This window comes from Numenius arquata, chromosome 13 (genome assembly GCF_964106895.1).
Source record: "Numenius arquata chromosome 13, bNumArq3.hap1.1, whole genome shotgun sequence".
Classification (NCBI taxonomy): Eukaryota; Metazoa; Chordata; class Aves; order Charadriiformes; family Scolopacidae; genus Numenius; species Numenius arquata.
Genome location: NC_133588.1, coordinates 19776205 through 20042302, shown reverse-complemented (window position 1 = coordinate 20042302; position 266098 = coordinate 19776205). Strand labels below are relative to the sequence as shown.

Sequence of the window (266098 nt, the reverse complement as noted above, 5' to 3'; positions counted from 1 at the left end):
ACACAGCAGCTGGTAATCATCAAAACCATTTTGCCTTGGAGCTCTTTCATAGGGAGTCTCAAAATTAACCATTCAGAATAAAAAGCTAAGCCTGCCATATTTGACCAAAATATACAGCTTATAAACACTCAAGAATGAACATGTGCAGAAGTAAAATCAATTTGAGAAAAATTCAGAAGATAAAGTGATGATACGTACATCCTGAAACTCTAGATACATATCTGATTACAGGAAGGAGAAAGAGAGGCAAATAAATATGAGAACAACAAAATTCCAGTAAATTGGGTTACAACCAACCAACCAACAACCACTGCATACTTTCATGTCATTTCTTCACCATTGGTTCCAAAACAGCTCCATGAGACCCATCGAAACATCTAGCCCAGCCCTAACTGGAACACCACTGCTCAGCGGCTCTGGAGTAACTGGGAGCCGAGGACAAAAGCAGGTTGCTGAAGCCATGTCTGAGCAGGGCAATGGTGGAGATGGTAAAAACCAAAGTAATGTGATCAGTAATAGCACAGAGTTGAGCCCACTCGTTAGAGTCCAGCTGAACAGGCAGCAGAGAGCTCTGACTGCCCGGGACAGGACAGTCCAGCAGAGTTGACAATAAAAATCCCATTCCCATCTTTAGGCAGCAAGACAACACTGAAGAAAAATTTGACTCATGTTGGAGCTGGTACGTACTTGAGAGTGGTAATGGTCTGATCAAACAGATTTCCACGTCAATTGGTTTTCGGTGGTATCTGGACATTCTGATTAAGTTAAAGAACTTTTCATTGCCTTAATTTAATTCAGTGACAAATTAGTTCAGTTGAATCCGTCTCCCCTCCCCACAGAAGATGCGTTTTCAGTTACCCTCTGCATGGTTGCATTGCCCGGTGAGTTCCCAAATAGTATACGCCATTTATCCATTTTTCCCTCTTTCGCAAGGAGCTACTTCTCCCCCACTATTCATCGTTCCAAACTATGAGAAATGAGGAATGCCCAGAATTACAATAAAGGCTGGTTTCGAACACATTTTCCCCACTCCCCGGCTTCAACTCAGAAATCAGTTCCTTTGCAGGTATATCTGACAAACAAAGCACCCTGGAGTAACACCTTTCAAATCCTGAGCTTCCCAATCCCACTGGCTTTGGAGGCATCAACTCTTCCGTCCCCGCAGTAGAAGGGAAGCGCTGCCGTGGTTTGCTTTTTAAGGAGCATTGCCCACCCACTGACTTTGCAGCAACCTGGGAGTGTGCCAATCTCTAAAGTATCTTACTCCACTTTCTGTCTTCGATTCAGATTATCTGCAACCAGGATGTTTTCAACCCAGCTGTGTTTGTTTCTCACCTATCACAATCTCCTCTACCTCCCGAAACATCCATAAAGAAACAGGGCTGGGGAGAAACTGCACTGCCCTGACCACCTAGTGGTCTGGCTTTAAATGGTCTGAATCTTCCCAGCTCATTTTAAACGCACCTGCCTTTGGACTAAGGCCTATCTTTTGCAGGTTTAGCGTGTGGCAAAAATACCATATGATGCAAAACAGACAGGTCCAAGAGTTTTGAAAATCTAAGCTCATAACATGGATTCACACTCTTCCTGAGAGCGGTGGAAACCTGAAGATACACTCAGCCTCACTAATCTACATCTGTGGAAGAAATGCTAATGCAAATTCAAGTATATACATCCGCACTTCAGTTCTGCCTTCATTGACTGATTGGTAATTAAGGCATATATTTGGTTCCAGAGATATAGAAAAAACTCAAATCCCAAAGGAAGCTATCGAATCTGAGCCCAAGGTTATTAATCATACTGTCTCTAATTGTATATAAAGTATCTTTACTCCCTCAAAAATGGTTTTTTTAAATATTATGGGATTTAAATATGTCACAATATTCTGGATATCTTGATTAGATCTCCTTTAATATACTGCCTCCGAATAATTCGTAATTTATTTAACACCACTATAAATCTCACAGAAATGAAGAATTTACTAATCATTAAGATTAAGGAGAATTTTTAGCCTGACTAGACTAGCAACAAAATTAGATAAGGGGAGTTTTTTTTTCTTAAACAGTGCTTTTTACTGTCTTCTTGTAATTAAAGTTTCAACCAAGGTCCCATTAGGCTGATACTGATCCCCCCTGTGAATCAGGCAGACCCTCAAGTCTTCACATTTTCAGAGTTTAGTCTCACTGGTAACTAGCATCTGGGAAAGTTTTGACTAAATCAAGCGAAAACTCACTAAGATTAAAAGCCTAAAGAATTTTGCTCCTCATTGACATTTAAAAAATTTCCTACATCATTCCCCTGATCCCACAAGATCAAATGCCCTCACAAAACACTGCACAGGTTGCTTTACAGGGCTGACTGCAAGGGAAGATGGGCTACAGAGGCTACAGGTGCCGATTTCAGGTCAGGTAGCCAAAGTCCATTACAGCTCACTGTAGATGCCCTCCCTCATTCAGTGGTCCCTCAAGATTAGGGTATAAAAATCAGTACAGTGAAAATCAGGGAGGGCAAGGAACCCGTGCTGAGCAGAAAGCCAGCCACAGGGCAAAAGGAATGGAAGGACCATGCAGAGGCACTGGAGGGAGGAAGAAGTGGCTTGGCAGAAGCACTAGAGGATGTGCCCAAGGGAGAACACATTACCTACACACCTGGGTGGCTGGGCCAGGACTGGCCCCAGGGTGGAACTGCTAAAGGCTAAATGGATAATCAGAGCCTCAAACTCACAACACAGACGAGATCAGTCTTGAGGGCCCATCAAGGTCTTTAACGGCATTAAAGGCAGCTGGACAGCCCATCCAGAGGTATGGGACCCAGTGCTATTTCTTTAGGTCAGAAAGGGATCCCCAGACACACAGAGTGGAAATCTTGCTTTTACCTTAAATATACATAATAGCTCAGTGCACAGCTGCTGCTTTTTTTTTTTTAAGATTTTACCAAACACACCTCAAAACAAGCATTAACTTTGATCAAAGACAGGTGTTAAGCAAGCATTGAAATAAAAAGGACACCGTACCTTTTACCATACCATAACAGTGTGAGATCTTATGATATCTACCATAAAACAGAAACAACCGTGTATACAGCATTTGATCAGCTGCAGAGTTCACCAATAGCAGTTTTGTGTTAGTTTTTTTCTGCTCCAAAGAACTGAAAAAACTAACAGCATTGTAGCACAGCCAGTCAAGACAAAGGGAAAGTAAATCAAAGCACCAAATGGAGAAGGGGTAGAAATCCACACATACCAGCTCTGCATTCAAAGTTACCTTCCTGCTTAGAGAAAGGTTTTCTCTTTCATTCCCTTCTGAAGCATTCAATATAGCTTAGTGCCAAAGGCAAGATTTCATACTTCGCAGAAGAACAATTCTGATGTTCTATGGGAAGTCTTATGTAGCTTGTCCCAGTATATTTCTCTTGCATCCTACTGCCTGCCTATAGCCTTAAAGAATAAGGACATTTTATTACACAGGTGATCCAGTGACAGAAAGGTATAAACTATTTATGTAAAACATCTTGCTGCAGTTTTAATATCTGCAGACTCCCATGTTCCAGTTTTGGTATCTTGGTGGAAAAAGAAAGACTAAGATCTAATTAAATTCCTTAACCAAAAGTATTTAAGTTATGACACGTTGCGATTTGGGCTGGGCTGGCCACGAAAACAAATGACAGAAAATTGATTCTGTTTTACCTCAAACCAGGACAACACTTCATGCTGCAGGTTCTTAATGGACCTATTATCCAAGAAAAGAATTTTTATTTTTTTTTTAATACAGTCTGTTCTTTCAGAAAGAAGTGAATAAAAGAAGATGCTGCCTTCATTTAGAAGTACAATACTAAGCACCAGAAGCTTAAGTAACTCTTGATCACAGACTGCTGAGCTGCTTCAAAGATCAGGTTACTACAGCCAGGATCATCTGAAGCAGAATTAACAAAGTAATTAAAAGGCAAGTGCTTCAATTAGTTCTTCAAAGATAAAAATTGTCACAACGAAGCTTGACCGAGATCAAAAGTCTCAAACCAATCTAGGGGCACCAAGGCAAAAGCCATCCCAAGGAGTAGGAACTCCTCATTTCTCTGTGGCCAGAATATCACTCTCAAGCAGTGTCACCGTCCCCTGCCATGCCCCCCAGCATACACCACACAGCATTTCACACAATGTCAGTGAAAATGTCACAGAAGTTTTGCAGGTGGCCACAGGTCGTGCAAGGCCACTTGAACAATTGATTTATTGTAAATAAGGAAATGGTCACACAAATTAAGTATCCAAGCTATTGCTCAGACATGAACTGTCATTAATCCTTTGCAAGACACTATAAATGGGTGCACGGGAAGCCTGGTGAATCTTTTTATAACTTTAGAATCAAAACTTCATGTGATTAAAATTGGCAATTAACCACAACAGCAACACGGTACATTCCAGCAGAAAGTCACCTAGTCGTCAGCTCTGGGTTTGACCACCGGTTTTTCCAAGCACCACATAGATCCAGTTTAGAACGGTGAGAAAGAACAAACCAAACCTTCATATTTCTCAACAGGAGGTACCTACTCAGGTGTCCAGGATGCATCTCTCAAAACACATTATGATCTTCCTCCTGTAATCTTTTACTCTTCTGTCATTCAACTTTATGCAATAAATGGCCCATCTGAAATAAGAACAGGAAAATGCACCTGACAAATTAAGAAACTTTATTTATCCATATAGAAGTCCCCCCACTGTAAGACAGCCACTATCTCAGCATGCTATCTCAGTTCCTCAGCATGGACCTGTTGGAACGGGTCCAGCGGAGGGCCACGAGGATGATCAGAGGGATGGAGCACCTCTCCTATGAAGACAGACTGAGAGAGCTGGGGTTGTTTAGCCTGGAGAAGAGAAGGCTCCGGGGAGACCTTATAACAGCCTATCAATACCTGAAGGGAGCCTACAGAAGAGCTGAAGAGGGACTCTTTGTCAGGAAGAGTGGTGACAGGACAAGGGGCAATGGTTTTAAATTGGAAGAGAAGAGATTTAGATTAGATATAAGGAAGAAATTCTTTACAGTGAGGGTGGTGAGGCACTGGAACAGGTTGCCCAGGGAAGTTGTGGATGCCCCATCCCTGGAGGTGTTCAAGGCCAGGCTGGATGGGGCTTTGAGCAACCTGCTCTAGTGAGAGGTGTCCCTGCCCATGGCAGGGGGGTTGGAACTAGATGATCTTTAAGGTCCTTTCCAACTCTAGCCATTCTATGATTCTATGATTCTATGCTGCCCTGTCATTTCCACTTCATTCTTGCCATACTCCCCAGCATCCCTTCCTTTACCTAGTTGTGATACTAACAACTATTCATTTCCCCTCAGCCAGCAATTGTTTAAATAAGTGTCTTGGAGGAGGTGGCCTTTTCCTTTGAAAACTGGAAACATTAGTTTGCATTTCAAGCAATAGTGATATCAAGTTTAAAAAGAAAGAGTGGAGGGAGAAAAAAAAAAAAACAAAAAACCAAAAAACAACACAACCTTGCACTTCATAAGCTTTCCCAGTGGTTTTGAAAGATCTGGCAGCTGCCCAAGAGGGAAAAATTGTCCCAATAATAGAGGCTGTGCTGCTGGAAAATGTCATTTCTAAAACTGTTGATCATTAGCAAAACACCATAGATCAGGTTCTTTTTAACCAGCAGCACTAGAATAACTCGAGAGGGGGACTACAGCCAGCGAACCAAATTTTCCCCATAATTACTGGAAAATGAAACTAATTTCTTTTCACCCTGGATGGCTTTCACCTCTTGCCAGCAGCATTAATGTAGAATATGGACATTAATAATGAGGATAGTAGGAACTGGAAGTGTTTTAAGATTTAAAGGCTGACTTTTTAATGGTGTTCATGTGTAGTGTGTAGTGTGGCATGCCATATAATTAATACAACTCCTTTTTACCAATTCAAGATATATACTTCTCTACACAGAGCTGCAGTTCTCATGCTATTTAGGGCAACATTTGGCCTTTTTGCATCCTCTCTTAGATCAGTAAGTACTTTGGATGAAATGATAGCAATGCAACTTATTTTCATTTTATAAGGTCTTTTACTTTCCAGTACTAATGTTTTTTTAAACATACACATCCTTGGGGATTATAAACATGATATAAAACACCAGCACCACATCCCTAAATACCTAGTTCGTAGCAAGGCCAAGAGGGTCTCCAGAAGTCAGCTGGGAGCTTCACCTTTCCCATGGACTTTTACTCAATCACTTTTTAAAAAGAAGGCACCTACAAATATCTATTCTGTATCTTCTGTAAGTGATAACATTTCCATGAATAGCACAAATTGATGGGGAAAACGCCTTCTCTAATTATGCCCTACAAAATCAGAGAGTCCAAACCAGAATTCACAATCAGCTTAAATAGTCATCGGTCTAATGACTAGTTTGGTGACACAGAGACAGAAGCTTGAAGGAACAAAATGAGTGTCTGCAGGGTTACCACAGGGGAAGCTGTTGCTTTTGAGCTAGGAGCTGTTCAAAAATCTCCTCTGAGAGTTTGAAGAGACTTGCAGTGAAGAACCACAGAGATCCAGCACCAACTGAAAGAGTTATAAATGATTTTGTACCAATGCGCTTTCCATATACCAGCAGCCAGAGGATGCAACATCCCCTAAGAGACCAGATACATCTACAAAGATCATCCCCGCAGAAGAGGAGGCTGCAAACAGTTAGGCTCACATTTTTAACATACTGCAGCAGGATGAGAGGCAAGAACTGTAAAGTGAAGACCCACATTGTGAAGATGTCACCTTTATACCAACATTGGATTGTGACGGTTACAAATAAAGCAAAAAGAATGAGTTGCTGCTCTCAAACAGAAAAGCAAGCAGAGGCTTACATGGGGTAAAACCAATTGGTTTCTGCTTCATAATGATTCATGGCTATAAACACATGTAGAGAGCCATATGCCCACCCCTGAGAATGCCTGTGGCATTGAGAAGCACTTACCACCTCTGCTCCAAAACACATTTGCTCTTTTTGTCTATTACTTCTTGTAAAAGATACAGAACCTTTCTTTGGCATTTCTGGCAGTGGGCTTTACTATTTACGTGTATTAAGGCTTCCAGTAAACAAAAGATGTCACAGCTATGAATCAGTAATTTTTATCTTCAAGAGGCTCCTGATGCAGTAGGGACTGAACTCTGTACATTTAAGGAACACTCAAAAGGAGCTTCATGTGGAAGCATGTCTCATCTTTGCATATATGTACTTGCCAGTAAAGAGGAAGCCTTAGGACAGTGTTCAGCAGTGGTCTTCTGCACATGAACAAGGGACAAAGCAAGCATAAACTCTGGGAAAAAAGAGGCAGCAGCTTAAGTATTTCATTTGTATGCCATGCTTTTTTAATCCTTCTCTGGCTTTAACCTCTATAGTAGGCAGTTAGCTAACCTCACCACAACCTTTCAAGAACACAGGCTTGAATCCTACCATCTTACTCACTTTTCACCAGTTTACACTCATTAAAAAAGCCCAGGCCTTCGTGTACAAAAGTCACACTTCATTTAGCTATTTTCCTCTGACAGCTGCAAACCACAAAAGGTAACGATAATCTCTTTAGGCTGTTGTCCACAGATACCAGCAAGATGCCTGCTTCTTTTATCTCACTGTACCTCACATTTTATTGTCTGAGCAAGCTCACATCAAGCCACGGCATAGCCACTTAGAATTCTTCAGCAATGAAACCAGTCCTGCTGCAAGCCAGTAAGAACAGGGAGAACCTTCTCTTTGCATGGTATAGTATCAATGAGATTTATGATTTCAACCTCAGGAGGAGGATGAGATGAAAACATGGTGATTGCAGAGCTACAGGAGGGATAATTCAAGCACTAGACCTCTCCCAGGTCTAGGCCAGAAGCAGGAACAGAGCAGAGGCTGAGAGACGAGGGGAGAGAGCAAAAAAGTGCTCTCCAGAGAGCTGTCACACTTAAACAACTGCCAGGAATCCTCAGACATGGCAGAGCCCAGGCAACCATTTTGGAGAGGTCCTTTAATAAATATACTAAATTACCATAATTTCCAAATAATTGCAAGCACCATGTATTTTCTGACCCCACGTATACAGCTAGTTCATAACTGAGCAAAGCCCAGCGAGTCCCAGAGCCCATCAGCAGTAGGTCAGTTTCTTGGGTAGATGGGGCTTAAGGGCAGGTACTGTGGCACAGCTGGAGCTCTGCGAGGGGCTGAGGAGACATTTATTTCTCCTGACACTGTAACTTACTGTGTCAGTCACAATGTTATCTGGGTCACCGCTACAAGTTTATGCGGCATCAACAGCAGTAGCGGCTCTGCTGGCAGGCTTCCCTTCGGTACCTACACCGATGGAATATTAGCATCCAGTCCTGAGCCCTGGAAAACTTGGATTACATCTTACCCAGGCAAAACTTCAGCCCATGCTCCAGATGAGAGAGGAGAGTTAACAGTGAACAGTAGCATAATTAAACGACATTCTGGCTGTCAGACATCCAGCACAGGGGATTGTGCTGCAGCTGCCGCTCCATCTTTGACAATAAACTTAGCACAATTACTTGGTCCTTCCCCTCTCCCCTAATCTCCTTTACAAGCTGGCTGTGAAGCAGCAGAACAGGATGCATTTTAACCTTCCCCCTCCCGCAGCCCCACACAGGTTGCGTGGGTGCTGCTGCCTCCCGATCTGCAGCAGAGAGAGCCACCAGGACTGGAGCGCCGGAGGGATGCGAGGGATGCAGTGCTCCTGTGCCGTTTCCATGGCGCTGCCAAGGCCCGCGGGCTGCAGCCCTGCTGTCTGCTCCTCTCGCCGAGAGAGAATAAACCTGCCTTCTCAGGGCTCCTCCACAGCCCTCTCAACACACCGTTTCCATTGTGTTTGCCTTCTCTCCACATTTCCACTGCGGTTAATTAGGCTAGCGCTTTATGGAACCAACAATATTTCAGGCTTACCCAAGGAAGCAGGCGCGCAGCAGAAGGTGGTCGCTATCTCCAAGGAAGCCAGGCTGGTAGGCTGCACATGCCACCATGACACTTTCTCTCAGGTTTTTTCCCAAGGTTTATTTTTCTTCTCCCATAGGAAAGCATAGGAATTAGCTGCACGCAGAATACAAAGAACAAACCATCTGAAAATTAGGCTTCACATTTTCAGATTTTTATTTCATTTAATTAAATTAAATTTAGGGGATTGCTTCAGTCAAAAAAAAAAAAAAGCCAAAATACAAAAAAAACCCACACTGTATGACTTAGAGAGAAGTCCCAGAGTTGCTAATCAGATGATTACAAAAGGAGCCTGTGAAAACAAGCAACAGCCATTAAAAATTCACCTGATGACCTTCACCATCCCTGCTTCCCCCAAGGAGGACAAAATTCTAACAAGCAGAAAACATTCTTTCAAGTACAAAATGCCCAACACTTGGGAAAGGAAATAAACAGGCGTTTGCAAAACTGACCTCCTGCCCTGCTCCCTAGGATGACATTAAAATAGGAATAAAGGCTCAGTGTCCAAATCTAGTTGTGACTAACGCAGGATTCAGAGCCAGAGAGAAGGAATTTAGTTACAAGGAAAATTGGCTGGTCTTTCATCTCAACCTTTCTTCTTTACAAGAAGAAGATTTTACCTTAGAAGGGGAGAAAAAAAAAGACAAAACTTTCTGTCGTTCCCTTTCCTATGACAAGCTGTCACTTCTAGATACCGGAACCATATCACCATGTTGCTGGAGAGAATAAGTGGGGCACAATTTCTCCTTTCCTTTGATACAAACAAAGATAAAAGTAATAAAGAACTAAGAAGATGAGAGTGAAGGAAAAGCAGAATTTTTCAAACAAGCAGAGCCTATGTTATTTCAGTATGACATTCCATGAAGCAACAGTGGCATCCAGTGGTATATTTCCATAAGCAAGTTTCACATCCTACTTTCAATAACTTTTGGCTTCCATCAGATTTTTTTTTTTTTTTTTGGCAACAGGCTCTCAAGGGACCCTTCCTCTTCTCCCCCCAACACAGGCTACCAGAACAGCTACCATACGCCCCATGCCATTGGTACCAGTAGTGCACAAATGCAAGCTATCAGCCTTCTCAAAGGCTGTGTAGCATATCTGCATAGTCAAACATTTAAAACTGTTACTGAAAAGCTGCAACATTGATACAAACACATTTTTTAAATTATTCTCAAAAGCCACAAAGGATATTTTTCTCCTGGTGCCCACAAGAGCGCAGCAAATATTATTCTGTACTGTTCCCCTCCTCAGTCCCCCTCCCCATTTTGTTTCTCTCCAAGGCAAGATGTTCATTTTTTTCTCATTTAGCGACATTAAGATTATTTTCACTTTATGGTATCTAAGTAGATGCTCTAGGCAAAAATAAGGGGCTTATAATTGTAAGAGTATAATACAGAAGGAAGTCCACTCAGCGAATTTATTAAGATATTTTCAGACCGAGACCCCATTTGCAGTTAAGAAAGCACCTTGTGCCCGCACAAGCTCAGTACCATCACCAGTTATAATTTAGTTAGAAGGAGAATGGTCTCCTCACCAACACAGAGCTGAGAACCAAAACTTGTCAGTCGTGCTCTCAGGTCAATCAAAACTTCTGGTTTAATTATTTATTTTTTTTTAGGTTAGGTCTAGAGATCTTTTAAAATAACCAGGCCTCAACTTCCCTAAAAATTGTTTCTCATTTAAATTTCCAAAACAGCTAGAGTATCTGACCTTTTTTAATAGGGCCGTTTCTCTATCTACACATTCCACAAAAATATTCAGAAAGCTACTGACTGATATAACTGGGTTCCCTGAAGGAAAGCATAAGGCTTGTGTCCCCCTAACTCGATAAAACATAAAACCACGCATCTTGTGAAGAAACTGAAGCTTGGCCTACACCCAGTCTTTGTGCACTAACTGGGAGTTAACTGATTTTAATTGATGTGGTTCCACAAGTATGAGAGTGCCTACACAATCCATCCCAGCAAACATAGACAGAAGAGGGTAATCACTGCCCCACTGATGAGGAGGAGGTAGACTGGGAAGGAAGCGTTCAACACTGAACCGAACTGCACCAGAGCAAACCAGCAAACTCTGTACCACAGCCACCTTCTACTCAACCCCATTTAGATTAGCAAAAACTCTGACTAACGAAAGCTGTGTTTCAGTTCTGCCAGCACAGCAGAACAGTTCCCTCTTTGGAGTAAACAATGTATTTTATTCATCGTGGTACTAAACCATCACAGTTCAAAAATATCACCCATTTGTGACACTAACCATGAGGTGACCCGAGGAACAGGTTACTCACTCAAGCTGATGTTAAATGCCAGCCACCTCAGATAGGTCTATCCCATTTCAGTGTTGCTCCATTCCAGCTGGGGCTAAATGACTGCAATGCCAGATCTGTTAGGGATTTACTAACTAGTTTCTCTGCTTGAACCGGTCAGCTCCCAAACAGCATTATTTCTGAGCAAGCAGGCAAAAACTCGCAGATGGAGTCTGCCCCCAAAGCAAGAAAAAGTCACTGCCAACTGCGATACAGAACTCTTTTATAATACATTGTTCTAGCAAGTGATATGCTAACATTAAAAATAGAAGAAAAAGGCATAACAAACAAGACAAGCTCAAGACCCATTGCCTTTTGATGAAGTAGAAAATCCCGCATGACTGGGGGTGAGGGGGGGCAGTTATGCACAGGAGATGAGCCTGAACTACAAAGCAGAGCTGTGATTGAACTTGTACCATGGTTAGGATAAAGCAATCTTTCAGTAGTAAAGTCATAACACAGAAAAATCTCAGAGTGACATGGTATGATCAATATCATATGGAATGAAATCTCAGAAGAATCCGACATTTTAAGGCAGAGCTGAAAGATTAAGATGAATTTTCTTATTTTCTTTCCCCTGTGCCTCTCGGCTGAGCTAGGAGCTTCCTGAACATCCTTAATACAAAGATTTTTTCCGATGAATTGCAGACTGTTTTTCCACAACATACTATAAGACTTTGGAAATAAATATAATAAAGCAGGATCTCTGCGGCTCTGAGCCCACTCTGGTTTCATGCAAGTTCTCCTGGCTGAAGAACAGCAAGTTCCAACTCAAGGAATATGACACCAAACAAAAGATATCTCCACTTTCCCCCTCTCTTCTTCTACAGAGTTCTTCCCCTTGTTCTCCTCCCTCCTGTGTGTGATATTACTGTGTGCCCACACGCTGCAGAAGAGCATGCTCACAGCATCCAGCCAGCTGTAAGGGGACAGAAACCAACCCGGGGCTCTAACGTTGGGCTCCTGCAGTTCCATCTCCCCCATCAGTATCAGACCAGTATCTCCCAGACCAGCAAGGGGGCTATGCAGCAGACTGTCCTGGTAATTTGGGACATGGATCTGGAAGGACTACTACAGAAGACTCAGTAAAGAACTCCAGCTTCTAAAAAAGTGTTAGAATATGTCATCTAGGTAGTTATGATGATTTTCTTCTAAAATATTACTTTGATCTTCAAAGGTAGTTAGGCTGGTACCATATTAATTTATTTGTAGTGTAGATGATGGGTTTGAGGAGGCTATTTCTTTAGTATCTTAGAAAAAGAGATTGCTATTTATTAAGAATATAATCATCTGGTTTGGACACTATGAGACACAAGGTAAGTCTCTCATCCTGGTTTCATCTCCAGCAGTGGTATATATGTTTTCAAACATCACGTAACACATTTTCATGTCAAATAAGCCCGTTTATCATTAACGGATCTCTTGCTCCTGATACCATCTTTCCACCAGATGTCACACTTCCCCTTTATTTCTTGCCTACCCCTTTACCTGGTAACTTCAAACCCTATTAATATAACCCTATATACAGATGTATTTACTCCTCTACTGACCACTTCCACCGTCTATCCTTAACTAAATATTAGTCTTTCTATTTGCTTTGCAGTAAAAACACTGCAGTTAAACACCAAAACATGCATTACCTGTGTAGCTACGGTCCAGGCCTTACTTATATAGTAGTGCTTACACTACTGTCATAACCAGAAAAAATTGCATGGCTCTGTTACAGTCCAAAAATCACACATTTTTATGCAACAACAGGTTATTTAAGATGACAAAAATCCCTTTCCCGATGCTCTGTTTTTAAACAGGGTCATTTCTTAGTGGTTTTATTTTTCAGGCCTGCCAATACTTACTCTAGAGAAAAATAGAAAAAAATTCCATTCACAGTGGCCAAATGCACAAAGCAGGAACATTATTTTCGAACCCAAGTGCCTAAATTCCAGCATTTAATAAATGCTTTATGATACGATTTAACACATGAAAAATGAGTTATTTGAAATCAGTGGTATTTTAAGCATAAGAGCAAAGTTTGGTCCAACTCTGCTACCTTCCAAGATGACCTCTGGTTTGTTTTACTTTAGGATTTTCAAACTGCTGCATCAGGAGTAACCCATCCGCATTAGCTATCTCTAGAGCCTGCAACCGGCTTTCTCCTATTCTGATAAATGCAATGCTAATATATTATTCTAGAAAAATAATCCATGGAAAGCCGTAATTTTGAACACAGCATTACCTCAGCTACCGAGAGTGCTATCATTCAAGACTGCAATGGTTTAGTTTATAAATTTCTACTATTCCTTTCCTGTCTTTTGACAATGACCTATTTTTAGACACACATCACACTGAGTGGGTATGTCACTTGATAGAATACCATCCTGAAGATTCAAGTCTGTCATAAATAAATATGTAAGACAAACTGGTACATACAAGTTGCCTCTGAGACCTGCTTTCAAGTCCATTCCAGAATGCAGTGAATGAAAATCATTTCAAATGAATGTCTGCTGGTCTCTGCCATGTTTCTTCTCTAAGAATTGCACATCACAACACAGCCGAGCATTTCCAAACAGACAGCTCTAAGAAGGTACGGAGGGAGGAATACAGAAAGGAAACCTTCCGCTGACCAGGTGACAACCCTTTCCCGCCTCTTCCCCTCCCTGCCTCTCAGAGGGGAAGGCATCTATCGGGATGCAGTTGATGCTTCTCCTAGTAATTCTGCAGAAAGGAGAAATTACCATCTAATTTAAAAAAAAAAAAAGAATAAAAATCAGTATCAACAGCAAGACAACCTGCAAGAAGAAGTATTATTCTGAGGAAACAGCAGTTGCATTTTGGGGATTTTGTTGTTTGGGCTTTTTTGTTGGTTTTTTTTTTTTAACTCCACCTAGCAAATATTGCCTAGCAACAACGGGAGAACCCTCCTAACGAAATGAATCATGCAGGTATTGGCTGTTTATTCCCATGAAGGGCTGTGTTTCCACCCTGTCAAATGACATCAAGGCCATGTTGCCAGAGGCATTGGGAGTTTTGACCTCTAAAAGGCAATTTTCTCACTGTCTGCTCAGAAATGTAACATTTTTCATATTGAAGGCTTTTATATCATATCTTGTAGGTTTCAGATCTATAAATAACATACTAAAAATCTCCAATGCAATAAAGCCCAAGCTATTATCTTTTGCTACTAACACTGTAAACATTAAATATCACAAAGCACTCTATTAGCATAACGATGTTAAGCACCACAAAAACCCCCCATTAAATTGCATGACCAACTTTACTGTAGATGAACAGAGGCCAGAACTTGGTTCATACAAGTTCTGAATGTGAGAAGGAAAATATCCACTAGATCACCAGATACCCATGTGAGATTGGCTTCGGTCTTCCTTGCTTAAGTGATTCCTCCCTTGATTTCTTAACAGAACTATTACAGGGAAGAGTTTTAAGTTACAGGATGGACATCATTGGTTCATAACAGCATGTGAAGAGACGACCTAAGAACTGTTATTTGCATAGAAGGTAGCAAGCGTGCTATAATTCTCACCAATAAATGGTCACTTATAGTTCCTCCCCCCCACCAATTAATTCATATTAAAAGCTTCCTGTGTTTTAATTGCAGTAGCTCTGCTTTGAGCAGAGCTGCCAGTGAGCTTTAGTCCTAAAATTATTGCTTCTCCAGTTGCTCTGCAAAGGATGAAATACTCTTATATGCAGCTTGTGACAACTCTATCCAATAAACATAGTTAACTGCAGCCCTGGACATGCTCTTGAACTAATACTACGTTTTTCAAGTAAGGAGATAATGAGGAGCCCTAGAACACTACAAGTGCTGTTCTGCTAACTGCACTGTTAAATAGCATCCGGGCTTTTATTGTTTGCTTGCTTCTGCCCGTGTTAAAAGAGTCATCAAATCTGCAAGAGGAACAGCATTTGCAAGCCATGCAGAGACAAGCAGTTGTCCTTAAAACATCAGCATCTTCACAAAATTATTCTTGATCAATTCAATCCTGATACCATCAGCTTTTTTCACAGAATTATTCTACGCAGCATACAGGGACCAAGGATCTAGGTATCAAGACAAGTACTTACGGTGCTTTCCTCAGACTGAAATTTTTTTAAGCTGTATGTAGAAGTAGATGGCCAAGAAATCCAGTTCCTAAGACTACAAATCAACTTCCACAATCAATCTTCATAAGAGGCATTTGTGAAATGAGATAGAAGCGCTCTTAGCGGGTTTCTTCTAAACAATCAGTAACTGTTCTCAAAATCATAGAAAGTAATCTTGCATGATTAAGTGATCCTTTTCCTTAAAAGTGCTCAAGAAAGATCATGCTTTGCTTCCAAACATCAACTGCAGATTGGCAAGCTTTCCCAGGTATCTGTACTTTGGAACAGATATTTTTGGCTATGTTCTTCAACAAAGAGAATTAAATTTTTTTCATATTTATAGAAGAAAAGTACAAAAACTCAAGATAAAGTACTGCTTGGAATATTTTTTTATAAATCAAAATATTAATTGTCCAATTTAAGGAGTTTATGCCAACATTTTCTTAGAACTGACTCATCATTTCCTATACTGTGTTTTCTATCCTAGAAATACAGTATTTCTCTTCATCAAACAGAATTTTACTTAATTCTCTGCTAATTTGTATAGGCCACAAAGAAACAGTAACATAATTTCAGGATACAAACACCAGAATTAAGCATCTATTTCTGGGAAGCCAAGTGTCAGCAGCGTTGGCACAGTATTCCTTGAAGGAAAAAAAAAAGAAAAAACCCCAAGAGTTGAGAAAAGCTTGCCATGCTTTGCAATGCAGCGTGAAACTCCAGACATTACAGCTACCGAGATGGCTAGATTTATTCAGTCCCTATTCATACAGAATCTAACTCTTATATTATTTCCTTTCAATTTAGCTTGTGGGTTGAGACCTTCTCCCTTATTATCAATCTCAAAAACAAATTAACTCTAAAATAAACATATTCGTGCACATATTTGTATATTAAAAAAAAATCAGGCCTTTCAAATCAAGTTATTTGCTTGAATGACACTACTGCAAACAAGTAAGGCACATCCTCACATTACAAATATGCATTTAAGTGCCCTGCTGATACTGAGTTTATATAAAATATATGTCCATCTAGCTAAAGAAAACATATATTAGACACTTCCATATATAATTGAAATTAGCCTCCCCCCCCCAAATGATACTATAAAATGAAATCAGAAACTAATTCGTATTCTCTTACCATCATTATCTTGGTTTGGAACTAGATGATCTCTAAGGTCCCTTCCAACCTAAACCAGTCTATGATTCTGTCATTTCTCCAGGGGACGCCTGCCAACACTTTACCCCAGCACATCGCCATACTCAGACCCTTAAACATGCTCCACGCTGGAGCCCTACAACTGCTCCCCGAGAGCCAGGCCTGTGGTGGGGCCCAGCGCTGCTGCTCCTCCGGGGACCCCCAGGGCAGGTACCCCCCTGCCACCCCACCGCAGCCAGCTCCACGGACAGAATCCGATGAGGAATGATTGAAACCAGCAGAGAAAGAGCTCCACAGGAGGTTCCTCAAACTACTGCTCTAACTGCCTCAATACGGCCTGTCTCTTCGGTGGCACAGCCACAACAGCAGAGTTTATTTAAGTGCAACACAGGACCTAGGCAGATTTGTAAGTAATTTTTAATTAACTGAACCCTAAAATATACCTTTGTTGCTGCAATACTCAGGAGAGCCCCGTAACACAGCTCAGGCTACCACACGGCGTTAATTAGGAGCCCCACCACCTCCTACCTCTGGGAGGGCCGCGCTCCCCGGGAGCTCCCCGGACGCCTCCTGCCGCTCGGGCCTGCGGGCGGCTGGGCCCGGGGTGCGAGCCTGCCCCCTCCTGCCCTCGCGGAGCCTCACCTCACACGGAGCGGCTGCAGCGAGCCGCGGGGAGAGCCCCTCCGCAGCCCGCCGGGCCCTCCGAGCTGCCAGCCCCCCACCCCGCAGGGTCCCCCGCCGTGCCGAGCCCCGCTCCCCACAGCGCCAGGCCCTCGGCCCCGCAGGGATCCCCCCCTCACAGCGGCGGGCACCGCTGCCCGGGCCCGTCCCCTCAGTTCCCTGGGGCGCCGCTCGCCTGTCAGCCCCCCCCCTCGGGAGCAGCCTCCGGTTTCCACGGCAACGGCGGGTGGCGGGAAGGCCGTGTGGAGGGCTGAGGCGGGAGCGCGGCGGGACGCGGCAGGCCGCGGGCGCCTTCACCGCCTTCCCTCGGCTTCCCCCGGCCCCCGAGCGCGGACTCCTCGCCCGGCCCGGCCCCACGGTTGCCCCGGGGCCAGCTCGATCGCACAGGCCGGCCGGTGCGGGGGCAGGCGGCCCTTCGGTCGCCTCCCGCCTGTCCTGCACAAAATCCTGGCTCCTGCTATGCAAAGGGAGAGCCGCAGCTCTCGCCCTGCATTATTCATGCTCTCAGCACTGGAAATGAAAAAAAAAAAAAAAAAAAAACCAACCCTGATATATATATATATATTCATTTAAAACTATTTTTTCAGATGGCTTCAACCTTCAAATTAATTAAGATTAATTAAAAATTAAATAAAAAATAAAAAGCTCCGAAAGTGATTTTTATTTCACTTACATCTTTAATGTAGCAGTAACTCCAGTGGGGTTGGTATTTTTAGTTTCATGTGGCATAACAAGAGGGACAGGGACTTGCTGTTCCACGGTGGCAGAGCTGCCGAGCGGGAGAACAATGCAGCCGCGGGTCCTCGTTTGGGGAAAAGAAGGACAAAACGGGACAAAGGAGAAACACTGCGGCCAAGAGCAGCCTCTAGTCCTTCTTCCCCGAAGCCAGACCAACATCTGACCAGTTCCACCAAATGGAGAGAGATGAGGGGAGAGGGAAGGAGAGGAGCTTCCCTGCCTTTCCCATCGCTGGGCCCAGGGAAGCCATGGCCGTCTCCCACCCTCCGTGACAGAAGAGCCTTTACTCCTCTTGCGAAAACTGTCCTTTTCACAGTCAAAACGCATCCCCTCCCTGGCATTCTGGGAACATGAATGCAGATTCTTGTGAAAAGCAAGTAAATATCTGGCCCAGCTGTGGGAAAAGTTTGCATTTGCATTTCAGGCCTGTGACTGAGGAGTGAAACTCCAAAAAGCAGCAAACGCAGAAGCAATATGGGATCCTTGCACCAATCCAAGTGTAATTTGTACTCACGTCCCTTACCATTTAATGGTCTCACCACAGCAGATGAAGTGACTTGTGTAAGCAACCACCTGGTGAGTGCTGATGTTCAGATGAGAAACGTGTTCCTAGTGTGTTGGGCCATAAAAGTTTCTGCTCCAAAAATTCCCAGTATGATCTGAAATGAGATGCAAGAATTGAACAGAAAAGCAGCAAAAGGAAGAGACTAGAAGGTCACAATGATGTGGATGGAATTATGTGGGCCTTGGATAGCTTTATGGTCCTATTGACTGAAGATCATTTCCACCTGTTCAGTTAATTTACCCTTTAACTATTAAATCACCAGTTCCTCAGAGGAAAGGCAGTCACTAGCCAGCAGGTCCCTTGGTTAGGTCAGAACTCAAGAATATCTTGTGAGGAACAGGAGGTGGTCTAGAAGATGAGCTCCAAGATGAAGTTCTACAAGGGGAGCCACTTCTGAGCAAGCAGATGAGCAGCCAGGGCTGATCTCCTGTGTTACAGGTAACACAGTGCCTTTGGAAGTACGGGGTTGATGTTAAAGTGGTTCATGCTAGGACTTTTGCAACACCTTTATTCAACAAAATATCACATCTGAGAATTTACCTGCACTTTTTTTCTAAGAGGATACCTTGACAATGGAAAGCTTAACTGAATAACGTTCACAAAAACATTAAACATGCACAATGGTCCTTTGCATAAAGCAGAATGAGTATAATGTTCCAAAAATGGACAAAACCATAACCATGTAATTGCCGCTACAAACCATTTGAAGAAGAACACTATGCTGGGTCCAGTACCATCAAATGATTTCAAATTGTACTGAATTCATATGTTTACCGATTCCTTCTACAAGTTCTACATCTCAAAGGCTAATTGCAAACTAAAAGCTGGATATAAAAATACAAATTTGAGTTCCTTTAATAACCTCTCAAACTGAAGACTGACTATAAGGTGGCAAAACCTGTGGCATTGTAATAAAGCACTTAAACTAAAGGTTAAACAGGGGTTTAACAATTACTTTGTTTTTTCTCTCCTGTGTGCACCGTTCAATATGTACTTCATGATGAGAAATACGCCTCTTCTTTAAGGAGTTTATTCCAACAAGAAAAAAGGCATCCCATTCGTCTCTTTCTGAGAAGAAACCCATGACAGAAACGTGGAATAATCCAATGTTTAAGAAGTTAAGAGCGCAAATCCATGAAAAATTATGTCGCAGCACACGCATCCTCAAAAATACAGGCTAGAACAGGTAAGTATAATTTTTACTACTTGGCAATGCTGATTCTATATCAAACGTTTGGGGATGCTTGCTTTATTAACTTCCCACACTTGCACGGCATCTGAGGTGATACCATGGATATTCAAATTTTTACAGAGTCAGGATTCCGAAATTTTACTCTCACAGAATATTGGCCTCTGCTTTTTCAACCAAACTCGCTGTTTAAGTAGATAAGTATACCCCCTCCCGTGTCTGCCGGAAAGGATGCCAGGCGGGGGAAATGAGAAGCTCCGAATATCTGCATATCTGAAATCAGTGAAGCAGAGGAGGAGAGGCCATCAGGGAGGCGGCTAAGGTCCCTGATTCTCAGGCCCCATGTAAATTAGAGCCCAGCTGGCAGCAGTACTCGGGAGACCATACGCTAGCCGAGGATGGCTGGAGCACAGCATGTTTCAGCCATATGGCTGACATACTGCCTCCTTTCCAAAGGTCTCCGGCGTCGCGGGGCTTGGGCAGGCTCTCTCTCAGCTGGCTGCGTCCAGAGCTCTCCTCCCTTTGTGCTCAGACAATGGCAGGGCGGCCACAGCTCGGCTCTCCTCGCCGACCGCTGGCAAGAGCAGTGCTGCTCTGCATCACCCAGGTGGTAGGAGCACGTTCCCACCATGGTGTGCAGTGGAAAGGCTCCAGCTGAGCCCGCCTGCCTCACAGGTGGGCAGGGATATCCACCGGGGGGGTAGGAGGCAGAAATCCCAGACCACAACGCGGTTATTGCTCCCTTTTCATACTATTAGCGGTAATGAGTTTGGTTCTGTGGTTGTGTCTCAATCTGCGAGTCAGTCGCAGTCCCCCAAACTCCAATTCACTATTCATTGCATCCAACACATGAACATTACAACCCCAAATTAATTTTTTAGTTTCCGCCTCCCAGCTGTGGGGTTTTTTTTCTATTATTTAGACATTTTGCAACATAGAAGTGTGCTTAATTTCATCTTCACGTGCCATCAAATTCAGGTTCCGTTTTAGCAGCCAAGAAGTCATTCCCTTACCTCCCAGGAGAATTTCTCTATCTACCCTGCCTGTTCTCTGGGGGTCACGACAGCTTGTACCATCTTTCATTTAGAGCCGATCTGAAGCTGGAGCGGTTGAGACTATTCCCTTCCCTCCCACTGACGTTAGACTTTCCCTGATCTTTCTTTGGCTACCGCATCCCTTTCTGGAATCACAGAGGGCCTCCGTATCTGGACGAATTTGCTCCCTTTTCTTCCATTTTCATGTCATTGTCCTGAAGCTTTATTGAGCTGCTGCTCTCACAGGTTCTGTCCCAGCCATGCATGATCCAGACCCCTCAGTCTGTTATTTGCCAAAGAAAAAGCGCGCTGAAACGCTGCTACGTAAATAAGATTCACCTATGATTCTTGATGTGCCTATGCCCAAAGATCCTAAACACTGCAAACTATTTGATACAAAAGGGCCATTATGGCTCTTTTCTTCGCTCTCTGTATTCTGTTAAGTGCTATTTTTGCAGTTTAACATATTCCAGACCTTTGCTGGCAGAAGAAATGCATATAACCTCCCTTAGAAGTGTATTCAGTTGGGAGCTGCATGGCTGCACAGGATTTTATACATCGTTCAGCTAAGTCAGCGATCCATATGCAAAAATCAAGCTCTCAGGGACACCATGTGGATTTGTGACATTCTTCAGAGTACTTTGTGTCTCTAATAAACCAATGAATGGATTACACTCAGCCATAAAAATGCTTTTTCCTCTCTGTGACATATATAACATGGATAAGCTTTATTTAATAAGTAGCTAAAAACTAATGCCATGCATATTACTTAAACAAGTTAAAAATATTCCTCAGTATTGTAACTGCTTAAGAAGAGGAGTGAGAGCACACAACAAAATGACAATGTATAAAGCTGCGAAACACCGTGCTGAACGCTAACATGGGACATCTTGATTAAGTAAATTTCATTTTGGAAACTATTTTTGGCTGATAGCAGTTGGGAGCAGAAGAAACGGGTAGACCTTTCCTGTACTGTATTTCCTGACAAGCTATTTCATCTTGGCATTCCAGCGTAGATTATTTCTTTGTATCACGCTGTTGTCATGAGTTAGGCGCTGGATAATGGATAGTTTTAAAAACAGTCCATCTGTATTTAGTCAATAAAGTAATGGTTTGTAAACTCACTCAGCAGCAAGCTGTTTCTTGAAAAGAATAGAAGAGCATTCAAGGGGAAAGAGTGACAAGACTTGGTGATTTCCTAATGATCAGATTTCGTTCTTTGCATGGTCATGCTTACTGCTCCCAGGAAACCCCTTATCTGCTTACAAATGACAAACAATTATTTGACTTAATTAGCAAACCCTGGGTCAAGTTCCTGTTCCAGAATGATTGGCACTGCAACTGGCTCAAAAACTTGTTTCAGCTGGGAGATGTCCTTAATTCTTCCTTTTTATTATTCCGAATATGTCAACTGGCTGCAGCGAGTGTTGGGATTTCAAGGTGCTTAATATTTTCAGGTTTCTCACAAGAACAAACCTTTCCGGCAGCTCAAGGCGTTTGTAACATCAACCTTCCACACCTTCTGCTGCCATCTCCTTCTCGGTGACAAGGCAGTGGTGCCAGTCACAGGGTCCAGGGCTGCCTGCTCTGCATTCAGATCTGCTTCTCCCTGGTGGCTCTAAATGCAGCCACAGCCGGGAAACCTCGCCGAAGGCAAGAAAGTCACGTAGGCTTTGCTGCCTGAAGGTGCACCAAAGTCCAACTACTTTTGAAGCACCAATATCTTACTCAAATCTTCTCTCCCCAAATAAAAGTCCACGTAGGCTACAGTGGTGTCTTAACTGGGACTGGGAAGAGTATTAATCGACGTGTAAACATCGATTCCTTTGTTGTACCCCTAATTCTCATTTATCTGCTTTAAACATTTCATGAAATTATCCATTTTCCTTCTTATTTACTGCTGCATCTTAAAATGCCCAGTAGAGCACGGTGTGTCTGGGAGAGGAGGGTCAGGCAGTCCGTAGATTTCTTCCCGCACTTTTTGTAGGCAGTGGGAATATCGGTATCATCGCGAGGAAGCCAGGATCGAGCCGCAGGTTAAGATAGATGACATAAGAGGTCCTGAAGTCAGGCTCAAACCTTGAGATAAGACATGTAATAGAAGGAAAGGAGTGAGGACTAAGACAGGAGCAGGCCTGCTGGCATTAATTCATACAGGCCTTCAAGAATGATACCGCCTGGAAGTTGTTCTTACTCTAATTCAGGTAGCTCTGTGTAGAAAAGGTCAACGTTATTTTTCAATTCATGATACTTTCTTTCACACAGTCAACAAATTTCAAATCCAGTCATTTCAAAGTATATTTGGATCACCTTTTTGATAGGAAATTTCTATTCCTTCAAATCTGCACCTTGTCACAATTTAGTCATTTTCTGTCCTGTCAAATACACACAATTTGTTATTTTTTGAAAACACACACACAAAAAAAGGAGAAAAACGAGATGGGGTTCTCTATGGGCATCTCTTTAAGACACTGTCTTAAGAGCGTCGATAATTTTTTTACCTGATTATTGAAAAAAAAATGGAAGTGAACGATGGAATAATTAGATAAAGAACCAGGTTCCAGAAAGGTTCTGTCCCATTCCATTTCTAAGCACCCACACAGAATACAAAGAACTGCTGGTAAGAAAAAAATTTGAAGTATTTATTTTGAAGTATTTAGTATCTTAATAAACACATGCTGGGCATTTGGCCAAGAACTTTTAAAACACCTATGATAAGTTATAACTTATCACTTTTAATTATAATATCACGCAGCTGAACTCAGGAATCTTCTGTTATAAATTTTGTATTGCTTTATAGGGAAAATAATAGAGTTGTTCAGAAAATAAGTTATGTTCAGTTCTAACAGAATTTCTTCTTTTTTGTTCAGTACATACTATTTAGTATTTTCCTTTGTACACTTCTTAATAGTTGAGCTTTAAGTGGAACTCTGAAAAACAACATTAGGATTCAGAATACAGTGGAAGATTTTATTTTCAGGGTCACAAGTAGCATAGCGAGATTTCTCTCTTAAACAATGACACTTAGTATCTCTGTAGTTCTATGAATACTTTTGAAGTGTCATATTAAAACCAATCTCTTGGCCTTCAGGCAAAGAGAAGCAATTAGTCTTGGAGTTGTGAATAAATAAAAATCCATTTATATACCCGTCCTTGACACGTACCTTGCAAATCTTAGAAACTTCATCTAGTGGGAAAAGAACTGTTAAATCACAAACACCACTACTAATCATATTGCAATGTTGCTTCCTAAAACTGTTTAGTTTGTATCAATCTTTTAAGTATTAATTCATATGTATATATTCATACATATTGAAACACAACAAGAGAAAGGCATTCACAGACTTGAGTGAGAAGAAAGGAAGGAGTGAGTGCGCACGGAGCTCTAACACTTATCTTTATTACCCTCAACATAAGTACAGGCAAGGAAAAAAGCTCAAAGCTCTGGAGTACGTTGTCCTTTCCTTAGATACCGCAAAAACAATCCCGCACGCGTTACGTACCACGCGCATGCCTTTCTCATCCCAAGTGCTGCCGTGTCTTTGCTTTGATCTGCAAACAAACAAACACACCAAATCTTTCTTAGCCATGCGTCCCATTTCCATGCAGCACAATTAAATGGCACCTGTCGCAGATGTGCTGGGATGAGTCAGAAAACAACAACTGCTTTTTGTTCAGTGCAGTATTTTTAGATGGTCTCTTTCGTCTTTACTGTGCCCTAGTGCAGAAGTAGCCTTTTTTTTTTACGATACTCTGATTGCTGCTGTTGGAGATTCTCATATCTATTTTTTTCTATTTAGCAGTTAGTAAATTCACAAATAAAAATTATGATGCCACGTCATTCCCAAATATTCCGTCTGCACCCCTACAGAAAAGCTGGGTGAAACTCAGGCTGCGTGACGGGTCACCGAGTCTTGGTGGAGCTGGTCCTCCCCGCATCACTTGTTGAGCAGAGCGCCGGGGAGAGGAGCCGGCTCAGGCTCAGCCGTGTCCCGTGATGAGGTGCAGCAGCTCTCTGGGGACACGCTGGTGTTCCAGGTTATTTTGGAATAAAATCCACCCCTCTGTGCCACGCTCCGGTAGGCAAAGAGCGAGTCCCAGCCCAGAGGTCAGGGTGGGATGGTGACCCCTGCGAAGGATCACACCTGGGCCGGTGGGATGGTCAAGGAAAACAAATTTTAGTCTGTTCTGGATGCAAATCTCTCTGCTGACCTAGTTCTCATTCTCCTTTTCATTTCAGAAGCTCAGCTAAAAATCCATAAATTAAGGAAATTAACTGATGGAGCCTCCGGCATCTTTGTAAGCTATTTAAATCTTTAAATTTACAACATCTTCTGCATATATCAAGTAATTGAACTAACTGCAGGGATGTAACTTTAATGAGAAAATTTCCCTCTTCTCCTGTAGTTTGTACTCTAAAAGAAAAAAAAAAAAAAGCTACCCTTAGGAGAAAAGTTTCTGTTTATTCCTGCCACGGAAGAGAACTTTAAAAAAAAAAATACCCACCCTCAATTTTAGGGGGTCCTGCTTGCCCTCCTCCCCTGCTGCCTGGCGGGGCGGGCGGCCCCGCTGCTCTGCGCGGAGGGGAGCGCGGGCGCGGAGGGGAAGGGAGGGCGGCCCTCACGGCCCCCGCTGCGCGCCGGCGGCCCGACCCTTCGGCACCGCGCAGCCGTGCGCAGCTCCCTGCGCGGCCGCGCTCGGCGGCTAGTGGGCGCTGCCGGCCCGCCGCTGCCGGCGGCTCGCCGCGACGCGCGGCGCCCTCCGCGGGCGCGGTGGGCGGCGGGGCACCCCCCCGGCCCCGGAACCCGGGGCCACACGACGGGGCCGGCTTCGGCGCGGAGCGGCCCCGGACCCTCCGCCAAACTTCCGCGGGGTTCAGCGCGGAGGGGGGCGCATCACCCGCGAGGGCTTGCAAAAACGCGCAGGCATCGGCAGACCCGTATCTTTGGCTGAAAGTTGAGGGAGGGCTTTGCGCCTTTTTTCTTTTTTTTTTTTTTTTTTTTTATTGGCGGGGGGGGTCCCTGCCGGCCCACTCTCCCCCCTAATGCCCCCCTCGCTGCGCGCCCGCGGAGCCGCCCGCGGAGCCCCGCGCCATCGCGCCGCGCGCTCTAATTGAAATGGCGCTTTTGGCCGGGGGCGGGCTGCCAGGGCGCTCCGCAATAGCACAATGCATGTCGATAGACGTCATTTGGTTTTAATGGCCTACAGGAAATTTGGCGTTTACAATGCGAGACATTAGCAAAGGGTGAAAGGGAGGGGGGCAGGCGGCAGGGAGGGGAATAATTGCAGGCCCCCCCCCCCCCCCTTCCGCCGCCGAGACCCCCCGTTCCGCACCCCGGCGGCGCTGGGTGCTGCGGGGGACGGGGACGGCGGGGACGGGAGGGTCGGGGCTATTTTTTTTATTATTTATTTTTGAACTTGATCTAGTTTATCAACAAGTGCAGAGTGGGTGCTACCCTAATTGTAACAGAGGAGTCAAGAGATGTGAGAAACGTGCCCTGTGTTACTTATTTGGGAGCTGAAAATTTATGCCTAGTTGAAAATGCCTGGGGAAATATTACATCAGACCAAATGACAATGATTAAAATCAGCTTTCCCCCCCCATTCCTCCCCCCTCTTTTCCTCCTTCTTCTTTTCAGTAAGTCTGTTGAAGGACGTGACAGTGGCCTGATCCTCCCCAACGCCGAACCGTTATCCCCCGGCAGGGCCGGGCCGGGCTGCGCGGGGCTCCGCGGGGCCCCCCCCCTCCGCGCCGCGCCGAGGGGCTCTGCGGGCGGCGGCGCCGGGGGCGCGGGCTGGGGCGCCGGTCGCCTTCCCAGCCTCATTTCATTTCCAAGGGTTCTATTTTATTTTATTCGGGGGGGGGGGGGGGGGAATAAATCTGGAGACCTTCACCAAAAGGAGGGAAAAATATCCAATTTTCATCGCAAAATTAGCCAGGGCGAGAGCAAAGGGCTGAGCTAATTGTAGCCTAATCCTCTGCCCTGCAGGCGTTTGCAAAGCCCTGAGCAAGAATTCGCTTTTTTTCCTCCTCTTCTCCCTTCCCTCTGTTATTTAGAGACGGGATTATTGCCTTTCTTCTCATAACAGCCTCGGCAGTTTCATTTAAAGGCTTTTTCCCCCCCTCACGCACACACACATCCACACACACAAAATAAACAGAAAAAGAAGCAGGGGAAAAAAAAAAAAAAAACCAAAACAACAAAAAAACCCCCCAACACCCAAACAGCGAGGGGGAGAGAGCGGAGAGAGAGAAGCTTTAAAAATAATCCCCGCCGCAGCGGGCTCGGCGGCGCAGAGTGACCCCGGCCCGGCGCCCCCAGCCCCGCCGCAGCCCCGGGGGCTGCCACATCTCCGCCCTGACCAAGGTAAGGACGGCGGCGGCTCCGCGCCCGCCGACGGCTCCGCGCCCCACCGCCCGCTCTCCGCGCCGGCACCGCGCCGCACGCTCGCTGGCTCCAACCCCCCAACCCACCCCCTCACCCCCCCCCCCCCTTTTTTTTTTTTTTTCCCTTTTTTTTTTTTTTTTCCGGAAAGTGCCTGTTCTCCGAAGTAACTCGGCGCTGGGCTCCGGCGGGGAAGCGGCGGAGGGGAGGGTTTATTTTAAAGCTACAGGACGCGCTGGCAGCCGCCCCGCTCGCTCTCCCCGTGTGCGTGTGTGTGTGCGTGTGTGTGTGCGTGTGTGTGTGTGTGTGTATGTTTTGTTTCGCTCCGCTCCAGCATGGGCAGCGCCGGCGGAGCCCCGCGGCCCCGGCTGCCAGCCCTGCCGCCCCGGCCCCGGCTCTGAAGACGGCCCAGCCCCGGCGCGGCGGAGGCAGCGCGGTTCGCTCCGCGCTCTCGCATGGTACCGGCGGAGCGGCGGGGGTCGGGGCGGGCGGGCGGGCGGGGGTGCGCGGCCCGGGGCGGCTCGGCACAAAGGGAAAGGCGGGCGACAATGGGGAGCGCCGCGTATGGAAAAAGACGGGCGGGCTGTGAATGAAACTCTGGCGCCAGTGAGAGTGGAAGGCTTGGTTTGGGGTAGACTTCAAACCACTCTAGGGTATAGTTTGCATTTCTGTTCCTGCATGCGATGTGGCACACTTCTGCAAAATTAATACATTAGCCTGGCTAATGCTCACCACCATTGGCTGCACGGAAAATGTACAGGATCGGGGATTCGGGGTTGGCTTTTTTTTCCCCCCCCTTGCATTCATCTAAGACATCTCCTTTCTTGTTATGTGGGAATAAGTAAAGGACGCCATGTTGTGCTTTTTTTTTTTTTTTTTTTTTTCCCCTTTTGGCTGGATGTTACCTTTGGGCATAGAGCGCGTTGGGAAGCAAAAGGCAGAAGTTGAGTGACCGGGTGCGTTGCCGGTGCTTCCCCTGACCATGGGCAGGGAAGGGATTGGGGTGACGTGAAGCTCGCACTGAATAGACTGGAGACTGCCAGAGATAGGCGGGCTGCGGGGGGGCGGGGGGGGAAGGAGAAAGCCTTCCCCCCCCCCCCCCCCCCCCCTTTTTTTTTCCTTTTTTTTTTCGCGGTAACCAAGAGCTCCAGAGGAAGCTTCCCCCCCCCGCCCCCTCCCCCCGTAAAAGTTTTGGCCACCGTCTGCTCCGTCACTCGGCCCGGCGTTGAGCGAGGCAGCGCGGAGGTGTGCGCAAATGTTTACGGACTTTTAATTTCGGGGCCATGGGGCCCGAGGGGCGCAAGCCCCCCCTCCCCTCTCCCCCCGCGCTGTGTCCGCGGGCTCGGTGCACGGCGGTAGCCGTTGTCTGGGGTGGCTCTGGCGGCAGAGCCGAGCGGTCGCCGTCCCCGTTGATAGACAAAGGTAATTGCGGAGTGTGCAGCCGTGTCGTGTTCCCCCCCCCCCCCCCCGCGCCCCGGGGCGCCGCGGGCAGCGGGAAGGGCCGGCGGCGCCGCGCAGCCCCGCAGCGCCGGGTGGCTCCCGCCGCCGGGCATCGCCCCGGGGCGCCGGGGATGGGCCGGGGGCCGCCCGCGGTGCTGCCGCCCCCGGTGCTCTCTGGGTCTGCCGGTGGAGGAATAAAGGTCTCCGGGGAGGGGCGAACGGCCTCCCCCAGCACCCAGGCGGGGGTGCCGCGCCGGGGGTCCGGCGGCCCCGGCCTGCCCCCGCTCCGGCTCCCCGGAGAGCCAGCTGCTGCACGGCAGGTCCTTAAACCTGCCGGTTTCATTCCACGTCTTAAATGTGCATGAAGGAATTAAACTGCACGAGTGAATAACAGCATTAGTTTCAATTAATTTTTATCCTGGCAACAATAAACTTTAGAAACAAAGCGCTTTTACATCCTTAATTAGTCTTGCTTCCCATCTGTAGTCTTTTAAGTGCCTGTTCCTTGATTTAACTTTGTCCCTCCTTCAGAGCCGCCTCCTTTTTCATTCTTTTCCCTTTTTTCTCGTTATCCCTTCCAGACTGCTGCCCGTTTCTTCCCTGCAACCTTTCACCCCCCTTGTCCCTATCTGTCTGCTCTGCTCTGTGCAGTTTATTTCTACTGTATTTTCCCAACATCAACAGCAGTATTGGTTACCATGGCCCCGAGCTATGTGCAGAGGTGGGAAAGCTTCATCCGCCCAAAAGTTCTTACACTTTTGAAGTCTTTCTTTTAGTAGGATCTGAAATGTATCATCTAGAGTGTGTATTAAATGAACAGTATTCCTGAAGGCTTTAGAGCAAGAAAGGCAACACCCTGGAAAATTCTGCAGTCTTTCAGCATTCTCTGCCCCAGGGTTATAGCCCTGGGCACGGAGCTGAATGGAGCTCTTACAACTGCCTTCTGTTTACCTTTTATGGTTAAAATAACAGCTTAGCAAAGAAGCAACTTCATGGAGAAACGATTCAGTGAAATCATCTCAAGCTGTAGCAGCATAGCTAGTTTAATCACCCCTAGAGAGCTGAACAACTGTGAGCACAATGGGACACAAAATCATTTTGTGTGTAAATGAGCATGGCATTGTGATTATTTCACTTTGCATGGGCAAATAGTTTTTACAAGCAGTACTTATGCAGTTAGCTTAGAAAGGCAGAAAAAGATAAGCTGGCTCTGAAAGATCTTGGTGTGTAATGTTTGAAAAACTAAATATTCAGATAATTTGGGAATCAGGCTCTATTGATTTTGCCTTCAGCAGGTTCCTGCGTTACTTATTAGAGTAGGGTTATTGCCTGTGCCACTAGTTGGGATGCTGTATCCTGTTGTAGGCAACTAAAGAGCAAGGATTATTTTACATGGTTTAATAAATGAAGTTTGTTAGTGTTTCTGCCATATTTACCCTTAAGGTTTTAATTTTCACATCGGTATTAGAAAATATGTGCATAAAGACTTTCGCTGGATAAATACATTTAGGATTTTGCTTTGTGCATAAAATAAGTACATTACTCAGTGTGATGAATTTTAGCTGCGTTTTACATTAAGAAGAGGAAGGAGGCATTAGAAATAGGGTTACGGTACTGTAAGAAATAGGGGGTATTTATTCTTTTGGAGCAGTAGGAGTGTTTTCAGTGCCCTTTAAGTAGTGCTTAACAATTACGCCCCTTGATAATTTGCTCATATGAAAACGACTGAATTCCACAACTTCAATAGAAACGTAGGATTCATTTTTTTTAATGCGAATGCTCTCCAACAGGGGAAAAGCCTGTGTTGTAGTTCCCCTTCTCCTCCCCTCCCCCAAAAAGCCAGTGGCACCCTCAATAAGTATGAAAAGCCATGAAAGTTTGAGAACTATTTTAGCTTTCCAGTGATTTTCTATAATTAAGTGTTTTTTCAACACATGCTCTAGCTGAGAGATGCCAAAAGCAGAGGATTGTTCAAAAGGTCCCTCCAGTGAATAGTATAAATTAAATATCTACTGTGTGAGTATGGCCTCACTGAGAATCTCAGACTCTTTACAGATCAAGGAATTTACTGGTATACTAACATTAAACAAAATCCGAAGATAGCAGCAGTGTTTAAATATGCACAAATAGATTCAGATCACTTGATCTTTAGCTATCTGTGCATATTTTAAAATTGAAGTCTGTATTTCAAGACAAACGGTTAAATGTAAGACGCATTTACAGAGGACTGGAAGTGCTTTGATTTCATTTCGAAACTGTAACAAGGGGTGCAGATGAGCCCTAATTAGGCAGTTGTTTTGTGAAACTGCCTGAGATTTATTTCTAAGGCAGCTCTGTACCGTACGAGGTCTGTACCTTTATCATTAGTGATAATAGTTGGGGTCTGAACAAAGGCAGGGTTGACATTCAGCCTGGATCTTCTGACCCTTTCATTTAAGTGAAGGAGTAGAGAGCGAACATGAGTTTACAGTGCTCTTTGGTAAGAAAAAAACCTCCCTTTGTCTGCCTTGGCAGACAGATGAGGCACCCGCAGATTAGTAAACACATCGCTAAAATACTGTAGGTACTTACATACTAAGTTGTTTTTAAAAGTTAGTTCTTTTATTTGTGCTGTATGGCATATTTACTGAAGATTGCCCACAACAGGCTCTTGTGGGAAACAAGAAAGCAGCGTCTTCAGTCATGAAAGGATTCAGTCACTTTCCTTGAAGGTGGTGCTGTAGTAAAAATGTTAATGCCCAATTTCGCATCGGCTGACACAGAAGTCCTAGGACAGAGTTGGTATTTGCTTCGTGCTCGGTGCAGATGCCCGTCCAGCCTCCGCGGAGAAAAGGATGTGGATTCATAATGGGGTGATGTATTTCTGTGCTGTCGATGCAGGGGGTTCTCAGGATCTAACCAGGGTGAAGTGCAGCAAATGGAGATGTTGTGATGACTTTGTGAAGCCGTCCAGATGTATTAAGATTTTTTTCGGTCCCTTTCTGTGTAGCTCAGAATTTGTTTTTTTGACAAAGGGGGTTGCTAATTGTATGTTCATGGAGTGGCGTAGCCAGGCATCTTGTGCAAAATGCTGCTAAGAGAGAGGCGAGACCAGCGTCAGATTTCTGAGAAACATTGTCAAAGTAATGTGGGAGAAATGGGAATTCACTTTGCAATGCTGCATGTAAAGTGCTTGTCAGATGCAAGGAAGAGCCTGGATGCTCAGTAGCATGCTTGCAGAACAAAATACCAAGAAAATTAGATTATATTTGGAAATGTCTTCAACTATAATGTTTTGCATGTGTTGCTTTACCCATAAGGGGGAGAACGGATGGACGTTTTCTTAAACTTTTCATAAAGGATTTTTTTGCCGTTTGACATGTATGCCGTCTGTACCGATTGAACTGAAATCAGCTTTGAGACACACGTTTCATGCAGGATAAGCTGTGCTTTTCTTACAGAAGAGAATTGAGGAATTTTCTTTTGCTATGGTTGTCCTGTTCATTTTTAGACATTTCAGAATTTTTTTGCTTTGTCCATCAGCCGAAGATTTTTGGACTCAATTCAGAAATTTCACTCATTTTCAAATGTTTTTAGGGCAGTAAACGTTACGTGGATTGTTGAATTTGTGATTTCATATGCCAAATTGTACAGTAATTCCTAACGTGTCTTGTCATGAAGGCATGGGTCAGTTTATATATCTTCCCGTTTTCACTGCTCCCAGGTATTAATTGTTTTCAGTTTGAAAGCTTATTACTTCTTTATGTCTAATATTAAGGCTTAACTGAAAATTACCCATTTATTTCACAGTTATTGAAAATAAACCAGAAAATTGATCTTAGTTTGATGTGAAATTTACTACATGTATAAACTAAATGCCTTAGGTACTGAGGAAGTCACTAATTTAGAGGTGTCTCGTTACTGAGACAAACTTGCAAAAAACCCCTGAATCCCAATTCACAAATTGGTTATTCGTTTGTCGGGGGATATTTCACATCTAACACATAAGCCCGCGACCTTTAATTAGAATTTTGCAGTTTGTTTTATCCCCCTTGAGGCTGACACCTTGAAAAATTTTTTTTCTTGATTTCTTATTGCTAATAAGCATCTTTCTCTTCCCCTCTGGTACTTTGAAGAAAATGATGCAAATACACTTAATTACAGTGGTGGCAATAATTTGTTAGCTGAATATGTGATCAGGCAGATGCAAAAATGATCTGATTAGATCTGTGATCACGCTGGAAAGAAAGGTAACCTACTGCTAACATTTAAGAGGAACTGTTCTTTTTTTTGCCTCGCCTTTGCAGGAGGGAAGAAGCATGTCCCGCCTGTCTCTAACACGCTCCCCGGTTTCTCCTCTGGCCGCTCAAGGAATCCCTCTCCCCGCTCAGCTCACCAAGTCCAACGCGCCCGTGCACATCGATGTAGGAGGACACATGTACACCAGCAGCCTGGCCACCCTGACGAAGTACCCCGACTCCAGGTAAGACCCTGGCGCTTCCAGGCTGCCCGTTCCTGGGCACTGCATGGGAAGAGGCATGTACCTGTGAGGAATATTTCAATGCGAAATGCGATTTATTATATATTCACCAGTTATGAATAATTCAGTTTCCGATTTATACAGTAACTTCACTGGGGTTCTACAGAAAAGAAAGCCTGTAAAATTTATGTATTATTTAGAGAGTCTATTCATTTTCTTTCTCAACATCTCCCGCGCTCTGCCGATGTGTTTGAAGCACCTGTTGGTGTGCTGCCCTAGATTATTGCCAACCGCACCAAGCAACTTCTTTCTTTCACATTTAGGGGAAAAAAGTAGTCCTTTTTTTTCTTCCTTTAAGAAAACAGACCAGCTCTGTTACACTGGGACTAGTGGATGCTTGTGTCGGCCAGCCAGAATGCTAAGCCCGGTGGTATCTGTGGGGCAGCGGTCACCCTCTGGGCAGTGGCTGCCCAGCTCTGCCCACAGGCAGCCACAGGTTGGACCAAACCCCTGCATGCTTTAGGGTAGCCCTTGTGCTGGCCAGGGTGGTGACATGGCTGTGTGGCCAGTGTTATCACAGAACATGCTACAGATATGGCAAATGATGAATAGATGTGGCGTGACAGTATTTGTGTATATGACAGAGTCTCTTTATGATTGGCCCGGCTGCCGTTCCCACGGGGCACTGGGCACCGAGAAGGATGGGGGACCCTGGGCAGCATCAGGCTTGTGGAAGGGACTATGGTTTTAAGGGTTAAAGCCTATTCATTGGAGCACTATGTTAAAATATACCTGATTCTGATTTACAGTTGCGATGGCTAAAACAGCTCAGCTTTTTGTCACTCGGACCGCTGCTTTTTCAGGGGGGCCGGTACCGCGGGTGTCCCCCAGAGGAGGTGGCAGTGGCAGGGTCCCCAGCATGCTCCATGACGCAGGCACTGTTGGCCCAAAAGCAAACCAGAGCCCATGTCAGCAGCTGCCATTGCCAGAGCTTTTGCTATCTGCATGGCCAGTATTTCTGTACAGGGAGAGGTTTATTTTTTTTGGTGTGACAACCAGCGTAAAGCTCTAGTTGCGTTTGAAGATTTTTCATTGGAAAGAACTAGGGACTTTTGCTCAGATTTGGCAGGTTCCCAAGCAATAAATGACATTTATGGAGACACCTTGAAACGCCTCTGATGTCATAAAGCATATGGCTGTGATTTCATTCCAAGGAGAGGGAGCTGCTGAAATTCTCCATGGAAAAGAAACAATTATTAAAATACCTCTATTTTATGACTGGGCCAAAATAATATGATTTTTCTAGACAGTGCCTGTTTAATGATGTCTGTGTGGTACTTCTTTAATCAGAGAGAAGATAATCTCTTCAGTGGGGAGAGATTTATAACAGAGAAGCAGACGAATGCTTCACAGTATAACAAAATACTGTGAAGATTCAGCAGTTGTAATGGCATAGCACATCTGTTTCCACATTTTAAAATATCACCGCTGACACTATTTTTAAAATATGCCCCGTATCAGACTTACTTAATAAAAACTTCAGTTATGGAAGCTTTGGGAGAATATACATAAATTCACAGATTTTCTTTAAAGAGAAGAGAGTACTGATCTAGCCCCGCCCTTTTTTTTTCTCTTCGCTAAATAACAAAAGTGTGTTTATTCAAGTTTTGCACTTTGTTTATACTTTGTTTATACTAAAAATACAAAACTTGTGACTGACCAGAGCCCAGGTGCTGCCCGATGTTTTGCTGTGTATTGCCTTAGGTTTGTATGGCAGTGTTATCTCAGAAGGCTTGAACGCTTTTTCAGCTGCTGGAACTTCAGCTCCCACTGGAATAACAGCTTACGGGACCAGACCTGTAAATCAGAAAGATTTAATAGTAACTACATATAGTTTTACAACAAAAGATATCCCTTCACCCATGTCCTACATTGGACATACTGCTGCATACGTGATGAAGCTGGATGGAGGGTACACCTCAATATTTTTTCATTTTTAAATTATTTTTTTAATTTGGTTTTCTGCAGTGCTGCATAGTGGCCTTGGTGGGTTCCCCCCATGGAGTCAGGCCTGCTCCCATTCCTGGCTAAGGCAAATACTTGCTGTTATTTCCATGGGGGTGGCTGGAGCTCCTGACGGTGTGAATCTTCCATCGGGCACAGACACTCGTCGTGGTGGCCTGGCTGGGAGAGGAATCCCAGGTCTCCTACAGGTATAGGAGGAAGGATAGAGATTTTCTGAGCCAGACCTCTGGAAATAATGCCAGAGCACTCTTGGCTTACGCTCGGAGATGCCATGCATGGCCACAGAGGCATGCCATGTGGAGCTTTCTGGATTATTTTGGACAGCGTTATTAAACTCTCAGTTTGAGCATCAGTTTAAAATCTAAGAAATCAAACCGATTTGTAGGCTGTATTTCAGCAAAAGATGTAAGCGTGTGCTGAAACGCTTCGCTAAATCTTAGCTCCAGTCACATAAAATACAGTTTGCACTCACTAAAATTGAAAGCTGTGGGAATAAACTTCCTGTTTGCTTATGTTACAACCCCCATTTCTTTCTCTGTACTCCGAAATCCCAAGTAGGCTTTTAGCTTGTAGTATATACTGCACGTGTATGTTTAAGGACACATACAGATGGTGCACATGCGTGTAAGTACATAAATCATCAGATCATGTTTATGCTTCCGTAGTATTTTGAGGAGGCCCAATCCTGTTAGGTCCTGGACAAACTCTGTTCACGTTTACTTCCATGGGAGGGAAGAGCTCCCAGCAGCTTGCCAGATCAGGCCCAGCAGGAGCAAGTATAGGTATGACCAGTTCCTGCCTATACCTGCTCTCCAGTCACCCCTCTGGTATGATATAAATTACACCTGACAGCAGGCAGCGGGATACAGTTCTTATTGTCGTTTGTTAGCATTGGCTGTGCTCTGCCGGCTCTGCCCAGCTTGGGGGGCCGGCTCCGGCTCTGCCCAGCTTGGGGGGCTGGCTCTGGCTCGAGGAGGGAAGGGACCCGGTTCTGGAAGGTTTTCTCACCTGAGTCAACGATGGTGATGTGAATGCGGAGTCCAAATCTCGCGTTTCAGTGATCCCAGAGTTGTTTCAGAGCAACTTTGACAAGGTCTTAGATGTTGTTTGTATTAGTGCAGCTGCTGTGAGAAGAGCGTTTGTCCATTGATTAAATTTGCATAAGGGAAGGGTGCCAGTTTAGGCGTTAAAGTGAGTAGACGCCCTCTTTCCAGTAAATTTTTATGGGCTACATAAATTCCCTCATCTAAAAAGGAGAAAACTTGAGCAGTGCACAACTGATGTGACAGAGAAGAGGATTAAACTGCCACCATCAAAGATGATTTCTAAATCACTCACGCTCACCTTATGCACTGCTCTTGCACACCTTTCCAGTTGGCTTTCTGAATGAAACACCATCCAGGAAAGCACGCTGGCCTTCCAGAGGGTGAAAGGCAAGGAAGATGAGAAACATATACAAAAAGTTGTGGTCAACAACAGCATAATGATGGTGGTCACAGAAATTATCTCGAAATAATACTATTAATCCCTCTTTCTGTAGCTCTTTGAGGCTGCTTTCGGTGCTTAGCCAAAATTGCCATTAAAGATAACAAGCTTTGGAGGTACAAGGAGGCTGATGTTGCCTTACCTGGATTGGAGGCTCAGTTTCAGTAGTTTATTTTCAGCATGGTCTCCCACCAAAACTTCCAACTCTGGTAGCTGTGAGTTACAGGTAGAAAGAAAAAAAAACCCAAACATTGAAGCCATCAACATTTTAAAGTAACTGGCTAAATAGACAAATTGTTCATCTTTGAGACTGTTTCCTCTAGAAATTCCATTCATGTTTTCACCCAGAGGACCTCTAAAGCAGCTCCTTCACACATTGACACTTGAATACGGATTCATATGACAGATTGTAAAGGCTGCAAAAGCTCTAGCACATCTATAAAGTGAGTTGCAAATTGTATTTATCCAAGGGAGTAAGACAATTCTTACATTTAAGAAACAAACCCACACCAGAACGTGCAGTCAGGAGTACCCAAAGCCAGATCATCCCATCTCACCCCCAGCAGGTCAGTGGCAGACGTCTCATTGACTTCAAGTGGAAGAGAAGTTCCAAATCCCAGCAAGCCCCAGATCCAGGATTTCACTGGAAGTTTTGATACCGGTTTGAATTTTCATTAGAAAGCAGTGCCAGATTTTTCATCAGAAGCCTGTCCTTTTCACAGCCCTGAATAGTGTTTTTATCTCAGAGAATTGCTGTGAGCACTTTGTGAGTTGTTCTGCTATAAAAGGTAAATATATTTACCTTACATTCTTGGCTAATTAGTATTTGTTGTACAGCCCTCTATTAAAGATAACTATGTTCTTCTGTTCAAAATGTGTTTACAAAAGGTCATGCTTTCCATGATGTCAGTCATGACAAAAGTGAGCAGGAATAATTCTAATTGAAGCAGTGATGTGTAGGTTGGAACGGTGGGGGTGCACAGACCCTGGGGAGCTGCCCCCCGACAGTTTGTAGTTCAGGACCTGTCAGACTGGACCCCTCTGCTCCCAGCTTTTCCCCTGTTGGGGTATCCTCAGGCACCCACCGTTCTTGGGTATTTCTGGTGGTTTTCTTACCTCTTCAGGAAAAGGGAGCTTTTTGGCCCCCTGGCCCAAGATGTGCTGAGGCATAGAGCACCTCCTGATCTCAGCTCTTGAGGCACTTGGGCTTTCCCACCCCCTTCTCTGGAGGCTCCATCCTCCAAAGAAAACCAGCACAGGCTTTATGAACTGTGTCAGAAACTAACAATGTGACCTTAGCTCTTCCAAGACATAGTAGAGTTTTCCAGACATATCCCTGCCTCACTTTTCTCAGAACCCATGGACTTTTTTGGTGATTTACAAAGGAGTCCCCTAAAGCACGTCTTCTCCTCTGAATGTTTCTTGTATAGACCCTCCCTCACCCAAGCTTTCTTACCAAGTGTGACTTTCTCATTCTAGCTACTCTGCAAGTATCTGTGGTTTTTAATTCCCCTCCCTTTTCCTCCAGCACCTCCATCCCTCTGGTGGCTGAAGCTCAGCTCTGTAACCTGAGATCTTCTGCTTCTCTCCCCGTTTCTGCAGACACACCAGGCTGGACTGGTTCAGGGGAATGCTCTTCTCCAAGTTTTAGGACCTCTCTGTTGTCCCTGACAGAACATGATCGCTGACACCGTGTAGAGTAATACAGTGGTTCCCTAAGTTCAAACACGGTGCTTACTGAGCTACAAGGCAGGTTCTCTGCATCAGCCATTACACCAAGGGCTCCACACTGCGTCCTGCTCTGTTCTTCTTGGGAGGGAGCAGGGAAATTCTTAATCCAGATGTGCTCAGGATATATAATTTGTATTTAGGATATAGTGTTGTCCAGACTTAGCACACTTGAGAGCATCTCTTATTTCTTGCTCGTGTAGAATCTATCTAACGTCACTCTTACCGTGACTTATTTTCTGATTTCCCATCAAATCTGTGTATTCTTGATTACAAGAAAACAATGTCCAATTAGCAAATTCTGTCACTTCCCCCATGCTGGCGGTTAGGGTGTAAATCAGTCCTTAAACAAGACCTGTACTTTGGACAGGAGGTTAAGTGGAGTGAAGACCAGATTAGCTCGTAAGCAGAGATTGTTGGTGGCTGCAGAAGCACCAGATTCCACTCTGAAGCAGAAGCAGTGCCAGCCCTGTGCCACAGCAGTTCCACATCATTGGTAGTGTCCATCCTGACTTAGATGTCTCCCAAACCCCTCTGTGCCGCTGCCGTTCCATGCTGCTCGCCCACCCCCCACCTGTATAGCCTTTTGTTGCTCTTCAGTCCCTCTTCCATCCCCTGCACACCCCCTAAGTGACCATTTTAAGCCCAGGGAAGGGGACAGACAAGCGCACTGCTGTGGCACATTCCACCCTTCATAAGGTCCCACTCTTCCCACCGAGGGCAGTCGCTGAGCACCCTGTCTGTGGGGTGACACCGGGCTCTGAACGACTGTGCATTACCCAAAAGGCAAAGAGTTCCTGAGCTGGAGCCAGCAGCCCACGTTCAGGCAAAGCGCTACAAAACGCGCCTGCATGCGAGCTGCAGCGCAAAGCTCATTAATTTTAATGGGTATTGTGAACTTAAACCGTACACAGACTTTAAAGCAAAACACCTGAGGAGGCAGGAGCAAGTGTTTTTCCTGCCCGTTACAGATGCTGGGAGATGCAGGTTGTGGGCACGCTGCACGCCAGCCTGGCTCTGAGGACCGGGGGTGAGCCTGCCGGGGCTCCCCACCGCTCTGCCCCTGGCCAAGGCCATCAGGTGTGTGCTGCAGATGAGAACAAGAGTTGAAAACCAGAGGTTTTGGTCATATGCAGTGCCTTTTTCTGAATTAACATAAGAATTTTCGCAGAGATTAAAATCATGTTCAGTTTCATTTCATGCACCTGCAATTTAGAGATAAATCTTTTGAGTTTTTCTTATTTGTTTGTTGACTGGGCAAACCTCTTGTTGGTTTCCAAGGGAATTTTGACCAGCAGAACCCTTAAGGAAAAAAAACCCTTAAAAAGCATCTTTCCCCTTCCCACCCTCTGTCTCCCCCCAGTCTGCCTGTGGATATATCACTTACTGGAGTGGGAGCTGGAGCAAGCACAGGAGCTCCCATTGCCAAGCTGCTGGATCAGAGGGCATAAAATGAGCCAGTCTTTCCCCATCTGCAGAGCCCAGCATTGCTGTTTTGTCGGGTACTGTGCGGCTTAGGTCCCACAAGTCCATGCCGTGTTTCGATGAGCCCAGGGAAAGGTGTGAAGTGTGGGTTCCCATGGGCTTGATGGACCAGTGTTGCTGCTGGGATGCTTCCAGTGAGTGGGGCAGGCCGTGGGGCTGAAGGTGAGGAGCTGCTTCCTCTCGCGGGCAGAGGAGGAGAGAATAACAATAATGTGTTATTTTTTGCAGAAAATAACAATAATCTGTAACAGGGGTGTAACGACAGCTGGGAAGGATGCTGTTAGATACCCTGTCTCAGTCCTGGACTGGGCGTCTGGCACAGCCCATGGAAGTACATCATAACAGCAGATTTCCCCGGGTTACACAGGGCTGCTGTTGCCCACCTGGAGCGGTAGCTTTAGTGGTGAAGGAGGATAGTCCCTGTAGCCCTCACCCTTCACTCTGGTGACTTGGGGGGGGCAGGAGGGAGGAATTTACATGGAAACTGATTTTTCAGACCCGTCTGCATCCACCTCTCCAGGACCTCCTGCCCCAGCAGAGTTGAGCTGTCTGCTGTGATGAAGGTGTTTACTCCTCACGGGAGTGGGTCACCGCTGCCTTGCCTAGCTCAGCCGCTGCCCGGGGACTGCGGGGAAGCAGCGTCTGCCCCCTGGGAGTACGGAGCTTACTGTAATTGGGTGCTCAGATGGGGCCCTGCCAATGAATGAATTATTTGTGTGTTTACTTGGAATATTTGATGAAATGTACAAGAAAATACTGCCTGGCTAGTCTCTGATGGACACTTCTTGGGAAATTACTGTTTCTCTGTATACATTTGCAGCCTGGGTTGTGTGTAGTTCTAGGCATAAAGGGGTATTACGGCATCTAGGAGGGGCAGACCAAGCTCGTGATGGAGACGAGATAGTAAATCGACACTCCTCTGACTTACAGAGGTAAAATTATGGCTGTAGTGCTATGCCTGGCACAGGCTGTTCAAAAGCCTGAATTTGAGAAAATTGCACATTCCTATCCAGATACGAGCTTATTGTGCTCAGCTAGTCAAAGGGGAGAACAGGCATCTCTGTGCAGCCTGGCTGTGGTCAGGAGGGGTGTCACTTACAGCTATCCAGATGGTGAAGGCTGAACAGTGTCTCCAGTACCTTCGGTGCAGATCCCAGCTGACCTTCTCTCGTTTTCTGCTCTTCCCTTTTTTTTCTGCAATGATAACACGACTAGAGCTGAGTTACACTTTGCACATTAGTAATTCCCACCCTTCCTGCTCACAGCAGGTTGAAAACTAGCCTGGTTTATTACAAGTCAGAAAGAGAAACCAGCAGACAAGGAGACCAAAAATTCAACTTTTTTTTTTTTTTTTTAATTTTGTTTAGCACTGTCTATTTATAGCAGTTTCTGAGGTGAGTTGGTCAAGTACTTTGCCATTTCTTTCATTGCTGCTTTTACTTACCACTCACCTGACAGGGCACCGTGGTGCTAGCAGCACAATTTCAGTATTTTTTCAGCAGTCATTTTTGGGGCGGTCGTGTGAAAAGCATGAGCATCATATTTTGAGAAACCACTCCCGTGGGATGCTGTGGAATCAGCCTGTCTCCTCCTTTCACGTGCTGCTGGCGAAGGCTGTTCCTGCTGGTGAGCGTGGCGTGATGTACGGCCCCTGTGCTCAGGTTTACACTGAGAGCAGAGGGGAATCCCCTTTATTGATGGCTTCTTCGTGTGCTGTGCACCCAGCTCCCTCGTTGCGGGGAGAGGAGTTGTGTAAAGAGGCGAATTGGGTAGCTTTGTACTGGAAATCGTGTCCCGAGGTCACAGCAAACCACCGGGACCAGTGGGGCAGGTGAGGTGTTAGCTCTTCACAGTTGGTCTTTGAATCCACGTCACTGGTGTTTGCCTTCTGATTTATAAAGACCCTGCGATGGCAAGTCAGCTTGGTCTGCTTAGGGGGATATTTCATGATCTACTTAGGAAGTTTATAAAACAGACTCCCTGGATTATGGAGCAAGGGGGTATCTGTTTTGTAAGGAACATGTTATGAAATGAATTTGTCTCTAGGCCTAACTTAATTATTTTAATGATCCCACTGGTGGTTGTCGTAGGTGTCGTTCTGTGTATATATTGTGACCTACATGGTTGTGATCATTTATGAAATCTAAGATTTAAAAATACATTGGACCTTATTAATTCCTTGCCTGCTTCCACTGAAATAAATGGAGGTGGTTTGGATATTGGTAGGTTAGGCCAAATTGCTCTTGCAGCGAAGTCAATGAGAGTTTTACCATAAGCTTAAATGAAAACAAAATAAGTCGTGTTCTTCTAGAAAACTGCCCCTAATGATAAACCTGGCCAAAATAATCCCTAGCGTAACCCTGTTGAGCTCTATGGAGTTACACCAGGGATGGATGCTGGCGTGATGTGTGGAGAGGAGTCACAAGAACCAGAACATTGTTGTAAGGTGCTTCTGCTGGGCATCCACTGTACTTGGTCTCAGAAACACCTGTAAAACCAACAGGCAAATGAAGACGAAGCATCGTGCATGTACCTTTCCTGCTCAGGCAGCCTTCCCAAAGAGATGACTCTGCTGGCTGTGGAGGAGTTTCTCCAAATTTGTACCTGTATAACTAAAATCAGAATTAATCTATTCATGGGTTAATAAAATCTTTAAGAACAAAGTGCATATTTAAATAGAAGAAAACTGCAGGCATGCAAACGTGGGATTCATGTCTGAAAGCACGAGGGAGGCTGGATTTCTGGAGCACAGAGTAAGAAGGGGCTGTTGGAGGATGCTGGGCTGGGGCAGACGGGGCTGGTAGCCCGTGCTGCTGCTGGCCACATGGCCACTGCCAGCTTTCTCTGATAGATGGAATGTAATAAATTGATAAGTACACCTAGTCCTTGCAGTGTGTCCCTTGTGCTGTACTGACATTAAATGCACAGTCTGGTGGCTAGAACAGGTAAGTGTTGTCGGTCACTCATCCCTGGTGTAACTCCACTGAGACAGTTGCAGGGGGTTGGTGGCTTTCCTCACCCAGTTCCATAGCTGGGAGAGGCTGCAGAGCTGGGATTAAACTCTGGAGTTATAAAATCTTATCTCCATGCTCTGGCCACCAGACTGCCTGCTCTGTCGCCTCATCGGCTGTGATAAGTACGCACTTCAGTCTTTGATGCTTAAAAAAGAAATGACTCCTGTCAACATTTTAGAGAGGTTTGGTTTTTTGTTTTTGCCGGATTTGCTCTCCCTTGAAGCCCTGCCAGGCAGGATGGCCTTCAAAGGCTAAAATTGCTGCTTTTTCACCTACTGAGGAACCACGTAAAGCAAAACCTGCAAGGAGTCCTCTGCGTGGCTGCCGGGAAGCTGTTGTGCAGCTTTTGCACCATTGCTCTTGGTGAGACTCGGGAGGGATCGGTTGGCAAGCGCTGGAAACTGAGATTCGCCCCGTAAAGCTGAAACGCTGCAGGAATCCCAGTCCAAAGGGCAGGCTCCTGTTACGCCCCTCTCCTAATGGTGTGCAGATGCGACCAGCGCTGCAGGTAATCCGTTTAGATCTGGTAGAGGGTTTTGCAGGCGCAAAGCTCTCTCTGGAGAAAGCAGACAATGAAAACCAGGGACTCTTTTCCACCTCTTTGGCGTCATGCTGTGTGGCGCCCACAAGTTGTACCGGTGCCATTCACACCAAAGGCTGCAGCTTTGGCATTTGGGGAACGTGGTGTGCCTTCCAGGAGACTGCTGCTTAAATTCTGCTGTTGCAAAATTTACATAGAATCTAACGGGCAAATTTGGCTAGTGGAACTCCATGGGAACCAGAAAATGACAATAGAGAAGAACTGGGTCCTCTGCGTGTGCTGAGGTTGTCTGGGAGGGAATGAGGGCTGAATTTGGGCCAGTAGTACTTAACACTGCTGTTGAATGAGAGAAAAAAATTCAATGACCACTTTTTAATCTTGCAGAGGGGAAAAAAAAAACCAAGCATGGATTTGTAACCAGTTCCAAACATATTTCCTCTTCTGCTCACATCCAGTTACATTCTGTTTGCAGACGCGAGGGTTAAAGCGGGGGCCTCCTTCTGCTTTCAATTAAATCAAAGGATGTTTTGGCCTTGACTTCACTGGGCCCAGAATCAAACCCATGACCATGGTATTGTATTTAAGAATGAATCTCTTGCAGTCACATAAAAAAGCCAGGTTCAGCTTTCAATACTTCATCAGGGTCCAACAGTTAATGGCTTTCTTATTACTAAGTTTTTGCCAAGCCTCATTCTGCACGGCGAGCGTCCTCTGTGCAGCAGGTGCATTGCTGTCTCCTTCCTGGGTGCCAGATCCCTCTCCATAGCCCCCAGACCAGGGGCTCCCCCTTTTTTTGGGAATGTGGCAGCAGAGCCAGGCTCTTCCCAGCGGATGTGTCGGCGGGTCGCTTCCTCCCTGTCCTTGCTTGCGTCCGGCTGCAGGAACAAAAAACCCACTGGAAATTCCAATTCTGTTCTGCCCAACAGCTTGGGCTCACCAGCAAAAACGATTCCCTTTTGCACAAGTCTTCCTGCTTGGTGTAGGTTTAAGGGCTTTGGTGGCTGTTTTCCCTTCAAAATAGCTTTTTAACGTATGGTTCTTGATGTGTTCAGTTATCTTTAAGTGAACAGGCAAGAAAAATAGGTTGGGTACAGCTTAATGAAAGGTAAGAATAAGCAGGAGCATCATTCATTCATCGTTTTAAGTGTGATAACAAAAATACAGATAGAGAACTGGATGCAACTTCCCAGTCGCATACCTGCTTGTAGGGAATTATAACCAGTTGCAGTCTGCCTGTAGATCCCCGCGGTGTCTTTGTGCCGGAGCGAGCAGTGGTATGAGCGGTACCGGAGGTGTACAGCAGCGTCACTCCAGTGGTGTTGCGTTCTGGGACTGGGCAAAATTGGTGTCGTTTACTCTCTGGGGGACAGAAGGATGGGCTGCAGAAAAGCAAATTGAGGAAGAATGTAAGATAAGCCATTTTTTTCCATATTATCATTCTCAGGAACTGGAAAGCTTAGCGCATGGGCATATCAACCAATAGCCCAAGCAGCGTGGGCAGATTCTTTTAAGCAGAAAGCGAGATTTTCCCTGCCCAGCGAGGCTGGCATCGTTCCTGTTTGCAGCAGGGGCCAGTGTCCCCGTGCAGCAGGGGCCGGTATGGGCACCCAGGGTCGCCCGGTGCTCCTGCTCATCCCAGGCCAGGCAGCCCGTGTCTGGGAGCTCGTTTCTGGAAATAAATAAAAGAATCTTAGTAAAAAGCAGCTCAGCTTTTGCATGTCTGGGGTCAGACGTTAAGGGCTGTGGCTCGTAAATATTCCAGCTGTTTGCATGAGTGGCAGGTACCAAAGCGAGTGCATTGGCTGTCACTGGTTAGAGTTTATAAAAGGCTGTGCAGCCCTTGAGTACCCGTCCCTCTTCCTGCTGCTGCGTACTGCAACGTGCCGGTTTCACAGCACCCACAGATGCAAAGGATGCGGAGGGCCCAACTCGCACCCGGAAAGCTAAACGAGTTCCATTTGGAATTTTCCCTGCCTTCACTGAGTCCCAGTGGGAGTTTCGCTTTTGACTTCAATGAGCAAGGATTTAGCCCATTTATATTAAAATAAAACTAGTATCTGCATGTTTTCCAACCTCCCAGCGTGCCCAGTTGTACAAGGGTGATGTTTGTGGGAGTAATGTCCGGATCGAGTCAGGTTTGAAAATCTTAGTGAAGATCCTGGGCTGGCTCCCAGTTGGAGTGACAGGGAGTGGGAGCAGCAGGAGAGCCGGCACTTGGAGCAGCCCTGTGCTCATTGGGGCCCTGGCCGCGGTGCAGGGAGAAGGGATGGTTAAAATAATAGCAAGAAAAGGCTTGTATAGGCAGGAATGTTCTATTTGAATTGTGCACCTTCTTGTGTATTAACAGCTTAATTCCGTGGAGTGCCCGCAGCTCCCACAGAGTTAGAACTGAAATGCAGTTCTTGCAGGATCGGGGCCTTTGGGAAACTGGGGAATGCTTTGGGAAACTAAGATGCTAGTTTAGGATTTTGTTTTAAATTAAAGAATTTTTGTTCCTGCGTTGATTTTCATGGCCAATACTTAGTGTTAAATTCTCTGTTGAGAAAACATGAAAGGCCAAGAACCCTCTCAGGGCTCAAATCAGAGCAGCAGCAACAATGGCATAATAAAAATACGATACTTCTAGCAACATAAATTTGTATTAATATTTTTAATCTTCAACTACTTAGACAAAAGTTCAGTTAGAATGAAGTAAAAGACACAAGAAGAGTAAAAGTAACCTGAACTTCATACTGGAAAAAAATTATAGTATTGGAAATCCAGCTAACGTGCTTTTTTGACTTCAAATGTAAGTCCACGATTTAAAATGAAAAGAGGAATTCCCAAATAATAGCTATTACCTACAGCATATGACTCTCTGTGCAGTTACCTGGACTTGGATATTTAGCTCCTACCACTAATGAGTTCTGCATTTTGAGGGTTCATAGTATATTGTAATATTATTTGGTTACTTTTATTAAAAATATGCAAGTCAGCCAGGCTCTGCCCTTCTCGCTCTCCCCAGGTAGTTGCTGCCTGTTGGGAACAGGGGTGGCAGAACTGGCCTGTCTTGCACTGCGGCGACTGCAGCCTCTCCGCTCGTGCGGGGCTGCCCTGTGTCTGCAGCATCTGCATCAGCTGCAGCATCACCATCTGCATCTGCCCACCATGGCCCAGGCCTCTCTTCTGGCCACGGGTGCTCCAGAGCAGTGCAGCCAACCCAAATGAATCCAAAGGGTATGATTAAGCATCAAAAAATAACGGGAGGCTGTTTGTCACCACCCCTGCTACAAAGGGTGAACATCAGTGCCACGTCAGGGAACTTTTGGAACTTTTAATGGAGAAATGCAAATTGCACCTGTATTTGAAAGTTACATTTTTTTCTCGTTAAGCACAAATGCATTTTGTGACTGACGGCTTAAATAACTGTGGTGGGATGCTGATGTGTGTAGCGAATGAGTGTGGCTCTGTCTGTGTGTGTCTACTTATCCTGCCTATAAATGTGGTTATACGCCGAATGCGATGAAAGGATTCGTAATACAGCAATTAACATACTAGAAACTGTTTGTTTAGTGAAGTCTTTTTATAGCTGTTAAAATAACACACTAAAATATACAAACGCTACTTTAATAAGGCAAAATAAAATCAGGAGCCTGATGGAGGGCTGGGTTCTGCCACCGTTACTCGTGGCCCAGCAGCGCTTTGCTCCTGAGCTGTCGACTGCCCATGGGACGGGTGGCAGGAGCTGGGCCCCGGGGAGCAGACATGCTGCTGATAAATTTGGGATGAACATCCAGTGGTGATGGGCCTCGTCCCGGTATCCCAATGATGTGAGGGGCTTAGGGTTAACACCCTTGTAAACTTGGTGGGAATGAAAAGCCTGGAAAAAAGAGCTCGTGGGAGCCTCAGTTCCTTTGGTCACTGGTCTGCTCATTGTAATTGTTGGACCACTCCTCCTCCTCCTCCCCCTCCTCCTCCCTGCTGGGGTGTTTGGCCACGCAGATGCAGGACCAGCGTGGCTCTTGACTACCAAGAGAATTTTTTAAGGCAGGAGAAGACACTGGCTTCTCTACCCAGGATTAGTGTTTCCAATTTCTTCTCTTAACTGCTCATTTATGTATAGGCAATACTGTCTCTGCAAATTGAAAAATAAGTATCATGTATCAAAAATCTAAAAATCCATATACATTTCCATGAAATTATATATCCAAGTCACCCGTCAAAGTGTCTTAAGTGTGGAGATAGGCTGTTAGCAACGGGCAGAAGAGAGAGAGCTGTAGGATCTCTTATCCTTACCGTGAATGCTTTATGGTATTTCAAAAATAATAGGTAATTTCCATTTCAGTGGATTTTATTACCTGTTGCTCCAGTGGAGTTTAATTGATAGTAACAGAACTGAAAACATAATTGTCCGTGCCTTTGTTTTTACTTAAATCCATTACATATCTAATTTTGCGTTTTAGTGGTGGTATAAAAAGAAGAAAAAAAAAATCCTTGCAGAACTTCCTAGGAATGATTCTGCATGGTAGATGATAATGTTCTTTACGGATTATTGACTTTTAAAAATACATGTTGATATTATATAGACTAGCTCTGATCTATTGCAAAAATAGATATTCCAGCCTGAACAGCAAAATATGAAGTATTAAATCTAGGTAATAGATCCTGCAGTTCCTTCAGGTGCTTAATAGTTAATGAGTGTAATATCCTTCAAAAGCACTGCAAAGTGAGGGTATGGCTCAAAAACCTCCTATGGCATTCTAGGACCAGAGTTGGAAGGCAGAAACAGAGGTTATAGGAATCAGGAGACGGATAAACCTCTTACTTTGTGAGTTACCTCCTCCATCCTTCTGCTGAGATCAGACCGTACTGCTTGATGCTCTTTGCTTGTTAAAAATCAAGTTTTGGGGTCACAGGCTTTAGTATCTCCATTTGGTTCTCGTGGGTCAGTGTTGTCCTTGACCATCTGTGGTGGCTCACTTGTGCCATCGGGGTTGGAGGGTCCAGGGCTGAACGGTGCCTCTCTGGGGCCAGGCAGTGCCCGTAGGACGCCGGTGTCCGAGGCTGCCCTGCTGAAACGTGGGTGCTCACCCTGGTCTTATAGGAGCACTGGGAGAAGCAGTGGGTGGTTGGGGTGGCTCGAGTGGAGCAGGACCTGGCTAACACTGCAGGCTGGATGCCTGCACTCCCTTTGGGGCTGGAAGCCGGTTCCTGAGCTGTGCTTAGTTATGCCAGAAACCCCCTTTGGGGCACCTCTCTGTGTCTTTAGGCATGTGAACCAGTCCCAAAAGCACACGTGGCTGCTTGGATTTCAGAGTTTGCAGAGCAGCAGTTTATACCCCCGATTTAAGACTCAGACTCTCCTCCACATACACTTTTTCCTATCACTGTACAAATAAAAGATTTAAAAGATGCTTACAACAAAATCCTCCCCAGCTCAAACACCCTCCGAGCCAAGCATATGCCTGCAGCGATCCGAGGTGGTCAAGATGTTACCTTTGATGAGGATGGGAGCCGTGGCAGAGCCAAAGGGCGAAGGTGGTGCAGTGCTCCTGCTCCATCCTGCAGCCAGGCCAGGGGTGCACAGACCCTTAGCACTGCCTTCCTGTAACGGGAAAAGGGCTTAAAATCACCAGTTGGGTAACAGGGCGTGAAGGTTCAGTACAGCCATATAGCAGACTTGTTTCTTATAGCTGAAGTTTTAAATGGAGACAGATTGGAAAACCTGCTGCAGCCAGATGCAGCCTTTAGCCAGGTTCTGCAGGGTGGGAGGGAGCGTGTGTCCTGGCAGAAGCGATGTTTTAATGGCTTTTTCTTAAAACTGCCATCAGGGCAGAAGGCAGAGGACACCCCTTCACTGCTCAGCTGGGACAGCCCTGTCCTCCTCTGGCCAGCTCTGCTTGCTTCTTGGATGGGTTGGGATTTTTTAACACGCACCCCTTGGGAAAGTGGCTGCAGGTGCTTTCTCCATTATGGTTTGCTTTGCTGGGAACTTGTGCACAAACCCAGTTGGTTTTACAGTAAAAATAATGGCAATATGAAAAAGATGCCCGCCCCAGACGGTGCTGCCACAGCTGGGATGTAGCGTGGTTGAGCAGGGTGCTGCTGCTCCAGCCGCTTCCCGTTGTTCTGTCCCAGCAGCTAGCTACCTTCTTGTGCTGGGACAAGGGACAGACTCAGAGCAGGCCCAGCTGTGCCAGACCCAGCGTGAGGCACTCCGCTCTCTCCAGCACCTCTGCTCCAATTCACAGCATTTTTTTCTCTTCCCAGCAGATAACAGTATCTATTCTACCCACCTTGAGCAAATATTTGAGAGATAAACAGCACTGTTTGCGCTCGGCAGCCACGATGGACTCTGCTCACACATCTGGGACGCGTTGGTAATGTGTCCCGCGGGGCAGGTTTGGGTCATGCTTGGTGTCCCAGCCCGAAACAACCCTCTTCCTCCTCTCTGCGGTGTTTCCCACGATCGCCACCGCCTCCTCCAGCTCCACAACAAGGCCTGACAGCCAAACACTACTGACACCCACTGTCTACAACGCAGAGCCTGTGTCGGCTTTGCTGAGTGGAGCAGGAGGGTGTACGGAGGGCTGGCAGGTAGAGCCGAGGACATCGAGTGGAGCACAGAGCCCCCCACGCTTGCAGGACCCCCAGACAGGCATTACTCTCTTCTTCCCCTCTCCTCCCATAAAAATCAGGGAAGAGACGCCTTTTAGTGACAATTTGCTGAAATGTGTGCGCTCCCTGCTAATTTGACATTGGGCAGAAAGAGTGTCTACAGAATCAATTTTTAATAACTGTAAACAACTAAATTATGAATGACAAAAAATACCACTGAATGGTTAAATATTAATCATGTAATTACTTAAATTAATACTTTCAGTGCAATGTTGTGATAGAGAGTTTTACTTACACGGTGTTGCTGGGCTGGCTGGGTGGATGTCGGGGGGCGACGGGCGCTGGTGGGGCTTGGGAGCGGAGGCCTCTGCTGGTTGTCCCACAGGTCCCACAATACTGAGTGCTCCTCTTAGAGCCTCTGGAACCAGATTGATTGCGAAAGAACTTCAGTTTCCTGTTGAAAAAGAGAGCTGTCGTGAAAATGGCTAAACTGGCCTTAAACCAGAAAGCAACCCCCACCACCACCCCAAAAACAGTCCCAAAGTGCCGTTGAACCCCCCCGCACCAGGTGGAAAAACTGCTTGGAAGTTCTGGTGGAGGGGTGTGGGTATCAGCAGCCGTCTGTAGGTACTTGTACACAGCTTCCTCCCCTGCCCAAGAGGCTAAGAAAAGAATTTACTGGCGCCCCTGTCCTTGTGGGTTGGCTGGCTGCGTTGTTTGTTTTTAATCTAATAAAAGGAGATCTTAATATCATAGTAAAATCAGTACAAAGCTAGAAACTCGCCCCTCGGCATTTTGGCGAAACATTATTGAAAATGTAAAAGCCTTCAGCAGAAACAACAGAAGCACAAAGAAATTGTAGAAAATAGGATCAACAGGTTGTGCTCTGGGTGTTGGGAGGAGCGGGGAAGAGCATCCAGCTGGGGCTGGAGGTGCCAGTGAGACCCGCTCAGCTGGAGGCTGGACACCATCGCCATGGTGGCCTCTGCTCCACCGGCACATGATGTGGCGGCGGCCGGGAGCAGGACCACTGCCGGGAGGGCAGGAGCGAGGGAGGAGGAGAACCTGACAGCTGGGAAGAGCCATGCACTGGGAAGGTGGTGTGAGCGAAGTTGGACCTGGTGGTAATGGAAAGGCAAGGTTGCCATCCTTGGGTTTGCAGCTCCCGGGATTGATCCGTGCCCGGTCTGCTCCCTGCCTGGAAATTAAACCCTGGACGGAAATTTTAGGAGTGTTTTTAAATTAGGAAGTGCGGCATCTCTTGCAGAAGGTGGGGATGCTGAAGAAGCATTCATTGCTGACTCACCCATTGCTGTGGGATCCAAGTGCGGCTTTTTTTACCTCGTCTCTGTTTTCCGGTGCCTTCCAGCTCCTCACAAACATCACTGGAAGCACCATTCCCGCCTGCCATAAGCGAGTGCCTCCTGAAAACGCCATTGCCCAGCTTGTCCACCATCATAAAACCCACCACTTTGGAGTGACCACTGCCCAATCTGAGCGTAGCACTGACTCCCCATGGCTTTAACTCTCACCACACGGCAGGGCGCTGGAGGGAGCAGCTCCTTGAGGCCACCAGCCTGACTGGTACCCCATTTCTGGTGGAACATCAAGTTCACACAGTGTAAAACCATTCCCATCCCCTTGCACTCACTGACTTGCTGCCTCTCTGACAGCCTTTGCATTTTCTTTCATGCTTCTGCATGTGGCGTTTCGTTCTGGCCACCCAAGACCCCTCCACTGAGCACATCCCATCCTGGTGGGGCTTGTGGAGCTGCCCCCGGTCGCCATGCTCTTTTCCATGGCTTCACACATGACAAGTCACCCCATCAGGTGAATTTTCCTTTGGAAGCTGCCGTTTGAGTTCACTTTGTGCTCTCGCAGTGTTGCTTTTCTGATGGACTTCCTACAGGTAGGGTTTCTGGTGGGGAGAAGGGAGAAGCAGGAGCGCTTTCCGCACGCAGCATTACAACACGCTGCAGCAAAGTTGGCTCTTGGAACGTCACAGCCCCCTAAAACGTCAAATAAATCCTTAACTATTCATCACTCTGTTTTTGGGGTGGCAGTTAAGTCTTTCAACACTCTGCAAGTTTCTTTCCCCAGCAGTAATTTTGCTGGTGAAGAAATACAGCTCAGGGCACTCCACAAAGGCCTCAAAATTCATGTTTTGTTTTCATTACCAAAAAAATGCTTCACTACATTAAAGAGCGGCCCATTAAAACGTTGTACCCTCTCTTCCCTGCGCCCTGGCGCTGTTGGCAAACCTTCCCCCCTACGCACGGCAGAGCCCTGCAGCCGCCGTCGCCTCGATTTTCAGGCTTCGCAGGGAAAGGGCAGCAAAGAGGACGAGGATTATGCCACAGCCCAGCTCCTTTTGGGGTAAGATCCCAAAATTTTCAGCAGCCACGCAGATTTACTCAGTAAGTGTACCACACTCAGCCTTAAGATGCTCTATTGGTGTTCTCCTTTCCTTTTGGTCTAACCCAGCACAGCACACCGGCTCATGTGCATGTCTAAGGAAGTAAATTAACTGTCTGGTTCCTGGAATAAGATTTAACATGGTACAAAGCAATATATTTAACCGTCTCAGGGAAATAGCCCTAAAATAACAACAGAAAAGGAAATAATGAATTACTGGAGGCTTACCGAACCTTAGGATTATATAAATTAAATGTTGCAGTATGAACTGGGTGGTGTTTTCTGATACCGATGAAAAGCTACAGGTTGAAGAAAAACAGTAAACTTATTATAATTAGGGTTTAGGGGAACATTTGGTTATTCTGGTAAGTCACTCTACTAGCGGAATGCATGGACACAGGAGCAGGCAGGAAAACCTGGGGCTTGCTTAAGAGGGTAGAAAGCTTTTCAGCTGAACTCAGCTGGGGCTTGCTAAGTCCAGTTTTATTTAATATCTCCACCATTAATTTAGAAATAAACGGCACGTTAATTAAATCTGCAACTAAATTAGCAAGCCAGAAGATCAGGTGCAGCTGTGGAGAGAGAAACCTGGCACCTGAGTGGTGTGGGGCACAGCTGGGATCAATCCTGCCCTGTCCCACCGCCGTCCCCAGTCAGGCTGTGGCCACTCGCCTGTGCTGCTGGGCAAGAGAGCTTGGGCTGGGATGGGGATGCTGGAAGGAGGGAGGCCACGATGTTCCCCAGCAGTGGCCTTTGGTGAGCTCGTTGTCTGCGGGGCAGGGGAAAGCCCTGCCCTGGTCCCGGCGAGGGACAGCAGGGAAATGCAGAGAGGAGCGGAAGGGACGGCCGGGCAGTGAAATCCCGCAGGCTGCAGGGCAGTCTCTCTGGGAAATGGAGGAGTCCTCACTGGCAGGGTTATTTAAGACCCAGCTTTGAAACACGAGCCACTGCGCAGTTGGGAACAATGCTGCGCTGTCAGAGAGATGGACTCAATTACTTAATAGGTCGTTGCTGTCTGTCTCCTGCGATTTTCCTTTCAAGAACATATATTCAGCGGGGTTATTTCTCATGGGGAGACAAAGCGTTCTGAGAGAAGCCAGGCGTTCGGAGGGGAGAGGCGGGAGGAACAGCAGCCAGGCAGATGCCTGGCTTGCTTTCTGCAGAGCGTGCTCCTCAGGACGTGGAGAAAGCTGGAGTGGTGGAGCTGAGGCGGTATTTTGGCCAGTAACCTGCTGATCCCCAGTCTCATAGGTCTTGTTTCCTTTTCTTTGCTCACGGAAGATTTGCCACGTTGCTTTCTTCTGCCAGACTGATCCCCAGGACTACTGATGGTGGGACTGCGGTCCCACAGGCAGCGCTGCAGATGCTCCATGGGCCATTGGTTGCTGGTTTGCCAAGAATTCAGCCTTGGTTTGCCACTTGCCCAGCACTGACAGGTCCATACAGCTCATCTCGACGTGTGGGCAGCCTCTCCTCCAGCACGGAAAGGCTTCGGTGGCGTTTGATCAGTATGACAGCCAAGCTGGAGGAGAAGCTCATGGCTAGGAACCCATCTCTGAGTAACCGTTGGGTTCTCTGTGCAGGACAGGGGGGACGGGGATGTGTTAACGGAGCCGGTGACGCGTGTTCTCACCAAAATTACTCTTCCAGCTGCAGGGTGAGGGTTTCATAGGCACATCCCTTGTCGGGTCGTGGGCCTGATTCTGTCCCTGCGTTTGTATGAATGTGTGGGTGCACACACGTGTCTAAACCATCTACCTTCCAGTACCTGTTTGCCACCAAATGAAGATACTGCGTTACCTTATGCACATGGAAGTGATGCACCCAAATTGGCTGGATGTTCTTAAGCTCTGAGGTGTAATGAGGTTTTGTCTCTTTTTGCCCATTTCTTTTTCTTTTCTTTTTTTTTTTTTCAGAATAAGTCGTCTGTTTAATGGCACAGAGCCTATTGTCTTGGACAGTTTAAAACAACACTATTTCATTGATCGAGATGGTGAAATTTTCAGATATATATTAAGCTTCCTAAGGACATCTAAGCTACTGCTCCCAGATGACTTTAAGGTAAGGAAAGCTATAGTCTGCAATCCATTTTTTCCTCCCGTTCCGTCATTTGTTTTGGTGCGGGTTGGTTTGTGTGCATGGCCTAAACACACTTAACTAAACGTTGCTGTTTATTGTTAGGGTTTTTAGTACTTGTGTATTACACCAGGGATGCTATTATTTAATAAATGGACCAATGGTCGTCATGGATACCATAAAAAGTTAAACGATGAAGCTTACGGCTAAATCAGTTTTTCTAAACTAATTGTATTTTCTCACATTTTTAGCTTATTTATCAGGGTATAACAACAATTAAGAAGCAACATCAGCATTTAGCACTTACCAGGGTTTAATGCTCAGAATCTTGAAAGAAATGTTTAAATTTGATACTTAGAGGACTTAAATTGTATAAATCCTTTTCTGGCTGGTATAAAAAAGGAACACCCTTAAACAAGCCCATGAGGATTTGTTTTAGATAAAACGGATGCAGATACCTTGATTTCAGGAAGTAATCTTTTACACAATTTAGGAATGTCAAAATATTCTCGGGAAATGGAATTTACGGAGGGCTTTTTAAGGAGCAATATGTGTTTTCTATGAAATAATGGCGCTGGTTGCTGCATTGCAAATCCCGATTGTTTAAACGCTCTCCTCCTAGCCTTGTTTATTTGGCTTTGCACTTATGAAACTTTGCAACATTGTCATCCCTATGTATGAAAATTAGAAGACAAAAGTGTCCAAACTGTAGATGACAAGATTCAACAAAAGCACTAACTCCAAGATGAAATGCTGAATAAAATCGGAATGGCAAGGGGGGATCTGCTCAGAGTTAGAGGACACGGAGCGTGGGAGCATGGAGAGGAAGGTTCCCGCGCCGTGCCGTGGGATGTCACTTTGCCTGGTGGACTAGGCAGGCCAGATAATTTGGCCAGTCAGTGCCGAGTCAGTCCAGATTTGTGGTTGCTGTGGTGGCTTTAGCTTTGCAGGACAGCTCTCCTTGTGTTGCAAACTACTCCTCAGCTGTTCTTGACTAAGTTACAAGTATAATCGTATTTTACCTTGGCGTGGGAGCATCTGGAGTTGATGCTGAGCAGACGCACTGTGCAGCGGGAGCACATCTAGTCCCAAGGCAGGGAGAAGTTTTGGCATTCATGGGCCCAGAAGGGGTGTCCTGAGCACCAGTCTTTCTGGGGAGAGTGGTGGGCAGATTGGGAAGCTGGCCCGCAGGTTGGGGTGCCATGAAGCAGGGTGAGACCAGAGCACTAAGGGGTGGATGTTAGAAAAGGTTTTTCCAGAGAAATGAGAGAAAACACAGAGATAGGAGTGAATCGCAGACTGGCAGAGGTTGGAAGGGACCTTTGGAAATCACCCAGTCCAACCCCCTGCCAGAGCAAGGTCACCGAGAGCAGGTCACACAGGAACGCATCCTGCCAGGTTTGAATATCTCCAGAGAAGGAGACTCCACACCATCTCTGGGCAGCCTGTTCCAGGGCTCTGCCACCCTCACAGGAAAGAAGTTTTTCCTCATGAAGCTAAAGCCCAGACTAGTTCTGTGGGCTGTGAGATGATGGATCAAGTCAAGGGGGTTGGATGGAGAAGCAGTAGAGGCCAAATGCCAGAGTGATGCTGTAGCAGCAGCATTTTGGACAATCTGGTGGGACAAGGAGGCATGAGAAGTGAGGGCAGAAGAGATGTAGTTTGAGGCAATGGTGGCCTCGACCACCATCCAGATTTCAGAGGTGCTGTGGAACAAAACCACCAGGATTTGGTAAGAGCCTGGAGGTGAGAGCGCCAGTGGATGCCAAGGACTTGTCTGCGCAGCGAGCCGCTGGCAGGGCTGGGAGAGACGCGGGAGAGCCGGCGCTGCGCCCGGGCGCAGTCCGTTGTTCCAGACCTTCCCTTTGCATAGGGTTAACTGTCTTTTATTTAGTTCCTCCCTGGGAGAGCTTTAGAGCAAACCCCAGGCTAATGAGGGCTCGAGAACAAAGCAAAGTATTGCTAGGTAGGGAGTAACTAAATAAAAATGCATAGAAGAATGCGCTGCAAAGCTATATTAAAACTGCATTGTAAACGGATTTGACTTCACAGAAATCGTGTAATTTTACCAGCATGATTAAAGTGACAGAAGACAATAATCAAAGGCAGCAAATGGAATCACTCGGCGTTTCTAAATGCAAAACTCTATTTAAGGTATAAAACCTGACAGGTTTTCCAGTGAGACTTGCATTAAATGTTCTTTATGTCAAACAAAGCATTATCAAGTGTTTTGAATATTTATTAGGTTTTACCCCTTAATTTAATCAAGCAGTTTATTAGCCTCAAGGTTTAGCCAAGTTGCTTTTCAACTTGAATTGTTGCTCAGATGGTTATTTTGGAAAGTTTGGAATGTTAGTACCGCACCAGCGTTATTGTGTTTGCTATTTAAGTGTTGTTTTCAGAGTAAGTTAACACCGAAACACAGAGAAAGTGGGGTATGTGTTTCTGGGCTAGTGATTCTGTATTATCAAGTCTGACTGGTGTGTTTACAGTGAATATTAATTACACTTCCAACTCCTAATAAGCCAGAACTTGAAAGCGTTCAGTATCTGACAGGTCTCCCTGCTGAAAGCAACACTCTAATAGTTCACATAATTTTCCTGGGTTTGGGGGATTTGAAGCCACATGAAGCATGCTGAGAAATTACTGTTTGGCTGGATTCTCCTCCGCTGCCAGCCTGTGGCAAGCAGCCCGGCCCGTGCATAACTTCATGGAAAACCCGGACCCATCGTACCTGCTTCTTTGAGACCCACTCGCTGCTCAGAGCTCTTCAAACAAAACCAGACATAGCCAACGCGTGTGTTATTACTCCGTCTCAAGGAGGGGAGGAGCACAAACGCACAGGACATCTGAGTTTTATATCAATTCTAGAGGTCACCCCGGCACTGAAACCACAAGGCTGGCACGCTAATTTATTAGCGGCGTTTTAAAACGAGTGCGTCTAATTTTAAGTGCTTTCAAACTGACCTTAGCAAAGAGCGCGGTTGTCCTAGAAGTGAGCGACTGTCTCTTGCAGCCAGGTGTCAGATCTTCACAGCGCTAAAATACAAAAGAAACCTTGAGTCAGGATGACATGTAAACAATAACGAGTAAAAAATGGGCAGAAAGAGCCGTTTCAGCCTGTTCGGAGTCAGCATTAGGTAGAACAACAGAGGACCTCTGTAGTATTGGGAGACCAGCGTCAGGTTCACAGGAGACACCGTTTGAGGGTGTCTGGGGGCTGTCTCTGCCGGTATTTAGCAGGGTTTTACTGTCCCACCAGCACCGAGCTCCAAACACCAGCACGACTGGCCTTGCCCTCACACCTCCCCTCTCCTCCCCGGGAACATGTCACCCTTGTCAGAGGTGACCGCACAACTTGGCCAAGGGGAAATCCACCAGGAAAAAGCTTTTCTACCCAGTCAGGAGCAGAAAATTATTTTGTGAAAAGCAAAAAGCTGCATCTTCGAAAGATCTATTTACCTGTGCCATGAGCTCTAGGTGTTGTCCAGAAGTTGTGGCTGGAGAAGGGCTGTGTGCGCCCCAGCTGTCTGTCTGTCTGCTCCCTTTCCCAGGTGACCTGATGGAACTTGGCCACTGTGGTAGGCACTTGTCGCCCCAGTGGTGCTCCTCTGCCTGTTTTGGATAGGTCTGGGAAGATTCATATCTGTGTCTGCCTTTGGTAACTTAACAAAACTAGCAGCACAGAAGTGTTTTCTTGCAGCTCCTGTGGCACCTCCCTGGTGAGGTCCCTTCCGAGTCAAATTCTTCTGCTTGACATTTCACGTTAAATTTTTGCAAATCATCAGGGTAGGCTTTTACATCGACAGCACAAGGGTGGAAATACCTCTGTCAGTGTTACCTGGGCATCCTGAGCATCCTGTGTAGACAGCCCAGAGCTGGGCATCGCTTCCAGTGGGGTCGCAGCTGCACTCGGAACAGTGTATAAAACCTGAACGAGAAGATTGGGTACTTCATGGTGTGTCAAGTCCATCACATTCACCACCCAACCATTCAGTGACCCTGGGAGAACTGGACCCCCACGCCATGAGCCACTTACTCTTTCTTCCTGGTTTCACAAAAGCCTCTTCCCTCCCTAAATACACTGTCAGATTCTGTGGTGGTGCCCCAGTCCCTGTGGGAAGGCCAGGTTCTCATCGCAGGAGCCAGGCTGGGTGGTGGGGCAGGCTGGGCTGGAGGCGGCTGCTCTGGGGCAGCCTGCAATCAGGGAAGGTGTCCCTTCCCAGCGCTGTCACCAGTGGACAGCTGTGGATTTCCTCTTGCCGTTCGTAGCAGAAAACACTTTTTTCTCCCCTCTACTTACTACAGTGTAAAAAACTCCCTTTATCACCACTGCCTGATGGCAGGCAGTGCCCAGGCACCACACAAGCGCGTTGCCTCTTTGCACCAGAACATCTCAGATCCCCAGCTTCTCTTGCAAGCGCCTTCCCCCAGCTGCTAAACCCTTTCCAGCATATTCAGGCTCAGCCCCAGTGTGGAACTGGCATGGAGATGAGAGTCTTATTTTAAAAATGACCCAAGCACCTTGGCTTAACCCAGGCAGTTTAGGACTGGGCGCATCCCACTGCGCACAGGATGCTCCAGCACAGCGCCGGTCATCTGGAGCGTGGCCGTATCCCTCTGGGAACAGCAGTGGGAGAGCTGTTCCATCTGAAAACTGGTTGTCCCACCACAAGATGATATCAGAATGCTATCAGTGGTGTCATCCTGTTTTTGTTCCCTTTAAGGCATTACTGTTTTGGCCAGGGGCTGCTGGGCCGTTGAGCTGCCATGATTCAGGACGCTGTCAGCCTAGTCCAAAGCCCAGCGAAACGAGTCGAAAAGGCTCTCATGACTGTAACGGGCTTCGCACCCAGCCTCAGGAGCACTGCACCTCTCTGCTTTCAGAACGAAGGACTGGGTTTTATATGGCTGTACCATCTCTTCCAGGTTTTACTGTTGAGTTTCATTAGCACATACCCAATTGATTGACCTCACAAATAATACGTTATTTTACAGTGACCGGGAACAGAGATATTTTAAAACTGTTTTTTCAGGACCTACTGAAAACAGCGGGAGACTTCGCATCACCTTCGGTAGGCGCTGGATGCTCCTGTTCACTCTGCAGCATTACACTACATCTTTCCTTAGCATTTCACAGTTTCCTTTGCTCAAAAGAGAAATAGATGGGACCGGTAGGTGCCCAGTGAACGTTTGATATCCCCCACACACACCTCTAATAACCGCAGTTAAGCAGTACACTGTCTTGCTCCGGTGTACCACACAAGGAAGATTTCAGAAAGTTTGGGGCAGGGGTTATTTTCTCATTTAGGCCACTAATCCCTCCAGGTTTAAACCAGTCCCTTGCGCAATAACCAGGGAGCATCACTGGTGGGCAGGGAACAGCAGTAATCGTTCAGCTGGGTGCTGATTTTGGGGAGGGGGGAAAATACCTTTCATCAGGGGACGAGGCTTGTTTTTTAATTTTCCTGTTGTTTTTCATCTCCCATTTCCTTCCAGTGAGCGTGTTTGTTGCCCTCGTTTCTTCCCACTTGCTCTTATCACCCTTTTCTCTCTTTCTGGTCCTTTTTTCCTCCTTTAGTGGTGCGCATATTGTCCCAGCCTTCACAGACATCAAAGGGATGTAAAGGATCGGATGTCCCTTTTGTAAGCGATAACCTTGCCGGTGTCACTGTGAATATTCATGCGCCTCGGGGCTGCAGGCAGCCCTGGGGTGAAGGAGCACCTCTCCACTACCAGCGGTGCCAAATGCGAACACAGCTAACTGATTTGGTTCAGTAATATCCTGCAGCAGCAGATTTTACAGGTTAATTCCGAGACGCTATGAAGAGTCGCACCTTTTTGTGCTGCACATTCACTGCCCTTTGATTCCCCTCTTCCCCCAGTCCTGGCACAGCAGCGCTGCCGTTATTTATTTCTCATGTAATTTTGGTGCCTGTTTCTTGATTACTTCTTGCCCTGCCCTTTCCAGCCTAAATGATCCCAGTCATTCCACTCTCATGATTTTTCATCTCATTTCACTGCAGTGGTGGAGAACTGGCCTTTCTGTCCGGGTGTTGACCCAGCACACACTCCACCAGTCACGTTCCTGCGGTGGGGCATTTCCACCTGTAAAGAGGCGTAAGAGCCAGGAACACAAACAGGAGGTCTCTGGAGAGAGGAGCTGCTGCTGTGCTCTTGATGCTCCTCTTCCTTCCAGGAGGCCGAAGGAGGTGGTGGGACCGGTGTAAGCAAAGCATCCCTGGATGCTTCCTCCTCTATGCTTCCTCCTCTGTTGGCTTGGTCTGGGGGGCACTGCTGCCTCCGCAGGTCTGGGGGCTGCAGACACCCTTTGCCTCAACAAACTCTCATGCATTTTAGCCGAGGTGAGAAGATCTGTTGGAAATGTGATGAAAAGTTCTTAGTGAGGATGTGCAGAAGACATCTCAATCCATGAGCTGGGAATTGGATCGAACTGGGAATTTCAGTTGCCCAAAGCTCAAGTAAGATGATGGACAAATGGCTGGGAAGAACTGTTTCTTTCAAGGTTTTGGTGCTCAAATGAGCACGCATGTGAGCTCCCCGCCAGCGGGATGGTCACTACCTCTGTATAATTTACCAGGCTCCAAAGTGCACTTTAAATACATGAATAATCACAGAACGCAGAGAGTAGCTGAGCTGCTGCGGCTGAATTTCAGAGTCAGCAGAGACGGGCGAGAAGCGAAGCTGAACTGACATCTCCGTCTCGTAACATGTGTGCGAGAGGTGACAGCGAAGCCCGACATCTCCCGCTGTGAGATCAGGAGCGAATATCTGAGGCCAAGAGTGGAGATTAGGGCTCGGGACATCTCCTCTTACATCAGCAGGCTTCGCTTATTGCAACCAGTTATTTTGATTTCTTAATCCAAAAGTAAAGCCTTCTGGCGCTGAGCTTGTGGGATAATAAATGAAGGAATAATTCAGTGCAGTGGGAACCTCACGGTCAGCGCAAAGAGATTCAACCCAGTGTGGTTTTGTGTGTAGGTGTAAGACCAGGACAAAGTACGCGGATACCTGTTGCCTTTGCACTCTTGCTGACAGTACATAAGCCTAAGTAGGTCAAACAGGAACAATACTTGTTTTTAAAAGAGAACTATAAGCATTTCTAGTTTCTCTCTTTCCCTCTCTCTTTTTTTTCTTTTCCCAGGACTTTAATCTTTTATATGAAGAAGCAAAGTATTACCAGCTGCAGCCAATGATTAAGGAATTGGAACGATGGAAACAAGAGAAAGAACAAAGGAAACATTTCCAGCCTTGTGACTGCTTGGTCGTAAGAGTGACTCCAGATCTGGGGGAGAGAATTGCGTTGAGCGGGGAGAAGGCTTTGATAGAGGAGATCTTCCCGGAGACCGGGGACGTCATGTGCAACTCCGTGAACGCCGGCTGGAACCAGGACCCGACCCACGTCATTAGGTTTCCTTTGAATGGATACTGCCGGTTGAACTCAGTGCAGGTAATGGCCTTTCGGTGCTGGCTCATCTATTTGCTGGGGTGGTTGTTGGGGTTTTTTTTATTTCTTGTTCAATTATATGCAAATTACTTGCTTCTGCCCAATTACCTTCAGTGCTTATACTGCAAGGAGACATTTTCTGCTTGGTGAGATCACAGTCTTTCAGGTTTTCCTAAGTCTAAGCAGAAAAATAGATTTAGATTTTGTGTATGTTAGTGCCATGCTGGTCTCATAATGGTGTTATACTGATAAATGCTAATTTTTTCATCAATGTATAGCCTGCAGCAGGTTTTTTTTCCTCCAAAGTGCCCCCAGGAAGAAAGAGAGAGTTCCAAAAACTACAAAAAAAAATCTCCACACCATTTTATAGAAAATGCAACAATGTGTAAATGCATAATTTATGTCTCACTCATAATTAAATGATGGTGCCTGCGGGATGGACTTAAAAAAATTGATCTCTGCACTTTTTTTTTTTTCAAAAGGATGTTCTATAAAAATTGCCCAGAGTATTTTAAACAAAATGTATTTCATTTTATGCTCAGAGTTTTGACATTAGGTTTAAAATTAAACATATGAAACAAAAGAAGATAACTGGACAGATAGGTGGATGGCAGCGGAAATAAATCTGTGGTTTGTGTTCAGGCAGCAGCCTTTTGGGCAAGAAATGCCATTTCACAAGGGATCGCCGCGGCCAAAGCCGTGGTTTCGGAGCTGTCCTTGGGCTGCGGAGAAGGAGCGGTGTTGATGATGCTGTTAACTTGGGCCTTAATTAACAAGGGCAAAACACAGCTCTTGGTTGTTACATGTACTCCTCCTGCACAATGTGCTGCAAAAATAGCTGTGTTATGGAAAGTGGAACCGACCACTTAGGGAGGGAGTATTTCCGAAGGTGCTGTCCCTGCAGACGGGCTGTGGCTGCAGACACGAGCCGGGCTGTGGGAAATGCCTTCGTGGTCCCGATGAGCTTCCCCGTGGGCAAACACCCAGGGGAGAGCTGGCCCACGGGGGGGACTGGCCAGATGGGCTTGGGGGGGAGGCGTAAGAGGGCAGGAACCTACAGCCCGGGCTCATCTCTGTCGCTATTACACAGCAGGCTGGGGCACCCTCCGTCCCCATACGCCCAGCTGGGATCATTTTTGGGAGACCTGGAGTCACCAGGATGTGGATGGAGGTGGATGGAGTCGTTAGAACAACTTGCGTTTGGCACCGACACCTCCCTCCACAGGGCAGCCTTCCCCGGTGCCCTGTGTGCTAATAGATGCTTTTGTCTGAAATCACTCGAAACCCAGCGATTTTGGGTTCAGGACTCCTAAGTGGTTTATTTGGTTGAGCTTTAAGAGTCCAACACCTGTGGTTAATTTTGGGGACATGGATGGGGACGTGTCTTCGTGTCTCGGCCACGCTGTCCGGGCCATACAGTTAAATGCATGCCAGAAATTAGAATAACCATATTATATACGGCTATTTTTATATATATTAATATAATATATATATTATAACCTCATAATAACAATAAAGCGTCCCTGCGAGCCCCCGATGGGCTCAGCACGACAAGCAGCCGCCCAAAGCAGTGGGTGCCCACACGGCTTCACACTTGGCTCCGGTTTATCCCAAGTGGGGGGCTGGTAGGAAACCTGTGCCTGTAGTAGAAGCTGAATGCTAATTATTGTTGTTATTATTTGAATGCGCTTTGAATTCAGGCAAAATTCAGAGGGAATCAAAGAGTCTCTTCACAAGTTCATGTTGTGGAAAAAAAATTCTGTCAAAGTCTACTGTGTAAATAATACTATTAAATTACATCATTTTACTAAATTACATCATTTTACTATATAATTAATAGAAAGTGTTTTCAAACACTTTCTGTAAAGTGATGCGTTTCTGAGACCAAAGGCTGATGAAATCAGCAGCTAATTATCACTGGCTCTGGTGTACTCTGGTCAGCGCGTTGGCGCTGCCCTTCCCCTCCCCGGGATTTTTTGGCAAAACAATATGAAGTCAGAAGTTGGAAGCTCAGTGAAGTAACTGCAGAGACTCGAGGGAGAGGGGTTAGAGGGGCAGTGGTTGGAGGAGCAGAATTTTTTCCAAAGAATCCCAAAGAGTGACGTGGTAAGTCTCCCCGCTGTTTGCTGAGATACATCACTCCTGTCTCCCTGTGCCCTGCGGAATCTGTTAGTAGCACAATTGCAATATTTATAAATTCCTTGGATCTTTGGAAAATACTTGCATTAAATATTTTGTGTCAAGCACTGTGCATATAAACCAAGGAATAGTAGGTAGTGGCAGCCAAAACAGTACAGTAGCTCTTAATTTAATGCCCATTTGTAATTACATACAGGTATAGAGTTTTCTTAAGTCTGACGCTGTTTTTTCAGCTCCTCACAACAGGTTCTGGTGAGACACGTCACTTACCTTAGAGAAAATTCTGTGATCCTGTGTATGTCGAACGCTGAATCTTCATAATTAAGACTGTGTTTGTATTCTGCAAGATTTAAGTGAAATGCAATAAGTGAAAGTATCATGTTTCCATTTGGAAAACCTTCCAACAAAATCTGGAGTCAGTATCTCGGTGTGCTCGGAACGCTGGCAGACAGAGTGTATTAAATCTGAGCACAAATCCTCTATCTAATATTGTGTGTGTGTCTCTCCGTCCGTAGGAGAATCACAGCTGATACTCATTTACTTTTTGGCACGTTCTCTTTGGAGATTTACAGGAGAGTAGCTCTGATCTGACGCAGAGACACTTACTGGTTTCCCTCTGGTCTGTATCTTACCTTCAGAAAAAGTAATGTGCACGGAGCCGCATTCACTAAATGGCCTTTAAATCCGCCCATGTTCAACGTGTCGCCGAGTGTGGGGCACACACCCGTGTGTACAAACCTCCGCACACACACAAGCAGCCTTCAGGAGCCCTTCTCCATCCACCTGAGCTCAACCTCACCCGAGTTACACTTAAAACTCTACAATATTTAAACATTCTCTGCGCTGTTTACAGGATTTGGACTGTTTTGTTTCTTGCTGAGAAAATTGATGATAGTGGGGTTTTTAACATGGGATGATGGCCTGCGGCCGAGCCCCCGGAGCGCGTAGGCAGGGAAAACGAATGGCTTTGTTCTGCGTGCGGAGCTCTGAGGTGTAACCGCCCGGACGGTGTTTGTGGAGAGCGGCTCGGTGGAGAGAAGCCCGGTGTTAACACACAGCCTTCCATAGCTTTGGAGCCAGGCAAGCCAAGGGCAGCCCCTGCCTGCTTCGTCTGGCAAGCAAATTGATTTTTAAAAGTTTTTAGAGAGGGTTTTGAAGTCCCGTCTCTCTCTGAAATCCTACCTGTCAACCCTCCGGTTCGCTCTCCGGTTCAGTGGAAGAAGCCTCCTTCCCTGTAGCGGGGCTGCCTCTCGCCAGCTCTGGGAACAGGGACACACAAAACAGTCAAAACACAGCCCAGCCCGTGGAACAGCGGTGTGACAGCATCGGATCCTCCCTCCCTCCCAAACCCCTGCCCTCCTCTCGCAGCAGGACCGATGTCAGTGCCTGCAGCCCATTTCTGTCCTAAAGCTGTGTTCAGCCCAGACAAACGAGAGACCTGTAAACTTTCTCTTAAAATATATTTTGAGAACTCACTCCCCGGCCACCCTTTTAATCTCTCCAGGTTCGTTTTTCTTCCCATACACTGGGGTGCTTTTTGGATCTTTCAGTTCTACAACTTCCTGACTGTGTGAGGTGTATAAATTCCAGGGCAGAAGTCAGTGGGATGGGGCAGATGGGACTTTCTGCCAGCGTTGGTCCCCGTGTCCCCGGGCCAGGCAGAGCTCCTGCACGGTGTGGGCAGCGCTGTGCCAGCGCAGCTCCTTCCCTCGGCCGGTCCTCAGCAGCCCGGGCAGCAAGAGCAAAGCTTTCGTTCCCAGGAGAAACCCAAGCCATGGACTGAACGGCGGGCGGGTAGCACAGCCTGCCTCAAAGGAGGGTTCCCGTGGATGAAAACCAGCCGACGCTGCCATGGTTTGCATCGCAGCTCGGGAACAGTTGTCTTTTTGAAATCAGTCACCCTTAATCAAGGCTCCAGACTGATGTTTCTGGAGAAAGCAAAGCCAACATTCAGTCAAAAAGAAATGGTGCACTAAAAAAACGCGCCGTGGCTTCAGGTGGGTCCGTGTGCGAGGGCAGGGGGCTGGAGCCCAGATCTTCAACGTGGTCACCTCGGGCCTTGAAACCTAAGATTTAAATACTACTGCAGTAGATCTAACTGCTGAGGTGCTTTGCAGGGCTAGTAAAACAAACAAAGCAAATTCTTTCTATAACACAAACCTGTGAAAGCTATGAGTTGACTCTGAAGTTGGCTATGTTGCTTGGACGCTTCTCTAGGGCGAGTGAATGTTTTTGAACAGCTTCGTCCCTGTCGTTGGGTGGCAGCGGCTGGCCATGAGGGTGCTCTAAGCTCATTGGGGTTAGGGGACCCTAAGGTCCACCTCCCCGGGCCCACGTGCTGGAGTGGTGGAAGCAGTACCTCGGGTGAGATGTGGAGAAAAGTGCAGGCTGCTCCCCTGAATGGCATTTACCAGCGGAGAAAAACACAGGAGCTGTTTTTTCCTGGACTCCGGTGGGTCTCGCGCTGCAGCTCTGCCCAGGGTGGGTCTGGATCTGCTCCCACCCAATGCTGAGGAAAGTCCGTGCGTGTCCTGCTCTGCTGGGAAACCGTCTATCAACACCCTCCGCCGTGTGAAAACACGGCCCCCGTTGCGCTGCCAGGATCAGTATATCCCAGGGTAATGTGCTGTGCGACAGCCTCAGAAATTAAAGTTGCCTCTGGGTTCCCTAAATTCATGCATCTGAACTGTACCAACTTTTCTTTAGAAGGAGAAAAAAGAAAATACATATTTGGGCAATACAAATTAACCTCTTTCTCGGCCTTATTGTCCACGTCTTGGCTCCGCACCCCGGCCCAGCCATGCTGTGCTAAAAGCGGCGTTTCCTTCCAGCGGGGGGAAATCACGGCTGCGGTTTTCCCAAGGATGGGGTGGAAGTGTCACTCTGGCTCCCAACACATTCTCATCTGCCAAGGAAGAGCTGAGAAGTGTTTTTTGCCCCTTTCTGTAGGACTGTTCCTGTTACTAATGAATAATGGACACTTTTTATTGCGGCTTAAACCTGATGTTGCTTTCTATGGGCAGTAAGAGATAGCATCGATAGCGCTGCAGTCCAGTATTTTACTGTGTAATGTACTGAGCTGCTCTGCAGAGTGCTTATTTGTTTGATTAATTTTTGTTTTCTACAGAGGTTTGCTGAGAGCGAGACTTTAATCACAGTGTAGTCATTTAAGAATAAGTTATAGAATTATAGCTGAATAATATTCATTCAACGAGGACTCGAAAGACTAAATCCATCATTGAGATCCGCTGCTCCTCAATGCTTTTATCACTAAAATTTGCTAAATATTAATCAGATATTTTTTTCCCCCACGTTGCAGGTGCTCGAAAGATTATTTCAGAAGGGATTTAACGTGGCAGCTTCATGCGGCGGTGGGGTGGATTCCTCCCAGTTCAGTGAATACGTGCTGTGCCGTGAAGACAGACGACCACAGCCCACCCCAACGATCAGAATAAAACAGGAGCCCCTGGACTAGACCCCCCCGTCCTCCTTTGTAACCGTAGAAGTGTTTAATAGTCCCTTATGTGAAACACTAAGGATTTGCAAAACAGTATTAGCAAACAGATTTTGACTTTATGTTGCCAATTAGTGGTATTCTGAAACTACCTGTCACGTCGCCAGCCATGAAATGCATTTGAAAAACCAGTTGTCCGTTTTTCACGATGAAATTCCCGAGGGTGCTCAGGACCCTGGCCCTGCTGGGAATGTCCTTGGGCTGAACCGCCGCCGCGGTGGCCAAAAAGGCAAAGCTTGGGAAGCCCCCGTCCCCAGATTGGACTCTGCAGAAAGACCCGTTAAAGCAATGTGACTTGACGAGCAGGAGGAAGGGCTCCGCCGGCCGATCCAGCGGCGCCCCGACGCTGCGACGCCTGGAAGCGGGCGCTTCCGAGAGGAAGATGGAATGCTAAAAACTGCACTGAGCCTCTTCCCCGGCTGCCGCACCTCCTCCATATCAGACGTGCTTTACGCCTCCCAACATGACGTTGCACCTCCGTGACTGTACGCACTCCTGCGAGCAAACGGCTTATTTTTGTACAACATTTCCACCTGCGGTATCCCGCTGCGGACAGAATCCAGAACCAGAAAAGGACCGATTTATAGTCAACTGGTGCTCAGTACTAAAAATACCCCCACACAAACCGAACAAAAAAGGGACAAAACATTAGACAAGGCCGATTATGGCAATATTCGCAAAAGTAGGGATCTGGAAGCACAAAAGGCAAGGCCATCCCCCGTCGCACAGGGGCCACACACGCGCCGTGGAGCTGGATTTCTCTTAAAGCCAGTCTTGTTCTGACGCGGGAACTGTTTTAAGTTCTGCATCCTGGAGGAAGCGCGGTTCTGCCGAGCCGGCTCTGCCACCCCGTTACCCATTCACCGACCGTGGTACCAGCCCACGTTCAGGAGGAAATTTTGGGCAAACCTACTCTTTATGGGTCTGGGATTTTTGCAAAAAGATGTTAAAGCCCTCTAGTGCCATTGTCTGATGAAAGCAGGCCACCTTCTGTTAGATTGTTTTTTCCCTCTCTTATTTTAAATCTTACTATTAAACTACGGATTCTGTAGCTGCCCTCTATCTGTGTAATTCTTCTCTTCACCGAAGCCGCTGTCTGGGGGCGGTGGCTGCTCCTTGGGCGGCTCAGCATCGCCTCCGACTCGCAGGGCTTCTAACTCAGGAGACAGCACCGCCTGTGCAGGTGCGAGGTTATAAATAGCGTTCTGCTAAACCCTCTTCATTGCTGTTGAGCATGATTGGGTCCTCAATAACTAATTCATGTGTTCATCGCAATTTAGTTCCTCCCACGTTAATTTATAGAATGCTGTTGTAGACGCTGAATTTTAATTACACTCTTTTTAGATGCATAAATACGGCCATATAGAACAAGGAACAGAGTCTTAAATGGTCAACAGTTCTTAAAGGCTCAATGATTACAATCAGGCAAAATAAAAAAAAGAATCAAGTTTGAGACTAGTGTTTTCAAAAGGGCTGGGCTGATTATCCAAGGCCCGGCCTCGGCAGGGGTCTGATTTTTGGAAAAGGGCTGGATACCCATCTGCGGAAAATCAGGCCTCTGCGGGTTCTCTCCCCTCGGTTACTCGGCTGGGAAGCCCCTTCTGGAAGCTGAAGCTGACAGAGTGGCCCTGCTCCCTTGGCAGAACACTTGAGCAAATCTGTCTACTTTAAAAGAGTTGTAAAGTTATTTTATTTTGTGGTTTTATACTTGTACGACATTCTGAAGTTGCTAGGCATTGCCATATTTGAGTATATGGCGCAACATTCACCTTTGTATGTAAGATATCTGTAGAATTGTATATTATACATTTAATATTGTAAAGAACTTAACGTATAATTGTCATGTATTTGTGTATGCACATTTCTTATACAGTACTTCACGCCATAAACATTTCTGTAAAGTAAATCATCAAAACTAAGCAAGTAGGGTGGAACACTCACTGTATCTCCCGTGCTGTTTGAAAGAGGTGAGAACTTCTGATTGCGTCTCCTCCGGCCTTTTGCTCCGTTCAGCTTGATGTAGCCGTGTCTGACAAAAAGAAGAAGAAAAAAAAAAAGTGTTTTATTTATTACTTTCATACATTGAGTTCACTTTTAAGCTCAAAGCATCCTTCAACAATCCCTTTAGCTTTGTGTTTTTATCCTGTATTCACTTGTCCTGCCCCCCTGGCGCTGGCAGCGGCTCTGTGGGCGCATCCTCCCCGCCGGTCCCTCTCCGCGGGGGTGGAAGGCGAGTGAACCCCCCGTTTCCAGTGCCCGGGGACCCCCCCCGCCCCGGCCCAGCCTCCCAGCGGGACCAGTGGCCGAGCTCCCCCGGCTCCGGGCCGGCAGCTTTCCCCAGCCCGTCCGCGGGACGATGCTCATGGCTGCAAGTGAACCACCACCCGCAGCATTTGGGGTTCGTTGCTTTGGTTTCCTTCGCTTTGGTGTTTACCGTATTTATTTGTTCCTCTCCGAGTGAGGCCGCTCCGGTCGGCGGGGCAGGCGGCCGAGGGGGCACGGGGAGGGCTCCCGGGCCGCGCCAGCCCCGTTCGGTGGGAGCTGGAGATGGAAAGTCTGAGCCGTGACATCCCAGCATTGACTGCAAAATAGCGCTGGGGCAGCGGAGGACACGTGGAAACAATCACTGGGTTAGAAGAAATACGCCTCGGAACGAAAAAAAAAGTTAGGACATGTTCTTTTAGTTAGTAACTTCAGGTCACTTATTTAAAGTTTATTAATTTCATTTATATCTTTTTTACTTATTTCCCTCTATTTTTAGGCAGCAATACCAGCAAAAACTGATTTGAATTTTTACTTCTGGCCTTAAAGCATAGCAACATAACTTAATTAAGAATGTTGCTCAGCGTCGCTAAAACAGGTTTTAAGATCTCCCAGAAACTCCCGGGGAGCCGTGGTGCGCGGCCAGCGCCTGCTTTTATTGGGAACACCAAAAAAAAATAACCGTAGCCTGGTTTTTCGCCTCATTCGCTTGAACAGAGTTGTCCCGATTCTCTGTTGTTGAGCACCCAAAACGGGGCTCGAAGAACAGGAGTCGTCGCCGGCACTTTCTGCCCGGCCTCGTCCCGTCCCGGCAGCTCCCGAGGCCGGGAATGTCGTGTCGCGCTCCTCGGACTCGTCCCGTCCCAGAAAGCAGCCGCCGAGTCCATTCATCCACCGCGTTAACGGCATCGGGGTCTGATGACAACTTTATTAGATGTTTGACAAAGGATAAGAATCAGCACAACAAAACATGGAAGTATTTGGTTTTAATATTTCTTTGTGGGAATTCTGTTAATATTTTAATGCAAAACGTTTCTGAAGAGCGCTGAGGAACTACACGACGATGTGAAATTCATGTTTGATAAATTAATACTGTATGTCACTCGATGTGTTACTTTAGTAAATTGTTTTATTTCTTTACAAAATAAGTACAAATAAGGGAGTATGTTTTCACACAAATTGGGGGTATTTACGAGTATGTACAGAAATCATCAAAATAACGTAATTCTAATAAACGCAAGGCCTTTATAAACAATATGTACAAATTATCAATACATTTAAAACATAATTTTACACTTCCTGGCCTTAAATACCTTATGAATAATCTTTTGGCTAAATAGCAGCAGTATAAATTTTCTTCTGCTTTTCATAAACCTTAAAAAATAATTAAAACTTTTGTTTTTAAAACTATTGGACAAATAGTTCTATTTGTGCTTTCGCTATGGTTTCCCATCAAACAAACAAACAAACAAACAAACAAACATTGCCTCAAAAACGTGGCAAAGCGTGACCGAGTACAACCGGAACAGATAAATAGCAAAGGTCCCCCTCGGGCGGTGACGGATAATACTGTTTCGTGTGAAGAGCAACAGCTGGTGCCCACCCGCCCCCGGAGCGGCGGCCGTGGGGGCCCCCTCAGCTCCCACTCGGCAAAGCATTTAAAAAGCATCCACCCACCTTTAAGTCCTTAAAACTACTCATTACGCTTAAAGTCCTGCGCTTGCTCGTGAGCCCCTCCGGAGCGGGCTCCCGGGGTCCAGTCGTCCACGGCCGGTCCCTGGGGACCCCCCGATGCGCCCGGAACGGAACCGGCCCCCAGAAAACTTCCTTCACGGTGACTTTAAAAATCCATATAGAATACTCTAAAATCTTCACCGAACAATACTCTCTTTTAAAACCGCCATTAAACCATACTCTTTGCAATAAATAAATTAAGATATTTTTTAGAAAATAAACCCCAACTTTGATCGTGTTACTCACCAGTTGCTACAAATGTGCAAAAGGTTGAAGAGCTCTAGAAGAAACAACTGGAAGCGACTCAAGGTAACTCCGCCGGGACCCAACCGCACAGACTTCATACACTTGGGATTGGGATCGGCAAATGGCTCGGGATGAGCTGTGCAGTAAAGAGCAAAAATCCCAAATATATGAAATCTGTGAGAGTGCGCAGTGGCTACAACTGTGCAAAAAATTGCAATTAGAACTAATCTAAAATAACGACGGGTATCACCACGGTCAGTCAGGGGAAACGGCGCTGGGAAAACTGCAGAGGAAAAGAAAACCGGCAGCGGGAGCGACCGCAGAGGGGACACCAGGGCTGGGTCCCAGCGCGGGCTCAGAGGGGCCATCGCCGCCGCCTCCGCCCGCCTCCCGCCCCAGCCCCAGCCCAGCAGGGATTTGGGAGCAGGGATTTGGGAGCAGGGATTTCCTCTTCCTTCTGCCTGGGGAGTTCACGGTTCAAAACCTTTTGCACATTTTTTTTTGTGTGTGTGGTTTTTTTTATAATTTTTTTTTTTTTACATAAAGGGAATTTATTGCGTGTGTCTGACAATTTTACAAAACAAAATTACTGGAACGTTGACTTCTGAAAAAAATAGAAGGCACATTAAAATGACAGCTTTTCAATGCAGGTTGAGCTTCCGTATGGAGAGATCAGTACAATTCTTGGCTTTACTTAAGCAGAGCTCGGTAGAGCAGGAGCGAATGGCTCGTTTCTCGTTCCTGTTCCATGTAGAAGATGAAGTCCCTGAGGTTGACGCGCGTTATCTTCTGCCGTGCGTACTGCCGGGAGGAAGGCGTCCCCGCGCCGGCCGGGCTGCCGCCGCACACGCCAAGGCCCTGCCAAGGAAACACAGCCAGGTCAGGAGTCCCGCGGCAGCAGAGCTCCCTCGCGCTCCCGGGGTCACAACTCTTCCCTGCTGGACTGTTTTAAGCATCTGAAGTGGATTATTATGAGCCTAATTCTGAAAGTATTACATGAGATTATTTTTTTTTTTCTTGTCTATTCTTCTGGGTCTCACCCCCTTCACCTGAGTGAGGAAACGCCAGTGAAACCCCACGCGAGCTCAGATCCCGCTCATTTACAACAAACAGGTCTGACTAATTCTCCCGCTCCCATCACGTCACCCACAGACGTATTTGGCCAGTTTAATTTCAGGAGCCTTTTGAGGACAAAACTATCAGCCATTCCCAGCGTATCGAATGCCCCGTCCCGCCCCACACCCCGGGTACCGCCCCGGGAAGAGGCGAGCGGGGCATCGGGACACCGCTGCTGCGGCACCCCCCGGTCCCCGGGGACCCCAACTGTCCCCTCTGGGTCTGCCCCAGGACCAGGCTCAGCGGGGGGAGACACCGAAGGGTGGGACGAGAGCCACCCGAGAGTGAGATGGGACATTAAATAGAAAAATCACGACCGCTCAGGCGTCGTGCCACAATGAAGACAAACATTAGTACGCTATTTTCTAAAGCTACGTTAAATCATTATATTTTTTGTTGTTGTTGTTTAAATTGGTCCAAAGCTGCTCAGTTACCGAAAATCTCATCCTGACTTTCTCCAGAGAGAGGAAATTCCCAAACTGGGCCCGAGAACACCGTGATCTGAACGTTTAGAAATGGAAAGGACGCAATTACAGGCTCTCAAGTCTTGTTGAGTTTAAGACTGGAGCCTGGCACACCCACACCACCAACCCTTTTCTCATCCCTAGGAGACCTCTGTTTTTATTAATTCCAATTGATTTCTGGCAAAATAAACTGTTCTAACTTAGAAAAATAGGTTTTAATCTCTAAAAAGACTTAAATTATTTATCAAACCTCTACGGTACTTGGCAAAGTTTTCAATACTTTAAAAACCCCAACGTTTCTCACTGCTCTCTCAGAATCACACCTTTCTTTCCCCAGGAAATGCCTACTCTCGGATCTCGACTCCAGCCGTTAAAAATACAGTTAAGCGTCATTTTACTCCTGAGAGATTGCAGGGGACACGCAGGTCGTAGACTGGGAGTGAGACGCAGCACCGTGTCGCGTTCCCTCCGTGCAGCAGCAGCCGCCTCGGAACTGCCCCGTTCCGGGTGTTTCTCCTCCCCCTGGTTATTAAGTGACTGCATCTGGGGCAAACCCAACTCTCCCGCATCCGCAAACACAACAGGCTCAACGCAGCGAAAAGGCTGTGGCCAAGGCAGCAGGGGAGGGAGAAGCCCACAACCTCCGAGCACCGCCAGCACTAGATCCGAGGGGTTCTGCTCTCCAGGATGGAGCAGGTTCGTTAAGAGATTAATTGATTTCCCACCCACCCTCCCCGCTGGCAGGAAAAGCACGTGCTGCGGCTGGGAGGGCCGCTCGTCCCCGCTGCAGCCAGACACGTCCCCGGCACACCATCCCCTTATTGGTGGTGCTCCGAGTTCTGCGCCAAAACGCATTGCGTTCCTAAAAGAAGCAGCATCACTTAAGCTCGTCCTCGTTATCTCCCGCATCTCCAGAAGGACACCCTACCTCTAGCTGCCCCTCGCCTGCGCTCCCACCACGCGCCCCCTCGACCACTGTTCCCAGCTCTCCCAGAAACCACGTGTGTATATTTTTATTTTAAATCAAGCTGACTCAAAAATACTTGTCTTTCTTCTCCGTTCCCCACAGGGCGCGTCTCTCCCCTGCCCCAAATTACACTTATCCCAGACTCATCCCCACTGCGGCTCCTCAACACGCACACTTGGGAGAAACGGAGCCACCTTCGACTCATTTAAAAATACTGTCCAGGGCAGCCCCAACTGGAACCGTCCTGCAAACGCTTCCCAAATATTAACAGAAAAGCTACTTAATTTTAAAAATTTTTCTTCATATAAACCCATTTCTTGAACCAGCTGAGGTACCTTTACAGCAAATAACTGCCTTCTGCTCGCGCGGGACAGACGGGGTGAGTCACAGCCACCAGCTCTCACTGGAGACACCCAACGTCTACGTGGGAAGAGCAAACACCCCCAAAAGCACCTCCCGAGGGGACGCCCGGCTCTGCACACCCACAGCCCCGCTCCTGAGCCCGTCACTCACCTGGTAACGTTCTGCAGTGGTGTTAGGAGGTGGAAAAAATAATAAAAAATTATTTTAGAACGTAGAGAAGCCCATCTGTAAACCGATGGGACAGTAATTTATATCTGTCAATGTGATCTCCGATTTAAATTAAAAGACCAATTCGTTTGGTGCTGCATCGCACTCAGAATTATCCTGCAGATGCTATATAAAAATGGGGGAGTACTAAATGCCACAATTTTTTAATTATATACATGAATTCAAGCACAGTTAAAATTAATTGCCAAGAATAGTGGAATTGAAGTAATGCAGATTTTTCTCAAGAAAAATCACATTTTTTATCAGCATGACAGACTTTTCATTATCCCAAACAAGCCCTGCGCTGTCTGTGTCTGTGGCAACTCATAAGAGTTACAAAGATAAAAGCTCTAATAAAAAAATAAACGGTTGTAAATTGTTTACATCCTTTATTTCCTGGCCTGCCACACCTGAGCTGTTACCAAATCACACCCACCCAAACAGACGTCAGTACAGGTTTTGTATCGGTGAGCTTCTATTTATAATTTAAGGGAAACTTAAGATGTTCCAGACCAGAAAATAATAATAATTAATTAATATATTAATTCTTTCTGCTCCTTCATTTTAAGATTCCTGACGTTACGTGAGTTATAGCAACTTCTTGTCCCCTTCCATCCTGTCCTCTCCTTTTCCCCACCACTGCTTCGATCCCAATTTCCTGTAACACTCCGAGGGGACCGGCAACCGCTGGGAACTCGGCAGCTGCGAATCCCACGGGACAGCGAGGGAGGGAGCAGAGAGCAAACAAACCATTTTCTGCCCCACTGGTTCCTGGTGGGGCTATGGCGAGGTGGGCTCCGGAGAGGTGGGCTCCAGCGGGGCTCCCCCGAGACTCCCACACAACTCCAACCCCCAGCTGGCACTGAAGAGAACTTAATTCATGGAAAATCAAACGCAGGAATTTGGGAAAAGGCCATGGAGCCACGGTCTCTGCCAGCCCATCGTCCAAGAGCCACCAAAACAGCCAGAGTCCCTCTACTTTAACGGGCTTTAACGCGGTTCCGACAGGCACCGCTGATGTGTATAGAACTTACAGTATTTTACATCCCAGGGTTGGGCTGTCAAGCTCAATTCAGCTGCTGGAAGCTGCCCCGCTTGAAATTATGGCTTAAGAAGAACTGGAGTACTGGTTGGGTCAGTACACACACTCTGAAGCAGCGCTGAGTTTGTGTCAGATGTGACACAAGGCTTGGGCCGCACCAGCTCGGCCCGTTTGCTGTTTCCATCACTGTCCCCTACGAGAAAACTCACACTGTTGGAAAAGCAGAATAAAAACGGTTCAACGTGAAACACCGACCACAGGCTGGGTAGATCGGTAGGTAAATACACAGCAACCTGCCAAAGAAACACGCTCTCACCGTGGTGGGGTAGAAATTAAAACAAATAGTCCTGTGCAGAGCAGCTCATGAAGCCACATTTCATGGGTCCTACTCACCACAATAAACCCAGCTCCTCTGCAGAGGGTTCATCACCTCTTGCCCCCTCCACGAGTCTTCCCAGTCCACAGAACAACCCCTCACCCATCACAACCCACACACACCCCCCCAAGCCCACCCTTCTCGTAGAAGTTGTAGGCACTTCAGTCCGGAGCTCCTTCCTACCTCCGTCCCCTCCCGCTGGCCCCCACTGCCGGATTTCATCCCTATTTCCTCAAAGGTCTAAATGCTGCCGGGAAAGAGGGCTGAGACAGACACTCCTCCTCCCGGATTCTCATGGGCAAACTCCCCTCCTGCTCCGAAAGTGAAAATGTCTCCCTGCGTTAAATTACAATAATTACCCCAGCAGGTGTATGAAAATTAACCTGAGTAACTCCAAAGTGCGCTGTTCCTCGCTCAAGACAGAAGTGCTTTCACTTAAGAAAGAACACGTAATAGAAAATCTACCCTCATTTTTATAACAGTGATTTCTACTCTTGAACAATTAAATCTTTTTTTTTTTTTTTTCCCACCAATCTGTGTACCTTCGGCTTTGAATTACAGAACCATGGAAATCCAGCGCAATATTCTCATCAGGAAACACAAAGATGAGGGCAAACAGAAGACCGCATTTAATATTTTATCCTTCCTTCCTTCCCCAGAAAAGAATTCCGCGCCACCTCTCCTCTGAACATGGTCTTGAGCCGCGGCTGTTGCCTCTCCGTGACCCAGAGAGACAAGGCAATAATGATAAAAGATGTGGGGGCTTCCTTCCCGGGCTCCGTGGCACATCCTCGTGGCAGACTCCTCCTCAAGCCGGGCTCTGGAAGCGGGGATCCTGCAGCAGCCATTCAAACCACCCGGAATTCCATCTCTCCAGCCCCCCCGCAGTGCGGAGCAGTGGGAGGAGAAGGTATATATTAGTCTGCTCTTATGAATAAGAGGTCTCGGATCAGAAGAAATATTCTGGAGATATTCGGCAGCAACGATGTTTACTTGCATAAAACACTATTAGGTCTCTGGCTGAGAGGCGCTTTGTACATGAAAAACAGGTATAATATTAGGTATGATTAGCTGTTCCATGTAATTTAGGGTTTAATCCAGCACCAACTGAGGCTAACAGTAATGATTTCACTGATTTAAATGAGAGCCGAAACATCCTTAAACCAGTATTCCCCTGAAGAACAGAAAAGTAAGTAATAACTGTTTGTCGGCACCTCAAAGATTAACCATCCTGTACGAAATATAATTATATCTGCAAAAAGATTGCGCGCCTTCATACGCACAACAGGGGGGCTTCGCAAGCGTCTCCAGAAAGGTTCATCACCAAGAGCTGTCGCTGAGGCCTCCAGATCCGCGCCGTTTGCAGGGAGGATTAGACACCATTATTTCTCTGGAAACTAGTTATTTTCAATTGCCGACGTTTTTATCCCGTGCGATTTCAGCGCAACTGCTCCTGCAGGCTCCCTTTTGGCAGGCGTCCCCTCCCTACGCCCTCCTGGATGCAAAGGCACCCCCTTCCCCCCGGCGGGAAACACACCCCTCGCCCCGCAGCCAGACAGCAGGGAACCCGATTTGCACAAGTATTTACAAGTACTTCAAATACCAACACAGTTGCAACATTTCAAAGACGGCATGCAGTAATTTTTATATTAAGAAATAATAAGAGGAAGGTAAATCATACCGAGACACAGATACAGTGAAAATTTTTTCTTCAGATGTGATCGCTTTAGTTTATAATTACGTGATGTTATTTCGACGCAAAGCAACGGGCTGCCGTTGCAAGAGGAATGTTTTACAGGTACCTGTGCTTTGCCTTTATTCTGTTAAGCTAAATCACATTGGCAACCACGAGTGCAATGGAAAACCTGCTCTGTACAACAGCCTCACACCAAAAACTCTCAGCTGAGAGAACTCAGCGTCTGTTACCACCCTGACCACCCACTGCGTCCTCTGAGAGAGCATCCCCCAGACCCGGAGCAGGGGCAAAACGCAGGTTACACAGCGTTTCCGAGAGAAACTCCTGGGAATGGAGAAGGCTGCCCTGATGGAAACCCATCCCGTGGATGAAGTTGCCCCGACGGAAACCCATCCCATCCCATGGATGAAGTTGCCCTGATGGAAGCCCATCCTGCGGATGAAATTGCCCTGATGGAAGCCAATCCTGCGGATGAAGTTGCCCTGATGGAAGCCAATCCTGCAGATGAAGTTGCCCTGATGGAAGCCAATCCTGCAGATGAAGTTGCCCTGATGGAAGCCCATCCCGCCAATGAAGTTGCCCTGATGGAAGCCCATCCTGCGGATGAAGTGTGAGGTAGCCACAGGCCATAACGTTGACCTGCCCAAGGGAGCTGGGTGTTCAGCTGCCCAGTCTTCAACTGGGCATTCTCAGAAAGAAGCCCAACTGCAACTAATTTTGACTTCTTAATCATTTTATCCCTGCAGATCTCTGAATAATCACTGCATTAATGTGAGAAAGAAAAGCTCCGGTTTTTCCTCCACAGAGGTACAGCTCTGCATCCTGCAAAGACTTTTAACCTGTTAAAGATCTCTGCATCCCCCACTCGGTACGGGATAAATCCGGAGGCCTTGTACCCTCCTCCCTCTTGCAGCACACTCCTGACTCGCTCGGCGGCGCGGGCTCCAGGTCTCTCCATGTGCTGTGCTCACGGACCTGCTCTTCGCTCCAGTGGTAGATCTTGCCAACACCTTTATCCACAAACATCTCATACCTACCACAACTCACTGCCTTACTTGGACTTAAAAGTAATGACAATTTTACCTGATTAAGAACTCTCAGTTTGGGCCGCATTCTTGCAGCGGTAATTATACATGGAATATTCTGTTTATCCTGTTTCCATCATACACGTATATTTTTCATTTTGTTTGGAATGTTTCTCCTCCCATGCTTTCCAAATGTTTAATCAAGCGCTGTTCCCTTTGAAACACTAATCATGCCAAATTTTTTTATTGTTATTTTTCAAGCATTGTGGTGCTTTTCCCTTCTCATCTTTCAATAATAGCAAGGGGGGTTTTTTGGAGGTTTTTTTTTTCTGAAGGACTTGCCCATCTGACTCCAGCCCTGCCAGGCTGTACAGCCCCATGTTCTCGCTCAAGAGCCAAGAAATGTCAGACCAGCTTTGGGAGAAACCCTACAGCCCAACTTGCAGGATTCTCGTTTTCCTTGAATCATATTTGATTCCCACCTGAATTCTCTCCTGTGGTGATCCTTGGTATTAGTTCGAAATTATCTCCCTGTTACATAGTGGGTGGCCCTTCCGTTTCTAACCTGTGTGATTGTCACTTACATTTAATCACAAACTTTGAATAATTAAAATATTCTTGATTCATCAATCTCTAGACACATATAACTGTAAAATTTAATTGTTTAAATATCTAATTAAAATATACATAATTGCTAGCCAGTGCAGGTTGCTTTTTTGGTCTCTCTCTTACTGAAGCCAGGCTGAGCGGAACAACTGTAGGGGCCAGGGGGGCTGGGGGGGACTAGATTCACTTACAGCTGGTTTGATGAAGACAAAACCAGTTCTAAGAAGCTCATCGTGACACTCCATGTGGTAGCCCCATCTCCCCTCTTCCAGGCGAGACACAGGTGCCATAAAGCTGTTTCATACATTGCCAGTCCCTCCCCTGGGAGGGGGAAGAGCAGGAGACAGAGAAAAAAAAGCGTCTAAATCTTAACACTTGTGGAAAAAAAAAGATTTTTCTTACAAACGCGAAATCTAAACCAAAAATCACTCTCTCAACTCTTGAGAGCACGAATTGCCCTCATTCATCTCAACTGACTTCCAGTTCTTAAGCCTAATTATGATGTATAACACCCAGACTTTAAAATAATTAGGTTTGCAACTGTGGGCCATCCTGTGCCCTCCCAGCAATTGTGCCGGTGCCAATCAAGTGACTCGAGGCACCACTTGCCAAACGATGGGCAAAACCAGCCACGGATCTACCAGCTCTTGGCATGTTTTATTCCTGTGTAAAATTCACTCGTGGATTAGTTACAACCTACCAACGGTGGTGTAAACCTTTCCCTATAATTACCGCTGTGGATTGAGGGATGTACATGGCCCTAATTCCTACACCCAGCCCATCAAATAAAACAAAACCAAGCAGGCAACGCAGTTATCTCCGAACCAAGTGGCAATAAAATTAAGCCCTAAATGCTAATACTTGCAGGATAAACTCATTGTCAGAACACAGTCCGGTCTGCAGGAAATCAGACCTTAACATTTGTAAATAAAACGTGGCAGAGGGCTACCGCTCCTCCTATTACTGCAAATATCATGGAATATAATTAAGGCCTGGTGTGTTTCAGACATCAGGGAGAGACGACGGAGTTCAGCAGGGAGAAGTCGCTGAATAATTTAGCCACTCATTTCTTGATTTCTTAGCATTTCTGTTTCTTACAGTTGTCTCACTCTTGAGCCTTTTTAGGTTAGTGGTTTGTTTGTTCAGAAAACATTTGCAAAATTTAACTCAGATGGACACAAATAACTCTTGGAAGAATGGCTCCAGAAAGGAGACAAGGTGGGTTTTCCATCCTACAGCCATCAGCAAGCTCACAGGAGCCCCTGCTCAAGACGGTCTTTCGTTTCCCCTTCTCCATTACAAAGACAGACCCTTCACGCCACGGTCACCATGGGCTGTGCTCTTTCCCAAGTCCATTTTGAAGTCCCCCACCTCTCTCTTCCACACCAGGATCCCTCCTCCAGGACCCAGCGCAGATACGTGGTGTGACCCGCAGGTCTCCACCACTCTCCATTGCCCCCTGTCCTCGGGACATCGACCCGAGCTTCAGCACACACACTTCCACCAACTCTTTTTTTTTAATTTTTATTTTTCCACAAAGCTCTGCTCCATGCTGTGCTCTAACCCCTTAGCATCAATACAGGTTTTTCCTTTCTCCCCGTTACCAGACACAGTAAGACAGCTGAGCCTTGAGTAAAAAGCAGATCAGTTTACCTTATAAACACTCTACCGACTAATATAAACTTTGCTCTAACATTTCAAACCCCCTGTAATCCCCTCCCACCTCATGAATTCCCAAACCCTTGTCTTCCTCCAGCCCATTTCACCACAACCAACCAACCCTTTAAAGACACTAATATTCAACACAGCCAAGGACAGAGAATAAACCTTGAATTTCAAACTAAGCCATTTGACAAAACCAAACTTCATTGTTTTGTAAAGTTAATCCTTTCACACTCTCCCAACATCCCAGATGCACCTCTTTTTATAAAGCGGCATTAAACGAATCACAGAAAACTTTCCAGAAGATCCTTTCACCAATTGTATCTTGCTGTAACAAAAAGATTGAACAATCCATATCAATATCTGAACAAAAATAATCTCTTCAGTCTACAGATGACCGCGGAGGAGACATGGTGATGTGCAAAAACATTTTTTTCAGGTGCTAAGGCTCTGCCCTTATCTCCAACTTCGCACCTTTACTATCCTCCTACGTTTGGATACCACTAGGACTACCTCAAGAAAAGAAGAATTAACAAATAAATATCACAGCTATCATCACCTTTCCTTTATTAGAAAAAGCCCCAATATAGAGAGTTATTAATTATTTAAAATAAATTAAAAAACAGACAGCCAAAATCAAAGGCTCCATTATGAACAACTCTAATTAAAACAGATACTGTAACACATAATAGGAACTAAGTCAGAGAGGCACAAAATCATCTAATACCATAAGCCACCTGACACCTATTGAATAGCTAATGCTGCCAGGGCCTGACAGTTGACAACGTTCAATGTATAAACTGACAACTCTCTCAGATCCCAAAATACTCCCAAAATAAAATAAGCATGAATATTATATATATTTAAAAAAAAAAAAAAAAGAGGGTTGCAACTGCAGAAGAAAAACCTTTCCCAAAGCACTAGCCAAAAGCCGAGGCTCGCGACGGGATTTTTTTGGGGCCAAGTTGAACAAGAGGCAGTGGAGTGTGATGTGCTCCCCGTCCTAGGAAGGGAGCTGGCACAGCAGCGTGGGAAGCGGAGCAGGCGAGGGAGGAGGGCGAGCGGGCAGACGTACGCCAGCGCGCACACGTGCTGAGGAGGATTTACTCAATTAATTAGAGAGGCAAGTGAAAAAACACGGTGGAATTCGGGATGCGCTCAATAGTATGGAATGATGCTACTGGCCTATTTTTACCACTGGCAGCCAGAGGAGAGGCAGCGAGCTCGAGCAGGAGCAAGTGCATTATGATACAACACAACATGAGCATTATAGAATGCGAGATGAATCTCGAGCCCAGAGGCTCTTTAGCACCACTCCAAATCACAACTCTCTGCCTTCATTTTTCTTCTCTGCTACCATTCCACTTCTCCCACTACTTCTGACTTCATTAACCCTTTTCTCTCTTCCTTGTCTCCTACCTTCCTATTTTCACAGTATCAAATCAGATTCTTTAAAAGGCGTCTGAGGAACTACAGCAGAGATTATAGCTCAGGAGTCACATTTTCTGGAGCACTCTAACCCATTCCAGCTGTTTCCAATCAGAAATTCATCCTTTCATTGGCACTGCAATAAGACAGCGTGCTTTTCTGAAAATCTAGCCCTGGATTAAAAGTTGCAAAAATCATAAATCGAATCGTAACCTTTTTTTAATGGTCTGAATTCAAGAGCGGTGAATTTGTTTTTTCTTTAAATACTTTCCCCAGAAATTCAAGTATAATGAGCCTGAAACAGACCTCCTGAAACACAAGCTTCATTTTAGCTTTTTGGGAATTAGAGAAGAGGCGGTTTCACGCCGTGCGTTAGTTTTTGTATCCCCTTCTGGAACAGTGAGTTCTGTTGTGCAGTCGAACCAATTCTCATTAATCTGCCCTGAAATCATGAAATCCAGTGTTTCCAAGAGCTTTTTTGGTCTTTCTGAAAGCCGGGGTTATGGTCACTGCTCTCTCCACACAGTCCATATAGTGTGCTACCTGACCGCGTGCGGCTGTGACATATGGCACAGTGGGTTATAACTATTTTACCATCTGCTCTAGCTGAACTCTAACCTTGATAATCCCACATCAGCTTTTCCTGCGAACTACTTACCCTTTGAAAATTAAACTGCAGCAAAAGGGCCGGCCGGATTATACGCTGCTCTTCAGAAGCCTCCGCTGCGCCCCAGGTGACTTAATTTGCTCAGGGGTTTAAACAAATAATTCTTCCAAAATTATAGGCTTTTTTTTTTTTTTTCCTTCCCCAAGTAAGACAAATCAGTAACTAGAACGTTCTTCACTCTCAAAAATATTGCTCAAGATCCTGCGACATTCTTTACATACTCATTTATAAAGTATTTTCTTCCTCTTGCACTCTTATTTAGAGGAGTGCATCACCTTCAGTGGAACCAGAGCGGGCTCAGTACCTTCCAAGAGCAAGCTCCAGGTTGTCAGGAAGGTTCCCCCCAGCACTCGACTCGTCTCCGTCCGACCCACTCACACTGTGAAGCAGACAGGCTCCAATTTGGATTTTGCACAACCAGCGAACGCTACTGTCACCCCCTACCATCCTGCTGCTCCCCCTGCCCAGCAAAACTAAACAGTAGCATCGTATCGGAAAATAAAACACTAATTTTATAGCAATAAATGTAAGTTCTCCCCAAAGTTCGGAAAACCGGACAGATTCTGTAAATCAAGAGGGGATATTTGAAACTCTAATTATTATTGGGGAGTTTTTTGTTGATTTTGTGTTTTGTTTGGGTTGTTTTCTTGGTTTTGTGGTTTGGGGTATTTTTTGCTGGATTTTTGTTTTGTTTCGGGAAGGGGTTTTTGGGGTTTTTTTTAAGACTTGCATTCCATGTCATCAAGTTCTATTTCATATAGATGTTGGAGTTTGAACGACTGAGCTTTAACTCTAGGGGTTGCCAGAACAGCTCATCTGGAGGACTGCTTTCAAATTTAAAGCCTGCCTTGTTTACAAAAACTCAAAGAATAGCTACACAGTAATTAAAATCCATGAAAGAGTATGGCTTTGGTATAATTTATACATCCCCATTCAAAACTACTACATACACGCAGACATATGGAAAACATATATATATTTAATAAATACTAATGATAGCCATGAGAACATACGCACCTCTAGTTTTTCTTTATTACAGATAAATAAAGCATTAGCACTTGACAGCACTAGTTCTTCTGGATGATGAAATTGAAGAAAGAATCAAATATGGTTATCACCAATTACTAGGTTACAATATCGAGTTTCAACTCAAAATATTAAATCATAACAGCTCAGTAAACACTTCTCTGACTCATTATCAACTGAACCAGGCTGTAATGCCTACACAATGAGAACTACCTTTGTACAATGACTCAACTTTTAAAACTGGTTTAATCCCTTCTCATTAAAAGTATTCCTATCTTCTCCATTTTGAAATATCGTATCATTCCCACAAACATTGTCTCCCTTCTGATTTCTGTTTCCTATCTGAACAAAAGGGGAATTTTATTTTTTTTTGAATGTGTGAAGAAATCAGTTCATGAGATATAATTTTGCTTTTTCACACATGAGTAGTTTAAATATGTTATTCACTGTTATCTCGAGGCACAAACATAAGGCATCTAGGTTAGAGAACTCAAAACTACATACGAGTCTGCTACCTCAAATGTCTTTCAAAATATGCAACTGACGGATATCATGGAAACTTCCGTTTAATTAAAGAATACTGAATTTAGCTGTAATCTGGGTCCTATTACACAAATAGCCTACGGTGACTATACAAATATACACGGTCCCTGAATATCCATATATCATTCCATACATGTTTTCCAACTACACAGAAGCATCTATATTTTATAGCTCTACTTGGGGGAAGAGAGAAGCACTCATTTTCTTCTGGAGTTTATGCTAAAGCAATCTCTTCCTTCCCTATACAACGCAAGAGAAATAAAAGCTTTAACGGGTAACAACTAAAGTTTACACTTCACTTTTCCTCTCCCAATACATGAGGACATTAGCTCCCCCCCCCAATTGTCTTTTGCATTCAAATATTTCCACCTCTGCATAAAAATGCCTTTTGTTATGCGGTTCCGCAGACCTTCCTCTGTCGGCACCCCAGGAGCACCATCCCCATTCCCAACACAAAACCATCTCATTACCCCACCTGCATAATTCATTGGCTCATCGCTAAAAGCCGGCCAACCCCTGATCTCATCCCAGGGGCTGCAGGGAGCAGGGCCCGGAACGCGCTACGGGAGACACCTTGGCCAAGGCTTGGCAACTCCCCGGAGGAGCAGGGCGAAGGAGAGGATGCCACCGGGCAACCTGGAGCCTGGGCACTGGCGGGCAGTCGGTCCCGGCCTTGGTGGCCTCAGGATTCAGTGGTGAATCACTTAACGAGAGGCTTCTGTCCCAGCCCTGATCCTCCGCAGCCTCACACGCTGCAATGAGCCCCGCGCGCTTTGTGATTAACTGAATTACGGCAGTAATGAGCGAGAGAAAATACTTTAATTGGCAATACAGTAAGTATATGCTACAGGTTCCCCGCAATGGCACGGAGGGGCAAGGCTGTAATTTGAAAATCAGACATTGCTCAGATGACAAAACCGAAACACACTTATTGAGCGTTCCTCACTTTGCATCTATTTTTCCTACAAGGCTGATGAAAAGCTGGGCACATTCACACCACTCTGGGAAACTTCCCAACAGACACAGGAACCTTTCAGACACTGTCTATGGAGAACTTCTGCAGGTCCTTTTATTATTGCTTGTTTGTTTTAATTTACCAGAGTTGCTCCTAAGTTCCATCTAACCTTTGGAAACCAGCCTCCTGTTTGTTTTCACGATCAAGCACCTGCAACTCACTCAGTGACAAATGGAGAGGAGACCTGGGCCACCCTTGGTGCCAGCTGGCAAAGCACCTGGTGGGCTCACAAGAATTTCACATGGAAAGAAATGATATTTAAAAGAACTCTGAGTTGGATTCTAACGCCTAACGTTTTGCCACATAATAAAGGACTAAGCTGGGAAACATTTCAATCCCCAACAACGTTTTCATTCTGCATTAGAGCAAACCCGAGTGGCAGGGACTCCTCACCCCAGTGGCGAAGGCACCGCTCATCTTTCATCTCCCAGATGCGGGCTGAGCCACGCGGCAATAGACTCGCTTTCTCACTAGAAATGTCATCTTGGAGCTGAGAAACCTTCCTGACAAATACGTTTTTGAAACAGATGTATTTTTGCTAAACATTTTATCTTTGACAAAAACATCTTTTGACAGAGAAAGTTTCATTGCAAATGTTTTTTCACCATCTCTAACCACAAGAGGTTTGACTTTCAGGGCCCAAGTGGGGAAAGCTGCTCAGACCCTGAGCTGGTTGGGAGGAGGTCTCCCTGGCCGAGCAATGACCAGTGCTGGAGCTCCAGGAATGGAAAGATAAGTCCATCTGCCATTGCTCTGTCCTGAGTTACCTGTTTTTACCCAAAACCAATAAACTGCGGGTCGCCCCTCACCATGTTGTCCAGAGCAGGGCTGGGAGTGGGCCCCAAACCTGCCTCTGCTGCCTCCTCCTCCTCCTCCTCCTCCACAGCCAGGTCTAAACGGCTACTTCTTGTACTTAAGCAGTAATTAACAACAGAAATGTTTAGAATAAACGAGTAAGGACAGGGCATTTGAAAAAGAGTTAACAGATGTCCTTAACATTGCTGCTGGCCTAATAAGGCTGCTGCAGTAATTTATTTGCTGTGGAGTTTATTTAGCTGCTGCCAACCTATAGGGTTATAATAATCCTAGGCAGGTTGCATTAAGCACAACGCGGCCCGGGTGTGTAACATAGTGTTAAAAATAACCCCAAAACCAGCGTGCCTTAAAGATATTATACATGCAATATCTTCTATGATCTGTGAAAAGCCAGCCAGAAAGCATCATTAAGACTTAAAAAAAATTACTAAAAAAAAATAAAACCCAAGACTTTTTTTACAGATAATTTTGCCTATATTTTGGGACAGCAAACATTCAATTCAAACATCAAATCCTGGCATACTTCAGTGAGCTATCAGCATAGCAGCGCTGCCTTTTTTTCCTTTGAAAAATGAAAGAATTAAATTCAAAACAAACAACTTCAATTTAACACCAAACTACAGGATAACCAATCTTAAAAATGTCAAATTGTAATGGATCTTAATACCCATATAAAACACAAAAATAGTGGCATTGTTCCTCGGTAATGCATAGCAACCTTACAGAATTTCAGTGAAGGAGAAAGAAGGGAAAAACACCTTATTACTTCTAACTCCTGCGAGCCATTTTGGTCTCCAAAGGTTTTGGAGCGCCCGGGGCCATGTGTCTGCAGTGTTTCGGGAAATGACTTGCCTTCGCACGAACACTGCTCTGTTCTGCAGCACTGCTGCCCCCCAGCATCCCCGCTCCATTCCCAGTTAACTCTTCCTTACCTGCAGCCGCCTCCCTCCCCCTCTCTGCAGCAGGATTGCAGAAAGGGTTTGCTTCGAAAAAGAATAAAAAAATAAAAATAAAAATAAAAAACCACCACCACCCCCAAACCAAAAAAATCCCCCAAACCCTCTGCTTTTTTTCTGACAAGTTCTCTCAGAAACGAACAGGACCAGAATTTACCTCTATAAATCTCTGGGAGGAGAAGGAAATCCATTTTAAACTAAAATATTTGGTAGAAAAAAAGCGCAGAGCTAGCAATCGTCCTGGAGCTCTGAAGTTTGGTATCACTCAGCTGTTTGGCTGCTTTACCCCAGTTAACAAAGGACAGACAGAAAATAAAAAGTCATCAACATTCCCATAGGAAACAAGGGCAGGACTGAAATGCTTCACCTGTCACTCTATTTAGATTTTTAATTACAGTCCCGACACCGCATAACAGGCTGCAATTAAGTCCCTGGGTAAGGCCTTATAACTATTACCTGATTCGTCTTAGGAGCGGCGTATTAAAGGTAAGAGGAAATAACCCAGCTCATAGAGAGAAAAATGTAATCCTCCTCCTAATATTTTTAAACTCACTTAGCAGAGATGGTTTGTGTTTCCCTCTATTTTCTGCAAAGATTCAAGGCTATGCACTGCCAGCTATTTTGCTTGATAGCTTTTTTAAAAACCTCCAGAAAATTCTTAGCCAAGGTCAGTGCTGATTGACTCAAAATACGACGGTGTATGAGGCTGCTCAAATATTCCCTTCATCTCAGAGGTTGGGTAAGCAGCTCTAACTAAGAGGAAAATCAATATAATACTTCACAGTGAGGAAGAAAATGGAAAATAGTTTAGCAGTTAAGTGGTTAATGCAATTCCTAAGTGTTCAGCAATCATTGCAATTTAGTGCCATTTCGATTATTACACAATAAACAGACCATGTTGTCTGGAAGCAAATTTTTATGAGTATAGCTGAAGGGGTTGCAACTTATTTAGCTGCTGAAACTCTAAGGGAAAGAACATTTCTGAATGCTAACACTACAGATCAGAAATATACAGGTACACTAGAAAGGTTATTTTTAGGTCACTACTATGGTAACTAACCACACTGACCTTTAAAATTAGTATGCAGTTCAAGAAAAATGAAGTTCACTAAAATGTTCTTTAAACAGGATGATTTTAATAAACAATATTGCACATCCTTACCGCAGAATCCTGTCACTTTTTGCTGCTATTAATTTTACTTTTGGATCATAGCATCACAAGATAATGTATATGCGTACCATGATGCAGCACTGACTAGGAAAAACATGTAAACAGCCAGAAAACTGATTAAACTATCATTAATTTATGTTTAAAGATTTTTTTTTAAAAATTAAGAATGTCTATGTTTATTTTTGCAGAATAAAACAAAACTGCTAGCTGGAGAAGGACAATTTTTCATATAATGTGAAGTCATGGAAACATTCAGAATAAATATAGTTAAAATCATCTTATTTTGTCTCATTTTGTTGAAATACAGAATTTTAAGTGGATTTCAAAAGCAAACCTAGTTCTGCAATTTATAAATTCAAAGCCAAACAGGTGAGAGTTATGTTCAGGGCAGATGAGATGAATGGCAGGAGATTAGGAGTGTGTGCTTGGTTGATGGCAGCAGGGACTCAGTAAAGGAAAGAGTATCTTGAAAAAATTACCATTTGAAAGCAATATACTAATGTTTACTTCGACAAAACTTCAACTAGAATCATGGTTTTAATAAATAACGTATTATGCATCAGTCCATGAGGTAAGAAATGGAAATGAAATTTTGGCTGGCCATAAAGGTGTGCTGGGTGCTCAACAAACCCATCACAGAGAAAATACTAACAAGTTCTACGCTGAAACTGGGAAAGTTCCAATTTACCCCCTCGCTTAACAACCACCAAACACAGAACACAACTGTTCTCATTTCATTAAGATCAGTCTCAGCCATGTTTGAGACAGCTTCCAGTGCTGTATCAAATGGCTGATAATAAACCAGAGAACATAGCTAGAAAATATTATATATGCCTATACACGTGTGTGTATATATATATACGGAGAGGGAGACACACAAGCACACAAGCATTTTAGTCTAGGTTATATCATAGACCTTTTTAAAATTGTGGGTCTTCCAGAAGAATAAAAAATTAATTTTAAAAAAGGAAAATTCTGTCTGCATTTTTTCAAGACTCAATATGCTTCTGAGTAACGTTGCTCTTGAAGTGACTTTTAAATGTTTGGATCACAATTTCTATTAAAAAGGGGGAAAAAAATCTCTACATCTAGTAGGATTCTGGGTCCAGGGTACAGCTTTCCTGTGCTCCTGGAGCAGCATGTTATACCCACAGCTCCTGGTTAGTCACGGGCTGGTCAATTAGTAACTATATCCACCTTTAAGCCCCATCTGAAAATGAGCTCTCTTACGATATACACTGTACAAAGACACGGCAAGGGCCAGGCACAATTAGCAATCCAACAAAAAAAAAAAAAAAAAAAAAAGGAAAAAGAAAAAAAGGATGGATGCTGAGCAGTACTGATATCCTCATTTTACAGCTGGGGCTCCCAGTGCAGCCCTGGGAGTGAGCTCCTCCAGGATGCCGTCACTCACGGCAAGCGGATCCCAACCTGGGCCGGGGACTATGAACAGAAAGGAGACCTCACCTCACACACGCCGGGTTTGAACCTCCACGTACATGTTTGCCAGGTTCAAAATTCACCTGAGAACGCACAGAAATACCCATCTCATCTGCCCATGCTTCAAACCCGGCGCCCAGGGCAAGCTGCTTTCTCTGCCTTGGTGCTAACGGAGCGACACGAGCAGCCGTAATCCTTCTTTTCTAGCCAATTAATACTTACAATTGCTTTTGTTACTAAAAAAAAAATAATTAAGAGGTTTATAAACACGCAGTGACATGGCAACAGGGTCTTGTTTCCAAAATGTAAAGCAAAATCTTAAACTTCACTCTTCTGAAAACTGAAGACCTCCTGGGTTAGCCTCCCCTGCCTTTCCACGGGGTAATTTTGCCAATAGGAAATAATCAAAATTGTCAATTTTTGAAAGCCAACCAAGACTCTGAGCATTCTTCTCCACATCCTTTCAGCCAAGATTGCTTATAGCTGTTGGACACCAAATGAGCCTGTTTAAGGATGGGAAGGCTGTGAGCGTGCCGGGCAGAAGAGAACGCGGTGCAGGGAGGGAACAAGGCAACATAACAGGTAGGCTGCCTGCATGCAACAAAATTCCCCAAAATTAAGTCTCTCATCAGCAAAGACCACCAACGAAGACATTGGTTCCACTGCACTGTATGTTACAACCTCCAAACTTATGTTAAAATAGCTCCAGGTTCTGATAGCTTATTTTTCATTTTGCTGCTTGCCTGGCATTTACACAAACCAACCCAAATTTTGGTTAAAACAGAAAAAAAAATAAATACTCGTGTAAGTAGAATTCGGAAGTAAGGATCCACCAATATTACATTTTCTAGCCTGATTTAATAAGAGAAACATGAAGCAGAAATAATTCCTGTCTGACACTAGAAAACCGATGGTGATTAACTACACAGATTTAGCTTTAAAATCCAGATTTCACTGCAATGCCATGGCCACATACGAGTATCCAGCTTTAAAAAGAAACTGCTAATTCAAAAGGAGGCAGCGGAGGGGGGTTTTGTGTGTATAAATATATATTCTTTTCATCTACTTAGCGTGCAAATTTATTTAAAATACAATAAAATAACAGACAGGTCTAAAGACTAAATACAAAAACATAAGAATGTCAAATGAACAAACTTTTTCTACTCTGCAGTTTTTATTTTATTATTAGATGCTATTCCTAACTTGTTAAAATTGATCAAATAGAAAGCTGTGAATAGAGAAAAAATTAAGCCAACTAGAAAAGTGTGACTTGGATTTAATATTTTATAATTGCCAAGGGACATACTGAGATCAATGAATTTTTGCCCGAGATGAACGTCAGAAAGAGATGTACTTCAGTCTTTTAGGGAACATTGGTCTATTTAATTCTTGTGTCTGATGCATGTGAAATATGCCTGTCTTGGCCTTCTCTCCCGCCCGGGGCCGTGCCCGGGGCAGACATTACCACTTTTAATAGGCCGCCATCTGAGGAATGGCAAGGGATCCAATAACCCATCCGCTCTAATGGATTTGCCTGTTTATTCACTTACACCTTTTTTTTTTTTTTTTTCCAGCTAATTTTAGTTTTGCATGCTGAGTTGTTTCACTTTAAATTAAATGAATAGAAACAAAGGGGAGAAGACTGTGCAGCTAATAAACCATGATTATTCTCGAAGTTCTTCGCAACGGGATCCTCCGCATACGAAGGTATATCACTTGAGAACAGATTCACTGCTGTGTTTTTCCACTTGTTGTCAAAATTAACAAAGCTTTAAGATTTAGTGAGACAAAAAGTAGGTTATTATAAACTCTTGCTCATAGCGTACTAATGATTTGCAGCAGTATAGCAGCACAAAGCACCCAGATTCAAATCGTTATGAGGCTTCTGAGCATGTTCAAAGAATAATACTGGTAAAGTTAATGATTATCACCATTCACACACAATATTACTGGTGATAATCTGAATACTGGTGATATTCACAATATCACCAGTATTATCACCAAAAAAAAATAGTATACAGTTTAATCTAGCCCTTCATCTACACTTTGAAGATGGTATATAAGTAACGCATTAGGTGTTACAAACCGAACGGATCCCTCTAGATACAGGGGAACTCTCAGTAGTAAAAATTTTCACTGCATTTGATCCCTAGGAAAAATAGACATTACAGCCCAAAACTTACGAGGGGATATAATCTCTGTATTTGGATTGCCTTAATATTTTGTTCCTCTACAGAAAGGTTCTTCCTCCCCATCCTTGGGAGCCAGTTCCTGCCTCTCCCCCTCCACGGCTCGGGGTCCTCTGCCAGACCTGCTCCTCCTCAGCCCATCAGAGGGGCGTTGCTTCCCGAGAACCTTACTTAAGGCCAGCAACTGCAACGATCTGCTTCAAAACAGCCTTTTCTCCAGCAAGCCAGGTTGAATCTCGCCATTCTTGCTGCTCCCCAGTCTCCACCAGTTCAGAGAGGGGGCAGCCAAGAGCTGGCTGTCACCTCCTGAGGACGGGAGCTCGGTGGGAGCCTTTGTGTCCCCCCCTGGGGGAACGCATCCCCTCTGGGTACAGCAACAGCCTCCTGACCATTGCCTGCCCTGAGGAAATCACCCTCAGCTTTCAGGCACCAAATCCACTCAGGAGTGGATTTTATGCCTTGTTTTAAAGGCATAAAAATAATATGGTTTTTACTTCCGCAAGGAACGGACCAGCCACGGTTCCCGGGGTACCCAAAATACAGCCCCCCCGCCAGGGTCACCGCAGGAAAAACAACTGCTCAGTCCCCGGGGACTCCCACTGCACCGCTCCGAAAACTTCTCCTGTTCTGCAATGAAAGTGCATAGAGTACAGCAGCACTCGGTCACTTGTTCCCCCTTCACGACAGGAAGGTAAATGCGTGACGTCTACAAGAGACAGCAGCGTGCTGTAAGGGGCATTGACCAAAATTGCAGGAATATGGCTACCAAAAATTAAGAGCCCAAAACTTGAGAGCCAGAACTCAGCGCCACTCCGTAGCCAGTCGCCCCCAGTTGGAGGGGGCTCGGGTACCCCTCCATTTAGAACAACACGTTTTGTTAGGGAGCTTCTGCCCCTGTGAAACAGCATCTGTAGCGCTAAATAGCCGTGAAATAATGTCAAAACTCTCTCTGGAGAGAAAGAGACTGGAACAAAACAGGGTCTGTATCGTTGAGGAGGGTCCATGGCGAAGGCAATTGCTCCGGCAGAGGGAAAGGGAAGCGGGTGTTTTTCTCGAGCTGGTTACATTGGCTTTTCGGGAATCGCACTGGGAATCTGGCATCTCCTTATTTTTGCCACAACGACTTCGCTCCCTTTCCTACCATCTGCTCCTCTCCCACGGGGCCTTCAGCAACATGGTGTGACACGGAAAGGACTCGGAGGCTTCCCCAGGGCGCCCGGGCTGGGTCTGGGTCTTGGGTTTTCGTCAGTCTGTGGCTCAGGAGACCTAGAAGTGTGTATTCCAAAGGGTGAGCCACCCACTATGAAAATCAGCATCCCAGCTTTGCATTCCTTTTATTGCTGGCCATTCCATTGTCTCCCAGAACTGAGATTGCAGCCGGAGACCTCTTTTCCTGACAGAAGACCATCACTGGTATCCCCTTAAATATATCGCAAGAATTAAAATCAGGCTCCTCAAATAATTGCAAACAGATCTATGTATCTAAAGCGTGAATCTGTTTACGAGACGAGTATTTTGGGATAGTTACAAACCCAGCCTTCCTTTTAAAATGGCAACTCAGGCCTATTATTTAAATGTCTCTGAAACACCCAAACTAATAGGATGTTTTACGAGCGCGCAGACAAGTTAAAATAATCTCTCTGCTTTAGGTATGTTTAAGTGAATCTGCAAAACAGGAGAAGTTACATAGCAGCAGAATCATTTTTTTCCCCCCAAATCGTATTTGTAGACCTGGATACTAACTCCCAGACACACTGCGCAAAGAAAAATGGGAACAACAGACTGAAGTTGGGATTGATTTACTTCATTAGCTGGGATTACAAGTTTAACTTACAAACCAGAGGTCAAAATTTCTCATTAACAAGGGGGCCATGAATCGCTGCAGGGCTTGGTTCAAGAGGAGACCACTCTTATTACTAACTACACATTTCAATCTGTCTTTGATGTTCTCCTTCTACCCTCCTCCCTTTTATTTTTTGGCAGAGGAGTTGATTTTAATTGTAGCTATACAACACAGCTCAGTTTGCCTGAGAGCCAGCCTCCACATCTGCAGTGAGTGCAGTTCTAGTGATATTGGGTGCAGTCCATAGCTCAGGGCTAATTTTAATGGCTCCCCTTTTCATACAAGGCTCAGATTGTTTTCCACGTGATTCCTGTTAATTTAGCTGCAGGAAAGGGCATCAGTTTTCCTTGTGAGTTTCTGATCCATACTTCTAAACTAGGTGAAATGTATTAAAGAAGAGAAATGATCACAAAATGAGAGATTCAATTTTCTACTACCCCCTTAAACTGATAAAGCAAGCGATCCTGCTATTTTAATGCCCAAAAAGAGAAATACGGGATGTGAGCGGTATTTTCCATAGGTCTGTATTTTGATAAGCCCTTTAATTTGTGCAATGCTGTAAAGCAGCTCCTGAAATCCCTAACAACGCTAAGGGTTAACAGAGGAACGGTGACACGGCTGTGTGCTGTACCCACTCAAAACCTACACATCCAAACTAGGATTCCACAGGACATTTCTCAAAACAAGCAGGAGTTGCGAGCGCTATGGCAGCAGATGGGGTAGTACACCATCAAATAATAAAATGTTTAATGCATATTTTCTATTTTTGATGAACAGAACTAAAATAACTGTAAATAGTCAAAGGTAAGAGTATTCAAACAGCTGAAAAGCGCTCATTCTACAGGACCTACTACAGTTTTTAAAGGAAACAACCCGCTGATGCTGGTTAAACAGCTGAAATTTTCATATATTACATACAGTTAAAAACATAATCAAATTTGCCTCAGCAAAGTTATACTGTATACAACTGCAACTGCCTTTGAGCATTGCAAAATTTAAAAACCCTGAAAAACTGAGCACAGTCAATTTTTACGAGTTAAAAAATGACACAGATATCATTTTAACAGAAATATAGTATGACGGCAATGTTTTTTCATAATTTAAATGTAGAAAAGCAATTGCTAAGAGTAATGGTTACCAAAATAATTTTTCATAGCTATATGGTGTCTCGTCTTTGTTTACATACACCTATTTTGCCTACAAAGAGATATCATCTCCAGCTTCATACCTATTTATTACTAGTAATGAAAGACAGTTCTGCACATGGTAAATTCACGCAGGTTTACAGTGCAAAACCTTAAGGTGAAAAGGCAGGAACAATTACGTGAGTAATTTTAATTTAGGACCAATACAAATTTCTATTTATTCCAACAGACAAAACTCTCCCGTGCGTTACGCAGATCTGTCCCGCGTTTCCCATGGCTATTGGGCCGGTTTGCAGTTCAGCTCTAACACTTGAGGGGAGCACGTATCAAATCACTTTCTTCTACTTGTTTATATTAGCAGTTGCTGTTAACGCTCCATTTTCCAGGCTTTTCCAGCCGCCAGCCAGCGTTCAAGCATTGAAAGGTATGCTTTTAATTCACACTCTGAGCCCAGAATTAACTTTTTCTGATGGCCAAGTCAGCCCCCTTTTGTGCAAGTCTTCTATTACCAGTTTGTAACTAATCTGCCGGCTGGAACTTCATAAAGCCCCTTTGTTTGCTGCTGGAGCCGGGCTGCGGGGGCGAGCAGGGTGGCTATCGGTTTCATTCCTGTGGTAGCCCAGGTCACGTCACCTTTACAGAATCTGCCGAAGCCTCGGCAGCCCCTCATCGACACGGGGCGTGAGGGCTACCTTCAGGTTTCAACGGGGGGTTATCTTAACAACTAGACATCTTTAAAAGGTCATTATTGCAGTCTAATTTCAAACTGGCACCAAAATGAAGGGTTGTCTTTGTGTGGGATTAATTTAAAAACCTCAGGATTTGATGTCAGTGGGAAATAACCAGCGTGGGACTCATAATGCTGCCTTCTCCTGCTTCTGGCCAGCACCTAGGGCTAATTTCTTAGGAGATGAAAACTATGACAAGCCCTTCAGTTAAGCTGAAAGCAGGCAGCAGTCCAGTAACACCCACAGGCCTCAGAGGCATCCTGTGACCCCCTTAGAAAAGTCACATTCACTTTGCTCTTGAGAAAGGAAAAATAATGCTGGAGGCATTTTGTTTTAAACCATGTGAAATAAGGAAATGTGAGGATGTGAAAATGAAGTGAAAAAAGTTAGAATTCATTTCCTCCCTTTGCAATGGCTTAGAAGCAAAACTGGTTCATTTTGAAAGCGTGTGTAAAAATCTGATACATTCACCAGTAGGCAGTGACTACAAAATGCTTAAGGTAAAATATGTAAATATGTAAAATAATCTCTTCAAAACCATCTCCTTTTGTGCTTGAAAGCATTTTGTAAAAGCATCTTTATTTCTCGGTAGCATTAATAGGCAGTCAGAAAGAAAAGTTACCTCTTGTCAAAACAAAAAATAACAACAAAATTCAAGGTACTAGGGAAATATTTTGAAACAAATCTGCAGAGTAGTGAAAGGGAAGGAAATGAATGCGTAAGTTCCTTGGATGACTTCTGCCCTTTTAGTATTAAACTGAATAATAATAAAGGAACATGTAAATTACAGTTTCAAAATTTTAACGGGGTTATTTTAACTATCATAGACTTAAGGCAAACCTAATCTGCCGCGTCTTCACTCTCATTTCATTCTAAAACTGTGCCTCACTTTTTTACTCCTATTATGCCTTTTAACTTAGATGGGCTTTTTATCTCCCAGCTAAGCAGATCCAACCTCATTTCCTCCTTCATATTAAAGAGGTCTACACAAACGTATGTTCAGCCTGTTTATTACTTGCTAGAGACCGCTAATCTTGTTCCAAAATATTCTCATTAATAAAAGGTTACACTTGGAGGACCCATTAGAATGCTCAAATTAAGAGTACATGAATACTTAAAACTTCTATTCTTTGTCCTAAATTCTTAAGCTGTATTATATATTATCAACTGTATAATCAAAACCAAGTAACAGAGGATTCATTAACATAAATATAATTTTCAAAAAAATGTTTCACAAGTGAGGTCTCAATTCTGGGAAATGAACTCCAGCATGGAAAAAAAGTTTTGCCTCGATTTAATTATTTTTTCCTTATTTGAAGCAAGAGGAGAAAAGGTAAAAGAAAGCTAAGGTAAGGAACACGTAAGGAAGAAGATGGGGAACAAAGGCAAAAGATTGGGATCTTGAATTACTGCAACACACAGGTACCGAGTGATCCTTCCAGCATAAGACTACGGGGAGTTGGCTGGAAAAATTCACATGGCATCCAACAGGGTAATGGAACTACCTGAACACCTACACTGAAAAGGAAATAACGATAAAATGGAATTATTTTGAGACGTGGCAGGATTTATAAAGACTAGTCTCTTAAAAAAGATCTCTTTCAAATTAAAAATTTAATTTCAAATTAAAAATTTGTCAACATCAACCAAGCTTCCCCACTCATTCACTGATGGGGAGACAGCCTGATTTACATTGCTGTAGAAACCTTCTTACTGCCACCCCAGAATCCTAACACAGCACCGTGAGAAGTTGAGAGGAAATTAGAGAAGGTGATAATGCCAAAAAATGACATCTCCAGAGCCTTCACCATCCTCTTTTCCACAGCATTGCAGTTAAACGCATACACGGTGGGAATGGCAGAAGAATGGTCTGTATCTGTACAAAAAGGAATCAGAACACTCGGCGTGATTTTCCTCCCCCTGTCACCCACGGGTTTTCAGTAAACTGGGGATGGAACGATGCCCCTTAACACGCTTTTAATATGCAGGCAAACTATTAATCTGAGACGGTATGATCCTGCCAAATGTTTACGTTTCAAGTGCTTGCTTGAATTAAAGTATTTAAATAAATTAGCTTTTTTTTTCCTACCTAAGACAGCTACAGTTAATGGGTCAAAACATAATTTGCCTGTCCTGTTTGAGCTCACAGGCACTTGTACAAGTGTCACAATCACTCATGTGACACGTGTCTGCTTTATTATTCCATGCCAGAGATAAGCAAATGTTTACGAGGTTTGTTTCTCTGAAGCACGCAGGGAAGGTACAAGAAAAGGGAACGACACGAAGAAGTGTTCGCAGGGGAGCTTCACAGATGCCAAGACTGCTACCTCACCACACAGCTATTTTAAACCCAAGCTTCTCCTCCCCGCGTTCCTTAAATTGTCATTAAATTCTTATAGGGATGTTTATAATCAACTCGGTTATGGTCAAGCGTGCGTTGGCCTGTAAACTCAAGCCTCCTGCTCTCCCACCAGCCCGTCACAGGCACAGAGGAGCTTCATGACTGTAGGAACCCGAAATATCCTGAATTTCTGGGCACAGGGGCTGCTCCTCGTCAGCTCTGCGAGAGAGAGAGAGTACGTAAACGCGCGCTTTGATGGCAATCGCAGTGCAGCGGAACAGCCTCTTTCTGCAATTCCTGTATTTTAATTCCACAGCTGCTCTTTTCTGAGACTTACACATATAACCGTTGCTAGAAAAGTGTAGGAAAGTTAATAATTGTTAAAGGGTTACAGGAAGATAATTGTTCTATTTCTTCTGAATTGCCAATACTGATTTTGCTGTGAGGGGGGATTATGGAAAGAAATGGAGCACTAGAGACAGGAAAGTACTGTTACCAAATAATCTAACAAATGCAAATACAGCTCGCAGTATTAACAAAAGTGTCGAGTCTAAGACTATAGACAGATGTTAGCTTTGGATCCAGCTGTGCTGATCAAAGGCTTTATGCCCCCCAGCTGCTCCTCACTGCCCCCTGCTGAAGTTATTATCCTGAAGATCTGCCAGCAGAGTAGCTCCTGCGAGTGCTCCCTAATTCACCCCGGGCAGTATCAGCCCGTCTAACCCACACCACGTATTTACATTATTTAGAATAATCCAGTTGATTTTGTCTGAAGTGAGTGCTCTTGCACGAGCCTTTCCACCACCAAAACTCCACCGTGGTGACCCCCGTCATACGGGTGACAACTACTGTGGGTGCCTGCCCTGTGATGGGCTTTCTGAAGCCCCAGAAAACAGTCACTGCTGAAACCCCATCACCCCCAATAATATAAATAAAAAGCATTTTGAAAATCACCTAAGCAAATAAAGCCATGCCTAAAACATGATTATTTTTTTGCAACAAAAACACTGATGGAATTTTCCTGCTAACTAGAGACAGGACTTAGAATAGCACTGGCATTTGAGACCAGCTCCACCAGGAACGATGGAGATCTCCTGTAACTTCACATGGGCGCAGCACCAAACCCATCACCGTCATGCAAGTAACACTTGTAAGAGATCACCAAGAGTAACAACTTCAGCCACAAGCCAAAAATCTTGCTTTGTTTCATCATTCTTGATTTGAGTGAATAGATTATGTATGACTCAACTTTCACACTGAAACGAGCTGAGATTGTTGTTAATAAAGACAAAATCAGATAACGTTTAGAGCTGCAGATTCCTTTTCTAGATACAATATATTCCCTTTCCAATCTGTAAGGTGCATTGTAAAAAATATTTATTTTTTTTTTTAATTTTAAACTTGCAGGAGAATTTTGGATCATCTTCCACTTATTTTTGTAGGTACATTTCAAGCTACACAACACGAGTTGTCCAACCCTATCAAAAGGTGTCTACTGTTACACCACACATGCTAAAACAGTTCTTTAAATACTAAATACTAATTGCGACTGTATTTTCAATTGGATTTCAGCCTGCTCTGGTAACTTCTCTCTTGAGGTGACAAACTGGCAGTACCTGAATTCATTACAGCCTGATTAATTATGCCACTTTCATACAAAGGGGAAGGAGACTTCCATCGGAAATGGTAACCTTAGACGGTACCTGGGCAGCAGCATCTCCGAGTATCAGTCCCAGATCCACGCACCTCTAATTTGCTTTGCGAATTCTTAGTAATTACTGTCACACGGGTCAGCTCAGCTGCAACCCGCTGAATAACTAAAGGCAGAGGTTGGGAACGTCTTAGTTCCAGTCAACAGAATTTATGGCAGTTCGCAGAAGATGCTGAAAAGCGTGGAATCAAACATCAGAGACCTCTCGTCTCATACAGCTGAGGACTCACCGAATTTTCATCTTCTACATCTTTGGAGGTGATAATTTCCTTAAGTTATCCAGAAACTGAGAACTACCCGGCTATTACCTTCTTCTAAAGCAGGCCTTTCACCAGAGCCTACAGATGGCCCGAAACATCCCCGTACCTGGAAAGTAGCATTGGTTTTGCTCGCTTTCTTCTCATGCTTTTGTTAACGTGCAAAGGCAAATTAATACAAGACAAGAATCAAACGTGTCTAAAATACACGCTGCATAATTAAACTGAGAATGAAAACAAATCAAAGGTATATATGTTCAAATAGTATTTATTGTTCCTTTACATAAAGGAACAAGGAACTTGGCAAATATTTCTTTTGAATAAAGGCACGTCTTCACACAAGCATGGGTTATGAATAGCAATGAAGAAGATAAGAGCACGTGAGATAAAGTCAAGCACAGTCAGCCACAGACAGAAGCAGAGCCAGGCTGACAACGGGAGAATTCCCATCCTACTGGGCTCTCTACAACCGTTTAATGCCAACGCACATCAGCGTTTATACTGAAAGACACACTTTAGAGAAATATTTTTAAATGCAAAGTTCGGGGTATCTCTTTTTTTATATGGATAATACTCAAAGCATATTTCTCTCTACAGACTTAGGTCTCTCGTGCTTAGTCTGTAACATGCCTGTGTGCTCTGCTGCTAACGGCGATGTAAGGAATTTGCTGTACCTACAGAATTGTATTACGGAGATCCTAGAGGGTATGACTAAAACTTGTTGAAATTAAGTTCTAAGAAAATATATAAACGCAGGTGATTGGTTAGGGTTTGGTTAAAGTCAAGAACAGGAGGTGCTCTCAGGTCTGTCTCTCAGAGCCAATTGCCTCTTACAATAAATACATGGGGTTGACCAGGGAATCAGGTGCGTCGGAGAAAAAAAATAATGCATTAAAAATATTGCCAGGTCACCAGGCTTCCCTCTCTCATTTGAGGCCAGCACTGTCCTGCATGAACAAAAGAAGAGATTCTTTGACAACTAGTATTGTCTAAATACTTAAGGCAGCTCCTCCTGTAAATTCTCATCTTTATCCAGTTTCTGTAGACAAAAATCTGATTTTTGGCATGGATAAGATTTGAAAACAGAGAGTAACAAGCAATCGGGAAACATTCTGTGAATTAATTAAAACAAGATGTAAAACTATATTATTCATTAAATTGCTAACACATTCTTCCAAGGAGAATGAAATATAAATAAAAATTCTATTGGTTTATTTTCAATGTGGTTGCCTTCTTTTCAATAATTCTCCTCAAAATTTAACCATGAAAAGAATACCTTTATATGTCTGAACGACACAGATGAAAAGATGTACTTCATATTTTCTCGATTACTATTAACTTATATATTTTTATCTTTTAATACATATACTAATATAAGTATTTGAAAGACATATAGGCCACCACAAATTAATCTTAAAAATGGCAGTAGAGGAGGTATCTCCTGCCGAGTCCCTGATTTGGCTGGCTCAACCAATCTGCTACGGCCATTCAACCAGTTGAACAAATTTCTATAATGATTTCCCCATTTTCAGCTGCCTATCTGCCAGTTCCTACTGTCAACACCAATTACCCCGTGTGCCGTGACTCCCCCATCAACGAGACACAGCAGGACTGTTGTGGCCTCCCGTATCCGTGCTCCGAACGCAGAGCCGATCCGCCACAGCCAGCCAGAAGGGCTCCCTTATCAGATTCAGGAGAAGAATTCCCGCTGAAGGGTAGGCTGCGGAAGGGCTCGGTGAAGCGCCATCTTTGATATGCCATCTCCGGTTTGGTGTCAGTTCTGAACAAGTTCTCCACGTTAGGTGTAAGCTGCTTAAGGAGGATTAATCTGCCACCGCTGGATTTGTCTCTTTTACGTGCTGCTCATTCTAAGCAGAGGTGGGTCAGGGAGCTTTGTCTCCAGAGGGAGAGCAGAAGCTACTCCCCAGTTCTGGGTTTGTTCTGCTTTTCTGGAGGAGAATTGTATCAGGAATGCAGTACAAACCAGAATTCCTCAGGAAAGAGCTCCTCAGATATACCCACTGAATGCTGGAGATAAAAATATACCTCTGAAAGCCTTAAAAAAAGTATTTCAATTTTATTAAGGCTTACATGATTACACATTTAATTTAAAAAGCAATGACTCAATATATAGTCTAATGAAATAACTCAGAAGTACGTTAGAGATGATATGGCCTTGTTAAAGAATTACTTTGAAATTAGAAGACTTATTTAAATGATGAATTTAATGTAAGAAAAGCAAAAGTCCAGTTTTGTAGAATCTGTAGTTGGAGAAACATTTTCACAAGAAGAAAGGCTGCTTTGCTTTCTCCCACCCACTCACTTAGTACAATTCAATAAATTTACTGCAGCAGTATGTAATACTTATACAGAAAGGGCAGAAACATAGAAAATTATGTTTAAAAGTAATTGCTCTTGATCACCACCAGGACAAATGGCTTAAAAGGCAATATATAACCTTTTAAAAGTCGTCTGAAGTCCAGAAAACTTTGTGTCTCAGTAGAGCTAGTGTAAGGATTGTGTTCAACTTCAGACCGACCAGGATTTACTGCTCAACACAGGCTGAACAAGCTGAATTACAGATTACCTTATGTTTTTATATATGGCATTGTAGAAAAGAAACCCCAATAGGTCAGACTGACTTATTAATCACTATTGCTAAAATAAATACTGCGAATAACACCAACTAATAGGCCACAAGCTAGATCTAGGCAGAGACTTCTAAGGACACCTGAAACATTGGAGTCTCCAGAACATACCAAGAATGTCAACCAGAAAGAGTTAAAATGTTCATTAAGCATTCTTATCTGCAATTAATAGCTGCAAACCGATCAGATGTCAAACTGAAATGCAGAATGTACAGCGTCTACAGATTTGATTACGTAGAGACCAGAGTCAACATAAAGAGAGCTGACTCCAGCCTATTACTTTAAGACTCTGAATGCTTCAGACAGATCTCCATTAAGAGCTTTCTGAAATCATGTATTATCGCTGAAGTGATCTGGACACTGACAAGCGCTCAAAACTGAAGATGATGATCTGGTGTGGGATCAGATCACCTCTTGTAACTCCTACTGCCTGTAACCAAGAAAAGCCACAGCACATGTCCCACCACAGGGAAGCTCATCAAATGAACCAACATTTCACAATAGTAAAAAGCAACTAATTGAACATTCAGACTCAAAGTACTTCCTGAAGTAAATTAAATACTCCTTTCTTCTGGATTCTCCATCAAGAAACGAGGCACTCTGATGTCAAATATTTCCAAAGACGCAATTTTTCTTTACAATTTCTTTAAACAAAGAAAACCTACTTTCTCTTTTAATTTTCTTCTGGAAGCCCTCCCATGTTGGTTCTAAGTTATTTCAGGTATATTATGAAATGAAAAGAATACTTGAAATCTTGATTTATGTTTTTTCCCCTAACATCACTGGCAATTATTATTGCTTGGACTACCTGCACAGCTGACAGCAATGCTAGGAACAGTACCTGCAGTTCTTCATTAGAGACTGATTCTGTTACTTAGGAAGATAAAAGCTAAGTCAACAGCAGCCTAAAATTCATCCCAGCTCACTGTAGCTACAGCCGAGGATGTCTTATGGCTGTCAGTGTTGACCAGGGGGAAAAAAAAAAAAAAAAAAAAAAAAAAGGTCGAGAAGACTGTAATTTGAAGCTTAATTAAAGGAGGGAAAGGGAAACAATGTACTGAACTTGCATTTTTATGTTATTCATAAAGAATTAGAGATGAGAAAATGAATTTTGGCTTTGGAGACAAGCACCAGGCATATTTTCCAGGTCCATCAGATTTAGCTCACCTTCTGCTTTGTACAGACGTTTCTTCATATTTTTTTTTTTAAATTGTAATAGCATAAAAATGAAAACAAGTGAGAAGAAGAAAAAGGGATTAATGAAACCTTGCTAAAGAGAGGAATGGAGGTGCCTTCTTTTACAGCTTGGGAAAAACGTATCACAGACCAGTGATCTGGTCTGGGAAAAAAATGCCCTCTGCCAGCACCTCCCCTCCAGATGAAGCAGGCTGCAGTGCCGCTGTCTTTTTGATCACGAGAAGAAATCCCACGCCAATGACTGTTTCCCCTGACAGAATGCTTGTCCTTTTTAATGTTACATGAGAGCACCAGCCTGAATTTCCCTCCCCTCAGAGCTAGTACCACTACCACTGATTAGAGATGCTGGTCTGCCTAGGGGTACTCACTTCTTCGGCCAAGGCTGTTTAACCTGTTGTGCTCCCTTTACTCCCTACCTTCTCCTTTGGAGATGGAAACGTTGCCTTTTTTATGGATCTTACAGTATGCTCGTTCTCAGAATGGAGCTTCCTCTAAATTGTTCGGTAATTGGTCCATCGTACAGAGGTTCAGCTCTTGTTATGCTCCTGGCTTTGCAAGAGACCGTCATGCTCAAAAAGACTGGAGAAATACCTCTTTTATTGATAATTACAGCACGGGCCAACACTTTTTCCATGTTGCTAAAGCACGGAAAACACTATTTACGATACCTTCTGCTTTCGCAAACACAGATGCAGAAAATCTCACCATTCTCTTCATTCGCCTCCCCATACAACAGTACTGCTCTTTGTCCTTCTGTCTGCTGAGGTCATTATTATACCGAGATTACTACAAACAGAATAAGAAAAGCAACGGCAAAACTAGCAGTGGAAATAGGTTTGCTGCACCACCTCCCTCAGACAGCTCTGCTCAAAGCTCATCCTCAAAATGAGAGAGTGAATTAGGGAAGATTTCCCAGAGTGGCTCAATGGTATAGGAGTCTGACTCTTAAGGACTTGGACTCCTTCCTAAATGACCTAGGGTTTCCATACACAATCTCTGCAATAGTTTAACTTAGTTTTAGTTAAATGTGAAATACGTATGTGTGGATTCAGTTATGCTTGGAAAAGTGGTGATATGAAACTAATTTAACAGTTAGTGAAACTGTCCCGGGAAACTCACTCCAGATTCCCGCAAAGTGGTGCCAGTTAAAAAAAGTATACAAATAGTCATTTTATTCAAATCAATGTAACTTCACATCAACCAAAAAGTGAGATTTTGCTCCGAAGAGCAAACGGAGGGGAAAAAAAAAACCCGTTTGATTGATAAGTGATGGAGACAGTCATGATAATTTTATCACCTCGGCCCCTCTAGACTGTAAAAAATTCCTGAAGTTGTTCCCATTTTTTGACTTGTCTGCTTTCCTTTTTGATCATGTCTCCCATTATCTATATTAAAAAAACAAAAACAAAACAAAAAACACCCAAAAAAAGCATTTAAAATAAATCTGTCCAGGTCTGTGAGGCGGGATGTGCATCCCTGCGTGATGCCCTCCCCTTCCCATCCCACCGCCCCTCCAGCCGCTGGCCGCAAGCCTGTAACTTGAAGGCAAGCAGTAACTAACTAATAAATAAGGAGTACACCACTAAAGTAAACAGTACCCCAGCTATAATTAGCTAGCACAGACAAGCTGCTGGTGGTAGATGTCTCTCCCAGTTCCCTCAGGCCCTCTCCAGCCCAACTCCCCCACAGAATCCCTTTAACCGGCATGCTCCTGTTTGACTCCAGGCAAAACAAAAACAAAAACCCCTTTTTTCCTAGTCGCTGGCTTAGAACAGAGTATGGAACAAAAGGAACACCAAGACGAAGATCCCACTATCAGATATTTTTACTACGTTATTTCTTTGAAAGCAAAATACAGCCTGTAATATTCAGGGCATTGGGAAACTTCATAATCCTGCCTTTAACGCACACGCTGATGGTCCCAAGGACTTTTGTGGCCAAACAGCGCGAGGCTTTTTGTCAAAAGCATGCAGTGTGCCTATTTCCAGAAAGAAACCCCTGCTTTTACCATGGAAAAAAAAAAACCAACAGAGAAACAAAGCATTTCCTACAGGAGAATCGGTTTTGGATTTGCAGCCCCGAGTTGGTGCAGCGGGAACCCCGGGAGATTGACGGGAGCACCGAGAGACACGGCCACCCAACAAAAGCTTATTGCCTGTAATTAATGTTCTACACGAGGCATGTTCCTGCCTTCAAACGAGCTAACCACTGAGCTTAAGGTGAAGCGTGTGCACATGTCCTTGCAGGTTGAGACCTCCGGCGCTTCACTTCTCCGGAAGGTGGCCAAACAGGACCCATCTCACCCTCTCTCCTGCAAAGAGCGGAGGTGCAACAGGCGCTGCTCGAGTAAACAGCTCTTAACACAGCCGAAAGGCTACTCGCAGCTCAAAGTTTAAATATTTGAGCCACACCATCGAATTTTCTCATTGGCAAGTTTTAGCCAAATTCTGAAAAAGGAATGTGGACAGTAGGAGACCCCTCAACCCTTGTAGAGGAAGCATGAACATTCATTTCCAAATTAAACAAGCTTTTGCTCAATACAGACCACATCATAGGAACCAAGAACACATTGTGTTCACTGAACAGCAAAGTTCACCACAATGAATTGGTGGTGGAGTCTCCTTCTCTGGAGACATTCAAAACCCGCCTGGACAAGTTCCTATGCAACCTGCTCTGGGTGGACCTTCTTTGGCAGAGGGGTTGGACTAGATCTCCAGAGGTCCTTTCCAACCCCATGTGATTCTGTGAATGTGCCAGCACCACAAACAGCTGATACTGTGTTATTTCATAAGGACATCACTTATGGAACCTGTAGTAGGAACCTGGCTCTAAAATTTGTGCGCACCTACAAATGAATAATACACACACATGAAATACTCCCAAACTGAGAAAGAAACCATTCAGACTCACAGTGCAATCTTGGAAGACTTGTAGAAGGAAACCATGAAAGGCCCATCTTCATTCTGCTTTCTTATGATTAGAACTACTTGAAGCGAAGGGGTAATTTTTGACTAAACATCATACGACAGCAAGTTCTGAATGAAATGTTTATCTGTCTGAATTTTGCCCCCCTCCCCCCCCCCTTTTTTTTTTTTAAAATTCAAGAACCACTCCTTTTCTTGTCAGCAGAACATTGTAAGGCAACATTCAGCTGTCACATAACACACAGTGGTGGCAAGATCCATTTAAGGAGCATCAACACAGAGCTCCTGCAAGGCTTTAGGCAGCTGGTACAGGTAACTCCACATTTTCAAGAAAGAGGAGTTTGTCTCATTATTCCATGCTGTTTTCTCTGTATCTTACAATATGAAATGTAAAAGAAACTCCCGTGTCCCACTCACTCTCTCATTGAAATCCTGATGTATTTCAATTCTTCAGACTTTTTCAAAACCTCAGCTCCAGTAAAGGATTTTTTTAACCAAAAAGAAAAAAAAAATTTCCACAAAAATTCATCTGGCCTTGAATGGGATGGAAGGGAGAAGGAAATTAATCTACTTGATGATTCATCTGACACTTCTAGAGGAGCATCAATTAAAAGGAAAACATTGCTACTTTAAGATACAGGTCTAAATCTTTCCATGTATATGTTGAAAAGTTACACCTTGGAAAATTTCTGGTCAGGTTTTAAAAATTATTTTCACTGACATCTAAAAATGTCACAGCACCTTGGGCCTTACCTTCTGAAGTCAATGGAGAGACTCCAGTCAATTCTGACAAACCCTCAGCTAGAGCCTTTCAGACTTTCAGACCTCCTTTCTCTTAGTCTGAGCAGTTTTATTTAGCCAGAAGAAAGAAAAAATCTGGAATTATAAGTGTCAGAAAAACAGAGGCCGCAAAGTGTATTTTATCCTTCAGTGTCTGGAAATCAGGAAGACAAATGAAGAAGGCAATTGAAAAAATACAGAAAAACCCAACCCAAAAATCGACCCCCAAAGATAACCCAAGCTCACGTACCCTCTTGTCCCCACAAATCCTCCAGGCACCTGCTTTTTGCAAGGGGAAAAGCAATAACTCTCCCACAGTAACAGCAGTAGAGCTCTATAGGGACTGACAAATGGATGAACTATTAACTACTCACCAAGCTCTCATTCTCCACGCTAACAGGCTGCACACACTATATTTATAAAGTATCCATAAATAAAGAGATTGCATTTAATATTACCACATTGATAAAATTATTTTGTTTTCAAAAACACAATCTTTTTTTTAAACTTTTTTAACCAAAGAGGATTTTAATTGAAAAAAAAAAAAAAAAACCAACACAACAAACAACAAAATCCTATTTGAGACTCCAGTATGAAACCTTTGAAAGGCAAAAGAAACGCCCCAATGGTCTCCTCCTGTTGCTAGATCAACATCACGCGCTCAGGCGGGATCAACAACCATTTCCATCTCCAAATGAAGCAAAAATCAAATTTGTCTTGGTCAATAAGGAAAAATTATTAATATCATTGAACCTCTGTCAGAATATTTTGTGTTACCCAGATCAAAGGAATTCGTACAGTACGCAAACCTGTTCTACCAGTGAAAAAGAATGTTTTTGCTGGCACAGAGCCACCTTCTATTTTCTTGCATTGCTGCCTGGCTTTTTCCTCCTGTCAACTGAGATCCACGCAGAATCCTTCTCCTGCCTCACGCCTGTATTCCTGCCGGTTTGCGACAGGCACAGAAGTGTGTGCCTATACATTCACTCCAAATCAGAATTATTAATTATCAATGTAAATACAGCATTATCCATCATCTTTAACACTTTCCTACTTTTTACTGCTAAGCCTGTAAGATGCATTAATGTTTACAAATCCTGTTTCACAAAATAAAACCAGAATTCTAAAAAGATAGAACGTTATGGGCTAAACCACAGTTTGAAATTTTATTTTTAAAAATGGAAATTCACCATTGGGGAATTTTATTTTTAAATTGAAATCTCATTTAAGAATGAGAAAAATAGGTGCAATTATTAATTAGGAGAACATCTATATAGTCTTTCAAAAGGCTGATTTTCAAATAGATATTAACACATTCCATTTGAATAATTTTAATACTTATTTGACTTCTGAAAACGGGAAGTAAAACAAGCCAGAGAAGCTGAAGCTAAACTTGAGATTTTCAAAGATTCATAAAGTTGTATGCATGGAATTCCATTAAAAAAAAAATAATTACTAGGACAGACTCCTTAACTGTCTTCTGCCACCTTGAAAATTCAAACCCATATAATTAACTGATAGTTTTGGGATACCTCAAATGAATTCATTACTGTCAGCAGCAGCGACATCCCGCACCAAAGCGGGTCTGTGACAACCACTGCATTCTGTGATACACAGAGCACAGAGTACTCGAGAAGGCAATGATACAATAAATTATAAAAAATCCCTCCTGTTCTGCTCTTAGTCTACAGGTTTAAAAGCGCAAAAAGCAAGCTTTAACCTCTCTTGGCCATAAACACTCGCAAAAGGCGTTCTGGTCTGTTGTATCTGCTTTCATATCACTCAAGCTTAACAAGTGTAAAGGATCTGTAGACTCCAGTGCTTTCTAAACAGATCTTGACCACTTAAAACAAAAAGTAATTTATCGAGAGCCAACTACACACTATGAAGACCAAGCTGAGACTTGAGCTGTAGAACAAGTCATTCCAAGGATCTTTGAAAGTGGATGCCATAAAATTACCTTAGTTCCAAAAAGGTGAGGGAATAGCCTAAAGATTTGCTCAGAGCACGGCAATCCCACTGACGGGTGGTTTTCCCCAAAATAAAAGACTATTCATTGGTCCTAATTCTTTCAAGATCTGTTAGAAGCAGTTATGCCTCACAGTTATGTTGGCTGAGTCAGGAACTCCTGAGTCTGCATGATATTCTTTGAGCGAGAACTTTGGAGAGAACCCAATGCACAACCTCTCTAGAACAAAGACTTCTGCAAGACACACCATACGTCTCTTTCTGTTTAAAAGGGCAGGGAAGGAAGGAAACGAGGCCAGATTTTCCAAGAGACAGCTCTGCCATACTTTTTGTATCATGTCTGACCCATTCCAAAGAGAACATTCCCTACTATCCTGATTTTTTTTTTCCTTAATATTGTTAAAATATTAGCAACAGATTTGAGGAATAATTGCGGGGGTTGCTGGAAGGTCCATGGATAACCCAAGCACACAGTGCGAACGCCAGCTGTAATGGGTGCAAACAAATTAACCACCTTCACTCCCGGAAAACCAAAAAGAGTAGTCAAAAGCACTTTTTTCCAACTGTGTCCAGTTGGAACTGGACAAGTGCCCAAGTCCAGTTCCAAGTGCCTCCCAAATAATCACAAATTCATCCTTACATTTCCACCTTGAAATTAGGAATTACTATCCGTATAAAGATCTGATAGAGAGGAATATTCAATAACTTTTCTATGTCTGCATTTGGAAGTCTCTGGTATAACACAGATTTCCAAGCCTCAATCCAGATTCTTAATCATGTTTTATACAAAACCTTAACATGAAAACAGCTTTAAAATGCTCAAATTATACCACCTGAAAGATTAATTTAATTAAAAAAATGTGGTGCCTGGTACCCAACATACATTTCACAATCACTTTAGTAATTAGCTTTTCCCTACACAAAACATCACTGTTTTAACTGTAGCTGTTTTGGGACTTTCCAGGTCTGCAAGAGCATTATCTTTCTTGACTAATGTAATGGTTGGAATATACTGGATGAGAACAGACACAAAGCACCAGACCTCCCTCGAGCACTGGCCCAACATATGGTCCTTGGGATAGTTTGCTGAATATTCTCAAGATGACTGCTCTTCCACTGTGTGAGAAAGAGGGTTTTTTCTTATCCCTAAAATGCCTGTCTTCAATAAGCGGTGATTCACTGAACTAGCCCCGAAGCTGCCTCTGGAAGCTCAGTATTCAAAAACCATCTGTGCCAGCAAGTACCAGGAGAGGGCTTTCACTTGATATTTAAACAAATTATACCCTCAGATATTTCAAACATATACTCTATATTTATGTATTTTGGGATACTAGCCATAGGTCTTGATGAAAAGCCAAATTACTTAATTATTATTATTCTTAAATACAGAAAAATACTTGCATTTAACCTCTACGCTTCAATTCCATAGTAAAAAATGAGGGACTCTGAAATACACAAATTCTGCATTCTTGCCACCTTAGCACTACTCAAATATTTAACTTGTAAAGCTCCCTGACCTATTCTTGTGATGGTTGATGCTTTTCTTGAAGTTTAACTCTTACAATTACATGAAAATGTCTATTTCGTAAACAAAAGCATTTAAAAATCCTAATTCTTAAAAGCCTTACAATTCAATAAAAAAGCTTGAAAATGTGAATAGATTCAAAATCTATAAGGTAAACAAAAGCAACTCAAAATTTATTAATCTGACATCGGAGGTGCTTAAGGATACTAAGTAAAGGGCTTGAGTGGCTTCCTGTTCCTCTCTGTGTCACCCACTGCCCTCACCACCCACCGTCGTGTCCCACCCCAAGCATTCACAGGACCCCACAGAAAACAAGGACGAGGCAGGAACCGCTGCTAAAGGCATAACGTGGCTCAGGAGCCACACACCTAACTTAATAACCATGCATCAGTTTCCAAAAAAGCAGTAACATTCAAAAGATATTTTCCAATAATTTTGTCTAGTATCATTAAATAAAATAAAAAACTATAAAATTCCGAATATGTGGTATTTTCAGCTCTGTGAGGCAGAAGAGCTGAATTCTTCCAAAGGTATCTCATTCCTCTGTAGCCCTTCTCTTTCACTCTTGATCTGAACCGCATTATAATGCTAAGCAGGCTGAATTAGTGATGAGCTGCGTTTCCAGCACATTTATCTAAAATACGAGAAGACAAGAAAGGTACCAAAGGTACTACAGAGAAAGCGAGTGAAGAGCAGGTGATCTCGTTTGCTGTTGTACGTTCCTTTTCCAGCGCTCACCGGGCTCTGGGCCCAAGGACTGCAGGGAGCCAAGCACAAACTAGTCGCTTTCTATTGTTGTTGGGTTAGTTCTCTGCCAGTTCCTCAAAGGGAAAGGGGTTAGCACAGGGTATGACAGGAGCCAACGGAAGGGAAGGCGCAGGAATGCACGATGAGGGACTGGGATGGTGATAGCTCAGGGTACTGGGCAATCCCAGTCTGAAACCAGTTACACGTCTGGTGGCAGTCTCATTTGAGGACATCTCGCCCCTGCTCATCCGCTTCTCTATAAAATCTCTTTTCCCCATTTTTTTTTGGAAAGGAATTTTTTATATGGCTGGATGGAGAAGAAAATTAAAGAACACATCCGATAGAAAAATAACCTCATCCCAAACTGCTGATTTTCCATCTCCCCAAGTAAAAGTAATCAAAAACCCCAGCTGTACCAGTACAGAGGAGGAGAATGATGGGCCTGGCCTTGGTAACTTCAGCTAATCCTGCCATCTGAAAAAGTCCATTTAGCTATGGCTTGAGAAGAAGCAAAGAAGTCCAAATGAGCCCTGGCAAAATGAGACGGAGAACAAGTTTAAAGGAAACACACTTGAACAAAGTGCTGGTGGAAAAATACTTGCAATTATGAGCACAAGCTTTTCCACATTTATAAAAGCTGTATAAGAGCTGTTTCCCTGTATACAGCAAACAGTACTGGTCCCAGAAACACTAAGCTTTTCCATCAACTTTTTCTCTTAAGCAAAATAGCCGTTACTACTCCCTAAACTGACCTCCTGCTCAGATCAAAAGGGTGTTATTAAAAAGATCCAATTTCCAAAGAGAAATTGTTAGCTAGTATTTCTGTTGAACCGAGAAGTTGGACTGAAATCCAACACTTCTCATAGAAAAAAAAACAGGCAATGCAACGAAGTAAAATATCAAACAAAAGTTAGTTCAGAAAAAGGAAAAATGTAACATGCAGGGGTGGGATGATTTGTAAAAGATCTCTCTGGATCAGCAGAGGCAGCGTCCCAGCTGCGGCAAAAAAACAGACATATATGTCAAAAAAGATTAACGAGGAGACAAGCAACTTCAATGACAAAAAGTGGATGTTTTGACCAAAAAAAAAAAAAAAAAAAAAAGGAAGGCCAAGAAAGCTCTTGCCAAGTCAGACCTTGCAAAGAGAGATTATCAGTAGCATGGAGTTAAGAAGCTTAGACGTTGCTTGGAGAAATCAGAGGGTCACAGACCACGGTGGAACCGGGCTGAGGAGATGTCTGTCAGACAGGACAAAGTCCTGGAATAGTTGTTTATAATCTCCAGAAGTCCAAAGAAAAGAAATCAGATAGTCTTAGACAAACAATGCAGATTTCCAGTATGTTTTTAGAGTGAAACATTTTTGAGGAGGTGAGTTTATTCCTGCATCGCAGCCCTAAGGAGCAGCTCCGAACAGTAACGGAGAGTTTCCAGCAGCCAACCTGCCTGACACAGCTTCTGCAGAGCTTCAGATCCTACCCCCAGAAAAGACACTGAATAATCCAGAGACAGTTTCCAAGTCCTCCAAACCCGCTTGCAGCCAGGCACCAGTGTGAGCTGGCCAGAATGGTTAGAAGCTGGGAGGAGAGGGACGGGAGCAGTTCACTCTGAACTGGCAGAAGATCCACGCAATTCATGACTCCAGGAAATCCATGTATCGGCAAAAACTTCAAGGATAATTTGTCTATTGAAACACAGAAGTTCAGCAAAATCTGGGCTAGGGGAGCAACAAAAGGAGGCAGAAATCCCCTGAAGCCTTTGGAATTTGCCACAGACGTGCATCTTTCCTTGAAGCAGTGCATGAGCAGAGTGAGGAGCTTCTCAAGAGAGAGGGAAGCTCTTCACCATCCATCCGTTCAGGCATATAGCTCTGAATAAAATATTTCACCGAAGGTGACCACAATTTGGTTTGTTAAAACGTAAAAGCTTCAAAAAAGATTGTTTTTTAAAAGGGGCAATAGACAATAAAAATTAAATTCTGATGCTTAGGAGAAAATAGTCCCTTGGTCAAGTAAAGACCGAAAACAGGGAATGTACATTTGTTAAAATCTGAAGGGATCCATATATTATTAGAAGGTTCAAATTATTTTTAAATGAATCTTGGCTGAAAGCCAATGCTCAGTACCCAATGGAGCTTCTAACGAAAGCTGCTTTTGGCCTGTTGTTGCAGGATTTCTCAGAGGTGCACTTGGAGGAGAACAGAATGCTTTACTGAACCCAAGACAAGGAGGGAGACCGAAAAGGAGGGAATGTGACAGGACAACACAAAACCCAGGAAGGTCCCCCAGTCTGAAACGGATTTGACCAGAAAACGGGAGCACCTCTTACATACCTGAAGTCACAAGTCAACGTTAGAATATAAACAAGATCCACTTCTATTCCTAGCTCAGCTCATTCCTTAGCACTAATCTTAGCACATGAAAAGAGAGAGAAGTCAGATAAAAGCAATCCAAAATGGGAAAGAAAAAGGCCTTTGGAAATGCCTGGCATTTCGACAGTCAAACGTCTGAGCCAAAACTGTTAGTCAGTTATTCAAAACCAAAATGTTTGCATTTTCCTCAGAACAGACATATAATAAGGAGAATTGCTTTGACTCCTATTGTGTAGGCATATGTAGCAGAAACAAAAGCAGCCCAGCTATATCTGTGCTAAACACCACCCTACTCGGGGTTAGCCAAGGTAAGGTTACCTGAGCTCTCCACCCTGGTTAGTACATACCCTGCTTTTGAGGATTTTGCATTGCATTGTGTGGCAGAGCTATTTCTCCACTTAAGGTAACAGGAGAATCATACTAACAAACCCACAGTATTCTTAATGACATATAATTTAGAATGAATACAAACTTATCTTTGCAGTTGCAGGGGACAACCAGCTATTCTGTAAAAAGTTTTGACACATATTCATCATAAAAACATACTTACTGGTTATTACTACAAGCTCTTGGTCCAAACTAAGCAATGCTAGTTTTGTTTTTACGGATGTTGCTTCACACCCTGCTCTTTTTTCTATTTTCCTTTGGGTTATGCAGAGGAGAAAACCAGCATAAAGGCAGTGAGCTTTTTCAGGGAGAGACCTATACTTCAGGTTTAACTTCTTCTTAAAATACTCTTTTAATATCCGTTTAAAGTTAACACTTGAAAAATAAAACTAAGAAGGTGCCATTTTAACTGTGGCAAAGTAAGATAAACTGGACGCCCAGTCCTTCTAATTTGGATCACCTTTTCCCAAATTGCACAGTTCACTGAAAATATTGGCGTGTAGCATCTCTAGCCGTTGCAACCAGGTTGTGAAGTAATCGATTCTCTGATTCCATGTACAGAAATGTATAGATATAAATACCTCTCCTCCTACGGTAAGCAGTCCAGGCGAATCGAGCTTCCGTTTCTTGCGGGGACCGATAGCTGCCAGTGCAGTGAGGTTGGCATCCCTCTGCCGCATCTGCGCCAGTTCTTGCTGCTGCATCTGGTAGAGAGAGAGGGGAAAAAAAGCCCACTCTGTTTAGTTTTCAGTCTGTTGTCATTTCAAAAAGTTCTTCTTGGACTTGTGAGCATTGGGTAAAAGTCACACCATTTCAGCAGCTCGAGCGTGCAGCCCTGCAGTAGAGCAATAGAGAAGGTGCAGAAGTTCTCTTGACTTTCCACAGGATTTCTGCTCCCCAAAAACTCAATCAGTTTTGAAAACTCCATCCTTACCCTTGAAAACTGCCTTAGCCAGTAAGTACTGTAGACTAACTACGCATCTCCAGTTTAAGGCTGATATGAAGAGTGTAAATACCAACTCAAATCTTCAAAAAATCTCTCATTTTCTTTCATCTTAGATTTACTTTCAATATTTCAAATACACTTGATATTTGCTTCCAAAAAAAATTTGTACCTAAATGAATAAAACACCTCTATCTAAACATCAGCAGGAGGTAATACTGACACAGAAGTCCCACAATCTGAATTTCCAACTGCTTTTTCCCTATAATCTGCTTTCTGGGGTTAGGATTTAGGTAACAACACATCCAACTAGTTTGAGAAAACTAGAAATCTAAGAAAACAACCTGGCAGCTGCATTGGCTAACAGTGTCGCCCGCTACAGAACAGAAGAGAAAATCCTCCGGCCACGGCATGAGGAAGAGGTAAGAGCGTATATTCATTTTTGCACTGTGTAATCCTTTTAGAGGGCTAACGGTAAGAGACATATTCCCATGAACAATATTACTTTAATAAATATTCTGATCATCAATACCAGACAAGAATAATTGATTAGGTAACACAGCATATGATTTTAATTAGATAAAAGCATTGGTAGCTCTTAGTAATAATTCTTACTAATTTCAAAATTTTGGGTTTGCAAAATCTTTCAATAAATTCAGAGGAAGCATTGTTCTCTAACCCCATTGATGTCAGACTTGTTCCCACCTGGGCAGAAACGCACAGAGCACTACCTCAAGAAATTCAGCAGTGGTCATAAAAACACTGCATGGTCCAGGCATGATTCTTCATTAAAATAAAACAACCAACAAGTACAGATAGAAGTGTCTCTTACTGACGCGGGAGCTGCATGCATACACAAGTGGGGCTGAACATTCTTAGTCAATATTAAAATGAAAAGAGGTTTAAACAAAAAAGCTCCAATCTATGGTATCTTTTCTCCATTCACTTCTGCCTAGAAAAAGCAGGTCCACTTCATGCATCCTATTTAGTGCATTTTTCAGGTTTATTCGTTTAGCAATGCAACATATTTTCACGTTCTTCAGAAAAAGAAAATTCAGTACAATTAAGAGTTTGAAAACCCCTTTTTTCTACATTTTTATGCTATATATTTTGCAACTTCAGTTATTATCATAACCTCAATATAAATTTATCTACAAATACACATCCCATTTATCTACAGGGTAAAAGAATTTCCTAAATACAAAAAAAGAAACGTGGAAAAAATATCTAAATAATAGTGCAAAGGTCTGTACATACTTCTCTTTGCCAACTCATATTAGGTTTTTAGCTCAAATATCTTTGGCTCTCTTCCAGATTAAATGCCAGTTAGACAGACCTGCCCGCTTACCCTTTCAAGGTAGATAGCAACAGTGGTGAGCTCTAATCATTTACAAAGGTCATGATCGGAAGCTAGCCCGTAAGCAGTCATTTAAAATTCGATTGATCCCTATTTGTAGTCAGGGAAAGAAAATGGACATTTCAGCTGTATTGTAATTATGAGGCTTCAAGGCAACTGTAAATAGATGTGCAAATCCAGATACTGGCAAATACCTTAGAGAAGAAATTATTACTATAGTATAACATATATCCAGGAAAGGTTGAAGATAAAACTGCATATAAAAAAAGATCAATCATCTTTTTGCTAATTTGCCATGCTCGCCAGCCTATAAGGGTTATCACAATTATCAGAAGTCTGATGAATATTTAAGCGAGGGCCAACTGGCTGAGAGTCATCTCAGAACAAGCTGCAAAGTGGATGGCTTCACAGAATAAGAAATTTTGCACTGGAGAAAGTGTTCGTTTCCTGGGAGGTCAGAAACACAGTCTGATCGGTAACTAGAATCACTCACACGTTGTTATATGGGTATCTTATCTAAAGTCACCATCTTCAACCAACAGTGAGCTAATACTTGGCTCTTTGTACCACCCGTATTGCAATACACAGTGGTGGTTTCAACATGTAACGTAAGCACACAGTGCCTCTGAAAAGTTGCTTCAAGAACTATAATTTAGTATTTCTTTATTTTTGCACATGCAAATTGTGAAGCAAAAGGTGCCATTTCTTTAAATTTCCCATAGTAGGACAAAACCTGCCCTCACATCGAAACCCGTGAAGTTCCTAGTGCTGTTTTGCCAAGCAAACGTGGAAGACATTGATGACTCTTGCACCCCTTTATTCCTCAGGTTCTTGGTCCCTTCCTTTTTATTCAGTGAGAAGAGCTATAAGCTCTCCAGACGTGGGCATTCCTGTACGATGTGCCTTTTATCACCTACCCCCGGTGGGACTAATAGACACTGCTTTATACCGATAAGGAATGTGCTGCCCGGTACAAAAATTCCAGACAAAACCCCAGTACGGTCCCTGATGCTGGTTTTACAGTACACACCTCATATGCTACAACAGGAAAGAACAACCTTCTTACATAAACCTTAATGAGCGTTGGTCAAATCATACCAAACACGCCCAACACACACATCCTCGATAAGAGTACCCCGATGTTTTGTAAAATAAGGGCTGAAGTGCTGAAATACTCGATTGATACCGCATTACACAAATTCTCATCAGTCTTCTAAAAATTAGCTATCACTGATTTTTTTTTTTTTTTTTAAATGCTCATCTGAAGGCAGAGGATCATGAAATTACATTTAAAAATAATCAAAAGAATTATGATCCTGGTAGTGATTACCAACAAAGGCATTCACCTTGAGGCGGTCAGTCTGGCTTAAGGGAGCACCTTTGCACACTCACTATTAACTATCAATTTGCTTACAATAAAACATCTTCACAGTTCATGGGTACTTACTGGGAAGACATTTGACAAGATTCCTGGATGTTATTTAACATCCCAGAGCAGAGTAACCACCACAGGAGCTTTTCAAAATGAGTGCCATGGAGATACGGACTGCATTTAATAGTCATAAAACCTGATGTGGTTACTGCAGGTTATCTTGCCAGAAGTTTAGGAACAGCCAAACAGTTTTGTGGGAGTGGTGTAATTAACGCAGATTTAATTACTCTGCTTTGGTGTCAACAGAGATCACTTTCGAGAGTCACCCCTGGTACCACCCGATGCCAGATGCACGACCCTGGCCACAGAGGCTCTTTTCCCCAGGGTCCTCTGGAACCCTGTTCTCTACATCAGACTTTGCAACCAGTTTGCACACATAGTGCCAAAGCCATCACCCTCTGAATTCTCAGTGCTAAAAATAACCTGAATTAAATGTAGCCATCTTCAATATTCTGAAATTACTCTTAAAATACCCGTGAAACTAAAGCTCCTGAAGCTTCTTTCTTTACGTGATCAGTTACATTTTAAAGTAAGAAAGCGGCCTGTTACTACAATATAGTTTATCTTCTAAGCCAGTTAATAATTTCTGGATATTTAAACAGATGAAGCACCTGTTAATAAATATCTATACGTACTGATAAATAAATTTCCTGTTAATTAACATGATTTAGCAGCAATGAATCTAACTCAGTACATCAGCCAACAAGATGCAACCGTTTGATAGCTGCATTCGCTCACACTCTCATTTTCATACTGGGCTGCTGATGCAATATAATTCTTTAACTTGCCTTCATTGCAATTAATATGGATATATTTATCAATAGCATATTAAAATTTCTGCCCTCTGAGAAGGAAGCAGTGCTTCATTCAGAACCACGCTAATCAACAACAATTAACTTTTTTGAAAGTCAAAATATTTTATCTAAAACACAGACAAATATTCCAATATATTATACAAGAAAAACACTTACAAATGAGATGCTGTTCCTTGCTCCTTATCTGATCCTAATTTATTTTTAGCGTGCCATTTACCTATGAGAGGTATTTCATTTCTTAATGACAACTTTAACTTAGAGAGATCCCTTTGATGAAAAGTACAGTGTAAGAATTAAGCACCAATATTATTTCACACAATGAAATTTTCTTCTTTGTGACGGTGGCATAACATTAAAACCCCACAAAGAGCACTACTTCACCACTTTAATAAAGTAAAGCTAAAAACAGAGGTTCTAAATTTTTAGTTTGTTTTCCTTAGATCATTATTTGTTACGATTCGTGTAGGTATTTCAGAAAGAAGCGGCACCAGCCATATGCCACAAGGAAGACAGCCATATGTCTATCTGGAATATCAACATTACATCTTAAAAACTAGATTTTATAATCTCCAAACACCAAGAGCACGCTTATTCATGGAGTGCTTTGGAAATATTTTTGCAACAGAAACCAAGCATTTACTTTAAGCCTTTTTCACTTTAAGTCTTTTCTGCGCTATAAGCCATCGTAAGAACAGCCACTGATATATTAATAAATAAATATATGGTGTGAATATAAGCTCAGTGAATTTTTTTTCTCCTTTGATTTCCACTTCCACCGGCAATTGTGGCAGCCCACACAACTGGGAGAAACCAAGTGCTTCACAGACCAGTATGGATTCATTTTCAAGATTTCCTTAAGAACTAAATCCCCCATCCATTACTCTACACAGTACTATAATAACCACAGAGAACAGTGAAGATTATTTTCCTCTTTTCTACAAGATCAATTAACCAAAGAGTAAATTCAAGGAAGTTAATGTGTAGAGGAATAAATTCTATGGATTTGTTCAAGGTATGAATTTGGCCTGGAAAGACAATTGTAAAACAAAGGCTGGGTACTTGGTATGAACCCCCACAGATCTCAGGTCACTTTCTCCACTCCAGAACACGAAACGGCCTGGCCGTGGCTTTGATCTGTGCTGTCAGCAGAGAATTCTTCCTCCTCAGTAAGCACCACAGGGAATCTCCCACCAGAAACACGTCCATTACTGTTAGCGATGTGATCGCAGAGTCATAGAATTGTCCAGGTTGGAAGGGACCTTTCAGATAATCCAGTCCAACGATCAACCCAACACTGACACAACCACCACTAACCCACATCCCTCAGCACCATGTCTGCCCGGCTTTTAAATCCCTCCAGGGATGGGGACTGCACCACTGCCCTGGGCAGCCTCTTCCGATGTCTGGTACCCTCTTCCGTGAAGAAATTTTTCTTAACATCCATCCTAAACCTCCTGTGCTGCAACTTGCGGCCATTTCCTCTTGTCCCATCACCTGTTCCTTGGGAGAAGAGACCGACCCCCCCTGGCTACACCCTCCTTTCAGGGAGTTGTAGAGAGCGAGAAGGTCTCCCCTCAGCCTCCTTTTCTCCAGGCTGAACACCCCCAGCTCCCTCAGCTGCTCCTCATAAGACTTGTGCTCCAGACCCTCACCAGCTCCGTTGCCCTTCTCCGGACACGCTCCAGCACCTCAGTGTCCCTCCTGTCGTGAGGCCCAAAACTGGACACAGCCCTCGAGGTGGGGCCTCACCAGTGCCCAGTACAGGGGGACAATCACTGTCTGAGTCCTGCTGGCTACACTGTTCTGACACAGGCCAGGATGCTGTTGGCCTCCTTGGCCACCTGGGCACACTGCTGGCTCATGTTCAGCCAGCTGTGACCAACACCTCAGGTCCTTTTCCATCAGGCAGCTTCAGCCCCTCTACCCCCAGCCTGGAGCATCCATGAGGTTGGTGTGACCTAGGCAGGACCCGGCACTTGGCCTTGTTGAACCTCACACCATTGGCCTCAGTCCATCCATCCAGCCTGTCCAGATCTGCAGATCCATCCTACCCTCCAGCAGACCAACATCCCACCCATCATCCCAGTTAATCTCACTGTGTCACCTGAACCCACTGAAAAGGGAATGTCAAACAGTGAATGAGGCAGAACACTGCTCATCAGACAGTTGTTCAAAACCATGAGCATCTTGGAAGGAAGGCAAAATGTGCTCCACATAGAGGGAAAACCTACACAAACTGAAATTAGCTTTGCTTAAAGCAGAGATATAGGTGGAAAAATGGCCTGAGCTGTAGCTGCTGAGGACTGCACTAAGAGAAATTTCCTTCAATATGATCAGAAAGTAAGAGGACGACTGGAACTCTAACAATTTGAGTCTACGCATAAATACCTTCAAAAATAGAAGGGAGAAAAGGGACATCACATGAGAGAGGGAAAGGTCAAGGAGGTGTTTCTCTACCTGCAGGCAGAAATCAGGGATGGGTTTTGGCCTGGAAGGAAAATAACCTGGTGACAGAGAAACAGAGATGATTGTGAAGATAAAGAAGAAGGAAGAGCTTGAGGAAGTACTAAGTATATTTAAATACTGTCAATATAGGATTTGATAAGGGAATAGAAACTGAGTTGTAAAAGTAAGTTTCTGCAGTCACAGAGCCAACTCAGCCCACAAAGACTGTAGAAAGTAGACTTTGGCTACTTACAATTCCCAGCACAGTTCAGAAATACTGCCTGAGCAGCGGAGGAGAGGACACCGAAGAGGCTGACAGCGCAACAGGAGCTATAAATATCGACAGACTATAAACAGCAATCAAGAACAAAGACAGCCAGGAACCAACACCAAACAGGAAACTGGCAACAGAGCGAGCTAAATGCCAGAAATGTTTGATGAAAGCAAGATCACATGAACAATGAGTTAAGCATTGATTTCTAGCCAATAGGCATCAATGGAGAGCCCTCCTAATTCTGTTTGCGATGGATGGTTTAATTCCTGATAACAGGGTCATGTGCTGGGAAAAGCTTGTCTTAATTGATGGTTTGGCGACATGTATCTGTCAGTCTCAGACAGTGATTACACCCCCTGGAAAAGCATCTTTTTTTTTGCTGAGGAGAGCCTGAAACGCAGAACCATTACACACGTCCTAAGATGTCCACAACAGAAGGTGCAATTAAGAAATGCAACTCATTAAAAATGCTGGCAGTAACTTCAACAAGTCCAGGACGGTGATAAAAAAGGATGAGTGAACTTCAGAGAGAGTGCCCTGGAGAGCAGAGGATGTCTGCAGAACGCCTGTGCTCTGCTCCCGCCTCTCTGTTGCGCTACCAAGTCTCTGAAGGTGAGGAGAAGTTCTACAGCAATTCCACACCAACTGGTAAGAAACTGGTCCGAAGCAGCTGAAGTTTAGAAGTGGCACTGCAATAACGCAGTACCAGGGAAGCGTTATATGGATAACAGCAAATCATACACTGAACACATTCTCTGAGACTTTTAAACATTCACAACTCTGCCAAATTACATGTAATTTTCTTCAATACAAAGCTGGATGCTAATTCTCCACAAGCCTTCTCCCCAGCTCAGTAAAAGCTCCAGTCATCACTTCCTGTGGCTGTTTGGAAGTCTATACCTATTTGGAGTGGCTACATCTATTTGAAGTAGACCAAGATTTTACTTTACTGAAAAAGGGGTGTGTGGGGGGGTGTGTGTGTGTTAACTTTTGTCTTTTTTTTCTTTTTTTTTTTTTTTCCCTTCCCACACACTTTTAACAACCGTCGAAAATTATCACATAGTGTTTGAAAAAATCACCCTGGGAAAGACTAAGCTGGGAACATTTCAGCCCCCAAGATGAATGTTTCTCAAAATAATGAGCATCTGAACACAGTTCTAGAACCTTATCCGGGGTACTTCTGACCAAGTGTCTTTCTTCCAATAGGCATTTATGTTTATTACATCTAATTTCATTACGGTTTAGAAGTTTAGTCAAATTTTCCATTAACATTTGCCCTATTACTTTCAACACAATATATGTCAAACTTCTGATATAGAAAATGTCAGGTGTGTCCTGCCTTTTATTTTTATTTTTCCCTGAAGAAAAGCCTTAATTGTAATTTTCTCAAGTCATGTACATTACCTACTTAAATGCAATTTTATAAAAATAAACCATTTTATCTGCTTACTACTCAAGACCACATACTGTCTGAACTGACTAATATATATTCATAGTCATAGGTTTAATTTTGTTGGGAGTCTCCCTAAGAGATTACTCATAGCTTACAAAAAATCAAAACCATGAAGAATTTTGAGAGCGATTTTGAAAAGTCTTGTAATTTTTTAACGTATTTTTGGTCTCTAGTATTATTGTATTCCCCAAATAGTTTGAAGTTCTCCTTATCCCACTCTTCCTTAGTCCCTTTAATCAACTAATGCTCTTTATGGGTATCTGTGGTAGATTTGCTGAGCCAAAAGCAGATCGTTTGAGCGAAGAGGTTCTGAGGCACAGACAAGTGGCAGGATCAGCATTGCTAGAGCCAGTAACCTACTTGTACTAAGACCAGGAAAAGCTCTGAAGGAACTTCCCCAAGATCTGTTATTTTATTTTTTGCTATCGGTCTTAATTTTATTTCAGAGCAACCCAACAACAGACGGCTGCAAATCTTGTCAAACTCTTCTTCAAAGGAAATGAGAGACGCTCACCCAGTATAAATATGATCGGCAAGACTTCCAGCCAGAAGCCTGGTGGCTTATACTCACAGGCTCCTGAACCCAGCGGGAGAAGAACGTCCTCGCTCTTGGGGCACTGTCAAGAGTGACTGGTTAAGATCTTTTCCTGGGCCCTGTGTTAATCTAAGTGGAGGTTTACCATCCTCCCAAGATTTCTAGGATGTTCTTCTTTTACCTTAAGCGAGGCACTATGTGAGGGCTCCGAAACGGATGCTTTAATGAAGATTAGGGACTAGAAAATAGAGTGAAAGCCCGTATGAACAACAGTCCTGCCCAGAGTCACAAAGAGCAGCAAACTCGTTGAGCTTGTGGCTTTAGTCAGGGAGGTCTGCCAGAAACACAGGGACAACAGGAGCTAATTCAACAAAGAGAAGTGAGGCAATATGCTTTGTTTTTGTAAAATCATGCGCTGGAAAATACGTGGGTCAGATGAGCCTCGCAACCGAGCTTTCCATCAGTAGCTCCCTGAGGCCATGCTGGCCGCCTAACTGGGGGGCAAAGGCTGGGCTAGGACACAGATCAACTGCTCTGGTTTTCAGACATGTCCCCGAAATAAACATTTTTGAAAATACCCCTTAAAGAATCTTTCATTATATCCAAGTAATACAACAGCTACTTGGATAGTAAAATCTCCCCATGGCTGCTACAACTTTGTGTTAGTGCTGTGAGACTCCGACCAAGGATTTTATCTTCTCCGTGCACCACGAGTCCTGATAGCAAAGCACAGGCTTTTGTGGCTCTTACCTCTATTCCATCTCTGGCGCAGATTTGAAATCTGAAATAATTAAGAAGCAGTACACCAGAACTGTACCAAAACCACGGGGAAAGTATGTTCTGGCTTAGTATATCGAGGCAATCAACTGAAGACCGAGGTAGGTAGAAAGATCTCAGCTTCCTGGAAGCCAAGAGCGACAGTATGTCACACCAGAACATCTCAAGTCAGCCTGAAGCATTTTCCCCATTTTTTCAAAGTAAGTATTTCTATTTTTTTGGTAAAAATTCTCTGCCTATATACCATTACCACGAAACTTCAGAATAGCGGAAATTTTAAGTGCATTTAAAATAGTAGTTAATGAGAAATTCTGGTAAGAGGCTTTAGTTAGTAGGTTATCGCAAAGGAAAATGCCCAGATTTTGATCCCAGTCCTCTGCCATTCTTACAGGAAATCTGCATCTTGGAACTGCCAGCCTCGTTTGAGGAAACGAGGCAAATGTAGCAATCTACTACAAAATCATTTGGCTGTAATAAGTAATTTTAATCAAATAGTTAGAGAGAACAGCACTGAAGTTAATTTCTGAAGTGTCATAAACAGATGGGAAATGTGTAGTGGAGAGACTGGTTGTGCACTTGTAACGCAATATCCCTTTTTCTCGCAGTCTGGGTTGTGGTTTGATCAAGTCTAAGTGACACGACAAAAACAATTTTAATTTATTCTGAAACTATACTCAACTAAAGAGCACGCAATCTAGCGAGCGTGCTGCTCTTTTCAACAGCGAGATTTGAGGCAGAGCAATATCGGGAACAAAAATAGCCGGACGCCCACCTTCTTCTCCCCCTGAAAAGTTGGGGGGGTAGCACTGGGGGTTCACTTGCAAAATAGAAGTTCCACTGGGGATGCAAAACAAGCTCAAAATTTAAATAATCTACATCTTTTCTATTCTAGATTTTAACTGTAGCAAACCCGCTGCTGCTCATTTCTCCTGCAGATCAAGGGAACAACATACCCCAGTGTGGGGACAAAATATTTCAAGCAATTTTTCATACCCTGACAAGTAGTAAATTAGGGAATCTTGTAAGTACAATACAGTAGTCATCCCCTTCTATTGATCACGTATAATTTACATCTTAGAAAGATGTGAATTCTTGCATTCTCACTCCACAAGGAAAATCTCAATGATTTATTCATTTCAAATAAAAAATAGAAGGTAGATGAGAAGAATTACTTCACAGGCTGTAGCTTTCTCAGGGCACTAGTGCTAGGCTCTTCTTTCGCACTGCCCGAAGGGCCTTTGTGTGCAAGTCCCTCTAATTAACAAGGTGAATCATGCAGCAGTTCCCTAATTAGTGAACATGACAAGCCAATGGAAACAAGCAGACAGACCTGGCGTACAGATATGGTCAACAAAAGGCACAGCAACACACCATTAAAAAAATATGTATATTTCATGTAAATAAAATACAGAAAGTAAGAGAACCAGCATAATACCTAATTTCCTTTTTCATGTTTTATGCTTATTCCTCATTTATTGCAGATACAAATAACGACACAATAAATCAAGGTTCCCCACTGCAAGTCACACCACCTCTCCAAAATCAAAGAGTAGCTCTCCTACATGAACGAGCATCTGCTTAAAGGGCATTATTTGTTTTCTCTCTTGTTTTTCTGCTTTAAAGAACTGCAGTTACATTAATCTTAGCACTTTAAGAATCCCTTAATTAATTCTATGCAAAATTATTTTTTGTTGAAATCCTTTTTCACCAACAAATGAAATGAGTGCAGTAGTTGCACTATTATTATTGCACTATAAAAATGCCTACGTTCCCAATATGTAATAATTTCTAACTTTTGTATGAGGATAAATAAATAATAAAAATGAATAATCAAAAGAATCAGATTTGCATTAAAAAGGAAATGAGATGATCTAAAATGTACCTCCTTACATTCAGCTTTTCAAGTAAAATATTTTTAATCTTTCACTCTTCCTTCTGCTTTTCCCAAAATGACTCTCCCCATCATCTCCAAAACAACACACGGGGGTTTAATCCATTTTCAATTCATTGCAAATTGAACCTTTGATTTAGATCTTAACGATCCTTCGACATATTAGAAGTCTAAAAACGTGTGTCACCAACAGCAGAATCTAATTCTTCACAGAGAAATTCCACTATATTCTTTGCTCTCTATTCCTTGGCGCATTATAATAAGCGAGGAAAGCTACAGATTATCCCTTCATTACGGGTTCCTCTTCCTCACAATCCTGAAAACAAGTATTTCTGACTTCCCTCTTCTAACTGGCTAAAATTTCCTTATGTTCTAAAATTGATGTTCAAAATACGGATCTCTAAAAAAAACACCTCACTTTTCTGACCAGTCCAGTTGAAAAAATATGGGATTAAAACACTGGCCCCTAAATAGTAATGGTCCTACACACCCTTAAAGCTTCTTTTTTGGCTCTAATTTTGAAGAATGCTTAGTGATGTCCTGTTAGAGAATGGATTGACTCCTTCAAAGCAGTTTTAAATTCAGTGGAAAAATTCATAATAAATACTATCAGAGAGCAGAAAGTTAAAAATCACTACAGGCTATTTGCTGTCTTCATTTTTTCCCCCTCCTCAGTACTCGGGAACTTCCCCCAGCTCCTCTCAGACCCCACTCCGCGTGAGGGTTCCTGGAGCAGAACAGCCCCAAACACGGGCGGGAAGCGTCCTCTTTTAAGAGGAAGGCACAGCGGATAATCCGCTCGCGACGGAACTATCATCTGCCATATGCACAGAGGAAGGACTCTGCAAACAACCTGTCACAAACGCTTATTGTCCTGGCAACCAACTCACCAAAGGACTCCGCTCTATAAAATACGTTACAAACTCCGGCACGCCATTTATTATCAAAGACAGCCGTAATTAAATGTGAAACCACTGGAAAAAAAAGAAAAAAAAAAACCACAAACAAAAAAACCCCACATTTGGTGCATTAAAAAAAAAAAAAAAAAGCTTTACATTCTTCTTTGCACCTTAAATAACAAAAGTCAAAGGGAGGAGATTGGAAACCCATGCAAAATATGTAAAACCAGAAATTAATGCAAAATCACAAAATTTTTAGCCGATTTTCAAATAAATGGTACACAATGAACACAGATTATTTTATATATATATATATAATTACAAAAATATTTTGCATCTAAGTAAAAATGTTAAATGCAGCTGATAATAAATCCCAGTTACCTACAGAAGGTGTTTTGGTACGAGGCCGTATCTCACACCAGAGGGACAAATTCTGTTTGTTTTGATACCGCCACTGCCGCCAGTGGAGTTCCTCCAGAGTTACAGCGCCGGGACAGAGAAGAATTCAATTTCCAGTATTTCAAAGATGAGGAACACCCATTTAAAAAGTGGCAGGAGCAAAAATGCGCTGAGAAGCAAAGAGGGCAAAAATAAAATTCCCCGAGACAGACCAGCCAGACCACTCTCCTATTTGCCACGGCACCCGCCGCGTCTCAGCACTCCCGACCCGGCATGCCTGCCAAGGCCACAGCTGGGGGGGGGGGTGTGTGGTTGTTTTTTTTTTTTTCAAATTTCAGTCCTAACCAGAAATAATCTCTCTACATAGATAGATGGACAGAAGAGCATTTTTTTCACTCAGGAATTATTTTTAATGCCTCAGTTAAAATTACCTGAGGATATTTTTGAAATGCACATTTGTGATTCTTTTTTTCTTTTGTACAGCTGAGCAGATGACAGAAATCACTATATATTGTAACAGTCACGGGATCACCAACTGCCAAATTTACAAAACATATGCATTTTTGATAACATAATGTACAAGATATTTAAATACGGATTATAATTGCTCTATATCCAAACCCATCAGGAAAGAGGGAGCAGAGCACCATCACACACTACCCAAGGCCCAGCACCCCGACTGCACGCCACACACACTGAAGTGGAGCTCAGCAGAGAAGTATATTTTATCTCTATGTAAATGACTGAGATTAAACCTTGACAACGCTGGGATTAACAACTGCTCTCAAGAAATTGGGCCAGAGCCTCTCAGGACCTGAAGTCACCATTCTCCTCTGAGAAGTGACATCTCCAGTATAACCCAGGCCATCACCCACCTTCTGCAGCCTGAAATAAGGTACAGGTTTTCAACTTGAGACTAAATTAGAGCAGTTTCCGTGGTTAGTTAGTGCAGCTGCATGTTCTTTAGATGTTTTCCAGGTCTCTATCGCTCTATCTTGCAGCCACCGAGATCATTAAAAAGGTAAAATAGCTAAAAGATGCAAACAATTTCTATTCTTAGAGGGGAAAAAAAGCTTCCCGTATTTATGTTTTCTGTGACACCCTGGTAAACCACGGATACCCTGAATGTATTGCTTAAGAAGGAAAACCAGCAACTGCTAATGACAGACCATTATTAGAATAGAGAACAATTTGGCTGAATACTGGATTTACTCTTCCTCAAAAGAGGAAGCTGAAAGCGTTTTATCTAATTAAACAGCAGCATATACAGTGAGGTAGTAATGTATATTCAATAACCTTCTTAATTGTTGCCTGTCACAGTGGGACACGGCAGATACCCCTGTATATTCTCCAGGAACCTTGCTCTGGGGAGCCTCTTGCACTGCTCCGGAGCTGGGAGATGTCCAGTGCAGCCACCAGGTGCTGGGCCGCCCTGAGGCTACGGGGTCCCTATGAAAACATATATCAAACCTCTCCAGAATTTAATCCTAATTTCCCATAAAAATGTGCTCTGTTCTCACCCATCTCACTTGTGTTATGCTTCTTATATTCTCTCCCGTCTTCCTGTACACAATTAACACCCGAGTTCAGTTTTTATGTTGAGCGTAATTTCCCGGTTTGTGTATCTGACGCCCCCCTAGAGCCCACTTGCCTTCCCTGAGGCGTTTGCCAGGTGTCATCAGCACTTCTTCCAGCATAAATTTATTTATTTTTAAAATTATTCTTACTTTTTGGGAAATTAATAGATTTTCATGCACCTTGACGTGTGACCATGACTTTTGGCCATACACGGTGAAAATCCCTTTAAAACCCTGAGAGGATGTCAAAAAAAGAAGATTAAGAGAAAGCTTCAGAAACCTACATGGTGTTATTTCTGTTTCAAGAATATAAATGGAAAACTAGGTGTTAGTCACCAATTCAGCAACAACTTTCCACACTAAATGAAAACAAAAGTTATTCCTCAATTGGTTAATAATGCTAAAAATACAGTAATACCTTTCAAGCATTTACATTTTAGAGATAGTCACATCTGCCTTTAGTGAACACATACTTGAGGGAAAGAAAGACACTGTTTACACTGTGAATGGCAATAACATTTTATTTATTTAAAAAATTACTGTTACTAAAGGGGAACTACTTTTTTGGGGGTATGTTGAGCGTTATTCAACTATGACGATGTAACTTTTCAGAGACTCTTGCGCGGGCTGACACAGGTATTTTTAATGACAAGACTAAATTAAAAAATGGGGAATAGATGGTAGCACAGCTTTTGCGACCTCTGCACCTGGCTTGGAGCTCAGGAGAGGAATAAGCCTATAACCCAGCTACAGACAGAAATGTTTAGTGTTTACTAAGTCAAAACTGACACTTTTTACCCTATTGTTACCTGTATTAAATATGCCTTAAAATTCTACCACAATAAACTCCCTGAAAATGACACCAAAGCCGCTGTTGATGTTGCTCCACAAACACACACAGGGGTAAGGGCATAACCACAAACTGGCACATCCCGGCACCCACAGCCGGGAGATGCTGATGAACCTCCTCGGAAAATTACAGCACACCTTGACAAAGCAGATTTGCAGAATCAGGTTATTTCTTCGTACCTGATTTTACAATCTGCTAAATAACATATTCTCCAAGAAAGTGGTGAAAATTCACGTCTTGTGTGTCTTATGAACCACTGGGAGATACACACGTGTATCAGCCCTCAATAAACGTGCAGGCGAGGGGGTTTTAAATTACTCTTTTTAAGATGTTACTACTGTGGTTCCAAGTTCCGCTTTAACCCTGCTCCCGTGAACTCCTTCCTCTCCCACCCACCGGCCAGAGACAGACCATGGATTTGGGGAAGCGCAGTTGTAGGAAATGGATGCATTTGAAAGGAGGGCCTGGGCAGAAGATGCAAATCCCCCTCCGGACCACGGGAGGACCTTTGTGTGCGGGTCTGGCACAAAGCGGGGAGGCGAGGGTCGGGGGGCTGAGGGATGCTGGGCTCCGAGGGAGCGGGCAGAGGAGGGAGTAGGTGCCTCCCAGCCCCCCCAGGTTCCACCGAGCGAGGCGGAGCACCCGGAGGAACCGGGGGCAGATGAAAGCTGGCAGCTGTGTGCCGCCCCGGGGCTGCCAAACGGGGCTGGCAAACATGTCAGCTCGGCCACCGCGGCACAGCCCTCCCCGGGGTCTGCTCCGGAGGATGGAACCTGTGTGTGTGCAGGGAATGGAGGGAAACCTGCCTGCGGGGCTGCAGCCCAAGAACACCTCGACCTCTCCTCGCCAGCGTCTGTGTCGCGGGACCAAAGCATCTACATCGTAATTCAGGTTGTTGTCCGAGCAACCTCCTCCGTTTCTGGTTTCTGCCAAGCAGACGCAGCTGACATTTGCTGCCCTCTACTTATTAAAGAGGCGATCATATTCTAACATCTAAAGCACTATTACTTGGAAGTAAATCCTTTGCAGTGTTCAGATAAAAGTTATGGGATTTTTCCATGTCCACAGCCTCCTTCAAATTAAAGTATCTTTTTTTTCCCCCCCTTTTTTTGACTGTGCCAGAGAAATAGAACTAGAAATTCAGTCTTGACATCCTCCTTGAAGAAATTGAGCTGATATATATATATAGATATACACATCTATATATTTAGATATATAGAAAGAATTTAAAAAAAAAAAAAAAATCATTCAGAAGAGGAAGTACCACTGTGCACATTCCTCACCGCCTCTCGCAGAACCGCTGGATGCAGCTGTCAATACTCAGGAGAGGCAAAGCCAGACCATCCTCATCACAAATCCCACACCCTGGAGGTGGAAGAAAACAGTTCCCTCATCTCTTCACTGAGCTCTGGTGTCTGGGCAGCCAAAAGTGACTAGAAAAAGGGGGCTGCCACCCTCCAGTTGTTTAGCGGTGCCTGGAAATCCAAAAGCAGGAGCACTGGTTATTCCTACAGACATAGAAGGAAAACTGCAGGGGATCTAAAGGGTGGAAAATTCTACTGTTACTTTCCTGCAGTGGAAGAGTCAGACACCAACTTCAGGGAATTCATTCTACAAGAGAAAGTTCCTGCTGGAATATTTTGGTGAGATTCAGAAAAGCGAAGTCACCCTCAGCTTTACAAAAGCTTACATTATTCTAACCCCAAGTTCTGGAAATTCATATTTAAGTAATCCTGTTGCTTTATGAGAGACTACTTGTTCTAGCAATCTTTTCTTAGGCAGGACTCCATCCGTGTGTGTGCAATCTGGGAGACAATGCAAACAACAGGGATGGATTTCTCCTCCCCTGCCTCCTTCTCAGCCTTTAGAAAAAAAATCAAACCCATTAGAGCAGAATTTCTAACAGGTATTGCTCTCTTGGGAATAGTCAAACACAAACCGAATATATTTCACAACAGAGCTAAATTTGAAAATGAGTCTAAAGTCTGCCTCACTAGTTTTGTTTGAAAATTAGAGTACATGCTTACTTAAAATTTTGTTGGGAAAGGTGAGAAAACAGGCAAGAATCCCGATGAGAAAAGCCAACTTGTACAAGTGAATACTACCGTTGCTGGCTGATGTCCCCAGATTGCCAGACACACACGGGAACCCTTTGGTAGCACGGCAAGGCAATTCCTGTACTGCATTCGCGTCTGTAGCTGCTGATGTCTCCAATAGCAGATTTCATCGTACAAATATACCTGTCATACAAAAATCTAAGGAAATTACACCGCTGCCATGTTAATTTGAGGGCTGTCCTCTCTCAAACACCTCTTCCAGACTGGCTTTTACCCTGCCAGGAGACATCAGCTCAACACCGGACGATGCCTGAACGGACAGCTTGCTTTCCTGCACCTTGCACTCCATTTGTACGGCACTCTGAGGGACTAAATGAAGTTCTAAGAATTTGTTTTCTAGATAGCAAGTATAAGCAAACATAAAAAGAGTGTTCTTAGTTTATATTATAAAGATCTATCAAGTATAAAAATAGTATTTTACTTAAGAAGGGCTGTGCATTTAACTCATATCAGTAAAACAGCCTTTGCTTTTAGAATGCGAAAAACAAGAGTTATCATCAGTCACAAAAAATAAGCATTCCTGTAACTAAACCAGAGCTCAGCAGTGTATGTACACTGAAATCACGCATCACTGTGGAATTCCACCAGCACCATTCTGTAGAAGGCAATTACTACGTTGGACAGGATTGGATTTAATTTAGATTTCTGCTAGACTAATGAGGTAATCTTGGGTCAAGCTTGGGTTAGAGAAAAGACCAAAAAAAGTCTAGCCCTTGACTCAACTCTAATTAATATATGTTTTCCCTAAGCAGGAATAAAGTAGTTTGACTCTGTTGGAAAATATTATGGCCATTCCTTTGACCCCCTGGCACTTTCCCATCCATTACCCAGCTTTCTGACTCCGTAGAGCAGGGTAACGCCACGCTTCATCTTCAGCCAAGCAACCTCCATCACTTCTGCTCTGTGTGTAGGGAAACTGCTGGGGAGCATCATGGTCCTTGATTTTACAAAGAGATATCCAAAAAGTTCCACTGAATAATAAGACTATTGCCTCAAGTTCTCCAGGACTTGGAGAATTCATGGCAGGGTAACACCCTACCCTTGGAAACACAGGCAATTTTTTGGCAAAACCCACTGTCTTTAAACTAATATGACATTTTGAAGATTTACACACTGAGACTCGCGCAATTAATGTATTACTGGTTATAGATCTTCTTGTTTCTTCAGCAGCAGTATTTGCATATGCAAATAAAATACCATCCCTCTCCTGTTCCTTCCCAGGAGTTCATAATCAGCTTCAGCTATCAGAATTTGTGACTGTTACCATAATATATCTGTTCATCTGAAGTAATATCTACTCAAGAAGGAAAAAAAAAAAAGGCAGTTAAGATAAAAGCAGTCAGCTTGATAACGCCGCAGGATTGTCATGGAAGTATTTTGCCTGATAACAGACAGGACCACCACCTAACGTACTAACATTTGAAGCCGCTGCAACAACTGTATACAATTTCAGGAAAATCTCATACTCTAAAGCCAAATCCATGGCGGCATCACATGTGGTTCAGATAGTACCAGAGGAGTCGGAGCATTTTGCTGAAGCGTTTTTCTGGGTGCAAACACTAGACCCGCGGTAAAGGGGGAGCGTACGCAAAGCGACTCTGTTACCTCACCCTCTGCACGCATTGACAAGCCGCTCGGCTGCCAGAGCGCGTAACCTGACGCACAAAACTATTTACGGAACGACTCCGTTCTGAGGAATCATTATTGCCCAAACGTCGCACCATCATTACTTTGGGTACCGTGTTCCTAGCTTTGCCTTCCTTCCACCTACCGACCCTCACACCGGGGAGAGAGCTAACTGGAAATTTAATTTAAACTTATTTCTGTTCAAGTGCTCCATTTCTCAGTGGGATATTTTAGAAGAAACCTTTTTAAGAGAAGATTGTTGCTTTTGAATCAATATTTTTATGTCAGGCATGATAAAATAGAAAACTTCTTTAGATTCCTCATCACGAGAGATACTGCATTAAGGACTCTCGTCTTTAATACACAGCCTTTAAGGACTTCGGTTTTGCTAAAAAGCTGAATATATGAACTTACCAAACAAAACAAAGTCCTTTTCATTTGCTTTTCATTTTCAGTAACACCTTATGAAAGCGGCAATAACTGCAATAAACTATTATTTAAATATTTTAAAAGAAACTACTCCTACAGAGTTGATAAATAAATATTAATGTGGTGACAAGAAATAATTTAGAGTAAAATTCCTTTCATAATCTCATAGCTCCAGCGGGGAGCAGGGACAGCACCTCCCCTGCTCTCCTGGGCCACAACCAGGGGCTCCCAAAGCTCCTGGCCATCGAACAGTCACATCAGCAGCCCCCTAAATACAGATCACTGCAAAAGGACTTGAGCACACCCTAAAAAGATGGATAAAGGACTTTATCCCACCAACAGAGGTATGAAAAGGGCTGTCTTCTGGCTTCCTTTGAAACAGGTAACGCTTCTGTGAGGACTATCAACAGGGCTGAGCTCTCCTTTGCGTGGTTAAGGAGGACACCCGAGCACAGATTCAACCCAGCGTTATCTCAGCTGATCCAGGCCCTGGATACAGGCCCAGACATTTATGGTGTCTGGTTTAAGTTTTTATTATTATGCAATATTCTTGGTTGGTGATGACACAGAGATTTTAAGCAAGTTAATCTTTCAGGATCACACTCAGCTACTTGACTTTTAAATTAAAAGACTTTTAGCCAACAGACACCGAATGTAGGAAAATACCTGTGACAGCAAGGACGTTTAGGATCTTACCTTCCCTGCTTTTCTTTTAAATCATTTCTATTATTAATTACCAAGTGTTGATTCAATTATTCCTAACCTTGATCTATTCCTGCTATCAGTTATATGGCCTGTTTTATGTCCTATTTAATGAACCCTTTCAATGGAAATTAGAGAACTCATAATTTCTTTAACTTATATTTGTGACTTCCCCTGCTTCCAACAGACTACATCAATCCATTCTAAGACTTGATTTTAAAAGCTTTAATCATGCAATATGAAGCCGACACTGCTCATAAACGATGCTATTTCTTACATTAAGTTCTACTGAGAGTCAAACATTTTGGAATTTATGTTACAAAACAATGTAGGGAGTAACATTTTTCCCTGGCATAGGCTCAATGGAAAATATTTTTCACCAGTTTATTAAATAGGTTTACCATTAAAACCACTATATAATGCCTACTGACAAAAAGCTGCACAGATTTCCAAGTGTGAAAGTAAACAGAGAGTTTTGAGGAATATAAACCCCCGGGCACACTCTCCCCTGCTCTCACTCAAGTTCAGGTTAACGCTAAAGCAAAATAAGTCAATCACACCGAAAGAGGAGCGGGTTTGCACCGATTCCACTGGAACAGGCTGCTCTGGGCATGAATGAAACCTCCTGTCGTGTCTCCTCTCCCCAGTAAGACCATACCTACACAGACCTTCTGTGTGTTTGGGTGAGTATTTAAACACAATTTAAACTTGATTTATGCCACTTTGGTTTCAATAACATGCAGACTGGTCTGAAGACTGACTAAAAAATGGAGTAAGATGGAGTTACAGAACAAAAGATAAAATAATCTTCACCGTACTAAACTCATTTTTAAAGGTGTTCAAAGGACACAGTGACCTCCCTGTGCATTTTCTTGATGACACCAATAAGCAAGAAGGGGACTTCATGATGGAACTTCTGTGAAAAAAATTCAACTTTTTTTTTTTTTTTTAAATTTTTATATTAGGAAGAAAACCAGAACATTATGGAATGGAAGAGATCCATAAAGATGTCCCTAAAGGAGAATGTTTTGGGACAAACACCCTTTGCTAGTCTTCTTTCTTCCCTCTTCATCCTATTATCCTTGTGTTGGTACCTTTATTTTGGATGCCAAGACAAGGCTGAAGCGTTATCCATATCCAGAACATCATGATGAAATTATCAGCTGCTTTGCTGATATGAAAGAACAAACTATCTGATATCGTATCATTAACCAAGGAACACAAGCTAAAAATGCTGCACGTTTCTTGGATGCCCTCTTTCTGCTTTTTAAATCATTCCCTTGTAGCCACTTCACCACTGCCCAGAAGAACATCTGAGCAACAGAGGTCTTCAGGCAATATTCAAGACACGGAAATCATGGAAACACCGCTTCAAACCCAGCTTATTATCAAATCTGACAGGATTATATCCATCAGCTTATACAAAACCTGGAAGAAATCCAACTTCTCTCTCAGTTGTGGGTCATATGCGCATTTAAGAGCAGCCCACTTGGCAGTGAAGTTTTGAAATCTTTACATTTTTGTAGGAGTTGATTCAAAGCTTCTAATTTCAAATAACAAAGCCAGTGCCAAAGACACTCTAATTGACCTATTGTACTATAAAATTGGTTATTTTTTATTTTGGCAGTGCCAATAGAATTTGAGACATCAGCATATATTCAGCATCCAACGCAGGAAAAAAAAAAAAAAAAAAGAAAAACATTAAACCAAAATCTTGCCAGTCCCACCTCCCCCCTCCTCTTCGCAAAAGTTAATGCAAAAGAATATGTTTTTATTAAATATATTTGAATATTTCAGGCAAAAGTCTCTAAACTAGCTGAAGAAAGAGCTCTAGAAGCCTAATTACCGAAAACAGAGACATGCTTATATTTCTTATGGTTTCAAATATGTAGAAGGAAACCTGAGTTGAGAGCAAGGCATGGTGCCAGCACATCATGCACTCTCATTCGAAGGGTGGGAAAGAAGGCAGGGCTCGGGTACCAAAGGCCAGGGCGCAGCACCCAGACGGGGAGCCCGGGACTCATTCTGCCCTTACCCAAAGGCGTTATCATACCCGGGCACACCGCTGCCTTACAATCACACACCAGTTTGATCTAAGCATTTTTAATGTAGGTTACCACCAAAATATTTGCTGCCTCTTTACTAACACTATTGTTACCATTACTGGGAATGCATTCCATCCACTTTCCTTTATTCCCAGGTCGGCACAGCCTCGCTCCCTCTAGTGGGTGAGAAACAGGTTCCAGGAGACCCCGAATTTTCACCGCTGGCTGGAGCACAACTCTTCTATCCCAGCTACCAAGAGAACCACTATTTTGCTCCGACTACCAGAAAATGTGTTTTTACTGGCCCCGTTGTTTACTTTCACTTCCTCGAGTTTCCAACGGCCAAAAAAAGAATGCCAACGAATGCAAATACTGTGGCAGGAAGAAAGGCGTTTATTTCCAGCCTGCTTTCTCTCCCAGCAACGTAGTAGCTTCAGTTCTCAGCTTGACGGCGAGTTCTGGCTGCCATTAATTATTTTCACAAATCTGATTCTTCCTTTGCATACACTGGCTACGTACTAAACTCAAGTAGTATTAATATTCTGGCTCTTTTCCTGCCAAATAACTTGATTACTCTATTTCATTTGAATACTTGCTCGACAAACCCAACCCTGGAAACACTAAGGCCTGCTCTAATGTTTACAAGAACTCATTCCAGCAAATCTTACTACATAATCACATAATGAAAAAAGAAATCAAATAAAACTTAACCATGTACTTGGATTTTTTTTGACTGTTATATATATAAAATCTGTATAGGTAACGGAACTACAGAATACTGCCAGCAGGGAAACAAACAGGAGGAACAGGTCAATACAAAAGAACTTGTTATATGCATTTTTCTGTATATATTACAGAATATATACAGAAATTTTCTGTATATATTACATCTTCTAATGTATAATTATTACCTTCTGATACATAGAATCCAAAGAAGTTGGCTAAAAAAACAGCATCAGTTTGCTGCAAACAATGTTGCTTATTTTTTTTAAACAGGAATGACTTTCAACCGATAGACATTTTAGTCTTTCTACTTGATTTAAGTTACAACCTGATCTTAAGCCATGAGATGCCTTAAGCAAAGGACAATCACTCATTTACAGCAAATTAAGGCACTCAGTAGCTCACAAATTGTTACTCTTAGAATAACATATCAAAACTTCATCTGAAATCATTTGATAATTTTTAGATTCTTGTAATTTAGACTGATGAGTAAATAGTGCACCGAACCACACTGCAGAGAAAGTGACTGGCAATTACATTACTTGAAAGACTCTTACCAGAACAAAATTGTTAAGTAGCACATTTCTTAGAAAGTGACATTTTACAAAAAGACAAAGGCATGTATTTTCCACCAAAATCTAGTGCTGCTGTCATCAACAACCCAACAAAAGCTACAGCTACCTAAAATGGAAATGAAAAAGTAATGTATGGAAATATTCTCTTATAAAATCTCCTTAGGCTTCACATGTATTAATGTATTAGTTTGCAAACATTAAGATCAAAGGCAAAGCAACAAATACATCCTAAAAAGTTTTTAGTCAGATTTTTATTAACGATATACAAGTAGCAAGGCATAAAAAATTAATATGTTCAAGCCTTGAAATGTCAAGTGTAATGATCTCTAGCTCTGCTTACCTCCTTTGCTTTTTGTTTCAGTCTGGCTTGCTCTGGGTCTTCTTGCCTTGAGCGACTCTACATGTTTAAAAAAATGGGGAAAAAAGGTTAACAGATGGTTTAAGAACCCCTCATCTGTTGCAGTAAGTTAAAAAATAGCAAAGAAAGGGGAACAGGATACAAGGTGTCAAGATGGGATGCTTAAATTCATAGAAGTGCAATTTCAAACCCGTAGGCCTCACCCAAAAGACTGTTAAATATTCAGTTGTAAATAACATCTACCCCAGATTTAAATTAAAATTAAAAAAACTCAAACCCATGTTTTTGTCAGCACTAAAGTTTCCATACAGGTTTAGATTTCAACTGTTTGCTACAAACAAATTCAAGCATCCGAGAGCAGAAGTGACATCCTTTCCATTATGTGAACTTTTTAATTTAAATTCCTTAGTCTCACTTATTTTACAATAATTCACTGTTTGCAACCAAGCTTTTGTTCAGCTCTTGGTAGAGAATGTGCAGAAAGCAACTGAAAAGTCACCCTCTGGAACAGCAGAACTTCATATAAAGATGTTACTATCTGTATGAGCTTACTGGGAGTACAGCCCAGAAATACACAAAACTTAAACTCAGTCAAGCACTACTAATAATATTAATGTTGTCATTTTTAAAACTGAAGAAATACTGCCAAATGGCGACTTCCGTCTTTTCCTTCAAAACCAGGAACAATAGCTCTAAAAACGCATTAAGAATCACTGTTTAATTGCAATAACAACCCGTAACGGTACATTTATTCAGATACAGACTGGTTTACAATCATATGCTAAAATTATTAAATTCTTATTTACGCTCATAAGCGTACTCAACCTGATGGAATTCAAACCTCGAGAGGCTGATAATACATGCATTATGTTTTAATTGCATGACTGGCCAGTCTGCAGAAAAGGTTGCATAAGAAGTTGTAAGAAGCCACAATAAAACTTGCAACAACCAGGGAAAACAGTTGTTCCCAACACCTGAGAGATGGAATTGTTTTATTTGGGGGTTTCTTTGAGATCTGAAGTGATCTCATTCACACAGTTCCCAAAGGAATAAAGATACCCATACCCTCTCCTACCAATCCTTCTCCACCTCTTTCTATGCTGAAGACAGATGTGAAACTTGAAAGAATATTGACTTGCAAACTTACATATGCTCAGATTTGCCCTTTCTTTGAATTTTTCATAACTTACTCTGCTCAGAAGTTAAAAATTCAAGAAGCAAACCAAAAGGAGACAGGTTTTAAGGGCAAGTGGAGATGTAATACTGTTGATATTCCTAGAGAGCGCCTTGACTATGATCTGGCAGAGGGGGCACCAACGACACTGAATTCTCCAGCCTTTTCCCTGCTTGGTTTGTTGGGTTTTTTTATACTGGGATTATTTTTTTCAGCTAACATAGCACACATGTAAAATACAGTGATGACAAAGGATGGCCAAATTAAACAATAATGAGATTTTGGTGCACATCAGCTCCATCTTCCGGCCCCGCCGGCTCGCGATGCTGTGCCCGTGGCACAAACGGCAGTTTGACAGTGTCTGGGGGGAGGTAAGGAGACATTAACACCCCTAGGTAGCTAACGGCCAGATTAGACTCTCGTGTTGTAGTTGTGCCAACCAAGAAACCCCAACTTAACCCAGCCTGAGACTCCTTCGAACTGCTGTGGCCAGACAAAAAGAAAAATGTAGATAATCTGATCTAGTTAACATTTAAAGAACAACAAGGTATTTCATTAATTACGTGGGTCTGCCAGAGCTGGGACTCTAGTCACTACAGCAGTTACCAAGAACTTTTATATATACATTATATATTATATTTATACCTATTAGGTTAAAAACCAAACAAACAAAAAGCCCAATCAGTGAGTTGCTTCTCCAGAGGACTCGGGTGAGTATTTACGAACTGAGCTGAATGGGGCCCTTGCTCTGTCCTTTTGGGATGACAGTTCAACCACTGTGTGCCTCAGTTTCCCCAGTACAACGTCTGGAAAATCCCATTTAGCCCCTTCATGGGATTTGATGATAAATTTATAAACATACAATGAACTTTCTATTGCTCTCCGAGTCTCGCAGCCAAAGCCACACAGAAATCCTAAGTGTTGATGATCTACCACTGTACGAAGCCAAATCATTTGCCAAACGCAAAGCAGGAGTTAAAAGCACTTGAGCCTACGGAGAAATCAGTGTCCTGGGAGAGTCACGCCGAGGCTTCTCATATTGACACCAAGGTTCTACAAGAAAGCGAGAGAACCCTGGAAAACATACCAGATCTACATCGTGTTTGGGGATATTGTTAAGAAAAATTAAAGTACTAGATGCACAGTAACATTGCAACTTCCTGGCATCTCTAAGTGAAGGGAAAACTCTGAAAGCGCTACAAATTAAAACAAACAACACATTTAAAAGTTGGAGCTTTTTTTTCCAGAAACTGACCAAATAAAAGTAGATCTGGACTTCGAGATAATCTGAAAAAGCAGACCCCAAAAGCAGGCAAAAAAGCAGATGATCTACTCTGTGTAAGCCTCCAGCTCATTCACTATAAATAAATAATAAAAATTATTGCAGAGGTGAAAACAGGCACTCAGTTCCCGACTTATACTAAACACAGGAATTTTTTTTCAGTAACGAAAATTTAAAATACCAGGTGATGCTACAGATATAAATCCAGACTGAAGGTGAAGGTAGAACTACTACATTTAGAATAATGCAATGAGTTTCTGATTATTCCTCAAACACACCCCAAATGGCCCTTCACGAGAGCCCAGGGCGGCTCTTGTTTCAAAGAAGTAAATTCCAGCTTTACGTTGGATGTGGCATTACTGGGATAAGCAACACCAAAAACATTAAGGAATTTAACTGTCAGATTCTGTTTCTTTTTGTGTTCAGATACATTTTAATAGATTTTCTTTTTTTTTTTAAACAGATTGTTATACTAAGACCCCTTCCTGCTGACGGCCACACGTGCGTCTGCAGATCAGTAAGCTTCAGAAGTAAAAGCATCAGCACATAAAGGCTAAAACGTGTTAAAGGAAAAAGTATAAACATTGACTATTTTATTAATTCTTCACTTTACTATGTAATATAAATTATAACAGGCTTCTTCAATGCTGAGCCACACAGATTACAGCAAATACAAACAACCGAAAATGTCAGGCTTCCCAGAGGGGCCTCGATGGGCTTTAAAAACGTCACTGGCTGCTCTTCACACTCCGTTCCGCACGTGAACATCTTCCCCTGGCTCGGGAAGGGCTGAACAAGTTTGCTGCTGTAGGTCAGCTCTTGTAGGGCTTGTCTAGCTGTCACCATTTTTAGTCACCAATTATTTTAATATTTTACACTTAGTTTCATCAAAGCAATTCAATGCTTTGACTAAGCATTTCTAGGTTTTTTTAATTTTGGTTTATATTTTTTCTTTGAAGTCATCTCCTATTTTTGGGTTTGCCTTCCCTCCTCCTTTCCCTCTGACACCCCAATCTTAATATGCTGTATCTCACCTCTTGGGTGATATATGTTTTTCCAAAATCTTATAACTTGCCAATTCCTCCTTCCTCTAAAGCTTCGGAAACCCCCACCAGTCCCAGAAACCCCAACTTGGATCCTTTCAGGGAGTTTATCACAACTCGCCCTTCCCTTCTCTACTCCTCAGGTCTAGATCTGTAAATAAAGCGAGCTGGGTTTACGTAATATATTTTCATGTTGATGAATAAACACCTTTAGCAGCGAGGTAGCTTCCCATAGTAATTTCAGAGAAACCTAGGACTGATCTTAACCAGATAACATACTTTTAAATACATTAAATGCTGTCTGCGACTGAGAATTTATTCACCAACCCAGGTCTGTTAACATTTCTCCCAAACACAAGCTACTTTTATTAGACCAGACAGCCTGATATTTTAATTGTTAAGAATGAAAGTGCTTTGTGTTAGAGGACCTGCTATCTTATTTATCTGAAAACTGCATAGATCTCATCAGAGCTATGGAAATATTAGACTTTCAAAGTATGAAAAGCAGCATATGGTAAAAGTGTGTATTCAAAACACATTAGAAATACGGGGTTTCATTTCCATGTTACCAAACTCCCTAATGTTCCAAACCTCAGCTTTTCCCCTTGCCTGCATTAAGGAAGAATGCCACAGACAGACATCTAATTACACATTAACAGCACAGGGTTAAGAAGGGGATGTTGTATTTCATAGAATTAGAAAGCAACAGTACTTGTAAAATAAGGATATCTATAACTCATGTTATAATACATGCAACAATTATTTGTGAAATTGGGAGGACAGCCTGTATGCGGGTGGGCAGACTAACAGTCCCTCCGATGCATTTCATTACCATCATTATTCAGTATTTTGGTGTAATTTGCAATGTCAAACCTGCACCGTTGTTACATTTTGTCCCACTAACAAAAAAGTTTTCTGTTAGATCTGTAATAATTTTGAAGTCTCTGCTTGTTAAACCTGTATTACAAGATGTCTCACAGGGTCTCTCCTCCCAAATAGATCTCCTGCATTTAGCAACATCTGACCCCAGTTATGGCACTTACAGCTCTTACTCCCCCTTCCCAATACATATACTGGGAGTCTTTAATGCTTCAAATTCATCTTTTTTCATTAAATAAAGTTAAGAGTAACAACTGCAGGTGCTGTACTATTGAGAGCCACTGCTGTGCCAACAGTTTCAATTTTAAACCTATTTTTCCCCATTGATGACATTAGAACTTCACCCACGGCTGTACCAGCTTATAACTTTCACTTTTAATTAAAGAAATTAAATTGGCAACATGAAACACTTTGCTTTCACATTAGCTTTGTTAATAAAAAGTGAAAGTTAAAGCAGCATAGCTGAGGGTAAAACCCTATTCAGAGCTACGACCACAGCGAGGTGGAATGCAAGAGTACAGGTCTAAAAAAAGATTTATTTTAAAATCATTAAAATTGAAATAACAAATTTCTAAAAAATTCAGAAAATTATCTCAACGCAGTAATTCCCTCTTTGCTCTCCTCTCATCAGAAGTGAGGTATACCTTTCCGTGTAGGAAGCTGCCCTCCATCCCGCGGAGGCTCAGAAGAGAGGGGAGCAGTGAACCAGCGTGACCAGGAAACCCGCATTGCCAAACTCCAGCTCTCTCTCCCCAATAACAAAGCCCTTCAGCCTATAGCGCTATAAAAATCAGTCACCCAGAAATGCTAATTAACTTTACAAACAACACCTAACATAGTTTTCCTTTTATTAACGTAATTATTCTTTTTACAGAGTAGCTCTTACTCCTGCGAGAGTCAAATTTAAGACCCCAAAAACTGAAGAGGTTTGTCCTGCTAATACAGAACACTCAAAATAATAGGCTAATAGAAGATATATATTGGAAATTAATTTTCAAATTTAATTTGATGAGAAAATAAACATGCATTTAGTCAGTTTGAGCAGATGATTTAACACAGTAATTAGTAAAGATCCACTTTATTATAGATTATATCATAGAAGTATTCATTGATTTTCTGAAAACAAGGGCAACCCCAAGCTGTACCTCTTTACGGCAGAAAACACAATACAGAAATAAAACCAAACAAAAGAAAAAGAATCAGCTGCAAACTCCTATTCCTTCTGCTGCCAGAAATATTTCCGTTATGAGCCCAGACCCAGAACCTCATTCAATTTGACACACACAAACAGCATTTGCCAGGCTTTGGAAATAGCTATGAAAGCAGCGGGGACCACAAGGTTTACTACAGAAAGACCTGTGCTTTCTTGGTTCTGTTTGTTGTTTGGTTTTTTTTTTTTTAAACAAAACACAACACACACCATGTCAAACATAAAGGTAAATTCCTCCAGTGATTTCAGTCTGGCTTTTGACCTTTCTGCAGGCTTAGGGCTTTCCTCAGCTCTTCCTGCCATTCCCATCCCAGCCACCAAAGGCAGACTGGGAAGATCTCTGCTCCCGCGCACGTGCAACAACCAGCTGGGCCTTACTGGGAACACGGGGGCGAGGAATTGACTCTCCCAAAGATTTCCTTTAAAGGGACCCCACTCTACATGTGTGTTTCTATACAGGGCCCGTGCCACTATAAATTCACATATCAAGAAGATAACCCCAATTTTGTCTTCCCTGAAAATATCTCACTGGAATGCGAACATGAGGCATTAATCTTTTAAGCCCGTGGTATGAAGTTCCTATTTGTCAAGTATTTTCCAGGTAAGATTTTGTAATATTCTCTCATTTAACAAGCGAAATAACACTGCTATTTTGCTTTAAAGATACTTGCGTAGCTTCACGATTATTTTTAGCTTAGATAGGGACTTTCCTCAGAATGTCAGAAATTTAAAAATATTTTTCTGCAACCTAACTTTTTAATTCTGTCTCCCCATCTGATTTTATCTCTCATTCTCCCTAAAACATTTCCTGAAGCAAAACCAACCCCATCTGGGTGCTTACAAAAAACCCAGAGTAAAGCAGATACCTTGGCGGCCTTTAGCAAGATTTCCCTCTCCTGTTCATCTTTCCTTTGCTTTTCCAAACGCTCCAACTGTTCAAAAAACTTCAATTGGGACCGGACATCTGTAGCTTGTTCGTACCACTCATCGTCCTGTAAAATACAAGCAATGTTTTATGAAAACACACATTTAAAGAATATAGGTGTTATACATTAAAATCTTTCCACTGTACTAACAATAAAAAAACCCAAACCACTAACAATGGAATTGGAGTAGCATTTTATCTCAAAATGTTCTTTTTAAGGAGAACATCATTGTTTAATTAGGAGGAAGAATTTACAGCCGAATTCTTCAGTTGCTGGTTTAAGACAAATTGGTAGCTTTTGTAGAATCTCAGTATTTTTCACAGGCAAGGACATGTTACTATAGTCAGTAACGTGCCTTAATCTACAGTTACTGTAGATTCCTATCTATTGGAGCAATTTTGATCCAATCAATGGTTACCTCGGTCAAAAAATGGAGACCAAATGGGGAATCAAGAGTCTTTGTCGCAATCCAGGAGCGGAGACAGTTTAACAGAGCCTCAATGCAAGGCACTTTAGCACAGGTGGATGAAAACACAATTCCACACAGAAATGCTGACACCACCTTCTCCACACACTTACCTTGTACGACTCCATTCGGTGCTGGGTTATCACGGTCACTTTTTCTATCACCGTTCTTAATCTGCTTTGTGTTGCGTGGGAAATAAAAGTAACCACCTCAGCTGGCACGTCAGTAATTCCTAGTTTTTTAGCTAAAGCAAAAAAAAAAAAAAAAAACAAAAAACAAACAAACAAAAGAGAATTAGCTTACCCCCCACAAAAAAACCTCAAACCTCTAAAGAAGATAAAGTCCTAACTCCATTTTTCTGAACAGAAAACCCCATGATGGTGTATTTAGGCAGCATTGGTGCCACACTCGTGACGCCTTGGGAAGGGGTGTGAATGCACTTTGAGGTTTCAAAGACAAATCAGAGCATTTTTTTTTTTACCACTTGGAACTTAAAAACTTTACTGCAGTTTATCCTAGTATACTAAAACAGAGCATAACAGAGTATGAGACAATTCTGAGTTCTCGGTTGTTTTATGCAAACAAGAGTAATTCCTTTATTTCCAGAAGCATTAGTGCAGGTTAACTCCAGTTAGTTAACTCCAGTCTTAGTGCACTAACCACTCCAGTGTGGGTGAGGTGAGGCTGTGGCCAAAGCACACTTTGGCCTACACTATTGGCATATTACTGATAATTTAAATTCTTTAGAAAAAAAAAAAACCATCACACTATTAATTGAATATGAGGAAATAAAGTCATATTAACAATGGTTATTTAAAACTACCAGTTGTCCCCCAACCACTGCTAAAAGACCTATTCTTAGTTATTGGGACATTGGATACTTTGTGCTGAGTTTATACAAAAAGCAAACACTCTGCCATCTAATAAATTGATATACTAAAAAAACCACCTAAAGCTACAGAAATAAGCTACACTTAAGAATTCCTAAATTGATCAAAATAATTACGAAGTGTTGAAGATAAGTTTGTAGATGCACGAATATACATACTTATCTAAGGTCTTACAAAGACATATGTGTGAGTCGTCCCAGTTTGATTGCTTTCTGGATAGAAAACTCCGTGTGTGGACACACACACGTGTATATATTTTATATATAAAAAAAATGCAGTAGTTGCATGGTGTATGGGCTATTGCACTTGCCCCACCATAAAAGAGTAAATACTCTGATTACACGGCATCAGTTTTCCATTGAATGAACCCAAGACTTTTAAAAACATTTGGAAATATTAACGGGTATGCAAAACACTACTAGAAATATATATGTTTGAGAGTCTGTGTGCCCGGCCTGTGACAGGGACAATGTCTGTCTCCTCCGGCTCTCCCGTGCCACAGCTCTGCCTTTTTTAATTTTTTTTTTTTGATCTGCAGTGTCTATTTAAATGTATATTTTATTACATCACTACAGTACATCATTCCCACACCTCCCAGAGCTGAATTCTGTGTCATATATTTCTGATATTAATTTTTTTAATGATTCTTTGAAGTCGTTATCTCATAAACTAACTTAAGCCATCACTGACTCCATATTGTACACGTTACCTTAAGGATTTTAGCAGTATGCATATATGCTTTTTAACTGATTTTTGCTTTATAGCTAAAAAAAATTAAATATTTCTTGATGCCCTCTGTAATAGAGATGGAACTCCGCCGAAGTTGCTGAAAGCTGAACGTATAATGGAAAGCAGACACACGCATTAAGATCCCAATGCTGCAACTGTTACTCATGCAAATTAAGTCCTTGAAGTCCCTGGGACTATTCATATTGGCAGGAGCTATTTCTGCAAGTCAGACTTGCAATATCAAGACCTATTTGAGCATGCACCATTTTATTATGCAAACATGTGTAAGCAAAGCTATCAACCAAAAAACCCCAGTCTGAAAGATAAAATGCGAGTAAGAAGTGAAATTTAATTAACGAGTATCCAGAGAAGAGGTTTGAGACGGAAAATTCTGCCGGGTACTCTAGGTAAGGGTAGGAATGAATAATTGTTAAAATAATAATTTGTTGAATTTCAGCAGTGTAACTAGAGCTCCCCAGTTCCCCTGAACACACACAATCCTTTCATAATGAAGAACTATCACCAACTTGGTTTTTTTCACAATAAAGGTTTTCCTAATTTTAAAGACTTTGTTCTAAGCAAATTCAACCATTATATGGCTTGTTCTGCCTATTCAACTCCAGAAATTCATCCATAGTCAAAGGACCATTCCCCAAGATGCCTGGTTCCTAAAGATCCTTGTCCTACGTCCTCTTCATCAGCCTCCTCTTCATCCAGTACTGCATCCTGGCAACAATGAAGACTAACGGCACAGGGGGGTGTATCAACAGCAAAATGGGATCAACGGGAACCCACACATCAAGGGAGGTGATAACTGCTCTTCACTCAGCCCACATCTAGAATAACGCAGTCAGTTTTGGGTTGCCTGGCACAAAAAAGACTTGGAAAAACCTGAGTCCAGGGAAAAGTCACCAAGAGGGTTATGGGGTTGGAGCACATGACCTGCATGAGGAGAACCTGAGGGTTCCCGATCCTGGAGCAGAGAAGGCTTAGGGGAGAGGTTATTGAGAAGATGGAGCCAGACTCTTTATTGAGGAAGCCTGGAAGAAGAATGAGAAATAAATTCATGAACTGAAACAGGAGAGGTTCTGACTGGATATAGAGAAGAATTCTTCATTATGAAGACAATTAATTACTGGAACACTTTGCACAAAATAGTTGTAGACTCTCCCACCTTCTAGGTTTTTAAGACTCTGCCAGACAAGGCCCTAAGCCACCTTCTCTGAATTTAACATTGACCCAGCTTTGAGCAAGAGTTTGGACTAGATGACCACTCCAGTTCTCTTCCAACCTATGATCCCTGTCCTCCTGCACAGCTCCAACTTCCTCCCGTATTCCTTATTATCCCACAATACCCTCAGTTCCCTCATCCACCGAGGATACCCCCTGGCATGTCCCCAGTCCGTATGTGTCCAGCTTGACAGCCGGGCGCAGTCAGCTCACCCCGAGATAGCCCGGCCAGTCTGGACCAGAGCACTGACCGGCACCAACCAGGCAGAAGAGCAAAGAAAAGGAAAAAACGGTTGATTTTCCTGTCAGCTGGCCCACACGGAAGGGCTATTGGTGCTGATTTATCAATGGATTCAAAAGTTACCTGAAGGGAGAGAGAAGGCAGGCGAATAGACCGTTCAATCGCTTCGGGCTAGCTTGCTTTGGAACACAGGCTAAGGAAGAACGACTACACAACAGATTTCCCCCAAACTGAATTAGTGTCAAGAAATCAGACTACAAAGACAAAATTTTAATTTTTAATAATTTTTATGCACAGCATTCGTCACGTATGGAAGCATCATCATGTCTTTCCTGCCCTGAATTACATCCGTCAAAACCCCGTTAGCGCAGGGTGTCAGGAGCAGGGCGCGTTCCGGAGCCACACACCACACAGAGACCTGGCACAGGGCTTAAACACTGGGGTTGTACCTGGGGCGAGGACAGGGAAATGACCAACGTGCTCCTAGAACAACAATCTCACCCGCACTGGAAAGGCTGCCCTCCTTACACTTCATGAGCAGTCACACACACCACGGGAGCGACCCGCTGCCCTAGGAAAAGCTTGATACCGTTTGTTTAGAGATCATCTTTTTTTGCTTTCTGCTACTTAAAGAAAATGCCAAGTAGAAACTTCTCAGCAAAGGGCTGGAAACTGCTAATTTTCATATGTTTCTATACTGAAGTCTTAGTATTTTTTTTCTTCACTGCTACACCTCCTCCCGAGTTTCATCCACTCCCATTTATAAAAAGCATTCTGGAATTCTCTCTGCCATCAAAGGAAAATAATGCTGTTCTCTAAATAGGAAAGTCCTGAGATACTCTTCTAGTCTGCATAATTACTTTTCTCAGCTTTAATAGAGAAAGGTTTCTCTTCCCTTTCCAAGATTCCTTAGACTGATGATGACATGGGAAAAGAAATATAACTTATTATTTTAAGAAACACATACATACATATATATAAAATACTATACATACTATATTGTATCACAAAACACAAATATCCTCAATATATTATTCATCTTTCTAACCAAGTCACTGGACAGTGGCTTCATCTACAGGTATTTTTATTTAGGTCCCAGCATTCTGGATTCTGGTCTTAATTGTGCCACCTGATCATTGCAACAGGAAGTCATAACATACATACTTAGATACGTACTGAAACGCAAAACCCAAGAGAAAACTAAGATTAAACCAAAAAAAAAAACCCACCTTATTTCTATCAGCAGGCTGCTACCATCTGTCTTTTGTCAAAAAAGTTGAATTTGTTTCTGACTTTTAGGTGATGATCTTAATGTGCTCTAAGATTGATAACATGGTCGTCTTGTAGTTTTTGACCAAAATTCTGCATTTAAAGCAGGAAGGAGCCACACACTCAAAAGTAAAACGTGAAGAAATGTGTAATTTGAGAGAAGTTGCTTGCTTTTAAATAATACATGTGTTAAATTTAGACATTTTTGATAACAAGTATATGCTTCAAGTCTTTAACATTATTTCAGCAATGTAATTCTGAACTTTTCCTAGAGCTATGACAAAAACATCATCAAGGATAACAACAAAAATGGAGCTGGAGCACAGCAGTGCTCCAAGCTATAATATTAACCGATCTCTCCACTTGAATTTGAGTTTCTGTATTTTTTGAAGATGTAACTAAGGTCAGGTTGTTCATTCAGGTGCTCTTGCCAGATCTCTGCTACACCAGAGCTGCGTGAGACCATCAGGAACTGATGACTTGTGGCAGGAACCAGTTTCAACACATCCTTGGAGGCATCAAATGCTACTAAAGCAGTCGGCTGAGTGACACTATCCCATATAAAAAATACGAGGGATCACAGATTACCACCCCCAAAGTAAGCACATTTCCAATCTGCCACACACTTAGAGAACAACACAACAAAGCCCACCTGCATTTTAATTCTTAATTACATGTTTGGAAGCTTTAATAGCAAACCATGGTTCAATCAGCATTTAATAAAGATCTACAGCATATGAGACCGCATGCAAAGGAAGGGTGTTGGAATATTTTTGTTACAAATAAACTATATTCTATTTAAAAGTTTCAGATATTGCAATAGAGTTTCTAGAAAGTTAGAACTTGTATGTAAGTTCCAAAAACCTTGAGGGAAAAAACGTTCAGCGATATTATTCTGATATTGGCATATGTGTCACTAGCACAAGATTGTTTTTTACAAACATAAAAGCACCTAAACCTTGTCATTGAAAACTTTCAGGTCCCAAGAAGTGAAAATTCTGAAGAGTGCTATCATCTGCCTAGCTATCTGAAAGGTACTGCCTCTGCTGCACTTTAAAAGTTTAATTATATTTTATTGATCAAACAAGCTGAAATAAATCCTAGGAAGAGTACTGCCCTATTTGAGAAGCAGAAGAGAAATACTATCTTTGCAGATAGGTTTTCAAAGAATCAAAAAGTTACTTTAATAATTTATACTTTAAGAGGACTGACAGGATTGAGATCAAAGATAAAAAAAATTATTTGTAAAACATTAGGTCTGACTGATTATTGATGTGATAAATTATTGAGTGCCTGTACAAAATCTCTTTACGTTTACACTTAAAACAGAAAAACCTTGAAGAACTGGTTTTAAACAGTTAAACAGCATGTATTTAGGGCTTGAATTTGTCTTGTCCTTCAGCAGAAACATTGGGAGAACACATCGTTAGTCTCTATTTGCCCTAATCACGGGTCAGCCGGAACGGCAGAAGACCTCTCTACTGGCAGCTTAAAATCAGGAACAACTTCATAAAGTTTAAGTTTATGCAATTCTTTACTAAACTCCATTCCTCCCCTTCAATAGGACATGGGAAACTGATTATTTTATAGTTCTGATGCAGGTGTCAGCAGTGAAACATTTAAAACACCTTAACCTCTATAAAATCAAGTACAACATAATTAAATACAACCTGATCAGGTAAACAGTCCCCGCTCAAGACTTACTCTGTACAGGAACTTCTGGAGATCAACGGCCAAAAAATTGGGGGGAAAGGGAAGAGCAGTTCCCCTTCAAAACTAGACAAGCACCATTTCTACGTCCGAAGACACACTCCATGGGTGGTCCCTACAGAGAGCAGGTCACGAAATCCAGAGAAAGCAATAGGTGCTTTGTCTAATACTATTACATTAATAAATCTAAACTGAGCAACAGTGTTTAACTCTCAGGCTGACTAAACACAAAGGGGAAACAACTCTAATGCACTAAGGGCCTTGGCATCCTGAGGAGCCAGAAATGGCAATTATTGAATTTACTTGTCCCAGCCTCATCGGGGGGGGCTTAAGAAGGGGAGACATCTCCCATAGAGCAGTGGCCTCAGCCTGCAGAGTACTCCATCAATACAGCATTCATATCACTGTCAAAGGGAAAACCCAATCTTGAGAGAGAGAATGAGGGATGGAACACGACAAAGGAAAAAACTGAGGAGGTTGTTTGGGTACAAAATACCCTGGGGGTATTGTTGGGGGGGTGGGCTACCACAGCCCCAGACAGAGTTTAAGTATTAAAAACTGAAGAAAAAGCTTGTTAAACAGAGTGATAGTGCAAACAACGAATCACTAGCTCTGATGATTCGGATTAGAGATTCCTAGGGGTATGAGATAACCTAGTGATTCCAGGCAAAAGAAACAGTATGATCATTTTAGCTGTAATTTTCTGTTTTCAGTCCTTTAAATAAAAGCTTCACTTTTAAGTCTTACTAACTAAATACATAAATAATTTAATAAAATGCTGACTTGCTGTACCATTCAGCCTGCCTGGTGCTGGGAGACAGGACAAGGAAAGGAGAAGCCCAAACCCTGCAGTTGGTACCTTCACCCAAAGAGTCCGTCCCAAGGCAGGTGCCCCCGAGGAGCCCCCCAGCCTGGAGCGCCTTTCGGGGTGCCAGGGGCTGGGGAGTCTCCTGCCAAAGCAGAGAGAACTAGTGCCAAGCGCTCTGGGATTTGGTTACCGATTCCCTCTGGCAGGTACCAACCAGCACCCCTCTGCGAGGGGCAGATGGCCAAGATATACTGCAGATACATCCCACAGCTCCAAACCAGCCTGAGCTGGAACGGGAAAGATTTTCTAAACCGGTATCTGATGCCGCTCAATGCTACACTTCCAGTTCACCTTCAGATGTAATAAACCCACTTCGTTAAAGAGAATGACCTTTTATCATCATGTAATTGTTATTTACAAGATAGCAGAAGGTCCTACATTAATTCCTTCAGTAAGCCTGTTTGTAAAAGAACATTCCTCCTCTCATAGGATAGAAATTCTCTCATGAGCTGGCTTCTGGGCAAAAGTTTTCTTGAGAACTCAAGACTCGCTGGGTGCAGTGTTTGTTCTATACTTCTGCAGAACTACCCACCTTGAGATGATTCCCCAGGAAGCATTTTGAGAAATTGAGAAATTGGTGAAACATCAGTTACTTTTAAAAAATAAATTAATAAATCCAAAACTTACAGATTAAAAATCCTCAAAATACATAGCCATTTTCAGTACAGGACACAGCAGAAGAACAGATAACCAGCCATACAACTGTAAAGTAACCTAAAGGAATAAAAATTCTGAATAAATGTTACACAAATTTTAATACTCTTCTCCTCCTGCTCCCTCCATAGTAAAAGCCAACTTAATTATTTTAGCAAAGATTCAACTAAGAGTCATAAGCTCCATGTGAATGCACCACCACAAAACCACTCACAGCTTGTTTTGGGTACTACACTGGATTTAACTTGTTTCATACAAAGTGTACTGTAATAAATATCTATATATTTATATAATTGTATAAAAAGCTAAGAAAAGCCATACTGGGTAATATATGCAGCATCCTTTCTCTAACAGCAGTAGTGGGAGATGCTGCTAGAAGACTATTTAAAAAGCAAAAAAGCATGCAGTGATAATATACAGCCTAGGACCACCCTAAATTAGAGGATCTTATCTGTCTCTCTATCAGATCAGGATGAAATCTTTTTCCCATTAATTTTTCAAGTAATTTTTTTGAACCTGCAACATCCTAAAACAAAGAGTTCCACAACTTAACTACTCATTAGCCAAAAAAAAAAAAAAAAAAGAGCCCTTTTTGCTTGTTTTGAACTTTTACCTTCTCATTTCATCTGATATCCCTAAAGGGAAACCAAAAAAAATAGCTCCATTTTAGGGGGTCATATTGGTATAATTATTTTCACAGAGCAGAGACAGGGAAATAGTTGTATCCATGTAAAAACTATGTGTAACCCAGGCCAAAATGTCTGATCCCGTTTTCTGTGCTGATTCAAAGCTCTTATGCAAGTGGGTGGGATTTGGGGCAGGACAAAAGAATTCATCAAGTAGAAAAATAATTTCTCAAGAATCCTACTTAACTCTACTCATACGATTAGTGCTTTTTTTATGAAAGTCATGTAAGATGACCAAAAAAACCTCACTTCTCTAAGAATTCTCAACCAGGTGGGTACGTCTGGGAACCCACACATAATTCATACTTTTTGGCAAAAAGAAAGAACTAATTTGCGAAGAGGTCTGACCAAAAATATATATAACCAGACAATCCAGTTTCCAAAATCCTGTCTCTAAGCTAGGTAATTAAACAGCTGAAAGGTAGCTATTAATCATCCTTAAATAGTCTTTTTATTATCCTTAGTGGTTTGTCTCTAACAGAGCTGAGCCAGTCACCAACCAACACTATCCACAGGTATGTGGAGGCTTGGAAAATGGAAGGAGTTGCCACGAACCATGGAAGCATGAACATACAAGCAGCACATCTAGGAGAAAAAAAATACCTGTATTCAGACAGCAGGGAATCCTTACAGCTTGATCAGGGAGGACAGAAAGAATGTAAACTCTGAAAGAACAGAAGCTACTACTATTAATCTTTTCCCTATTTTTTCAGTAACTAAACTATATTTACCTGATTGCTTTTAGAAGAAATCAAAATCTCAATGTGCTAAGGAAACAGGTTATCCTCAATTGTGATGTTTAATTCCTTCTCTTTTACTAATTCCTCCTTAAGATTACTTTTGTGCAATTTCAGGTGTACATCCTAAAAGAAGGGAGGATGCTGAAGTTATTTAGAGAGAGGCACTGAAGGTCAAAGAATTTTTGAGCACTACATCCAGCTCCTATCCCCTAACCCCAGAAACCTGCAGCCACTGAACAGCAGGAGGAAAATGTAAGAGACAGAGGAGACGAGAACTGAAATAGGTGCAGGTCTCAACAAGTCAAATGAGAATATACAGATTACAGTTAGATGGTTTTTTTTTTTTTTAATCTTACTTTTCTCAAAACATAAATACAACACAAACATAATAAGCATATCCAAAGATATTCAGGAACGTTCAAGAATAAACACAGAGTGACTGTAGAGGACTGGAAAATATGGTCGCTATTTTTATGAATAATAGTACATGCCTCAAATCAAAAGAATTCGTTAGAGGGACCAGATGAGAAATAACAAATATGGCAATGACACCAGTAAGAGTCCTTAAGGAAACAACAGAGAGGTGGTTATTGGGGATTTATCACCTGCCTGGTTTCATGTAGGCTACAGGAACGTGTTTCTTGGCCTAAGCCCAAGATCAAAAGATCCTAAACCACTATATACAAGCAGTATCTGATTATGTCAGCATGTCAGGTGAGACAGAGATGGAGAAGAACCCTTATGAGAATGTTAGAGATGACAAACACATGGAGGCACAGATAAAACATCTGTAACTCAGCCCTGGCACTGACAGAGCACGCTCTCAATCACATCCACACAAGGATTAAAAGCAACACCATGTATAAGGATTTGCCTACGTGCTTCTGTTCTTTTAAAGCAACTTCTGTAAACAATGTAGGCATTTTGGCAACTTTTTTTTCACCTGAAGAAACCATCTCTCCAACACTATGAAAGTCTTGTTGGTGACGTGTCTGAAGAGGTATCACAGTTGTCATACGAGCCCGATGCCAGGCAGATTAGCTCAACGGGAGGCCTCATCTTAAGGAGGCAGGATGGACGCGTCAGCAGGAAAGGATATGCACAAAGAACGCAGGGAATTACAAAGGATACCAGAAGGGTAAGCTGAAGAGCATAACCTGAATTTCAAAGCATCAGCACCTTCATCTGTGTATGTCCAGGATTAGAGGAAAAGTTGTCAAGATCAGGACATTGTGCCACATCCATTAATACCAAATCCGTGCATCACCAGATCATCCACTGCTACAAAGTTTATCCAGATCAGACATGGTCATTTGATTTTTGTCAAAATAGCTGTACGTTTATGACAGCTGATATTAAAGTCGCACTTCTATATTATTGTGCAAGAACAGATGGTGGTACCTCATTGGGCACAACATCCAGTGTTGCAGCTACTTCCCTGAAAACAAATACCCTTTCATTACCAGTAGAATGTCTTTGTACCAGTGCAACACTTCGCAGCATTTGGCTGTGACTTATTTAACACTAGACACTGCAAAACTGGTTAAACCACAGACTAATACTCTCCATGTGATAAGCATGGAAGTGTCAAACTGCCAGTGAGTTGCAGCAGAACCTGGACGGTGGAAGCAGTAGACTCAGAACATAAAGGAGGCAACAAATGCACTTCAAACTCATGGGAGAAGGAAAGACTAAAGTGAAATTTATAAGGTTTTTCAGTAATTTAAAGAAATAAAAACATCACAAACTTAGTATGAGCAGCAGGATTGCCAAATAAACATAATGAACAATCATTTAAACATATTTTAGAAAATATTACCTTTTACTTTTTCCCCCTTAAACGATCCTTGAAGATGATGCTCACTGATCAATGACTTCCTCCTCCACAAAGATGTTCCAACATGTGTTGAGAGTTGGGGACATTAGTACCACCTCTAGAGCATGGAGTTTGCCTATAGGGATAATGTAAGTCAGCTTTATTGCAATATTGAGTGGTTCTCTAAGGTTTTCTTTTTATTGTTCTTATTTTACACCCAGTATTTATCACCAGAAATCTCTTTATGAGATGGACTTTATAAATGAATCTGGTAGAGAATGCATCTCCACAGAACGATGATCTTAATTTTACTCTCCTTTGCAGAGACCAAGAAATTTAAGCCATTCAGTTCCCAGGTACAAGCTTATTCTGAGGCTGGGCAACGTATTCTGGTCAGCCCTGAAGGCCACAACTGCCCGCCAGAAATAGCAAGACCTTGTAAAGAAGGCGCTTCCACTACTTTCATAAAACAGAAAAGCAAGGTATTATGACAAAAACAAAACCTGAATTCTCCAAATATTCCGGGGAGCAAATAGTACGGTCATGCTCCCAGTTCAGGTGGAGCAAAAGCTCTGAAAATGATGCCTGAAAAACCAGGTTCATTTTCTTCACAAATAACCATAGTTTGAAGATATCTGCATTTATTTTGAGAAATCACTGCTTGATGAAATAACATCAGTTCTGGCACTTAAAGGTGATACCACTGAAAGCATAACTCAGATTCTGTAGTGATGCAGAACCAATAAGATTAATAAAAAGAAAACCTTAGAAATACACAAAAAATATTGAAGGGAAGCTGCCCTACCTTTCAGAGAAAGGCAGACTCCAAGCTCTCGGGTGGTACTGAAGTGACCCTTCCAACACATGTTGGGACATCTTGTAAAACAGGAAGTCTAATCATGGACCTATTAAAGAAAGAACAACAATAGGGTTTAACATTCTGCTGAAACACGTACTGGCTGTGTTTATTTGGCAACACTGCTGCTGATACTAAGATGGGAATGTAGTCCCACCTTTTTGGAAAAGGAAATAATAAATGTAAATAACATAATTGTTTTATAATGCTACAACCTTAGCAATCAATTAAGTTGGATTATAAAACCAGATTGTCTAGTGAACATGTACAATAGACTCCAACCTTAACATAAGAAACTAAATTATCACAACTATGGATGCTGATAAGAAGATTTGGAGCAGTGCACACCTTCTAATCTAAATAAAATTGCTAGCAAATTGTTCTATATTAACAGAATAACCCCTAACCCTGCACTGGTACAGAACTATTCCAGATGTCAGAATGTGGATCCATCTTGCCACATCTCTGCAGGTGATGTACTGACGTTTCTAGGAACTAGAGAAAGTGAACATATTAGGCATGCACAGTAACTTGCAATTCAGGTTATACAATACCTAACAACTTTTTTTTTTTTCCTGAGAAAAAGCAACTGGAGTCACAGAAAACAGCACTCCAGGTACAGGTCACGTGGGCCACGCGTGTCATTAGGACAATGCACGACTTCAAAACGCTGTGCTTCAGAACAAGGACGTGTTAGAACTATCTCCAAACACAACCAAGAGTTATATCCATGGGGATTTAAGGAGGTCATCCCAAAAGAAAGATGCTGGTGGAAAAACTGGTTTTAAAAGGAGCATTTTGGTTTGAGGGCAAGTCAACTCATGGATAAAAAGTTACAAGTCAACAATAAAAACGACTAAGTCACATCAACAAAAAGAGCAGTGAAAACAAAAAATTATGTTCACAGGCAACCTGATAGCTCAGAGTTTCAGAACCCAGAAGAGCTGTAATCTAAGCAGCTATAAAAACCCTCTAAAGTAAACCAATCCGAGAAATAGGTACACTTTTATGTCAGAACTGCTCTGTATATGAAAGAGCAATCATCAGTAGTAGAGTTTCATCTCATTCAAACACAAATACAACTGTTGACAAACAGATGAAACAGGGATGACAGAATGACTCTCTTAAACTAGTAACAAATGCTTTAAATAGAGGCTCTGAAATCTACTGGCCTGGTTCCATGAAGGATATCCCAATCACCATTGAGATGGTTTAGCAATATAAAATACCCTCTAGGAGTATTCAAATCATTAATTTAAAATATCTACACATGCATACTGGGCTGCCACTGTGGTGCCACATAGTAGATTCAATACACTCCAGAATACAGAAAACACGGATAAACTATTTCCTTACATTTTAACATGCATTTTTATAGCAGACACACAATTCAAATGTGACTGAACAAAGAAAGAATCAAGGCACAACAACGATCAATATTTCATCAGACAGAATTAAAGAATACATGACATGTAAAATAACAAAAAGGTAAATCTATGAATTATGGCAAGCCCAACCCTATACTGACAGAGACAGTGGCTTCATTCTACCAAGCCGCACTTCTCTGAAGCTGTCTGAAGGAAGACTGTAGGCCTTTTACCTAATGGATGAGGAGAATTTGGATTTATCAGCACATTTTCAAGCTTCATAATAATTGGCCTGCACCACTATGTGTATTCTAGCCTAAAAATCTGTCTGGATGAAGCAAGAGAATGCAGTACTAGTTCTGTGATAGGAAATGCTGCAGGTGTAGGCTGTGTTGCAATGTAATAGACTTTTTCCAAAGGAAATGTATAACAATGCTAGATAACAGACATAAATACAGTATTTCATAAAATAATGCTATAGAAAAATTGATTTCCTAATGCAGATGTGAAAATAATCCTGGACAAACGTGAAATAAAAATATAATTGATGATTTCCCAATACATTTTTATCATATATATTTCAGTAAGAATAATTTGAAAACACAAGATGGACAGTTAAAATGTATTCAATGTGGCCAAACCAGTCCCACATTTCTTAGAATGTCACATTTATAATTATTCTATTCAGCCAGTGCTCCGTAACAATAAAAACTGAAGTAGAAAAATTGGGTGAAGAACACTGAAAGTGAAGAGAAAGAAACAATCTGGGACAGAGAATACATTATGCCAAACTTCTGTTTCATTATTATTGCATTAAGACAGTTAATTTATGGTTAAGTTTCTCCACTAGCTGTGACATTTTAGGGATAGACAAGTAAAAGCAAAATGGCATCATCTGGTAGTAGAAGAAATCAGAATTAAAACAAAAGCCATGGGAATGAACAAGCTGCTGCAGATTCTAAGCTTGTGAGGATACCCTGCTCTGTTGACCATAAAATATAAAGAAAAGTTTTTTGGAAGTGCTAATGGAGGTTCTAGAGACCACCAACTCTCAGTCCAAAGAGTTCCCAGGAAAGAACACAACATAACTAAATCCATGGAAAAAGGGAACAGATATTAGGCAATATAAAAACCGTCACCTTTTATCCCATCCTTCACTATGTCCTGTTACCTTTGACTAATATTAAATAGAAAATGCAGTGCAGCCGAATTCTTTATCTGCTCTCAGAAACAATGCTGTAATAGAGTCATTCCAAAGCCAAGGAGTTTCTATTTTCGCAAGCCAGAGAAAACTGCCATGCTTACAACAACCTGCAAAGTCACATTGGTTCATTCATTCAGGTGTTGCCCCCTTTGGCAAACACTGGAAACTCAGAATGTCAAAACCCAGCATCTAAAACCCACCTAATACAGCATTCTTACCCACCAAGAAATAGCTTACGAATGAATAAAAGTGTAACGATTACAAATTATTAAGGTTATTTTTCTTCTTTCTTTCCCATAAAATCTCAAGGAAAAGCTAGGCTTTTTCAGCATTGTTTATCTGTGGGGGTCTAATCGGCTTCTCTTGCCCCTTAATGAAATACAACCCATTTTAGTGACAAAGTTAAAGACTTGGAAAGTTTTAAGGGTTTGTATGCACGTCAGCAAGCACATGCCTGAAGAACATCAACCTCTGCCTCTCCGCCTCCCCAGAAGAGAAACAAAAGCCTTACAGCTCTGCGTGTGCGTCTCACTGTGCTGTCACGCAGGAGGAGCGGGGCTGGAAGTTTTATGATCCTGAATGGAATAGCAAAAGAAAGACATTATCGGCTAAGAAACACCCACTCGTGATTTTGCACCAAAGGAGAATCTGAACCAGTCCCAGCCCTGGCTTCCTACAGAACAAATGGCACCGGTTACAGCCAAAGCTGAGATACAAAATTGGATAAGGAAGCGTGTGGGAAGCGGATGAATATCTTTGCATGAATTACCTCCCAGTTACTCCTTCCATTTAAAAGGATCAATAATAATATTAGTCATTTAGATTTAAAATAAACTTTGGATGATATCACTGCCAAGTTACAGTAGAGATAAGAAGGTACAATATATTAAGAAACCTCTTTCATTATAACTTTGAGGCATTTGGCTGGTGGTTGCTGCCAGAGACTGTGCAGCATCTGCTCTCACTTTAGCAGTTTATATTCCAACTCTGGTGAATGGAAGCACAAGCTCTGAAACAGCCTTTGGGAACACTACCGAGTTGCTTGACAGAGCTCTTGCTCAGAAAAGAGAGGAGGAGATTAATACTACAGAAAACTTGAAAGGTCTGGCTTCTGAGAAAGGCGAGAAGAGCAGTTTCCTAACGCTGTACATAGCACAAAGCTCTCTCCTACTGAAACATTACAAACGTGCCCCGAACCTAGAGCGAACATGAAACAGGAATAGATATAAAGGTAGAAAATAAGGTCTGTGTAAGTCATATTCAGGTAAAAGTAAGAAGAAACCACGTGTTTTATCCTGTTTGTCAACAGGCTTGAAGAAACCAGAAGGAGGAGGGCTCACATGGGACACTTTCTGCTCCCTAAGCGCTGGCGAAGGCCACGGCTGCTCTGCTGAGCCCTGGTGTGTCCCGGCACAGCGACACATGGCAAGCCTGAGTTTTGTCGTGAACTTACAATGTCGTTATTTTAAGTGCCCAGTAGCACAAACTACTAAATTTGTGTGTGGTCCCGTGCAAACAACAGAACTGGCCACACACAGTGAAAACCAAGCTTCTAAAACTTCAAAATCAGCTGAAGGAATTTTCTCCTCAAGAGCCATAGATCCCAGATAGTAGCCACCAGTGAACCCCACAGCCACTTTCAAAACTATAAAAGGCTTCATGTAAAGCCAAAATAAAGCTCTAAAAGTGGCTGCAGGAGATCACTAGGAGTGGCCGCTCTTCTGGATTCACTGCTTTTGAGAAGTAAATCCCTGCAGCTGCTTTTAAAAGCTTTGAAAGTTTCATTTCAATTATCAAAGCCAATAAAGCTTCAAAAACAGCCATAGGGATTTGTTCCTCCGAGGAGCAAACCCCACAAGGCAGCGATGAATAGTGTGATGGGTTCTGTGGCTCCTCAAGTATGTACAGATTCCTGTAAGTCCTGCACTTGTAATTACAGCTTCATGTTGTGCAGCAATTGCTACACCCAGGCAGTTCATTAAGGCTTGTACGGCAAATTCATTACCCATTTCCCGTTCTTCTGAACGGCTCTACGGCTGTTTCCTCTTTGTTCTCTCACACCTGCGTGAGCTGTAAGGTGAGCATCCCTCACAGCAGCTCCTCAAACACACTTCTCAAGAGCCTCGCTGGGGAGCCACGGCACAGAGTCTGCGCGTCCCCCACTGCATCACACGGCGCCGTCACCGCATCATGGCGACAGGGCAACCACAGCACCCAAAACAACTCTCACTTCTCAGAACGAGAACTTAAGAGGGGGCTAATTAAAAGAGTGAAGCTTGACAATAAGTCAGTGAAGAACTCTGCCTGCAACTGCAATATAAAAAGGCTTCCATTAATTCAATGAACATAAACACAAATAACATTTCAGAAGTAACCGCATGACTTAAAAACCCAACTGTACTGATCTGGAACAAGCTGTTGGGCTTATCTTCAAAATTACGACAACTAGATCCCTAAAAATTTTACAAATTTAGCTTGTGACGTAAGCTTAGTTCCAAAAGAAATATATGATTTAAACAATTTGAGATTAGTATCTTAAGACGCTGATGGCTCCGAAAATATTACCAAAATTATTTTTAAAAAGATACATTCAGGTATTACAATATATATAGTATATTAATGAAGTGTGTCATATAAAATACATTCTGAGCATACTTACTAACCTTAAAACATCATTAATTTTTAAAAGTTATTTTTTCTACTGAAGTTTTTAACTTCTATTGTCAAATGGCAGACTAAATAAATACACCTTTTTTTTTGCCTGGATAAATAAATGCACCTTTTGGAAAAAATGCTCTAAGAAAATCGTATGAACTTAAATAGATGCAGGTGTTAAGAACCGAGTAACTGATTTGTAGGCGGAAAGAAAATCTTGACAGATAACTTCAACATTCTGTGAAATGTTATTCACAGGTGTCCTCTGTGACCTGTACTACTTACTTTACCTCTCTCTTTCAGTCTTCTCATGTGTAAAACATGAAGGAGGATTGTGAGAAATAATTAATGTTGGCAAAGAGCTTTGAGATCCTTGGACATGAAAAACATGGGGAAAGCATGAAGTATAAGAGTACCAGTATACTATTTTTTTTTTTCAACTTGAGATAACTAAATTACTTTTATCACAAAAACCTTGAAAGTTTTCTAATACAAAATTATATAACAAAATTCTTAAAAAACAACATCTTAAGTGCAAAGCACGCTCTGTTCCTCAGAATGGCAGAACTCCAAAGGAAACACTCTCAAAGGCAAGGACACGTTTCTCACCCGTTTCAAGTATGCGTTTATGGAGGGGTATAGCAGCAAGGAAGGGCTCGTCTTTACAGGACTGGATCTGGGTTCCAACCAAGTCAGAGTTGGTAGCCATAATTCGGGCACTTTCTTCATTAAGATTAACACCAGCCATAGAGGCAACATCATTGATGTCATCATCATCCCTACAATGAAAAAAACCCAACACAAAAATAATTCTGCATGTGATATATTCATTTTGCATATTATCTGCTTCCCCAAAAGTAATCCTCATGCAACAAGCCCGGTGGCTGGGCCAACCTGAGGCACAACCACTAGGGTCTCCGTTATCATAGAATGTATTCTAGATTCAGAACTAAATACTTCTCTGATCGCATTCAGAAAGCTTCAGAAGAGGGATAATTTGTCTGTAACAGAAGGTGTGACACAGGTGTCAGCGATATCATTGAAACCAGGATGGTCAGGAAACTAAAGGCAATGACCACTAGCAAAGCCAGCGCACTTGGCTATTCTTTTTATGCTGAAAACTAGGAGGATAGTGTCACGAAACTGATCTCCTGCCTTTATGGTTTGCATGCTGAGCCTAAAGAATTTCCATTTTTACATCTCACGTGGTATGTATGTAACACTCATCGGAGGGTCTCAAGAGCCACCACAAAGAAACTGGGCTCCTACACGTTCAGCGCAGAGAAGATGGAACTACTCTTGGGCTTGTCCAACCACAGTGAAACTGCCCCAAATATCACAGCTGACAAACATACTCAGCCACATAACAACTAACAGTGACTTAAAGACTCAGTGACGAATTCAAAAGATTCTAGCTACAAATGAAAAACAGCAGCTAAAACTGAAAAAGGGGAAAACCCCAAAATTTTGGGGAGTTAAAAACCTCAACGCTTGAAATAGCATGAGCGTACCAAGGTAATTGACCCAGGACTCAAGGCCCACATCCAGCAGGGATTTTAAACCATGGCAAAACCAAATTGATGTAAAGGTAGTTATGGTAACACAAACTCAGAACTATGCAAGACAGTGGAAACTACTGGAAAACAGACTTGAGCCCAGAATTCCAAAATAAAGCTAAAACCGACCAAACTACAAACCATTAGCCAGGTTGTGCAGTCAAAAAAAATAAAATCCTATATTGATTCCTGGTGGACCCTGACATCTCTGAGGATGTGAAGGCAGCACTGCTGCCCTGGGGAGTCTGACTTCAACACTGGACTTCAAGAACATGATTTTTGAGAGAAGTTTCTATTTGTCTCTACTTAATAGCTGAAGAAAGTACAATCAATCTTACACCTTCCTTCTGCTTAGCATTTTAGCTACTGCAGTTTTTATTTAGAGGACAGATATGTGATCACGTTATAAACAAACAAATATTGCCTGAACTAAAAACAAATAATTAATTTGGGCACAAGCCAGGATTCCAATGAAATTATCAAACTCAGTGCAACAGCACTTACAAAAAGCATCACTGTAACTCCTGGACACAAGCACTTCCTTCCATCTTACACTGGCAGACTACTATCTGTGAGTACATCTATTATTATTTTTTTTAATGTTACATGGAAGATAGATATGAAATGTTTTAATCATAGTTGGGACTCCAATTTTTTCAGTCTAATGGGAAAAACTGTCAATATTTTCTTTTTGACTTGGAGGAACTTCATCACGAGAAAGAGCTTGGGCTTGGATATTGAAACACAAATGTTAAAGAGGGCTGGCATTCTCCCCAGACAAGTTCCTAGAAAAGTCAACTTTTAAGTCCAGATGATTGAGTTTTCAGGAGTCATTCAGTGGAACAAAGATGCCATCCAGTGGTCGCCTAGATTGATGATTACTGTCCATCTTTCCCTGTTCATCCCACCACAGTATTTAACAGTTTCATGTTTCTTGGCACATAATACTGTGCTCATACTAATTATACTGTCTCAGTAATTATTTCTGGGTCTTTTTTCTGAATTAAATTGCAAGTCTTATGGGATAAATCTAACATTCCAACGTGCATACTATTTTTAAGGCATCATGGGTTCTCAAAATCTTTCTAATACAAGCTACATCTTAAAGTAGTCTAAGAGTTCGATTCCTCCTCCTATGTTCAACCTCGTGTAACACCCCTCCCTCTCCTCTTCATTAGATACACTCATGCAATTACAAAAAAAAAAAACCACAACCAAAAAACCAACTGATTTGAAAATAAGAAAGAAAAACCAAAGTATTTGCACAGTTGTCCATAACATGCTTCAAAGACTCTGTTCAAATAAGACAAGCCATTATAAAAATCTGGTAGCATTTTCTGTATGAACAAATCTTAACTGCAGGATTGTATATTATTGTTCTTCCTCACGCGCTTTGTAAGATTTGAGCCAATGATGTCCAAATCTGCAATTCTGAACTGCTCCCAAATAAGCTCCAAGAATATGTAAAGCAACTGAGACAGTATTATACTCCTGATCCCTCACTCTCTCAAAAGTGAAATTCCACGTTGTTAGGGCAGAGTCCCTACACGTGTGCAAGACTCTGAGCAAGTCTCCAAACCCCATGGATCACGAGATCAGAGATCAACAACAGTACATTGGACATAAACGGTGACTTGGAATTACAGTAACAGCCTCTACTATATTACCTTTCATAATGGCATAAATTCTATTTACACAGATTTAATATAATGCATGTTCTGACTTTCAAGCTTTAATTCGAAATTTCTGCCTTGTACTGCTTTGTCCTACAATTCACTCATGGTCTACGTTGGATCTTCTCACTGATGAGCAAAAGGGATGACAGAACATACCACATCTGTAGCCAGCATTTTTCTTTATTTTGAAAAATATGGGAAAAATACACCTATAGCTTGAAATATTTATTTGGAAAAACAAAGAAACTTAAAGCTTAAGGTATTATGTTGCATACCATTTTGAGATGGAAACTTCTGTTATCCATTTAACATCTACTTTACTTTTCTATCTCTCCTTAACAGAGAGGCTGCTTTGCACATCATTAGATGTAACATTATGCATTTTGAGGCATTTTGCCAGAACTATGTTATTATTTTATTTTTAAAAATAAAAATAAAGTAACTGGCAACAGATTCTTTTGGCTAGGCAAAAGAGGTTTGAAACCAATTGTTTTTTATTCCTAGGTAGACTCTACTCTAAAATGTTGTCAGTCAGCAGCATAAAATATGAATACTAAGATAAGCTTCACAGAACTGATTCTGAAAAAATCCCCATCACATTGGCTGTATAAACCCTGATGCTGATGGGCTCCACAAGGTTATATATAAAACTTTGAAGTACTGTTTGAGAAAAAGAAAGGTCTCTGTGAAGAGGAAGGAGCACCTGAGCAGCTGGGACACTATGGCCAACAGACCCTCCTCACCCATGGTAAGGGAATGGTTCTGGCCACTTCTTGCCCCATTGAACAGGCAATGCCACCGAGCCTCACCCAGCACAGTCAGGAAGCAGTAGGGTATTACAGTGCTGAGAACATTTATCTCCATCCTTGGAGATACGTAGAACCAGAGCAGTCCTTGACTGAACCAAACCTGCTCCAAGTCAGGAGTTGAACTAGTTGACCACCCAAGGTCCCTTGCAACTGAAATTATCCTGACAATACCAGGGGGAACAAGCGTTTCCACTCTTTCTTTACATTGGCCACAATCTCTGCTATGGGTAATAATTACTTCAAGAGTCTTCTGCTTTCACTGCCATCACTGGTGTTAGTGGGAGCATTGGGTTCCCAAACTAGATGGTGATGGACACAGCAGTTGAAGCCAACTAGGCAAGCCCTGAGTGGACTGCAGTGGGCCTTCTGCTTTGTCTCAACAACAAATGACAAAAAATGGAATTCAAATTTCCATCCTTAGATATTAACATAGCTGAGAAGTCAAGTAAATGGAGCTGTCTGTAGTCCTCTGAAAAATCTAACAACAATACATGTTAATACCAAAAAAGGTGACATAAAATTCCATGAATGCAACAGCTTTACATTGCAGGAGTCTTGGTAGAACAGCTACCATAATCTCCAGTGAACTCGTAAGCCGTCTTACAGCTCATTAATAACTGCTGACATTAAAGGCTAAGCTGTAATTTGCAAAATTCCTAATTGCTACCTCTTTTATGTAATTCCTTCCTGTATTTCCCACAGTCCAGAACAGAAGAAATTGAAAATAACAGAGTCCACATTTCCATTTCTAGTGACCAACACTTTGTTCACAAGAGTGAAAATCTCAAGTAAGTTATTTTAAAGAAAGCAGAATATAAAATAATGAAACAAATATGCAATAATAAAAGACTAAGGGCAAAATAAATTTATACATAACACAACTATTTTTCAAAATTCTTGCTTTGCTTTAGATGCCAGTTTGCCTTCTGGCTAAAAACACATTCTTCACACACGCTGGGAATGTTGAGGAAAACTAGTCAGCATTCAGAGGATTAATACAGATTTCCAGCTCTGTGCCTTCAGGCTCAATAGTCAGACATCTATTTGTCCTCAGGAAAGGTTAGGGGTTGAAATGCAAATATGCAAACAACTGAATTCTTTGTTAAGATATCAAGAAAAAGCTTGATCTTTGCTGCTGTTTAATAAATCCTTACGATTTTATGGACTTATTTAAATGCAGCTTTGTGTCTTACTATTTTGAAGGAGAAAACAATGCAAGGAAACAAACACATTCATTCTGACTAAAATTTGTTCTCTAGAGGAAAAATGACATACACCCTTGACAGCTTATTTACCAAACTCACTAAAGATTTATTGATTTATCAATCAGTGCCTTGAGCATTTGCTTCTCCCCAAGGGAAAATTAACAATTCCAGCTAACCTAATATATTCTATGTATAAACTAAGTGAATGCAAGAATCAATCCTGGCACAGTTTACAACATCCAGTTAAAAAAAATGCTGTCCCTTTTGGTGTATGTAAAATTGAAAGCTATACTAACGAAGAATAAATGCTCGTGTTGCTTACAAACATAAAAAATACTTATTAAGACAGTACAATTGAACCCAACAGACATTTTAAATCATTTAAATACTCAGTGGGAGGCAAAAGCATTCAAAAATAAAAAATTGAATGATTTTGCTTCTAGATTAATACTAAGTACTACCACTATTAGTCGCAATACTGACATGCCTCAAAGCAGAGATATTTCAAACAGCTACAAATTCTCTTTTACTTCACCTGCAAAAGCATAAGCCTGAAAATTAACTACTGGTTTGATGATGTCAGAGCAACATAAGCATTCCAGAAGATGAAAATTAAAATCTAGGAATATTTTGTCATTTAACAAAGAAAGAAAATGTTTAAACACAAATGAAATGTACTTTCACCAGCGGAAAAAAATTAAAATGATGCAAAAGCAAAATGCAGTAAACATAAGATTAGCTTTTCACTACAAAGGGTAATAATATCCAAAATTAGATGTATAAAATAAAAGTTTGAAGTAGAAAAGAACTAGTCTAGCAGCTCAGTGCATCAACGCTACCACGCTGGACCTTTACAGCACCTGATGGCTACAGGGACCCCCGAACGCCCCAGTCTCTGCTGCCCCAGGGAGCGCAGGAGGAATGGACCAGCAACGTCTGCTCTTGAAAACCAAGAACAGCAATCACACACAGACACACCAAAACCACCCAATCCACTACCAAACCCAGGCAGGATGTCTGTGCTGCTGAGGGGAGAGCTGCAGCTCAGCTGCAAAGCCATAGGATGTCTCATCACCACAATTCATGTCTTCTCAGCAAAGACACGTTCTGCATGAACGTTAGAATCCAATACAGATAACAATGTATTTTTTAAAAACTTCATACACATAATGCCGTTTACCAGAAGTTTTATTGTAACGTGCAGAATTGAAGGCTTTACTAAACATTACAAAGTGCATTTAGAGAAAAATCCTCAAAACATATCATACCGCCCTCCCTTTTTTTTTTTTTTAAAACAGAACTAAGAAAATGGTCATCCAATCCCAGTCAGAAAAGGCAGGAATTCTGGTAAAACACTGCCCTCTGGTGTTACACCAATTCAAAAGTCTATTTTATATTTAAGATCCCCTCCCAACCACCCCCCTGCATTTTGTTATATTATTTTTTATTTTTTTTACCTGAAAGAACCACCTCCAGGGTCATTCAGCTTGTTTTTCTGATTTGCAGAGACCTGAACACCAAAGCCCCCAGGACTTTTGCTGGCTTGTATTGTTGGTGCCTTCCCTACTGTGCCTGAAAAACACCAAGCAATGTTATTATGAGCTGTCTTAGACAATTTACATCAAAGAACCTTCTGTCCAGGAACTAAACTTAACTGTCTGTAAATTGCAAACAAAGGAAGTTATTATTTTTAAAGATTACACTGCTGAAGAAGAACAATTTAAAATACAGAATTTATATTAACATTACAGTTTGTTCAGAACTTATAAAATACTGAAGATTCTAAAATTGAGAACCGTTGGCCATAACTGGTTATAATACACATAATGGCTATAAGTGTGTTTGCAATTGCCAGTAAACCACTTCTCTAGATAATCTGCACAGAATAAAGAAGAAGAATTTGAAGTGTTCTTAATACAGATGCTTTAAGTCACAGTCACTCAGGGTATTAACTAGACCTTTCACGTTTGTTTTTGTTTTTTTTTTATATAGTCTTTGTTCTTTGTTGCAGAGAAAAATACGAATTTCCAGAGTTTAAAACATTATTTTAAAATGTTTTATATTGTATGTAAAAAAAAAAAAACACTATTGTATAATTTGACATAGCCCCCCTCATAAAGGTTGTCTTTTACTTTCTTATTTTGAAAAACATGATTTACAGTAATTCATACCTGTATCTAGACTTTACAGGTCTGTGTGTGGAAGTAAAACTGGGCTTTCTAAAGGAGCCACCGTGTGCTGGGCGTTCAGCTTCTCGTGACAGTAAATTAAAAAATGGGTATTAATTTCTCTCTGACATTTGGAAAAAATCTAACCAAAAATAATTACAGATTTATGTTGCTAATTAGCAAGTCAACAGACCTGTATTATTATTATTATTATTATTAAAACTATTGTATTAGTATGCAACTGAAAAAGCACTGACAAATGGAGCTTTTGGAGTAGGCCCTCATTTACTGCTGAAAAATATGTTTGCTTGGGTTATATTTTGTGTTTCCTTTAATCCCACCCTTTGTTTTGGCATGTGAAAATAATTAATTTATATATCTACTTGACTTAAAAGCTCTCACCTTTTTCTTGTATATCGCCCAATTTTATTGAGCGTTACGTGCCCATAGTGTGTGAGATTTGGAGAAGCAGATGAAAGCTGTTCCTGCACATCTCTGACTCAGTTGCATGGGATGAACCTTAGTAGAGTTACATTATTTTTCTTTCATGAATTATAAAAACCTGAAACACAACTATCCCAAGAAACGCTTTGAAAAACACTTCTTTGCTAAAACAAAAGTGTTAGCTTTGAATGAGCCCGCCACTACTTTTTTTATTTTTAAATCCTCATCACCTTCAATATATGATCCTAAAGCGAAACTAATTTGACTGAGTTCATTCAGTTCTTCAGTCTGTGTAAAAAACTCCCGTGTGGACTCTCAGCATTAGCAAATACAAAACAAAATTCAGGACTTCAGGCTCCAAAGCCTGAAGAATAAAAATATTCTGTCATCAGAATATTCAAGGTCCGTGAGATGTCACAGATAACGTGAGATCATGGGCCAGACAATTCATCTATCTATTTCGGATGAACTGTTTGAAAGGTTTTCTGCTAAGTGAACTGGAAGGAAAGAAATAATACAATAATAAAAATTAGCAGATCTCCACTTTCTACAGTTAAAATCTAGGAGATTAAAAATGTCTTAACCTAGAAAATTATCGCAAAGGCAAAATTAATGTCTCCAGAATTAATATTATATTCCTTTAGAACTAGTACCAATGGTTTGTTTTCTACAGATGATAACTTTTCATCAAAAAAACCCAAAACTCCAAAAAGGTACAGCAACAGAGTCGTTAACTTCTCGATCTCAGGAGAAGAGTACATCTACACTGCATATAGAAAGATTAAGTCTCGCTTTCTTTCACCCCATGTACATGTAATTCTCCTCAAACGGAGCTGGCAAAGTAAATATAAGTTTTGGGGTGACGTATGAGTTTTCTGGTTTGAATCACAACTGTGCATGATTAAGCAGATAGACACAAAATATGGCTAAAATATCAATTTATGTTATGAGGCACGGGATATTTTGAAAATTAAAATCACCTGTGGGCCTAGATATTTCCTGGGATTGGTAATGACATACAGAGTCTTTCATCACTGGGTCCTCGTATCATATTTTAAGTTGCATAATCTAGAGAAATAAACCCGAATTTAGGAGCTTATAAATTCCTAGTTGTATTTCTGCACAAGTTAAATAACTGCAATGAATATTCTGGCTAATTATTTTATTCTTTGGCTAAATTCCCTGATCTGTGAGATGCAATTCACCTCATTATTATACTGATAAGTGCTTTGATAAAGGAGTGTGATTTTTTTTTTGTGTGCAATAACTATGGTGTTACTTCCCCTGGCGTGGAAGGAATTTTATTAATATAAAAGTCCTTAAGGCCTGCCAATTTTATCTATGCTACTGTTTTAAAAAGCATTATAGTCTGCTCACGTGGCTGCATTAATAGGAATGTAAAGCTACGTCACACGAGGAGCTTCCCTCCTGTCCGAGGAGGAAAATGCAGCTCAGTTCTGGTGTCACTAGCCTTAAAAAGTCACACTCCACAGAATTATACTGCTGTAATTTTCTATACAGACCACGTCCTTTTCCAGTATCTTACCTCCTTCTACAGGCTGGTACAAAACATCATTATACTGCTATCTGACAGCGCCACAGCAGCACTTCCTCGAGCTGCAACCACACTGGTGGACTTTTCCCTAGACAAGGGCTACGGGATGAGCAGTTTTACAATGGGATGTTTTCTAAACTTCTTTTCTGTTTGCTTTGTCTGTGCAATTAAAACTATATAGTGGTGGGCTTAAACAAGCTTGTAAACAGGAATAAGCCCACCTGAAAGCATGGCTTTACATGGACTGGCCTTTATGAACCGTTGTCTTCCTTAAGCTAAACAGCCAGCTAAATTGTATTTTGATGGCTTATCAGTGGCTATTGTGAATAAATTCATACTCTGAAGCCACTGTTTAAAAGGCAGGTGCCAGTATCATGCAAATTCTTGGCACGCTGTTGACATTCACAACTTAGAGACTGGACAAGCCAAGAAATGAGATCAGCCCTCACTTTCACACATGTTGGCCAGGAGTGAACGTTCAAGCTGTAAGATGCTGAGTACCTTCCCTGTTAATAAACTCGGAATGTGAGTATTGGTACTATCAAATATACACCTTTTATAACAAGTAAATGCATTTCTTCCTAACTTGGAAAAACAGCCGATGGTATTACAGTGACAGCTTGGTCTCCATGTCCATTCAGCCTTTGGATTCAGAGCAAGCAGAACATCAACTGCTATTAACTGTGATCACAGGGAGTTTTGATTATTTCTTTCCCCAAGGAGAATAGAAAGATCAAGCAATAAAGTCAAATAGGCAGCAGTAGCTTTTACGTGCTTTTAAACTAGTTTGATTTCTGATTCAGTACCTGAAGATGGGAAGCTCTGTATTCCATTACAAACCCTCAGTCCTCTACATGCCCACATCCAAAAAGATGCTCTCACATGTAACCAGGAAAAATAAAGACCAAGCCAACAGGTCTAGTGGTGGAAGGAAATAAACGGACAATTATTAGGAAGTAAGAAGGCTTCAAGAACCCTCTCACTATATGGGATGTATCAGGCAGCCGTTAACCTGCCTGTGCAGAGCCAGACGAGGGAGTTGAGTACAAACCCTGGCAGGCTCCCCATGGCACGTCAGGCTGCTCCACTTGCTCTCTCACCTTACCAAAGAGGCAGGAGAAAACAAAAACCAAAAAGCAGCGATGATGTGGGTTGAGAAATTTCTCTAGGACTCCTACCTTGACCTCTGCAGCTGCAGAGACAGTGACTATCACCTTCTGCTTCAGGAATAAAAGTAGGATGATTGAATTGAGGCATCCTCTAGGCTTCAGGAAAAAACAAAGAATTTCTTTCTGGGCCCAGAGTTAGAGTTTAGGCCAGTAAGAATCAAGTTCCTGACTTCTTTCAGAATTTTCCATGCTGAGTAAGGAGCTAAGCATGTGAGAGTTTAGTCCTAAGGTTGTTTCAAAACATTTCACTGCATTGGTCTGAAATGTCTCAGAACTGCTGAGTGAGAGCATGCATTCCTCAGCCAGCACCATGTCAAAAATGAACGTCAAGCCTGCCAATGTCAACACTGTAAGTTTTCCCCATGCTGCTACTTTGTAATTACAACGAAATTCACACAAAGGTAACAAATCTCACTAAAACATTTAAGCCCATACCTTGTGGTCTAATGGTCTGAGTTATTACCACTGGCATCCTAATCTGGGTAGTCTGGCAAGCAGGGTTTCGTTTCACAGTTTGAGCAGATGTTGACTGGATAATCTGCTATTATTAAAAAAAAGTATACTTATATTATACTCTTTATACACAAACACACACAACGTAAATATACTGACACCTGTAATTACTAATACAAGCACGTGGATCTCTAAAAGCACAACCAGCTACTGACAAAAGTCATATTGGTGTAATGCACGCGGTTGTGTGTGTGTGTATATACCTATTTTGCCATTATGCTTTGAGAAAAATCAAATAATATTCGACACAAGTGTCATATGTCACAACTTTCATCAAAAATATATTTCAAAATAGTAAGGTAAATATTTAAGTTTAGACTTTTGTCTTCATAAATTTTACTAGAAAGAGAACACCTTTGTAGAATAAAATGCTGCAATAATTTTAGTGGTATCCACCTGCAACCGTTAGGCCTTCCACTATACAGCTACATTTTTTAAAGAAAATATATACTAAAAGTATATTCTAAAATATTATGGGTTCCAAGTCAGATATACACAAGAATTAAAACATTGTTTTGTGGTGATCATATACTATTAACCTTTTAAATGTTAACTGGATATTCTAATGGTTTTACTTACTACCAACCCAAGTTCTGAAGTCCTTACCCCAACACGAAACTGGGCTAGAAACTTAGAATTTGATCCACAAACAAATCAAATCAAAAAGAAAAAACCTGCAAGGGTCACGTCTAAGCAACAGCAAAATGTATGTTCATGAAATCAGGGACAAGGCAGGCACAGATGAAACAAACAGAAGATTCAAAAAGACGAGTGGGTGCTGCAGAGCTGGAAAAAACATCCATAAATAAACTTTGGCAACAAAAGACAGGCGAATAGCTGCGAATAAGGTTACAACCACAACTCAGGCTGACAACTTCAGAAGTCTCGTGCTCTTCGCAGCCACCACCGCGTTCCTCCCGCTGCACGATGTTCCTGCTGCTCCCGAACGGCGCGGCTCTGTCCCGCACCCACCGGACAGGGTGTTCCCAGGCCCGAAGAAAAACCCCAGCCACCGCACCTTTAGCCAGTGCTATCCTTACAAAGTGCATCTAAAACCACATTATCTAGCTCAATAATGACCGGCCAAACCTCCGACTTCAAAGTATGCTATGGAGAAAAGGAAAGGAGAAACAGGGTTTTCAAACGAGATGTAAAAGTAGAGAATGAAGAGGCTATGGCACAAATACGGACTCGTTCCACCAGCAAGAACCAGAGCTCCCAGCAGGAAGGAAGAGAGGTGGAAACCACAACCAAGGAAAGTGTCACGAGGGAACAAGACCTGCAATGTCATCTGGAGAAAAACCAAATAGGGCTGTTCCTAAGTTAGGAAATTGCATTCTGCACATCCTAAAATAGTAAAAGTTGCAAAGTCGTAATAAACCTGTGGATGTAGAAGCATTAGCAATAGCAATAGCTGCCTCACAGGAAGAGAAAAGGGGAAAAAAGATTAAGGATTCATCTTCAACTACAGACACTGAAGGAAAACGGAGCATTTGTACTAAACACAGAAACGAAGCAAATGGATGTAAATTTACTCTGTCAAGACGGGCAGTGAGTAAATAGTGACACTCAGAGGGGAAAGAATAAAGTAGATACCATGTGTAAAAACAGGAAAGAAATAGAGGTGATCAGGGAAAAAAGTTGAATTTTACTGCATTTTCATGCAGAGGAAACCTGTACAAGTGTATTTTAGTAAGTAAGGAGACAGAATAGCCTACAGGAAAAAAAGACTACATTGGTATTAAAAAGAAGGACAATCTTGCCACTTTGACAATAATTTATTGGATGAGTTTTCAGAGGATAGTGAATAAAAGCAGCCATACCTTAACCGGCCAGAAACCAGGCCAAAAAGGAGATGTGTGACCTGTGGACAGAATTACTATCTGGTATTACAGTAATCATCTGTGATTAGATTTTTCTCTCTGTGAAGCAACTCCTACAGTTCAGAATCAAGTGCTGTTTCACCCCATTAATATTTCCATGTGAATTTCCTAAAAAAAGAGCCACTAGCACAACTAAAGACAGGACAGTCCTTAACCATTTAAGATAGTAAAAAAAAAAAAAAGCCATTATTTATGTTATCAAATACATTCAAAAAACGTCCTGTCCAAAAAACAAGTACTGTATTAGGGCTTCAATGTACATAGAAGTGCTGAAAGTGTAGAAAATGGTTGAGAAATAAACTTTTCTGAGGGGCACAGATCAAAATCATCATCTCAAATTCCATACAGAAACCAACCAGCAACAAGCACGTACTCTCTAAAAGGAACAACTGCGCCTGAACTCAGAGCAACGTTTTGCACTAACTTTAATCCCAGTTTCAAGATACGTTTCAACATAGATGTAATGTTCAAATCTGGAAGTGATTAAGAAATGAACATTAGCAATTTGTTTCTGAAACAGAATGTGTAACCTTCTTTGCAGGCAAACAAGGGACACAGTAAAAACTAATGAATCAGAGGTAATTGTTTATAAATATTAATGCAGGGTCAATCTAAACCACCTTTCATCAATTAAAATAATTCAGACTGTTTTAATCCTCTTGCCTGCTTTCCCAATAGCATCAACATTAGTGTTATGTCCTCAACTTGGCTCGAAAAGTATAGACAACGAACAAGGTACCAGCAAATCTGGGAGACTACTAACCAAATTATTCATATTTCCCACAGCCTAAAAATACACACGATGAGCATACCACATCTAATGATACCTCTTCATATGCTGAACCCCAAATGATCAGTTCATAAGCACCCATGTGCTAACCCAGACTGTGGCAGAAGATACAGCAGTGGATGTTCTAGCACCCTGAGGTTATCAGAGACTACTTCAGCCTTCAGAAATGGGGAGATCTATGATTCTATGATTCTATGATCTTACTGCTGTCTGTAACCACCTAATGGGGAGATACAGAGAAGACAGAGCCAGACAGAGCTGCAGAGCAGAAGGATGTGACACAACGGGCACAAGCTGGAATATTAGAAATCTCAATCTATATAAGGAAAAAAAATAATTTACCATGAGGGTGGGCAAGCACTGGAACAGTTGCCCAGAGAGGGCACATGATCTCATCTTGAAGACACTCAAGCCATGCCTGGGCAAGGTCCTGCTCACCTCTAAGCAGGATGTTGGACCAGCCACCTCCAGAAGTCCTGTCCAGCCTTTTACCACTACAATCATTATCATTACATCAGTGATCTTACAAAGGTGCTGAGTCAGAAAAGGTAACAAGATGGAATACAAAAGCCTTCACAGTTTACAGAAGCTGTTCATCATCCTGCCTCCACTAAAAAGGGAAACCATTTCCATTATTTCCAGCACTGAGGACAACAAGCACAACAGCAGAATGATAACAACAAAGGCACAGAAAATAGAGAAGATTCAGTGTGATTTAGCCATTGCCTGAATTTGATAATGAGTTTTTTAAATACTGAAATTACGATCAAGACAATGCCCTTCTTCCAAAAGCTTAGATTCAGTAACTGTGAGAGAATAAAGTAACAGAGCTCTCTGGCCCTAATCTCAAGCCAAGAGGTGATGATCATACTGTGACTGGTGTGAATCTTTTACCATGTGTGTTAGTGCAGGACAAAGAACAATCTGAGATATGAACACAGACCAATAACTAACAACACAAATGACCAACAGACTAAGAATTCAGCCAAAGCACATGGAATATATAAAAGTAGAAACACCAATAAACTTGTGTTCTCTTTCTCTTACCTAAACAGAAGATACTAAATAAAAATTAAAGCTACTACCTACAAACCACTGAAAGAAAAAAGCCCTTTAGAACAATTCAGTTAAGAGTTCACTGCTTAAATTTTGAAGGACAAGGATTTCGCAAGCCTCAACAATCTGGATGCTCCTTTGCCAGTGCAGACGCACGGGGTCCCAGCGATGGGTTCCCCCTTGACGAGGGCTACAACATCACCCTGCCTCGATTTACATCAATCACACCTTGCACCAAAGGCATCTGATCCAAAAGCTAAAGCATATCCAATACGGCAACAGAAACAAAAGCATAGGAAATAGAAGCTGCAGCAAAGAATGGAAAATCAAAAGTAAATTTGGAAAAGACATCCTTTACCAAGCATTTTTTCTCTCAATTAAGTTAAAAAAAAAAAAAGATATTGTGGAAGGAAGAAACAAGCTACTTGTAAATGTACAGGCTTCAGAATGGCTATGGTCTGATATGACATTTATCTTCACTCATGAGTAAACACTTGCTAACTCACTTGTGGCTATGCCACTTGTGATTTATCAGTCTACTCACTCCTGAAGATAAATGTCATATCAAACCTCAGCCATCATGTAATCTGGCAGCATTAGCTTACAATGTTCATGCTTTTATGGGCCTAGAATTCATATTTACCATTGTTTGTCATGCTGCAATAGTAGCAGTTACAATTTTTCAACAGTGCCTCAAAATTTGTATAAGCAATTATTTTTCTTCCCAAATAATAAAAAAAAAACACCAAAAAACCCAAAAAACAAACAAAAAAACCCACAAAAAAAACCCCAAAACCCAAAAAAACTCAGCACATAATTTTTAATGTTACTATGACAACATATTATTCCATTGAGGGTATGTCTTCAAAGAAGAAACGAAGAAAAATAAACCCAAAAGCCACTGGATCACTTGTCCCACCTGCTCCCCAGTTCGTTGTACAATTCTTCCTATAGTATTTCACCTGGTCCGATATTGAATGTTTTCAATGGTGGCTTTTTCCTCACCGCCTTCGGGAGCCTGAGCTACCATCTAACAATGTGTCTTACTCTAAGGACACTTCGCCTTATCACCTGCCTAAAACCTACTCTGCTAAATTATATCCCATTAATTGTATTTATACTCTCTTAGACCACTTCAAATAATTCATCGATATACTTTGATGTTTAAACCCTTAAAATATTTGTAAACATTTTTTATCCTCCCCTTAGTGTTTGTCCAAGTTACATGGGCTTAATTCTCTTAAGCTTTTCTTTTAGTCTTTGCCTTCAAGTCTGTCCTTTAATTGCCATCTTTTGTTACTGGTTTCCAAACAGCATCCACTGCCGATACCCTCCTTATATTAAGGTACAGCCTGCAATATTCTGAAAGGAAAGTCCACGATAACATCTCAGAAGACCACTAGGCTGTGTTTCAAACAGGCACACCATTTGTCAAGTACAGGCTTTGCTCCTGTGAAGGGATCCCAGCCATCTACTGCTCAACAGCCAGCTTTAGTTTAATGTTATTGTACAAGAAATTCCAAATCAGCAACTAGATCTTTATTAGTTCATTAATAGAAACTACTCCTTTAATCCAAATAGCCATCTTTTACTCTTCCGTTTCTAAGCACACAGGACAAAAAGAAAATTATTTCCTGTGAGTCACTAAAATGCGCACAAATTACATTCATTCAACAACAGAAAACTGATGCCAGAAAAAGCTTCAGCAGAGAATGAAAAAGCAAAGCATCCCCATATAACAATGTTTATTCTGCTGCTGTATCTTGTCTCCAAATTCCATTACTCACTCTCTCACCTTTTGGGAGCCTCCAACCACTACAATGGTCCCTGGAAAAGTCTTAGTAAATGTTTTAGCCAATACTATTCTAATGTAACTTGGAAGATGGTGAAATCTCCCCTCTGGACACTGTGCACAATTTACTGCAGCAGCATCGGTCCCAATGTATTTCTATATATCCTTCCTAATGCTAGACCTGCACAAACCTTTATATTGCTTTGCATATAATTAGACTTGTTTTCATCAAGACGGATCACTTTGAATTTCTTACTTTTTCTTTATCATTTAAATTTAATAATTGGCTTCAACCTTCAGGAGTACTTCCTCCTTACGACGCAGTGTCAACACAATACACGAAGTGCTGATCAATCTCCACTTCTTATCAATCTCCTTACAACTTCAACACATTTAATAAAGAACGTCTCTCTTATTCATAGGAATTTTATCTGCTCTAACACCCAGAAATATATAAGGCTATATAGGGCTCCTGCCCCCTAAGAATGACAATTTAGACAAACTTTGAACATTGCACTTACAACAATTAAAAAAATTGATTGCTGGCTTATCTCATTAGCGTCTCATCAATAAAATATTAGCCTAAGATTATTCCCCTTTTCCCTCGCTAGAAGTAGTTACGAGCACTGACAGCACTACCTAGCTCTTCAAAGCACAGCTTTTTCATAGTTTTGGAACATGATTCCAATACTTTCCAAAACAGATATATAAAATATTCTCCTCTTTCATCTGCACTAACACTATACGTTTTAACGCTCTGTGCAATCTGCATTGCACGCTGACCAGCGCACACAGAATTCCCACAGGGCAAGATACCTCCATGTAACTGGGAGAAGAATCACCACATCTGACCTCTCTGTGAAAGAGGAAAGCCCAAAGAAAGGAAGAGCAAAGAGATTCTCCACATTTTAAAAGAAACTGGACTACTGTAACCTGGCTGGTATGACAGGATCTATATTCCAAACCCTTCTGCAGCTGGGCAGTTTGCAGAGCCAGCTGGAACTCTCTCCAGTGAGCTCCAGGCTGGAAAATCTGGAGCTGGGCCAGTTTCCTCCCTGGGCACTGGGCAGCCTTCGGCACGCCAGCTGGAGTCTTCCTCTGCTCGACGCAGCCCCGGCAGGGCGGCCAGCAGCGCTGGGCTCTGCTCTCATTTCGGGGAGCACTAAGAAGTGTGAAGAATGCGATCAGTGTCACCACAAAAAAGTCAATACTTACAAACAGCTACGAGTGTGACACGGAGATGCTGCTGGGGGTTGCCCGCTTGGCACCCGAGTCAATGGTTGCTGTGGCATAAGAGCTCTTTATGCACTAACTCGGTGCCTGATGCTGCTTTTGTCTGTATAGAACTAATTTGAGGGCCATTAAGAAGTGCTTGGTTAATGTAATGTTTGGTTTTATTCATGAATTGCTGATACATTGAAAGTAAATGCAGAAAGCCAGTTTTGCAATAGAGCCAATAAATTATGATTTTTAACATTTTCACTTCTCCCTAAATATTTTTCTAGAAAAGGAATAGTATTAAGAATAGCTTTGCTCTGCGCGGTTTGCTACCTTTTGAAAATGTAGCAGTCGTTTCATGTACCCAGTGAGATGAAAATTCACCTAGACCTCCTTAGAGACAAAAAACAGCTTCTTTTGCCCATTGGATCAATCTCCACAATGGATGACTTTAGCAGTTCTGGCTCCCTCACATCGCAGTTACGCTGAGTAAGATGACAGAGCAACTCTCCTCGTTACTGATCTCTACTCAGGTTAACATCCCAATGGCTTGAGTACACACTGACATGTGAGAGACACAGGAGGTGTCAATCCCATAGGTTTGGCTTTATCCCATTCAGAAAATATTCCACAAGAACCGGAATCATAATTTGATTTTGAAACCTAAGTACTTTACTCATACATACACAGAAATCAGAGACAAACTCTTATGTCTGCTTGAAGGATGATAACGCCTATATAAACTCAAGGCCTTGTAAAACATCCCAGACGTATTTTAATTACAACTGTAAACACACACACAAGATCCTACACAACAGTGGGATATATTCACCCCACTCAGTGAGTAACCGGCTATACAGTTGCCTTATTGATAGTGCCTTTGAAATTAATGACTCCAAGCACACACTACTGCAATACGCACAGCAATGATGTATTTCAGTAAATAACAAAGTATGGCACTTTTTCTAAACAGAACATGCTGGTACAGTACAGCTGTTCTTCTGCAAGATTTTATAACTATGTGGAGAAGAGTCTAGAATGAGACAGAGTTCATTTTAATGCAGACTAATTCAAGCAAAGCAACATACCTAATGACATACTAAAAATTATACTCTGAGTCTTGAAAAGCTGTCTGTTCTCCGTTTGTAATTAACTCTAATTCCACTGTGCTTATATAACAATCACTGTGTTCCAGACAAAAGGCCAAGAGCGTACTTTCTTAAATTTAAGCTATGTTAGTAATGTTATCTAAACTAATGGTTGAACATACATGTGAGCTGCCATAAAATGACATACCACTATATATCACAGAATACGACACAAACAAAAAAGTATTTTCCAAACAAGCTGAGAAAACCCCCAAACATTGAGAACTGCTATTCAGTTTGTTACAAAACTCTCTTTTATACTGGAGTACCTACCAGTTGAGAACTCTGATTTGACTGTACCACCTTAACCTGAGGAGGCTGCACTGTATTGGATACAGAGACTGTGCAAATGTTGTTTGGTTGCCTTATTCCTATTGTCTGTGTTGTGACAACGGCGGAAACGGTTCCAGAGGCAGATTGAGGTATAACTTGTGAGAGCTTGGTTTGCTGAAGCGACTGCTGAGACGGCTGTCCTTGCAAAACTGAATGATGGCTATTCAGTAGAGATTGTCTCAATGCAGGTAGACTTTTCTAGAAACAGAAGAAAGTTTATGAAATATCAAGGTTAGCAGGTTGACAAAAATTATCTTGAAATTTGCTGTAAACAGAATTAAAAGGATGCAGCTTTCTTTATTTCTTTTGATGAATAGGCAGACAGTAAAATTGTAAGGTCGAACATATTTTGTAAGAGGGAAAGTTCAGTTTACATTTTTAATAAGCTTGCAATTTGGATTTAGCAACCTGGAGATTTTGATGTGCCCAAATTCCTCTGCAGCAGTAAAATGTAACACTCCCCTCCTCAAGACTACCTAGAACTTGCAGCTTAGGTCTTTGGAAGGGCAAAAATTGGAAATAGAAGAGGCAGAACCATAGGGAGAAGCCTGCTCCCAGTGCATGCTAGAAGTAGTAAGCTGCACTTCTCCTGACACGCCTCCGGTACCTAGAACAAGATGATTTAACTGCTGATGCCCTGCAGCAGTAGCTGTTTACTGTATTATTACTGATCTAATGTATTCTGACTGGATTAGAAAAGTGTACTGGCGTATGCTTCATGTTCAGACCAGTTCAACCAAAAAATGAGAGTTCTAAAAGGCTGTACTGTACCTTCACCAATAAACTTTTTACTGTTTAAGTGGTAGCAGTGTTCTTTTGAAGTGCTCCCCCGGGCAGCTGTAGAACGCAACAGTGTTTAGCCCAAGCTACAGTTCTTTCTAAACTTCTACTATTTATTTAAAAACTTAATGCCTGTTGCCAAGAGAAGACTTCAAAGAAAGGGAACAAGTTAAAACTTCACATGATGCTAGAAGTGACTGCAGCATAAGAGCAGGGAAAGGCACAAATAAGGGTTAACGATAACTTGAAAAAACAGCAGCAGAGAGAGAGAGTTTTGAAGAAAAGCTGAAGGGAGAGAAGAAAGAGAAGAACCCTGCCCTCAACAGAGAAGGTTTGGACTCAAAGAAAAATGCTTTTGAAATTAGAGTTGTGGTTTTGTTGGGGCATAATTAAACACACTTTGTACGTTTGTATATAATCTTGCATATGGAAGCTATTGGAGTTAATGCACAAGAACCAATTAAAAGTTAAGTTTACTCCCACATATAAATCCAACCCAACAATAAATCCCTTTGGTATCACATTAGAACTTCTATTACAGATTAGTTCCAGAATACAAGCAGGACCAGTTAATCAATTTTTTGGATATTTTATATCCAGTTCAGATTTTCGTAATCACCATTACACAAGCACTGAAAGTTATCAATGACTCAAATGTGGATTACAAAAACAGTGTGGAAAAAGTTGATTAAAACACTCAAAGCATTCTATAGAAATAACTTATGACTCCTCCAAATCTTTACCAAAAATGACCTACTACCACAGAAAAGAATATGCATTATAACAGTAAAGGATCACTAGAGAATAGACAACGAATTATTTTCAAACTAGGGAGTAATGGGTTTTTAATATAAACCTAATTACTGCAACGTTCCAGGTGAGGGCTACTCAAGCAGTAAACTCCACATCAGCTCTGGACAACAATTTTTTCTTAAACCTAAACCAAGGCTGCAAACACCCAGGGTTTACCTCCGGTGGGAAATCCCTGTTCCTTACCACGCTCTCAAGCTGCCGGGAGCCACCAGCCACGGCAGCAGTAACCAGCCCCTGGCTGGCCACAGAGACGGAGCCTGTGCGACACTGCCAGCCACACACATTTCGGCAGAAATTGGCAAAGCTAACTCCATTTAAAAAGTATATTCTAAAACTTAATGTATTGACATTTACATTAAAAAAAAAATTATCTAAACAATATTCACATTACCTTAAGGAAAGGTACGAGATATGGCTGAGGAGATGATTTGAGTTCTGATTGAAGGCGGCCTGTAAATTCTTCTGGATCAATCTTTGCATCCTTCAGGGGGAAGAAAAAAAAAGCATCAACAACTAGTTCAGCTGTTTGGGGTTTTTTCCCCAGGTAATGTATCTGTATATATCTTTAGCTAAATTGGCTACTGTATCAAGAAGAACTTTCAAAGCTAAAGTCCCTCATCTCCTCTGTATCTATAAAATCCTTCTGTCAAGAGCTAATTTATACACGTAACACGCCACTCAGAATTCAGGGAGTTCCCTGGGGGATTCACAGTTTAAGATATGAGGTCCCACAAACACTCAAGTCTGTTTTGGGATTCCGTTCTCTTGCTAACATTTACATAGTGATTTCTTTTTAAAAATATTAATAAAAAAACAAGTTGTTGAAGTAACCTTACGAACTATTATAAAATTTATCAGTCCTTGTAATAAAATATTGTTACTTAATTCCAAAACCGATTTTGAAGGTTCAATATATGAACTTCATACTATATATGTAAAGTATATGCATATATCAAAAGTATATGTAAGTATATATAATATTTTCACCTGTATAAATGTGTGTATGTGTACATATGTGTATATACCCACAAAGTATACAATTGTAAATACATAAAATATATATTCAGTAGTTAATACAGGAGAACTCTATAACCCAGGTGTACTTTATAATACTTCTAAAGTATCATTAGTTACAATCTCAGGTTGTAATAAAAACATTTGTTGGCTTTCCTGGACCAATACAGAACAAGAGGAACCCAAAACAACATTCATTAAATATCATTATTATATTTGTGGGTCATTACTTCGTTTAAAATGTTGTAAGTAGCTACCTTTACTTAGTTAATGTTTCGTATTTCGAAGATTTCTGAAGATATGTAACATACAGAACATCTGCATTTTGATGCAGCCCAACTCCTTTCACTTTCATTACAGCAAAAAAACATTTATGAAGATCGAAGCAGTAGGTTTCAGCACATGTAAATAACAAGCTTCATAGAAAACTGACAAAATGAAAGAGAATTAAATATTTACCAACAAATCCTGAACCAGAGCTTTCACATTACGGGAGGTTTCTGGAGACGGCGAATTATGAGAAGCAAGTTTTATAAGGGTAGCTAAAAAATTTTTGCATTTCTTCACATTCTCTTGCATTTCCTGTAGAAGCCAAAGAAAATAAGTATCAGATCCATGCTATTTTCCAATCAGGATCAATGCATGCTCTGGTCACTATAAATGGGAAAATAATGAAATGGTTCTAATTTAGGCAGAACATATTTGAAATACATCTGCAGCTATTTTACTATTTCTGCTAGTTACTTGGCATTTTCTTCACTTCTTTATGTAACCGAGCATCATCTCTCATGAATACTAACCAAAAGAAAAAAATCAATAAAAGAAATAATAATATTTTACAGTCTGTTTTGATAAAAATAACCTTCAATATGAGAAGTAACATGAGATGCAGTCTCCTTTGAGATTCCCAATACACGATGTACAATGTTCCCCAAGCTATCTTAATTTGTTAAATTATTGATTCCATATGGTTTTGTACAAAGCAGCCACAGCAGCAAAATCGAATTAGAAATAGTCTTCCAACATCATCATATCTAATTTTTTCTTCATCAGTAGGAAAACAGATGCTTTAATTTTTTCAAGCCATTATTTACATGGCGTAATTACTCTGAGAAACAGAAACGTTACACTTCCGTGTCACCACAGTTTTGAGGCCCAGCAACGTGATCACGATGAAGTCCATAGACTGAAGGCCTGATGGTTCTGTCTGCAGAAACAGAACGTTCTCTCCCCCCTGACACAGCCATGGCAGGACGGGGAAAGCTGACTACAAGGGTTCTTCCTCCCTCTCAGAATCTGTACCCTGTTTAGTTGAAGCGAGGGAAAGGGTTTCTTGTTTGTGAAGTGTTTGTTCGTCACGGTAAGTGTGCTTGCATGAAGAAAAAGTTCTTTCTGCTTCTGAACAGACCTTATAAATAATAAGTATTTTAAAACTTGCCTGTGATACAACGGTGGTTCCGGGTAGGGGAGAGCTGGGAATGACCTGGGGCTGTGCTGGTACTTGGGCTGTTGTGTGAGGGGGGAGCGGCAGCCGAGGCTGACCCTGGCTTTGGGCTGGACCTTGACTTTGTCCACCAGTAATTACTGCAGGTTGTTGAGAAGCTGTTGTTCCAGTTGCTACTGTTGTCTTGAATAAATTTTGAGCACTTGTTGTAGCTACTGATACCTATTAACATTTTATAATGAAAAAACAAGTAGTTACCTTCTTTTAATTCTTTTAGTCAGTCATAAAGTTCTTGAAAGCGTGACAAGAAAAAACATTTTTCCTTTTGAGTACACTCTTACTGACTAAATAAAACCATTGGCTTTACTTACTTATTATAACCCTAATTTTGTCCCCCTTCACTGAACAGTGAAAGTCTTCATTTAAAGTTCTTTTTTATTAAAAAACAAGTGTACCACTAAAAAATGAGTTGTATTATCCAGCCCTTTAAGATCACCATGATGATGTGACTTCTGTAATTCACCTTTCTGTAAATTTGGCCCTTAATATAAACAAGTCAATTCCCAATGATCTGTGGTCCTCAGGTTTACAAGGACCTGTACCACGGTGACAGTGACACAAACACACTGACACGGCTTCCCAGACAAACAGCCTTTTCTTCACCCAGATTTGCTTTTTATATTCTTGGTACTTACAGTGGTGTGGGAGAGCAGGGAGCCCCCTGGCAGCGCGGCGGCAGACGTGGCACTCACTGGCGTGGCAGTCGACTGCACAACTTTGGCTTGCACTGGCAGTCCCAGGCGCACAGCAGATGTGGCTACAGAAGTTGGTTGCTATTAAAGGAAAAATAAGCATTTTGGGGTTTTTTTCCTCCTTAGTAACTTGACATCCAAGATTTTCTAATAATAGTGATTACATAGGTAATGATTATTAATGCTGGAAAAGACAAAACCCAGTAATATGTTCTTAAATATATATTCACAAATAATGCAAAAATGAGCTTTCCTTATGTTCAACGATATGTTTGCAATTTTTCTCATACAGATATGCAGAAAAGGTTAGAAAAAATAGGATGTGACCTGCAAAAATGGATGTTACATTGATGTATTAGTTCAGTGGTGAAAACAAAGACATAGACCTCCTATCTGTTGTAATACTTACGTGTCAGCATTCATCAATACTTGAGTTTATAATTGCCCATCACACACATTGGTCATTTTGGTATTTACTGGCCTTTTCTAGTACTTTTTCTTGAAGAAAATTAATATGGAGAGAAAACCCAGAGAGCAGAAAAATATTTTCAAAACCATTTCAGATTACACAGAAACTAACTTGCACGGAAATGAGTCTAAGCATTTGGAGACCCTTTGTCACCGCAGGCACACTCTGTAACCAGACAGCAACTGGAATTTAAGTGCAGACAAAGGAAAAGGACTGGCTTACGGCCTTTCACTCTACAACTCCCTAAATCCGCCATGCAGCAAACATATTAATTGTTTTTGCAATTTACTTTAATTGGGAGAGAGATATTGAAATCTCTTACCATCATGTAAAGGGACAAGACTTAGGAATAAAACACGTCTCCAGGAAAGTTGTTATTTGATTCGACAAGAATGTAAATACACAGTACGGCAATTATGACGAGAGAACCAATCACCATTAAAAGCGAAGGCCTCACTGGTCTCTCAAAATCTGCATTTGTTAAGATTTGCATTCAAACACATACTTAGAAAAGTCAAATTTTCTAAGCCATGGGAGCAATAAATCACAGGCAATATTGCTCCTCACAAGGTAAAACTAATTTTCCTTGATTTACTTTTTAAGTTATATGTCTCTATAATTAATATTTTTATAAAGGACAGTTTATTTTAGATTCTTACAATACCTACTAAAGCTACATAAAATCCTTCTTCGAAGAACATCCAGTGCACTTAAGAGATCTCCAAAAGGAGCAGAGGCCCAGGCAGGCACCCAAAGCCCCAAGCATTCCTCACCAGTCAGTCCAGCAACATCCCATACTGGATATCAATCTGCTGTACTTGGGGGGAAAAAAGGAAAAAAAAAAAAAAAAATAAAAGAAATCTACCTGACATATGAACAAAACTTTTTGTTTGTTTGTTTGGACAGCTTTCAAGATTTCTAAAATCTTGACTAGGGATGCCTTCCATACGGAGACAGCCCAGAGGCAACAAACAGCATCGTCACGGATAGGCAGAACTGTCTGGGGTTTTGGAAGAAGGATGATACAAAGCTTTTTCTGGTTTTAAATACCATACCTCTTTTCTCCATTATAAAGAGGATCACTCGCTGCGATTTCATTAAAATACAGGTGGAACGAAACTATATTCACCTGGTGAATGTTTGCATTTCAAACCGTGAATACCATTATCTTGTTCATTTGCTCACAATCGGTGTTTCCAACCCCAAACCAGAGCATGTCCCTGTCCTCTGCCCTCTCTCCCCAGCAACACCCAGACTAAATTCACCCTCAGTTTTAAAAATCAATAGTGAGAAAAGCCTTTGATACAAACTGGCAGTAAAATCTATTAATAGGTAGCGTATGAAGAAAAAGCCTTACTACCCAAGAACTGCCAACAAAGTAATGCAGCGCTTTAGTAACCTGGTTCCAAACCTCATTAATGTTAAAAAGGTTAAGTACGGAAGGAGTGGATGAGAAACCTAAGGAGGAACGAGCCCAGAGAAATCCTGAAGTGCCGTGGAAATGATCTTCCCATGACAGCGACAGGTTGCCGGAAGACACTACGAGACCTCCCAACACAAACACTTCAAGAAGAACTGGTAAAAATGACTTAGAAACAAACAGCTGTGTTTTCTACGAAAGGGAAGCTGTAAAGAGACCTCATGAGAAATATGCCAAAAAGGAAACAAAAAATTATCAACTTTATATATAAAAAAAACATAACCCAATGTGTCAAGCTCCAATGGGAACAATCTGAAAGAATTTATAATGCCCTCTAAAGAAAAACTGCAAAGGTTTGCTATGATGCTATTAAAGTCCATAATTACCAAGAGGGGCTTGGAAAGGAATATATTATCAAATGTAACTGTATTGGTTTTGATTAGACACATCACATACTTTTACATTTCCTAAATATACAAAAGTAACATTTAAGAGGCTTTTCCAGACCAGGGATGAAGTCAGTATACAACCCCTTCCCAGTCTTCGACGACCCTCGGGAACGCTTCAGACAGCCCTTAAATGACTACATCTTAACTTTCCCATGGCCACCCTCTCCCCAGAACTCCAGACAAACGAAGAGCGAGGCAAAGCCTGAGGTGCAAACAGGAGGGAATGGCATCATACCTGCAGTGTGCAAACAAGCTGCCTCTCCATCCGAAGGAGTACACAAGGCTGCATTTGAAAAAGCTGGTAACTGAAAAATGGAGAAAATACGCCCAAATATCCAGGGGTTATTTGTCACTGCCAGGGCAGGACTACACCAATTCTAGGGATTGCATTGTGTATTCACAGCTTTATAAAATCAAGACCTTTTAAGCCACCACAGATGTATGTAAACCCTACCCCAATGTACATAAGTCCTTGGGAAGAGGCTTGTGGAATTTTGTATTTTGACCTGTATTTTGTAGGGCAGTACCACCTACTGATGGGCACGCCAGGTGCCAGCACCGGTCTCTGCGCCACAAAACCAGAGAGCTTCCTTCTGACCAGTGTGGTGTGCGTGTCCTTTCCCTGTCAATAAACTCATCTGCTACCAAGAAAGAAAATACACCAGTAGCATTTGAACAAACATTAACACAAAAGCAGGGGCAAGTTTATCACCATACACACCGCAAGACCTCTTTCCGATTCTTCCAATACATGCTTTCGCCAGGCACTATGCAAAACTCAAGTTGAGCAGAATATGACCTCTAAGTTTAGATTTAAGTTTGCAAAATCTGAAATAAAACTCAATTTTATTTTTAATCATTAATTCGGAAGACTTCTTATAAACAAAATAGGCCATGCTAAGATGCTCTGATGCCCCAAACAATAAAAGACAGCGTTTAACACGGAGAAAACCAAGATGGGATGGCAGACGCTGGCAGAAGCATAGGCTAAGGGTCAAATCTGGTAGCTCATTTTAGAGTAACTCATTAACTTACCCTTTCTTACAGGCATGGCTGGTAGCTCTTCCTACTATTAAGGTATCATAACACTCCCTGTTACCAAACTCTGTTTCCCGATACTTTAATTTGTCAAATTTCTGAAGAGCTCATGGGGAAACTTCACAGGCTTCTTGACTGCCCCTCAATTCTCTCGGTTATGGTTCAGCTGGAACGTGCAGTTCAACTCCAGCTGCAGAGCAATTGCTGTCAGGGATTTGATTTTTTTTGCCCCAGTAAAAATACAGCCAAATTGAGCCAAAGTGCTAACCCTTTAAAAACTTGACATTTGCACACAATTACAGAAAATGACTGCAGGCAGAATCTCTAACAAGCCAGCGACAGAGGCAGAACCCTTCGCTGCCACCACAGCATGTGAGTGTTCCTCACGTGTGATGTTCCTTTTGGACGTCCACCAACTAGAAGAACAATAGGAGAGGAAGACACAGGACCGGGAGCTATGAGACAAGGAAGGCAGAGGAGCTTGGGGCCACCAGAGAAACCCTCCAGAAACCAGGGTTCTAAGTCCAAACCCCTCACTCCGAAGTCTCATCATCCTGTGAGTGTAAGCAAATACCTACATAATCTACCATCAAAGTACTTTCTCATTCTCTGGTGAAGTGGCTGGTCCTTCTACAATCAGTAGGATTCATCCAAAGAACCTGGTGGATAAAAAGCAGTTAAATTTTGGTCCTATAATTAGATTCCACCCCTGCCTCAATTGCTGGGTGCTTGTGCTGCATGCAAATATAGATAATCTATTGTAATCAATAACCTTACATCATATATTGATGAGTGGACAACTTGAAACACAGGGTTTGCAACCAGGAGTGGTCACGGCTGCAACTAAAGACAACGAAGTCAAACTGAACACAAAAAAATTAACCAGTATGTTTAATTTAATATTTAAAATAGAGACAATTACGCTCTGTTTTCTACTTATAAGAAGAGGCTAATAAGCCCCTTAACTGCTTTGTTGAGAAAGTTGTTACAGGGATAAGCTTAACAAAAAACCCTACTTGGTTATTAATTCCCACTTCAGAGGGGGGCTTAGATAATATGCAGCAAATAAGCCTGAAGCGATCCACTGAACAGTGGAGAAAGACGTATTACATAATTCTTCATTAATTAAGACTGTCCAGCCTACACGCTGTAGAAATTAAAAATAACAGTAGTATGTGGTCATGCAGCATAACGCACATGCGCACGGGAGCCACTATGAAGTTGCTCAGGAATCTTCTTTGTAGCGCTCCTGACCTTTCAATGTTGAATTTTACAGCCTTCCTAATGTTGGAGTGTTTTCTAAGAAGTTTTTAAAGATACGTCAATGCTATGAAAGTGTAAACAGAATTTATAAGTAGCAAGAACATACTGTCTGCTTATACAGCAAAGACTCACTCACCATGAAGAAAAGGAAGGAAAATGGTTTTGTGGTTAAAGCACAGCCAAGACCACACATTTTCCACTTTCTCTGGCCTTTCAACCCACCTGCCCTGCAAACACAAACGTCTTCTCCAAAAGGTTGCACAAGAACCTGCCATATTTTCTATACAAAGGAATAGTACAGAATGGCTAATTTGGTAACAGTGACAACGCACCGCAGGCGACAACAAAGATTTACCAATTCGCTTGAAATTCTGGCAAAAAGTAAAATAAGCATTTGCCAGAAAAGCAGAAAGGGTGTGGAAAAACCGTAATAAATAAATAAAAGAGATCAATAAACAAGAAAAAAATTACCAAAACCAACAGATGACATAAAACCCCAAACATTGCCAAAAATATAGGCATTCTCAGAACTCCCTCAGATCTGAAAGGCTCTGCTTTCACAAGAGCAGCCTGGGAAACGTCAGCCCAGCTGAGAGCTGCTCTCAACACCACGTGTGATGGCAACGGCGAAGCTGCTCCTGATGCATCAAACAGATTCCACAGCAAAAATCCAGCCACTCCGAGAGCAGATGATTCTGCAGTTCTCACCAGTTCAAAAGACTTTTTTTTTTTTCCATTTTAAAAAAGGATGGTAACGTGAAACTTAACGGAAAGTGAACGTCAAAACACAGAAAACAAGTATGTTTATATCATGAACCTGGAATTCTGATGAGTAGAAATAAGAAAAATGCCTAAAGCAAGAAAAAACACAGCTAGAAAAGAATTGCCATCCATCTATACATCCATACGTACTGATTGGACTATTTATGCAATGAAAAAAGCCCTCAAGCGAGTGGTAATCGTATTTGGAGCAGAAGCATTAAGTAGCCCACTTCTCTGCCCAAATATTTGCACTAAACCACCAGACTTTACACATAATTTCACACTACCTTTTCTGATTGCTAAACATATACAAAGCAACTTAATACTGGAAAAGACATTTCTGAATCAAACTTGAAACAAAACTATTACTAAACTCTAAGATCAAATCCATTTTCAGCAGCAGTCTCATGAGAATCTCAACATACGCTATTTCACCTGATTTGTAAATTCCGGTAACAGGTACTCTGTAATAAAATACCACGGGCCAGGTAACACTGGTCTCTCCTGTATGATGCTTACGTTAATTCTTGGTGTACAGCAGCACTTTAATTTTGTCACTAACTCAAAATAATTTTAATTAAAAAGAATTTAAAGTAAGTAACTTATTTTTTGCTTTTTGTGTATGAATGTAAAGCCAGCTGGGTATTAAGAAACCAGCAAACAAAATCTGCGTGAAAAGCCATAAACTGTACAAATGAAAAGCGTAGATAAACAAGAGAAACTCACCAAAGAAAAACTAGATGGCAGCACCTACCTATTTTTCATAATTTCACCAGTATAAGCTTCAAAACAAGATACGGAGGCAAAAATTTAATACAATCTAAATAATCAGTTTTAAAAGACTTCTGCATTTACTTATTATCTCTGAAGCACGTAGTAATGCAAGCAAACCCACGCTTATTTCACCTGCTTGTAATACCAGAATCCAGAACAAAACTTTTCTACTATCAGCCAAAGTTCCATCAAATTATATCTTGTTTCCTAAGAACCCTGTACCTTAACTAAGACCCTACAGCAGATACAACTTTGGCAACATTAATCACTTTTTAATATTCAGCTAGAATTAGTAACAATCAAAAACTAAAAGGAAACTAAAATCACAAAGAAAGTGAAAACAGTTCAATTAAAATTCCGCACAGTTAACTCAAACCAACGTTTGCTTCAAACATCCAAATCTTATTTCATTAAATATGTTTTTTCAAGCAAGCATGTTATCACTGAAAATGTGTTCACAGTACTACAAAATTGCACTTCTTAACGCATCAAAAGATTATGATGATCTTCCCTAAGACTGAGTACTTCCATGTAAAACACAGGACACCAGTTTCAAAAAGTCAAGCCTCTGGTAGCTACACCGAGAAGAAGAATTTATATTCACAATCTGAAAAATGATTTGACTTTATATACCTGAATATTTTGTGATATACTTTCCCTAAAAAAAGTGTAGTTGGCTGTAGTTAATATCTCCCCATTAAGTCCTCTATAATCTTATAATTGGAGCTAAACTACAACTATTTTATGGGTCAACTGTACCTCTTTGCGCTTTTCTTGAATATTTTACTTAAAGAACCCAGACAGACTGTAAATGTAAAAGATCATTGAAATATCAAGTACATCTTTCTATTACAGGTACTTCTCTCAATTACTGCTTTCTCTGCACCATTCTGTCACCTTCATATTCTGATTCTTCTGACCGAACGCGCTTCCCCTTTGGGGGACACATCCATTCTCCAGAGCCTTGGACTTTGGCATTAAACTCATCAGTCGAGACCCCTCCTACAAGGTCCCTGCTTATCCTGTTTTCCAGAATTCCACCAGGAATTGAAAACAAGCGGGTTTTATTCACGGTTCACACAGCAACAATTGAGAGGAGCGTAAGTAACCATCTAATCAAAGAGGACCCCGTCCAAGAGTCGAGAAAGAACCCAAGTCTTCCTTCCAAAATGGATTTGCCTGTCTTCTCCCAGAAATCTAATGCAAACCTCTCCCCAAAGCTGTTCTATATTTGCTTACATCCTCTACTCCCAAAAGCTGCAAAAAACGAGAGAAAGGTACTACAAACAACAGAAGCCAAACAATAACTCAAACAGCAAAGCCAAGCACTCGAAATGTAAGAAACATCGGCTTTAAGTTTGCTGTGCAACATCAACTGCATGCCTCCATTGTCTCGCTCAACCTTTTATCTTTGTGCATTTATCATGCAAAGAGGGTAATACACTGCACAGTACAGAAGAGATTAATGTAGGATGAAAGGCAAGTTATGTATCTTAATCTTTCTGAACTTTTGTGTTTGGCACTGCAATCAAAATATATATATATTATTTTTTTTTTTAACTTGGGAAGGGAAGAGGGATGACTCTATCAGTTCCCTACAAAAGGAAATACTACTGGATATAGATATTTGACTTCTGAACCTTCAGCAATGCAACATGTAAGGATAAAGCCACTGCCTTCAAGGAAACCATTATCCTAAGCCCGGATACTAAATCCCGAGGGAAAACAGACGACGCCTGCTCTATGCCAGTGGCTCCCATTGCTCCTAGAGAACGGAAGCCAGAGGAATTTTCTTGGGAAACCTGATTCGTTTTCCTCCCGAATAACTGGGAGAAAATCTATCAAACAATGGCTCTGGGACATGGGAAGGAAACCTCGTTATATTGCCAGGCTGAAGAAGCAGGTCAGAATCTGGGCAGCTCTCTGTGTATCAATCAAGTCAATCTCATTTAAGAGCATTTAAAAGGAGAAATGAGGAGAAATTACTTAGTTGTGGAGGGGAGAGATTCAAAGAGCTTTCAAATTCAGATGAACACTTTGGTAATTTTTCAGATGATCTTTCTTGTAATTTTTAAGAAGGTAATTCATAAATCATTTTATATTCTCCAGTTAACACTCTCAACACTTCTTAACGTGTTGTCAAAAGTAACTGCCAGCTTTTGCAATTTCTTTGGCATGTTATTTAATAACCTGCATTTTACATCGAACTACATAGCTCATAACACACTTTCTTAACACAATAATTATTTAAAGTGTATATACAAATTAACTATAACACTGAAAACAATCCCTTAGCTGAGCAACTTGTGACACTGGCTAAAAACTAGGACCCAATCGTCGACTGCAAATTTCCACCTGCATAGATTTTCCCCAGAGGCAGAAGTGGGGTAAAACACAAACTCAGTGCCTGAAGTACATCACTAAATCCTACATATTTAAAAGTACCCTGCATTTTAATCCAAATAAAGCTATCTTAAAATAATTGAATAAAAACATGATAGTAAGGTTAACGAGCTCTGCACCATAATATAACAATCATTCCACTAACACACTGGAGAGGCAGGTATTTGATGCTCTAGAGGTTAAAACTGCATGGCCTGCAATGTTCATCAAGCTTGCAAAATATTTCGCAAGACTCAAGCAACTAATGTTTATGTACAAATATAAACACATACAAATTTCCTGTGTTTCAGTCACAGTGGAGACTAGGACTCTTGATTATTATACTTTATAGATATAAAACCATAAGACATTATTTTCCATACATTTTAAATTTCTACTGAAAATTTTAATTGACAGAATTTAGCTAATACATCAGAATTTGATTTTGAAAGAAAAAAGTTTAATTATAAACTCACTGAAAAGATTATTTTTCAGTACACACAATTTGCTGTATTTTAGAACTTGATCCTTTTTCTTGGTGAAACACAATGACTACTCAAAGTTCTAAACCTCAGCATAATATTTGTCAGTGGATGTTTTCCCCAGAAACCCAATGAATATTGTCTGGTTAGAAACCATCCACCTACTGAAATAGAAGTCTAGCGTCTAGTTCTGATATGATAAACCTTTAAAAGCTAAACCTTTACAAGCTGGTTTTAAAAAGGCTGTCAACCACCATTTTGGAAGAACACTCTAAGGTCAAACATATATAAAACATAAGCACTGTAAAAATGAGAGAAGAGCCTGCAGAGTCACGGAAGTTCAATGTACACTTCCCAAGGCCAATATTAATTATTTCTTAACCTTCTTAATTACAACAAATAAAGAAATGATGCTGTACAGCTCAGGCAGCTCCTGCAGAGATCTGTCAAGGGAGATGAATCCCAACAAGCTAAAATCCCACGATTCTAATCCCATCACACTAAAATAATCCAACTTTCGCGTCCTGCAAGAGATTTATCATTCATAAGGCCTTGCTGTTTCCTCTATTCTCTACCAGCTTATTAGCACTAACACCTGCAAAGGAGCATCGTTTAACGCAGTGGGGTATTTATCTGGGCAGAACTCTGCACAAAAGCAATTTTAACAGACTGAGATGATACTCTCGGCACAGTCCCACCCCACAATTTCTCGTTTATGTTTCTGCCCCTGTCTCAGGATCCGTTGCTGGAATGTGTGCTATGCAGTCCCTCGGAGCCACTACTACAAAGCTGATTTACAAACTTATTTACAAAGAAGGCCCCAAACAACCACACACAGACCTACAAACTGAAAAGAAGAACTTGTCTGGATTTTTGTTGTCATCAAACTAGTCAAAAAAATCTCGGAATTAACACAGGCTTATCTCTGTGTTTATTCTTCCTGGAATACATTTATCTTTGAAGGCTTCTACAAGTCGTCTTATCCTTCTAGATATCACAAATTTAAATATTAAACAGCTGCTTTTTCTGCAAATAGTTCTTTTACCGATTCGATCCAATACTTACCTCTTTCCTGAGAGCATAATGATGCTCAAGTGTTTCCAGGCTTTTTATTTATGTCTTTCCTGAGATCAGTTCCACTCAGCTACAATCCTACTAGTAACACTCATTTCTAAAGCTTACATTCCAGTTGGCTACTCCGGGTTTTAGATTGCCTCACGTTAGTAACTTATTTTCAAGTCTCCAATTTTATGCTGGCTTCCTTCTCTTCTGAAAAGTTTATCACCGTTTTCAGTTTTGAATTAAACTTAATAATCTTTCAGGCTATAAATCCGGTGTAATGTACAAAGAACATAATGGGACACTGATCAAATGTTAAGCATTGAGCAATACATGTTTAAGTGATTTCAAGAAACCCATACAACAATCAATTAAAAAATTGGAAAGACATCATTGTCTTCTCTTTCCACTTGGAATTGCTTATTGCTTCTGCAAAAAAAGACCTGAGGCAAAACTACCTTAAACTCTGCTTATTATTATTATCACGGCACAGCTGCCCTGTACTGACACCCAAAGATCTTCACCTCTACATTTCAGTAAATTCAGCTTTAGCCCCAAACAACCCCAAAGCTAAACAGCTTCCCTACAATGTTTCAAACCAATGCAGCCTACCAAGTAATTTAAAAACCAATACGTCTTCACCTTTGAAAATAAATTAGTTCTGAGTTGAAATAAACGCACTCCACTGAATAGGCTGGGGTAGGAAAGCACCTCCGCTGTCAATCCATAGGAAAAAGGAAACATAGTCATAACACAGACAAAACTTTAGGTGTAGACAGATCACACCCAGAGGTGAATCAAAAGAATCAAACCTTTCTTTTGAATAAAGCATATTAGAAAAGTTAATTATTGCAAATCCTTGTATTAGATGTACTTGACTTTTTCTAATTTCTCCTGAAACCTAGCTGTCCTGTGCATCCACTCAGCACACTGGGATATCGCAACGCTTCTGATTCAGAGACCAAGGGGCACCTACTGAACCAGCGGCAGACAGTCCAAACTGCACTCTGCCTGAGACTGAGCCTTCCAGACCTCACAGTCTGAAAAAGGTCTTGAGAGACTCTATAAAGTAGATTTTTTTCCTGAAATTACAAAAAATAAATCCTAGGCCTCAGAAAATAAACTGTGTTTTAATAAGTATTCCCTGTTTTCACAACAAAAAAAAAAGAGGGAGAAAAGTACACTTGTGAAAACACGTGGGCTAATAATGTGTAAGACAGAGGAAAACATACTGCACAGAAGTAAAGTGAAATCAGGGCGCACGTACCTGAGTTGTTGACAGGCGAAAGACGGGGCCGGTTGTGGGCACTGAAAGCCTGGGTGAAATGCTGGTGGGACCTTGTCCCTGCGTTTGTACTTGAGCCTGCATCTGAGCCTGCGCTAGAGCCTGCTGCGGCACCATCACAAGCTGGCCAGCATCCGTGCGCACCAGGACCATACCTGGCCAGAACAAAGAACAGTAACTACAAAGAACAACACGAAGAATAATATATAAAGAACTATCTAACTACATAATAAAGTCATATATAGCACTGTACATTTTTTCTTTATACTGTATCTTTTTTTTATTATCCTGGTGTAACATGAGATTTTATTTCAAAGACGAAAAGCAGCCCCTACTAGCAGACAAAAAACTAATGTCCAATTCAGTTTGGAATTCAAATAACTGTAGTTTATGGAGAACAGTGATGGAAATAAAAGCGGTCACTTGAGCGTACAGGCATACAGCGACTTTCAGCAGTCTAGCCAGAGTCAACAGAACAAAATTAGAAAGAAATATTAATTAAAAGTAAACTATAATGACAATGGAGTAGCTGAGAACAGAATTCAGTATGAACATACCAGGGACAATGACACGAGGGCTTTACAAAACCAACAGCTTTAGGGGCTGTGTACGTGCAAACGTTAGGCCAGACACCTTACTGACTATAGAACATTTGAGATTTAGTTAATTATTAAAAAAAAAAAACACCAACATGAAAACATGGACTTATTTGACACCCACCATCACTGTATTGGGAGGCACTACCTGTGGCTTAGACATCAAGAAAAAAAACACCGTCACAGCCAGAGAACCAACACAACTATGATACAGGTGCAGATACTTTAGGAATACACCAAAGGAATTGTCTTCAAATTAAGAGTATACTTGGCAAGTGTTTCCTATGACTTTCTAGAAGTATGTGGTAATACTTTCAGATTATTTTCTAGTAAGACATTTCACAAATAGAGGCCTTCTACACAACACAGCCAGCACCACCAAGTTTTGCCCTAAATGTAACTAGTTTTCAGCAATCAGCAGGAGAGAAAAAACTTGTGTAAAGCTTTCCGCAGTCAGCAGGACAGAAAAAGAGGCGACAGCAGCCAAGTTGGTCCCCGGCTCACCTGGAGCTTCACACTTACTCAACATCACTGCAAAGCCTGTGATGTGCTTCCTCCAGCTCTCTCAACATTCAGGAGCAGTTCCCCAGCCCCACTGAATTTTACAAGAATATCCAAGCTAGTTCCAGGATGCATTTTAATAATGTAACCTAGATGGGATACACCGTGTTTCGAAATAGGAAAACATCTTGCCTGTAACCACTGGAGAACCAAAAAATAAGGATCTAGGAAGTCAACTTTTATTCTGTTGGTAAGTCAGTAAACGTCATTTCTGCAACTCATCTCTATGTGCAAATTGATTCACAGATCTTTTTCAATTTTTCAAAGAAAGTAAAAGTTTACATCCACTTCTAATTATTAGCTTCCCAGAAAAAAAAAAAAAAGCACCTCAGTAAATGGACACGGTTTGCAACATATCTTGAGAATAAAGAAATTTGAACAGTATTATATCAAATAAGTCACAAATTTCAAAAGTACCTTATACCAAGAAAGTCTGTCTTTCAGTGCCTGACACGGAAAAACAAACCCCAGTCCTGGGATGAACCCGCGAGTGAACGGCAGCACCAGTAAAAGCCCTCACTCATGTAGTCTCAGGTGCTCCCAGCCAACCACCACTGCTAAAAGCACAAAGAGAAGGCAAATTTCTGCTGCTACAAACTAAAGGCAAACTGGTTTAAGTTAGTTGGGTCTTCAGGAAGCCACTAAGCTTTATCTGGGTGGAGTAGAAGTTTCATAAACTATGGACAAAACCACAACTACTAAAAGTCCACCTCAAATCAAGCTGCTACAGCACCACTTTTTTGCTCCACTTATCTTTGCTAATAAATATCATCTATTTCAAGAAGCACAGTGGAAGAAGTAAGTTGTTTCAGACTACATCAATATCTCCACGTATTATCATGCTATCAATATTAATAGCAAATAAAACCCAGCAAAGCCTCGTTCAAACGTTCAATCACCTCCTAAATCAAGAAGGCACAAAGTTACCAACTTTTTACAACATGAGAATCCACACAGGGGACCACAGAACCCTTTAAAAGTTCAGACGAAACACCCCAGAGTCGGAGCAGGACTCGCTGGGACGAGGGAACGCTGCCTGGGACAGCCACCAGCCTTGCCAAACGTACGTTTTTAGCAACAAAAGTTAAGAAACTAAAAGGAGAATCAAGAGGACGCGACGGTTACTTCAGAGTTCGAAACAAAATCCAGTGATGCACAGACTGCCCAGCGGCTGCGGAGAACGACACCGTCATACTGACTGAAATGAAACATTTTAGACCAAATCACACACATCAGCCTGTACCTTGCCACCTGAGTCACGGCAGAAGACGCTCTTTGAAGGAGCAAAACTTTCCAAATTATCAAGAGTTGAAGCAGAAGAGAGGAGTCCTTCAAAACATACATAGAATTACTCTAACACCTTATACTCCTTGTCCCGGGCAGGACCGCTCACCTCAGCGTCACCCCACAACTCTCCACCGCTCTCGCCCCAAGACCTAAAGGAAACTCATTAACCAACACTCTTAATTACTCAGCGCTAGCAACCGCCTGTCCCGCGCCAATTACATCCTCATTAACGGCAGCCTGATTGCCAGCCGCCGCCCTCACACAGGTGGGCTTTCCCGGGGCACGGCGGGCAGCGGGAAGGCGACAACTTTGGGGAAGAAAAATCCCCTCAGCAAAAAAAAAAAAAAAAAAAAATTAAAGAAAAAAAAGGGGATAGCGTGGCGGGGGCGGCCCCCCCCACTTACCGGGCGGGATGGTGAAGCCGGGGGGCAGCTGGATGGTGGTCTGCTGCGGCGGCCGCACGATCAGCTGGGGGGCCACCAGCCGGGGGGCCGCGCCCAGCGCCGGCCGGGGCGAGAGGGCCTGGGGGGCGGCGGGGGGGGCAGCGCCCGCCTTGCCCGGGCCCACCACCGCCTTGGGGGCAGCGGCGGCCGGCGGGAGGGCGGCGGCGGCGGCCGGCGGGGCGCCGTTGGCGGCCGCGGCCTGTCCCGGCGGGGCGGGCGCGGGGCTGGCGGAGTTACTGAGTGCGTTTACTGCGGGGAGCGGGCCGGGCGCGGGCTTGCCGGGCGCCGCCGCCGCGTCGGGCCGGCCCTGGCCGCTGACTGGTGGGACCGCCGCCGGCCGGCCCCCGGCGCCCTCCCCGTTGGGCGCCGCCTCGCCGGGGAGCGGCGCGGTGCTGGCGGCGGCTGCGGAGCCCCCCTCGGCCGGGGTCCCGCTCCCCGGCGCGGCCTCGGCGCGCTGCGGCGGTGCGCTGGCGGCGGACGGGCTGCCGGCGGGGCTGGGGCTCCCCGCGTCCCGGGCGGCGGCGGCAGCGGCGGCGGCCACATGGTTGTTGACAGGCTGGGGCGGGGGGGCGGCGGGCTGCGGCGGGGCAGGGGCGGCGGGGCTGCCGCCGCCGCCGCTGAGGAGAGCCGCTCCATGTGATTGCTGCACACTACTACTGTTTACACTCGCTCCCCTCCCTGCCGCCGCCGCCGCCACCGCTGCTGCCGCCGCCGCTGCTGCCGGGGGGGACGGGGAGGGGAGCGGCCCCTGGGCAGGGGCTCGGCTCTCCGCGGCTCCGGGGCAGCCCGCCGCCTCCTCTGCCCCGGCAGCGGGAGGAGGCGCGGGATGCCCTTGCTGCTGCCGGACGGGGCTGCTGCCCCCCGCGAGGCTCCCCTGCTGCTGCTGCTGCGGCGGCTGCTGCTGCTGCTGCTGGGACGGGGCGGAGGTCCTGGGCTGGGGCGCCTCGGCGGAGCCCCGGCCGCCGGCCAGCTGCGATTCCAAGGAGCCCACCAGGTCGCTGACCGCCTTCTCGTCCACCTCCTCGGAGAAGAGCAGCATCTCTTCCAGGGGGTCCGAGGCGCCCGCCGCCATCTTGCGCTGAGCTGGGAGCCGGCCGCGCAGCGCGCAGGCGCGCCGGCCTCTGCTGCGCGCGGGGCATTCTGGGAGGGGCCGGCTTCCTCCTCCCCGGCCCGCGGGGCGGGGCGGGCAGGACGCGCGGCTGAGGCGGCGGCGGTTATGGCGGGCCCGGCGGGGTCCGGCCGGCCCGGGACGTGAGGGAGAGGGCCCGGGAGCGGCGGTGAGGCGGCTTCCCGGCCGCTTCGGGAAGGCGAGGGGCAGCAGCGTGTGCAGGCGGGTGTCTTGGCGGGGCAGGGTGTGTGTGAGAGAGCCTGCCGTTATCTGGGTCTGCGGGGAGGTCTGAGGGACGGAGGAGGCCTGCGGACCCGGTATAGCGGGTTGGGAGTTATTTAAAGTAGGTATTTAAAAGATGTGTAGTGCTGAGGGTTTATTAGTAACTCGGCAGTGCTAGGTTAACGGTTGGATGTGATGATCTTAAAGGTCTCCGCCAACTGTAACGATTCTATGAGGTGAAGTGTCATGCAGACCTGTTGTCTTTTGGTAGCAGAGCTGCCCTAACCCTGCTCTTTGCCGTCGCTTCGCACCCTGCGAGGGCAGTAGCAGCCAGCACAATGTCCTTCATGCTGACAGAGCTGGCTCGGCTGCCTCGCACACCCACTTCTTCACAGGAGGGAACTTCCAGCGCTGGTGGAGCTGTTTGAAACCCTGAGATGCACACAGGGCACTTGTGCCTGCATTTGCACTGCTGCGTCTGCTGCAGAGTGTTTGCATTTATGTCCAAAGCGGCTGCTTTACCTAGACAAGAATGGCTGCAGTAATACAATTCCCTAAGGTGGATGCTGTTAACAGAAGTCTTGTAAACCAAAAATAAGATTCTTGGCATCATCACAGCAGCTGCTCTGGCACACTGTGTTCCTTCAGCATCCCCACAGCAAATTTGAGGTAGTTTATTTTGTTAATAACACTTTTGACATTGCACTCCTGTATGCTCTTTCCCCATCAATGCTTGCTTCAGATGTTCAGAAATACCATTTAAGAGAAAGATGGTGCTCCTAACCCATCACTTCTTTGACTAATGACAGAGCGGTTTCTTTGGTGGGACCTTCAAAATAAATATTTTTGTTACTGTGAATTGCCCACAGTTCATTGCATCTGTTCTTGCACCATGGATCTGTGAATTTATGCCAGCAGAAAGCAGCTTGGATTCGGTTCTCTGCTGGCCGGCAATAGCATGGATATCTGCAAACTTGGATGTATTTGAGCTGCTGCTCTGCAGCCTGAAATGGTGACTCATTCTTCATGTTGTGATTTTTGGGATTTTCCACAAACTGGAAAAGGTGTGTCGGTGGATAACCCACCTTTGGTTGCCCGATGCACAGTGCACACAACTCTGCTCTGTTCCCAGGCTCCATCTGTCAAGTCACACGTTGTATGACTTGCTCGAGTCACAAGACTAAACTGCTAATAACTGGGTTGTTACCAGCCGTTTCCTCACAATGTAGGTTATGTTTTTATTCAGGGTAGTTTTTCCTGATTGTCTGTTCCTACCTTTAGTAGCAGGTTTATGATGAATCAAAACAAACTGCTTCTAAAGTGCATTAAAAATAGGTTGCACTAGTTTAATTAGGATAAGTTTAATGTCTCCTGAAACTAAACCAGTGCATATTTCTTAAGTAAAGCGGCCAGTAAAAGTACTGAGGGCCGAAAGGCGTGGTTAGGATGTAATAAATGGGAAACACTGCAGTAAGTGAATGTGAAAGCACAGCAGTGCATATGGAAAACAGTATTAAGCATACACAGAAGATCTATACATCAAAAATTTGCGTAGTAAATGAGTATTGCTTTTATGGAATGCTACAGCTGAATTAAATTGGGACTTTTAACAAATGTTTCTACCTGGACCTTTACTTAAAACATAGACTATTACTCAATTTGCTATTGCACAAAAATAAAGAATATTCATTTGGGTTGGAAAAATCTCTGAATCTATCTGACGTTTTTTTAGAGTCACACATTTTATTAATTTTATCAGAGAAGATTCCATGCTTCCATCACTTACTGATCCTGGACTTCATTTGCATACCACTATCTCCACAGTTTTTGTAGGAGAATGGAAAATTAGGCATATGATTCTGCAACTAGTCCCAACTACGAAAAAGGTTTTAGTATGCATTTTTCTAACACTATGGCATTAAACTGAGTGTCTTCATTAAAAAGCACCCAGGATGAAAGTTATTATAGTTTTATAACTTTAGAAGACAAAAAGTAATCTTCCCAGCAGGAGAAAATGGCAAGTCATGATTTATAAGACAGGTTTCAAAACTTAAAAAATTGCCTACTTTTAATTACAGTTATAAAGTACATTTGTGGGTGGGCAATCTGTAAAACATGAATTCGTATTTCTTCCCACTCGCCTCTTCTTAATTGAGCCATTCTACATATATAAACAGGCAGAATAAGGAAGTATAATAGAGTATATTATGTAGTAAAACGTGATGTGTAGTGATTCACATTGGACTCCTTTCAAGTCAAGCAGTGATGACATACACAAGAACGTATAGAAAGTTGTTGATGAAACTGACTCTGGGCTTGTGCTTTTACGTAGGGAATGAGACTATTAGTAAAGTACAGAACATCTGGGAATTTTTGTATTCATTCTTTTATTATAAAAATATTTTTCAAATATTTACATGCTTTTCGTCATAGAAAACACATTTCTGGACATATTTGTTGCTCTTTCATTTTCAGGAGTTAAATATGTATAGAATAAAAAAGTTGAAGAGACCACTGTGATCATCTTGTCTGATCTCCTAAAATACAATCTTTCCTGAATTATTTTTGATTTGAAACAGAGAACATCTATTGGGAAAGTTAACTTATGGCCAAGGTTTTAAAATTGGCTGGGAAAGAAAATCCTCCCCAAAACTTAAGTTGCTGTTCAGTTATCAACACTGTTAAACCCCATGCCCTGTTTCCAGCTTAAGTTCTTCATTACAGAAGTATCACTGTGGTGTTGAGCTGCAGGGATTAATAACAGTTCACATAGTATCTTTTTGTCGTCTAGGAAGTGAAAGTGCTTAGAAAGAAGCACTGTTTTTCTAGTATATCACATGGGTTTCTTTCAAATACATGCTTTCCAGAAGTCTCCCATAGCTCCTACTTAGAAACACGCAGGCCCTTCCAGAAAAAGCAGGCTCACTATTGCGTTTCCAAGCCCTATTCTGAGTAAAATACTTGCTCAATCTTTGCAACATGTTAGTGTCCAGTTGCTGCAACAAAAGCTATTAACTGCCTTTTCCAGCAGTTAATGTTTGTTGCATGTAATTTTCTAGGCTGCAAATATTAAAGGGGGGCGAGGAGCTGCGGCAGGATCATGTTTTAACAGGCAGAGCCTCCAACAGCAACCCTCATTCGTGGTTTTTACACAAGGTGTACAGCTTAAGCGCAACCTCAAAATCACGATTTTTTTTTAATGGTTACTTGTACTTTTAGTATTTTTTCAGGATTAATTCCAAACTTTAGTCAAGATTTCAATAGTGACATTGCTTAGTGTTGCTTGGCAAGATCCGACTATCTCAACTCGGAATCCCCCTGGAAATACGAACTAAATCGTTATCAGCACCTAGACTTCTGCAGCTCTCCGCATGACTGGATTCTAAATTGCTTCTTAAGGATCACAAGAACTTATCATTCAATGCTAGGTAGCTTGAGCCTCTCTCAAAAAAACCCAAAAACCCCCAATCACCCAACCTACTTTCGCATCGCCCGGCGTCCGCAGGCTGGGGGCAGGGGTGAGGGTTTCCGAGCTGCGAGCTCCCGCTGCCGGGGCGCTGAGGGGAGCCGCCGGCCTCGGCTCGGCCCGACCCGACCCGACCCGGCCCGGCCCCACCTCACCCCACACACCACCCCTCGACCAGGCAGGGACAGCGCGACAAGGCACAGCCGAGCCCTGCGAGCCGCTCTGCCGCCGGAGAAGCCGCGTTCCACACACGGGGCAGACCAGAGCGCTGAGGACTCCTTGGCCACCACATCAATTCCCCGGGGTGCCCAAATGGCCGCCACTGCCGCCCCTTCCCCTCAGCAGGTCCCACCACGCCCCCGCCCGCCAGCTCTCGCGAGATCACCTCCCCTCCCGGCATCCATTTCGCGGCTGGAGCGCGGCGGGGGGGGCGGCTCTGAGGGAAGATGAAGGCGGCGGCCATGTTGGGAGCTTCAGGGCGCTTTTGGTGTGGGGTGTGCTGAGGGAGTCTGCGCGGGGAGAGCCGTCGCTGGGGGATCGGCGGAAGGTCGGGCTCGAAGCGGGAGGAGTAGAGCGCCTACTACGACTCTGAGCCGGGCTTGTTTAGTCGCTTGATCCCGGCTTCAGGATCGCTCGGCAGGGGAGGAGGAGGAGGAGGGGGGTGTCCCTGACCGAGGAGCCAGCACCATGAGCGGGGGGACGCCCTACATCGGGAGCAAGATCAGCCTTATCTCCAAGGCTGAGATCCGCTATGAAGGGATCTTGTACACCATCGACACCGAAAACTCCACTGTGGCGCTGGCCAAGGGTAAGGAGCTGGCGGAGCAGAGGACTGGGCCCTGCCGGCCCAGCAGCGCCTCGGGGCGGGGGCGGAGGGGAGCGGGACCGCCGTGCGGGCGGCGGCAGCGGAGCAGGGCCCGTTGGGGAGCGAGCAAGAACCTGGAACAACAGCCGAGTTGTCGGTGGCGTTGTGGCGATGAGGAGGCCCGGGGTGCGAGGGGGAGGCCTGCAGTGGCCCAGCCGCAGCTGCGAGGGCGCTTGGCCGAGCTGTGGCAGGAGCCCGCGTAGTTTCGGCCGGAGGCGCGTCCTCCCGCCATCCCCCCCCCGCGACGGAGCGGCTGCGGCGGGGCCGTGGCCACTCGCCAGGCTCCGCGGCGGGGGTGGAAGTGAGCAAGGAGCCCGGAGAGTGGCGGCCCCGTGGAGGGCCCTGCTCCTCCGGCCGTGGGGAGCGGCACGGACAGCCCGGGGCGGCCGCGGAAGGGACCCAGGAACGTTACCTAGCGAGGGGCTGGGAAAAGGGGTCCCCCATAAACGTGAATCCCTTAGCCGTGGAAGCGGTCCGGAGTTAGTGCGTAAAAGGGAGTGGGAGGGGGAAGCTGGAAAGAGGATTTCTTTGCATCGTAAAAATTCCAGTCCTACTGGGTGCAGGGCCGCGTATGGCTGAACTCTTCTCCTAGGGTAGGAGACGACTCCGGTCGAAAGGAGATGCAATGGGTGCCAGGTTATTAACAAAGCCGGCTGACCGTGAGCTCCTCGTTTCGGAGGTAGCTGTACTGTACTGTATAAATCGAAATTGAGTACAGACACCGGTGTGAGAACGTATTGGCCGGATAATATATATATGTATATGTGTGTGTGTGTGTATAAGAAAGTTAGTAAGATAATGTTTACTGAGAAGAGAGTCAGAGACAGGAGTAAAAAGAGGGTCTTTGAAACTGGACATCTGAAGGACTTCACTGTTTCTTGTGCATGATAATGCACTCTCAATACGAGTATATTAGTCATGGCAGTGAACGTGCAATAGAACATTGTTGGATTTTTTAATAACTTCTTTATAATAGATCCTGCAAAACAAAAGGTTACTTTACATTTCTTGATTCTGTAAAGTATTACTAAATAATCTAAATGTATATATAAAAGCAAAGAGTTTGTCTAGCCATTAGGTAAGGGGAAAAATTGCTCCTTGTGTAAATTAAATATTTGGGACTTGAGAGTATTCCGAACCCCAGTTCCTGTGGAGTTGATACTTTTCATCTCACATTGGCCTTTTTGGTAATTCTTGTTTGTGTGCCATGTCACTTTAGCCCCCACTCCCATCTGATTATTATTATTTAAGAAATAGATGCAACATCCTGTAGTAGATTTGGTTCCAGGCATAGTTCACTTACGGGGCATTTAGCTTTCATGATGTGATTTTTACTTATTTCTAAAGTTGCCTTTAGGTTAAATTACCTTGCTGGAATTGCATTATCTGGTTTAAAAAGAGAGCTATTATTTGTTTATATGAGAAAAAGATGAGCACTGCGATTAAGAAATAAATGCTTAGAAATTCCAATTGCATGCTGTTTGGTTCGTACAAAAGCGTTTACAAGAATCCCATCCTTGAGGAGCTTGTGATAGTCTTGCCCTAAATTAGACAGATTTAGTGCTGATCAAGCCGATTTTGTATGACTTCTCAACAGTGTGAAGTCATGTTATGGCATATCTGCCAAAGTGTACATATTTAAGATGAAACTACAGTTACAAATCTAATCTACTCGTCTTTCTCATCAGAAGTGTAAATCTCAACCATTCAAATTGCTTTAATAAAACTTGGCTGAGTTAGCTGAAAAATGTGTGTTTTGTAATATAGTGTCATGATTCAGAAGAGAATAAACCAGTATTTCTAGGCCACCTGGAACCAAAAATCTTGAGATTAATCTGGAAGCTTATAACAACCATGTTAGACTGCAAAACAGTTCACCACGCTCATGAACAAAATGCTCAACACTAGAGTATTTGAGTTGCTGAATAAATGAAGGACAGCTGTTGGACCCCTGAGAGTTACATTTGGAACCGTTATAATTAATAGATATTAATGAAATAGCTTTCAGTAATGTAAGTAGTTGTTAAATTTCTGGCACTTCTGACATGTTCAACCATCTGTGATAGTGTTTTACATAGTCTAATGGTACATAAAAGAGAAAACTTCCCTGTCTTTTAGAATTTTACACAATATTAATTGGGTGAAAGACTTGGAAACATAAACAGAAAAAAGTTAAATTCCTGTGAAGGCTTGAGCATTTCCTATAGTTCAGGGGTGGGAACAGGAAAAAAAAAAGGGTTAAATCTTTATCAAGTTTTTATGAAGTTCTGTGTTAGTCAGTTAAGTGACATGTTCCCTCGATGTCCTGAGGTTTAGGACATGTGTGCCAAACCAGCACAGTGTGCCACAGCAGAAAAATTCCTCTTGCCAAGGCCCGCTCCTGGCTACTAACCTCATATCTGTCTCCCGGTTAACTCTCCACCCCTGCGAGCAAGGGAGCGCAGACTGAATTAACTGTTCTGAAGGTATGAGCCCACCACAGGCTGGCTCCTTCGTGTTAACGCCGACCCTGTAACGTGGGGTGCAGGCCTCTGAGCATGTTAACAGGGAAAGGGCTGCGATGTTTTGAAGATAGATGGCAATTGAAAGGACTTGTTCTGGTAGTGGTGGTCTCATTTTAGTAGACAGGCTTCTCATGGGTGTCTTAAGAGTGCGGAAGACTGGTTTCTCTGTGTGTGTGCTACATATGAAGGAAGGCTGATAAGATTGTGTCAGTGCTGCGTATAGAGACCAAACTACGTATTTGCAGTAATTCACATTATATGGGAACAGAGTTCTCTTTTGCTTGTAGAATATATAGCTTGGCTTCTGATTAAGACGGTATTTTTCTGTGTCCATCAACAGGTAATATTTTCTGTTAACTGATAGGGAAATTTGCAATGTTTTCCTTGGATGCCATAGTACTATAATATAGTAACATGCATTAAAAAGCAGTATAGTAGTAACCTTGAAGTCAGTCAAAATCTGTACGAAAATTTGCTCACAGCACTTCAATATGAAATTGGTGGAACTGCTTGGGCATAAAGTCATATATGTGAATCCTGTTAGGCTCAGCAGTGTTACTTTCTTTCTAGCAGGCTTCTTAAGTGTGTGTATTTACACTGACAAGTTTGCCTTTAACATGTGATTGTTGCCTTTTTGTTTGTGAGTTGTAGAGCCAGTTTAGCTCATTTAAAAAACAAAATAACAAAAAACTTAAAAATGACAAGATTAAATGGATTTACCATAGTCCTGGTAAGTGTTAACAAGAGCATGTTATCTTTCACATGCTTGTTTTCATTTCCTCTCACTCTTCGGTATTTTGCTATATATGAACCACTGCACCTCATTCTGGAGGAAGGATGTACCCCAAGAGCAGCCTTAGACCTCTATCCAGCTCTGTCTCTTGGGGTTCATTAGATGAAAGTTAGGTGGTTCACTTTTTTTTTACTGGTTTAGAATGGAGAAGGGTAATTGCCAGGTGTTAAAACTGTTCCTATATATGTCTTGTGATGTTGGTGTTAATAGTAAAATATTTATCCATGCAGCGTAGCTCTCACTTAAAAGTGCTTTCAAAGCAGGTTTCTTCCATAGCTCATCAGATTTTTATTTCTATGTAAAGGTGAGATGTGATCCTGTGGTTTACTACCCTTTCTGGTGTTGCTGCTACTTAGTTCCTTTACTTTAGCTAGAAAGTAAAATACTTCAGTAACTTACTGATCACACTCTGGCTGGTTTTGTGCACCTTTAGAGACAAAATGGCTACTGGAGCAACCATCTCAGTGTGGGACAGAGAACCAATACTAAATCAACTTCAGCTGTACTTTCCAAGACAGCAAGTGAAATGAAGAGCCAAATTAATTTACTAGTTACGTAATAAATCGAGTATAGGATGGCCAGAAAGTGAAGTTGGATCTGCAGTCAAGACAGTGAAATAGGAAGGTGTGATGAATATAAAAAGCAACAGAATGAGCTACAGTCATACACATGACCAGTTGATAATGTTGTTAAGCTGTTCTGTATTACTTTAAGTTAATTTCTGTAAATTCTTCAGGTTCAGATATCTTTTTTTCTGTAGAAGACGAGAGACAGATGTCTCTTATAACGAAAGACCTGCAGTTCACTTAACAGCATATGCCCTTTTACAGCACTTACATTTTATAGTACTATTCAGAGCAGACTTTCAGATACACAGAAATAGAAAAGTTGATTAAATTCCGCTTAGTAGATGAAGTATGAACAAAATAATTGTAACTGCCTAATGTTATTTTTCATTGTAGTGTGGAGTTGATCTCTTTACCCCTGAATTATGCTTCTCAGAAAGATCTGTAGTACTTGACTGATAAGCTCTATTTATGCAGTACTAGAAGAAGCAACACTGATGGAAGATGGTGGTGCAGCCTGAGAAATGACTCAGTGTCACTTTAGACAGCTTTACAGGAAACTGCTTTTCTTGATTAATGGTTTTATGGCTGCAAATAAGTGCCTAATGATGTCTCCAAATTGTTGATGAATCTGAAAATGGAGGGAAAACTTATTCTGATAAATTAAAGCAAAATACAGATATTTTCTCAGCATAACCTGTAGTACCTTACAAAGCAAACAAAAACCTCTTAAAAGGCTAAAGCAAAGACAGTCATGAGGAATTGTTAAAGCTGCCGCGAGTTGATGTTCAGTAGAATGTGACTGTCATCATCTTTTTCTCCTCTCTGGTTTCAATTAATTGGGTTTTGCTTATAAAGCTCTGCCTCTTGGAGACATACCTCTTCTTCAGATTTTTTTTTTTTGTTTATTTCATTTTCACCTATGGTCTTATGGTGAGGAAAGGTCTTGTAGTGCAAAGGGAGAAGCCCAATAAGCTACATCACTATGCAATCTGAAAACTGTTGGAACTCAGCAAAGTACATACAAACAAATGTAAGGTCTTGGCAGGTTGCACTCTCTGCAGGTTTACTTGGGAAGATGGTTGTACCCCAGTGAGTTTACTTAATTTGGCAGAGATCATATGAAATTTACACTAGCAAGAAGATTGCATTTTGCTTAGTGAAAATTGTCAATACATACCACACAATTCCTAATTTTTAAGTCTTGATTCAGACCCCAAATCTATTGAGAAATACTTTGCTTTAGGTAATTTTTAATACTCTAGTTTCTAGTAGTATTAGCATATTTTTATTTTCCTGATTTGCAAATGCAGAATATGAAGTATGTAAACTCACGTAGTACTTGAGTCACAGGACTGACTGACCTACCTTTATTGGTGTTCTTGTTGCTATAATATGCAGAAAGTGTTAACTTCAGCAAAAAACTGCTTTGCCACTTCCCCTTACCCTCACAAAACAGTCGAAATTATCAGCATGTGAGTGATAGCATAAGTGAGATATCTAAGGAATAGAAGAGGTGTTTTTCTGCTTGATTTTTAACTGAAATTTTAAGGTCAAATTACTTGTTTATGTCTGAGCAGTTGATAATGGCAAAGAATATGCTGCTTATTTGATAAGCTTTTTTTCTCAGCAAAATTTTATCCTTTTTATTTAAAGCTGTTGGTCTCTGCAGTATATTTGAAACCTTTTTGTTGAATGTGGCTGTTTTATCTTTTTTTTTTTTTTCTCCCTTCCCAATTTTGCAGTTCGCTCCTTTGGCACAGAAGATAGACCAACTGATAGACCTATACCACCTCGAGATGAAGTCTTTGAGTATATTATATTCCGTGGCAGTGACATTAAAGACCTAACTGTCTGTGAGCCACCAAAGCCTCAGTGTTCTTTGCCGCAGGACCCTGCTATTGTTCAGGTGAGTTAAAACATATTTTTAGATGTTTGTTGCTGAAGTTATAACCTGGTAGCTTTAAGTGCTCTCTAGCTGATTGATTAAAAATTAAAAAGTTTGTTGCTGTGAAGTTCACAACCCAATGTAAAGAACTCTTTAAAGATTTTCCTCTTTTAAGTAGTGTCTTTAACTGTGAAAAGCAGGGTTGAAATCTAACTAGCACAATGCACTGGAGACCAAAGCTGCCCCTTTTCCAAAAACAAGTATTGACTTCTGGTAGACCTTGACGCCCCTTTTGAAAGGTACTTGTCTTAGGAGGGCACGCATGCAAGACTTGGAAAGGTCAGACTTGGTATGAGTCAAATGGAGTAGATGCTGAAACCTCCCTGAATCATTAGTGATTTTGTTTGGTTTGTTTTCATTATATTTTAATTATCAACTTTTTTTGATGACTGTGTCTTTAAAAGTGTTTTATCTAGCTGTGTGTTTTTAAAAAGGCTTCATGCTAAAGGACGGTTATTTGAAAAGGGAATACTTGGTTGCTGAAGGGAAGGCAACATACAACTTGAAGCCTTCAGCGTTAATTAATCTGTTATTTCATAGTAAATAGACAGACAGAGTTATTTTTGATCTCTGATGCTTGTGGGGTATCTTAAAATCATCCCTGAGAGCAAGATGGGAGTTCTTGGTTCAAATGGCGCTTGATAATTCCATGTAAGTGTTCTAACTGTTTGGTGAGATCTAAAACTCTTGATACTTCCTTACAAAGTGCCCTTGCAATCCTGTAAGGTCTTTTGCTAAATTTGGTGCAACTCCTTCCATCAGTGGCAGTGGAGAGCTGTGAAATTGCATTACTGCGAACCCCAGTAATAGTAATAACCCCACCCTCCTCCAGTACGTTTGGATCTTTCATTGCTCATGTGGGTTTTGAAACATCAGGGAAGAAGATAGGATGTTTTCCAAGTTTGCCAACAAAAGCTTAGACACGTGTTTGACAAGAGAGTCCAGTATCTGAGGTTCTGGGGAAAAGACTGCAAAATTTTACTGTACTGTTTTCCCACGTTTGTGATGCTCGAAGGGTAAAAGTGCTTCCTAAGCTGTATGTGTACTTGTGAAAATGTTTTCTGCTAACTGTTACCTGTTTTGGGGTTTCATTCAGAGTAATGTGTGCAGTTCGGTGGTTTTGTGCTGTCTCTGCTTGTGTGTTAAAACAGTTAAATTCTTGATATTAAAAGAAACAAATTTATGAGTGTTAAGGTATTTTATACATATTAGCTGCAGTGGTGATGTTAGGTAAATTTAACAAGTAGTTTTAGAGTTTGGGCATTTCTTGCATTGCAGAACTTTTTCCTACATTTTGTGTAAACATGAATTTCTGCAAGTGTGCTTTGTCTTCAGTCTTCACTAGGATCTTCAACTACATCTTCATTCCAGTCTGTGGGGTCCTATGGTCCTTTTGGCAGAATGCCTGCCTACAGTCAGTTTAGTCCAAGCCCGCTGGTGGGGCAGCAGTTTGGCGCTGTTGGAGTTGGTATGTTCATTCTTATTATTTGGTATTTTCCTATAAGTGAAGTTACATGTGTTTGCATAGACAGAAATCCATACTTATAATTCCATCAACTTCTTATCCTGAGGGCAGATCCAAAGTCATCAATCTGTATCAGTCCCACAGCTTAGCTCAAAAGTAGAGAGTCTTTCATAGCCTTTGCAGCTCAAATAAAAGGAATTATGATTGAGAACAAAACACACTATCACAGAGGGATGAGTGGGGAAGCGTTCTTGTATTCATGAGTTCATTCTTTTTCATATATATATATATATATATTCTCATTACGTTCATCATGTATTCATTATACTTCACAAGTGATGAACGCGTGAGCAGCATGGGTTGGTTGCTCCTTTATACCGCAGATGTGCTCTGAGATTCACTACCAACTTTCATTCCTCCCTTAAAGTTTTTTATTTCATCTAAAAGGTTTTTCAGCTAGGAACTTACATTCTTGTAATTGTTATGGTGACGGTGTTAGTCCTGGTGCTGACAATGTTAGCCATGTGAAAGAAAGGCTGTAGAATTGGCCATAACTTGGTATCAGTTAATAAAATGTGGCAGTCATATTTTTGTTTAAAAGATGTTAAGTGGAAATACAGAGCAGTAACACTTGTTTATTACTCTGTAATAAATTACTCTGACTATACTATGTTAATACTTGTGATACAAAAGTTAGCAGTGTGGGGTTTTTTTGATAAAAAGCATCAAGATACTACAGTCTTAGCAACTTAGTACGAATACATACGTTAAATTTAAAGTGTGTGGGAAGGACGGATTTACGTGTATTCTAGAATAACTGCCTAATATGGCTTCACTAGTCATTTAGTGCTCATTTAGGAAAAAAAAAAAAAGTCTTAACCCCAGGTTTACAACTACATTATTTCTTTCAAAGCAGGAGGTTCTTTGACATCTTTTGGAACGGACTCTTCAGGCAGTGCTAGCATGTCCCAAAGTACTGCAGTTGGTTCTGCATTTACAACAGATGGAAGATCACTAAAAACACAGATGTCTCAAGGTAAGTCTTCTTGAAGAACTCTTTGATCTTTTTTGACCTATCACACCCAATTCTAGCATGGCCAGAAATGCGAACCAAACAGCTGAATTCTGTCATGAAAACAACTGATATTAAAACCAGAAAGCACTGCGAGTCTTTGTACTTGCTCTTTAAATGTGTTTTCCTACATCTGGGCATGCTGCACAGGTAACTGTTAGCAGCACATTTGTTGTTATCCCTAAAGTATCTACATTGAGAGGTAGGACTTAATTTAGTTGAATAATGTTAGCAAATAGGTGCATATGGAAATGCAACAACTAGTTTTATTGATAAATAAAAAGTTGACAAAACTCAAGATATTTCATGCTGATGGAATTGGAAAGTCCTTCAGTCTGCAGTTTCCTTAATTGTATTTTTTTATTTATATATATATTTATATAACTAATATATATTTTTATATATATAGCTATATATAGTTTATATATATATATAGTTATATAACTAATAGCAGACCTGATTGCCTGTAGAGATAGTGACATGAGAGTTAGCTCAGCTTAGTAGTAATAGCAACTGTATGGGTAGTTTGTGTAATACCGGAGAAGGAAAGTAGAAGCAAACCCAAAATTCTGGATGCTTTTTGAGTGGCAAAGAAAAAAGAAACTAAATGTTCAGCACCTTCAACCTCACTCTTCATGCAAATGTGTTAAGGTCCAAATCCAAAAGGTGTTATTTCCTGCTCTTCCACTCTTCATTGCTGCGAGTAAAATTGCATGCTAAGATAGAGTCATATTGTTATTTTTAAGTTTATGCAGTCACGTTAAAAGGCTAGTATCACTTCACTTATAGTAAACAGGTTTTTTTCCTAATTGTAGTTGGGATTTGTATACCAGTTAGGAGTGCTTTCTAGGATTAGTTGAGCGGATTACCAAAAATAGGTTCTGCTTTGTTGCATTTATTGAAGGAGGAGAAAACATAAGCTGGGGATTTACTGTTTCTCTGTTGGAAGAGGAACTTGGTTTTCTATAGGTGAAATTAAAACCTGTATGATTCTTGGACTTAATGTCTGACACATGCTCCAGATGAACATAACATTCTGCCACAAAATTTCCCGTGGGGCACCAAGAAGTTTTTTCAGTGTCTCTTTGCTTTTAAAAATATTTGTCATCTTTGTAGATCCGAAGTGTGGTGTAGTGGTTGTTTTTATTTATTTGTTTGGGTTTTGTCTTCTTTTGTTCAGCTTTTTTATGGGATACGACATTATTCTTTTCTTCTACTTACTGAGACTTGAGTCTTATTCTAATTTCTTAGTAGATTTACTTACATGGTCTCATAAACTTGTCTGGCTGGATCAAATGTCTCCGTTCTAAACATGCTTCTGGCTCTAATCAGTCATGCTGCAAATGGAAATGTATGAACAGCACTTTGTGGGGAAGCTTTTGTAGCTCCTCCATCTGCATTATGCCTGGCACTGGCTGTCACTGTTCGTTTATGTTGTGATGATCATACAACAGGGTGTGCTGGATGAAATGAAATTTCAGTGTCGTAGCTGGATCTCTGGCTTTGGGAGCAGCCACTTCCCACTTGGCTTTCCAGGGAGGCAGAAAGAGTATTTTTACCTCCAGTCAATCGAAAAATTTCATTCCATAGCTAAATGCACATCATGGATGGGTTGGTAGGGATTAATTGTCCTACCCATTTTTTTCTTTTAGACTGGGGGAAGGGGAATTGCTAAATATCCTTCATTCTGGATAGTGGATCTGAGGGTGCAGAAATATTTATTTCTTCTTTGGACACAGCAGTCTTGATTGGTAAGGCAGATAAACCTGTCAGTCTAGATTGGTTGAGACCAGTAACTCAAATCTGGATGAGAAATAACTTTTGGTTTGGTTTGGTTTTGTTTTTCCCCAGGTCGTTCAAGCCCTCAGCTAGACCATTTGAGAAGGAGCCCCACCATGGAACAAGCCGTGCAAACAGCTTCAGCCCACTTGCCCACTCCAGCACCAGTTGGGAGGAGGAGTCCTGTACCAGCCAGGCCTTTGGTGTCTGCTAGCCAAAAATCGTTAGAGAATCAAGAGCACAGACGAGGTAGCTTTTGGATAATTCTCATACGGCTTATTTTCTTGCATACACATGTGAAGTGCTCTTAAAAAGAGTAACATGTAGGAATTTTCCTGCTGTCCGTTACTAGTAGACTGGCCAGCAGAGACCTGGATTATATATATTTCTTTTTTAAAGCCAAGCATATATTCTAAATTTTTTTTTTTCCTTTTATGAAGTTAAACTTGTGGTTTACTTTTATAGGTTTGGATTTTTTTGAGATCTGAACTATATAACTATATACAAAAGTATGATCAAAAATACCTAATTGGATAAACAAATCATTTTTTTATTTCCAACTTTAGCTGAAGCACACAAGGTTTCAAGATCAGAAAATGAACTCAGAAATGAAAACAAACGACAAATTGGTAAATCTTGTTTTGAGAAATAGCTACCATTGTTTTCAGACTTCATTAAGTTTTTTAAAAGTCTGCTAAAATACAGCATTGTGTATAGTTTGCAAAGTGCTAGGATTTTGTTTTTAACGTCCAGAGATCTTGCCGTTCGGATTACGGTAATAAAGAATGTATGTATTTAGAATGCTTTCACATGGTTGTTTCTAGTGGCTAACAATATGTTTGCGTTGGATCAGAATAATACGAGCACAAAAAGCCAACGTTAAAGAGAAAATCTCTTCTGGTTGCTCTATATTAAGCGATTTGAATAAAAATACAACACCAAGCAGTATTCATGGATTTATAAATATAATAGCATGAAATAAAATCTGTTACTTTTCTACAAAAATACATGACTGAAAAGCCACTAACATTTTAGCCCTTCTTCAGAAAGCTTTTAATGACTCCTAGAAAGTCGTTTAGTACTATTATGCTTTCTGTGTCACTGCCCTAATTATTTTAAGTGAACTTACAAATTACAAGCTGCTCCGACAGGATTTTTAGCAGCAGAAGTGCAGGAAGAAGTGCATGAAGCCTGAACCTGTTACCCCAGGAATTAAAAAACGAAACAAAAAACCCCACACGAAAAACCAACCACCCCTACTGCTCTTAAAATAAAACCAGTCTGCAAACCAAAACCAAACAATTTCCCTCTTTCAGTTCCAGGTGGACCTTCAGCACGGAGAGGCCGAGGAGGCCACAGAGGAGGCCGAGGAAGATTTGGGATTAGGAGGGATGGTCCAATGAAGTTTGAGAAGGACTTTGACTTTGAAAGTGCAAATGCGCAATTCAATAAGGAGGAAATTGATAGAGAATTTCATAATAAACTTAAACTAAAAGGTAAATCAATTTTTGCTTTAGATTTCAGCATGGAAAAGCTCTATCTTGCTGGTTTAATGCTACCTTGGAGAAGAACTTCTGAAAGGCATATTGTACTGTTTTATTTACAGTAATTAAAAAATAAAAATTAAATCAATGAACTGAGATCATCTATCTAGTTAATTTAATTCTTGGGTCAGTATTCAGGTTTTGAAAGAACTTTAGCAAATTCCATACATCATGTTTGAACAAGGCTATTGGTTAAAAATGCAAATTACTTGAGCAGAAGTCCCAATAGAGTGAGTTTACTTTTGAGTTCTGGAAAACATGCAATGAAAGAAAACACGTATGTTTTCAATTATTAATAGACCAAAGGCAATCACAAAGACATGAGTTTGGGATCAGAACTTTGCTGGAGGATGCATGGGAATTTCCATCTAAGAAAGTTTCTGTAATTTCTTTGCTTTTAGCCTTTTCCTGAGAAGCAGAGGAGTAGTTCAGATCCGTACTGCCAGCACTTTAGGTTTAGTTTTCTAGCAGGCTTCTGTCTTAATTACCTCATTTTCTTGTGACCAGCCACCTGCTCATTACAGTGCTGCTATTTTGGGGCAAAATTGTTACAGATTAATACAAGGAGTTACTATTTCAGTAAATGATTGGCTAAAAGCTGGAAAACAAGAGGTATGAATAAATGCTCAGATTTCAGCGTCGAGAAAAACCACCAATAGAGTCCCATAGGAATTGTTCTCTGGTACTTGCCTGTTTTTCTGAATCATTTTAAAATGAGTGACAGTTTGCTGTTGATACTAATTTTTTCAGAGCAATAAAAAGGAAAGGTTGAGCTAACCATAAAGAGCTATTTTATGAGACAGTAAGTTGTGTGTGTGTTGTGGAAAGGTTGAGCTGGTTATCTGAAGTTTATGCACAGCATCATGAGATTGAAGCTGTGAGTATGTAGGATCAAGGCTGTAAGATCGTAATAGCTGGTTCTGTCGAAACATCGCCTTTTTCAGTACCCGTCAAAACACTAAGTTGAACTTAAGGCATTATTAGGAAAGATGTATGATAAAGTCAGTCCACGGCATAATATTTTGAATGCTGGCTCTGTCTCAGGAGATAACAGCAAAGCCAGGAGACAAAGGAGAAGAGTTAACAGGGATGAGCAAAGACATGGAATGGCTTTTATATGAGGAATGACTGAGTGAGGCTTTTAAGTCTGGAAAGCAGGTAGCTAGGAGGTTATAAAATAGATGGCTATCGCATCTGTGCTACTGCAGGGTTTTTTGCTAATTAAACCCACAGAGAATGTAGAGGATATCAAACCTCCAGACAGCAGCAGAAAAACATCCTAATTTATGTGTCAAATTATTTGACTTCCACATGGAATTTTGGAGGGTTTTTTGTAATTTTGAGCATTCGGTATAGTTTGTGCCTGCCTGGGAATAAGTTAACAGTGCTATTTTGTGTAGTGTGATGGTCTGGAAGGCTTCTGTTTTCTTTTATTTTCTAGAAGATAAACTTGAGAAACCAGAGAAGCCTGTAAATGGAGAAGACAAAGGTGACTCAGGTGTTGATACCCAAAATAGTGAAGGGAATGCGGATGAGGAAGATCCACTTGGACCCAACTGCTACTATGACAAAACCAAATCCTTCTTTGATAACATCTCCTGTGATGACAATAGGTACGGGCTGTCGCTGGAGGCTTGTTAGGCATCTTAGTGCCTGCTGCTGTCATAAGGCAGTGTCAGCACTACTCCTTACTACTCCTTACCATCTACTCTGAGTGGAAAAGAGTACAGCTTACTTCCACATGCAGCAGGCAAAAATAAAATGGGAATATGAAGCACAACATTTCTTTGTGGGCAAGTGCAGTATGTTATTAGAAAGGCGTTTTCAAATGTGGATTTAGAACCGAGCTTCTAGAACTGAGTGTACATACTCTGGAATCTCCAGATTTACTAAAAAGGGTTTTTTGTTTTGCTTTGCTGCTGAATTATCACTTTAGTTAAATCAATTATGGCTGTGCTTTGGTAACGGTTTGAGTAGATGACATTACTGCCTTGGCCAGTAGTATTGTTTAGTGGGAAGATGGCATTTCAGGAAAAGCACAGCTTATCTTTTGCTGTTGCCTTTTTATTGGCCAAGCCAATGTGGATGCTGACCTATTTTGCATGATGGGGGGAGGGAGGATTGTTTTGTTGTGCTGATAGCTAGATAAAATAACCTCTGTAACTGCAAACTCTTACTTTCTCTTGCTTGTTTTAAATTACAGACAGCTGTTATTTATTTACTTTATTCATATGATGCTGTGTGCAGAGGATACAGACTGTGTCTTTCTATGTGGGAAACTTACAGCATTATTAATATATAATTAATGATACTGTAACACATCCCTTTTCATTGAGTTAAATGAGTTGTGGCAGACATCTAGATTCTTGCAGAAGGGATAATTTGGAGATGTACAATGTGATTAATGTATCATTTTTCATTTAATGGGCTTTCTGGTGAAACTAAGCCAGGCGATCTTCCTTCTGAAGCATGTTCTAAAACAATCCTCGTTCCTTCTGTGCGGCAGAGAACGGCGACCCACCTGGGCTGAGGAAAGAAGACTAAATGCCGAGACCTTTGGAATCCCGCTGCGTCCTAATCGCGGCCGTGGAGGGTACAGAGGCAGAGGGGGGATTGGCTTCCGAGGTGGAAGAGGGAGAGGAGGTGGAAGAGGTGGCTTCACTGCCCCCCGAGGATTTCGTGGTGGATTCAGAGGAGGCCGTGGAGGCAGGGAGTTTGCTGACTTTGAATATAGGGTAAAATACATTTAATCTTACTATGACCTGATCCGCTGCTCTTGGAAACTAGTGGTGAAAGAATTCCTGCTTTTAGATTTGATGTTGAACTAGAATTTCTTGAGTAGTATTTTGCAGATACTCGGAGCTGCTTAATTGGAAGTCTGTCAGCATTGAAATTTTAGTTACAGAGCATCATTTTACTATTAACAGCAACCAAAACTAAAAGCTACCTTTCCTCACATGCTCTAAATACTTGTTCTGTAGCTGCAATTGAGGGGGGGGGGGGGGGGGGGATAAAGTAAAAGTTCTGCAGATTTAATACAAGTGTTAGAAATGTGAATTGCAAGCATTTTTCTAAGCAATATTGTAAAATGTAAAGATTGAGAGGGAGTAATCGAACTTGCTTCTAGTGTGCAACAAGCTCTTCTGAATTCTTTGTGAATGAGCTGGCACAAAGCCTACAGACTTCCAAGATCCTATATAACCCCTAAAATAGAGTAATTGAAGTTACTTAAGCATAGTGACGACCTTTTGCAAAAAGGAAGATAAAATATTCGAGTTCTGTAAGGTCCTGTGACACACTTTTTTAACTGTGACTTCACACAGTTACGTGCAGCGGCTGCTGGAAAGCTAAGGCAGGAATGATGTTTTTCAGCCAGTCATTCAGTAAAAAGGAAATGTGGGAGATAAGGCATAAAAGCCTCAGGAAAAAATACATCGCTGTCCATCCCACAGAGAAAGTGTTTTTAAAAGATTAAAACAAGTACTACTGCTTTATTTTTAGTTAAGGGAACTTTTAAGCTTCATTCATATTTAAGCATTACATGCAAGCCACCATGTGGCCAGCTGCAGTAACCTGATGAACAAACACACTTTCATCATCACGGAACCATAGAAATAGTCATCTTTTCTGCAAGAGCTGTGATGGCTAAAAAGCAGAATCTTCCTTTACAGCAGAGTTATATGATTTGGTGCTTTTGCAATACTGTAAGACATCCGTTTCTCTGTTTGCTGAACTTCAATCTTCCCAGCAGCCGTCCAGAGGAAGGACAGAGCTGGCTGTCGGCCCCAGCCGGTGAAGTGGGGTATTCTGTGCCTGCGGTACCTGTGGGGCATTCCTTTTATTGGAATCAACAGAAATTCTCCTCCTTACCAAAGCTCATTGATTGTTCAGATGATGTAAATCAGCGGAGCTCAGTTGCCTGCAAAACCAAAATCCTATAATAATTCCAGCGCAGGCTGTTTTTCTTGGCATGAAGCGTGTATATTCAACTCGAATGTTAGCTTGCTAAGGAACAGCAATAATACTGGTGTACTGTTTAGAATCAGTAACAAATACAATTAACCAGATTGGTGCAAGTAAATGTAGCCTTTTACAATTCCAACTAGGACAGAAGAACTTTTTCTGGCAGTTTACTGCATGAGCAGTTAGAGTTTTGCAAAACAAAATCTTTGTTTTCTGTTTGAAGATGTAAATATTTTTAATTAAAAAAAGGGGGGGGGGCAGGTAGCCTTTTCTCATCACAGATTTCTGACTGTCCCTCAGATATTCCTTCATTAGTTTGCAATAATTAGTCCTGTGATTTAAAGACATTTTTGGTAGCTGAGCATGTATTGAAGTGAGGGGCTGAAGATCGAAGATGCGAATTTCTGAGGGAGATAATTCTGCAGCCTTCCAGATAAGCAGGAGCGGGGGTGAGGAGTGGGGACTCACCAAAGTGAGGAGCTGCTTGATGGTGCAGGTGTCCCAGGCCCAGGGGGTGTGAGGAGATGCCACCCTGCTCCTGTAGGGAACTCTCCCAGTGCAGAAGATGGGAAGTTCAGTGCCTCTTCTCCCAGCGCTGTTCCCAGGTGAATTTGTGGGTTTTGTTCTGCAAAATTAACTTTTATCATTCTGCTGTTGTTCCCTCTAGAAAGACAACAAAGTTGCTGCATAGTCTACGAGAAAGCTGAAACCGGGTGAACGACTAGATCTTCTGGATCCAGAGAGTTAGTTTCAATCTCTGCAAAGAATGAAGTTAATTTGCTGTATACTTGTCACCAGCACTGGGATTTAACTATTTAATTTCAAAGGGGTGTAATGCAGTTACTTTTGAAAAATGGCCATCTTTGAAAACAGTGAGCATTAAATATATTTGAGACAGAAGGATAAGTAATTTCTTATGTATAGTTAATTATAAAGCAGTACTTCGATGGAGTTTAAGTATTTTTTCATCACTGAAAGGATTTTTCTTATTACTAAACTGTATTTGATAATTGCTTCAAGTTGTAAGGACAATTGTATGCAGAAGGCCGTCGATACTGTGAGTGTTTTGATCCACTGAAGGTTGTTTTTTGGAAATCCTGTAATATCCCTTTTGAGATAGTTGTACTTTTATCAACTAGGGTGCTGGACAGTAGGAAAACTTGCTTTGTCAGTCAGATATGTACACACAGTAAATACTGTTTCTTAGGCAAAGGAAACTTTTTATATAGTTGTAAAATTCCATTATATCCCATTGCCAAAGAAACATTACAAACTTTGTATAGCTGTATAAAAAGCAACTAATTTTTTAAAGAATAAACATTTTTAAGTCGGCAAACATACTGTGTTATTGCAAAAGTTGATATGCTGAAGAACACTGAATTAGTTGGGGTTTTTTTCTTTAGCAGCTTTTCAGGCTTAAGTGTTTGATTTTATATTTGGGCTATAATGAAGATTTGAAAATGTTCTTCCATTACACAAAACTGGATACACTCTTCACTTCTCTTGCAAGAATTTTGATTTTTTTGTAGTTACTGGCATATCACAGGATTTGACCAAATTAAGGAGCTATTTTCAAATAAGGAGAAAATAAATTTTCGTATGTCAAAACTTGCGATTAATTTTACTTAGTGATAAATATTAACTTTTTTTAATACCGGACCAGGCACACGAGTTAGTGAATCTCCTGGAATGCCTGGGCCAAAAGTATGTCTCCGTTTGTCAATTCTTGAAATGTTAACTTTGTTGTAATACCTGTAGGCATAAGCGATTTAAAGAATTCTTAGTGTTTGAAGTTGTTTGCATTTTGATAGACCGTAGCTCGGAGACAGGGGGGCTCTGGCTCAGACCATGAAGTCACAAATGACAGAGTATGGACTTTTTGCCAATTCTGAATGACTAGTTACACCTTTTTTTTTTTTTTTTTTTTTTTTGATATGCTGAAATAGAAACCTGGTCATTTGTGTCTGTATATGTATATGAAGGCCACAGGAATAAAGGGATCCAAAGATTAAAACGTTTTGATCTAATTTGCTGATTTATTTTTTATCTTTTACTTCATCTTCAAAATGTTCAGTGGTGATAAAAGGATGTGGAAAAACTGCACTGTTGGAAAATCGGAGTATTTAAAAGTGGTTGATAGAATCTTAATTTTATAACTTTTGTATAGCACTACAAGGAAGTATTTTGTAATTGGTTTCCTTATTAAGTCAAGTAGAAGTTAGGTAATATTGTTTAGTAATGTTTTTTGGGGGTTGTGTTTTTGTTTTTTTTTTTTTTTTGCATGTTAACAACAACTGCCTTTTTGGGATCTATCGATCATGACTCTTGAACCGCCGGGGGGGGGTGTTTGACCGTAGAGGCGAGTGCTGTCCTGTCGCAATAACTCTGTAATACTGTACCAGGTGTCCCAGGCTTTATATTTAAACACCATCGATTTTGTAAATAACCCGTGACGGATGGATGCCCTCAGAGAAGGCCTTTCCCTGGGGGGGATGAGGCGGGTGCCTGGGAACCAGCACCTTGTGTACCTTGCTCCGCCAAAGGGAGGGTTGCTCTTTTTTTTTTTTTTTATTTTAAACCAGAATAAATCGTTCAATGAAATCAGGCGCTTTTTTTTTGACGTTATTTCTGTGGTTCTGGGGCACGTTTAGTCCCGCCCGGGCCCGGGCGGGGCTAAACGTGCTGAGGGGACGGTTCCCGTCAGCCATTGCGCCGGCCGCCATGTCGGTGGCCTTCGTGCCGGAACGGCTGCGCGGGAAGGCTGAGGTGAACCAGGAGACGCTGCAGCGGGTGAGGCGGAGGGGCGGCGGTGGCGGTGCGGGTCCGTTTTACGGTTTGGCTGAGGTGAAGCCGCCCGGGCGGGAGGCGGTGGTGCGGGTGCGGCTGAGGTAAAGCCGGCTCGGTGTGAGGCGGGCGGAGGTACGGGCCCCTTTCGCGGCTCGGCTGAGGTGGAGCTGGCCCGGTGTGGGGGAGTGGTGGTACGGGCCCGTTTCCCTGCTCGGCTGAGGTAAAGCCGGCTGGGCGTGAGGCGGGCGGTGCCGACGGAGGTACGCGCCCTCCTCCCGGCTCGACTGAGGTAAAGCCGGCCGGGTGTGAGGCGGGCGGAGGTGCCGGCCCCTCTCCGGGCTCGGCTGAGGTAAAGCCGGCCCGGCCTGAGGCAGGCGGTGACGGCGCGCTCCTCTGCCCCAGTTGCTGGAGGAGAACGACCAGTTGATCCGGTGCATCGTGGAGTACCAGAGCAAGGGCCGGGCCACCGACTGCGTACAGTAAGTGCATCCCCGCGGGCGGGCTCCCACCCCGGCCTGGCCACTCGCCACCACTTCCTCTGGGCCAAGCCGGAAGGCCAAGCGCCTCACAGTCCCCCGGTCTCTGACGAGAGTGAGAGACTGTTCCTGGTCTACAGAGCTTTCCTGTCATATTCTGTATAGAATAATGCCTGCTGCTTTTTGTCAAGGTTTTAATTCTGTGTTAACATGAAAACCACCTCTGTTGGGCAGGCTTTTCTCCCAGCCCGGTGCCTGTGAAACGCCGAGTGGCGTTTAGAGCCAAGCAAGGCAGGCAGCCCGTGGCTCTGCCGCAGCTCCGCTCAAGCCCGGGCTGGCAGCCGTGTCTGAGCCGGGGCTGTGCTGGCTGCAGGGTCCAACCAGCCCAGCAGCGGAGCTTTGCCATCTCCCGCCCCAGAGCTGCTCTCCGGCAGCGCTGCAGCTTTTCGGTGCTGGATCATACAAAGGTCTTAATGTGCATGTTTACTATCAAAGCTGGTAAGTAGAAGGTACTTGGAGTGCGGTTCACTGCAGTATGCAGAGCTTTAGAATAAAAACAGGATATGAAGGTGTTCGCCATGACTTTTTTAAAATTATTATTTTTTCCCTAAGAGCAAATATTGATCACATTCCAAAAGTGACTGTTAAAGTGTGAGCAGTTTGCTAGAAAAAAACACGCTTCCCAGATAACGTGTTTCTTCCTCTCATAGGTACCAGCATATCCTGCACAGGAACCTCATTTATTTAGCTACGATTGCTGATGCGACGCCACCCAGCACGCAGAAGGCTGCAGACTGACTGCACACGCCTGGACACGAGCAGCGATGCTTTAGGAATCTGTAGAAATACTTAGTTTGAGTCCCACTTTGAGAGCTGAGAAGGTGTGGGCTTGAAAAGCAGGCATAAAGTTATCCATACTTCGTTAAAAACATGAACGTAGTTTTTGATGTAATATTAGGCTATTTTTTCTCCTCATTCCTATAAGCAGAACTTAAGGGCGATAGTTATCATACTCCCTGTTCCCCTCTGACAAGCCCCATGTAGCCTGCTTGGGAAAACAGCCCGGTTGTCGGGACAGCGCTACCACAGATGCCTTCGGAGGACTCTCTCAGTCTCGTTGAAGCAGAGGCTGTTTCCTGACAGAGGTTGTATAGTAACAGGGTAAGCATTTGGGTGGTAACTTCTGACTCCAGCATGACAAAATCAAGTCAGTCATACATCGCCCTATTTATAAGCGGTAGACTGCTTTGTATCTTGTATCATAGAAATTGTGTTTAATAAACTAAAGATGTGCTTTGTAAACTATAGTATATTGCAGAATCACAGAGTATTTTTGGTTGGATGGGACCTTTGAGATCATCGAGTCCAACCAACAAAAAAGAAATAAAAAAATCCCAGAACACCAAACACCAAACCAAACGCCCACAACCACACCCCACCCCGCCCACAAACAGACAGAAACCGACCATCTCGGGCACTAGAGCATGCCCTGAGGTGCCGTGTCTACACATTCCTTAAATCCCTCCAGGGATGGCGACTCCAGCACCTCCCTGGGCAGGCTGTTCCAGCGCCTGACCACTCTCTCAGTGAAGTAATTCTGCCTAATATCTAATCTAAACCTCCCCTACCCCAACTTCAGACCATTAATTAATCCATATTGTGGATTAATGTAACATGTTAACAAAGGAGCAGCTCGGTGATGTAGCAAAATGGAAAGATGGGACCATTGCATAACTTAAAACAATTAAGCACAAGGGAGAAATCGAGCCTTTACTTCGGTGAGAGAAGGCTGCGTTTGCCCGAGTTGTGTCAAGAGTTTTTGGTTGACAGGCTCTGTACTGCAGACTCTGAACGAGTCAATTCTTGCATGACCAACATGGACTCACACGCTTCCTGGCCGTTTGTCAGCGTTCGTGGTCAGCCCTGTGCTGGTGTGCTCTTACCCAGAGAGAGCACAGCTCGCTGGTGTAATTAGCATAACTAATAGCCTTGACAGTAGCTCTCTTGGGGCAGAGGAATTGTTTACTTTTTGCTCGCTCCCATGAAAACTATTTACTCTGATGGCTACAAATTCTAGTAACGTGGGTTTGGTGATGTCCGTCTATCTGCACTCCTGTTTCTAAGACAGCTCAGGCGGTTCCTGGATCGTGTTCTTGGTGCAATCTACTTGAAGGTGTGGCCTTAGGGGTGGCACAGTGCATAAAGGTCGCTTTTATAGGATGAGTCAGTAAGTAGGCAGTTGACAATTTTCAAACTGTTAAATATTCCCATGTTAATGAAATAAGATCTTTGTTTACAAACCAAAGTTACAGTTTTAAGGTGCTGCTCGTTTTCAGCAAGGTGCATATTTTAAACAGGTATGACCTATTAAATGTGTATCTTTAATAAAGCAAATAGTTTACTTTTACAGAAGCTTTAAAATACAAAATGTACAGTTCCAGTTCCGAAGCGTTGGCTATTCACAAGGAGCGCTGCAATCAGGGTAAGTTAACTAAGCACCAGACCCTCGCACTTGGCAGTGTAAGTGAAGTTTAATGGCAAGACTCGTTTGCCAAGTGCAACAATTCTTAAAATGACCAGTGTTCAGAACAATGGGAAGCAAAGGACAGAGTAGCACCTACGTGGTCACAACGCAGACAAACTTCCCTCGCTTTCACCGTTGGCTTGTGTCCGGCCGGAAACTTGCCAGCGTTTGTCATTATGGATAAACTGCAAAACCTAGAGCAATCGTTTTGGCACTTGTTAGAAAAAGTTCAAAATTAAAGAGTTTTCGTTAACTTCCATTTTGGTCTTAGAACGAATAACCAGTAAGTACAACCAAATTTAGGATTTAATATTAGATCTAAATGACAAGATTTAGGAAACTCAAACCCATTCATCAAGTTAAATAACCACTAACGTTTTCAGCAGAAGGTTTTCAAAATTATAGTAGTACAGACCATTAACAATTTACAGACAGAAGCCACACTGATTGTGCAAAGCACATTACTGTAAAAAGTCTATGTACAGCAAACAAACCTCTGTAAACATGGTGAGTGTGAAGTCTCAGAAAACATGGTGACAATATCATAAATACAGGCAACATTGGCATCCGCAAACAGCACAAAAGGTAACGATCTGGGCCTGCAAATACAGCCCGTCACCATACAACCAGAAAAGGTGGATGGGCTTTAAATACCCCAATGTTTAATAGTTTTAGTGTTGTGAATACTTTTTTTTTTTATTTATATATATATAACGTATTTATTTTTTGGTATCTTTAGATATAGATGTACTTAGTTTGTAAAAACAAAAACAACAAATGTGCTTTATCTTCATTGAAAAATTATGTAGTTAGAACTAATAACCCATTTTACTAGTAGTTAACATATTAGAATGATATGACTTAAGAAAAATACAAAAATAAGATTAATACTGTCAAAACTCTTATACCAGAAAATATTGTGGTTTTTAGACTCTTTCAAAGATGAAATATGAAAATTTAAATAAGCTCTAACTATATAAAGAATCTTCTGTAATCTCAATTACTATACAGTGGGATAGCTGTACATATTGTTACCATTGTTCTTCAGTTTTTAAGCACCAGTCACTCTCCCGGATCCACTTTGGTTGGAAGATTATTCCTAATTCCACAGGTTCACTTAATGGCACATATTGACTGCAAATAATTACTTTATCCTTTTAAAAAAAATAATGTTCTTTTAACTAACTGCTACCCCACGTTTCAGTTTAGCATCTTCTGAGCCAGCTCACAATTTTTCATCGACTGTAGCATCTGAAATAAGACTTTAAATACACGCGAGTAGTCTCTGGGGCTGTACTGTCACAGGCGCGAGGAGCACTGTGTGGATAACGCCCTGGGCCACGCGCGGCGGCGGGAAGCGGGGTACTGATCCCGTTATCCACACAGATGCCACCTGCTCCCAGCAGCTCAGGGAACGTTTGTCACACCAGGCTGAGCTGATCTTCGCTTAGAGTAAGGGAACTACCACAAAACTCGGCTTCCCAGCTGCTTCTGCGGCGGTTCCGGGAGGAGCTCGCTCGTGTGGCACACGAGAAGCTGCTCTTGCACTTCAGTTTAAAAAAAGCTGCCCCCTGCCCCCGGCCGTTTGCGGAGGAGAGGAAGGCTTTACAGCTCCCCCCTTAGAAACGGCAACGCAGCGTTGAGCAAAGCGACCGCTATGTATTTGCTTCAACCTATTCCATGTGTTTCAGGAAGATGTTTAACTATAAATCTATATGAAAAATAGCTATAAAATACAGTGTTTCTTGTATGGTAGTCCTTCAGCAGTTCTTTTAAAAAAAAAAAAAAGTTTTGAAAGTAAAGGCAATATACACGTTTTTAAAAGCATTTCTACATCACAGTTTTGGGCTGTTTCATGTACACACACACACACACACATTGGCCACATTTGCTCAGCACTGTAGGTCAGAATTCATTAGTCCATCTCACCCAGACCCCCTCCGTTCCACGTTTAATGAGAGAACCGGGACGTAGCCCGTACGCGGCTGCGAGACAGAGTCTGTGGAATCGGCGCTTGGCCCCGTGCTGCCCGTCCCGCTCCCCAGAGCCACTAGTACTGGTGCAGGTACGACGGTCTGCGCTCGTGCTTCACCGGGAACGCTTTAAAGCCCTTATTGATGTGTTTGTGCTGGGAGGGCTGCGGCTGGGGCTGCTGCTGCTGCGCGTAGGCGAAGCCGGGGGACATCCCCGCCGCCGGGGCGCAGTCGGTGGCAGCCGCCCAGACCGGGGACTGCAGCATGGGCATGGTGTCGCCCCACTGGCTGGCGGGGCTGCCCAGCGGGTAGAGGGAGCTGCTCTGGCCGGGCAGCGCGCTGGGCACAGAGGAGGTGTGCTGCCAGGGAGCCTTCGGCGGCCAGGTTTTGGTTTTGTTATCCTGACAAAACAGAAATAGTTGGTTTGGGGTTTTTTTGTTCGAATACCAAAACAGTTTTTTGAGACAGTACTTAACACATCATCTACCCCTTCCTTGAGACATTTTCAGAAGATTAATTTGTGTTTGCAAGCAGCATTAGAATATAGCTCTCAATTCTTAGAATATTGGCGTATCAAAGAACTTGGTTATTTACTTCAGCACATTTGCTTGACACACAGTAGCCCCGCTCTACGTCAGTTTCCAGCAAGACATGTCATAAATCTGGTGATACTCCAGTTTTCTCCGCACAGACAACTAAAATTGACTGTGTTCCCTCTTTAGCTTGAAATCTTTGGGTTTGTGGTAATTTCTGCTACAAGGGAAAGAGACAAGTGATTCCGATTTTAATAATTAAACTCGGTACCTCAGATAAAGGCACCTAGTACTACTTGAGTGGAGACGGTTTGGGTTTTAGCTGAGGTAAGCAATCTGGAGGTACAGATGTTATTCTAGTTGTTTTCCTAGTGTAAACCACCCCAAAATGCAAACAGGAGACATGACTAAGCCAAGCTGTTTCAGCTCACCTGATTACGGTCCTCTGCTGCGGAGAGCAGAGGTGGCGAGGGCAGCGTACTCGGTTCCTGTTCCCCACTGCTGTGTTTTCTGCCCGAAGAAAGAGTGACATTTACTTTTTTTTTTCTTAAAAAAAAAAAAAAAAAAAAAAGAGTCACCCCCATCAACCCACCGCTGGCATAGACCGTTCCGCAGTTCAGCCTGTCACGCTGACAGCCTACAACCTGCGCTGCCCTTCCGTCCGGTTTTGTGTGGTTTTTGCCAGTACCGGTAAGAGCAGCAGCGCAGAGAAGCCCATCGCGGAGCAGTGCCCGAGGCCTGGCAGCACACACCCCTCTGCAGAGGGGAAAGGACGGTGGGCGAGGCTTTTGCCCACTTCAAAGAAATCTGCCAGAAATTGCCTTTTTCTTCTGTTACCTGCTCCCATTTTGGTTTTGTCTCTTTTTTTAAAAAAAACAATTCAAAGATGGTGTCTGAGGCTTCAGAAAGAAGCGTCATCCAAAACAGATTATCTTGGAAGAGGGAAAGCGTCAGATCTTTTCTAAACACACTGAGTTTCAGCTAAACACCGGCTCGTTGCACAGGCGGCAGTTCGTCTGAGGTGACGGCTGCTCACACAGCTCAATTTGGGAATGAATCCCTAGAGTTGAAGTCGGCTCCGCTGCACGCTGCTCACACCACCGGTGCGGGACACAGACTGGCGCTTGTAAAGCTTCCTCTAATTGGCAGGAGCTGCGTCTGCGTGGCCACTCAAACACCAAATCAGAACCTTGGGCAGGGGGTGTGTGTCCGTTACTCACCTCCTCTGCTTCACCGCCGCAACCAGGTCTGGCCCTGAGAACATGGAGAAGAGGCTGTCTCCATTAGCTGAGGAGGTCTCGTCACTGGAGCTGGCCGAGTCCCCCTGTGTCCCAGACCAGCTGTTTGTCACGTCGCTGCAAGAGAAACCTCCTGTCAGTCCTGGTCTGCACAGTCCTGCTCCGGGGCACCAATGGAAAACGTGCCAGTAATACCAATACTTCCACTTCCCTACTTCTGAGTAACACCTCACTGCTTTGTCTCAGTCACTTTGTATAAAGGTTACCGAGCTAATGATATGAATTCAAAGCGCCTCTCCCGGTCAGGAAGGAGGAACGGAGACTCTTGGGTTTGGAATCACCAAGCGGGTGACTCTTTCATTGCAAACTGAGCTAGAACACATCCTTGTCCCAGTGGACTTAAGCTCTCTTGGGAATCACAGCTAGTGCGTCATGGAGAAAGGGACGGAGGGGTTTGAAATACTTCTGTTATAATAAACAGTTACGATTTGGAAGAGATGAAGGAGTAACATACTGCTGTAAGGTGCTGCGGGATGCCCTACAGAAGCCAGATTAAGTGGCTTGCAGCTGGAAAGCTGATGCTTCCATATCATCACTCTTCATCAGAACTACATCTTAAAGGTTTTCAAAATACTGAAAGAAACCTATTCTCAATGAATCTGCTATAAATTCCTCCTTCCCTCTGAGCTAAAGGAAGCATCACCCAGTGTCAGTGCTTGGGAATCGGTGATGGTTCACATCTCTCACTCTCAACAGAATGACGCGCGGCTTTCACAGCCGCAGCAGCCATTGGAGAAACCCACCCCGTATTCCCACCTTCCGCCAAGCCGGAGCGTGGAACAGCCACACACGATGGACACGCGTGGGCTGGCGAATCCCTTACCCCTCCGTGAAGTACTCGGGGAAGGGCCAGGTTTTGTGAGGGTCGTCGGGCAGCGGCCAGTTGCCCCGTGTGCTGCTCGGGCGCCGGACGTGCTGCGCCTGCCGCTTCTGCTGCATGGCCTGGTTCACCCCAGCCACGTAGCGGGCAAATTCCGGGTCCGAGCCAACTGAATAAAAGAAAGCAGGAAGTCAGTTGCTGACATTCAGCTATTCTGACTGCAATTATCCCCCTTGTTTACTCCTTTGGGCTCGAGCATACCCACAACAGAAAGTAATTCCCTCACCGATAATAAATGCCGGACGACAGCTGATACCTCTTCTGGAGCAGGGAAGAACACCGAATGTGGAATGTTTTTTAAAAGTAGGTACGCCCCATCCATACATGGTGAACAGTAATTCCCACAGGGAAGCACACCTTGCCCCTTGCATTCCATCAGGGAAATGGTATTTGTCACTATGGTCACGTCTATACACCGAGAGCTCCACTGTCCCGCCAGCACACACCGACGGAACCAAAGCCTGTACCTTTACCCACGCTCAGAGAAGAAGAACCTGTCAATAATTGTAATTGCAATGTGATTTCCAGCCACGCTGGCATCCTGCCGCTTCCCTAAGTCCCTGGCAGACGGATCATATCACAACACACAGCCCAGAAATTACCCGCTTCCTACAGAAACTAGACAATTGCAAACACATTCTGATCCTGACCGGCAAAATATTTCAGAATAAGATTGATATTTACATTAAAAAAAAAAAAAAAAAAGAGTAATTCTCAAAAATAAAAATTATTCCATTCTTCAAATACCAGATGCTTGGGAACATGTAAAGTAAGTGATCCAGTAAGTGATGAGCCTTAATCCAAAAGTGTTTTAAAAGCTCAACTGATCGGAGCAAATAATTCCTGTATTAAAAAGCACACTACCAGGAGTCAGTGTAATCGAGCTTCCGCAGCTGCTGTTTCTTTTTGCCCTTTTTTCTTTCTTTTTTTTTTAATCTGACTGATTTCTGGAAAACACCTGAACTGCCTGCCCGGCTCAGACACAGAAATGGGTCTTTCAGGCGGGGGCTTCCCTACATCCCCTGCAGCGTGCAGGAGAAAAGTTTCCCTGTTTTCATTCAGCACATTCACAAAAAAGCAGCTCCTCAATGTTTCATTGGATGTAAATTAAAACAAGAACGAAGAGAATCGCTTGTTTCTACACATTCTTTATTACATGATAAGGGACAGAGCTCTCCGACAGCTGGACAGAAACAAACCATTCCCACTAATCCTTTTCCTGGAGAAACAGCTTTCGGGCAGTTTAAGGTGCGGCTGGAACCCAGACAGATCCCCACATCTAAGTTCAGATTCCAGAGAGATTCCCAAGGGCATGCAGGTTCTGTTTCCTACAGGGAGCATTAAGTGTTAAAATCCCTGTTATATTCAAGATAGCAGCTTGTGCTGATTTTTACCTCAATAAAAACCTATCAGGTAAACAGATTTTATCTGAGACGGTTTTTACTTTATTCTTCAACGTCTGTGAAAGTAATTCCAAAGACCCAGAGGTATCAACATTCCTTCTACCAGTTCTCACTACAATGTTCCTTCATCAGGTTCTTACAGACGACAGAAGTACTGCAAAATCCATTTTGGGTAGCTACTTAAGTCTTTGACAGGAAAATCATCAATTCCATAAATTCTTAATTAAAGGCTCTGTACTACCCGAACTGGAGCTTACACTGAAAATTCCTCTACCACAGCCCAACCCGGCAAGTCACATGGAGAAAAGTTACCTTTCCCATGGAAAAATCTATTTGATTGGAAGGTTTTTTGTTTGGGTCTGTTTTTTTACACCCCAGATGTGTGGAAAATACCGTTTACTTATCACTTCAACTGTAGGAACATAGACCCATCTATCAGATATTGTTTATCAACTCAAATAAGTCACCTTTTCAGAGTATCGCTTCCAAAGCCCTCGATATTTGTCACACCAAAAGGAACAAACCACGTAGCTTTATGGAGATCCAAAGGAAAACACTACAGAAATAGAAGGGATTCAAAATACTAAGAACGCTGGTCCTTCATGTATGTGCAGTTTCTCCCCCGCACATACACGTGTGTGGTGCTTGGTGAAAGTAACTGTATCCCTCCTTAAAGGTTGTGACAATCCTTAAGTATATGCCATAGGTGTGTTTAAATAAGATGATGCTAATTCAGACCTACAGTTGTTAAGAAGCTTTTGATAACGGAACTATGATGCCTGTTTTTGCCTTATGAACTCCACTCATCTATCAGTTAAGCTGACAAAGTAACTGCCATGTAATTATGAGTCAAAGGACCTGGTTTCTGAGAGGCCTTTGTATCCTAACACACGCGTGTGCAAACACGGGGAAAGGATTCCTGGTCTGAGAAAGGGTTTTCCTGCTGTGGTGCTGCCTCCCTCCAGGCAGTGTTATAAACGTGCACACAAAGGTTCTGGAGCGATGTCCCAGGCCAACAGAAGTTATATTTAGGAGAGAATAGATTTGTAAGTTTTCTTAGTTTCTGCTACCAGAATTCATTCGTTTCCTCTTAGACTCTCCAGTCCCTTTCACAGTCGTTAGCTGTTGGCTTTTGGCTATAACATTTTCTCTCGCTTCATCTCTGTCAACAATCCTTCTGCATTTACAGATTGTTGGGGGTTCAGACAGACCTGGCAAACCACACAGCACCTGCTCCTCAGTCTCTAACCCCTCGGCATCCAACCTTTTCCCTGCAGGAACAGGAACCAGTATGACTCCCGCAGAACTGCATAGTGTCGGAGGGGAAATGCACGGGTGTGGGAAAGGTGCGGTCCGGCTGCATCTCCCGACTGCCAGACTGGGGACGAGCAGGAAGGATCGTTGCGGGGAGAGGTACAGTAGATCAGTTTAACTGTTCAGTTTTAAACAATTTTAGAAATTAACAATAGGAGGAACATGGTCTGTAAGGATCTGTTTCAGTACTCTGATGTGGTCCGTACAGGAAAGCTCAGAACTACTACAACTGGGACAAGAAACAAGGAATTCATTTCTGTTGTTATTTATTAATGAAAATGTCTTGTACTTTAGTTCACCCTCTGTTAGAAAGGAAAAAAGGCACATATATAAATACCTGCTTGCCTCTGGGAGCACGCTGGCACCTGGTGGATAGCACTAGGAAGTGACAGTTATTGCCGGCAATATTTAACAGTATTCTTTGTAAAAGGACTCTTATAAAAACCATAATAAAGGAAAAGGCACACACCTGCAGGGTCAAAAGGCAGGATTTCTCCCAACATCCCAAACACTCCATCAGTTTGGTCACGATTTGGCCACGTGTTGTTTCTAGGTCCTTGTGGTTTCTGTCCTAACATCTCCGACATCATATTGTCCATGTAGCTGCTCACCAGACCCAAGCTGTACAAATCCGAGCTTAAATCTGAAAACCCGGGGTTGTTCCACTGGTTCATATGGGACAATCCAGCCCCGACAGCCTGGGCTGGCTGCTGGGAAGAGTTTCCCAGCCACTTGGCAGGCACACGCTGCTGTGGTCCGATGGGCTGAAGCAAGTGTTGGTAATACTGCATTTGCTGCTGCTGCTGCTTTTGGGACTGCTGCTGCTGCGACAAGCCCTGCTGCGGGGGATGCAGCGGTGCGTGCGAGACCGACTGCGGCTGCTGTTGGACCGCTCCCGACTTCTGCTCTGCTGCTGCAGTGGATGCAACCGAGTTCCTCCTTTTCACCATCGGAGAAGTCTGCTGGGATTTGCCCATGTTAAAACCAGACAAGAAATCGATAACATCTTGCATTTCTTGGTCAGTTGGTAAATTCATACCTTTGTCATCCTTGCCATCATCCGGCTTGAAGAAGTTGTCCCGTCTGTCAACTAGGAACCCGTTCACTAACTGGTTATTTGTGCTCTGGACTGACTGCAGCGCATCCGCCGTCCTAGGAAAATTCCCGATGTTCAAAATGCTTTGTAACCGCGCATCGATGTTAGCGGGCATTTTTGCTTTCTCCTCTGAGCTGGAACTGATGAAGACGTTTTTGGAAGGTGTACTGGGGATTGAGTAACTTCCAGTATTACTCGTACTGGTGCAGGAAGTTTTTTTTGTAAACCGTGAAGTCAGTTTTGAGAAGGTCTTCTGTAGACCACCTGAAGATTTGCTGCCGTTTCCGGATGGCATGTCAACTTGGTTCCCGAAGTCCGAGATCTCCCGCTGTAACTGGATCTGAATACAAGGCAAAGCCTGCTCCCTGCATCAACAAAAACACCCAGATCAAACCATCCAATACATGACTGAGGGTGTGCTTGGGAGGAAAAGGTGTATTTGGAGAACAGCAGGAACAAAGCCAAAGATTGCCAGGTTCCTCAGCTACTTCTTATGGCAACAACGCAATTATTACTAGTGTTTGCAATAGCGTTAACTACTTTTTTTGAATTTTAACTGTGCTTCAAGACCTAAATGGAGATTAATTTATTATAATGATAGGATGAGGGGTAATGGTTTTAAACTGAAAGAGGGGAGACTGAGATGAGATCTGGGGAAGAAGTTCTTTGCTGTGAGGGTGGTGAGAGCCTGGCCCAGGTTGCCCAGAGAAGCTGTGGCTGCCCCATCCCTGGAAGGGTTCAAGGCCAGGTTGGAGGGGGCTTGGAGCAACCTGGCGTGGTGGGAGGTGTCCCTGCCCAGGGCAGGGGGTGGGATTGGATGGTCTTTAAGGTCCCTTCCAACCCAAACCATTCTATGGTTCTATAAATCGAGTATTTTTGCAAGAGGGAAACAAAGACTTTTGTATGCTTGGATAAGCTGCAGATTGGTTTTTAAGAGGACTGTGGTATCTCTGTATGTACCCACAAGGTACCTATGTAAATGACCCATTCCTAGCTCTCAGTTTACCCCCTTCTGAAGCCCTGGCACTATTCAACCCCCCACTAGGGGTCTGTCGGCACCGAGGGCTGTGTTTAAACCAGGGAAGCAGAGCATGAGGCTCGGGAAGAGCTGTACCTTCCCTCCTTCCAACGGTGCGTGTCAAACACAGCCGTGTACAGCACGTCCACCAGCCCCAGCGTCTTCTCGGGATCCAGACTCCTCTGCAGCAAAGACATTGTTGCCGGATCTTCTTTCAGACACCTGAAATCATTAAGTTGAACTTAAGAATCAACATGTTTATTTTCCACAGGAAGCAGTTTTACCAGAGCAGTCAGGCTGTCGGGCAGCTGAGGAGCCCCCCAGCAGCAGAGCAGAGAGGTGCCCTCACCGCCGTCGGCAGGCGGAGCTCTTCCAGAGCACACAGAGCCCGCCGCAAACTGCTCGCCAGCACTTCAGTTCATGAAGAGAACAGAGACGTGCCAGTTCATGCTCTACAGAGGGATTAGAGATTATTTGGGTAAACGAGTCCCCTCGTACTTCTGGACGTGCCACTGGTACCATTAGTGACAGGCTCCCTCGTGAAGGCTTCAGCTGAATGAGCTGCCTTGTACTGAAGTTCTCAACACTGAGGGCTCCCAAGTCAGAGAGAAGGAGGAAGTGTTCTCATTCCACAGCATAGTTCCAAAAGGGAAGAGATCCTCACCTAAGCTGCAGATTACTCCTACCATCCTTTCCTAGGCAGCAACTAAACTGGTGGGAATGGCATCTCTGGCACCACAGAGCTCTGCGGCCCATGACAGCGCGGACAGAGCAGCTCGGGGAAGAAGGAGCTAAAGCTCTCACACTCATCTCAGCTAATTCCTGGCCTTCCTGAGGTACCGGCTGTGAGGACCTGCCAGGGAGGAGCATAACAGGAATACTATTGGATTAATTTGTTTTTTAAACCTTCTCTTTCACCATCAAGCTTCTACTCTTTCTTTAAAAGTCTGTTTCAGTGCCTCTCTTCTACTGCCCCCACCAGAGGCAGCACTGGCACAGACAGTGAGGGACAACTGTCAGCAACGGTGACATTCTACCAGTTCCGGACAGAGGAACTTAAGGAAGATACACCAGAGTTGCGTAGCTTTCTCTCTCCCATTTGTAGTGCAGTACTTCCCCGATATATTTCAGCCACAGCTATCAGTACAATCTGCAACACAGTGTTTTTATTTACCAAGTCGATGGAACTTGCACCACGATTCTGGATCCTTCTAAACTTATCTGAGGAGCGTAGGCTTCTTTATTTTCAATCTGTGCTGTGTCCACAACCACCTAGGAAATAAATGAAAATAAAAGGGAAATGATTTTAAGAATTAGTTCTAGTTATTTTATTACCCCCGTAGTTAAGACGCAATTGTTTCAGCTCCCTGCCATGCTACAGGTGCAAAAAATAACCAGATAAAAACAAATCCAGTCACAAAATAGTAAGTTGATTTCTATTTTAATATCTAAAAAAAGAAAGACTCTAAAATGATTAGTTTGACATAGTAACCTGTATTTCAAGGACTTCACTCTTCTCAGTTGCACACTGTAGTTACGCATCACAACGTAGTTACCAACTGCTTTACCCAAGAGCTGGCAGTTATCGATGGCTTCGTCTAACAGCCCTTACCTTTGAGAGGTTTGGCACTATTTCTACTTTAATAGCTCCCCAACACCTATTTATCAACATATTTTAAATTTAACTTCAGTGCACGGTATGGTACAGACATAGTCTGAAACCCTTCACAGAGCTCACAATTCTTAACACCCCCCACTCTCTTTAAATTACAAAATCCCACAGCACCGTTTCTCTGTTCTACCCAACGGAACTGTACTGTTATTAAATCCCTTTTACATGAAGGGAAGAAAAGGGACTGTTCAATTTGCTGAATTCTGAGCCTTCTGTAAGGCATCATGAAGATATATGGAAGATGAAAGCCTTGAAAATTAACCTTCTGTCATGAACCTTTCTTTTTATGGAACTGAGAAGGAATGGATTCACTTCGGCTTCATTTAAAGTTTAATACCAGTGATAGTAAGTTCCATATTTGGTTCGTGTTTTCTGTTGTTGTCCACTCTCCTGGGTTGGCCTTTTTCATCATTTCCATAATGTCCTATTTTGGTCATGCTGAACCAGCAGCTTTTTGGCAGCAGTCAGCAGTTCTTGCTCCAGTGACCAGCAGATGCGCTGCACCATTTATCCTTCAAATGGCAAAAGTGCTCCGGTAGAAAGAAGCCTCCAGGGATTTAACTGGCTCTTTTGCAATCATCCTACACTGGTTCTACTTCTAATGGTCATCTATTACTGGTTATGAAGAAATGTGAAATATGAATAATGCTGGGAGTCTCCTCTCCCTCTTGCTCTGACAAAACCGTCCAATGACACTGAAACACAATTATTTCCCACCTTTTAGATATTTTAGCGTAAGGCCTTGGTTTTCCTCCAGCTGACTCCCAGCATTTTCCCCAGTTTATTCAAACTTGTAAAACGTGTCCGAGCAGAGTGACAGAACGCCGTGCTATTATCCACCCAGGGAAATGCCTCTCACTTAATAACAGGGCAACTCCAGGACTTTTTTTCCTTGTATTTCTACCATTTTAATTTTGTGTAATTTGGTAATCTGTGAATCAGATGTACTGCAATATAATTAGGATAAGCAGAGATGAACTTAGGAGTGATCTTTCTCAGCTCCCAAGAAAAATACTGTCTGCATCCCAGACCTGGAAGCCAGAACTGAGACACTGCTGTGTGCAGGCCTCTATCAGCTTCTGGCGGTGGTGCAGGGGCGTGCTCATGGGCTGGGCTTTCTTGGGGGTGACTTCCCCCCTCCCCATCTTTATTTCTTCCTTTTCAAAAGAAGTTTAACATTTCTCAATGTTTGGTCAGAGTTGCAGCATCTGGGATCTAAGCATTATGAGATGATTTAGTGCTTCTGCAGCACATGTTGGGTTTTGCTACAGGAAGATGCAGGAGCACAAAAAGAACATGGGTAGAGACTCAGTTAAACCTCTTCACGGCTTTGAATGAGGCCGATTCAAAGCTTTATTTCCACTTATCTTCTGAATTCAACTATTTTAATACGTTACCTTTATTCAAACATGGAGATTTCTTCAGCTGACCCAAATCTGAAAATATAATTCTTAATATATATGCTAAGGTAAAAACTGCATTTTTAAAATTCTTATGTTAAAAAACTGAAGCCTAAAATAACAACACCGATTAATTCATATCTCATTGTGCTTTCTGCTCTTAATTAAGAGTTTCTTCTTAAAAAGCACATGGCAAGACAGACTAAAGATAGTGAGACTGTCAAGTAATGTTCTTTTTTAAATTTGGCATTTAAATGACAAATTTACACACAATTCTGCACTAATGCAGCCCCACTTAGTTTCTAAAGACTAAGTAATACTTAGTAAACTAAAGTAAACCAAAGACTATGTAATACTGTCCCATGATTCATTTTAGACAAAATAAACTTAAAATAAGCACAGTCTCCCTCCCCGCCTGGTGGGTGCTCGGAGGACGGCTTCCTGTGCATCACCCGTCTATTGTTCTGGTTCTACAGGTGCTTCCTCTCCCGGCTCCGCCCAAAGAACGCTCCAAAAAAGCAAATCACAATTTCTCAGCAGTGCAGGAGGCTACACACGGGCATAATTGAATGTCGTAAAAAAATTATGGCACATGGTTTATAAAGAAAAACCTCAACCTTCCCGCCCTCCCAAAGTGTAACAAATCAAAGCGGGAATGAAGGAAGGAGAGAGAAGGCTCGCAGGGATTCTGCCGTGTGCAGAGCTCGTTACTCACCCTTTGAAGAGAGAAACCTGCTACTGTCAGAACCTGAGGTTCATGCAAAAATCTCTGGAGACATTCATGATTCAACACAACTAACATTCCTTCTATCAGCACTATTGTTTGGGAACCTGTGTAAGGACGTTTTATGCTGACAACTCTCCAAATGTTATGATAAACCCGAAGAATTATCAGTGCTTTAATTACCAGCAGGTCTAACTAGTTATGTCTAGACAGGGGGACACCAGATTTCCAGACTCCTAAGTCCCAGTGTGCCTCGGGCCATTCCCCAGATCTCACCAGGGCAGGACGTGGGTGTGCACAGCACCGACCCCCCCCGAAAGGAAAGGAAAGCAAAGGAAAGGGTGGGAGGCACAGCACCCTCCCAGTTATTTCTCCTCCAGACACTGGGGAGCCAGGAACTCCTTGCACAGGGCTGCTGAGAAGAGGCCAAGAGAGAACCTATCTCCTGCCCCTTGCTGCTGCCTCCCAGCACCCGGCCAGAAACCACAGCAGGTGAAGACACAGTCCCACTTAACCATCTCCTTGTCTCTAGTTCTTCTTGCACTTGTTAATATTTAATACATGTTTTCCTTGAAAACGCCTAAGTAGAAATTGGATCAATCCTACTATTCCATGGTTGCTTTCTCTCCTTACAGAGATCCCACCTTCTTACGCCTCCCTGGAAAACTTCTTACACAAAGCTGTGAATGCACCGTCTCCTGTCCTTAAACCCCGCCATGGCAGGGAAGCAAGGATTGATGGCAGGGTATGGTATTGATGGTCTGTCCCCTTCTTTACATAAGAAGTCTGGTCAATTCCAGTATGATTTGAACCTACTTCTCTAACACGTATTTAATATTAAGGGAGTACCTAATATCTGGTGTCAAAGGAACACTAAGGTAGGAATATCTGACAAATTTATTATTTACAATTTATCATTCACCATTATTGCAGAACCTATTAATGGGACCAAAGTGGTACCAAAATGTTTTAATGGTACCGAAAAGCCAGTATGGTTTAATGACCTAGGATGGAAGGTCAAAATCACTTAGTCAGCTGTGTGATTTGTTTGAAAAATGTGACATTTACAAAGTAAGTAGCAATATTGGTCCCTTCATCACAAATTACAGTTAGTTGCAGAGTCCTGATGCTGCCATCACCTTGAACAAAGGGTCAGGATATGACTCAACAAGAAGCGTTTACCTCACTGCAGGGTAATGACTCAAACAACACGGGAGAGAAGCGATCAGAGGCTACGCTGTGCCTTTCTGCTTGCTTTTCCTTCCTCTCCTATTGCATTCTCGCCCACATTTTATTTGTCCAGTCAAATGAAAACTCACAGTAGTCCAAAAAACGTTGGGTCATGAACAAACACTTTATTAATGACGGGATTGCAGTAATTAGTTATGGGAGCACAACTGCATTTTCTTATCGGAGTATGTTCCCAGCACCTGTTTTTAGCAACTGTTTGGACAATGTAAAATCCATGGGGTTTGTTCTAAAGAGCACCGTGTCTGCAGCGAGGCACCGACTGGCTCCGTCTGGCAGCATCGCCTGGTGCAGGGAACTTCCTGGGCTATGGGCAGGAAACCCAGCTTCCACTCAGAGAGGAAATGAAAACAGGGCAGTTTTTAAAGCTAATCTGAGAGAAGGGGGGAAGGGGTGTTTCTTTTTGACATGATCATCTATAGATTTGAAAATTCTTTCTATTACTCTATGAATTAGTAGTTTCATTTCTTGTGTACTCTCTAATAACGGAGACCACGAAGTACACAGCACATTCTTCTGCTCCTACCAACTATGGACACCGGCTATGAACTTGCATTCTACGAGGATACATTTTGCTCATAAATCAAGTCAGCTGCAGCGTTAACAGAGCAACGCAAAGACATTGGAAATTCATTTCCAAACTCTTTAAAATACCTAGTTTCTCTTCAGCATGTTTAAGTAGCCCTTTTTTTTTTTTTGCTAAGCCTATGGGTAGTCACTCACCAGTCCAGCTTGGCCAAACAGGAGCTGTACAGCAGTTTTGCAGGCTCCTCGCCAGGTGGAAGGACAGACCTGGTTGAGGACTTCAGTGACAGGAGAGTCGTCCCGCGGTGTAAGTCCATTATGGCATCCAGCCTCCTTAATCAGCTGCAGCATTGTGTGCTGGAAAGAGTCAGTAACACTTTGTCATGCTAAAGACGGGATTCAGAAATGCTAACCCCAACATCCACACGCATTTATCATTATTCTACACATTTTCCAAAACTCATACTGTCTGTTACCTGCCAACAGTCTCATATAACTAGAAGAGCTCAACTGCAGAACAGAAACACAGAGGACCTCTGCTACCTGGAACACAATACTACTCCAAAGTCATGAAGAGTATATTTGCTTATATTCTTGCAAAATGGTTTAATCAAAACTACAAAAAGCACTGCAAAGACAACAGAAAAGCAGCATTTTGAGCTGTGGATTGTTCAACTGTTTCAGGGGCAAGGAACTGGGCTTAACTAAAAAGAGAAATCCATGAAAATGCTGATTAAAATTGCCCAAATTACTTCTGAATGGACATATTTTCCACTCCTTTATACTGAAAATAGAATTAACTTCTCTACAACTTTTTTTTTTTTTTTTTTTAAATTGATTAAAGTTTCTTAAGAGACACTAAAAGGAGCTTTGTTACAAAATGTATTTTCAAATTCGTACCTTAGCACTGGAAGGGTCTGGGCCAGGCTTATTTAGGTACCTAAGAGGGTAAAAGCTCTGAAGGGCATCACCTGGTTGGGGCATCCACAAGGGCACACCTTCCACTCTTTGATGCCTAACCAACCTATTTTCAAAGAGTTCATGGAAGCTTCGTTACCTCTTGGACTTCTCCGCTTCTGTTGGATCGGACTGAATTTGCCCAGGTGGTTAAAACGTTATCAGTTATGGACCTACAATGTTATCAACATCTTGTTTCCACAGGAAGCCAGGCTAAAAATACGCACTTTTAAATACAAGTTCAGCACTGAACTTCTACTGTAGTTGTTCTCTGAGTTTTAAGGGGTTCTAGTCTTTTTTTCCTTATTTCCCCCCACTCCTGTGGTTAGATTCAGGGTTATTACCGTTTTCAGCTTCAGGTTTTCTGCTGCAGACTCATTAAAGGATATTCCTTTCAGGAACTGGGATCCGATCTGCACAGGAACAGTGGGCAGCTCACATTGAATGGGCTGAGGTGGAGTCTGTCTCCTGCCTGTTTGCTGGGCTTCAGCTTCACTGCAACAGCCCTGCAATATACAGCAGATCAATTACAAGAAATGAAGATATTAGAAAACCTAGTATGAGTCACTTTTTTTTTTTTTTTTTTTAAAGTAGTTATTTTGCAGGTTTGGAGGGATGAAAGGGAGTGGGTTTAGCAGATCCTACCTGAAGACTCGCTTCAATAGCTTTGGGGTTCAAGTGGAAGCCAGCCTTCATGGCATATTCGCAGTGGCCTAAGCTCTCCAGAGCCACTTTATACGCCTGGTGGGAACAGAAGGTTGAGACAGAAGAGGGGGATGAGCAAGCTGTGGGTGCTGCGGCTGCATGCGTACACAAGAATTGGTACGTGGATTTACCCTGCTCAGTTCTATACACACACGGATCATAAGATTCCAACACTCAAACACCTCGTGGCTGCCCGTGGTACATATCGCTGCAGTAACACCCTCCTTCCCCACTTCATCCCTCCCCCAGGGGCTGTACCACCCGCACGCGAGAGCTGCAGGCTCACAAACCCACCTGCAAAGCACTGTCGATTTTCATGTTTAGCTCTTTGAGCTGATGTTCAGGGATTGCCACACTCTGTGAGCAGAAAAGTTGCTGCACTTCAATTCCTGCCAAACAGCCGTCACAGCCTCTTTCTCGCAGTCGGGATGTGGCCTGTCATGTAAAATCAAAATCCAAGGTGAAGAGGTGCAACGTTAAACCAGGTCAAGCTTAATTAAATTTTAAAAAGAGCAAAAAAAAACCCCTGAGTTTAAAACATTATAAAGGAGATGAGAAGCAGCACTTGGTGGAAAGGATCTAGAGGAGATGATTAAACCTCTTACTAAACAGCTTATTAAACATCTACTGCTATGTTGAAAGTAGAAGTCTCCCGTAATCTGTCTGGCACATGGATACAGGTGTTGGCTACCAATTTCACATTGTTTGCTGTTACTATTTCAGCTCCCTCCCAGGACTGAGGATCCTGTTCCACAGCCCCGTGATGACAGAGGAGGGACTCGGAACTTCAACATAAAGGTACTGCCCCAGAAACAGAGGGTACCTTTACTCATGGGTACAGGCACTCCTGTGTAGAGAAGGTGGTGTATTTTATGAAATTAAGAGTGATTACTGTGCTGCAATTTGAGAAGAGCTATCCTAAACCCCCACACAAATACTTATTTTAGTCAATCATAAAAATTAGAGAAGTTTCTCCTATTATTATTCTGGAACTAGGGAGAATCTATATTTTTCTCTTCTCCTCCCCATGCACATTTAATAAAGGATTCGATTAGTGCAATACTTGTACTAAACTATTTCAAAATACAGGTTTTATTCTCAGAAATAGCTGAAATGGGTTGTTAAGGAGGTACCAAAGAAAGTTAAGGTCCCACATTCTGCAAACCTAAGTTTAATTTTAACCACATTTTAAACAAACTTGATAGCAATTACAGGGCATTTCTAGAAATTGTAACACAGTTCTAAGGAACCAAGTATATTAAACGTAAAATTAACTATTTTTATGCAAAAAGGAGTAAAGCTATACCAGGATTAGACCCATTACAATTATCTGTAATAAACCTAAAGGACTCCCAAATCCCATTTTATCCAGTGAAATAAATTTATGCTGCAGTAAAACTTACAAATTCCTCTGCATCCCTAGTTCTGAAGGAAACCCGTTTGCTTCCCTATACCTTGCAGATGTTAGCGGATAAATGGCAACCTTGACAAGAGTTCCAGTCAAGGCGATTAACCTGTCCGTGGGGCTGCCAAATTAGACTTTAAAAGCACATGCTCCGAGTTACTTGAATTTAAGGGAACTGGGCACTCAGTGATCTGTCAGCCTGCAGACCTTGGCAGTGCAAGGGAAAGCAGAGAAGCTCATACAACTATTCTTCTTTGTGAAGGACTTTTTTTAGTGGAAAAAGTGAGGATTCTGCAGATTTAAGTGTTTGTGAAAATACAAGCCCGAGAGTGGTACATGGAAGTAATTTGATTGACATTCCAGCTATTGATGGATCAAACAACATAAAGCTTAACAGTCAAGCTTTATGACTTGTCTTAAAAGTTATATAAAGTCTTAAAAGTTATATAAAGATTTTTATGTATAAAATACAATTCGTGCTCAAAATTTAAGAAAAATGGACATTATCTGAATTATTTTTATCAAGATTTTGCTCTGTTTTTGCAAACGCTTGCTGTATGGGTTTTTTTCACGTTCCCTCTGCTGCCAAACCCCATTTGATCATTGTTAATTCATTACTAATAACAGAGAGCTGTTTCCACTGTTTTTGTGCTCCTGAGGTACAATCGTACCACAAAGAACACTTCACACAGAGTGGAGACAGTGCAGTCACCAAAAAGGTAAAGCAAGTTTTAGCATCAGAAATTAACTGCACCAAACTTCAAATGGAGCATGTCTTTAAAATCAGAGATTTTCTTCCTTTATTAGAGCATCCAGCCTGAGCTGAGGTTTCACTAAATGTAACCAACATTTCACTAAACACAACGTCACTGCAGCAAGAGCTCCGTACCTCTGCTGCTCCCCTCCAGGACCTTATTGCATCTTCCAGCTCATTAGTGGGGCTCACGTTTGAGGCTCCAGCCCCGCTAACGTTCTTTCTCTCCTGTGCTACAGCCTCAGCAAAGCAAGAGTGTGCCACCGGCTGGACCTTCTGCAGCGCCTGGGACAGGAACTGGAAGTGGACCTGCATCACCGTCAGGAAACATCGCCCCAGGACCTGCAGGAGAAGGAACAGACCCTATTCAAGCAAACAGAAGATTTCATGGAAGCCTTTGGGGTAAGAAATTCAGTTAAAATCACTTTTTTTTTTAATAAAATAACACTTTGGATCATAATATTTAACCATTTACTTAAGGTAAGGTAAACAGTGAGTGAGCGTTGATTTCTGTGAATTAAGGGGAGATCAGACTGACCCCATGTCATTTTCACTTCTGCACTCAAGCAATGGTTATCTGAAGGATGAAGAGCTTGTTAAGTTACTTACCAATATCGAGCACATGAGCCAATACAAAAATGGGAGTAGCCTATTACAAGGACAAAGTCAACAGCAAAACCCACTTGCACATAGAGCTAGCGGAATTTATGCTAAAAGAAAAAACAAACCAAAAAGAAAATCTGAATCTTTTTAAAACATGATCATAAAAATCAGTAAAGTTTAATCCAGCAGTTTATCTTCCAAGCAGAGCAATAACCGGTACCACGAGAACCGTTCTGCCACACAACCCAGTGGCCGCACGGTGCTGTTTTTAGAACACAACAGCGACTGCCGACGCCGACACAAAGCTGAGCCCCGTCGCCTGCATTGTCTGACAGGAACTGCTAACGCGGGCACAAACCTTCTCTCCAGCGTATGGCACTGGAATGGGACGTGTAACCCTCTCGGGAGGCCAAGGGCTGCCGGTGCCACCTGTGGGGCTGAGGGCAGGGACAGGTGCCCACCTCCAATGGGCTCTGCGTCCCCAACCTGTCCCCTCTACCTCTCTCTCTCACCAATGCTAATGGCAGTTACGGCCAAGGACAGACACATGCCCCAGTTACTCCACACCAAACACAGAAGGTGACACCAAGGGGATGCTGAGGTGTGGGAAAGCTGATGGAGAGCAGCCACCCAGGGGGACACCCCGGCAAGAGCAGGAGGGCTCTGTCACCTCCCAGGCCACGCTCTCCTCAGAGGACCAAAGTGTACACCGAAGCATAACCACAATGCAGCAAAGAAGCAAGTATTTTCCAAATGAGTGCAGAAAGTATTTAAAATCTATTGGAACTGTTTTCTTTCTTCTATGCAATTTGTCACACAAAGCAGTTCAAAAATATATATTTGACTTTGATTTATTAAAAAAGACTCAACTTGAATTCCATTTTAGGAATAATTCATAAAATACACAGATAATGTACAAAGCCATCGTGCCTTGGAGCAAATAAATCGTCTGGCTTATTTTCAGCTACATTCTTCTGGAATAAAAATATTCAGACACAATGATGTTACTGGCAGGACTCTACAGTCACAGGACAGTTATATGCATTAACTATCTCCTGCAGAAGAACCAGTGGTGGCAACGCTTTCTTCCACAGCATCCGGACTCCTTTTGACATTCCATTCTGGTTCAATCACTTCCCTTCTTTGTACAAGGCATAAAATTAAACATTTTTGGTACTTTGACTGACCTCTGAAAGTGGAGTGTGCCTTATTAAAAAAAGGCAGTCAGCAAATGATAAAATGGAGAAAGCTCCAGCTTTTCTGGCTATAAGATTAGAAAGCTTGATAAGAAAACTGCAGGAAAAGACAACAGGCTGAGTGTTTCTGTGTGCGGAGAATGCAGCTCTCAGGGGAAGAAGAAACTAGGACTCATTAGGAATTCCAAGCCGATTAAGTTCCAGAGAATATTTAAGGTACAGAGGTTGAAGTTTCCCCTGCCTGGGAATAATGCTCAAAATAAACAACTGATTTAGTTTTTAAGTGGCAGCACACAACATTCCTGGTATAATTTACAATGTTAAACAGTGAAGATAAATGGTAACATCTGCTTTGCTGAACTTCTGTTTTGTTTGAAAAATAATCTATTTGTGTCTCGCTCAGAAATGGGTAAGGATGGTTTTAACTGCTTAAATAAAATCCAAGTGGTGGAGGATTTTTGCACTGTTAAACACTCACTGCAGATGCCAAAGTCACTCTGCTTTAAAAGTTCACTTGTGGAAGATTTTCTTCCAAAGAGCTGACTCTGTCTTAATTGTGGGAAAGAAGAACAACCGCCACCAGTTCAACACACAGAGCCAGGGCTGGCCAGCAGCTCCCAAGGAGCATAAAGCCTTATACCGAATCTCTTGTGAAATCTGCAGAACAGTATTAATGTATGGATGCAGTTTTTTCACAGTTAAGACACCACCATTTCTTTTTCGAGTTTATTTTTCCCTACTTTCCACGTGCAGAAGTGTTTGACTCTCCTGCTTTCAACTATAATAAGAACAAACCAAAACCTAGAGACTGTGCAGTAGCCCAAGGTGAACTGGAATCATCACAGGTGTCAACTAGTGAGTTTGACTTGGTAGCGCTGGTGGTTTCTTAATCCATTTCTTTGAATCATGAGCTCTTCAGCTTGCAAACGTTTTGTCCCAAGAAATACAGCTCTAGCAGTGATGTCCCTACCCTGTCACCAGGCAGGACAGCGCTCTCAGCTGCTTACTGACCATACCCAAAGGAACCTGCCATCCTGTCCAGGCAGCTGGAAGTAAAGGGAATTTTCTGGGGAGGTCTCGCCTCAGTCTTCCTTGTCTCTGCCACAGGGCATGAGTTTAATGAAACTGGGAACGTACCAGGAGGAGCACCAGCAGGAGATGCAGCATTAGGTCACTCTGTCCCATATTATCCTCCTCATGGGGGCACACAATCCGCTTTGGAATATTTTGCTGGCCAAAGTGCACACATAAAACCACCAGATTTCATTGCTGAACAGTGATGCCACACAAATTCCCTGGCACGCCAATCTTGTACAGCAGATTCCTCCAAACAGAGCACTACCACTAATAAAGTTAGCAAATAACCAGTGTCAGTCTTCCAGACTTGACACAAACACTCACCTGCAGTTCCCAGTACCATTTTATGTAGTAGCTTCTTCTCTTTTTCTTTTCTTTTTTTTTTTTTTTTTGGGGGGGGGGGGGGGGGGGGGCAGGGGCTATTTCCCTAAACAAACCAAACTCTGAAAAGACCTAAACACCACAACATTCTTATTCAGTGGTTTCCTACAACCCTCATATCCCTTCACAGAGTCCTCACTGGCGCTGAAGAGAGCAGGTTAAAACACCAGTATAATGAAGGGAACAGTGAGGTACGACTCCAACTGGTGCACCAGATGACGAGATAACCCCCTTTCTCACATATCCCTGGAAGTGGGCAGAATATTATTCATTTTCACTATGTAGCAATGCCCTGCAGCTCTGAAGAACAATCTCACAACCAAACCCCCTCCAGGGCAAGCCACAATCCCGCTCCCTGACAGAGTCACCCACCAGATAAACAAGATCCCAGCAGAGGCTGCACCTTCACACCTCAGTATCAGTGGACGGGGCAGCCCCACAGACCCAGCCCTGCCGAGAGCCAGCCTGAAAGCCCAGGAGTGATGATAATCGGGTATTGACAGCTACTAAAACGCTCACCATAATTTAGCAAAAAAACATTTAAGTGATAGGCATTTTAAAACTAAAAAGTAACAATTAAAATGTAATACAAAACTATTTCTAAAGACAACGCTAGCAGATCTGAGAGCAGACTGAGAGATCATAGACCAAGATAAGAGTATGTCATTCCAGCCAGCTCCAGCATTTTCTACTGATTTGAAGCAGCTTTTTGCTGCTAACAGTTCCTCGACTCAGAAAAGTCTGAACTCAACCCCTGAAAATCACAGGCAATATAATAATCAAAAAAAAATATTTAAATTGGGCTTTACAATGTTTGCTAAGAGAGGCCTACATTTTTTATTTACTCAGATATTTTTGCCCCACAAGCTTCTTATTCAAAAATATTCAGTTATTTTATACTCGTAAAAGCCCAAAGTTATCTCCATTTAATACAAAACAGAGTGTCCAAGCAAATAACCTGTGCCCATTGGTGCTTCCCTTTTGTGCAAGAACACAAGGGGTACATCTCTGACATTGCCACCACTTCCAAGGCCACGCACAAGCTCCAGGGAACTAAACCAAGACTCACCCTTTGTATTTTGCAGCACTGAGGCTGCTGTGAAGCTTCACAAAAGATGAGGAAATAGACAAACTTTTGTCCAGTTTGAAATTCCCACCCCCCCGGATTTCCTTTAACACTTTTATGAACAGAAGCAGAGTCTTAGTGCATTCTTCCGGCTTACAAAACAATCTGGAACACCTAACATACCCCTGATTTCCAAGCTGTTCCTCACCCAGGCACAAACCACCTGAGAATTCTAAGCTTTTTGAAAGGGGAAAAGGAAAGGCAGAAAATAAAAATCAGCATTTACATTTCTGAAATTAAGCAGCCTTGGGAAACTCCATCTGTTACCGACACTTTGATCAAGAGAAGTCCCCTTCTTCCACGGATGCTGGCCGACAGCTCGGCACTAGCAAGCTCTGTTCTGCTACAAACCCAATAAATTAAACCCCTCTCCCACCGCTACTGCAGTGCAGGCTGCACAGCCCTTTTCAGTCCAAACCCAAGGCAGTGCATGTTCATCAGAACTGGAAGTCTTCTTGCTGTCACCTTCCCTGAGCCCACTAGACCAGATAAAAACCTGTGGCACCTCAGAAATGCTATCGTGCTCTCCCAAATTTCTGAAGCCAACCCTGCTCTGCTTATATTTCCCATTCTTCCTCAAAACACACAGCCTTTGTTAAGGAGACTTAAGAAATGTACCCTTTCTTCAGCTGGGCTCAGGCACAGAAGAAGCCTCATTCTCACGTCCTTCCCAGGAATTTGGGGCTCTGTCCTACTAACCCTCCATGAGTTACACCCCACCTCCCGCTGCTCCCACAATTCCACAACCATCCCTCAGATGAGAGGCCCTGGAGCTCCCATTCCTAGAATATTGCTGAGCTGCCACTCAGGCACGGGACCACTCTCAATTCCTTCTCAGAGCTGGAAGTTCTTTGTCACCTACTAGAGAAGCTGCAAAAGCACCTTCAGATGCTACTGTATTTCCCAAGGGAAAACGACACCGCCTCTTACACTTGTTTCCCCTGGTCAGTGCACTCTGATGAAGTCAGGCCTTTTATACTTTTCTGCTTCCATTGCGAGTTTTTTAATCCTGCTGGTAGTTTTATGAAATGTTAGCTTTTTTTATACATCAGGGGAAAAAATAAACAAATCACACTTTTTTTTTAAAATTATTATTTAAAAATGCAGCATAAATAGCTCAGTCTTCAAGTGACAGCCAAGCAGAGCAGGAGAGGCTCCCCAGAGGTCATCCCACTGTCCCAACCAAGGAGCAGTTTCACCTGGGTCACTTTTGGTAGATGCAGGTTTAACCTGTTCCATAAATTCTTCCTGCTGGAGGCTCCCTGCCCTTTACAGCACTCCACCTCGCTGCTTCACTGACATTGCAAACTGTGTCCACAGCATCTAATACGAATCTTTCCTTCTGAAATTGAAGTTCATTACTTCTCGCTCCACCTTATGTGGCCGTGAGGAACAGAACGCTGCCATCTCGTCTGGCAGCTTCCTACACACCTGAACAACTCTGATTTTCTTTCTCAGTCCTCCCTTCTGCAGAGTCAGCCTGTCCAATCTCTCCTCTGAAGTCCCGTTTCCTGCATGTCTGATTCCTCGTGCTGCTCTCCTTGGGGTCTCTCCAGCTGCTCACTATTTCTCTACGTGCAACAGCAGCAGTGCACGGTTGGACTCTTGCGTTTAAGGCCATAGTAACCAAAGCAAAGAGAGTTAAATGCTTATTTCATGGCTCTTGCAGGTTATAGTCATTTTAAATACATGACAACTGCCTCCTGGCACAACAGCAACACCATTGATTTATTATTTGCAGCCGCACAACACTGACTCCTACTCAGCGTATAACTACCATAAGCCCCAGAACTGATCTTCACAACTGCTGCCCAGTGGCCTCCACTTGGGAGTCTGAAAATTTCTATTTAAATATCGTAACATCCAGTTTTCCCCTCTGATTTCCATCCCACTTGGAAAACTCATTTGTTCAAGTCAAGATTATTTTTAATTCAGCAGCTCTTCCAGCATACTCATATCATGAGTACCAGCACACTCCTATCATAGTTGCAAGTCAGGCATTGTAAATACTTTTAAGAAGAAAACATAAGAATAGAAGAGTTTCTCTTTTCACCAGCACTGCCCAAAAACACGAACAAGGCAGAGAGCACTTTTGGTGTACAAGTGATTTTGAAGAGAAGACCAATTAGAGAGTGTGACACAAATTCCCACGACCGACAGTATCCCCCCAGGTAACCTACCTCAATGTCTTGTAGGCTGAACTCCTTTTGATCTTTAAAGTTTGCAGCTCCTGCACTCAGTTCCATCAGCATTTTTGCTATTTCTGGTTTTATTGCTGCTGTGAGTCGACTCGCTGCTTCCATGACATGTTCCTGCACGTCTTTCAGTTGCATAGCTGCCTTAGAATAGTGCGAGTTCCTAAATACGCTGCTGAAAAGCTCGGTAAGGAAAGTGCTCGTACGGCAAAACACATTGAGTGCATCCAGGTATTTGGAGATTCCCTGCTGGATGTCGGCGATGGGAGTAGTGTGGGAGACGGGGTGGCCGCAGCTGCCCGCAGCGGCCGAGGAGACCAGGGGGGACGCCGGGGTGGTGGATGCCAGCGGCGCGCTCAGGGTCCTGCCCAGCTCGGGCATCTGATACTGCTGGTGTTGCTGCACTTTCTGCTTGGACCCGCCAAGCAAAAAGCGCCGCTTATAGTCCATTTTGCTTTCTTGTGCACTACAGCAATACATAAGTGAGTGCTTGTCCAAGGATTTCTCGAATTAACAATCACTTGTCAAATTCCTTCCTCGAATATAGGGTTACGTACAGTAACAGCGGAGGACTGTGTACATAGGTTTCACAAAAGGCATTTCAAAAAGGCAAGCGTCTGTATAATCTGTATCAGCAGTGAGAAAGGCAGCAGATTTGCTGACTTTGTGTTTTCAGTGTTCGGTGCAGCCCTGCTGCAGTTATAAACTGTACTCAAAAAGCAAGCTGAAGTTATCTTAATAATGCTCTCTCTCTCGCGTGGTGTTCCGCTCCGCACACAGAAAAGCAGCGCCGGAGCAGAGAAGTTATCGCCTACAATGTCTTCATGAGCATATTATTGTCACTTGCTGTTAAGTCTACAAAAGTTATTTTTGTCAATGCAAATAATAGTTTGAGAAGCAATACCTTAATACGATTTCCCCATTAGTAACATCAGGAAAAGTGGAGCAAAACACCGATCAACAGCGATTATAAAAGCAGTGCAGAGGCTCCTTCCTTGAAAAAGCAAATCCTTGTGTCAGCAGATCAAGTATCTTCAAATGTCTTGACAGATCCAGTCTGCCAAATTGGTTACTAGTAGTGTCTCTTCTTAATACCGGAGGGGGGAAAAAAAAAAATCTGGACTCTGCTTACAGAAGACTTTGCAAGTATAAGCTATTAAAAATTAGAGTGTTTATTATTGCAAGCCTTCTTCCCTTTTCCTCCTTTCCTTCTTTGCTGAGGTAGTTGTTTCCGTTGTAACATTAAGAAGTGGTGCTTCCAGACTGCGTTTGCCCTCAATTGGAGACTCGGAACAAAAATGCACAAATGTACTTGTAAGGCCTCTAGGTCATTTCCTGTAGAGGGAAAAAAGAAAAAAAAAAGTTTGTAGCGTTATGGAACATAAAAAATGAGAAGGTTTAAGATTTTAACTCCCGCAGTGTCCGAGGGTACCTCTCTGGGCAGACCTTGTCAACAGGCAAGACAGAAAGGCAGGGAGAGATGCAGGGACAATTTAAAAGGCAGCGACAAGTTGGTGTCATTCTGTTACTAAACGCAACACTGCTGAGTATTTCCTCACTAATTCTCCCACCCCTGACTGTCAAACTTAAGACTACAGTTAATCCCCAGTGCAACCCATACACAGTTAAGAACAGTGGAAGGCTATTAACGCAGAGCTCAGGGGGAGTTAATTACATTTTCTAACCTCATCCTTTTAAAATAATTTAAGAATTAAGTCAATGAAACCTTTTTTCACACACCACAATTTACTGCAGAAATCAGACTCCCATTCATTTTACTAATTTGCTAAATCAACAGATACAGGTCCTTAAATTTTTCTTTAGTACAACAGCAGACCAACCTGTCTATATCCTACTGAAATTAGCTGAAAAACACAAACATACACATCCCATCTCAGGATGAGGGACAGAATCTGTCATATGCAAGGTGTTATATCAGGCAGAAGTGCCATACAGATTGGCCTACATAACACTCTCGCCAGACAGCAAAATAGGGAGGAGACACAGCTCCTAGGGCTGCCCTGCTCCCACGAGACTGCAAAAGACACCGATGAACAACATGAGGATGTTATCAGAAGGAAAGTGTAATGCAGAGAAATACAACTTGGTCAATCAGTTTATCTAGTCCGAGCTATTTGTCACACTTTGGGCCACTCTCTCCCTTTCCTACAAATCCACGGAACTTGACTTGATCACAAAAGGACACTCTTTTCCTCACTGCAGCAATTGTGATGTACAAGGCTAATATCAAACAGCAATTTGTAATAGGGTATTTTTACCTCGGCGCTTAAAAGAATAATCCAGACACATCAAGAAGGAGCCCTTTAATTCAACAACAAAATGTTCCTTTAGCTATTACATTTGAGATAGAATATTGTCAGAGTGGTTGGGGAATAAGGATTTTATCTTTAGCCAAAATTTCTTATTTCCACTGATCTGAAGAAACAAGATACCCATTCATTAATTCATTCACATGGTGGGCTCTGACACATACATTTGATACAAAATCCCAGGGACAAAGCAGCAGGACTAAACAAGATACAGCGCCGGAGAGTCTCACACCCACTGAAACAACAGACACACAAGTTTTTCAGGAAGTCATTGCTGCAGATGGCTCTGCTTCTGAGATCGACAGCAAATATTCTTTTACATTCCCACTTTTTAAAACCTGATAAACAGATAAAACACAGCAGCAATTCCCCTATGCATTTCAGCATCCCTCATTAAAGTACTCTAAGCTGATTACTTTCTTTCCGAACTACTTTATACTTCTCTCGATATCCAGATTGAACGCATCAAAGTGCAACAAACCCATTAAAACCAGAATTTTCTAGGAGGTCTTGATATCATATGCATAGCTGAAAATATTTTTCTCCTTGCTTTACAAGCCACGGTGCCGTACAGTGGAAAGTATGATTAAATTGGTTTTCTTGATTGCATATAAATGTAGATGGAACAAAAGAGTTGGTTGATTTATATGCATTGTAGAAGTAAATTGGTGATTATTTTCCCTAAGCAGACATGAATTTCATATGGCAGAGGAACTTAAGCAATGATCACGAAACATCTAAATGTTAATTAGAGCCAAAAGCTAAGAAGAAGGGGTTTTCAAGCTGTACGGCGCTGAATTAGACAAGCACATTAGAGACGTGCTACAACTCGATGGTTCTGATTACACCCTGAGCCTTTCAGGATCAAACTAAGACACTGACCTGGTCATTTGAAATGATCTGGTATTTAGCCAACACATAAAAATGCTACATCCTAAAAGAACATAAATGCAATGAATAGGGGAAAAAGATGGTATTTTTCATATTTTCTGCATCTATAAACAAACATGATAAATCATTGTGTTTTACCTCTAGACAATTTCCTAGTCAAACCTGCAAACCTTACTCAATTCTTCAATTTTCCCTTGTAATAAAATCAACACAAAAGCTTAATGAGGACAGCTTGTATCTCCAGCATCTAAAATGTTACTTATTTAACGAGAGAGGAAAGCTGCAGTTTTCAACATGAGGCACATGGGTAATGCTACACGGCTTACACTTTCTATAACCAGATCCTCAACATGCTACGGACAAAATAAACATTATTCCTTTTGCATCTTTTCCTGAAAGAGTGAAGTAGAGAATGTTCCCACGCTCTCCTCTCCCTTCCCCAGTGCTACAGTTCCACCGCTGCTCACGGCGCACGGACTAGAAGTGGGGGCTCTATATTGTAACCATACAAGCTTTATGCCAATCTGACTCTTGCTGTATTAGAAAAAGAAAATAAAAAAATAAAAATCAGTGTTTCATTCTAGTGATACAAGAACAGCATGTCACTGTTCAAAATATAAACCTTAAACTCGTACTTCACTTTGCAGAAAACAGAAATATTCATAGAAATCAAGTGCAGAAAGTATCAAAAAAATTAGTTTGCCACAAGTAAACTTTATTCCTTCTTTTATGTAATCAAGGCCAAAACAGTGCTCTTCATATACTAATAAACATTATGAATAGAACTTATATATAGTATAAACACAAGCTCCATACTGAACACTATCCTGCTGAAAGCTGTAAAACGCTCCTGATGAAGCTCACCCCATCGCTCATGTTCTGGCTTTAAGGGGTTAATGCCGTAGTTATGGAACTGCTACTGAACTATTTGAACTTCCAGAGAGACCCAAGCAGAAATCTGCAGGAGTTGCTCTAAAAAAAGGCCACATTTGCATAGAGGGAGGAGAAATTGCATGAAAACGAGTGCATGTGCAAATCACATTCATTGCTCTGTTCTGAAATGTAACATCCAACATTTTTTGCTTCGGTACTTCCCAAAACGTCAGAAGTGTTTTCTCCAGCTTCACTGATTGCAAGAGACACAAATGGACACAGATGACTTCCAGGCAAACGGACTTTGGCACCCCCAGTTTCTTCTCCGGAGCAGCCAGAAGGGGTGTAATCCCCGTCCCCCCCATTGGGGATCACCCTGCTACGATGGGGGGCAACTCTTCCCTGGACCGAGATGGGAAACAGAGCAGAGGAAGCCGTAAGTAAAATGTACAAAGGTATCACTATTAGTTCAGTTACACAATTACCCATGCCGTCAACTTCCTCTCGGTCAACTTCATTTACCAGCTGCAGTGATGTTTCGCAGGCCATACTGGTCAAGAAGTTTTTGGTCAAAAAAATAATTTTTCATGCTTTAAAATGGGTCCGGATGTCAATTTTAACAACTGCATGTAAAATTAAAAAAAAAAAATTGTTTTCATTTTTAAACACTGACTTGGACATAAAACTTCATAATAATACATGAGCTGAAACTGTATTTTGAAAATTAAACTTTTCAATCGACAAAAGCAGCCATCTCCAAGAGATGCTGACTGGCAGAAAATAAGCATTAATCTCTGACATCAGCTAAATTATTCTGCACCTGTAATTTCATACCAACACATCATAAATAGCCTCTCCGACAGGGTGGGCTGCAGACACTAGGAGACCTGGGAACCTCCCTGTGGAATTTTTGGGGTGGTTTTTTGGTCATCCAAGCTGTAAAAACTCCTATTAGATGAGGACAGGGGGAGAAAGGGGAAGAGAGACAGAAATAGCCTATTATACCAATATCATTTTAGTTCTTGTTAGCTCATGAATTGCTTATTGGGATTCCTTTTTGGCTGCTCGCCCAGCACAGTTGGAGAAAAAAAAAACAAAACAAAACAAGCAGGGAAGCCAATCCTCACTGAACCCGTGAAGCTCCTGCTGGAACCACCCTCCTTCCAGGGTCTTCCCGTCCTAACACCGGCTTGCCAGACACTCTGGCCACTCTCCTGCCTACTCCTGGGTTCAATGGGAGTTAAAACCCATTCAGTGTCTCCCCTCGCACCAGCTGGGGAGCAGCGCTCACAGGACACACTCCACAGGGATGAGGGAGTCAGCACAGCTTCACTAGAATCATCAACTCGAGTATCCTACTTAAATGTACACAAATCTAAACAGACCTACTTATTAATACAGAAACTGATCTCATTTACCAGCAAAGCAATTACGTACAGAAGCACAGAGATTTGTTAAACCTAAGTGGAAGGCTCCAGCAAGTTGAGTTTATTAACTCAAAGACCAATTTCACTGATGAAATACTTCCCAAATATTTACAGACAGCCTCTGAACTTATTTAGTATGTGTCTAGAGCTTTGTTCCCTTCAAAATGACCCTCCTTAAAACAAAGCTATTAACTTCATTGTGCCGATTTGTGTCTTTTGCACTTAGACTGAAAAATCTCTAGAAGCACATCTATGCTAGATGCCCAAAATGACAAAGACAAAAATACCCCCATGCCCTGCCCAGAAAAACAAATCACCAGTGACTCTCATGAAAACCACTCTGAAACAGAGAGGACTGGAAAAGGCTGAAGAATTCAGGAGCTAGGTAAGGACTGAGGGTCTTGGCTGCTCAGCACTACATCACCTCTTCCAACCCTTATCCCTCCAGAAAAGAATCCATAGCTCTGAACTGTATAACTGCAGCCTGAATCAGAGTGTACAAGTGCACAACTACACTGAGTCAGATTCAGAGCTGTCAGTACACTGAGCTGGATTTTTCCAAGGCAGAGCCTACAGCGCGTCAGGAGGCTTCTTACATTTTGTTTGAAGTAAAACACGTAACACACCGCACAGCACTAACTCACGTCTCAGCAATGAGATATGACAGCGAAAGGAAAAGCTGGTGAAAGGAATGTGTTAAACCAGAGCTTCTTTCAGACTTGGGTGCCTCCCTGAATGTCAAAAATAGATGCCTGTGTCAGCTCGGGATCGCCGCAGCAATCCTCCCTTGGCAATAGGTGCTTACGTTATCTATTTTGAAAGCAGGACCAGTTCCCCTTTGAAAGGGAACTGCGGGTGCAGAAGGGAAGGAAAAGAAAAGATTGTCCATTCTTTTGATGCAGTAGCCTAACAAAGCATGATAAATTCCCAGGCGATGTGACTGTCAGCCAGAGGAGACTTGAGACTCCATCCCCCATCTCCCAAAAGGTGCACGTTAACACCAGCCACAAGCACCCTCTCTCTTGCTCTCCCATCAGACCTGTGTGACGTGCCAAGGTGAAGAAAAGGCTTGTGGGCCCACAGTAAGAGCAAGCGTGAAGACGAGTGGGAGTAAGAGCCCAAGTCAGATACTACTGCATACTACATGCACTAATGTATGTAGACACACACACACACAGAGAATGGCATAGCTTTGCAGGACTGAGGGACTGAAACAAGAAACCAGATTAATTATGGATAAATTTATCAACTCATACATGGAAAACCAAGCCCAGCCTCACATACAAAATGACAGGCTCTGGCCTGATCGTTGCCACTTGGGAAGATGACCTTGGGGTTACAACTGACTGTTTTTGCTAAAACGTCCACCTGAAGCTGAATGGCAGTCAGAAGAGTAAATCTTATGTTACAAATCATTAGCAAAGGAATTGGGAAGAGAGCAGCAGCGCTGGGAAAGCCAGAAACATCATCACGCCACTACATAAATCCATGGTTTCCCCACACTCCAAATTCAGTGTGCAGTTCTGGGCTCCTTATCGCTCTCTCTTCCAGAGGGGCTCATTTGCTTACCAAATAGGCTGGCCACAGGCTCAGGAAATCCTACGTGCAGCAAATTGCTGAAGACAGAGTTTTAAATGAGCACAGCCCACAAACTCACCCTATTCTTGCCTTTCCCCACGTATCCATTTATAACCTCCACAGGATAAAGAAGGTTGAGCTGGATCAATTTTGAAGTCTGAATCAGCGTGGCCACTTTTACCTTCTTATTCACTCCAACTTAGTGGTCATGGAAAGCAGAATATCACAATGACATACTGTTTACACTGCTCTGGAAACAGAAGCATTTCCTTATCGATAACTCAGCTGTCAACTTTCAGACAGGGCTTCCAGCCATTCTGCTGCTCTTGCAGAGATACTACATTTCACAAATGCCACAGTACTCACGCCTATTACCATACACAAATTTGAATTTTTCCACTGAAAAAAAAGTATCCCTAAACCAAATTTCTAGACTGTTTTAACTGAGCTTGTGATGCTATGCAACTTTAAAAGAAAAAAACAAACTCAGAGTAGCTTTAGTACACATTTTAACTATTTTACTAGTGTTAGACAAAAGCGGTATTTCAAGGGAGTGAAAATTACAGATCATCTACATATTTAAGGCTCTTCTATGAAGAAGAAAGTTGAGTACTAGAAACACAAGACAGATTATGTACAGAAAATCCTGTAAAGCCTTTGGGAGATTTTTTTTTTTTGCCTGTTTGCAGCAAGGATGATGAAAGCTTTCAAAACATTTGGAGTAACTCAACACCAACAATCTTTCCTTTCCCAAATTGCTACGCTGCTTCTGAATTCTCAACACTTGCCACAGAACAAGTCTACAACATTCTCTTGATACCAGGCTACATCAAAAAAGAGAAGGAAAAAGCCCTGCAAATGTGCTTTTAGTTACATTAAATATAATAATCCTAACCCAGATATATAAAAGAAGTGGCGACTATTAGCATGTATTTCCACATGTAAACTATTTGCTTTTTCATATTTAGTAAGTATATTACCATACAACTACTTTGTGACTGGAATTAAAACCTAATCCAGTATTTACTAATATTTCTTCTCTTCATGGTAGAAGCTGTATCTATCTTAATGTTTGCCTTCTGAAATTCATTCATTGGAAGTCTCCTACTTGAAGAGCATGAAGTATTCTGAAACAATATGAATTTCATTTCCAAAAATAGGAGCCAGGAGCACCCATCAGACAAAGTGCAACCAGCGCATACACTTACTGCCTCATGACACTTGCAGCCACCAGCTTTTTTGTCGCCCAGCTAACACAGAGACTTGTGTCCCCGCACCCCAGCTCCTGCGCTGCCAGAACAGCCTTTCCCCACGCTGTATGGGCTCCGCTGCGTTTGAGGAGCAGCACATTCATCACTGAGCAGCTGGAGCCTTGCCCAGGAAAACAAACTATATTCTACACTGAAGAGAGGGACATGGTGATTAGGCCTTTCATATCCCTCTCTTGCTGAAAATTATGGAATTATCAGAAAACTGTAATCATGAAAATGTTAAACTAAGGAGAATGTATTTTTACAGCAAATGAAGATAATTATGTTTACCATATTTGGGCCTGAAGTTGGCTGGCAATTCAGTCTGTATATAGACAGCAATATCTGATTCACTGTCACAGGATATGAATAAACCAGAGCAATCCAGCGTGAATAACAGCCTCCCTCCTAGAACAAAACCAAATATTAGTGTGTACACAATGCTCCAAAAGCATCATATAATACTGTAAATAGCGATTTCATAAATAGCAGTAGTTGAATAGTTTTAACCTTAATTCTAAAAATTATTCTTGAACTAGATCTTTCTAACAGGAGTCTTTGGAACAACCAAAATGCTTTATTTCTAAAAAAATCTATGGTTTTAATATAGCAGATTATGTAGAACTAATTTCTGTAGCTGATGAAGGAACAGTGGGGACACGTAATTTGGGATGATAAAGATTAAAGAAGTAGAAATGATAACATGCATACTTCATAACCTTTCCTCATTTTTTTCTAATCAAAAAAGCTGCTTGTGTGTCGTCAGCACAGCATTCCCCTCCTCATTAAGACCAGAATAAATTCTTATATATATTATTCTTATAAATAAGTCTTAATTAAATATAGATGAGATTTTTAAAATAGCACTAACTCATCCTGCATAGCTGGGGTCAAAACATGATTACTTATAAGATCAAATGTCGCACCTTTCCAGTTTATAAGTCTCTAATGCAAATCCAAAGGGAAAAATACAGCCCAATTTTGCCACCTCTCCCCCTCCAAGAGCACCCACACCTTAGTGCTTCTCTAGTGGTTCTGCCTGTTTTACACAGCAGACAACTACAAAAATCCTTCCCAAGTTGCTCAATCTTCTGCAAATGCCATTAAGAACCGGTTCAAACACATGTGAAGCACCAGAGTCTCCTCTTGCCCTTCTTCCACAAGCCCTGGGTCCCAGCAAACACCACCCCACCTTCATCGCAACCGCAGCAGCTCCAGCTTTGAGACCCCAGCATTCAGTGCTATCCACAAGCTGCGCCAGTAATCCTGCCTGCTATTTCAGGCCACAGAATCATTTGTTGCCTTTTATCCACACAACGTAAATGCCAAAAACAGGCCACGGGTCAACTTAAAATCAAAGAGCTGCAGAGTGAAGGCTGAGGAACACTAGAGCAAGCCTAGGTCTTCTCTGTCCACACCTTACACTGACACAGCTGCAAGGAATTTCTGGGTTTAAAAGCATTTAGTTACTTGGGGTTTGCATTTACTATGTTCCTCCCAGGAAGACTAGCTTGATTAAAGTTTTTCCTTTTACTAAGAAAAGCAAAGGATTTTAGTATGTTAAGAGACTACTGTTTCCCTGCTTCTTTAAAAAGGTTAACACTCTTAATAACAAAGTTTAATTTCTTTCCATATAAATTTACAGGTCTGGAAAATAAATCTCGTGTTTTATATCTAGTGTAGATGCTACCAAGGAATATAAATAACTTCACACAAGAGCTACTTGCTAACAAATGCATACATGGAATTCTGCCGGCACGTCTCTGCAGCAGAGTTTTTCTAGCTTCCGGCTTTAAGCTGCTACATCAAGTATACGGCATGGAAAGGCAGAGTCAAACTGATGTTCAGAGAAATACTGATGTGATTTGACTTTGTAAAGGAAAAATCCCATTACATAAAATCATCGTTCTTAGGTTAAAAAATGTTCCCCCAAGAACTCTCCAAATATTTCCCAACAAAATTATCACTTGTTAAATAATTATCAATCCTAATTTACAACACAAAGCACAGTCAGACCCCCAGACCATGTCCTGAAAGCAGAAGTACTCATAGTTTTACATACAAAACTAAGCCCTCAATCATGTGCCTGATTTGTCACCAGGTTGTGTGCCAAAATTTCTGCACTGGGTTGTGCAAGAACTTTTTTGCCCAGCAGAGGATACAGTGAGATATTTATGCTGGTGTAATATGTATTGAGAGAGAAACAGATGTAATGTTTTAATCTATAAACCAAATCAACATGATGTGATTGAGCTGTTCAGCAGAAATCAAACATCCATAACCAAACCTGAAGACTTAAGATTAAAATTTTATTATTTGTTAGAACTTTCTGAAAACTCCCATGTGTGTTCCACCCCCAGCACCACATACCAACAGTCCATCAGTGGAAGATCCTAACTTCATACCCAATTAAGTCCATCCAATGGTATCTCTCAATATTCGCTAACAGAGCTGGATTTTGTTCACAAATGAAGCCTGGAAAGAAGCATTTAAAATTTTAAGTGGTATCATCTGATGTGTCAATAATACTTAGAAACTATTATCAAGGAGAAAGCCCACGTTACACGCTGTTTAGGTGACTTAAGCCATGCGGACACTCCTTCCCAGTAGCTTGTGTTGACAAAGGGCTCTCTGTGGCAGCAATTGCACCACAGTACAGCTCCGCTGGCCGTAAGACACTGTGAAGATGCCAAATACATTTAAGCAATGTTTTAATACCAGCTGATGCATCTATTGCAGATCTGGCCAGACCCCTTTCGAATACATTTCCTAAGTATCAGCTTTAGAAAAAGCGACCTTTTGCCACCAGGCCTGTTTGTGCAGAGGGCGTGCGGCCGGCCAGGACCACCCCACTGGTACCAAGCGCTGCCCATGACTAATCTGGCACCGGCAAGTGATGGCAAGGAGAAGGTCACAATATACAACACTGAGCATCAGGGCGATGCCCAGCAATTCCTACTTTATATATTACTACAACACACACACCCCCGGCACCATTTTTAGCCACTGTTGGATTTCCACCCTTCTTCCCATCCCCCAGCCAGGCTCCAAACCTTGAAGTAACCTTGTTCTGTTCCCCCCCAGCAGAGACGGCTCCATGCCTGAAACATAACCTCTAATCTTATTTTCTATTTCTAGCATACAATTCACGACCCTTATCCCAATTTTTTAAATTAAATATTCTCCATGTTGCACACTCTGCTCCCTATAGCCAGGCTAGCTCACAGAGTATGTCAGAATTTATAACTGTATGTTTCTTGTTGAGGATAATTTTACATTACTTTTAAGAGCATCAGAAACATATAGTATTTACGCAATATAGATTTAAAAGCCTCCTCTGAAAAAGAGGTTTTTCAGTACTACTGTCAGTGCTCCACTGCAATGAAACAGCTTTATTTGTTAGAAGATTTAGATAAAGACCTTAAAATACAACAGATCTGCACGTCAGGGCCGTTTGCAAAGCCAAGCATTAACTTCCAGCAATTACTGATACTTGGAGAGTATGTGTGGACATTACGCTAAAATCTTAAAAATGACAGGGGTTTATTACACAGGAAGCCTTCTCATCTGACACCA

The 266098-nt window shown here is 42.6% G+C and overlaps 5 protein-coding genes across 16 annotated transcripts; 3 read left to right on the top strand and 2 right to left on the bottom strand.

Moving 5' to 3' along the window:
- Window positions 1–27441: 27441 nt before the first annotated feature.
- KCTD15 (potassium channel tetramerization domain containing 15) lies at window positions 27442–68567 on the top strand. 3 transcript variants are annotated; one of them, XM_074158085.1, is made up of 5 exons: window positions 27442–27567; window positions 32858–33033; window positions 54237–54381; window positions 61562–61867; window positions 67323–68567. In XM_074158085.1, exons 1-5 carry the CDS (start codon window positions 27442–27444, stop codon window positions 67476–67478), a joined length of 909 nt encoding a protein of 302 aa, XP_074014186.1. In that variant the 3' UTR covers window positions 67479–68567. The 3 variants fall into 3 exon arrangements, with proteins under 3 accessions (XP_074014186.1, XP_074014187.1, XP_074014189.1); XM_074158086.1 differs by lacking the exon at window positions 27442–27567 and adding an exon at window positions 31406–31423; XM_074158088.1 differs by lacking the exon at window positions 27442–27567 and having other exon boundaries at window positions 32849–33033.
- A 3882-nt stretch (window positions 68568–72449) lies between these two features.
- Window positions 72450–202680, bottom strand: LOC141471418 (transcription initiation factor TFIID subunit 4-like). Its single transcript, XM_074157947.1, has 15 exons — window positions 201570–202680; window positions 198704–198876; window positions 187282–187419; window positions 186581–186808; window positions 185602–185724; window positions 184520–184609; window positions 182476–182733; window positions 174238–174343; window positions 169924–170038; window positions 163830–163999; window positions 146419–146549; window positions 145780–145905; window positions 139308–139364; window positions 115685–115807; window positions 72450–72617 (listed from the first exon to the last, which is right to left on the bottom strand). The coding sequence occupies exons 1-15, from the start codon at window positions 202678–202680 to the stop codon at window positions 72450–72452; spliced, it is 3117 nt and encodes a 1038-aa protein (XP_074014048.1).
- Window positions 202681–206817: 4137 nt separating this feature from the next.
- Window positions 206818–225506, top strand: LSM14A (LSM14A mRNA processing body assembly factor). Of its 10 annotated transcripts, none has more exons than XM_074158181.1 (10): window positions 206818–207212; window positions 212878–213041; window positions 214416–214548; window positions 215462–215581; window positions 217469–217645; window positions 217963–218025; window positions 218713–218892; window positions 220382–220553; window positions 221447–221675; window positions 223571–225500. In XM_074158181.1, exons 1-10 carry the CDS (start codon window positions 207092–207094, stop codon window positions 223592–223594), a joined length of 1383 nt encoding a protein of 460 aa, XP_074014282.1. In that variant the 5' UTR covers window positions 206818–207091; the 3' UTR covers window positions 223595–225500. The 10 variants fall into 10 exon arrangements, with proteins under 10 accessions (XP_074014282.1, XP_074014281.1, XP_074014286.1 ...); XM_074158180.1 differs by having other exon boundaries at window positions 206834–207212; window positions 215459–215581; XM_074158182.1 differs by having other exon boundaries at window positions 206837–207212; window positions 215459–215581; window positions 218719–218892.
- A 114-nt stretch (window positions 225507–225620) lies between these two features.
- On the top strand, window positions 225621–227475 carry SS18L2 (SS18 like 2). Its single transcript, XM_074157999.1, has 3 exons — window positions 225621–225693; window positions 226093–226169; window positions 226877–227475. Exons 1-3 carry the CDS (start codon window positions 225625–225627, stop codon window positions 226962–226964), a joined length of 234 nt encoding a protein of 77 aa, XP_074014100.1. The 5' UTR covers window positions 225621–225624; the 3' UTR covers window positions 226965–227475.
- A 941-nt stretch (window positions 227476–228416) lies between these two features.
- Window positions 228417–254653, bottom strand: GARRE1 (granule associated Rac and RHOG effector 1). Its single transcript, XM_074157997.1, has 13 exons — window positions 254159–254653; window positions 247731–247937; window positions 245731–245871; window positions 245377–245472; window positions 245076–245237; window positions 243973–244131; window positions 239380–239477; window positions 238302–238427; window positions 236561–237552; window positions 233318–233483; window positions 232417–232581; window positions 231628–231706; window positions 228417–231064 (listed from the first exon to the last, which is right to left on the bottom strand). The coding sequence occupies exons 1-13, from the start codon at window positions 254651–254653 to the stop codon at window positions 230741–230743; spliced, it is 3210 nt and encodes a 1069-aa protein (XP_074014098.1). The 3' UTR covers window positions 228417–230740.
- Between the last annotated feature and the right edge of the window lie 11445 nt (window positions 254654–266098).

Coding starts and splice junctions, on each gene's coding strand:
- LSM14A (XM_074158180.1), top strand. CDS start 207,092: ATGAGCGGGGGGACGCCCTACATCGGGAGCAAGATCAGCCTTATCTCC. Junction 213,042..214,415: donor AGGACCCTGCTATTGTTCAG/GTGAGTTAAAAC, acceptor CTTTGTCTTCAG/TCTTCACTAGGATCTTCAAC. Junction 217,646..217,962: donor GAATCAAGAGCACAGACGAG/GTAGCTTTTGGA, acceptor TTCCAACTTTAG/CTGAAGCACACAAGGTTTCA.
- KCTD15 (XM_074158085.1), top strand. CDS start 27,442: ATGTTTTGTTTCGCTCCGCTCCAGCATGGGCAGCGCCGGCGGAGCCCC. Junction 27,568..32,857: donor GGCGCGGCGGAGGCAGCGCG/GTTCGCTCCGCG, acceptor TCGCCTTTGCAG/GAGGGAAGAAGCATGTCCCG. Junction 33,034..54,236: donor ACGAAGTACCCCGACTCCAG/GTAAGACCCTGG, acceptor TTTTTTTTTCAG/AATAAGTCGTCTGTTTAATG.
- SS18L2 (XM_074157999.1), top strand. CDS start 225,625: ATGTCGGTGGCCTTCGTGCCGGAACGGCTGCGCGGGAAGGCTGAGGTG. Junction 225,694..226,092: donor ACCAGGAGACGCTGCAGCGG/GTGAGGCGGAGG, acceptor CCTCTGCCCCAG/TTGCTGGAGGAGAACGACCA. Junction 226,170..226,876: donor CGGGCCACCGACTGCGTACA/GTAAGTGCATCC, acceptor TTCCTCTCATAG/GTACCAGCATATCCTGCACA.
- LOC141471418 (XM_074157947.1), bottom strand. CDS start 202,680: ATGGCGGCGGGCGCCTCGGACCCCCTGGAAGAGATGCTGCTCTTCTCC. Junction 198,877..201,569: donor CGGCTTCACCATCCCGCCCG/GTAAGTGGGGGG, acceptor TGTTCTGGCCAG/GTATGGTCCTGGTGCGCACG. Junction 139,365..145,779: donor TCTTGCTAAAGGCCGCCAAG/GTATCTGCTTTA, acceptor TTAAACATGTAG/AGTCGCTCAAGGCAAGAAGA.
- GARRE1 (XM_074157997.1), bottom strand. CDS start 254,653: ATGTATTGCTGTAGTGCACAAGAAAGCAAAATGGACTATAAGCGGCGC. Junction 244,132..245,075: donor AAAACCTGAAGCTGAAAACG/GTAATAACCCTG, acceptor GACTCTTTCCAG/CACACAATGCTGCAGCTGAT. Junction 237,553..238,301: donor CACCGTTGGAAGGAGGGAAG/GTACAGCTCTTC, acceptor TTGTTGATGCAG/GGAGCAGGCTTTGCCTTGTA.